Here is a 243,793-nt window from a genome sequence, read left to right as displayed (position 1 = left end):
CTTTGCCTAAACGGGCTTGGAGAAATAAATAAATTTGATATAAAACGGTGCAAACGGCCCCAAACGGTCCCAACGCAAGGCTATTCGTTTCTAACACTAATGCATTGGTATCATATCAATGTATTTTGTGCCGACCACTGATCTAAATATATTAAATATAAAATCTTTGCTTAGCGTATCAATTTCGATAATAGGAAATAAATTAAATAAAAGCCGACTTTCGTTTAATTATTCTTGCAGTTTTTATTGCACTATCAAATATAACTGTTTTTCTGCACTCATATAAAACACCAAATTTTTTTTGAATTTAATAACTAATATGTACTTTAACAGGTAAATATTATTCTTTAAGTACATGAACAACTTTCATAAAAAAAGATTTTTTATCTGGATAGTCTATAATAAGAGTTTGAACTATCTCTTTAAGCACAACATTGAGTTCATTTTGCTTTTGCAACAGTTGTTGAACGGTCATATCAGCACGGGCCATTTTCTGTTGGGACTTGACAAGATTAAGTTTTCGATATATTTTGGCTCTTGTTTGTTTTCTTATAATTTGTTCTAAGTTTGCATGTTTTGCTAAAAGACCTTCATCTATTCTATCCCGAATATTAGAATCATCTTTAAGAATATCATTGAGATCAGATTGAATTCTTCTTAACATATAAATCATGCGCTCAATTTTATTAATATCCTCTGTTAAACGTTTTTCGGACAAAAATGCTATTTCATTTCGAATTATTTTTGCTCTATTATGAACTTCATCCAATCTGACTTGTATTTGAGAAACATTTTTTAATTTTTTTATTTTGGTCTTTACATGTTCTTTTACTGATGCATTAATAAATATTTGTTCGCGATGCATTACGCAATGTTCTAAATCATGAACAAGCTTTTCCTGCGCTTTCTTCAGTTGACTATATCTAATGTTCATTCGATGTATTTCACTTTTCATTAGCCCCATTTCCCCATTTAAAGATCGTTCCGACTTTGTCCATTGGATTGTTTCCTCAAGTAGCTTATATTTAGTTTCCCACGATAAAGCTTTTCTGTGATTTTCAATAACCAAATCTTTGTGTAGCTCAATTTCATGTTGTATTTCTGTAATGCCTCCTTCTAGCTTAAGAATTCCAAATTCAGTGTCCTGAAAAAAGGGTCAATTTAATTATTTTTATTTTTTAGTTCATAATAAATTATGATTTATATATGTAATAAAATTATTTTTTATTTATAAAACAGAAATGTAAAACAATATATGAAATACGCAGAATTATAATAGTACACTATACATATAACAAAATATAACATAACATATTTATGTCGGGTTAAGCAGCCGCCGGAAAGAAGTTTGGCCGGCAATAATTTATTGAGTTCGTGACGTCACTTTCTTTTATACTTATGTTCGCGTCGCACGCACCGTGCATTCGATCGGCCACCTGCATCTGCCGTCATGCACTAGCGTTTGTCTCGCTCTCTCCCGGGCTCTCTCGATCGCTCCGCAGCATCAAGCGTTGAGCCGCGCTCCCGCGTTTGTATTCTAATTTGGTCTTCACCCCCTCGCAGTCACATCTACATATACATACATATATCATTTGTATAAACCCAAAACATTTTAAATAAATTGTATTAATATCTCTAAATTGAACTGTGCTTGTTTTTACTAAATCCAATATTAAGAACGTCGAATATAGCTCCCGAAAACGCTCGGTAACTGAACAACATACATATAACATAGCTTAGGAATTAAACATTTTTTGTACGCATCCGATGAATTATACACCAATCGAAAGGTATTTTTTTAATTAGATAATTTTTGTCAAAACATTTTCCAAAAGTCGTTTGGCTTGGAAGAAATTAGGGTTAAAAAAATATTGAATCACTAAATTAGGGCTGGTGGAGACGTTTTAGTCTCCAGAATATTTTTTATTTTTGTATTCGTAATCTCTATATACGCGATTGGTACCAAAATCGGCCCGATCCAACATTTCTGAAAATACATTTTTTTTAAAGAAAAATAAATATTTTTCAAAATTGTCTCATTTAATCTTATTTAAATTACACGTGGAGACAGCCCTTGAGATGACGCAACTTTTGATATATCGCTTATATCTGGAAAAATTCGTTAACTCAAGATATAGTCCAGATATATATAAGATATATATAGATATATATATATATAACTCAAGATATATTTATATATATAACTCAAGATATATATAAGTGCAGCTACCAATTTTGTGCAGCCACCTGTGAAGCTTGGTGTTACGTACACATACATATGTACATATATAATACTAGCAGTACCCTGCCACGTTTCGCTGTGGCATATTGTTGTTGCACGCATAAAAAATAAGTCAAACAAAAAAGAATAATTTTCAAATTAATTAAATTCTGTAATACTTGTGGGTATACAATATTCTTTGTTTCTCCTCCTTAATCATTCATTATTATTTCTGTATTTTAGTACATAGGTTGCTCTTCACTTAAGCACCTTGTGATACACGACATTTTTTGTTTTATTATCAGGCGCAAAAACAAACAACGCAGATGGTCTTCCGACCCGTGAACATGCCACGTATAATTGACCATGGGAAAAACATGAATGTTCTAGATTTAAACCACAAACTTTAAAGGATTGGCCTTGTGATTTGTTGATTGTCATGGCAAATGCAAGACGTATCGGAAATTGAAGTCTTTTAAATTCAAACGGCATATCGGTTGGGATCATCGGGATCCTCGGAATGAGAACTTCCTCACCTTTGAATTTTCCTATCATTATCGTAGCGTAAATTACATTGTTCATCAATTTACTAACCACCAAACGCGTACCGTTGCACAGTTTTGGTTGGTTTATGTTTCGAAGCATGATTACTACGGAGCCAACCTTTAGGCGTAAATTGTGCGGTGGTAAGCCAGGCACGTCCAAAGAGTTTAAAAATTCAATTGGATAGTTGGTGGCTTCATCTTCATTTGTGACGCAGTCAATAGATTTGAATGAATGCATTGTTCCAATGATCTTATTTTGAATTATGTAGTTCAGGTCATCTACATCTTTATTCTTAGCCGCTAAAATTGCTCGCTCACTCAACCATTCATTATTTTTGTAGTTAGAAATAATATTTGGAAATACATTGTTGATAAGTTCGTCTTTTGATGAGACAAAATTACAGAAATTATTTGGAAATGATATTAAACCGCTCGATTCTATCTACAAAATAAAAACCAGATTCTTTAACTACATTCTATGTAAGTACAAAAATAAATACCTTAAATGTCGGATTAAAACCTCCTTCTTCGATAATGTCTGCCCCAAATGACGTCATTTGGAAACAACTATTGTATTTTCGAGTATTTGCAAGAAAGTGGCGTGATTCTTGTGTTTCGCCGCAAAGCAATGAATACAATGGCTCTTGTGGCGGAGTCAACACTGGCAATTTCACTTTACCATTAACGCAGCATAATCCAGGCGTTTCTCCGGAAAACTTTAATGCACCACAATACTCGCAAACAACGTCCATTTGCCCAATGCAAACGCTAGGATGCAAGCTGTAATCATTGCTGCAATCGTATCGAAACGCAGCTCGATTCAAATCAGCTAAATATCTGCGTCGCAAATTGAAATCTATTTGAGAAGCACGAAGTCGAGCCATACTATTGCGGCGCTGTTCACGTGCAATTTCTCGTTCTTCTTCAGTCCTTTCATATGCAATATTTTGTATTCTTCTTGCATTACGGCTTTGTCGGGAAAGATTCGACCGTCTTGGTCGCGGCATTATTAATTAAACTTCACTTCACTTCAATCCACTTGTTAATTATTTATTTAATAGAAATAGTTTTAATATTGATTTCAGCGCAACACAATCTTTTTGGTTCGTTGTTAAATTTGAGAGCCTGACTATGAATTTGACTTCGTTTGTAACTGACATTTTGACATTTGACATTTTCTTCTTAGCTGTCTGCCTAAATAAAAAAGTATGGGCCAGGGAGGAAAGGGAGGAACGCTGTCGAACGGGACAAAAAGTATCCTATGTCCTTCTCCTGGCTCTAAGCTACCTCCCTACCAATTTTCACTCAAATCTGTTCTTCCGTTCTTGATTTATAAGTTGTGTAACATAAAACACGATGTTCTTTTATATATATAGATGTACATGGATGTGTATATATGATGGTAAATATTTTTTTCGAGCTTGTGCATGTATGTAAATAACCTTGAAATCTATTGGTCGACTATATCCTATAGATGCCATATAACTGATTGATCGAAAATGCCATAATTTGGTGTTTTTAAGTTAGAGGGTTGGGACTTTCCACACATGGTATAATTGGCCAAAATATCTTATGTGCAAAATTTCATAAGGATCGGCCGACTATATCCTATATCTGTCATAGAAAAATCGAAATTGGCATAACTTTGGTATTTTTTAAGTTAAAAAGATAACACTTAGTACTTAGGACTTTCTACGGACTCCGTTTTGGACAATCTTATCCGATCTTTCATAAGGATCGGCCGACTATATCCTATACCTGCCATATAACTGAACGATCGGAAATGGCAGAACCTTGCTATTTTTAAATATTCTTGGGGCTGTTTCCAATATTTTTAATAAAAAATTTATTTGATGGTGAAATTCTCATAAGGGTCGGACAACTATATACGATCCGATATATAAAATAATAATATAAGCTGCTGCTTAACAGCAAGGGTATATCAACTTCGGCTCCGCTCGAAGTTAGTTTTCCTTTCTTGTTTTATTTTTTGATAATTTATTATATAGTGGAACTCTCATAAGGATAGGCCTCTCATCTGTTAATTTGTTAAAACAATTTGGTTTCCCACAACTACGAAACAATTTTGGATTTTAAATACATTCTTGAACAAATTTTTAATTAAAATTTTTAAACTAACCAAATTCCAAAACCTTTGTAAATTAAAAATATGTAGAACTTCAGAACCACTGAAGCTATCGAAATATTCTTTACATCTTTGGAAAGGTTTTTAATTATTCCACTTTCCTTAATGTTAAAATCTATGGAGTAAATAAAAAGAGTTTTGGTGTTTATACTTACATTTAAGGTATTGCTAACTGTGTGAATCGCCTGTCGAAAAGTTACTTTAATATTCTATATATTATTTGTTCTGTTTTAAATCAGTATATTTTGTTATTGAATGTTATTTATAAAATTTTTAAAATTAATTATAATTAAGAGTAATTAATTGTTCTAATAGAAAAACAATCAATTTATATTTTATTACATCTAGGAAATAAATGTGACAATAGGTTATAATTTTTACAGATTACACGAAAAGGATAATGATCCGCAAAATTAGATCTGCAAATTGACCTGGTTGACCTGTTTGGAACAGAAAAAGTATCTATTCCATTAAAAGTTTCGAGTCAACTTGACCGAGAATGATTTTATGAAGGAGCACGACCCCAGCACAAGTATGACGTATCTGCAACGGTGGTAGGTCTTATAACTTTAGCCGACAACGATATGGCGGAAGGCGACCATCTGAGTCCTAGTTTAAATATTTTAAAGCAAATAAAAGAAACTGCTTTTGCACTGATTCAATACTTCTTTGATGAACCATATACTGCGGACTCCAAACGCATGAACAGTATTCTAGGATCGGTCGAACCAAAGAGACATACAACATTTTAGTGGTGAATGGATCATCAAACTCTTTTGACCAGCGCTTGATAAACGCAAGTACTCCTCTGGCTTTATTAAGGGTTACATAAATATGTTCATTAAACGACAGCTTATGGTTAAAAAGAAATCCAATGAATAATCCATTAAGGAAACACGATCTAAAAAGTAATTCCCAAGTGAGTACGAGATGACATGTGGAATGCTACGATTAAACCTCATAACCTTACATTTTAAGCAGTTTAGTGAGAGGAGATTATTAGAGCATCACGAGAAGACTTTATGAAGGTCAAATTGCAAATGTCTATGGAGGAAGTGGTCAGAGAAAGAAAAACAGAGTTTGACATCATCAGCATACATAAGTGTAGTAGCATAGCTTACGACACTAGGTATGTTAAGTCGTTAACAAAGAGGATAAACAGAAGAGGTCCTAAGTAACTGCCTTGCGGAACACCAGATGTAACTTTTATAACATGAGATATGATGTTCTTAAACAAAACCCGCTGCGTACGATTCGATAGATATGAACTCATCCACTGTATGATATTAGGAGGAAAACCCATAAGATAAAGTTTCCGTAGAAGGAGACGATGATTAACAGAATCGAAAGCTTTGCTAAAATCGTTGTAAACTACATCGGTATGCATTTGTTTTAGATAACCTTTGTGGACGATCAAAGTGAATTGTAGCAGATTGGTTGTTGTAGAACGATGCTTGACAAAACCATGCTGGGTGGAGGAAATTATGCTTTTGCAATGATGTTGCAGTTGCGATGTAACCAATTTCTCGAGCAGCTTGGGAATAGCAGAAAGTTTAGCAATACCGCGGTAGCTATCTATAAGTATTTTAGAACCTTTCTTATGAAGTGGAATGGCATGAAAGGTCCAGAGATATATTGAATAGGATGGTAAGAGGGTAGCATAGGATATCGGAGCAGTGCCTGAAAATGCAGCTCGGGACATTATCAGGACCAGCAGAAAATGAGATATACAAGGTTGAAAGAGCATTAGAAACATCAAGATGATTAAATTTAGACATACATTTATATACGGAATTTTATAAGGATATGTAGAATTTAAATCATATGAATCGGACAAATAGAGTGATTGAAAAAATGAAGCAAAGAGATTAGCAATACCTTGTTCTGAAGAATCGGAAATGTTTTTATAAGTTAGGGAAGGAGGAAAAAAACTGGATTTACGTTTCATATTGACAAACGAATAGAAGGAGCTCGGCTCATTTCAGAAGTTTGCCTTACAATTCGCGATGTAACGCTTATAAAGTTGATTATTAAGAAAAATAAACTGGTTGCGAATGTAAAAAAAGTTTGTCTGATGAAACGAAGATCCAGACTTAAGAAACATTTTGTTAAACCAAGGCGGTTGTGGATTAGATCATAAAAAGAATCAATGGCAGCATCAATAGAGTTAAAAGATGAAAGATATTGCGAAGAGCAATGTAATCCGTTTTTCGGAAACATTTAGTACGATTCTGAGCCTTATAGTTAGCATGAATATTAGGGACATCAATTAACACATAAACCAATAGTGTAGGATGGTGTAAGTCCTCAGGAAGCGTTAGTGGTGAAGACCAATTTACAGTCACAGAGAATATCACATTAGAGAAAATAAGGTCTAGAGAACTGCTAAGTGTGTTAAGGATGGGGTTATAAACTATGATTTTACGAAGCAAGCGAAAAAATGTACGGCAAAAAATACGAGAATGAAGATTCACATTATTTTTTACACGGAGTCAGATGATTAATTTTAATAAAAGCCAATAAAAAATGTTACAACAATAATTTAACAATTAACAATTATTTATAAAAAGATTTTATATAACAATTATCACACTCGTATATACAGGCTGGCTTATGACCTGCTAAAATATATTTTATGACGCTTTTTCTTATTAGTTCATAAGGGCATAGCAAGGAAAATCTGGGACATATCCTCATCTGCGACATCTTGATTGGTTACATCTTTGGGTTTTGAGCCGTTTCCAGTTAGGAAAACCCAAAAAAAATTGCGGTAATATGCATTTCCCAAACCGATCCCTTTTTTCCAAACCGCATAATTATGCAATTGAAACTTTATGGTGTACTGGTTCAATGTACCATAGGTATTACATACATATGTACATAAGTATTTTGCATGATTTTTAACTTTTTTTGTTTTAAGTGTTTTCCCAAACTACTGTAACTGTTTCTTTTATGACCTGTGTTTGTACATTTTCTGGATTTCCCCATGACAGGTATATGTTGAAAATTTTCCAAGAAAGACGTGTTAGACTTTTTAAGCAATACTAATTAGATGATGTATTTTTCTTAACATAAACCTTCTTAATATTATACTTTCAATGTTCAAATTGCAAGAACCTACAAATTATTTAAGTTTTTAAGTTTTAAGCGATATACATTGATTTATTTGTACAATTTTTAAGTTTAAAGCTGTTGCCCATTCTGAGCAAAGATTTTTTTGTAAAATTTTTAGGTTTTAAGATGTGGGCCATGCTGAGCATAGATTTTTTTTGTAAAATTTTCAAGTTCTAAGAGATGGGCAATGGTGGGCATGATTTTTTTTGTAAAATTTTCAAGTTCTAAGAGATGGGCAATGGTGGGCATGATTTTTTTTGTAAAATTTTTAAGTTTCAAGGGATGGGCAATGATGGTCATGATTTTTTTTGTAAAATTTTTAAGTTTCAAGGGATGGGCAGTGATGGGCATAGTTTTTTTTGCCAAATTTGTAAGTTTTTAGATGTGGGCCACGATGGGCATAGATTTTTTTGTAAAATTTTTAAGTTTTAAGGGATGGGCAATGAAGGGCATCGTTTTTTTTGTAAAATTTGTAAGTTTTAAGATGTGGGCCATGATGGGCATATAGTTTTTTGCTAATTTTTTAAGTTTTAAGGGATGGGCAATGATGGAAATCAATTTTTTTTTTTTTTTAATTTATATGTTTTAGGCTATGGGCCATGATGGTCATCTTTTGGATTTTTAATTTCTTTATTTTAAAGACTATGAGAGTCAAGTATCTCAAAAAGTAAATGTTATTTTAAAATTTTAAAAGATGGTCATTGTTTATCACACTAATGGAAAACGAATTCAGTAGTTTTTTTTTGAAATTTTTTTTTTACATTGCCAAAAAACGACCAAAACTAAAAACTTAAATATTTTAAAAACTAAAAGTTTTTTCAAAATTCTAAAAGATGACCATTTGTGGTCAATTGCGTTTATTTCGATATTGAAAAAAAAAATTCAAAAAGTCGATTTTGAAATTTTTGAAAAATTTTTAACTATGTTCAATTTTAAATAATTTCAAAAGGGTAGGTAGGTCAGTTGAAAATATTGATGGTCATTGCTTATCACACTATTGACAAACGATTTCAGTAGTTTTTTTGAAATTTTGTTTTACCTGTGAAAAAAATGAGCTAAACTGAACACTTAAGTATTTCAATAACTAAAAGTTTTTTCAAAATTCTAAAAGATGACCATTGGTGGTCATTTTGGTTTATTTCGATTTAAAAAAAAAAAATTCAAAAAGTCAAATGTTAAAATTTTCGAAAATTTTTCGAAAATTTTCATTTTTGAATATTTTGCAAACGGGAGGTGGTCATTTCAAAATATTGATGGTCATTTGTGGTCATTTGATGGGCAATCGATTGCACCCTTTTTTTCCAAAAAATATCATTTTACCCGACCCAACTTCTCGTAGCTGCCTAGGAGACGGTACTTCAGGAACCTGGTGGACAATAGGTGGACCAATTTGGGGAACGGATCCCTTCCACAGGAACAACATTAGGCGATGATGTATTAGGCGTTAAAAATGTATCCAAATGAATCGCATGAGAAGCAGGAGTACCCAATAAATTGACCGCCATCGAGTTGTTGTTCGGAATTTTTCTCCTTGGAGATTCACTTATTCGCTTATTTAAGGATCTACTTTTTTATCTTTCAACTCAAAACATAATGCTGACCTTTTTTATTCCGGGTAATCATAGTGTTTTAGGGTTTTGTAGTGTAGAAAATGTAAAACAGGGAGAATGAATCATCCTTGACCCCATAAAGTATATTTCGGGTCAAGCAGCAGCTATGGCATAGATTAGAACACTAAAATTTAATATGTAAAGTTTGTATTATCTTTATTAATCTTAACGCTATTGTTGGTCGCAAGCCAACTCTTCTCGGCCGCTCGGCTTCAACAGGGTTTATCTTTAGCATTTAGCTAGCCAGCTTTCGCTCAGCTTATGTTCTAAGGAGGGCTCACTCTTGCCCTTTATATCAGTGCACACGCATCATAAATTGTAGCTTTTGTCACACTCCATTCCATATACCCCATAAATAAACAATATTATAACGTTCTAAAAATAATAAATTTCGTGTTATACCGGGTGTTATACCAAATAAATCGTCATTAAAAAATCTCAATGACCAAACAGGATACATATATATTATATATCAGAATCAAAAGTCGAATCGATATAGCCATGTTTTTCTAAGGCATGGCGAAACAATTAATTTCATATTATATGCGTATGGCTGATCTGATATTTTTGTAGGTGATTAAGGAAGGGTTCCCTCATTTTGGACCAAAAAATCTATTTTTTTTTTTTCAAAAAATAAAAGCAACATATGTGTGTAAATGGATTTTTCGATCCGATATTTTTCGAATGGCAACGGCTTGAAGACATCTATCTCACACAGTGCATGCTTTTTTGTACGCCCTTTAGAAACATCATGTATACAAATTATTTATTAATATTTTTTTAACGTTGTTAAAACGGAAAAAAATAAGCAAAATTTGAACTTTTAGTTCCAACGTTCATTATTCAATGAATTTTACATGAATTTTGCTACGAGTCATAGAAAATATCATTATATTAATGGGAAAACAACGATTTTTGATTTCAGTCCACTACAAGAAGCGGCAGAATTTTAGTTAGAACACCATGTTGAAGACACCATGTTGAAGAACACCATGAGTTGAAGAAGATAAAAACGACCAGTTTTTACTATTAGACAATGTTAATTACAGATACCAAGAGTCACAAGTAGGTCACTATCGATCATAAAATTAAAAACGGACTGAAGAGCAGACAAGTGATGCCTGTATGTACACTGTTTGCAAAACAGTGGAATATAAGAACAACAATTGAGCAGACAAAATGATTTTAACGCATAGAAATTCATCATTTCAGACCGATCAACAAATCATTTAACTCTTGCAACTTCATCTAAAGTAAAATTAACAGAGATTAAGACTCATCTTTCTCTTCGCCGAGGTCAGTCGCATTTAAAAAGTTTTGCACCTACTGGACAAACTTCGTAGCTAAAAATAAGGTTTCAGTAGAGACGATGTAACGAACTATTTTTGTTGATCTATGCTCGCAACAATAGCTCACATCTCCCCTGGTAATGGAATTACTCTTCGGTACGTTGCCCCTTTCAAATCCTGAGGATTTATTTTATTCCACTCTTAGGATTCTTAGAATTCTTTAATTGATTTTAAATCTCCACTTAAATCTCATAAAATTCGTATTTTCCGAAATGCTGATTTTATGAATTTGATTGGTGCGATATACTGGCACGTGAAGATGTCAACTAGACTTCTGCATGAATGCATCCAAAACGACAAATGAATCACTTATTTTAAAAGTGGGCAATACTATTTTTTGTGCACAGTATATTTGGGTGTGAGTGAATAGGGTAGTATTGTCTGTTTTGATTGACAGTAGTCTCACTCATTCCATAGTTGTACCACTGTTAATGAGGACAAAAAAATTGGTGTACAGTAGTCAACGCACTGTACAAAGTTTTGGTGTGCAGTTGACTTACTGTACAGTGCATTATGGGAAATTTGGCCGATTTCATGGTATTTAGTCATTTTATCAAAGTTTAAATATTTGGCTTTCAAAGTTTAAATATTTGGCTTTTTTTTATGTAAACATATTAAAAACATATGGCTCCATATGACTCCATATCAAAAATGTTAATTAACAGTGCACTGTTAAGGCTATTCACTGTTAAAGTCAGCTATTTCAGCCAAAAAGCACGTGATTGCAAATTCGCATTATTTGTTGGTAACTTTGAAAGTGTGAAACTCGAAAGTGTAACAAGTTATTAATTAAATTTTTAATGGACACCAATCGCACTGGTCTCAAAGGTAATTCTTTTGCAAAAACATTTAACTTTACTTAGGTTTACAAAAAATATATGTCTGTGTATTGGTGTGCGTCCAAGTGCAAGTTGTAGAGCTATTAATTCTGAATAAGGCGCAATTTGTCTTAATGTGCTCAAATCCGCACAATCTGCGTACTTTCGTTTTTTGGCAGGTAACTTCGAGTTTTTGAACGCACTTCTATGAAGTATGGCGCACGGAGACGGACGATTCCAGACAAAAAGAATTAGTTCTTGACTTTTTGTCGAGAAAATTAAATGAAAATTAAATTTTTTCAGATAGCAATAATCTTTTTAATTGTATTTGTTTCAATAATTTTTCCTCACCTTTTCAACTTTTGTATATGAATTAAACTTTTTTTTCTCGGAAAGGGAGGGCGGAACCACGCCCATTTTTTCAAAAACTATTTCTAATGTATTCCATAACAATAATAAAAAAAACCGTTTAAAAATGTCTTACTTAGTTAAAAAGTTATTAATTAATATTTTGTCAGGGAAGGGGCGGAGCCACGCCCATTTTTCTAAAAACATTCCTATCGGTGTCTATAATAAAAAACCGTTTCGAAAAATCTTACTTAGTTTAAAAGTTATTTATTAATACCATGAAATCGGCCAAATTCCCCATAGTGCAGTGAGTGAAACTTCATGACTGGTATATACACACATATATGTATAGTTCCCATGTGTATGTATGTCCGATTAAAAAATTGATTTGTTTTTTCTTTTTAAATGTATCTAATATATAAATCTCGTGTCACAATGTTTGTCCTTAATGGACTCCTAAACCACTTAACCGATTATAATAAAATTCGCACACCATGTGCAGTTCGATCCAACTTGAGAGATAGGATAGTTTAAATCTCAAATTGTAGTCGCAATTTTAATCAATTCAAATGATTCTATGATTGATGAAATGATTCTATCAGATGGCGTGTCATATGTTACTTAGACTGAAGTGTCAATTAAATTGAAGATAATACACTGAATATGGCATATGACGTCATTTGGGGCAACTAAAATTTCCGATCGTGCATCCGATGGACGTAATTTTGAAACTACATTCAAAATTCAAGGCCAGGTGTACCATATAATCGGTTCACTGATGCCAATGCCTGATAACAATTCGAAATTTCTTCAAATTTATTTTATGGGCGATTGTGAAGAGCGCGTGACGACTCGGTGCCTGCATAATTTTATTGAACAAGCAGAGGAAAGAGAAATTGTGATATTATTGGAAAATTTTTTAAAAGATCGCAATCAACTAATTCAGTTGATCAAAAGAGTTTCGCCACGACTGCGAAATGACAATTTGACGATTTGATATCGTCATAAAAGCCGACAAAGTACCATTAGGTGAACATGCTGGTAGATTCAACGCTCCAACTGTTGATGAGGTTGCTGTTATCATGGTTGGTGATCCAGTTGACAAAAGATCTATAAAAATTACACGGCGAGACAACACTGTCAGTACGATTTCGGATTTACACCGCTCATATGACGCACTACAATATGATATTTTGGCAAGGACAAGATGAATATCACCTTAATATAAAACAGTATGATCCAAATACCGGGCAACTATATGTTGCGTGTTTACGTGTTGGGAAACAGTCGAATCTATTTGTGTTAGGTAAAGACAGGTTAACAAAAAAACATTGTGCACCGAATGGTGTTAAACTTAATGTAATATACTGTATTTGTTATAAATTTAAATGAAAATAATAAATCTGAGATCACCTAATTTTTTTATAAATACCATCTGTGTGAAAAAGCCACAGCAACGCGTGTCCGGGTCAGCTAGTTTATTATAAAACAAAAAAATTAGTAATTATTTATATATAAATTTAAACTATATATAATAATTATTTTATGTTATTAAAGTATCTATATTTAAGTTATTAATATAAAAATGAAGGAAAATTATTTTGTTTACTATGTCTTCAGTGGTTTCAATTTTGACTGTTTTTCGCATTAAATTTTTGGCAACAGCAAATGCTGCGCTGCTCGAGGGAGCTGCTAGTATCTTGCAGCTAATTTCTTGACTGTACGCTTTATTTACATTTTTATATTTTTAAAGTTCATCCTGAATGTATGAGAAAGTGTTGGTGCTATGAATAGGTTCTGAATAATCTGCAAATATGTTATCGATTTCTTGTGCTATTTATATGCTATTTATAAATGTCTATAAAGGGCTATTTATATGAATATTAACCATCATTTCTTCTACGTCTTTAAAAGTTTGTAGCTTTTCTAATTCTGAGAATTTAGTTAATTTATTAGTGGGCGGAAACAAAAACAGGGCAATGTTGTGATATTTTTTTAAATTTTCTATAACTATTGAATCTAAGTACTCTAAAAGCGTTAGATTACATTTTTTAACTATTTCTATATCATTTTCATTTGGTAAGGATATTTTTTTAAAGTTATTTAAATGTGGAACAGTCAAGTGCAATGTTGCATAATTACTACCCTCTAGCTTTTTGGAGCAACATTCAAAAGGTGCTAGCAGGTTGACTATTCCGTTAATATTAATTAAATTTATATCCGTGATTCTTGAAATTTCATTTTTATCAGCCAAAATCTGCGAAATTTCCATCCAATTTAGCTCAACCGACTTTAAGAGGTTAAATATAGTATTCAACGAGTTGGACAGTAGCTTTTAAGGGTGCTTGTTAAGTTCCAGGTTTGTCCAGATTTTTTAAAATACTTAACAAGCTTGCTGCAGCAATTAACCACATCCAGCAATTCTGGTACTTCATTGATTGAAGTACCAGAATTGCTGGACGGTTGATTGCCCTGTTTGGTGACTGTTACAGGGGTTTGAATTATTGGGTCTGGGATCACTTGAAGCGATGCCACAGACGACATTGCTCATTGCTCATTAATCCTGAGATATTCGGAAGCCGAATTTTTCTCAGGTCCGGCCCTTAGGGTGGTCAGAGATATAAGCGGCTGCATAGTTGTCGGCTGAGCAGGCTGAAGATTATTCGCCGCAAGCGCATCACTAAAAGAGGATTTTTTACGCTTTGGAGACTCGTTTAGTAGTTGAAGACTACTAAACTGTGTATCGAGCGCACAGAGTTGGTCATTGATTTTTCGAAAACCACTAATCAACTCCTTGAATCCGCTTTTAGTCTGCCTCATGAACGATCTCATTTCGTCCTGAACAGCACGACAACCGTCACAGCAAAAGTGGAGACCAGACCTAAGCAAGATTGCATTCGAAACTGAGGCCGTGAACCCGGCACACTTAGCGTGTAAAACGTTTTCACAGAGCCAGCAATGGATGGTAGGCTGGGAAGACGAGATTGTCTTATTGCAAGACTTCAATGCACAGACCAATTTAAATTCCATAATTATTAAGATTTTAAACAATTAAGTTATTAAAAATTATTAAAATTTCAATAATTAATTTATTAATAATATTGATAAACCTTGTACCACTGTACCAGGGAAACGAAAGGGGGAGATTAAAGAGAGCAGTTAGTGCGAGTTAGTAAAATGCAAAGAATGGAGATAAGAATCTCTATTGAGCGAGAAATGGGAGCAGTAGAATAGAAGCAACACCGAAAGAGATGAAGAAGAAGAGCAGGGCTATGTTTGGAAGAAAAATTTATAAAATTATTATTTTACCTCCAAATATATCACTGCACCCGCGAAGCGATACGGATCTATGAATTGCAATATTTTAATATTTTTATTTTTTTTAAGTGAATAGAAATAATTACCGATTGTTTATGCAAATCTAATAAGCAAATTTTATGACAACAAAAAAAACACGTCCGTCCGCTTTGAGATAAAGAGAAGAAGTGAGAGAGAAATCATGCAAAGATTGTATATCTAAGCCTCTGGCCCCAGCCCCGAAGCAAAATAACTTTATAGCTAGTGATCTACATGGCCTTCTCTAAAAATGATTATTTCAGGTATATGAAATTAAACATTAAACTACATTCTTACAGTCCAAAATAAATATTCTCCCGCCTAGTTTTTCTGTCTGCGAAAAGATAATGTCAAAAAATTTGACATTGTAATTAGGGACTATGCCATATTGGAGGAAATTCATGATTTTATAGTAACGCACAGTGTTAGATCATCAAGTCTTGACATAAAAGGCGCATTCAACAACATCCTTTCATTATCAATAACTAACGCGCTGACGGGACTAAGAGTATACTAACAATCCGTCCACCTAAGACGGGAGATCCTAGTAAACAAGACTGCCGGAGCGACATTAGGTATTTATTCGTTTGGAGGGGCACTCCGCAAGGTGATCAGTCTTTCCCCTTCGTGGCGGTTTACAAACTACTACGGTTTGTATTGAAATTGTTTCTTACTTTATGCTCTTAAGATTTGCCGCGTCTAGCTCATAGAGTTTATGGGAACGTTCCACCGAACTTATTTATTCAAAGTGATTGCCCGAGTACAAAAATAACACCGATAGCTTTCTTTCCAATTATTCCTTCTTTGTTCTAAGCCTTGGTTGGTTACAAATGTACAGATTATTCCTCCTCTCTTTATCTTAAAGCGGACGGACGTGTTTTTTTTTGTGCGCACTGCGTTTTTATAAAATTTATAATAAGCTTACCATAAAAATTCAGTTTTTATTCATATACACATAAAAAAAAATAAAACAAATTGCAATTTTTAGATCCGTATCTCTTTGCGTGTGCAGTGATATATTTGGAGGTAAAATATTAATTTGATTAATTTTCCTTCCAAACCTATCCCTGCCCTGCTTTTTCATCTCTTGCGGTGTTGCTTCTATACTATAGCTTCTACTCTCGCTCAATAGAGATTCTTATCTCTATTCTTTGCATTTCACTATCTCGCACTAACTGCTCTCTTTAATCTCCCCCTTTCGTTTCCCTGGTACAGTGGTTCAATGTTTCTCAATAATAAAAACAAATAATATTAACAAATAAATTATTTAATTTTTAATAATCTTTAATAATTAATTATGGAATTTTAACTTGTCTGTGCGCTGAAGTCTTGTAATAAGACAATCTCCACTTCCCAGCCTACCATCCACTGCTGGCTTTGTGAATACGTTTTACACGTTTTACAGTTTCGGATTCTATTTCACGAAGGTCTGGTCTCCGCTTTTGCTGTGACGGTTGTCGTTCAGGACGAAATGGGATCGTTCATGAGGCAGACTAAAAGTGGATTCAAAGAGTTGATTAGTGGTTTTCGTAAAATCAATGACCAACTCTGTGCTCTCAATACACAGTTTAGTAGTCTTCAACTACTAAACGAGTCTCCAAAGCGTAAGAAATCCGCTTTTAGTGATGAGCTTGTGGCGACTATCCTTCAGCCTGTTCAGCCGACAACTATGCAGCCGCTTATATCTCTGGCCGCTCCAAGGGCCGGACCTGAGAAAAATTCGGCTTCCGAATATCTCAGAATTAATGAACAATTGTGAAGCATCGCTTCAAGTGACCCAAGACCCAATAATTCAAACCCCCGTAACAGTCACCAAACAGGGTAACCAACCGTCCGGACCCCCGGTACGTACTGATGCCGCAGAATTAGTTACGGCGGCACCAAAACCAAACCCATTTTTAGATGTGATAGAACTCTGCGAAGGAGAAGAGAAGTGTTAATTTCTGTAGACTCCAATTTCGCTTCTGAATAGGTAAAATCACTAGATTTTAGTGACATTGAATTTCTTTGCATTAAAACCACTTTGTCCGATCAATCTTTGTATGTTACCTGTTCTTACATACCACCTTCGTCCGAACCACCAACATACTGGCAACATTTGTCCTTTATTCGTTTGTTTTTCGACCGTCTGTCTGATGGTGACCAGTTGATAGCTCTGGGTGACTTTAATATCCCAGAACTTATGTGGTCAAATGTTGAAAATTCACCTTTCTTAACTCCTTTACAGCTTAACTCCCACCGCTACTTCCCTGCGAGCATGTTCGACATGTCACTCGGGTAAATTAACCACGTTAGAAATTCTTAAGGTCGCCTGTTGGACTTATGTTTCGTTTCTGATCCTGATGGATTTACTCTTTCCAGAACTTTGGCCCTTTCTAACCCTGATGATCCATATCATACCACTCTTCAGGTTTCAATCGAAAACAATTGCTTAATCGACCTTAAGTCTACACTTAAATCTTTAACACAGGATCCGAAGCAGTTTTATAACTTTGTAAACACTAAGCGTAAACATGTTTTTTTTTCCCTACTGTTTACGTTTGAGAACTCTTATGCGAACACTGATCAGGCAACGGCCGATCTCTTTGCACAGTTTTTTCAAACTACCTATTCACCTAGCAGCAGTTCAGTTCAACCTTACACTTATAATATCCAATCAGCCAACCTTATATTTTGCCTATGTTTCGATCAAAGTGATGTGTTATCGGTAGACCTCGAAATTTGCATATTTTTAACGGTTTAAGTTATTTGAATTCTGAAAACACCAAAATTCATTTCAATGAATAGATAGTTACAAAGGATCGGCATATTTTTTTTTTTTGTGCATATTTGCATAAAATGCATATGCAAAAAATATGCAAAATATGCAAAGTATGTGAAAAATATGCAAAATATATGTAATTTGTGTTGCAGTAGAAAATCATAATATATTCTAGGAAGCTACTTGTAAAGCTTTGGCGTTTATCACCACAATTCCATTGCTCTTGACAATGGAAGGCCCCTCGCTTCCAAGGAAGTTATTATTTCGGCAAATCTATTAAAATTCGATTTTATAAATTTAAAATCGAACGTGACCCACATGTTTTATTGCATATATTTAGCATATTTTTAATATGTATTTAAAATTCTAATATTTGAAAAATGTAGTGTCTAAATACAAAATTTGGCATCAAATAAATAAAAAATAAGAAAACATGCTAATTCCGAAGTCTAGTAATCGGATCTTCTTAAGGTCAAGCCCGTGTATTCGCCAGGCCCTGATGAAGTGCCAGGCTGTGTTCGGAAGAACTGTGCCGAGGCTCTGTGCAAACCGCTAGTTAAACTATTTAATCTATCGCTGGAAACTTCGATCTTTCCCCTTATGTGGAAAAAATCTTTCATTATTCCGCTGCATAAAAAAGGAAAAAAATCCGACGGTGCAAATTATAGAGGCATCTGTAAATTGTCAGCAATTCCAAAGCTTTTTGAAAAACTCCAGAATTCGCAACACCTAGTTCAATAATAACTCCGTGCTAGCATGGCTTCATGAAGCGCCGCTCCACCACTACCAACTTATTGGAGCTAATATCTTTCATCACGGATCATGTAACAATGAGGATCGGTGCTTAAAGGCCGTATAGGATACGATGTTCAAGTCCTAGCCGAGGTGTCAAATTTGGGAGGGGTGCCGCACGCAATATAACAAATCTTCCGGCTCTGGCTCGCCAGCTAATGGGGTGGTGTTCTTGCCACGCCTCCCAAGGTGCCTTTTGCTCATTGTCAACAAAAAAAACTGCGTGCATACTGCTACTGCTAATAAAAAATTTGCTTTCGCCCTAAACCGTACATGCCAACTATATCTAATTGTGTGGATAATTGAAAGGAATTGGCTTCTCAAAACAACAAAGACAAATTAGGCATGAGCCTTTCATATTAAAATATAAATACATATAAACGCTCAAACTTGAGTGAAAACTTGCCCACGAACTAGGTCGAGCGACTTGGACTAGGGGATTTAAAATTATTTTTAACTTTCCTTTTTTTTTATTTAAGTTTTAAGTTGGCCATCATATTTAGGAAATATTCCTTGTTCTACTTTATATTTTTTTTGGTCTCATTTACCTTTTTTTTATGACTAAAATGTGTATTATGTAAGAACTTTACATTCACACTCACCCCAAAATTGGTAAATCCATCGTCGAAAGCGCTTTCTCGGACTTGAGGTGGCTGAAATTTTGGACCGTAACACTAATAAAAAAAACAAGGAAAATTCTCTATTATGAAATACACTATGGGGCCATGGAAATTATTTTTTTCTTTTTTTTTTTTCTTTTCAAAGGTTAGGTAAAACCCCACTCCCACTTCGACCCGAGTTTGGCCCATTTTTCTTTTTTTTTTCTTTTATTCCATATGCCTTTCTGAAGGCTCGGAATCGGTTTTAGCCATCCTCAATCACTAAAAATCACGAAAGAGATAACTTGGCAAGAATTCCTAACTGCTGTACTTCCTTACCTCCACGGATTCAACACTGGCTACAAAAACGGTGGGCTTTCCTTTTAGATCTTTTCGCCCCTGGACACAAGCTTCTTGTTCGCCGATCTTTACACTTCACCGCACTTAGGTAAAACAATCCACTCAACTGAATCTGAGGAGGTGCAATGAGGGAATGAACGCCCCGACGCTAAAATTTGGCGCTAAATACTCCATGGCCTTTGCCCGAAGAGACAATTCCCCCAACGGAAAGTTGCCATTTTACCCGGTTGTACTTCTCCTAATCTCTCTATGCCCCTTTCTAGTTTAAAACTTGTCTCCTAGATGGCACACCTTTCCCAACTACCTTTCTTTCTACAGATACAAGCGTTACAAAGCCCCTTCGCCAAGAATCTGGCTTGGGGTTTGATACCCTAAGACAGATTCCACCAACAGCTTGTATCTGCCTTGGCTCATGTGTCTTGCCCTTTCCAATGTCTTGTGAATACCTCCATGAGAAGCAAGAGGCTCGTCATGATTCTTTCTTAGAACCTCGGCAACTAGCTCCTCGGGAACCCAAATTCCAATTGAAAATATCATGCATCTGGTCTCCTGTTGCATGTTCTGTTCTCCGATAAACGAGTCCCTCTACCACTTTCAAATCTGGCAATTGATTCTAATTGGCCTGGATTTTCTCTATAATTTCTAAATACTTGGCCGACTGGAATTCCGGTGCTTGCAGATCTATTAAAAGCTCTCGCCTTTACAGCAGCTAGTTCAGCCTCATTGACCCTAGACAAAGCATCTGGTACAATATTCATTTTCCCACTTTGGTGTTCAATTTTGAACGTGAAACCTTGCAACTTTAAAGCCCATCGGGCTAGGCGCGAGTGAAGATCCGTCTGACTCATGTGCCATTTGAGTGGCCTTCTATATACGGCCGGAAACGCTTGATGCAAATTATGGCCGCGAGACACTCTTGTTCAGTGACCGAATAATTCCTTTGGGCTTTGTTTAATTTTTTTAATACAAAAGCAGTGAGATACTCGTCCCTCTGATCTGTCTTTTGCACCAGCATGCCACCCACTCCAGACTTACTTGCATCGCACTGCACGAAGAAAGGTCTGGTAAAATCCGCGCTACGTAACACTGGGGCGGAGCAAAGCATGTCCTTAAGCAGGAAAAACGCCTTCTCCCCCATTTCGAATTTTTTTCTTGGCTTCAACAAATCTGTAAGTGGAGCCAATACTGATGCGAAGTTGTTAAGGAATTTGCAATTCCACCCCACCATGCCAAGAAAACGCCGAAGAGATCTTAAATATTATTTTCTCTGGATATTCTCCGATATTTTCTCTGGATCAGTTCGTATAATCTCCCACGATATGCCCAAGATATTTTACCATTCTCACGCAGAATTTACTTTTCTCCACGTTTAGTGTGAGTCCAGCTATTTTCATTTTCTGGGCCACCACACTCAGAACCATGTGGGTTTCAAATGTATCTGAGACGACCAAGAGATCGTCTAAATAGACAAAGACTTCGTACCTAAGCTCAGATGGGATAACTTTGTCTATTAACCGAGTCATGGTTTGAGACGTGTTAGTCAAACCGAATGGCATCACCTTGAATTGGTACAACGGCTTTCCCGGAATTGTAAAGGTTGTCTTATCCCGAGATTTTGGGTCCATCGGGATCAGCCAATAGGCATCTTTCAAATCGAGGCTAGAGATATACATTGCCTTTGGAAAATTCCATCGATTTGGGGTAAAGGATAAGCATCCTTTTTGGTAACAGCGTTGACTTTACGACTGTCTAAACACAACCGTACTTTCCCGGGCTTTTTTACTAGGACAACGGGCGAAGACCACGCACTCTGAGACTCCTCAATCACCCCCATTTCCAACATTCGATCGATTTCTTTGTAAAGAAGCTTTTCAACCGCCGGTGACATTGGAAAGTGACGTTGTTTGATTGGCTTAGCATCACCAACATCGATTTCGTGGGAAATAAAAGTTGATTTTCCTAATCCCGACAAGGCAAACGAAGGAAATTTCCCAATTACCTCGCTAAAGCTGCATAGCTGACCCTCCGTCAGATTATGTGAATTTGACGCTATTTCTGATATTTGCATGGAAGATGGCAGCAAACTAAATGCTGTCCAGAACGTAATACTCAAGTACAAATCCTGATTCAGGGATGGTATGATATGGAACTCGAGATTCTTGGTTTCTTCCTTGTACTTTACGGCCGTTTGAAGCTTCCCTACTACACCCGATTTTTGACCATATGCTGTGGTAGCAACTGTTGTTACTCTTTTGAACGGAACTTTACCTCGTAACAGCTGTTCTGCCAATGTCCCACCAATCACATTACTAGCCGCCCCCGTATCTAATAGACCAACCACTACCCTATCTAGGAGCCTGCCTTCGGCATACGGACGATTATCATTGTTTTTGAACCTAATTGTATTTATAGTTTTAACATTTTTCCAATAGGACCTTATTCTTCTAGCATTTCTAGACACCACTTTTTCTTTCTTTTTCGGTTTTAAACCTGCAACTTGTGGAACCACCAGATTTGACCAACATTTTTTGATCGGATCAGATGTAGGTGATCTCGCAGGGTTTTCTAAGGTCTGAACTTGACATACTAGTTCAAGTCCCCGTTTGTCGACTTGTCCTTCAGAACACTTGCCTGCTGTCAACCGCGCTGTCAAGTGTTCGCTTTCCCGTTTTTTAAACAATTCGGACAAGTATGGCGGTAGCTATTTGGGGCGCCACAGCCGAAACAAAACACTTTGCTCTTCATTCGACATTCTTTATGTCGATGGCCTTCTTTGCGGCAGTTCCAGCATAATAGCGCCATTGCACAGACTTCGCCATTCACTTCGCTTTCTGCGAATTCCTCCGCATCCATCATCTCCTCAACCAACTAGGAAACTTGTTTGCGGAACGGTACCACCTTCTGATATCCCTGGGATTCTCGGACGTCTTCTAAGAAACTTTCCCTGCGCCGTAATATTGCCCTTAAATTTTCTACCAACCGGACTGGAATATTCAGAACCTCATGCCTTATCTCTGGCCTTAAATTTCTTTTCAAAATTTCCACCACTTCCATTTCGGCTAGTGGCATGTCCAGGTTGTCCATTAACTCCTCTATTGCATCATAGAACGTATCGAATCCTTCCCTTTCCCGCTGCTTCCTATCTCGAATGGCTTCTCGGATATCTAAGTCTGTCCGCGCCTGTCTGAATTGCCGCCTTAGCGCGGTACAAAGAAAGTCCCATCGCAATTCCTGGGTATTTTTGTGGTACCTTCAGTAGAACTCTCGCTTTTCCTTCAAATAGAAGGCTAGCATTGCTGCTTAGAATTGAAAAATTACCTTCCAGCGTTTGTCTGGTGAGGGCTTCTACTCGGTAAATAAAATTATCGACACTAAGACCTCTTGAGCGGCAGAATTCGAAGCGACAAAATTAAAACACCGTGTGTATGCTTCGGAACTTTATTTGTGACTGAGGAAAAATTGATATACATATTTTCTTATTCTCTATTTCTTAGAGTGGGACAATTATAACTACTCGAAGATCTCTTTCTCCTTCCTATATCTATAAAAGCGTGCATTGTAACATACCAAAGTATACAGGGTACTTTATTTTCTACACCCTTCCTCAATGCAAGCTTGTTTACAAAACTAAATATCAAAACAAATTAAACATATTTGTAAGCTCTTCGTGTTTCGTTTTAGGAAGATTTTTTGTCAAAATATCTGCTATCATTTCGGTTGTACATTTGTATTTTAACAAAACTTGCCCTTTCTTAACAACGTCTCTAACAAAATGATAACGTATATCAATGTGCTTTGTTCTGGAATGATGAACGGGATTCTTAGTTAGCGCCTGCGCACTCAGATTATCCCCATAAACGACGATCGGGGTGTCGTTGTCTCCGCAACCAATTTCCATAATCAGCCTTCGCATGACTATCGCCTCCTTAAATGCCGCCGATAGTGCCATGTACTCCGCCTCGGTACTGCTCAACGCCACACTTCGCTGCTTTTCCGAACGCCAAGAAATCGGACCACCTGCTAACAGGTAGATATAACCAGTATAGGACTTCCTGTCAAGCCTATCACCTGCCCAATCCGCGTCCACGTATCCACAGAACGATTGACCACATTGTCGGTAGTGTAGTTTCTTGTCAATCGTAGATGAGAGATATCTAAAGACGTGCTTTACGCCTGCCATGTGTTCAGCATGCGGGTTTTGATTCCGTTGTGCCAATTTTGACACTGAATGCAATATGTCTGGCCTTGTTGTAAGAGCTAGCCACATAAGCTCTCCTACTACGGACTGATAAGAAGTAGGATCCACCTTTTTGCATTGGGGACTTGTGCAATCTACTTGAAAACCAGGATCCAAAGGTGTCTTCGCCGATTTGCAAAAATCAATCCCATGGGTATGCAATAAGTCCTTGATATATTGCGTGTGCCCTAAAGTAATTGCTCCAAGATCACCGTCCCGTTCGATTTCCATGCCCAGGAAATGGTTAAGTTGACCCTTGTCAACGCACTCGAATGATCGTGAGATGCTGCTCTTGATTTTTAGCAAATCCTCGTGCGATTGGCTGGCTATAAGTATATCGTCAACATATACAAGGATTAATACAAGATTACCTTCTCCACAATGTTTGTACAAACATGGCTCGTTATCACAGGCAACGAATCCCATATTAGTTAAAACGCCATTTAGCTTCTCGTTCCAGGCCCTTCCGGATTGCTTTAAACCATATATTGCTCTTTTCAGAAGCAATACCTTGTCAGGATTTGTTTCATCTGAGTACCCTTCCGGCTGCTTCATGTAGACCGTCTCATTCAGATCACTGTTAAGATACGCGGTGCATACATCCATTTGATGAAGATGTAGCTTGAGCTCAGCCGCCAGTGCTATAATAAAGCGCACACTCTCCAATCGGCATACCGGCGAAAAGGTTTCTAGGTAATTTACGCCAAACTGCTGGGAGCATCCTTTTGCTACCAGTCGAGCCTTGAAACGTTCTATTTGGCCATCTTTATCATGCTTCACGTTGAATACCCACTTGCATCCAATTGCTCGCTGATTTTTGGGTAAATCAGTGATTTCCCAAGTCTGGTTGGCAACTAGAGAATCATGTTCTCTTTCCATGGCTTCACGCCACTCCTTTGCATATTTACTCTTCAGCGCCTCTTTGCAAGTTAATGGAATCGGAACATTTTCCGAAACAAGGGCGCCTAGTATATTGTACTGCTTCTTTGGGCGTCCAGGTTTTCCACTCCGAATGATCTTAGGACGACCGGGGCCCCTGCGTGCCTCCTCCACGACATGCTCACTTTTTTCTTCGGCACTCTCGTACTGATCTGTACTCTCATCGGAGCTGCCGGCGTCGATGGATAAGTCAGAAACGATTTCTGCATCTCCGGGTCCCTGCTGCTGGTGGGCCTCCTCCAGTTCCTCCAGATTGATCGTCACAGCATCACCCTTGGATGCCACGTCATGATGTTCATCAAATAACACATCTCGTTTCTCGACCAATTGCCGAGTTGATGGATCATATAGTCGATAACCTTTTGCTGCCACAGAGTACCCAACCATAATGTACTCTTTGCCTTTAGGTTGAAATTTGCTGCCCTTCCTCGGACCCTTGTCCAGAGCAACTGCAAGAGATCCAAAAACTTTTAGGTGTTGTACATAAGGTCTCTTACCCGTCCACGCTTCCATAGGAGTCATACTCTCTAATGCGCTAGTAGGGGAGCGGTTTCGCAAATAAACCGAAGTGTTGACAGCTTCTGCCCAAAACTGATCTCCCAGTCCCGCCTGGACCAGAAGGCATCTTGACATCTCCACTAGCGTACGATTTGCCCGTTCCGCAACTCCATTTTGCTGGGGAGTATACGCTATTGTTAGCTGTCTGTCGATTCCATGCTGCCTCAGACATTCGTCAAACTGTTTATTGACAAATTCTCCGCCATTATCACTCCGCAGGCATTTAAGTCTTCTTCCTGTCTGTCGCTCCACCAGGTTCTTGAAATCGACGAATTTGGGTAGCACCTCATTCTTCCCACGCAGGAAGTAAACAAAAATCCTTCTGGACTTATCGTCAATGAACGTCAAAAAATACTTGGAACCTCCGAGGGACAATGTTGGGAAAGGTCCACAAACATCTGCATGTACTAGATCTAAAATCTCCTTGGCCCGATTACTTGTTGCTGATGGAAAGGGTTGAACATGGATTTTGCTAACCATACACGTTTTGCAACTAATATTCTCTGGCAACCGAATATTATCTATCCCTCGAACTATCCCTTTGGATACCATCTCTTTCAAGCTAGAGAAATTAATATGTCCATATCTCTTGTGTAGCAAAATCCCATCTACAGCTGACATGGCAAAACATTTGCTGCGACCACCCACAAACAAATACAAGTTGCCAATCTTTTTGGCTTTTACTATGCATTCTCCATCTTGCATCACCTTGGCATTCTCTAAGTCAAAGGTCACCTTGCATCTGTTCTGGACAGCACTGCTCACTGAATAGAAATTTCCGGTCATCTTCGGAACGTAAAGAACATTTTTTAGTGTCAACATGCACTGGCCTGTCTGTATCTTGACGTCACCTATACCTTCTGCTTGAAGGAAACCAGCATTGGCAAGTCCGATCTGTTCAGTGTGTTTCTCAAACTTTGTGAATAGCTCTCTTTCGCAACACATATGGCTTGTTGCGCCACTATCCAAACACCATGTTGAATTGTCAATGTTGTTGACGTCACAGGCGTGCAAAAGGCTGCTTTGGCGATTCGCCACATTTCTTGATGCCATGCGGTGATCTCCCTCACCCTCATTTTGACACTGGGACTTAATGTGTCCTTGTTCACCACACTTGAAACAAACGATATTCTTTCTTTTCTTCTGCCCATAGGTTTTCGTCTGTGAGTTGTGTTTCTGCGTTGCAGCGAATGCCTTAGTGTCAACTCGTTCATCTGCTATTCCTTTTCTTTCGCTCTCCTCCTTTAACTTTATGGTGAGAACTTCGAACGAAGGTAACTTATCTCGTGTCTCCATAGCGACCACGAAATGTTCAAATTGCTCTGGAAGGCTTGATAGCAAAACGATAGTGCGAAGTTCGTCGTTTAGCTCTATTCCAACTCCAGTTAGACCATCCAGAATTTCCACAAATTCACTTATGTAGGTCGTCATACTCTGCCCTTGCTCCATCCGTTTATTAAGCAATTTCTTGTACAACTGTACCTTTCGTAAAGGTCCGCTTGGTTGATGAACCTCCTTCAACTTGGTCCATGCCTCCACAGCCGTCAAGCAATTCTTGATGTAGGTCAATTGAGATGACTTTACACTCAATGTTATTGTTGCCAACGCCTTACTGTCCAAGGCCGCAAACTGTTGTCCTTCTGGAACATTTGTTTCAGTTAGCTCTCCAGACGTAACACTCCACAAACCGGAATGCACCAATACAGATCGCATCTGTATTTTCCATGTGTCATAGTTCGTCTCCTCTAACTTATCAATTTGATAAAGAGCACTCATTGTTCTTAATATCGAGTCACACACCGAATAACTTGAATTCTCCAGTGCCTGGGCCCATAACCTCTTGAGCGGCAGAATTCGAAGCGACAAAATTAAAACACCGTGTGTATGCTTCGGAACTTTATTTGTGACTGAGGAAAAATTGATATACATATTTTCTTATTCTCTATTTCTTAGAGTGGGACAATTATAACTACTCGAAGATCTCTTTCTCCTTCCTATATCTATAAAAACGTGCATTGTAACATACCAAAGTATACAGGGTACTTTATTTTCTACAAGACCTTCCGGATTTCCACTAGAGGGCAATTTCCAACTATTTAAAATATGGCCTACTTTGTCGGGCCTCTGGCTTAGATCTGAGTGATTACTTCTGGGTGTTTCGCGATTGGACCCTATTGGTTCATAAATACAGCGTAGTGGAATTTGGCCTAAGGAATTCCTTCCAAGTGCTACCTCCGGGTTTGAAACTTTTACCGCTGGAAATGATGCCGGAAGATTGGCTTCAATCAACCTAGCCATTCTTTCAGATAATTCTGTCATCAACGCCTATTTAATGCCAAATAAACTAATGATAATACTAATATTAAAAGTAACTTACGAATAAATCTAAAAAGAAGTATAGGTAAAAAAATGAAATGAAAATTGGAGTTTTTAATCTCATATTTTCAAAACGTCATGGCTATCTAAAACTGTTTCTATGTTCAAAACGTATCTATTGCAGGTTTAGCTGGTTTATTAAAGCTCTACAGAAATTTTAGATAGCCTTGACTTTTTGAAAATATGAGATTAAAACCTCTAATAAATTCAATAAAATTATTTCAAGTTGATACATGATATGATCTAAAGATTTCAATAAGAAAATAAAAATCTTCCACAGAAAAATTTTTGGGGAAAAATCATAGAAGACCAAAAATTAATGTAGAAAATCTGAGCTTTCAACTTTGGATGAGTATTCCAAAGATATGGTAACTGCTAGATACCATTTTTTAATTTTAGTTGATACACATACATTTCAAAAATGATATGTACTAAAAACAATGATGGTCATAGCCATTACACGGCCTATATAATTCAATATATGGTAAAATTTGATCGATTTCTTCTATTAGGTGTACCGCGGAAACTGTGGGTGATAGAACCTATATTTGTTCTGGACTTTGGTTCAGGGGGGCTTAAAGGTTATGGAGCAGGTGAAATTATGCGTGGAGATTTTTTGCTGTTGGCCTGTGTAATTGACCCTGAGCATAACTACATCCCTTGAGATAAGACCTGCATGCGAAGGAAGAGAAAAGAAGAATGAAAAAAAATCACGTGAGTGGCGCCAAACACCTGTTGCTTGTGCGCTCACACCAACAACAAATGCTGCTTTCCGACAGCGGTTAGGCAATTGCGATCGATCGCTTTTGCCTTTAATCTAAGCTTCGTACACTGCACTAAAAACGTTGTTTTCCCATTATTTCGTGGTCAGCTAATACTTTATCATGAAAATAATTTCTGCAATTCCAAAGCGAAATCTTTTGTTTTTTTTTTTGAGAAAACTAATGATGCTATTTTTCTATTTTTAATTTGAGTAGTTCATTGCGTTCTAATATCATCCGTGGTCAGCCAATGCGGTTATAAGTAGCCCATAAATGCCTGCAATTCCTATGCTTATGATAACAAAACGTATGGACCTGATGTGGATAGAGGGTATTTTAAAAGGATTTTTCTTTTGTACTCGCTCGAGTTTAGGTCAAACCGTGGCCGGACGACCCTACTTCTCAGTACTTGGTCTCTCCGTCTCCTATGCGGCTGTTCGAATTTTGAACGATGTTGAGCATAGCATGAGCTACAAAACGAGATCAAACTCAGTATGGATCGTGTGACTGCAGTCCTCAATATGGAGTACACCGAGATCACATAGAATCTGTACAAAAAACTTTCTGACTTTCGCTCTTACGGAACCTAATTTGGATGCAAATCTTTACCTCCCCTCTTATCATAGTAGGCTTTTACTAATCAACTTACCATCATTAACAAACCGTAGAACGATGCTGGGTGTCATGTTTCTAAATAATCTTATCTTATGAAAATGTAGACTGCCAGCATTTACTAACATGCTTAAATCTTAACGTTCCTAGTAGAAGGACTAGAAACTTTCGTCCTCTACTCCTTAGCCATTGTAGTTCGACATATGCCCAACACGATCCGTTATGGGTATTATGTTCGGACTACAATAGTCTCTACCAAATCTTGTCACTTCGCTCCACTAACAATCTTAAATCCCTAAAACTAAACGCCTTATCTGTGCAACATTCTTCTTCCTGATATCTTACTCCTACTCTTCTCTTGAACTATCTCGGATCTACTCCGCGATTCGAGTCAGCGTCCCTCGGTCGGTTGGACAGGAGTTGGGCTGTACGTAAGCAGTGGGAACCGCGCGAAAAAATAAAAATAACGGCAGCAAGAACTGCTGACATTTCAATTTAATACAATCGATATAATATTTGAGCTCCGTCCACACTTTCGAATTGTTATTTTATCATTTGTACGTTTTTTATATTTCCATTGATTTACCACCTTATATATCTATGTATTTTTAGCAATATCCATGTATACAATTAGCTAAAAATATTTAACTTTTATATTAATAAAGTCAGTCTCAGACCAACCTATTCTGAATTCATTTATTTCTTACGTCCAATTTGTTCAAGTGCAAGTTGCGACAACAAACCAAAAACGGGTTTATCCCTTTGCTTCCCTTAATCATTACCTCGACATAATCATGCAAGCCCATGATCACCAATCGAACATGAACAGTGGGGAACGCATAGTGAGTCTATCGTTCTACAGTACAGAATTCAGGAAAACTACGGCTAAGAAAGCAATAGGATCTTCACAACAGTGTGACGCTGTCCCTCTAATCGGTAGATAAAGGGCACCTTATAAAAAGGATCGGCTGAATCGAAAATTTAAGGCGTCGTACTTTCAAAACGAAACTATACATTCTCAAAGAGGCTTGGGAAAGGTTCGCTGAAAATAATGAAAAAATTCAAAGATCGGCCAGGACCGAAAGCTACATCAAGTATGCTGGGGCCTCTGGATCTGTTGCGAATAATATGCACCCACTGGAAAGCAACCGTGACAAGCTAATGTAAGGCACGCGTCGGAAGGAAAAGACTCAAGAAAAAAAAGAAAATCAAGCCCAAGGAGACCTAGTGAAATCTTTATAGGCTCAAATTCAAGAAATCCACTGACAGTCTATGAGGAATTTGAGAACTCAATAGTCAAGCAGGCATACCTACAACTGCAAGCAGAGGTGCAGAATGCAGTCAGTAAAGGAAAGGAAAGCTTACTTCGGGCGAAGCCGAAGTTGATATACCCTTGCAGTTTGGTAGCAGCTTATATTATTATATACATATTGGATCATATATAGTTGGCCGATCCTTGTGTGAATATCACCATCGAATCAAGTTTCGAACGGTGTTGGCAAGGGTAGTATAAAAATGTTGGAAACAGCACCAAGCATCTTAAAAAATAGCAAGGTTGTGCCATTTCCGATCGTTCAGTTATATGGCAGCTATAGGATGTAACGAACTGTTTTTGTAACTTTTGCTCGCAACAAATGCCGCGGGTAGCTCACAGAGTTTGGGGGAACGTTCCACCGAATTTATATTCGGTGCTTATATTCGGAATTAATATTCGACGTGATTGCCCGAGCCCAGAAATAACACAGGGTGCTTCATTTAATAAATATTCCCTTTATTGCGTTAAATTTACAAAAGGGTGAATCTAACCGGCTGCTTGGCTCAGCCGACCGACCGCTCGTCCTCCCGTCGATCACCGATCCCCGCTCCGGGTTGGTGCCAATACACACGCCCTCCCAAAGCTTGCGCCCAGCAGGACGTGTGGTCTTGGTGCCTGGCGCCGAAACGGCTCATCGTTTGGACTCACGTGCTACAGCTGCGAGGCCTGTGCTGCCACTAATGTTGTCGTCGCTGCTCTTCTGTTGTCGCTGCTCCCTCGTCGTCGCTGCTCTTCTGTCGTCGCCGCTCTTCTTGCTGCTTCCTTCGCTGATCCTGTCGCTGCTTCTCCTTTGCGGGTGCCGTGGACCTTCGGTATCCTTGGCTCACTGGGAATGCCCTTTCGCCGTGGCCGGCACCTAACCCGTGTTAGCAGACCGATAGGCTCATCTTCCAGGCATATGGCGGGCAGGATGCGCTTCTTGATGCCTGGCGGCCGGATCAGGGCACGAAGGGCCACCTACCCCACAGGACACGCCCCCGGTTGCGTTCGCCACTCGCCTCCAAACACCTGCGTGCCTACGCTCCGCAGGATCTATGGCAGACCAGAGGTTCTGCTTTCCGACAGCGGTTAGGCAATTGCGATCGATCGCTTTTGCCTTTAATCTAAGCTTCGTACACTGCACTAAAAACTTTGTTTTCCCATTATTTCGTGGTCAGCTAATACTTTATCATGAAAATAATTTCTGCAATTCCAAAGCGAAATCTTTTGTTTTTTTTTTTGAGAAAACTAATGATGCTATTTTTCTATTTTTAATTTGAGTAGTTCATTGCGTTCTAATATCATCCGTGGTCAGCCAATGCGGTTATAAGTAGCCCATAAATGCCTGCAATTCCTATGCTTATGGTAACAAAACGAATGGACCTGATGTGGATAGAGGGTATTTTAAAAGGATTTTTCTTTTGTACTTGCTCGAGTTTAGGTCAAACCGTGGCCGGACGACCCTACTTCTCAGTACTTGGTCTCTCCGTCTCCTATGCGGCTGTTCGAATTTCGAACGATGTTGAGAATAGCATGAGCTACAAAACGAGATCAAACTCAGTATGGATCGTGTGACTGCAGTCCTCAATATGGAGTACACCGAGATCACATAGAATCTGTACAAAAAACTTTCTGACTTTCGCTCTTACGGAACCTAATTTGGATGCAAATCTTTACCTCCCCTCTTATCATAGTAGGCTTTTACTAATCAACTTACCATCATTAACAAATCGTAGAACGATGCTGGGTGTCATGTTTCTAAATAATCTTATCTTATGAAAATGTAGACTGCCAGCATTTACTAACATGCTTAAATCTTAACGTTCCTAGTAGAAGGACTAGAAACTTTCGTCCTCTACTCCTCAGCCATTGTAGTTCGATATATGCCCAACACGATCCGTTATGGGTATTATGTTCGGACTACAATAGTCTCTACCAAATCTTGTCACTTCGCTCCACTAACAATCTTAAATCCCTAAAACTAAACGCCTTATCTGTGCAACATTCTTCCTCCTGATATCTTACTCCTACTCTTCTCTTGAACTATCTCGGATCTACTCCGCGATTCGAGTCAGCGTCCCTCGGTCGGTTGGACGGGAGTTGGGCTGTACGTAAGCAGTGGGAACCGCGCGAAAAAATAAAAATCTGTAAAGCAAGAACTGCTGACATTCCAATTTAATACAATCGATATAATATTTGAGCTCCGTCCACACTTTCGAATTGTTATTTTATCATTTGTACGTTTTTTATATTTCCATTGATTTACCACCTTATATATCTATGTATTTTTAGCAATATCCATGTATACAATTAGCTAAAAATATTTAACTTTTATATTAATAAAGTCAGTCTCAGACCAACCTATTCTGAATTCATTTATTTCTTACGTCCAATTTGTTCAAGTGCAAGTTGCGACAACAAACCAAAAACGGGTTTATCCCTTTGCTTCCCTTAATCATTACCTCGACATAATCATGCAAGCCCATGATCACCAATCGAACATGAACAGTGGGGAACGCATAGTGAGTCTATCGTTCTACAGTACAGAATTCAGGAAAACTACGGCTAAGAAAGCAATAGGATCTTCACAACAGTGTGACGCTGTCCCTCTAATCGGTAGATAAAGGGCACCTTATAAAAAGGATCGGCTGAATCGAAAATTTAAGGCGTCGTACTTTCAAAACGAAACTATACATTCTCAAAGAGGCTTGGGAAAGGTTCGCTGAAAATAATGAAAAAATTCAAAGATCGGCCAGGACCGAAAGCTACATCAAGTATGCTGGGGCCTCTGGATCTGTTGCGAATAATATGCACCCACTGGAAAGCAACCGTGACAAGCTAATGTAAGGCACGCGTCGGAAGGAAAAGACTCAAGAAAAAAAAGAAAATCAAGCCCAAGGAGACCTAGTGAAATCTTTATAGGCTCAAATTCAAGAAATCCACTGACAGTCTATGAGGAATTTGAGAACTCAATAGTCAAGCAGGCATACCTACAACTGCAAGCAGAGGTGCAGAATGCAGTCAGTAAAGGAAAGGAAAGCTTACTTCGGGCGAAGCCGAAGTTGATATACCCTTGCAGTTTGGTAGCAGCTTATATTATTATATACATATTGGATCATATATAGTTGGCCGATCCTTGTGTGAATATCACCATCGAATCAAGTTTCGAACGGTGTTGGCAAGGGTAGTATAAAAATGTTGGAAACAGCACCAAGCATCTTAAAAAATAGCAAGGTTGTGCCATTTCCGATCGTTCAGTTATATGGCAGCTATAGGATGTAACGAACTGTTTTTGTAACTTTTGCTCGCAACAAATGCCGCGGGTAGCTCACAGAGTTTGGGGGAACGTTCCACCGAATTTATATTCGGTGCTTATATTCGGAATTAATATTCGACGTGATTGCCCGAGCCCAGAAATAACACAGGGTGCTTCATTTAATAAATATTCCCTTTATTGCGTTAAATTTACAAAAGGGTGAATCTAACCGGCTGCTTGGCTCAGCCGACCGACCGCTCGTCCTCCCGTCGATCACCGATCCCCGCTCCGGGTTGGTGCCAATACACACGCCCTCCCAAAGCTTGCGCCCAGCAGGACGTGTGGTCTTGGTGCCTGGCGCCGAAACGGCTCATCGTTTGGACTCACGTGCTACAGCTGCGAGGCCTGTGCTGCCACTAATGTTGTCGTCGCTGCTCTTCTGTTGTCGCTGCTCCCTCGTCGTCGCTGCTCTTCTGTCGTCGCCGCTCTTCTTGCTGCTTCCTTCGCTGATCCTGTCGCTGCTTCTCCTTTGCGGGTGCCGTGGACCTTCGGTATCCTTGGCTCACTGGGAATGCCCTTTCGCCGTGGCCGGCACCTAACCCGTGTTAGCAGACCGATAGGCTCATCTTCCAGGCATATGGCGGGCAGGATGCGCTTCTTGATGCCTGGCGGCCGGATCAGGGCACGAAGGGCCACCTACCCCACAGGACACGCCCCCGGTTGCGTTCGCCACTCGCCTCCAAACACCTGCGTGCCTACGCTCCGCAGGATCTATGGCAGACCAGAGGTTCTGCTTTCCGACAGCGGTTAGGCAATTGCGATCGATCGCTTTTGCCTTTAATCTAAGCTTCGTACACTGCACTAAAAACTTTGTTTTCCCATTATTTCGTGGTCAGCTAATACTTTATCATGAAAATAATTTCTGCAATTCCAAAGCGAAATCTTTTGTTTTTTTTTTTGAGAAAACTAATGATGCTATTTTTCTATTTTTAATTTGAGTAGTTCATTGCGTTCTAATATCATCCGTGGTCAGCCAATGCGGTTATAAGTAGCCCATAAATGCCTGCAATTCCTATGCTTATGGTAACAAAACGAATGGACCTGATGTGGATAGAGGGTATTTTAAAAGGATTTTTCTTTTGTACTTGCTCGAGTTTAGGTCAAACCGTGGCCGGACGACCCTACTTCTCAGTACTTGGTCTCTCCGTCTCCTATGCGGCTGTTCGAATTTCGAACGATGTTGAGAATAGCATGAGCTACAAAACGAGATCAAACTCAGTATGGATCGTGTGACTGCAGTCCTCAATATGGAGTACACCGAGATCACATAGAATCTGTACAAAAAACTTTCTGACTTTCGCTCTTACGGAACCTAATTTGGATGCAAATCTTTACCTCCCCTCTTATCATAGTAGGCTTTTACTAATCAACTTACCATCATTAACAAATCGTAGAACGATGCTGGGTGTCATGTTTCTAAATAATCTTATCTTATGAAAATGTAGACTGCCAGCATTTACTAACATGCTTAAATCTTAACGTTCCTAGTAGAAGGACTAGAAACTTTCGTCCTCTACTCCTCAGCCATTGTAGTTCGATATATGCCCAACACGATCCGTTATGGGTATTATGTTCGGACTACAATAGTCTCTACCAAATCTTGTCACTTCGCTCCACTAACAATCTTAAATCCCTAAAACTAAACGCCTTATCTGTGCAACATTCTTCCTCCTGATATCTTACTCCTACTCTTCTCTTGAACTATCTCGGATCTACTCCGCGATTCGAGTCAGCGTCCCTCGGTCGGTTGGACGGGAGTTGGGCTGTACGTAAGCAGTGGGAACCGCGCGAAAAAATAAAAATCTGTAAAGCAAGAACTGCTGACATTCCAATTTAATACAATCGATATAATATTTGAGCTCCGTCCACACTTTCGAATTGTTATTTTATCATTTGTACGTTTTTTATATTTCCATTGATTTACCACCTTATATATCTATGTATTTTTAGCAATATCCATGTATACAATTAGCTAAAAATATTTAACTTTTATATTAATAAAGTCAGTCTCAGACCAACCTATTCTGAATTCATTTATTTCTTACGTCCAATTTGTTCAAGTGCAAGTTGCGACAACAAACCAAAAACGGGTTTATCCCTTTGCTTCCCTTAATCATTACCTCGACATAATCATGCAAGCCCATGATCACCAATCGAACATGAACAGTGAGGAACGCATAGTGAGTCTATCGTTCTACAGTACAGAATTCAGGAAAACTACGGCTAAGAAAGCAATAGGATCTTCACAACAGTGTGACGCTGTCCCTCTAATCGGTAGATAAAGGGCACCTTATAAAAAGGATCGGCTGAATCGAAAATTTAAGGCGTCGTACTTTCAAAACGAAACTATACATTCTCAAAGAGGCTTGGGAAAGGTTCGCTGAAAATAATGAAAAAATTCAAAGATCGGCCAGGACCGAAAGCTACATCAAGTATGCTGGGGCCTCTGGATCAGTTGCGAATAATATGCACCCACTGGAAAGCAACCGTGACAAGCTAATGCAAGGCACGCGTCGGAAGGAAGACTCAAGAAAAAAAAGAAAATCAAGCCCAAGGAGACCTAGTGAAATCTTTATAGGCTCAAATTCAAGAAATCCACTGACAGTCTATGAGGAATTTGAGAACTCAATAGTCAAGCAGGCATACCTACAATTGCAAGCAGAGGTGCAGAATGCAGTCAGTAAAGGAAAGGAAAGCTTACTTCGGGCGAAGCCGAAGTTGATATACCCTTGCAGTTTGGTAGCAGCTTATATTATTATATACATATTGGATCATATATAGTTGGCCGATCCTTGTGTGAATATCACCATCGAATCAAGTTTCGAACGGTGTTGGCAAGGGTAGTATAAAAATGTTGGAAACAGCACCAAGCATCTTAAAAAATAGCAAGGTTGTGCCATTTCCGATCGTTCAGTTATATGGCAGCTATAGGATGTAACGAACTGTTTTTGTAACTTTTGCTCGCAACAAATGCCGCGGGTAGCTCACAGAGTTTGGGGGAACGTTCCACCGAATTTATATTCGGTGCTTATATTCGGAATTAATATTCGACGTGATTGCCCGAGCCCAGAAATAACACAGGGTGCTTCATTTAATAAATATTCCCTTTATTGCGTTAAATTTACAAAAGGGTGAATCTAACCGGCTGCTTGGCTCAGCCGACCGACCGCTCGTCCTCCCGTCGATCACCGATCCCCGCTCCGGGTTGGTGCCAATACACACGCCCTCCCAAAGCTTGCGCCCAGCAGGACGTGTGGTCTTGGTGCCTGGCGCCGAAACGGCTCATCGTTTGGACTCACGTGCTACAGCTGCGAGGCCTGTGCTGCCACTAATGTTGTCGTCGCTGCTCTTCTGTTGTCGCTGCTCCCTCGTCGTCGCTGCTCTTCTGTCGTCGCCGCTCTTCTTGCTGCTTCCTTCGCTGATCCTGTCGCTGCTTCTCCTTTGCGGGTGCCGTGGACCTTCGGTATCCTTGGCTCACTGGGAATGCCCTTTCGCCGTGGCCGGCACCTAACCCGTGTTAGCAGACCGATAGGCTCATCTTCCAGGCATATGGCGGGCAGGATGCGCTTCTTGATGCCTGGCGGCCGGATCAGGGCACGAAGGGCCACCTACCCCACAGGACACGCCCCCGGTTGCGTTCGCCACTCGCCTCCAAACACCTGCGTGCCTACGCTCCGCAGGATCTATGGCAGACCAGAGGTTCTGCTTTCCGACAGCGGTTAGGCAATTGCGATCGATCGCTTTTGCCTTTAATCTAAGCTTCGTACACTGCACTAAAAACTTTGTTTTCCCATTATTTCGTGGTCAGCTAATACTTTATCATGAAAATAATTTCTGCAATTCCAAAGCGAAATCTTTTGTTTTTTTTTTTGAGAAAACTAATGATGCTATTTTTCTATTTTTAATTTGAGTAGTTCATTGCGTTCTAATATCATCCGTGGTCAGCCAATGCGGTTATAAGTAGCCCATAAATGCCTGCAATTCCTATGCTTATGGTAACAAAACGAATGGACCTGATGTGGATAGAGGGTATTTTAAAAGGATTTTTCTTTTGTACTTGCTCGAGTTTAGGTCAAACCGTGGCCGGACGACCCTACTTCTCAGTACTTGGTCTCTCCGTCTCCTATGCGGCTGTTCGAATTTCGAACGATGTTGAGAATAGCATGAGCTACAAAACGAGATCAAACTCAGTATGGATCGTGTGACTGCAGTCCTCAATATGGAGTACACCGAGATCACATAGAATCTGTACAAAAAACTTTCTGACTTTCGCTCTTACGGAACCTAATTTGGATGCAAATCTTTACCTCCCCTCTTATCATAGTAGGCTTTTACTAATCAACTTACCATCATTAACAAATCGTAGAACGATGCTGGGTGTCATGTTTCTAAATAATCTTATCTTATGAAAATGTAGACTGCCAGCATTTACTAACATGCTTAAATCTTAACGTTCCTAGTAGAAGGACTAGAAACTTTCGTCCTCTACTCCTCAGCCATTGTAGTTCGATATATGCCCAACACGATCCGTTATGGGTATTATGTTCGGACTACAATAGTCTCTACCAAATCTTGTCACTTCGCTCCACTAACAATCTTAAATCCCTAAAACTAAACGCCTTATCTGTGCAACATTCTTCCTCCTGATATCTTACTCCTACTCTTCTCTTGAACTATCTCGGATCTACTCCGCGATTCGAGTCAGCGTCCCTCGGTCGGTTGGACGGGAGTTGGGCTGTACGTAAGCAGTGGGAACCGCGCGAAAAAATAAAAATCTGTAAAGCAAGAACTGCTGACATTCCAATTTAATACAATCGATATAATATTTGAGCTCCGTCCACACTTTCGAATTGTTATTTTATCATTTGTACGTTTTTTATATTTCCATTGATTTACCACCTTATATATCTATGTATTTTTAGCAATATCCATGTATACAATTAGCTAAAAATATTTAACTTTTATATTAATAAAGTCAGTCTCAGACCAACCTATTCTGAATTCATTTATTTCTTACGTCCAATTTGTTCAAGTGCAAGTTGCGACAACAAACCAAAAACGGGTTTATCCCTTTGCTTCCCTTAATCATTACCTCGACATAATCATGCAAGCCCATGATCACCAATCGAACATGAACAGTGAGGAACGCATAGTGAGTCTATCGTTCTACAGTACAGAATTCAGGAAAACTACGGCTAAGAAAGCAATAGGATCTTCACAACAGTGTGACGCTGTCCCTCTAATCGGTAGATAAAGGGCACCTTATAAAAAGGATCGGCTGAATCGAAAATTTAAGGCGTCGTACTTTCAAAACGAAACTATACATTCTCAAAGAGGCTTGGGAAAGGTTCGCTGAAAATAATGAAAAAATTCAAAGATCGGCCAGGACCGAAAGCTACATCAAGTATGCTGGGGCCTCTGGATCAGTTGCGAATAATATGCACCCACTGGAAAGCAACCGTGACAAGCTAATGCAAGGCACGCGTCGGAAGGAAAAGACTCAAGAAAAAAAAGAAAATCAAGCCCAAGGAGACCTAGTGAAATCTTTATAGGCTCAAATTCAAGAAATCCACTGACAGTCTATGAGGAATTTGAGAACTCAATAGTCAAGCAGGCATACCTACAATTGCAAGCAGAGGTGCAGAATGCAGTCAGTAAAGGAAAGGAAAGCTTACTTCGGGCGAAGCCGAAGTTGATATACCCTTGCAGTTTGGTAGCAGCTTATATTATTATATACATATTGGATCATATATAGTTGGCCGATCCTTGTGTGAATATCACCATCGAATCAAGTTTCAAACGGTGTTGGCATGGGTAGTATAAAAATGTTGGAAACAGCACCAAGCATCTTAAAAAATAGCAAGGTTGTGCCATTTCCGATCGTTCAGTTATATGGCAGCTATAGGATGTAACAAACTGTTTTTGTAACTTTTGCTCGCAACAAATGCCGCGGGTAGCTCACAGAGTTTGGGGGAACGTTCCACCGAATTTATATTCGGTGCTTATATTCGGAATTAATATTCGACGTGATTGCCCGAGCCCAGAAATAACACAGGGTGCTTCATTTAATAAATATTCCCTTTATTGCGTTAAATTTACAAAAGGGTGAATCTAACCGGCTGCTTGGCTCAGCCGACCGACCGCTCGTCCTCCCGTCGATCACCGATCCCCGCTCCGGGTCGGTGCCAATACACGCCCTCCCAAAGCTTGCGCCCAGCAGGACGTGTGGTCTTGGTGCCTGGCGCCGAAACGGCTCATCGTTTGGACTCACGTGCTACAGCTGCGAGGCCTGTGCTGCCACTAATGTTGTCGTCGCTGCTCTTCTGTTGTCGCTGCTCCCTCGTCGTCGCTGCTCTTCTGTCGTCGCCGCTCTTCTTGCTGCTTCCTTCGCTGATCCTGTCGCTGCTTCTCCTTTGCGGGTGCCGTGGACCTTCGGTATCCTTGGCTCACTGGGAATGCTCTTTCGCCGTGGCCGGCACCTAACCCGTGTTAGCAGACCGATAGGGCTCATCTTCCAGGCATATGGCGGGCAGGATGCGCTTCTTGATGCCTGGCGGCCGGATCAGGGCACGAAGGGCCACCTACCCCACAGGACACGCCCCCGGTTGCGTTTGCCACTCGCCTCCAAACACCTGCGTGCCTACGCTCCGCAGGATCTATGGCAGACCAGAGGTTCTGGCATACGCCTGGCCGCTCCGTCGCTATCGTTATGACACCAGGATACCTGTCGTGTCCGGGAATAAACCAAACCTTGGGCTTCAGTTCCACCGCGGATCCTTGATCCTTTTCCCACTTGCTCCTTGATTTCCACTCGTTCGATGATAACTCGTTCTACTCGTTCAGGGTAATCCGAACATAATACCTAGAACGGATCGTGTTGGGCATATGTCGAACTACAATGGCTGAGGAGTAGAGGACGAAAGTTTCTAGTCCTTCTACTAGGAATGTTAAGATTTAAGCATGTTAGTAAATGCTGGCAGTCTACCCAATGAAGTCCCTTAAGAACGAAAGTCAGGACGTTCTTTATACAGATTCTATGTGATCTCCGTATTGAGGACTCCAGACACACGATGCATATTCAAGAATCGGACGGACCAATGATGTATATAACGTTGGTAACGTATGGTTATTAGTCCGCGCCACATCTGGGGTGCCCCAAGGAAGCCATCTTGGACCCATACTTTTTACACTGTTTATTAACGACTTGCCCCTTGCCTTAACTAATTCACTTGTACTTGTGTACGCTGATGACGTTAAGCTATGCCTTCAGTATAAATTCACTAGCGCCCAGTCTAGACTTCAATCCGATTTGGATAAACTTCAAAATTGGTGTTTAGCAAATAACCTAAAGCTTAATGGATCGAAATGTAAACTTATGTGATTTTACCGGAATTTTTACGGGAATAAACCAAACCTTGGGCTTCAGTTCCACCGCGGATCCTTGATCCTTTTCCCACTTGCTCCTTGATTTCCACTCGTTCGATGATAACTCGTTCTACTCGTTCAGGGTAATCCGAACATAATACCTAGAACGGATCGTGTTGGGCATATGTCGAACTACAATGGCTGAGGAGTAGAGGACGAAAGTTTCTAGTCCTTCTACTAGGAATGTTAAGATTTAAGCATGTTAGTAAATGCTGGCAGTCTACCCAATGAAGTCCCTTAAGAACGAAAGTCAGGACGTTCTTTATACAGATTCTATGTGATCTCCGTATTGAGGACTCCAGACACACGATGCATATTCAAGAATCGGACGGACCAATGATGTATATAACGTTGGTAACGTATGGTTATTAGTCCGCGCCACATCTGGGGTGCCCCAAGGAAGCCATCTTGGACCCATACTTTTTACACTGTTTATTAACGACTTGCCCCTTGCCTTAACTAATTCACTTGTACTTGTGTACGCTGATGACGTTAAGCTATGCCTTCAGTATAAATTCACTAGCGCCCAGTCTAGACTTCAATCCGATTTGGATAAACTTCAAAATTGGTGTTTAGCAAATAACCTAAAGCTTAATGGATCGAAATGTAAACTTATGTGATTTTACCGATCTAGTCCTCACCATGCTATGTACTACCTCTATGGGAACGTCTTAGAATGATTTTCTCAGGTTAACGATCTAGGTGTCCTATTAGATTTGAGACTTAAATTTACCGACCATATATCTACCATCGTTAATAAAGCTATGGGTGTGCTTGGTTTTATTAAAAGATGGTCAAAAGAATTTAATGACCCGTACATAACTAAAACGTTATATACATCACTGGTCCGTCCGATTCTTGAGTATGGATCGTGTGTCTGGAGTCCTCAATATGGAGTACACCAAGATCACATTGAATCTGTACAAAAAAACTTCCTTACTTTTGCTCTTAGGGGACTTAATTGGGATGCAAATCTTTACCTCCCCTCTTATCATAGTAGACTTTTACTAATCAACTTACCAACATTAACAAATCGTAGAACGATGCTGGGTGTCATGTTTCTATATAATCTTATTTATGGAAATATAGACAGCCAGTATTTACTAACACGTTTAAACTTTAACATTCCTAGTAGAAGGACCAGAAACTTTAGTCCTCTACTCCTCAGCCATTGTAGTTCGACATATGCCCAACACGATCCGTTCAGGGTATTATGTTCGGACTACAATGGTCTCTACCACATCTTATCACTTTGCTCTACTAACAATCTTAAATCGCTTATATTAACTGCCTTATCTATGCAACACTCTTCCTCGTAATATCTTTCTCCTAATCCTCGCTTATCTATGTCGGATCTATTCCCGCGATTCGAGCCGTACGTTACGCGGCAGCGTCCCTCGGTCGGTTGGACGGGACATAACTAAAACGTTATATACATCTTTGGTCCGTCCGATTCTTGAGTATGGATCGTGTGTCTGGAGTCCTCAATATGGAGTACACCAAGATCACATTGAATCTGTACAAAAAAACTTCCTTACTTTTGCTCTTAGGGGACTTAATTGGGATGCAAATCTTTACCTCCCCTCTTATCATAGTAGACTTTTACTAATCAACTTACCAACATTAACAAATCGTAGAACGATGCTGGGTGTCATGTTTCTATATAATCTTATTTATGGAAATATAGACAGCCAGCATTTACTAACACGTTTAAACTTTAACATTCCTAGTAGAAGGACCAGAAACTTTCGTCCTCTACTCCTCAGCCATTGTAGTTCGACATATGCCCATATGCCCAGTCCGATCCGTTCAGGGTATTATGTTCGGACTACAATGGTCTCTACCACATCTTATCACTTTGCTCTACTAACAATCTTAAATCGCTTATATTAACCGCCTTATCTATGCAACACTCTTCCTCGTAATATCTTTCTCCTAATCCTCGCTTATCTATCTCGGATCTATTCCCGCGATTCGAGCCGTACGTTACGCGGCAGCGTCCCTCGGTCGGTTTGACGGGAGGTGGGCTGTACGTATGCAGTGGGAACCACGCAACAAAAAAAAAAAAAAGAAAAAAGTCAGTGTATATGACGTCAGGGCTTGAACTTAAAAAAAACCGATAACACACCTTTTGGATCGAAAGATGGGCAAAATATAACGTTGGCTGATTGGATATTATAAGTGTAAGGCTGAGCTGAACTGCTGCTAGGTGAATACGTACTTCGAAAAAACTGTGCAAAGAGATCGGCCGTTGCCTGATCAGTGTTCGCATAAGAGTTCTCAAACGTAAACAGTAGGGAAAAAAAACATGTTTACGCTTAGTGTTTACAAAGTTATAAAACTGCTTCGGATCCTGAGTTAAAGATTTAAGTGTAGACTTAAGGTCAATTAAGCAATTGTTTTCGATTGAAACCTGAAGAGTGGTATGGTATGGATCATCAGGGTTAGAAAGGGCCAAAGTTCTGGAAAGAGTAAATCCATCAGGATCAGAAACGAAACATAAGTCCAACAGGCGACCTAAAGAATTTCTAACGTGGTTAATTTACCCGAGTGACATGTCGAACATGCTCGCAGGGAAGTAGCGGTGGGAGTTAAGCTGTAAAGGAGTTAAGAAAGGTGAATTTTCAACATTTGACCACATAAGTTCTGGGATATTAAAGTCACCCAGAGCTATCAACTGGTCACCATCAGACAGACGGTCGAAAAACAAACGAATAAAGGACAAATGTTGCCAGTATGTTGGTGGTTCGGACGAAGGTGGTATGTAAGAACAGGTAACATACAAAGATTGATCGGACAAAGTGGTTTTAATGCAAAGAAATTCAATGTCACTAAAATCTAGTGATTTTACCTATTCAGAAGCGAAATTGGAGTCTACAGAAATTAACACTTCTCTTCTCCTTCGCAGAGTTCTATCACATCTAAAAATGGGTTTGGTTTTGGTGCCGCCGTAACTAATTCTGCGGCATCAGTACGTACCGGGGGTCCGGACGGTTGGTTACCCTGTTTGGTGACTGTTACGGGGGTTTGAATTATTGGGTCTTGGGTCACTTGAAGCGATGCTTCACAATTGTTCATTAATTCTGAGATATTCGGAAGCCGAATTTTTCTCAGGTCCGGCCCTTGGAGCGGCCAGAGATATAAGCGGCTGCATAGTTGTCGGCTGAACAGGCTGAAGGATAGTCGCCACAAGCTCATCACTAAAAGCGGATTTCTTACGCTTTGGAGACTCGTTTAGTAGTTGAAGACTACTAAACTGTGTATTGAGAGCACAGAGTTGGTCATTGATTTTACGAAAACCACTAATCAACTCTTTGAATCCACTTTTAGTCTGCCTCATGAACGATCCCATTTCGTCCTGAACGACAACCGTCACAGCAAAAGCGGAGACCAGACCTTCGTGAAATAGAATCCGAAACTGTAAAACGTGTAAAACGTATTCACAAAGCCAGCAGTGGATGGTAGGCTGGGAAGTGGAGATTGTCTTATTACAAGACTTCAGCGCACAGACAAGTTAAAATTCCATAATTAATTATTAAAGATTATTAAAAATTAAATAATTTATTTGTTAATATTATTTGTTTTTATTATTGAGAAACATTGAACCACTGTACCAGGGAAACGAAAGGGGGAGATTAAAGAGAGCAGTTAGTGCGAGATAGTGAAATGCAAAGAATAGAGATAAGAATCTCTATTGAGCGAGAGTAGAAGCTATAGTATAGAAGCAACACCGCAAGAGATGAAAAAGCAGGGCAGGGATAGGTTTGGAAGGAAAATTAATCAAATTAATATTTTACCTCCAAATATATCACTGCACACGCAAAGAGATACGGATCTAAAAATTGCAATTTGTTTTATTTTTTTTTATGTGTATATGAATAAAAACTGAATTTTTATGGTAAGCTTATTATAAATTTTATAAAAACGCAGTGCGCACAAAAAAAAACACGTCCGTCCGCTTTAAGATAAAGAGAGGAGGAATAATCTGTACATTTGTAACCAACCAAGGCTTAGAACAAAGAAGGAATAATTGGAAAGAAAGCTATCGGTGTTATTTCTGTACTCGGGCAATCACTTTGAATAAATAAGTTCGGTGGAACGTTCCCATAAACTCTATGAGCTAGACGCGGCAAATCTTAAGAGCATAAAGTAAGAAATAATTTCAATACAAACCGTAGTAGTTTGTAAACCGCCACGAAGGGGAAAGACTGATCGAAAAATCAATGACCAACTCTGTGCGCTCGATACACAGTTTAGTAGTCTTCAACTACTAAACGAGTCTCCAAAGCGTAAAAAATCCTCTTTTAGTGATGCGCTTGCGGCGAATAATCTTCAGCCTGCTCAGCCGACAACTATGCAGCCGCTTATATCTCTGGCCACCCCAAGGGCCGGACCTGAGAAAAATTCGGCTTCCGAATATCTCAGGATTAATGAGCAATGAGCAATGTCGTCTGTGGCATCGCTTCAAGTGATCCCAGACCCAATAATTCAAACCCCTGTAACAGTCACCAAACAGGGCAATCAACCGTCCAGCAATTCTGGTACTTCAATCATTGAAGTACCAGAATTGCTGGATGTGGTTAGTCGCTGCAGCAAGCTTGTTAAGTATTTTAAAAAATCTGGACAAAACTGGAACTTAACAAGCACCCTTAAAAGCTACTGTCCAACTCGTTGAATACTATATTTAACCTCTTAAAGTCGGTTGAGCTAAATTGGATGGAAATTTCGCAGATTTTGGCTGATAAAAATAAAATTTCAAGAATCACGGATATAAATTTAATTAATATTAACGGAATAGTCAACCTTCTAGCACCTTTTGAATGTTACTCCAAAAAGCTAGAGGGTAGTAATTATGCAACATTGCACTTGACTGTTCCACATGTAAATAACTTAAAAAAAAATATCCTTACCAAATGAAAATGATATAGAAATAGTTAAAAAATGTAATCTAACGCTTTTAGAGTACTTAGATTCAATAGTTATAGAAAATTTAAAAAAAATATCACAACATTGCCCTGTTTTTGTTTCCGCCCACTAATAAATTAACTAAATTCTCAGAATTAGAAAAGCTACAAACTTTTAAAGACGTAGAAGAAATGATGGTTAATATTCATATAAATAGCCCTTTATAGACATTTATAAATAGCATATAAATAGCACAAGAAATCGATAACATATTTGCAGATTATTCAGAACCTATTCATAGCACCAACACTTTCTCATACATTCAGGATGAACTTTAAAAATATAAAAATGTAAATAAAGCGTACAGTCAAGAAATTAGCTGCAAGATACTAGCAGCTCCCTCGAGCAGCGCAGCATTTGCTGTTGCCAAAAATTTAATTTGCGAAAAACGGTCAAAAATTGAAACCACTGAAGACATAGTAAACAAAATAATTTTCCTTCATTTTTATATTAATAACTTAAATATAGATACTTTAATAACATAAAATAATTATTATATATAGTTTAAATTTATATATAAATAATTACTAATTTTTTTGTTTTATAATAAACTAGCTGACCCGGACACGCGTTGCTGTGGCTTTTTCACACAGATGGTATTTATAAAAAAATTAGGTGATCTCAGATTTATTATTTTCATTTAAATTTATAACAAATACAGTCTATTACATTAAATTTAACACCATTCGGTGAACAATGTTTTTGGTTAACCTGTCTTTACCTAACACAAATAGATTCGACTGTTTCCCAACACGTGAACACGCAACATATAGTTGCCCGGTATTTGGATCATACTGTTTTATATTAAGGTGATATTCATCTTGTCCTTGCCAAAATATCATATTGTAGTGCGTCATATGAGCGGTGTAAATCCGAAATCGTACTGACAGTGTTGTCTCGCCGTGTAATTTTTATAGATCTTTTGTCAACTGGATCACCAACCATGATAACAGCAACCTCATCAACAGTTGGAGCGTTGAATCTACCAGCATGTTCACCTAATGGTACTTTGTCGGCTTTTATGACGATATCAAATCGTCAAATTGTCATTTCGCAGTCGTGGCGAAACTCTTTTGATCAACTGAATTAGTTGATTGCGATCTTTTAAAAAATTTTCCAATAATATCACAATTTCTCTTTCCTCTGCTTGTTCAATAAAATTATGCAGGCACCGAATCGTCACGCGCTCTTCACAATCGCCCATAAAATAATTTTGAAGAAATTTCGAATTGTTATCAGGCATTGGCATCAGTCAACCGATTATATGGTACACCTGGCCTTGAATTTTGAATGTAGTTTCAAAATTACGTCCATCGGATGCACGATCGAAAATTTTAGTTGCCCCAAATGACGTCATTTGGAAGCAAGAATTAAATTTGCGTATCCTACGCAAAAATAATTTGGAATCATCTGAATTGCCAGTAAGAAGGGATAATAAAGGCTCCGGCGGAGCGGGTAGAGGTGACAGCACAACTTTGCCTGATGCGCAGCACATGCCGGCTGCTTCATTCCGAAATTTCAATGCCTGACAATATTGACATACTTTATCCATTCCACCGATAGCTATTTTTGAATGCGTTGAGTAGTTAATATCTGGTGCATATTCAAAGGCAAGCCGAACGAATGATGCACGTGTTAATGAGCGGCTGATCCGTTGCCTTCGTAGATCTAGTACTCGTACTGTATCTATGTTTCGTTCTCGTGCCGCTCTTATTCTCGTAATATTCTGTTGCAGACGTTCGTCACGGTGTTCTTGAGATTCTTGTGCACGACTTTCTGCAGTCCTGATTCTTTGAGCTGCATTCATTGTTTCGATTTGTTGTGGTAATTGCTGAGCTCTTTCAACACGTTTGCGTCGTGAATCTCTGCTGCTCGCGTTGTTGAGGTTCGATTTTTTCGGTGCCATATTCAGTGTCTTATCTTCAATTTAATTGACACTTCAGTCTAAGTAACATATGACACGCCATCTGATAGAATCATTTGGAGTTAACAAATAATTGTGACTGTCAAATAATAACAGACAAATAATTAGCAATTGATTAAAATTGCGACTACAATTTGAGATTTAAACTATCCTATCTCTCAAGTTGGATCGAACTGCACATGGTGTGCGAATTTTATTATAATCGGTTAAGTGGTTTAGGAGTCCATTGAGGACAAACATTGTGACACGAGATTTATATATATTAGATACATTTAAAAAAAAAAAAAAAACAAATTTTTTAATCGGACATACATACACATGGGAACTATACATATATGTATGTGTGTATATACCAGTCATAAAGTTTCACTCACTGCACTATGGGGAATTTGGCCGATTTCATGGTAATAATAAATAACTTTTAAACTAAGTAAGACATTTCGAAACGGTTTTTTATTATAGACACCGATAGGAATGTTTTTAGAAAAATGGGCGTGGCTCCGCCCCTTCCCTGACAAAATATTAATTAATAACTTTTTAACTAAGTAAGACATTTTTAAACGGTTTTTTTATTATTGTTATGGAATACATTAGAAATAGTTTTTGAAAAAATGGGCGTGGTTCGGCCCTCCCTTTCCGAGAAAAAAAAGTTTAATTCTTATACAAAAGTTGAAAAGGTGATAGGAAAAATTATTGAAACAAATACAATTAAAAAGATTATTGCTATCTGAAAAAATTTAATTTTCATTTAATTTGCTCGACAAAAAGTCAAGAACTAATTCTTTTTGTCTGGAATCGTCCGTCTCCGTGCGCCATACTTCATAGAAGTGCGTTCAAAAACTCGAAGTTACCTGCCAAAAAACGAAAGTACGCAGATTGTGCGGATTTGTGCACATTAAGACAAATTGCACCTTATTCAGAATTAATAGCTCTACAACTTGCACTTGGACGCACACCAATACACAGACATATATTTTTTGTAAACCTAAGTAAAGTTAAATGTTTTTGCAAAAGAATTACCTTTGAGAACACTTAGAAAAATCGCTAAAGATTAGTAAAACACAGACAAATCGATATATTAGTACACACAACACATAATACAAACCAGTGCGATTGGTGTCCATTAAAAATTTAATTAATAACTTGCTACACTTTCGAGTTTCACACTTTCAAAGTTACCAACAAATAATGCGAATTTGCAATCACGTGTTTTTTGGCTGAAATAGCTGACTTTAACAGTGAATAGCCTTAACAGTGCAATGTTAATTAACATTTTTGATATGGAGTAATAAGGAGCCATATGTTTTTAATATGTTTACATAAAAAAAAGCCAAATATTTAAACTTTGAAAGCCAAATATTTAAACTTTGATAAAATGACTAAATACCATGAAATCGGCCAAATTTCCCATAATGCACTGTACAGTAAGTCTACTGCACACCAAAACTTTGTACAGTGCGTTGACTACTGTACACCAATTTTTTTGTCCTCATTAACAGTGGTACAACTATGGAATGAGTGAGACTACTGTCAATCAAAACAAACAATACTACCCTATTCACTCACACCCAAATATACTGTGCACAAAAAATGGTATTGTCCACTTTTAAAATAAGTGATTCATTTGTCGTTTTGGATGCATTCATGCAGAAGTCTAGTTGACATCTTCACGTGCCAGTATATCGCACCAATCAAATTCATAAAATCAGCATTTCGGAAAATACGAATTTTATGAGATTTAAGTGGAGATTTAAAATCAATTAAAGAATTCTAAGAATCCTAAGAGTGGAATAAAGTAAATCCTCAGGATTTGAAAGGGGCAACGTACCGAAGAGTAATTTCATTACCAGGGGAGATGTGAGCTATTGTTGCGAGCATAGTTCGTTACATCGTCTCTACTGAAACCTTATTTTTAGCTACGAAGTTTGTCTAGTAGGTGCAAAACTTTTTAAATGCGACTGACCTCGGCGAAGAGAAAGATGAGTCTTAATCTCTGTTAATTGTCTTGGATCCTCAATCGTTGAAAAACCAGCAGGTTCCTGTGGCACCGTCTCCTAGGTCTCTAGGGCTTCCGCTTAGAGCTGTTGCCATGACTTTTTGAAAATATGAGATTAAAAACTCCAATTTAATTGAAGAAAATATTGTTTAACCACCTATAATAAATTCAATAAAATTATTTCGAGTTTTTCTTTAAATCCGAAATTAAAACATGGTATGATCTACTGATTTCAATAAGAAAATAAAAATCTTCCATGGAAAAATGTTTGGGGAAAAATCATGGAAGACCAAAAATTAATGTAGAAAATCTGAGATTTCAACTTTGGATGCGTATTCCAAAGATATGGTAACTGCTAGATACCAATTTTTAATTTTAGTTGGTACACATACATTTCAAAAATGATATGTACTAGAAACAATGATGGTCATCACCATTACACGGCCTACATAATTCAATATATGGTAAAATTTGATCAATTTCTTCTCTTAGGTGTACCGCGGAAACGGTGGGTGATAGAACCTATGTTTGTTCTGGACTTTGGTTCAGGGGAGCCTAAAGGTTATGGAGCAGGTAAAATTATGCGTGGAGGAAAAAAAAAGTTGGAAATTGTCGGCCTGTGTTATAAGTATACTCTTAGTCCCGTCAGCGCGTTAGTTATTGATAATGAAAGGATGATGTTGAATGCTCCTTTTATGTCAAGAGTTGATGATCTAACAATGTGCGTTACTATAAAATCATGAAGTTCCTCCAATATGGCATAGTCCCTATAAATTTACAATAACGACACAAATTAAATTATCTGTTCGCAGACAGAAAAACTAGTCGGGAGAATATTTATTTTATACTCCGATGATGGTTTACGACGATATGGACTGTAAGAATGTAGGAGTTTTAATTTCATATGCCTGAAATAATCATTTTTAGAGAGGGCCATGTAGATTACTATGAAGTAGCTATGAAGTTCTTTTGCTTCGGGGCTAGGGCCAGAGACTTAGATATACAATCTTTGCATGATTTCACAAAGTTTCACAGTTGTTCGTTGTAAGGGTAAAGCTAAACAGGTAATTTTGTTTGTCCGTAGAGCGTTATGCGGCCTCTACGTCGAACTTGAACTCGCGGAAATAACGGTAGGTCCCAGAGTCGAAGCCAAAGAATGTATAAAATCTGACTAATTTACCTGGATTCTGCGAGGGACTACTCGGGTTGACCAGGTGCTAGCTGTGATCAGGCTGGAGTTGATGTGGGGTACTTGAAGTCCTGGGCTGGTTCTCCTCAAGTACAGATAGTATGGTGGTTCGCCTGATTCCTTATCGGCCGGTCCTACTTGTGGCCTGTTTCACGGGAGCAACACTCGAAGTAGGTTGGGTAACGCGGGGTCTAATTGTGGTCCGTTTTACGGGAGCAACACTCGAAGTGGAGTAGATAATGAAGCCTTACTTGTGGTCCGTTTCGAAGTAGGTCGAAGTAGGTTCGATGATGAAAGTTCTACTGGTGGTCCGTTTACACTGGAGTCACGCGAAATAGATAGCTTTTTTAAAGAGTTTGTGAATCGTTTTACACAGGATCACTCGAAGTAGGTTAGTTTTAAGTGCCGTAGTTTAAACACTGAGTAACGAGACGATTCACTTTGATTTCGCAACTATTTTTATTTCAGAAGAACAATTCTTATATAAGATGCCAACTTATACAGTTATCTTGTCGTCAGTTCCTCGGTGGTAAGGCTGCTCCAGATCCGGCCGGTGATGAGGTGGCACCAGTAGGGTGCTTGATGAGTAGTAGCGGTTCGAGTTAGGTAAGAATTGGCGGCCGGGCTGCTGGTCCCAGGTGGCCGCTGATGGTGTGACACCGGTAGGGTGGTTGACGAAGTGTAAAATAAAGTTTATGTCGAGAGGGTGACTGCCCCCCTATACCTCTGGCCTTAAGCTCAGTGGGCGAAGCTAAGTGCTCTTTATTCAAATGATTATAAAACAGAACTGAGGAACTTAGCAGTAGGGTGCTTAGTCGGCAGGCCGACCGCGTGACAGTGGGAAATGCTGACGATCGCAAGATGAGCATAACTCACCATGCTGGGAACCAGTGGGATCCTGGCACGGCCCTCAAAGGTGGGTATGCTGAGTCGGCATCTAGAAAGACTAGGGTGATCCAAGAATCACCCAAGATTTCTACCGACTGTTTGTTACCCCTCAGAAGTGTTAACTACTCCCCTCTTAGGAGTAAGACCGTCCTAGGTCGTCTTAATTGTTTCGGCAACCTGTTGCATTTCCCATGCATCTCGTCTCCTCCTCCACACGAGATGGAGCAGAATGAAAGTGCTGATCAGAAAGCTTACTTCCACGCCGACAGCGATCCAGATGTCCGTTGATCCAGCCGACTTTATTTCGTTTTTGAAGGTTTGGATCGTTTCCAGGTTTTAGCTGTTCATCCTCTGAAGCATTGGCATACTGAGGACATGGTTATGCCCGATAATGTTTAGCAGGGGGGAGGCCGCCACGCCCGCAGTCTTTCTTATGCTTTCGCGCTGGTTCAAGTATTTTGTGCCGTTTATAAAGGCTAGTCACTCGAATGTTATTAGATGCGTGCCATTTGTTTCTATATTGGGGCCGTCATCCGTGCTGACTATTGCCGGACACTCATTGACTATCATTATACCATCGTCTACCAGCGTTATGGGGCTTAGGTGGCTGGCCTGCGTTTCGTAATGCGCCGTGACCCCTGCGTGTAGACCTCGGGCGCAAGTGCCAATGGGTTGCCAATTTGCAAAATGCTCCGTACATCGTCGACACGCAATCAGTGATAGCTAAGACTCCTTGGTTACACTCAGCTACCACGTTGTCCCGTAGTTGGAGAACGGTGTGTTGGTGAGAAACGGGGAAGACGGTAAACTTTTTACATTTAAATTTTATCTTAGGGTTGCAATGAGCACGTGAATAATATTGTCGGACTGAAGGACGTTAATATTAGATGCCGCTATTAGGCTGATAACGGGGACCTCTGTGGGATGATCAACTAAAACGGACTTTAAATCTTCATGGTTAAAAATGGCAGGGTTTATGATATTTGATTTTGCAAGTGTGACCGTGAGCATCAGATTCTGTATCTCTGTAATTAGCATTCTATTTCTGGCCAAAAGAACTTCGTATAAATGGGATGTGTCAACCAGGTTATTCTTTTTTGCCTTAATGATTTCGTTGACAGCATCGGTTAGCTTGTTAATCTGCTTTTGCGTTTCGGTGTTGATAACTACTTGTCTATTGTTTGATTCGATTAACTGGGACTCGGACATTTTTAGCATTTCGAGGTCAGCGGCATCAGGTGTGCCCGCTACCACTTTTATCGCGGTGCCTAAAAAGTCTAGGCTTCTGGCAATGCGGTGGTGTACCTTTAGTAAGGATAATATATTTCTAATATGATCAGTATCAACATCTAATAATTTTCGTATGCGCGATTGTGGGAAAAAAGCGGACAACCTAACTGTTTCGTTTATCATAATCGAAAACTCAGTCAAATTGCTCGAATGCCTAAAGTAACTCCTATGTTCCCACACCAATGCAGTTCCGTCGGTTATGGGGATGTACCGGGCGTGAGTGTAGTTTGTCACTCTAGCGTTAACTACTGCTAATATTGTTAATATGATTCCCGCGATCCTGTAAGAAAATGACGGGTTAAATCTATTGGCTATTTTCTAAGTGTGTGTTTGTGTTGGGTGTGTTAATTGGAAAAAAAGGTTCTTAAGGTTGTCCTTGTGGACTACCCTCCCTCCAATGAGGACCGCTGTCCCCAGGTCCGCTTTTACGCGTTTTTCCGTGTATAACGGAGTTAACTTATTGCCTAGGCTTTTATTGTTCTTTAAGTAGACTCTTTCTCTTACCTCAAATATTCTATTTTGTGCTTTTTCAATATTCATTTATATTGCTTCATTACCTTTTTCGGAAGCAGAGTGGATTACATCAATGGGTTTTTGGTTATATTCAACGGTCGCCCGCATAACTAGCTCCATTGTATCATTAATTTGCTTATCCATTTTGATGCACCTCGCTATTTCTGTAAGGGTGCTGTGGAGGCGTTCGATTTGTCCGTTTGAACTTCTGTGCAGGGGGGCTGAATTTACAACATCTATTCCATACTGATTTTTGAGTAACGATGTGATCGTTTCAGAGCTGAAAGACGCTTCGTTATTACAGTATATTGTCTTTATATTTGGGAACAAGTTTATTAATTGGAGGATAGGGATTTTCACGTCTACTATTGCCCTAGACACTATTGGTTGTACTACCGCAAATTTGGAGAACTTGTCAATGGCCGTTAAAAATAGTTTTTTATGGGTGGAAAAAAATATCAATATGCAGCATTTCGCCGACGTATGACGGAATTGGAGTTACCCCAAGTTCTTGTTTCTTGGGGTGTCTGTCATACTTTGCTGTAGTGCATATTTTGCAATTTGTCACTATTTCAGTAGCCAACTTTGACATTTTTGGAAAATAATAGTCGCGGAGGACTCGTTTGATATTTTCCTGGGCAGCTCTGTGTGCACGATTGTGCTCTGCGGTAATTATTTCGATCTGCTCACTTTTATTAGAAATGTCTGACACAAAGTTCTTGCAGTGCCAAAATTTCGTAGATGGAAAATTTGATACTAATGCATGTTGAATGCTTGCCAATGTTGGCAAGTTACAATGAATAGCGTTGACAACTTTTGGGTTAATGATTGGTCTTAATGTTTCGAAAAGGGTCGATTTTTTCGTGAAATGTATAATATGCCGGCATTTATTTCCGAAAAATATAAAGTATCGCTTTAGGGAATACTTTGCCTCTTCTAGGACTATCTGGTTTCTGAAACAATTTAGAGGTTTTTCCGTTGTTTCTATCGTATAAATGCTAGATTCTTCACTGTGAACTGTTGCACAATCAGATTCGAGCTTTTTGTCATGCAACAGTATTGCCCCGATGCCGTAATCTGACGCATCGGTTGTCAGATCGAACGGTTTCTTAAAACTGGGTATTTGAGGGTGACATCTTCTGATGCCAAAATGTTTCGAAGTCTATCGAACGCGTCTCTTTGCTGATCGTTAAATTTTATGGATATTTTTCTAAACACGTGTTTACTTAAGGAACCGTTTTCTCCCTTAAGGAGGGTGGTTAGTGGCCTGGCTATTGTAGCGAAATCTTTTATAAAACACCTATAAAGCTGGCAAGTCCTAAGAATGATCTTAGTGAGAATAAGCTTGTCGGTTTGGGGAATGGTTTTTTAGTTCAGTTTCCTGAAGTCGATTACCAAACGCTTTTTCATACCACCTGTCTCATCTGACCCTTTTTTATCGACCACCCAAGTTGGATTATTATACGGTGATCTCGTCGGGGTTATAATATTAGACTTCAGTAGGTCTTTTATTTATTTATTAACGAATTCTGCGACACCCGTTGGGTGCGGGTACGCTTTAGAGTACACCGGGTTGTTATCCTCAGTGCGAATAGTAGCCACAACATTTGTGTTGTACGGAAACGTTTGAGTTGCGTCGGAGAAGACTTTAGATCTTTTTTTCATCATTTCGATAAACTCATTTTTTACTGACTCTGGAACGACTATGTCCTTTATGTTGGTAAAGTTTACAATCGTTGCAATCAAGAAACTGCAGGTCCTCAGACACGGAACCATACAAGTTGCTTTAGTTTGAATATTGAGGGTGGCTCCCACTTTCGTTAGCAAGTCGAAGCCTATGATCCCGTCAAATGTTGTTAGGGAATCTAATATGAAAAGTAGGGAAGTTGTTCCCAAGACATTTATTTGGCCTTTTTTTATTTATGCCGTTGGATCCATGAATTGTATTCACGCGAAACGGTGAGGCTCCTTTACGGGCTTTATATAACTTTTCGCTGCCCCTGTATCAATAAGAATTTTTAAAGTTCTCTCAGCCAACTGTCGATTGATGAACGGTAGCCGGGACCGCTCTCTAAAAAATTGAGAAGGTCATGGGAGTCGATCGAGTCGCTGACATCTTCGATTGCGCTCATTGCGGCTACCTCAGCATTCTCATACTCTTGGTCGTTGGCACTAGGGGTCTGCTCGATGTTGTTAAGCCGCTGACGTCTTTGATCAGTTATCCTATTAGAGGAGTTGGGTCTTTTGAATTTTTTGCCTGCATATTTTGAGTATGTGATATATATTGGTTTTGTTTAAAATGTGGCTGTTGCTTGGACTTAGAAGACGATGGGTTCCAGTCCATGGGCTCTGCTGCCTGACGTGGGTTTCCACGGTCGGCCCAGTCCTCTGGTTTACGCCCAGAACCATTTTGTTGGTTTTTATCTGGCTTTTTTTAAATAATGAGGGGTCTTTTCGTTTTCTTGTTTATCAGGAGTGCGGTAGTGAGTCTTACGAAAGTCAGAATTCTGTGTCTTCTGTTCCATTGCCCTAGCATACGTTGCCGCGAACTGGCTTCTTTCGATGCTGGCTTCAGCCTCCCTTGCTAACGCCAATGCCGAAGGAAGGTCTTTTGGCTGTGCCGGGAATACGACTGCTTTCAAGTTTTTTTTAGGCCTGACACATGTAGGGCGTCCGCCCTTACCTCATTGTTGAGCAGTGTGGCTCTTTCAATGTCGTGGGACATGACAATTTTGTTCGTGACGAGGGTTAGCTTACGCTCAACCTCGTCATAGTATTGCATGAGGCTTTGGTCACTTTGGCGAACTGCCTCAAGCTGTTGTCGTAACAGCCTCAACGAAGTTTGGTCTGCGTAGGAGCAGTCTAATCTTGCCAGAATGGCATCGAAATTAAGTACAGTGTTGTGTGTTACCAGCAATGCTCGCGCTGGGCCCCTAATTTTATTCCTGATTATGGTAACGGCTTGATAAAGGGCACAGCTGCCCTGGTAAGGTTTAAAGAGTTCGTATGCGTCCGTGGCGGACTGCCTCCACGCTACGTACTCGTCTTTCTCACCATTAAAATCTGGTACTGACTTAACGCGCATGTTTTGTAACTGCATATTAACGGAACTGATTTGAGCTTAAAATTCAGCTCGGAGCCTAGCTTCCTGTTGCGCTAAGGCGCCCTTCAACTTATGCCTCCTAATTCATACGAGGTACAATACATATAGCCGAATATTCTGTTCGGCTGGCATAAGACTTTAATATATTTTATATTTATTTAATTTATTCAAATATATTTTCACAAAAAAAAAGTAAAAAAAAATTGTATAAGAGCTGCAGGTAACAAATGCAGCTTTATTATTATATATAACAATTATTTTTATACCCTTGCAGAGGGTATTATAATTTTGGTCAAAAGTGTGCAACGCAGTGAAGGAGACATCTCCGACCCTATAAAGTATATATATTCTTGATCAGGATCACCTCCTGAGTCGATATGAGCATGTCCGTCTGTCCGTCTGTCTGTCGGTTTCCACGCAAACTTGTCTCTCAGTTTTGGAGCTATCGAGTTGAAACTTTGCACACATTCTTTTTTTCCTTGCAGGTAGTATATAAGTCGGAACGGCCGGGATCGGTCGACTATATCCTATAGCTGCCATATAACTGATTGATCGGAAATGCCATAACTTTGGTGTTTTTTTAAGTTAGAGGGTTGGGACTTTCCACACATGTTATATTTGACCAAAATATCTCATGTACAAAATTTCATAAGGATCGGCCGACTATATCCTATAGCTGTCATAGAACGATCGGAATTGGCATAACTTTGGTGTTTTTTAAGTTAGAAAGATGGGACTTGGTACAGATTACTCTTTGGGCAAAATAATTCAATATGCCTAATTTCATAAAGATCGGCCGACTATATACGATCCGCTATATATCTAATAATATAAGATGCGTGGCGCCCCCTAGCGGACTGCGACTCAACTGCAAGGCTCCGCCGGAAGTTAGCTTTCCTTTCTTGTTTTTTTTTTATTTATTTATTTTTATTTTTTTATTTTTTTTTTTTTAACGTGTGCAAGTTATATTTATTTTTGCCAATTATAGGGCGCACTTTTATTGTATGCAATTTGATGTATGTTTGTTGAAGCCGTATATTAATTAATCAGCCCACTTACATGTTTTAAAATTTTTTAGGGTCGCTAGTTTTTTTTTTCGTCAGTTCCTCGGTGGTAAGGCTGCTCCAGATCCGGCCGGTGATGAGGTGGCACCAGTAGGGTGCTTGATGAGTAATAGCGGTTCAAATTAGGTAAGAATTGGCGGCCGGGTTGCTGGTCCCAGGTGGCCGCTGATGGTGTGCCACCGGTAGGGTGGTTGACGAAGTGTAAAATAAAGTTTATGTCGAGAGGGTGACTGGCCCCCTATACCCCTGGCCTTAAGCTCAGTGGGCGAAGCTAAGTGCTCTTTATTCAAATGATTATAAAACAGAACTGAGGAACTTAGCAGTAGGGTGCTTAGTCGGCAGGCCGACCGCGTGACAGTGGGAAATGCTGACGATCGCAAGATGAGCATAACTTACCATACCGGGAACCAGTGGGATCCAGGCACGGCCCCCAAAGGCGGGTATGCTGAGTCGGCATCTAGAAAGACTAGGGTAATCCAAGAATCACCCAAGATTTCTACCGACTGTTTCTTACCCCTCAGAAGTGTTAACTTACATAATTAAATGTAAAGAAAGTCAATGTTATGGACATGTTAAAACTAATGTTAATGCCAGGGTCACCCACCTCTGAATCTGCTGACTCAGATTGTTTGTTCATGTATTCTTTGTGCATGCATTTCGGCTTAGCTAGCTGGTTTTTGCTTGCTTCGGTTAGTCGGTCATTGTTCCCGCTGATAATGCTAATTTCTGCTTCTGGCGCCGTCCGCTGTTTCATTTTATGCACCACTCTCAGTATCTCCGTGGATTATGTCGTTGCTCTTCTTTCAGGTTAGTGGTCCTTATTACGGTCATATGAAATGGGCCTGTCATGATCGGGACTCCAGCATATTGGAGTTTATGGGCGAGTATTGTCGCAGCCTCCGGTTACTCAGCTCCAACGTCAACTTCTGGTACTATGGACGCTTTCTCCCTCGCCACGGTACTCCCGCCTCTCTTGGGATGGAGGAACGCGACCTGATTATCGTGCAGTTCCGACCGTTTGGCCGTATTGCCCGACGGCGTCTTAGTCGTCGTTCGGCTTGGGACAGTGACTATAAGCTTTCTACTGATAGTGGTGCTTCCTCGATGGGTACCATTGATGGCGATGCTTCTTAACTTAATAAATCCTTCTATGTATGTGTTTTCTTTCTTGCCTTTTACTGAGAAGTCCCTGGATCGTATAATTCGAATCTCCTGTGATGTCCATCCCTTGTCACCGCGGCTAGGCTGGTTCGTTGTTCGATCATCTGGAATTCTTCTCCTTGAGTTGGTATCGTCCTCTGGTGATGGGTTGCTGGGGTGTTTTTCCTGGCACACCGTTTATACCCTGCCCATGCGGCTATGAAGATCGCAACTCCTAGCATTCGCTTGGCATATTGATCATCGAGTACTCCGAAGAAACCATTCGCGATATTTCCAACGATGTTCAGTGCTCCGCGCTTTTGACGGTGATGATGCATTAACTGATCGGCATCTTGGATTTCCGCCACTTCCTGTTGCAACATGTGGATGATCGTGGGGCAGGCTTCGTATGCTGTTGGGCACTATTTTTTTATAGATCGGATACCCTGTTTGACTTTCACGATCTCTCGTGCCAATTAACTGAGGTCAAAGAATGTGATGAGCGTCCACTCGTCGAATTCAATAGCACCAAAATCTAGTGATTTTACATCTTCAGAAACAAAATTGGAGTCTACAGAAATTAACACTTCTCCTCTCCTTCGCAGAGTTCTATCATCTAAAAATGGTGTACCTACTAGGAAAAACCTGGGAGCTAAGATCTCCGGCTTTAACCAAGTTTCTGTAATTACAATAATGTGAGATGCAAAGAAATAACTATCAGAATACAGTTTGGGAAGTTTACTACGTAACCCTCTAGTGTTCTGATAGGTAAGTGTTAGTGAAGACATTAGTTTTTTGAAACTGAGGAAGATGACGTGGAAGGTTGGTCAGAGGCCGTAACATGTGGGAGTTTTAAACCCACAGGTTTGGTTATTTTTTTTTCACCGTACTTGGTTGATGTTCTTGGACGAAAATGTTCTCTGGTCAAAAGCTGGCGGAACAAATCGTCTTGAACATCTGCAATGGCATACGTATTTTGAAAGATGACGTGTGCCTGGTGTAAGAATATTTGAATTTTGTAATATCCACCACCTTTATGTCGGCCTTTGTTTTGGCTTTGATGTAAGGGAAGATATCAATCTCAGAAGTATCAGGGGCAAGCCGGGAAACAAAAATGTGTTTCGTTGGTGGGATTACCTGCAAGGGTTTTGGTGCCGCCGTAACTAATTCTGCGGCTTCAGTACGTACCGGGGGTCTGGACGGTTGGTTACCCTGTTTGGTGACTGTTACGGGGGTTTGAATTATTGGGTTTGGGGTCACTTGAAGCGAAGCTTCACAATTGCTCATTAATTCTGAGATATTCGGAAGCCGAATTTTTCTCAGGTCCGGCCCTTAGGCTGCATAGTGGTCGGCTGAGCAGGCTGAAGATTATCGCCACAAGCACATCACTAAAAGACGATTTCTTACGCTTTGGAGACTCATTTAATAGTTGAATACTACTAAACTGTGAAACTGTGAGCGCACAGAGTTGGTCATTGATTTTACGAAAACCACTAATCAACTCTTTAAATCCACTTTTAGTCTGCCTCATGAACGATCCCATTACGTCCTGAACGACAACCGTCACAGCAAAAGTGGAGACCAGACCTACGTGAAATAGCATCCGAAACTGAGGCCGTGAACCCGGCACACATATCGTGTAAAACGTATTCACAAAGCCAGCAGTGGATGGTAGGCTGGGAAGAGGAGATTCCCAGAGGAGAGATCAGCGCACAGACAAGTTTAAATTCCATAATTAATTATTAAAGATTATTAAAAATTAAATAATTTTATTGACATTATTTGTTGAAGTGAAACTTCTTATACGACGCCGGAAAATGTTGCGTTAAACGTTTAACGCTCCAGTGGAGGGGGAATAGCGTTCAACGCTTAACGCAACTCGGAAGGAGAAGAGGAAAAGAGAAAGATAGAGTGCGAGAGAGAGAGAGAGTGAATGAGAGTAAGGTATCGCCAGGCGCATGCGCTGCTATGGCGATACACGTAGCGCGTAACAGCTGCCTAGACTAATATTAGTGCCTATGCGTGAGTGCATCAAGCGTCCTATGTGTCGAAAATTCTTTTTCTTATTCTTATCTCGTATTTTGTTATTAAAGTGTTTCCCATAATTAATTCGTGTTCTATATAATATTAACGCACTACTTGTAGTATTAGTACAGTGAATAGTGATTCAAACAAACAATAAAATGAGTGACAGTGAAAATACGCATAACACAGCGGATTCCAGGTTATGTGGTGGTACGTTTCTCTTGAATATTTCAATTGTCCATAACAGATGCACCTTGTGGATCATATCATCTTGAAATTAATATCAATTGGATTGGCAAAAATTTTAATGGTTTGATTTTGAATTGATTTTACAGCGGAAAAAGATGTAAGACATTTCATATCGTATTTTAGTAATCATAATCCAATTGTAAATATTATAGATATGAATCCGTCAGAACCCAGAGATGATCATTGATTTGGACTTTGCTTTATAATAAATTTATAAAATGTGAATTGAAGAAAGTGTTGGTCACTCCACCTTATTTTTATCCTTTCCCTCCCGCTATTTTTCTTTTATACGAAATAATATGCATTTTTTGGAATAACGCTAAGAAGTTTCACTTCTTTCGCGCGTAGGGACTCCACGCACACAATTTTTTTTTATTATTGAGGAACCTTGAACCACTGTACCAGGGAAACGAAAGGGGGAAGTTAAAGAGAACAGTTAGTGCGAGTTAGTGAAATGCAAAGAATAGAGATAAGAATGTCTATTGAGCGAGAATAGAATCAATAGTATAGAAGCAACACCGCTAGAGATGAAGAAGCAGAGCAGGGATATGTTTGGAAGGAAAATTAATCAAATTAATATTTTACCTCCAATATCACTGCACACGCAAAGCGATACGGATCTAAAAATTTTTTTTGTATGTGTATATGAATTAAAACTGAATTTTTATGGTAGGCTTATTATAAATTTTATAAAAACGCAGTGAGCACAAAAAAAAACACGTCCGTCCGCTTTAAGATAAAGAGAGGAGGAATAATCTGTACATTTGTAACCAACCAAGGCTTAGAACAAAGAAAGAATAATTGAAAAGAAAGCTATCGGTGTTATTTCTGTACTCGGGCATTCTCTTTGAATCAATAAGTTCGGTGGAACGTTCCCATAAACTCTATGAGCTAGACGCGGCAAATCTTAAGAGCATAAAGTAAGAAACAATTTCAATACAAACCGTAGTAGTTTGTAAACCGCCACGAAGGGGAAAGCGTTTTAGTTATTGATAATGAAAGAATGTTGCTGAATGCACCTTTTATGTCAAGAGTTGTTGATCTAACAATGTGCGTTACTATAAAATCATGAATTTCCGCCAATATGGCATAGTCATTATAAATTTACAATGAGGACACAAATTGTTTGACATTCTTTGTTCGCAGACAGAAAAACTAGTCGGGAGAATATTTATTTCATACTCCAATAATGATTTACGACGATATGGACAGTAAGAATATAGGAATTTTTATTTTATATACCTGAAATAATCATTTTTAGAGAGAGCCATGTAGATCACTAGCTATGAAGTTCTTTTGCTTCGGGGCTGGGGCCAGAGGCTTAGATATACAATCTTTGCATGATTTCACAAAGTTATCCGCCTCTCGGTCAATGCGGGTCACTACAATTGTTCGTTGTAAGGGTAAAGCTAAACAGGTAATTTTGTTCGTCCGTAGAGCGTTATGCGGCCTCTACGTCGAACTTGAACTCGCGGCAATAACGGTAGGTCCCGGAGTCGTAGTCAAAGAATGTATAAAATCTGACTAATTTACCTGGATTCTGCGAGGGACTACTCGGGTTGACCAGGTGCTAGCTGTGATCAGGCTGGAGTTGATGTGGGGTACTTGAAGTCCTGGGCTGGTTCTCCTCAAGTACAGATGGTATGGTGGTTCGGCTGATTCCTTATCGACCGGTCCTACTTGTGGTCCGTTTCACGGGAGCAACACTCGAAGTAGGTTGGGTAATCGAAGTAGACTGGTATGCCGCGGGTTCTACTTGTGGTCCGATTTACGGGAGCAACACTCGAAGTGGAGTAGATAATGAAGCCTTACTTGTGGTTCGTTTCAAAGTAGGTCGAAGTAGGTTCGATGATGAAAGTTCTACTGGTGGTCCGTTTACACTGGAGCCACGCGAAGTAGATAGCTTTTTTAAAGAGTTCTAACTTGTGAACCGTTTTACACAGGATCACTCGAAGTAGGTTTTAAGTGCCGTAGTTTAAACACTGAGTAACGAGACGATTCACTCTGATTTCGCAACTATATTTGTTTTAGAAGAACAATTCTTATATAAGATTAAACCTAAGGAATGCCAGGGTCACCCACCTCTTAGTCTGCTGACTCAGATTACTTGTTCATGTATTGCTTGTGCATGCATTTCGGCTTACCTAGCTGGTTTTTGCTTGCATCGGTTAGTCGGTCATTGTTCCCGCTGATAATGCTTCTGGTGCCGTCTACTGAGGCGCTATTGAGGTACTCAATAAAAGAGGCCGCTGTTTTATTTTATGCACCACTCTCCGTTGATTATGTCGTTGCTCTTCTTTCGGGTTATTGGTCCTTATTACGGTCATATGAAATGGGCCTGTCATGATCGGGACTCCAGCATATTGGAGTTTATGGACGAGTATTGTCGCAGCCTCCGGTTACTCAGCTCCAACGTCAACTTCTGGTACTATGGAGGCATTCTCCCTCGCCACGGTACTCCCGCCTCTCTTGGGATGGTGGAACGCGACCTGATTATCGTGCAGTTCCGACCGTTTGGCCGTATTGCCCGACGGCGTCTTAGTCGTCGTTCGGCTTGGGACAGTGACGATAAGCTTTCTACTGATAGTGGTGCCTCCTCGATGGGTACAATTGATGGCGATGCTTCTTAACCTAATAAATCCTTCTTATTATCTATGTATGTGTTTTCTTTCTTGCCTTTTACTGAGAAGTCCCTGGATCGTATACTTCGAATCTCCTGTGATGTCCATCCCTTGTCACCGCGGCTAGGCTGGTTCGTTGTTCGATCATCTGGAATTCTTCTCCTTGAGTTGGTATCGTCCTCTGGTGATGGGTTGCTGGGGTGTTTTTCCTGGCACACCATTTGTACCCTGCCCATGCGGCTATGAAGATTATTGATTCGGCCGGCTCATCGGCCGGAGTATTGATGAGCACATTTTCCTGCGTCTGCTTCATCCATGTTTTTTATCCCTGCACCTCTGCATGTAGGCGGTCTAGCTGGTCCAGTGTTGACTCCAATTGCCCTTCTGTAGTCTTTATCTATTCCAGTGACGGCCACTCGTGACGGCCACTCGAGCTCCCTGACATCTTTACAGTTCCTGATGAGTTGAGTTGCGCTCGTCCCAATAATGTAATTATAGGGCTTTGGATCACACAATCTTGCCTGATTATCAGTTTGCCTACGCCTTCGATGATAATTTGATCCTTTTCGGCCGAGCATACCTATGTCATTGTTATTGGCTTCGTGGTCCCAAAGATCCATGCATTCTGTTCTGTCAATTGAACCCAATAACTGATCCCCTTATTTGGCTCTGGTTTACATTCCTTTACCCGATGTCTTGATAGTGCTGCCATTGTACACGGGAGTTGATGGGCGTCCGGGCCAAAGAGCGTCTGCTTAAATTCGCATACCTTATTTTCGTTCGTCCCGCTGATACGCTGCTGAAGGTGTTCTTGACTGATTGTGAAGTGGTGTTTTCGGTGGTCATCTATTGCCAGATATCTTGTTTCCGTCTTGGTTATCCCAGTCCTTCTCTCGTTATTTGTAGAGTTGGCTCCATCCGATATACCGTGAATTCCGTGCCGTGAGATTAAGCCAACGTGGCAGGATAAACATCAGACTTTCATACCGTGAATTCGTCTTCTTCGACCAACGGAATGCTCGTATGAAATATCAACAAATCCTCGATTGTACCCGAGTGGTCGCCAGTCGATGTAAGTCTCGAGCTGTCTCACTGGACTCGACGAATGTGACTTGCTACGACTACCAACTCTGAGACTGCATGAGGAAGATAGGATGTACTGGACTGGATGTATAATTTCCCATCTTGATTCGGGCCAGACTGGCTTCTAACTCCTGCATCTTCTTCTGAGTTTCGATTGTTGACCTTCTCATAATGTTGATAGTGGTATCCAGTATTGACGTTTGGTTCTCCACTATAATATGAGTGATGCCTTCTTGGGCTCTTAGTTTATCAATAAGCTCCTCCATCTGCTTGGCATATTGATCATCGAGTACTCCGAAAAGACCATTCGCAATATTTCCAACGATGTTCAGTGCTCCGCGCTTTTGACGCTGATGATGCATTAACGGATCGGCATCTTGGATTTCCGCCACTTCCTGTTGCAACGTGTGGATGATCGTGGGGCAGGCTTCGTATGCTGTTGGGCACTATTGATTTACAGATCGGATACCCTGTTTGACTTTCTCGATCTCTCGTGCCAATTCACTGAGGTCAAAGAATGTGATGAGCGTCCACTCGTCGGATTTGATTGATATCCGATCGGTGGCCTCTACGATGGTCTCGGTCACGTTGTTGATTGGCGTGATGACAATAAGGTTAACGGCCTTCCTTTCTGGTAGTGGGGAGGTGGGCAGTGACAGTCCGGGTATCACCCAGACAAGTATCATTGTTAGGAAAAGCATTTTTTTTATATTGCCGGGTGTTGTTCGTATTTCTGCAACTCGGATCTCACCGTCCTTTCCCGGATGGACCGCTATGATGCGTCCGACGGGCCAGTTCAACGGAGCGATGTTGTCTTCTTTTATTATGACGAGATCACCAATCTTTACCGTCTTACAACTTCTTGTCCACTTTGACCGATTCTGTAATTCATGCAAGTACTCGGGACTTCAGTGTGTCCAAAATTCTTTTCGTAATTGTTCGAGACGCTTCCACCGAGTGACTAAACCTGTGCGCCGCTTTGATTTGAGAATATCACCTCTATCGGGTGATGCCGTTAGAGGTTCCCCAATCAGGAAATGTCCTGGCGTTAATGCCGTAAGATCCCTTGGGCTGGAAGAGACAGATGTCAATAGGCGAGAATTTAGAATGGCTTCAATATAGATCACTATGGATTCGAGTTCTTCATGAGTTGGTGTGGCGGTATATAGCGTTCGTTTCAATAAATGTTTTGCTGATTTTACTGCGGCTTCCCACAGGCCTCCAAAATGGGGTGCCCGAGGTCGTATAAATTTGAATGCTACGCTCAGATTCGTGCAGGTCTTGTGCATCATCGCTTGTGCCTCCTCGGCGAATATCGCTTCCTTTATTTCTGATAATTCGTTGTAGGCTCCAACAAAATTGGTCGCGTTTTCTCTATAGATTTTCGATGGTAGTCCTCGTCGTCCGCAAAATCTCTTTAATGCTGCCAGGAAGGCTTGGGTAGTCAAATCTGTTACTACCTCAAGGTGTACTGCCTTGGTTGAAAAACAACAAAACACTGCTAGATACACCTTATGTGGTTGTTTTCCTCGGATTTTATAGTGATTCCAAAACGGCCCGCTGTAATCCACTCCGCAATTTTTAAATGGTCTAGTTTGTTGAACTCGATCTGCCGGTAGCGGACTCATTATTTGATTCAACAATTTCGGTCAAACTCGGCAACATCTGATACAACGGCTGTTTTTTGAGCCAGCTCCTTTCCTCTTAATGACCAGAATCGTTGCCTAATGTTGCATAATAATGCCTGTGGTCCGCAATGTGCCAGTTGCTGATGTTTCCATTGAAATAATGGGTGTTTTGTTAATGGGTGTTTTGGAGCTAATAACATTAGATGTGTAGCGTCAAACGATAATGCGGCCTTTTGAAGCCGGACGGCTCTGAAGCCCTTCTCGAATTATTCCGTCCGTGTCTATGAACACCGACAGTTTTCGTCTTCTTGAGATGCAAAATGAATGGTAAAAATTGCTGGGACTGTATTTCCCGCTTTATTATTACTCCTAACGCTTCATTCAATTCTACTGGTGGCAATGGTTCAGTCTCTTTATTCTCTGGCTTGCGGCAATTAAAAATGAATCGCTGCATTCTTCCAATTATCTGCAACATAGTATCGAATGATCCATGGTGGTTGATTTTTTCCATCCATTCTTCTGATTTAATGGCTAGTTTGCAGACCGTATCCTTCTTTCTTTCTTGATCTTCGTTTGAATTGTTTGTTTCTGTTGATTGAAACCTTGGCCAGGACTCGGGATCTTGCACTAGAAATGGTGGTCCGGTGTACCAAAGGTTTGAATCTCTTAATTGTGCTGCCATGCACCCAGACAATCATCTAAGTAACAACCCTGTCCCAGTACAGCAGCACCCTGGGCCAGAAGATCAGGTGCTGTGTCCGCCAAATATTGCAAGCATCGGGGGGCCAGGTATGAAGCTGTTGCTGTGCCATAGGTGACAGTTTCCATAATATAATTTGAAACTTGCAGTCATCTGGGTGTATCATAATCTGTCGGTACATTTTCTCTACGTCTGATGTTAAAACATATTGGTACGATCGGAACAGTAACAGAATGTATAGTAATTCACTGTTGGTCCAATCCGTAAAAGAATATTTAAACTTTTTCCGCTTGTCGTCGTTGCTAATGCGTCAAATACAACCCGAAGTTTGGTGGTACTACTGTCAGGCTTTAGCACACAATGATGTGGAATGACATAATGGTTTGATGTTAATTGTTTGGGTGTTAATCTAGTCATATGCCCTTATTTCTCGTATTAATCCATAAATTGTACATATTGTTTCTGAAGATCAGGATCCCGTTGAAGTCTCTTTTCCAATGCTTAGAAACGCCGATATGGCATTGGAAGGGAATTTCCCAATGTTTGTGGATTTTCCTTAAATGGTAGCCGCACACTTAATCTTGTATCTGCCCCTTATTTTATATTTTCCATGAAATGCTGTTCGCTTAACTTCTCGTCCGTGGTTCTCTTCGAGGGTATCTAACATCCAAAACTGTTCGAGCAGGCTCTCGATTTTTGGTTCTTCGATGGCTGATATGGCACTGCCCATGGGTGGATTGGTTTGTACCATAGAGCTGGTTGTTGCTGGTCCGGATATAATTCATCCTAACGGGGTCCGTTGAAGTAATGGCTGTCCTTGTCCTACGTTTATATGTAGCGGCTCGATGAGTTGTGGGAGATATTCTGCCCCGAGCAGTAAATTGATACCTTGTGGCTGAGTGAAGGTAAGATCTGCCAAACGAAGTTCTGGTCGAATATTTTTCGGGCGCAGAATTCGCTCAGATGGTTGATTCGTCATGACTTCTGGTAGTATAAGCGCCACTACCTGTGTGTTGAAATTAGAGGTTAATGAAAACATATTTAACACTGTTCGGGAGTTCGCTCGTTTTGTGCCTCCTATGCCCTTTATGGTAATGTCGGTTGGTGCTGATTGAACTCCGAGTTTATCTGCCAGTTCCTGAGAAATTAAATTCACTTGTGATCCGGAATAAAATACTGCGCGGCATTTGTGTCGTGCTTCGGTAGGACCTTGGACTTCCACTTGGGGGGTTGCGAGTAATACATATGGTGTTGTAAGTTGGCTGGTTGTGGATGCGCTTGTTCGCGTAGATGTATAATGCAGCATTGTGTGATGATTCCTTTTGCACACATGACATGAGAACCTAGATTTGCATGAGTTGATTGTATGGTATACGTATAAACAGTTTGTGCAAGCGTTCATCCTTGTTATTTTTTGGGTCCTTTCACTTGGAGTCATGTCCAAAAATTTTAGGCAGGTTTGAAGTCGATGATTGCCATGGGTGCATATGCCACATTTTTCAACCGGTGCTTGGGTTGATGAGCGAAAACCATTATTGGCCGTTGTCTTTTGTAGCGTAACTTCGCTGGTTGCTTGCCGCTCTAGGTGGCAAGCATTTTTTTTAATGATTGTCAGCTGGTTGGGTTTGTGATGGCGAGTTCTACACATGATAGGGCATGGGAATCTAATTTCTCTCCAAGAATGTGTATCAGGATTGGATCCCAACCTAATGTTGGTACATTCAAAGCGTGAAGGGCGGTGATTGTTCTAAACACTGCATCATGTGAGCTACGCAGCTGATCTGCTGATCCATTTGTTTTTGGATGTGCAAACAAGGTTGCAAGTATCGATTTGATGAGGATTCTTTCATTCTGATACCGTGGGCCGGAGGCCTCTGGAGCAAATCGGGACCGAGTCTTCTAGGGAAGCTGGAAGAGTTGAGTGAAAGACCCCCCGTGGGTAAGTCTGACATTTGGGGGAACGTTCCACCGAATTTATATTCGGTGTTTGTATTCGGAATTTATATTCGACGGTTGTGCACAAGTGCGCAACCAGAGAGAGTGGACGTGTTTCTGTGCAGCTCCGCCAGCAGCTATGCAAATACAAGAAAACTCAGAGAAAAAGCAAAAGTGGTGTGCTCTAGAAATCGCGAAAAGACGGTTTTGGACACACATAAGTCTCGAGCTTATAGTGCATAATAACTAACACAAAATCAAAATTTATTAAATTAAAAAATTGAAATGCCATCACGACAAATTAAACCAACAGCTTGTGCACATTCACTTAAAGAAATAAGAGCGACCCCCCTGCCTGCAGTACCTAACATAAACAACAACAACATGAACGAAAGTAATCTCTCTGTCCCAGAAACAGAGCGTAGACGATCTTCCAATGCCTATTTCTCATTGCTCTCCCGCTCTCCCAGGCACAAGCAGAGCATTAACCTGGAGTGCGCACTGCTACATCGATTACCACATCGTGTACATCAACCACAACAGCAACATCGGTAGCTGTCTCTCAGCCCCCCCGAGCAACAACCCAAACGGGCATTGACCGATCCAAGTAAAACGAAAGCTCAGTCCCCAGTCGAAAAAAATGCTAACGCTGCAAAAGCAATGAAAGTCAACAATTAAGACGAACCGATTAATTCTCTGTCTGAAAACAGATTTTCTATATAAAGCGAAGACCGTAATAATGAAGAGAATACGGAAGTTCCAAAAGCCAAGCAAAAGCCCCCACCCATTTACATACGTGATCAAAACTGCAGCGATTTGGTAAACTGTCTCGCTAAGCTAATTGGAAATAACAATTTTCATATAATGCCACTGACCAAGGGCAATATACGGGAGACCAAGCTCCAAGTCTACGCGGAGAAAAAATCATCGCTTAGCCACAAAATACCTATACAACAACCAGAAAAAATATAGCACCTACCAATTGAAGAGCAGCAAGGGCCTTCAAGTGGTCATAAAGGGTATTGAATCGTCGGTACCAATAAAAGAAATCATCGAAGCCCTTTAAAGCGCAGGTTGTAAAGTTAAGGGAGCCATTAATATCATCAACAGACAAAAAGTCCCCCAGCCTATGTTGAAAGTTGAGCTGCAACCTGAAACGAAAACAACTCCTAAAAATATGATTCATCCCATATACAAGCTACAGTATCTTCTGCATAGAAGAATCACGGTAGAGGAACCTCATAAGCGCAGCCAACCTCTACAGTGTTCAAACTGCCAAGAATATGGACACTCAAAGTCGTACTGCACCTTGCGTGGAGTCTGTGTGGCTTGTGGCGGCCTCCATAACACTGCCTTCTGTACCATAAATAAAACCGACCATAACTCTAAGAAATGTGGCAACTGCGGTGGAAATACAAAAAAACCCTTACAACAACGTCCGTTTGCCACTCACACTAACCACCAAACCACCACGGCATCTTTGACTACACCTGGAGTTTCTTTCTCTAGCGCTCTACGATGGCCAGGACTATTAAATAGCATAGGTTCAGCACCACTGGAACCTGAAACTGTAGGATATCCACCTCCGCCTACGGGTACTACGAGGGAAAGAGTAGGCCAAGAATCTGCAACCCCCGAAATAAACGATATCGAAGGAATGTTGTCCACACTTATAAGTCTAATGGTCACAATGCAAAATAATATGCAGGAGCTCATGCGAAACCAAAATCGACTAATGGAGCTTTTAGTCAAACAAAAATCCACTTAGATGGCTTATTTGAGAATCTGTCTATGGAATGCTAACGGCATTTCAAAGCGCAAAAATGAACTTAAGACATTTCTTGATGATAATAATATCGATATGGGGGGCCTCGTAGCCTAGCGGTTAGTACGCTAGCTCGCTAAGCATGAGGTTGTGGGTTCAATTCCCACTCATGACAAGTGCATGACCCTACACTTTCGGCTTGTAATATTTAAACTGTGTAATTGTAAGCAATTCACAATGGCCTCTTGCTAGTTCAGCGGTAGCGTATTTGCCTACCAAACAAGAGGTCGTGGGTTCGATCCCGACCCCCGATAAATACAAAAATCGAGGAAATTTAAGCAGACACTTATCTCTTGGAATCCCGTCTCTGACAGAATCATCACCGCCAGATCCCGATGCAACGCCAGGCACATCACCATCGTGCAATGCTATGCCCCAACAGAAGACGCCAGCGATGACATCAAAGACGACTTCTACAACGCACTCATCTCATCTCTCAACAAGGTCATAAGAGGCGACATCAAGATTCTCATGGGTGACTTTAATGCGAAAGTTGGCCCCAACAACACCGGATTGGAATCAATCATGGGCCGGCATGGTATCGGCACGCGAAGTGACAATGGAGACAGGCTGATCGACTTATGCCTGACCTTCCAGTTGGTCATTGGAGGAACAGTATTTCCCCACAGGGAAGTTCATAAATATACATGGACATCTCCAAATGGAATACCCGCAACCAAATCGATCACCTGTGCATAAGTAAGAGATGGAGGCGTTCGCTGAGAGATGTACGCAATAGGAGAGGCGCGTCAATAGTGACCACGAGCTTGTAGTTGGAGAGATCTCAATCAAACTCCAACGAAAGCACACTGCCACCAGGGCCACAAGAAGACCGACCCCCCTGAATATACATCGACTCAGAGATACTACCCTATCCTCCAGAATGGCAACAGCACTACGCGAACAGTTGACACCACAGCGGAACTGCCATTGGGAACAAACTTGCAGACTACTGAGAAGTACCGCAGAGGAGATGCTTGGCACGAGACAACGCAGCTGCTCTGAATGGATCTCGGCGGACACATGGGAACTCATCAGCAGACGGAATAGACTCAAGTCGATAGCGGATCACGACGGCAGAGCCAGAGAAGAACACAGGAAACTCTGCAAATTGGTGAAAAAATCAGCTAGACGCGACAAGAGAGCCGTACTGGACAGCATTGCAGAAAACGCAGAAAGAGCAGCAAATACAAACAACATGCGCTCACTGTACCAGTTGATAAGCAAACTATCTGGAAGCTACCAGAGGCAAACCCAACCCATTCGAGACTCAGACGGTAGGCTCCTAGTAGACGACGATGCTCAACTTGAGAGATGGAGGCAACACTTCATGGAGATCAGCTGTACAGAGCAACCAGGCAACACACAGCCCGACTTCAGAAGTATCGTACCCAGCAGCGTTAGGATACCCCCAACCCCTCCCTCAATCAGAGAAATACGAGATGCAATCAGGAAGTTAAAGAGCAACAAAGCGGCTGGAGAGGACGGCATATCTGCCGAACTCCTCCAGATTGACCCGCAACTAATGGCCGAAACATTGCACCCGCATTTCAAAGATATATGGGAAAGTGAGCGAGTTCCTGACGCTTGGAAGAGAGGAGTAATCGTTAAGCTACCAAAAAAGGGAGACCTCAGTGACTGTAACAACTGGCGAGGGATCACCCTGTTGAACACCAGCTATAAAATATTAGCGACCCTGCTGAACGAACGACTTATGGAGAAACTAGAGCCAACAATTCGAGATAAACAAGGAGGTTTTAGACCACTTAGGAGCTGCGTAGACCAGGCAAACACGCTACGCACAATAACCGAACAAGCCGTGGAATGGCGTTCGCCACTATACCTTCTATTTATCGACTTCCAAAAAGCGTTTGACTCAATAGACAGGGCGGCGATATGGCGTGCACTTGCAAGGAAAGGAGTGCCAATCAACATCGTAAACATAGTAAGAGCTATGTATGATGATGCGGACCTGGCAGTACTGCACAACGGAAAAATCAGTGCACCTTTTCAGACGAACACTGGCGTCAAGCAAGGCTGCCCTCTATCACCCCTACTGTTCAACCTGGTGATTGATGAGATCATGAGAGAAGTAAGCATGCATCGACGCGGGATAACTTGGAGCTTCACACAACACCTTGAAGACCTAGACTACGCCGACGATATATGCCTCCTATCACACAGACTCATCGATATACAAGCCAAGGCGTCCGACCTCGAGAAGAGAGCCAACGCAGTAGGCCTCTCCATCAACGCATCAAAGACCAAGGCGATGCGGTTTAATAACTCCAACCAAGGTAGCATCACCATCAGCGGTAAAACAGTCGATTTCGTCGACCACTTTACCTACCTTGGCACCATAATATCATCCAGTGGTGGAGTGGAAAAAGATGTAGAGAGCAGACTGTGCAAAGCAAGATCTGCATTCGGAAGATTGCACCGCATTTGGAGAAATCAGCAAATAAGTAGAAGAACAAAGCTGCGGATCTTCAATGCGTGTGTAAAATCCATTCTTCTGTACGGAGCTGAGACGTGGCTAACCTCCCAAAGGATGATGACAAAGCTGCAGTCATTCATTAACAAGTGCCTCAGGATCATATGTGGGATATTCTGGCAAAACAGAATTTCCAACAGTGACCTGTGGCGCAACACGGGGGAGGCTCCCATCCATCACCAAATCAAGAAGAAAAAATGGAAATGGATAGGTCACGCACTCAGGAAGAAAACAGCACAGGAAGGCACTGGATTGGAACCCACAGGGAAGCAGAAGAGTGGGCCGCCCCAAGCTTACCTGGCACCGTACTATAATGCAAGAATTATCCCGCAGCAACATCACGTGGGATTACGCTAAGCAAACTGCACCAAACAGAGTCAGGTTCAAAGTCCTTGTAAATGCCCTAAGCTCCCAAGCGGAGTAATAGGAGAAAAAAAAAAAAATAATAATAATATCGATATTATGCTCCTCTCCGAAACTCATCTAACGAACAAAAACAACTTCTATCTGACGGGCTATATATTTCATGCAACAAATCATCCTCATAAAGGCTCATGGAGGAACTGGGATCCTCATAAAGCAGCGCATAAAACACCATTCCCTCCAACGAGTTGCTACAAATTCCTTGCAGTCAACTTCAATACGAATTCAGACCGTGGGAGGTCATCTAAATCTAGCTGCAATATACTGCACACCACGTTTCTGCATATCTGATATGGAGTTTATGCAATTCTTTGATACACTAGTCGATTGCTTTATAGCAGGCGGCGCCTTCAATGCCAAGCACCCTCACTGGGGTTCTCGCCCAACCAACCCAAAGGGTAGACAACTATACAACGCTTAGATGCAGCCAGAAAATAAACTAGGCTTTCTATCACCGGGAAATCCTACATACTGGCCAGCGGAACCACGGAAGAAGCCAGATCAAATTGACTTTGCGATCACTAGAAAAATTCCACGAAGCATCATTCGAGCCGAACCTTTGGATGACCTATCGTCTGACCATTCAGTTGTCCTTCTTCATCTATTTCAACATGCCGAATTACAAAATAATCAAATTTATCTCACATCAAAAAGGACAAACTGGCTTAGGTACAAAAAGTACATAAGCTCTCACATAAACATAAGACCGTCAATTAACTGTAGCAAGGACATTCAAGATGCAGTCAACCACCTGGAAGACATGATGACCTCAGCAGCACAGCTCTCGACTCCTGCGACCACAGAAAAACCTCCATACTCCGCCACAAATTCCTATATAGAAAATGTAGTCCGAGAAAAGCGGCAGCTCCGCCGTGAATGGCAGCCACACAGATCCCCTTATTCAAAGGAAAGGCTAAAAACAGCGACACGAAGGCACACAAAGGTTCTACGGAGCAGATAAGAACTTGCTCAAAAATTATACATAGAACAGCATTCCCCAAAAAGTAACAGGTAAAAGGGTTTCCTCTATGGAAAGTCCATCCTAACTTAAAGCCGCCCATAGAAGCAGATATGCCCCTTCGAAAACCAGATGGATCTTGGGCGCGCAGCGATGAAGCAAGCGTCTTCGCTAGTCACTTTTGTAACGTTTTTACTCCAAATCAAGCAGCCTCTCCTTCCATTCTTCCAGAGCTACCAATTCCAGCTATAGAATTTCGAACAACTGAAATCACTAAGGTCATCAAACAGCACCTCAAGCCAAATAAGTCTCCAGGAGCTCCAGGATTATGGAGCTCCCTGAGTGCGCTATCAATTATATAAAAATTCTATTTAACTTTATTACAAAGCTTGGCCACTTCCCCAAACAATGAAAAAAATCCATTATAATAATGATACCGAAACCAGGGAAAGACAAAGCTTTGGCCTCTTCATATAGACCAATAAGTCTACTTCCATGCTTATCAAAGCTTTTTGAGAAACTTCTACTGCTCCGTATCACGCCTCATATGACTTCGAATAATATAATCCCTGAACATCAATTTGGCTTCCGAGAAAAGCATGGCACCATAGAGCAGGTGAACCGTATCACATCTGAATTTCGAACCGCCTATGAACAACGAGAATACTGTTCTACTATATTTCTGGACATATCCCAGGCATTTGGCCGAGTCTGGCTGCAAGGACTTATGTATAAAATAAAACTATTACTCCCACAAAACTGTCATGAGCTGCTCAAAACATACCTGCTTAATCGAGTGTTCACTGTAAAAAAAAAAAAACTTTACAACAGAAGAGTTCGAAATTAAGACGGGCGTACCCCAAGAAAGCGTCCTCGGCCCCACCTTCTATATATCTTCTATATACAGCAGATATCCCAACAGACCAGCGACTAACTATGTCAACATTTGCCGATGATACAGCCATACTAAAAAGATCTAAATGCCCGCTGGAGGCATCCAGAAGCCTCTCCTCTCACCTTGCACTAATAGAAAAGTGGATGGCGGACTGGCGTATAAAGATAAACGGTGAAAAATCTAAACACATTACCTTTACTCTCAACAGACAAAAGTGCCCCGCTCCAACTCTAAACAATACCATAGTCCCTTCTGTGAATGAGGTCACATATCTCGGAGTCCACCTGGACAGGCGTCTTACATGGGAAAAAACATATTCAAGCGAAACGGGACCAATTAAGACATAAATCCAGAGGACTGCACTGGCTTATCAAACCTCGTTCCCCAGTTCGACTGGAATATAAAGTACTACTCTACAATTCAGTCATAAAGCCTATCTGGAAGTATGGCTCCGAACTTTGGGGCAATGCAAGCAGTAGCAATATAGACGTTATCCAAAGGGCACAGTCTAAAGTGCTCAGAACCATCACAGGAGCTCCATGGTATATTCGCAATGAAGATATCCATAGAGACCTAGATATACCTCTCGTCAAAGTCGAAATTTCTCAACTCCAGGAAAAATAAAAAAGGAAACTCTCCACGCACCAAAATTCTCTAGACAGATCGCTAAACCAAGTTAGTCAACAATCCCGATTAAGAAGAAATGACCTTCCAGCCCGTTGACATCGGAGGCCCCATAGTATAGATGTTTACAAAGATAAACTAATTATGTATTAGATTAAGATTTTTAAAATTGTTGTTAGTCTCTTAATAAGAGAAGATCCAACAAATAAAAGATAAAAGTATGAAAAAAAAAATATATATATATTCGACGTGATTGCCCGAGCCCAGAAATAACACAGGATGCTTCGTTTAATAAATATCCCCTTTATTGCGTTAAATTTACAAATGGGTGAATCTCACCGGCTGCTTGGCTCAGCCGACTGACCGCTCATCCTCCCAAAGCTTGCGCACAGCAGGACGTGTGGTCTTGGTACCTAGCGCCGAAACGGCTCACGGTTCCCTCCGTTTGGACTCACGTGCTCCAGCTGCAAGGCCTGTGCTGCCGCTGTTGTTGTCGTCGCTGCTCTTCTGTCGTCGCTGCTTCCTCGTCGTCGCTGCTCTTCTGACGTCGCTGTTCCCTCGTCGTTGCTGCTGTTCTGACGTCGCTGCTCCCTCGTCGTCGCTGTTTCCCTCATCGTCGCGCTCCTGTTGCTGCTTCCTTCGCTGATCCTGTCGCCGTGGCCGGCACCTAACCCGTGTTAGCAGACCGATAGGCTAAGGGATAGGCGAAGGGCCTACCTACCCCGCAGAACACGCCCCCGGTTGCGTTCGCCACTCGCCTCCAAACACCTGCGTGCATACGCTCCGCAGGATCTATGGCAGACCGTCGACCGATGGCAGATACGCTCCGCAGGATCTATAGGTTCGGCGTCGCGTCTCCTTTTACTCTAGGTGATACGCTGTGCATACGCCCCAGCGCCTGGATCAGTATTCTCTTGGCTCTTCTCTTCTCGGGGTGTCCCTGCGTGGTTTCACTTAAAACCTTGAGTTCCCGAGCTGGCTACTCCTCGCTTTACAGGATCACGGGCAGGAATCGACAAGGCGTACGTCTTAACGGGCAGGAATCGACAAGGCGTACGCCAGGCCGATCCGTCGCTATCGCTATGACACCAGGATATCTGTCGTGTCCGGGAATAACCCAACCCGACTCGTTTTACCCTTGGGCTTCAGTTCCGCCGCGGATCCTTGATCCTTTTCCCACATGTTCCTTGATTTCTACTCCTTGGCTGAGTCGCATACCGCCGCCGGACTTACCCACAGGGTGTCCTTAAGCAGATCACAGATCCTTGCGCACTCGCTTTAAATCCTGCACTTGAGACTGTCGGACTTACCCACGGGGGGTCCTTCAGCCTATACTCCTTATTCCTCCAGGGAAACTTTCCCGCTTGAATTTCAGACTTACCCACGGGGGGTCTTTCACTCAATTCTGCCAGCTTCCCTAGAAGACTCGGTCCTAATTTGCTCCAGGGGCCCTCCTTTTAATAATGCCGTAGGCGCCTGTTAATCCTTGCAAATCTCGCTTCCTGCCGTTAATCCTTCGTTCCGCTGCTCTCGCCGTTAACTTTCTCCAATTCCCGCCACATTTCTATCGGCGGGCTTTCTTTATTTGCACCCCCTGGTTGCCCCGCTTGGGCCTCCGATCCGTATTGCTATTATGCTGGTCATCGGACTAAACACAGCTGCGCAGTCGCGGGCCGCTTCGTTCCCCGCCGTCCCCGCTCTTTCCAATAACACTCGAGCGCAGCCGCGGAGGACCGCCCGGGACCGTTACGTTCCACGGTGATTCCTCTTTCTCCTTATTTCGTGCGCGCCGCCGTGCTGGTTCCTCTGCCCCCGCTGCTGCCCCCGCACACCGGACCATCCGACGCCGCCGTGCTAGCTTGCCTGTTTAAGCCAGGGCGAAGCCGAAATTGATATGCCTTTTCAGTTAAGTAGCAGCTTATATTATTATATATGTATCCGATTGTATATACTTGGCCGATCCTTATGGTTAAATTTGATCAATTTCTTCTCTTAGGTTCAGGGGAGGTTTTGGTTCAGGGGAGCCTAAAAGGTTATGGAGCATGTAAAATTATGCGTGGAGGAAAAACAAAAGTTGGAAATTGTCGGCCTGTGTAATAAGCATCGTTGCAGAGTGCGTAAAGTGCGGGGTGCACTTGGCAGCTTCTACCAAACATGAGTGGTCTAGGCAGGATCAGAACACAGCCGGTAATACACCAACAGAAGAAATGAGGCACATAAGTACTGAAATTTCTGCAGCCGTAAAGGCATTGCAAAACGAGCAACTAACTCAGCTCACGGAGAGAATGGCAAACCTAATACAGACAAATGTTGAAGTGCAAATGAGAAATATAGACCAACAAAGGACAACGTAAATCTTAATAAAAGTAGGAATTCCTCCCTAGAGGAGGTTTTGGGAATGAACATGCCACACGCAGAGCAGTATACGGTTCCACAGAGACCCACTAGCTCCAGATCCCTAAGCTCGGATTTAGCACAAAGACCCGACAAACTGGGACACATTTTATCAAACTGGAAATTAAGGTTTTCGGGATCGAAAGACACTATAGGAGTAGATAATTTTATCAACAGAGTCGTGGCTCTGACACATCAGACATTAGAGGGGAATTTCTCACTTTTATGCGGAAATGCAAATATGCTATTTGAAGTAAAAGTTCTCTGATTTTTTTTGGCGTCATCATAAGACTGTAGCAGTGGTTCGATGGCAGGAGCTTTGTGCAGCCTTAAGAAAGCAATGCCGGGATTCAAGAACAGATTTAGATATCCGTCAAATGATCAGGGACAGAATGCCAAGACACAAGGAATTGTTTGAAAGCTTTTATGACTTCATTTGGAATGCCGGGATTCAAGAACAGATTTAGATATCCGTCAAATGATAAGGGACAGAATGCCAAGACACAAGGAATTGTTTGAAAGCTTTTATGATTTCATTTGGAATGCCGGGATTCAAGAACAGATTTAGATATCCGTCAAATGATCAGGGACAGAATGCCAAGACACAAGGAATTGTTTGAAAGCTTTTATGATTTCATTTGGAAGCTTACTGACCGACTTAGCCAGTCCATATCCGACGAAACACTGGTGGAAATAATACGGCGCAATTTACGTTCAGAAATCCAGCACGAGATTCTGAATTTAAACTTCAAGTCCATGGAGAATTAGAGGAATACCTTTAGAAAAAACGAATTTTTTATAGAAAATGCGTAACACCACGGTTACTAAAAATCTGTCGTTCTTTATGTAGGCTATGACCAATATTTTCTTTTCGTTGTGTGTACATTTGTGTTCTTGTGACTTAATATCAAATGCTCATGACTTAACATTCTCCCGGCCGCTGTACAAGTGTTCAACCGTCGTCCAGCTCTGTAGTAAACTGTCTTGGGATAGGTTACGGAGATGATTTTCTTTCTAGTGCCTTTTGATTTTGGGATCCAAATAGACGGTCTGTGTCGCATGCTCATCAGTATCAGTATGATGACTGAAATGGCCAGTGCTGTGTACGACGTGGTTGTCTGGTGGTCCAGTTGGTACGCTGCATCTTTTCCTTTTATATCGGATAACCGATGTTGTAGAATTATTAATTCAGTGTCTATACTTTGTGATTGGGTGGAGGCCCGTAAGACGGATTCTGATGTTTCTTCTATTCGCCTTGTGGGCTCAAGGATATTTCCGAAATGACTGAACGAAGTTTGTACTTCAGTGGTCATAGTGCCGAACGTAGTCGGACTTATATTGACATTGCGTACTGTGCAACCAGTGGGCAAATGCGGCATACCAGTCGTCTTTATCCTGACCGTTGATGGAACTCCATTGCATACAGCCTGAAGTTTCATTGGGTCCTTGGTTGCGAAGATCCACTGGTTAGATTGGTAAGTTTTTAACCATACCATGCTAGAGTGTACAGGATTGCTGTGACATTCTGTTCCAGTCTTTTTATTAAATAACTGGAACTCGCATCTACTGTCAACATTGTATGCCGTTAAGTGATTGAAACACATATCATATATTGATCAATTTTTATAGTTGTGCATCTTTTGAATTCATCAAATAAATCTGACGACACTATTCCTACGATTCGAGCCGCACGTTACGTGGAAGCGACCCTTGGTCTGTTGGACGGGAGGTGGGCTGTACGTATGTAGTGGGAACCGCGTGAAAAGAACATTTTAAGTACGCTGATAATACACAGTTAATGGAGGGAATTAAAAAATAATTTGGATAACCTTCCGGATCTAAAAATCGTGGAAATCGCCCTTGGTAAATCGACGCACAGAACATTCCAAAGGCAAACTTATAAATGATGCGTACGCAAGGAAATTGTGGACACCGAAGTCTACGATTCAGGAGGTGCTAAAGAAATCGCATGACGATCCATTAGCGTCTCACGGGGGTATTCACAAAACTCTGGAGAGGATTCGGCGCTATTATTTCCGGCCAGGAATGGTGAATGACTTGAAAGACTACATTTTAGCCTGTGAATGTTGTAGAATGACTAAAGCGCCGAATACGGCGTTGAGGACACCTATGGGAAAGGCAGTAGAGACGCAGAGGTTTTTCCAGTGAATTTACATTTATTTCTTAGGCCCTTATCCTAGGTTTCGTAGTGAGAATATATTTTCATTGTGCTTGAACGTAAAAAAACGTACAGCTGACGTTGTTCTCAAGTACTTGGAAGAGGATTTTTTCACACATTTGGTTTCCCGAAGAGCATTGTTTTCGATAACGGGTCGCAGTTTAGATCCAAGAAATGTCAACGAATGCTTAGGAGTCATCGTATTACGCACACTTTAACGGCGGTGCAAGCTCCTCAGGCTAATGCTTCTGAGCGAGTAAATCGCTCTGTGATTTCTGGCATTTGTGCTTATATTCGCAGCGATCAAAAGGACTGGGATGAAAATCTTAGTAAAATCAGCTGTGCGCTGAGGTCAGCAACTCATTCCGGTCTGGTATCCACATCTTACTATATGGATTTTTGGCAGCAGATAATTCAATCTGATGCAACGTACTCCTTATTGAGGAAGTTGGCTATGCTGGAAGACAAAGCAGACACTTTTAGCCGTGAAGACTCTGTAAAGGTAGTCAGAAAGAAAGAAGCTGAAATATTGGGAAAACAGTATGAGAGAAATCAACGACATTACAACCTTAGGGAGTGCGGAGTATCTTATAAGGTTGGACAGGAAGTATATCGTCGGAATTTTAAACAGAACTGTTTTCAGGCAGATTACAATGCTAAGCTAGTTCCCCTATTTGTAAAGGCTAAAGTGCGAAGGAAAATAGGTGGCTCAATCTATAAACTAGAGGATTTGAGTGGAAAGCTTGTCGACCGGTACCATGGGAAAGATATTCATCTGGCTTAGCTAGCTTAGCTTAGTGGGTTGAGAAGTATAATGCACCCCCAAGACTAATTTTGGATTGCTTATGCGGTTTTAAAGCGACTGGCTCTAAAACGATCGTGAAGACGTGAACGGTCCTCAGCCAGAGAAATGGGTAAAGAAATTTATTACCGAGTAAACTCTGCAAAAACTCCCGACGTACCTGGCCCTGGGACCCTCTTATCACTCGGCTGGAGGGTCTTCTTTTCACATCGAGACTCAGACCAGTGAAGTTTAAAGTTTATTTAAGGGGGGGTTAGGGTTTTAAAAATTTTTTTTTTCGAATTTTTTTTTTTATTTTCTTATTAGAGAACCTTTTAAGAATACTGTGTCAAAATTTTAGATGGATAGGTGCATTATTAACAAAGATACAGCGATTTTAGCAACCCCACCTCCGAGCCTAAATAGATGTTTACCAGATCCTCAAAAAAAAAACTTGAAAATGTGTCTTTTTTTGCTCGCTCAGACCCTAACCCCCCCTTAAGGGGGCATGCGCACTTGTAATTTTCAAAAAATCGAATTTTTATTTTGCATTTTCTTAAAGTATATACATTTAGAAATGTGTCCACAAAATTTTGAAATGATCCGGTGAAAATACACTGAGCTACACATCTTGAAAGGGAGGGGCCTCCGGTAAGTGTAATGGTGAGTTGAAACTTTAAACACGTTTTTCTCAAAACTACGTTTTTGAAGTCGGTGACCACTCTTACTCGAAAACTAGTGACCCGATTGTCTTGAAATTTAGCATGCTTTTTTAATACATATTAATATAGTACTTAATCGAAGGATTGATTTTTTTATGCACAACTTTTTTTTTTACAGCTGAAAAACTACCGCTTTTTTTAACGAAAAACGATTGTTCAATTTTGATAGGTCGCCATTTTGTCGAATATTCTTTTTTTTTAATATCCATCGATTAAGTACTAGATAAACTTTTAATAAATGTAAATCCGTTTCATTTTTATACCCTTGCAGAGGGTATTATAATTTTGGTCAAAAGTGTGCAACGCAGTGAAGGAGACATCTCCGACCCCATAAAGTATATATATTCTTGATCAGGATCACCTCCTGAGTCGATATGAGCATGTCCGTCTCTCCGTCTGTCTGTTTCTACGCAAACTAGTCTCTCAGTTTTAGAGCTATTGAGTTAAAACTTTGCACACATCCTTTTTCCTTTGCAGGCAGTATATAAGTCGGAACGGCCGGGATCGGTCGACTATATCCTATAGCTGCCATATAACTGAACGATCGGAAATGGCACAACCTAAACTGCAAGGGTATATCAACTTCGGCTCCGCCCGAAGTTAGCTTTGCTTTCTTGTTTAATTTAAGATCCCTTTTTTAAGCTAGAATGATGTGACTTTGTACGAATTCCATTTTGGGCAATCTTATTTGTTCTGCCAAATTTCAGGATCGGCCGACTATATCCTATAGCGGCCATATGACTGAACGATCGGAAATGGCACAACCTAAACTACAAGGGTATATCAACTTCGGCTCCGCCCGAAGTTAGCTTTGCTTTCTTGTTTAATTTAAGATCCCTTTTAATTTTTTAAGGTAACCCTTTTCATCCTTAATCCCTTTTAAAGGTTTTAAGGTAAGGTAAATTTCCAAGTAGTTTTACTTTGCCAAATGTTTGGATAAAATCCATCTAATGAAACCAATAACTTTCATTTGGTATATTTCATTCAGATTGAACGCACATAGAAAATGTTTAATTCTTCGGCTATAACATATGTTGTATGGTTAGTGCCTCAAGTCGTAAATTCAAAATGAGTCGAAATTTAAACGAAAAAAATAATAGGCATGTATTATAAACTTTTTTTGTATTATAATATTTTTTTTGTTCAAATACATGCCTACTTATATCTTGTCGCTTTAATTTTCGTTGGAAAATTAATTACATTACTCGCCGAGTCGCTGAGTACTGATGGAAACGACCCGCAGCAAAAATAATCTTTCTCTCTTATCTGGCATCTGAAGTTATATTTTCACTTGGTATTTCTCGAATGCGCAGTTAAAAATAAATAACACGGTGCGACAGTGAAAAAAACCCTTGTGAAACGAGATAGTGTAGGTTGTTAATCTGGTCGAAGAGAACTCAAAAATATTTTTTTTATATTTTTGGAACCCTCCAATTTTTTTTTATTTAAAAAAAACCGTTTTTCGGGACTTTTTTGCGCTTAAAAATTCCTGAACGCGTTTTTTTCAACCGATTTCAAAATTTTCGGTGTTTTTCAATAGTTAAATGTTGTAGCTTTTGAAAAAAAAATATATCTTTGATTTTGTTGAACAAAAAGGACAAAATTTTTACACCTGAAACTAAAGTTTTCGACTTTTATTCGTGTTTTTCGGATTTTGATGCGAGTTTTTCGGTAAAACTTACTAAAATTCTGTCATATTTGCCACATATCAATGTTGTCTCATTCATTCTGAATAAAACGAGACAAATTTCATCAAAAAATAATGAAAATTGGTGAAGTTATAACGCTTTTCCCAAAAAAAGTCAATTCAACCTTGCGTGCGCTCCGGAGTACCTGTGTGTATAAGTCAGGAATATGCTCTTCTTCTTATAGTGCTCCCATGGTTTTATTGACTTTTTTTGGGAAAAGCGTTATAACTTCAACAATTTGTATTATTTTTTAATGAAATTTGTCTCGTTCTATTCAGTATTATTGAGACAATATTAATATGTGGCATAAATGACAAACTTTTTGTCAGAAGAAAGCAATATACTCTTATTTTTATGCACATTGTTCCTCCGAAGCGCCCGCTAGGTTGTGTTGACTTTTTTTGGGAAAAGCGTTATAACTTCACCAATTTTCATAATTTTTTGATGAATTTTGTCTCGTTTTATTCTGAATGAATGAGACAACATTGATATGTATCAAAAATGGCCGAATTTTTGTAAGTTGTACCGAAAAACTGGCATCAAAATCCGAAAAACACGAATAAAAGTCGAAAACTTTAGTTTCAGGTGTAAAAATTTTGTCCTTTTTGTTCAACAAAATCGAAGATATATTTTTTTTCAAAAGCTACAACATTTAACTATTGAAAAACACCGAAAATTTTGAAATCGGTTGAAAAAAAACGCGTTCAGGAATTTTTAAGCGCAAAAAAGTCCCGAAAAACGGTTTTTTTTAAATAAAAAAAAATTGGAGGGTTCCAAAAATATAAAAAAAATATTTTTGAGTTCTCTTCGACCAGATTAACAACCTACACTATCTCGTTTCCCCAGTGTATTTCGTTTTTTTTTTTGTCGCACAGTGTAATTCGTATTTTAATAAAAATTTTTATATATTAAATTTAAATTGTAAAATTACCTTAAGTTTCTGGCTAAGTTCAGCCTGTTCGTGTTCAAATTCTGTTTCTTCAAAATCATGGTGAATTCTTTTTTTGTATATTTTTTCGTTTAAAAGCTCTAACTTTGAGGTAAATTTTTGGATGCATAGTTTAAGGTCCTTAGTCTTACTCTCTGATACTTCAAGCTCCTGGTCAATTTTCAGAGATTTTTGTTTAATAATGGATAATTCTGAAAAAAATAAATAACAAGTAAATAAATTTATTTAAGGACGGAAGGAAGAAAAAAAAGGGGCAATGATGGCCATAGATTTTTTTGTTTCAATTTTAAGTTTAAAAGATGGGAAATGATGGGTATAGATTTTTTTGTTAAATTTTATCACTGTGGACGCCAGTCCACAAGGTGACGACGTGCGGGCCTTGGTATGCGCGCGGAGACTCTAAATATAGCCGAAGAATTAAAAATGTTCTTTAGGCATCCGATCTGAATGAAATTTATACCAATCGAAAGGTATTGTCTTAATTAGATCATTTTTGTCCAAACATTTTCCAAAAGTTATTTGGTTTGGGAGAAATTAGGGTGAAAGAAAAAAAATTTTTAATCACAAAATTTGAGCTGGTGGACACACTTTATTCGCATTCTACTCCTAAAGGCGCATTCCTCCTCGCATTGGTTCCTCAACCAATCCGATCCAACATTTCGACCAGAAGTTATTCAAGAAATTCGATTTTTACAGCTCTTTCCAAATGAAGGCAGTTTGTGTAGAAAATAAGGTACCCTGTATATTTTAGTATGTTACAATGCACGCTTTCATAGTTATGGAAGGAGAAAGAGATCTTGGAGTAGTTATAATTGTCTCGCTCTGCGAAATAGAGAATAAGAAAATATGTACATATATAAATTTTTTCCTCAGTCACAAATAAAGTTCCGAAGCATACACACGGTGTTCTAATTTTGTCGCTTCGAATTCTGCCGCTCAAGAGGTTATGGGCCCAAGCACTGGAGAATTCAAGTTATTCGGTGTGTGACTGGATATTAAGAACAATAAGTGATCTTTATCAAATTGATAATTTAGAGAAGACGAACTATGGCACATGGAAAATACAGATGCGATCTGTATTGGTGCATTCCGATATGTGGAGTGTTACGTCTGGAGAGCTAACTGAAACGAATGTTCCAGAAGGACAACAGTTTGCGGCCTTGGACAGTAAGGCGTTAGCAACAATAACATTGAGTGTAAAGTCGTCTCAATTGGCCTACATCAAGAACTGCTTGACGGACCTGTACGAAACAGTTACAGTTTTACAAGAAACTTATTAATAAACGGATGGAGCAAGGGCAGAGTATGACGACCTACATAAGTGATTTTGTGGAAATTCTGGATGGTTTAACTGTAGTTGGAATAGAGCTAAACAACGAACTTCGTACTATCGTTTTCCTATCAAGCCTTCCAGAGCAATTTGAACATTTCGTGGTCGCTATGGAGACAAGAGATAACTTGCCTTTGTTCGAAGTCCTCACCATAAAGTTAAAGGAGGAGAGCGAAAGAAAAGGAATAGCAGATGAACGAGTCGACAGTAAGGCATTCGCTGCAACGCAGAAGCACAACTCACAGACGAAAAACTATGGGCAGAAGAAACGAAAAAATATCGTTTGCTTCAAGTGTGATGAACAAGGGCACATTCAGACCCAGTGTCGAAGTGAGGGTGAGGGAGATCACCGCATCCAAAAATGTGGTGAATCGCCAAAGCAGCCTGCTGCACGCCTGTGACGTCATCAACATTGACAATTCAACATGGTGTTTGGATAGTGGCGCAACAAGCCATATGTGTTGCGCAAGAGAGCTATTCACAAAGTTTGAGAAATACACTGAACAGATCGGACTGGCCAATGCTGGTTTCCTTCAAGCAGAAGGTATAGGTGACGTCAAGATACAGACAGGCCAGTGCATGTTGACAGTACAAAATGTTCTTTACGTTCCGAAAATGACCGGAAATTTCTATTCCGTGAGCAGTGCTGTGCAGAACAGGTGCGAGGTGACCTTTGACTTAGAGAATGCCAAAGTGATGCAAGATGGAGAATGCATAGTGAAAGCCAAAAAGATTGGCAACTTGTACTTGTTTGTGGGTGGTCGCAGTAAATGTTTAGCCATGTTAGCTGTTGATGGGATTTTGCTACACAAGAGATACGGACATATTAATTTCTCTAGATAATATTCGGAGACTCAAATGCCTGCGGAGTGGTAATGGCAGAGAATTTGTCAATAAACAGATTGACGAATGTCTGAGACAGCATGGAATCGACCGACAGCTGACAATAGCGTATACTCTCCAGCAAAATGGAGTTACGGAACGGGCAAATCGTACGCTAGTGGAGATATCAAGATGCCTTGGTCCAGGCGGGACTGGGAGATCAGTTTTGGGTAGAAGCTGTCAACACTTAGAGAGTATGACTCCTATGAAAGCGTGGACGGGTAAGAGACCTTATGTACAACACCTAAAGGTTTTTGGATCTCTTGCAGTTGCTCTGGGCAAGGGTCCGAGGAAGGGCAGCAAATTTCATCCTAAAGGCAAAGAGTACAAAAGGTTATCGACTATATGATCTATCAACTCGACAATTGGCCGACAAACGGGATGTGTTATTTGATGAACATCATGATGTGGCATCCAAGGGTGATGCTGTGACGATAAATCTGGAGGAACTGGAAAAGGCCCGCCAGCAGCAGGGATCCGGAGATATAGAAATCGTTTCTGACTTATCCATCGACGCCGGCAGCTTCGATCTGTGCTTCGAGAGCACAGATCAGTACGAGAGTGCCGAAAGGTGAGCATGTCGTGGAGGAGGCACGCAGGGGCCCCGGTCGTCCTAAGATCATTCGGAGTGAAAAACCTGGACGCCCTAAGAAGCAGTTCAATATTCCAGGCGCCCTTGTTTCGAAAAATGTTCCGATTCCATTACCTTGAAAGGAGGCGCTGGATAGAGAATTTGACTCTCTGGTTGCCAACCAGACGTGGCAAATCACTGATTTACCCAAAAATCAGCGAGCAATTGGATGCATGATGGTGTTCAACGTGAAGCGTGATAATGATGGCCAAATAGAACGTTTCAAGGCTCGATTGGTAGCAAAGGGATGCTCCCAGCAGTTTGGCGTAAATTACCAAGAAACATTTTCGCCGGTATGCCGATTGGAGAGTGAGCGTTTTATTATAGCACTGGCGGCGGAGCTCAAGCTACATCTTCATCAAATGAATGTATGCATCGCGAATCTCAACAGCGATCTGATTGAGATGATCTACATAAAGCAGCCGGAAGGGCACACAGATGAAACAAATCCTGACAAGGTATTGCTTCTGAAAAAAGCAATATATGGCTTGAAGCAATCAGGAAAGGCCTGGAACAAACGTATATCGTATTGGTTAATATGAGATTCGTCGCCTGTGATAACGAGCCTTGTTTGTACAAAAATTGTGAAGAAGGTAATCTTGTCCTAATCCTTGTATATGTTGACGGTATACTTATAGCTTGCCAATCGCACGAGGATTCGCTAAAAATCAAAAGCAGCATCTCACGATCATTCGAGTGCGTTGACAAGGGTCAACTTAACCATTTCCTGGGCATGGAAATCGAACGGGACGGCGATCTTGGAGCAATTACTTTAGGACATAAGCAATATATCAAGGACTTATTGCATACCCATGGGATTGAATTTTGCGAATCGGCGAAGACACCTTTGGATCCTGGTTTTCAAATAGATTGCACAAGTCCACAATGTGGTCACTCGTTCTGTGGATACGTGGACGCGGATTGGGCAGGTGATAGGCTCTACAGGAAGGCCTACGCTGGTTACATCTACCTTTTAGCAGGTGGTCCGATTTCTTGGCGTTCGGAAAAGCAGCGAAGTGTGGCGTTGAGCAATACCGAGGCGGAGTACATGGCACTATCGGCGGCATTCAAGGAGGCGATAGTCATGCGAAGGCTGATTATGAAGATAGGATGCGGAGACAACAACAATCCGATCGTCGTTTATTGGGATAATATGAGTGCGCAGGCGCTCCTGTTCAACATTCCAGAACAAAGCACATTGATATACGTTATCATTTTGTTAGAGAAGTTGTTAAGGAAGGGCAAGTTTTGTTGAAATACAAATGTACAAGTGAAATGATAGCAGATATTTTGACAAAAAATCTTCCCAAAACAAAACACGAAGAGCTTACAAAAATGTTTAATTTGATTTGATATTTATTTTTGTAAACAAGCTTGCATTGAGGAAGGGTGTAGAAAATAAGGTACCCTGTATATTTTAGTATGTTACAATGCACGCTTTCATAGTTAAGGAAGGAGGAAGAGATCTTGGAGTAGTTATAATTGTCTCGCTCTGCGAAATAGAGAATAAGAAAATATGTATATCAATTTTTTCCTCAGTCACAAATAACGTTTCGAAGCACCGTGTGTAGTTCTGATTTATCGCTTCGAATTCTGCCGCTCCAAAGTTTGTCTAGTTGTCTTTTTGCACTATTTTTTTCTTGGCAAGCCTGAACAAAATTAGAAATGTTTGTTACTAACATTTGCACAAAATTTGTTTTATAACTTTTTAAAATACCTTAAGTTTAGGTTAAAACAAGAAAGAAAAGCTTACTTCGGGCGGAGCCGAAGTTGATATACCCTTGCAGTTCAGTCGCAATCCGCTAGGTGGCGTCACGCATCTTATATTATTAGATATATAGCGCATCGTATATAGTCGGCCGATCCTTGTGGAAAGTCCCAACCCTCTAACTTAAAAAACACCAAAGTTATGGCATTTCCGATCAATCAGTTATATGGCAGCTATAGGATATAGTCGACCGCAAAGTTTCAACTCGATAGCTCCAAAACTGAGAGACTAGTTTGCGTAGAAACCGACAGACAGACGGACAGACGGACATGCTCATATCGACTCAGGAGGTAATCCTGATCAAAAATATATATACTTTATAGGGTCGGAGATGTCTCCTTCACTGCGTTGCACACTTTTGACCAAAATTATAATACCCTCTGCAAGGGTATAAAAAAAACTTTGTTAATACAAAAATTCATAACTTTATAATCAAGAAAGATATTAAAAATTGATTTACTTGAAGGAGAAAGAGATCTTGGAGTAGTTATAATTGTCTCGCTCTAAGAAATAAACAATAAGAAAATATGTACATATATCAATTTTTTCCTCAGTCACAAATAAAGTTCCGAAGCATACGGTGTTCTGATTTTGTCACTTCGAATTCTGCCGCTCAAGAGGTTATGGGCCCAAGCACTAGAGAATTTAAGTTATTCGGTGTGTGACTCGATATTAAGAACAATAAGTGATCTTTATCAAATTGATAAGTTAGAGGAGACGAACTATGACACATGGAAAATACAAATGCGATCTGTATTGGTGCATTCCGGTTTGTGGAGTGTTACGTCTGGAGAGCTAACTGAAACGAATGTTCCAGAAGGACAACAGTTTGCGGCCTTGGACAGTAAGGCGTTGGCAACAATAACATTGAGTGTAAAGTCGTCTCAATTGGCCTACATCAAGAACTGCTTGACGGACCTGGTCACAGACGAACAACTATGGGCAGAAGAAACGAAAAAATATTGTTTGCTTCAAATGTGATGAACAAGGGCACATTCAGACCCAGTGTCGAAGTGAGGGTGAGGGAACCGCATCAAAAAATGTGGTGAATCGCCAAAGCAGCCTGCTGCACGCCTGTGACGTCAACAACATTGACAATTCAACATGGTGTTTGGATAGTGGCGCAACAAGCCATATGTGTTGCGCAAGAGAGCTATTCACAAAGTTTGAGAAATACACTGAACAGATCGGACTGGCCAATGCTGGTTTCCTACAAGCAGAAGGTATAGGTGACGTCAAGATACAGACAGGCCAGTGCATGTTGACAGTACAAAATGTTCTTTACGTTCCGAAAATGACCGGAAATTTCTATTCCGTGAGCAGTGCTGTGCAGAACAGGTGCGAGGTGACCTTTGACTTAGAGAATGCCAAAGTGATGCAAGATGGAGAATGCATAGTGAAAGCCAAAAAGATTGGCAACTTGTACTTGTTTGTGGGTGGTCGCAGTAAATGTTTAGCCATGTTAGCTGTTGATGGGATTTTGCTACACAAGAGATACGGACATATTAATTTCTCTAGATAATATTCGGAGACTCAAATGCCTGCGGAGTGGTAATGGCAGAGAATTTGTCAATAAACAGATTGACGAATGTCTGAGACAGCATGGAATCGACCGACAGCTGACAATAGCGTATACTCTCCAGCAAAATGGAGTTACGGAACGGGCAAATCGTACGCTAGTGGAGATATCAAGATGCCTTGGTCCAGGCGGGACTGGGAGATCAGTTTTGGGTAGAAGCTGTCAACACTTAGAGAGTATGACTCCTATGAAAGCGTGGACGGGTAAGAGACCTTATGTACAACACCTAAAGGTTTTTGGATCTCTTGCAGTTGCTCTGGGCAAGGGTCCGAGGAAGGGCAGCAAATTTCATCCTAAAGGCAAAGAGTACAAAAGGTTATCGACTATATGATCTATCAACTCGACAATTGGCCGACAAACGGGATGTGTTATTTGATGAACATCATGATGTGGCATCCAAGGGTGATGCTGTGACGATAAATCTGGAGGAACTGGAAAAGGCCCGCCAGCAGCAGGGATCCGGAGATGTAGAAATCGTTTCTGACTTATCCATCGACGCCGGCAGCTTCGATCTGTGCTTCGAGAGCACAGATCAGTACGAGAGTGCCGAAAGGTGAGCATGTCGTGGAGGAGGCACGCAGGGGCCCCGGTCGTCCTAAGATCATTCGGAGTGAAAAACCTGGACGCCCTAAGAAGCAGTTCAATATTCCAGGCGCCCTTGTTTCGAAAAATGTTCCGATTCCATTACCTTGAAAGGAGGCGCTGGATAGAGAATTTGACTCTCTGGTTGCCAACCAGACGTGGCAAATCACTGATTTACCCAAAAATCAGCGAGCAATTGGATGCATGATGGTGTTCAACGTGAAGCGTGATAATGATGGCCAAATAGAACGTTTCAAGGCTCGATTGGTAGCAAAGGGATGCTCCCAGCAGTTTGGCGTAAATTACCAAGAAACATTTTCGCCGGTATGCCGATTGGAGAGTGAGCGTTTTATTATAGCACTGGCGGCGGAGCTCAAGCTACATCTTCATCAAATGAATGTATGCATCGCGAATCTCAACAGCGATCTGATTGAGATGATCTACATAAAGCAGCCGGAAGGGCACACAGATGAAACAAATCCTGACAAGGTATTGCTTCTGAAAAAAGCAATATATGGCTTGAAGCAATCAGGAAAGGCCTGGAACAAACGTATATCGTATTGGTTAATATGAGATTCGTCGCCTGTGATAACGAGCCTTGTTTGTACAAAAATTGTGGAGAAGGTAATCTTGTCCTAATCCTTGTATATGTTGACGGTATACTTATAGCTTGCCAATCGCACGAGGATTCGCTAAAAATCAAAAGCAGCATCTCACGATCATTCGAGTGCGTTGACAAGGGTCAACTTAACCATTTCCTGGGCATGGAAATCGAACGGGACGGCGATCTTGGAGCAATTACTTTAGGACATAAGCAATATATCAAGGACTTATTGCATACCCATGGGATTGAATTTTGCGAATCGGCGATGACACCTTTGGATCCTGGTTTTCAAATAGATTGCACAAGTCCACAATGTGGTCACTCGTTCTGTGGATACGTGGACGCGGATTGGGCAGGTGATAGGCTCTACAGGAAGGCCTATGCTGGTTACATCTACCTGTTAGCAGGTGGTCCGATTTCTTGGCGTTCGGAAAAGCAGCGAAGTGTGGCGTTGAGCAATACCGAGGCGGAGTACATGGCACTATCGGCGGCATTCAAGGAGGCGATAGTCATGCGAAGGCTGATTATGAAGATAGGATGCGGAGACAACAACAATCCGATCGTCGTTTATGGGGATAATATGAGTGCGCAGGCGCTCCTGTTCAACATTCCAGAACAAAGCACATTGATATACGTTATCATTTTGTTAGAGAAGTTGTTAAGGAAGGGCAAGTTTTGTTGAAATACAAATGTACAAGTGAAATGATAGCAGATATTTTGACAAAAAATCTTCCCAAAACAAAACACGAAGAGCTTACAAAAATGTTTAATTTGATTTGATATTTATTTTTGTAAACAAGCTTGCATTGAGGAAGGGTGTAGAAAATAAGGTACCCTGTATATTTTAGTATGTTACAATGCACGCTTTCATAGTTAAGGAAGGAGGAAGAGATCTTGGAGTAGTTATAATTGTCTCGCTCTGCGAAATAGAGAATAAGAAAATATGTATATCAATTTTTTCCTCAGTCACAAATAAAGTTTCGAAGCACCGTGTGTAGTTCTGATTTTATCGCTTCGAATTCTGCCGCTCCAAAGTTTGTCTAGTTGTCTTTTTGCACTATTTTTTTCTTGGAAAGCCTGAACAAAATTGGAAATGTTTGTTACTAACATTTGCACAAAATTTGTTTTATAACTTTTTAAAATACCTTAAGTTTAGGTTAAAAAATTAAAAAAAACTTTGTTAATACAAAAATTCATAGCTTTATAAATCAAGAATGATATTAAAAATTTATGTACACCATTGAAAAGGTTTTTTAAATATCTATTTCACTTTCTTTAAGACCAAATGTCTTAATAGTAGACAAAAAAAAAAACACTGAAAATACATTTTTTTTTTTAAATAATTATTTTTCAAAATTGGCTTATTTGATCTTATTTATATTATACGGGAAGATAGCCCTTGAGATGACGCAACTTTTGATATATCGCTTATATCTGGCAAAATTCGATAACTCAAGATATAGTCCTATAAGTGCAGCTACCAATTTTGTGCAGCCACCTGTGAAGCTTGGTGTTATATGTATGTACATTGATGTGTATATTTCAAATTTCAATAGGAATAGGAATAGGTGCAAAATTTCATAAGGATCGGCCACTATATCCTATAGCTGTCATATCGGAACGATAGCTGTCATATCATATCGGAACGATCGGAATTGGCATAACTTTGGTAGTTTTTAAGTTTAAAAGATAACACTTAGTACAGTTTGCATTTTGGGCAATCTGATTCGATTTGCAAAATTTTATTAGGATCGGCCGACTATATTCAATAACTTTCATATAACTGAACAATCGGAAATGGCTTAACTTTGTTGTTTTTGAAGCTAGAATGATGGGACTTTCTACGGAATCCGTTTTGGACAATCTAATCCGATCTTTCATAAGGATCGGCCGACTATATCCTATACCTGCCATATAACTGAACGATCGGAAATGGCAGAACCTTGCTGTTGAGCTATCAGCGTTTTGATAGCGACCGAATTAATAAAGACTCCACAACACCAACAAAAAGAGTCCCAACACTTGATATTTTTAAATATGCTTGGGGCTGTTTCCAATATTTTTAATAAAAAATTTATTTGATGGTGAAATTCTCATAAGTGTCGGACAACTATATGCGATCCGATATATAAAATAATAATATAAACTGCTGCTTAACTGCAAGGGTTTATCAACTTCCGCTCCGCTCGAGGTTAGTTTTCCTTTCTTATTTTATTTTTTGATAATTTAGTTTATAGTGATACTCTCATAAGGATCAGCTTCTCATCTGTTTATTTGTTTAAATATTTTGGTTTCCCACAACTTCGAAAAATTTAGGATTTTTAATAGACTTTTGGGAACATTTTTAATAAAAATTTTTAAACTAACCAATTGCATATAAAAAATATTAAGGGTCGGCACGTGCAAGGAAACCAAAAAAATAAAATCAGTCACGTGCCGAATAAGAATTTTTTTTTTTTATATGCAGTTTTGTACGCCTATATAGCATATTTCCTCACGAAAATTGAAATCAGATATTATATTGACCAGCATTGCTTATTACAGTATTCGAAAACTTTACCTGTCCAAAAAATTACCAAAACTAAACCTTAAATATTTCAAAAACTAAAATTTTTTTCAAAATTCTAAATGACCATTGGTGGGCAAACAACTTCATTTCGATATTTAGAAAAAAAATTCAAAAAGTCCATTTTTAAAATTTTCGAAAATTTTTCACAAATTTTCAGTGAATATTTTCCAACCGGGAGGCGGTCATTTCAAAATATTGATGGTCATTTGATGGGCAATCGATTGCACTGATTTTTCCTAAAAATATCATTTAACCCGACCCAACTTTTTGTAGCTGACCTACAGAAAAAAATTGTTTTTGTAATCCATAATTTAAACATAGATTTGAATAAGAAGGAGTCTATTTATCTTCCATAGAAACATTTTTGATGACATAGCACAAAAATAAATATTTAAAATTGTAGATTTCAACTTTAAATTTCGAGCAATTGCACGGTCTGCATAATTCAATAACACTAACACGTTATAGCAACCCTTAATTCTTAATTTTCAAAAAAATGCTGAAGCAGAGTCAGGCTTTTTTCTTCAATGAAAGTTGAAGCAGTGCTGACCTTCAGGGCCGAGACCAGAATGCTTAAGAATTAGTAAGTTCTTGAATGGTAGAAATTCGGTTGGCAACGAAGATTTACCCAACTAATACTAATACCTACTAATGTTGCAGTATAGGAAAGGCGAATCCAAACCCCTTACAGGTGATCCCAAAGCATTTCTCGGCTTGCCCCTGACATTTCTGAGATTGATATATCAGATTCAATAAAAGTCAAGACATAAGCCGTCATAAAGGTGACATGCATTAATAAATTTAAATACACCTAAGCACACGTATTCTTTTAAGATACATGTGTTCGTGCAGACCCATAGGTTCCGTCAGTTTTTGATCAGAGAACAATTTAGTCCAAGAACATCAAGAACATCTGTGTTGGGCTAAGCAGCCACCAGAGAGGCTAATTAGAATATTGATAATTTGTTTATCTGCAGCTGCATTTAATCTTCTCTTTTGTCTCCCAGATTCGCATGCACTTTGTTGTCATTTTGTAGCGCATGCGCTTTTGGGAGCTTTGGAAGAGCTTCTGCGCCAAAGCGGTTCTTCTTCTTGTTGTTTTTTGGGAGTTGTTATTGACGGGCCGCTATTTGTTTTATTGTGCGGAATTAGCTTAATAAATTGAATATAAACTATCGAATCTCGTCTTTAATTCGGTCGGTATCAAAACTCTGATCGCTCAACAATCTGTTTATCGAGATTATTTTATCTCTTCGCGAAAACACACGAAAGGAAAAAAAGGTGGCTGTAGAAAATTAAATTGCAAAAAGAAAACGAACGAAACGAAAATGCGTGCACTCTTCGACGTTATAAATTCGATTATATTCAATCAGCAACAACTTAAGCCTAGCTTATCTAATGCGGCGAAGCGGGGCGAATTTATGGGAGAGCGCAAGTGAGAGTTTCACTTGCGCTCCCGCTCCGCCCTAAACTAACTTATACTAGACTTCATACAATTCCACTTAATTATCTACATCTAATTATACACCGGCCCCGTTGAAGGCCTTCCTTAGGCTTCAACTATTGGCAACCTTGCCAGCTTGTGGACTGCTCTCCGAAATACTGCTCCTCTACTCCTGACGTCGGCGACCCTGACCCTTCCGTCCGCGCCGGCGTGAGTCTCGACGACCCTGGCGGTGATCCACTGCTGGGGCGGCTGGTTGTCCTCGGCGACCAGCACCAGATCGCCCTTCCTGGCGTCCTCCTGCTCCCGCTGCCACTGCGACCGCGCCTGTAGGCCCAAGACGTACTCCCGGGACCAACGCTGCCAAAACATTTGCTTAATTGACGAGACAAGCCGCCATCGCCGCAAGCACGTTAGACCCTGCTGGTCCGGGGTCCGCGGTGCTGGTGGGGCGATGAGCGGCCCGCCTGTCAACAGGTGCCCGGGAGTCAACGCCTCGCCGTCGCTTGGGTCCTGACTGAGGGCGCCCAGGGGCCTCGAGTTCAGGACGGCCTCGACTCCAACTAGGACGGTCTGCAGCTCCTCTGCGGTCAACTTTGCGCTGCCCACCGCTCGTAGGAGTAGGTGCTTTGCAGACTTCACACCTGCCTCCCATAGTCCGCCCATGTGCGGAGCCCGCGGCGGTATGAACGCAAATACGCATCCTTTTTTTTGATGCGTATTGCCGCAGCTCGTCCGCTTCGCTCTCGATTTGGTGCCGCAGTGCCGCGAAGTGGCGACTCGCTCCGACGAAGTTCGTCACGTTGTCGCAGTGCACGGTCTGCGGACATCCTCGGCGCCCAACGAACCTTTGAAAAGCCAATAGAAAGGAATCAGTTGACAGATCGGAAACTACTTCTAAATGTACTGCTTTAGACGAAAAACAAACAAACAGGGCAATGTAGGACTTGTATGGTGGCCTACCACGAATTTTCAAGGTCGTCTCAATAGGGCCACAGAAATCCACGCCACATATGGAAAATGGGCGGAGAGCACGAACTCGATCTAAGGGTAAATCTCCCATGATTTGAGTCATCAGATGAGGCTTGCATTTAAAACAGCGTATGCATGTCCGCACTATCTGACTGCAGACTTCCTGCGCGTTTACTATCCAAACGCGCTGTCGCAAGAGACTCACTAGTGCTCGTGGACCCACATGAAAATTCGACTCGTGCAAGTATCGGACGTAGCTCTGAACAAATTGAGAAAGCTTCGTCAACAATACTGGAAACTTGGTATCGTACGAAATAGGAGCATTAGCTTGTCGCCCCCCGACCCACAACAACGAAAAGGTAAGCCCAGCCTGAGAGGTTTTATGGACAAACGGACTTAGCTTCTGTAGGCTTGGGCTAACAACAAGATTTTTTCTAACATTTTTAATTTCCTCTTGGTCCTCCTGCTCCCGCTGCCAATTCGACCTCACAAGAGTTTCACTTGCGCTCCCGCTCCGCCCTAAACTAACTTATACTAGACTTCATACAATTCCACTTAATTATCTACATCTAATTATACAACATCATTTCCAAATACAAAAAAACGAATTTCTTTTCTAAAACAAACCTATCAAAAACTATATTCTTGGTTTAGGTTATGTCGAATTTCTTCGCATTAAAACCATCATTTCAGTCAATTTTTATACATTACCTTTTTTAATATACCACCTTCGTCCTTGTACCACAGCCTAACGCCAAGCGGCAGCGCCCGTTAAAAAAAAACAAGACAGGAAAGCTAACTCCGAAGTTGATATACCCTTACAGTTAGGTTGTGCCATTTGCGATCATTCAGTAATATGGCGGCTATTGGATATCATATAAAACAAGAAAGGGAAGCTAACTTCGGGCGGAGCCGAAGTTGATATACCCTTGCAGTTGTGCCATTTCTGATCGTTCAGTTATATGGCGGCTATTGGATATAGTTGGCCGATTCCTATGAAATTTGTCAAATAAGATTATTTTGCCCAAAATGGAATCTGTACCAAGTCCCACCTTTCTAATTTAAAAACACCAAAGTTATGGCAATTCCGATCGATCTATGACAGCTATAGGATATAGTCGGCCGATCCTTATGAAATTTTGTAGACAAGATATTTTGGCCAAATATAACATGTGTGGAAAGTCTCAACCCTCCAACTTAAAAAACACCAATGTTATGGCATTTCCGATCAATCAGTTATAGGGCAGCTATAGGATATAGTCCACCGATCCCGGACGTTCCGACTTATATACTGCCTGCAAAGGAAAGAAGGATGTGTGAAAAGCTGAGAGACTAGTTTTCGTAGAAACGGACAGACGGACATGCTCATATCGATTTAGGAGGTGATCCTGATCAAGAATATATACTTTATAGGGTCGGAGATGTCTCCTTCACTGCGTTGCACACTTTTGACCAAAATTATAATACCCTCTGCAAGGGTATAAATATTGAAAACAGCCCCAAGCATCTTTAAAAATAGAAAGGTTGTGATATTTCCGGTCGTTCAGTATGGCAGGTATAGGATATAGTCGGCCGATTCTTATGAAACATAGGATTGGATTGCCCAAAACGGAAACCGTAGATAGTCCCATCATTCTAGCTTCAAAAACAACAAAGTTAAGCCAATTATTCAAATAAAATTTTGCAAATCGGATAAGATTGCCCAAAATGCAATCTGTAGTAAGTTCCATCTTTCTAACTAAAAAAAAATAAATATGCCACAGCATTAATATATATCAGCTATAGGATATAGTCGGCCGATCCTTATGAATTTTGCCCATAAGATGTTTTGACCAAATATAACATGTGTGGAAAGTCCCAACCTTCCAAATTAAATAACACCAATGTTATGGCATTTCCGATGGATCAGTTACATGGCAGCTAAAGGATATAGTCGGCCGATCCTTATTAAAATTTGTCAGATCAGATAATTTTTCGCAAAGTGGGATCCATAGAAAGTCATATCCTTCTAACTTATAAAAAAAAAACAAAGTTATAATATATATATATATATTTATATTATAATATATATTATAATTTATTATTATATTATATATTATAATATATTATATTATATATAATATATATTATAATAAACATGTGCTATATCTAAAATAAATGCGCCAATTGTTGAATGTAACAATTTATTATGGGTGTGCGACATAAAATAATAAATATTATAACAGTATTGGAGGAGTTGGTTTGCCTGGTTTTTTTAGCTTTTAATCCATGATTTGGCCCAAAAACGGTGGTGGCTGTAATTTAAGTAAAGTAGAGTTTTATTTATATGCATTATATGCTGAGTGGGGGCATATGCATATAAAGCTTTCTACTCGTAAAATTGTGCATTTGTAAGTCTTCTCATTAAGACATGAGACACTGAAACACAAAGCAGAATTACATCAACATTTGCCATCAAGCAACGAAGTTCGAGGTTGGCCGAGTGGAGAGCGTCGTGGTTCCCTAACACGGAGGGCCTAGGTTCGAGTCCTAGTTGAGTCAATGCTTATGTTTCACTTTTTAAGCCCTTTTTTATTTGGATTTTATTTTTAAATAAATAAACTAAAAGCTGCTCCATATTTTTTAAGGTATTGACCAAATATATGCAGACTCCAAAAAGCAAAGTTGCCAATCAAATACACACACATGTATAAGTAAATGCTAGCTTCACAGGAGGCTGCACTAAATGGGTAGCTGCACGTACAAGACTATATCTTGAGTTAACGAATTTTGCCAGATATGAGCGATATATCAAAAGTTGCGTCATCTCAAGTCCGTTTTATGTTTATGTTTAAAAGCAAAAACAAAAAACGAAAAAAGCAGGCAAAAAATAAAAAAACCTTTTTAATGACGTAAGTTATGTTTAAATAGCTTCATTGATTATAAAGATTCATTTCGTAATTTAAAACATTTTTCATTGGAATAAACAATTCAAATGAAGAATGCTTTAATGCGAAGCAGAATAAAAAGTCTATACCTCCTCTAAAAATGGTCCGATTTGGATGAAAACTTTTCTAAGGTGGCGCTGCATCAAAATTTTAATTTTTTGGGGCGAAAGGGGCGTGGCTAAATATTGGCACAAACTTCATAGTAGTCTAGAATCATAAAAAAAATGTCTATTCTCCTCTAAATAAAACGAAGTAAGTCCCGTTTAGATAGCTTCATTGGTTAAGAAGATATAAATTTTTTAATTAAACAAAAGTGGGTCATATTTTAGTAACAATATCTCAAATTTTTTACAGGATTGCCAAGATACAAATAGTGCAGAAAAACGAATTTTTTTAATAACTGCTGAACGAAATGTCGGATCGGGACGGTTGAAGTACCAATGAACAAGTCTTTAGGTAGATAAAATCTCTCTATTTGGGAATTGAAATGCCGTTTTTATCGACCTAATTCGATCGATTTTTTCCATTGCTGACCTACGACTTTCTCTCATCAAACTTTCCTTTAACCCCATCGTGATAAAACTTCCACATACCAAAAATTGTTTTCGAATCTTTGTGATCTATTACCGCACTACTAGCAAGTGTTAATATTTTAAATTCATATTATTAACAAATGTAGGCTACTGTAACGAACTGTGTTTGCTAACTTTTGTTCGCAACAAATGCCGCGGCTAGCTCACAGAGTTTGGAGGATCGTTCCACCGAATTTATATATTCGACGTGACGTTCCGAGCCCAGGAATAACACAGGCTAAACCAAATATATCCTCTATATTGTGATAAAGATACAAAAGGATGAATCTCACCGGCTGCTCGGCTCAGCCGATCGACCGCTTGTTCTCCCGTTGTTCCCCGATCACCGTTCCGGGTTGGTGCCAATACACACGCCCTCCCAAAGCTTGCGCCCAGCAGGACGTTTGGTCTTGGTGCTTGGCGCCGAATCGGTTCACGGTTCCCTCCGTTTGGACTCACGTTCTCCAGTTGCGGGGCCTGTGCTGTCGCTGTTTTTTTCGTCGCTGCTCCCCCGTCGTCGCTGCTCTCCTGTCGTTGCCGCTGCTCCTGTCATCGCCGCCGCTCCTGTTGCTGCTCCTGTTGTCGCCGCTGCTTCTGTTGCTCCTTCTGTCGCTAATCCTGTCGCTAAACCTGTCGCTAATCCTGTCGCTGCTTCTCCTTTGCGGGTGCCGTGGACCTTCGGTATCCTTGAATCAATGCCCTTTCGTCATGGCCGGCACCTAATCCATGTTAGCAGAACAAAAGGCTCACCTCCGAGGCATACGCCTGGCAGGATACGCTTCTTGGAGGATCTGGCGTCGCGTCTCCTTTAACTCCAGGTGATACGCTGTGCGTAGGTCCCAGCGCCTGGATCAGGACTCTATTGACTTGACCGGGGTGTCCCTGTTTGGTTTCACAGTTGGGCTTAAGTCCTAGCTAGCTACCCCTCGCTTTACAGGATCACACGTGGTCTTAACGGTCAGGAATCAACAAGGCGTACGCCAGGCGATCGGTCGCTATCGGTATGACACCAGGATACCTGTCTGGGAATATCCCAACCCGACTCGATTTACCCGACTCGATTTAACTCAAGGACTATATCTTGAGTTAACGGATTTTGCCAGATATGAGCGATATATCAAAAGTTGCGTCATCTCAAAAGCTATCTCCACGTGCAATATAAAAAGGATCAATCGAGCAAATTTTGAAAAATAATTTTTTTTCTTTGTTGTTTGATTTAAACCATGTAGTTTATTTTGTTTTGTAATCTTCATTGAGTTTTCTTAGTGTTTTGTTAACTTAGACTTTATTCTTTAAAAGTCAAATCCAGAGTGATTTGATATTCTGTTGCTCGCGGCTGCGCTGCCTACAAAAGCTCGGCAGCGATCAGTCGCGGCAATATTCATATATATATATATTTCTATGCTCGTATATAAGGCTGCTAGCGGCCCGAGCGTAAGGGTGTAAGTATGCATGGCTCATTTGTATGCGTTGTCAACTCATGGGAATTTGCTGACCAATGCACTTCCCAGGAGTGAGGCTTTAAGGCATATGTATATAGCTGGCTATTTGGCCGGGGCATTATGATTATATAACAACACTGTAGCACAATATTGTATTGCTACAGTGGATGCTTCTTATAATGACCCATGCATACTACATCTCCCTCCTTTTTTAAAATAACGTAATAAAATGGAGTTATTTTGAATTAACTTATTATCTATTGATTATATATATTTAGTGTAGAGTTTAAAGATTTTCTTAATGTTTTGATTAAGTTTTAGTAATATATGATTAATTTATATTTTATGATCAAAATCTAGAATTTTAGAAAAATGTAAATAAAAGGAAAAAAAAATATGTTTTAATTTTGTTTGCATTATTGTCATATGTAAAATTTCTCTGAAAAAATAGTTATCTTATTTATTTTGCTTATTATTGTATATTATATATATAATTTTTTTTTTATTTTTTTTATTTTATTTTTTTTGATTGATTGATTGGTGGCCACCATAGAATTATGCATAGAATTTCTTTAATCTATCTTTATGAACTGTTTGATTTTTATTCTTTACGTTTGAGATTGTTATGTTATCTCGTTCTCCTATACTTTCTACCCTATAGGGTCCTGTATACTTAAAGTCTAATTTATGCCCTACTTCGTTTTTTAATAAAACTTTATCTCCTATTTCTAATTTTAAATCATTTGATCTTTTATCATAGGTTTCTTTTTGTTTTTGCTTATTTTGTTCAATCATCATTCTCGCTCTTTTATAGGCGTTTTCGAGTCTGAATTTTGATTCTTTTGCAAAGTTTTCTATGTCATACAGTGGTGTAATGTATTCACTGCTATTGAATTTAATGTTTAAGGTCGGGGATTTACCAAACACTAGTTCATATGGACAGTATCCATGTACAACAGAGGGTGTTGTATTGAAACAATATGTAAAGTATATAAGCCAAACATCCCAGTCTGTTTTATCTGACAAAACGTATGATCTAACGTATTCGTTAAATGTTCTATGGCTTCTTTCTATTGTCCCCAATGTTTGGTGATGATGTGCAGTTGATGTTATATTATTAATTTTGAGATATTTGCATAAATAATTAATAATTGAATTCTTATATTCAGTTCCCATGTCCGTAATGAACGTCTTCATTGGACCGTACTTTAGAATAAAAGATTCGAATATGGCTTTCGCTACTGTTTTTGCACTTTTGTCTTGTATAGGGATTGTAACGAGATATTTTGTCAAATCGCATATTAGAGTGACTGCATATTCGTTACCTTCGTCTGATTTAGGTAATGGACCGATCGTGTCCACTAATACTATATCAAACGCTTTTAATGGGGTTTCTGTTATCGTCAAAGGCGTTTTTGTATGGATTGTGGTTTTTGATTTTTGGCATTTCAGACATTTCTTTACGTGGTTTGCAACGTCACGTGTCATTTTTTTCCAATAGTAATGTCTTTTTACTTTTGCTAGCGTTTTTGTTATGCCTGTGTGTCCGCCTTGTAAAGGATCGTCATGTAATGTAAACAGAATAGCTTCCTTTTCTTTTTCATTTTCTATTATGGTCACCGGCTGGAGTAGCGCTACTCTTAAATTTAATAATATTTCATTGCCCTTTTCTTTAAATTTATCTATTGAAACGAGTTCAAAGATTTTTTCACTCGGTGCCATTTTAAGTTAAGCTATTTTTTCAAGCCTTTGGAAAAATTGATCTAAATCGAATATTCCATTGGTATATAGATCATCAACGTTTATTCTTGCATATATCTGTTTTCCCTTCATGAGAGAGCACTTCGATATTGTTAGATTCAAGGTCACTACTTTTTTAACATCTTCGTTATGAATGACGTCAAATATTTTGGGCTTGGAAGCTGTCGGTTGCTTTTGCAAATCCGAACTAGATGTTGAAACTGCGCAGTTATTTTTCTGTTTACTTTGAGATCTAATAGTGACTTTTAGTATTTGTCTATTCATTTCTTTTAGTTCATCGATGCTTATTCTTGATAAGGCATCTGCCACATAATTGTTTTTTCCCTTAAGGTATACTGCGGTAAATTGATATTCTTCCAAGTCTAACCTCATTCTTGTTAACTTGGAAGTTGGGTTTCTCATTGAAAATAGATATGTTAATGGTTTGTGGTCTTTGTTCTATGGCTTTGTGGTTATAGTGAAATATTTTCCATATATATATGGTCTAAAATAGGTAACTGCCCAATGTATAGCTGCCAATTCCTATTCACAGTTGTGGACTTATTACTTTCGCCTTTTGTAAATGTTCTTGAGGCGTATGCTACCGGAAGGTCTATCCCATCATATGATTTGGTTAGAACTGCACCGCATGCCTGTTTACTAGCATCTGTGGTTATACAAAATTCTTTATTAAAATCTGGGTATTTTAATAGTGTGGGCTGGACTAGTGCGTTTTTAAGGTATTCAAAAGCTTCTTGACACTCAGTAGTCCAGTTGAATTTTATGTTTTTCTTGCACAAATGGGTAAGGTGTCTTGAATAATACGAGAAATTTGGTATGAAACGTCTGTAGTAATTGCAAAAGGCTACGAATCTTCTAGATTCATCTGCATCGGACGGAACGGGATAATTTGTTATTACGTTAAATTATTTTTCATCGGGTAAAATTCCTTTGTTTGTGCATTTGTGTCCCAAAAATGTGACTTCGTGCATAAAGAAAGAGCATTTTTCAGGGTGTAATTTAAGGTTGTGTTTTCTACATAGATTGAATACATTAGTTAGATTTTTTATCATATGATTTTCTGAACAACCTATAACTACTAAGTCGTCCATATAAAGGAAAGCTTGGGAAGGTTCTAATCCTGAAAATGCTAATGTCTGAGCCTGTATCTATTAACAGTGTTAGGGATGTTTTTGTAACGTAATTTTTAATGGTTACATAAATATTGAGGCTGAGGTTTATTTTATACAATTGTAAGTTTTGTGGCTTTTTCTTAAGGGACGTCTTTAGTTTTCCGGCTGGGATTCAATAGTTCGAACTTGGGAATTGGTATTTCCACCAGTGTTATTGTAGCCGTTATTTCCACCACGGTTGTAACCTCTATAATTTCCACGACCTCTATAATTATTGGTGTGGTTATTATAGTTTGGGTTATACCCATTATTTTGGTTATAACCGTTGTTTTGGTGGTAATTATTGTTATAATAGCCTCTACCGTAACCTCTTCCGTGGGAATTTCCTCTGAAGTTATTGTGGTAGGGTTGACCTCTTCGGTTATATAGGATTGTACTTGGATTGCCTGTTATATCGGTACTACATTGTATATACTTAGCGATGGCTTCGTTCATTGTTCTGCTTCTAGTACTGTTTTAAGGCGTCCATGTTCACAATTTTTAGTCATTGTGTTGATTGCCTCTTTTGTGCTGAATTTATCAGCATGTTCGGCAGGCAACCCCTCATCGATATACGATGCTTCAAGAAGCTTTCGCAAGTTTTCGATTTCAGTTGTGAACTTTTCAGCTGTTTTACCTTTTTGAAGAGTTTTTGACATTTTTGCTTTAATGACATCTGATGTTTCTCCGATTATATTGTCTTTGAGTTTTTTAATTATTCCATTTATAGTGGTTTCATTTTGGACTTTATATAGGGTTGATCCTACAATTTTTGATTTGATTACTTCAACCGCTATATGTTCAAATGTGCCTTTTGTTAAATTCACTAAATTCAAGGCTGTGATAAATCTTTGAAGATTTAGTTTTTGGCCATTGAACTCTGGTATGGCATTTGAAATATCTTTTATGTATGCCCGTTGGGCAATTGTTTCGTCTGCCATTATAATTGGTTTTTGGTCTATTATGTTGTTGGAATCTATATCTTCTTCGTCTTGGTCTGATAATTCAGATTGCAAGAGAACTGCGGGTATAGTTAGATTGTTTAGGTCTTTTTCTTCTATTTCTAATCTATCAGAGTCTAAATCTTCCAACTCTACTTGGTCTGTGGTTGGTAGTTCTAATTCGTCCCCAGGTTCTACTGTTGAGGGTGTGTTTAAGATGCTTGGTACTGAAATAGCCAAGTCATATCTTTCTTTTACATTTATTAGGTTAGATCGCAATCTTGTTAGGAACTTTGAAACTTGTGACCATCGATTTTTATCTAATCGATCTCTCTGGTCATATATTAATATCCGCGCTTTATTAAAACGGGCTACTAACAATTCGGTGTATAATTCATTCCATTGCATTTTTGTTAATACGGAGAATTATTTTCTGAATATTACCATAACAAGAGTTTTGCCTAATGTTTCATGTTCTTCCAGTACTGATTTTATTTGGACACCTGGAATGGTGCTTAATACAATCGCTTTTTGTGTTTTTGAGCAATGTATTAATGGTGAATTTTCGAAATTAAATGTTTCAATTAGAAGGTATTCTAATTGATTTATGCTTATTGGAGTCGTTGGGACTATTTGTTGAACATGTTCTTTAAAATAAGCATCCCTTTCGTAAACTTTTCTAATGGCTTCTATGGTGGTCATCTTTATTTAGAAAAAAAAAATTTTCTTTATTATAGTAATGTCGTTACTTTATTGTATATAATTTTTTAAAAAAAATTTTGATCATTAATATTTTTATTTATTTATTTTTTTTTTATTTTCTGTGCTTTGTTTGCTCTCTTTTTTTTTTTTTTTTAGATTTTGTCCAAGTCGTTTGCTTGGCTCATATATTTTTTTTCAAACATTTATTGTGGAGTTTGTATAGTTTATAAAAACAATTGGCGCACATTATGACAACAATTATTAACAGCATAATGTTTACAAATTCCAAATTAATGTTATTTGGCTCAACTTTATTTATTACGTTAGCAGTGGAATCCACTGTCTTAACGTCAACTATAACCATTATTTTTTTTTTTTTAAGATTATAATTATATGTATATCTATCAACTATTTCCTCACTGAATTTACTAATAGAATTACTTTTCATTTATTATTTCTTATATGTTTTTTTTTTTTTTTGTTTTTATTACATTTATTTTACCTATTGTTTTGCATAGCTTTACGGGCTATACTTATAAACGAGCGAAAATGGTTTCGTACGCTTTTACAAAATTTTCTTTTATTATCTTATTTGTATTATATTATATTATTTTTATTACATTTATCCTGCCTATTGTTTCGCATAGCTTTGCGGGCTACACTTCTAATTGGGCGTAAAAGGTTCCGCTCAATTTTACATAAAGTCGTTTATAATTATAATGTAACGCAGTACATTAATAATGCAACGCAGTGCATTAAAAAAAAAATATATCTTTTTTGTTGTGCGCTCCTTGTAGCGCTGTCGGGCCGGTGGTGGCTGCACTGGTTACTCCAGGGGTCTGCGGCTGATGTCCTTTTGGTGTCTATTCCGTTTATGCGGTGTTGGTGCTGATCTTCGCACTGGGCTTCGGGCATGTGAAGTTACATGCCGTAGAGTAGAGTGGTCCGGGACAGTCGGCTGGGCACGTCTTTACCAGCGCCGGTATCTTTTTTGCTGGCGGTGGTTGAAGCTTTGTTATTGGCTTGGTTATATTTTGTATTGTATGTGAGTGTGTTGCAACAATTGGGCGTCTCTCTGCGAGGCTTGTTTTTAAAAAGTCAAGCTCGGCCTGCAACTTTTGTGCAGTAGACCACGCGGGAGGCGGTGTTTTAGAAAACTGTTGAGCTATCAGCGTTTTGATAGCGGCCGAATTAATAGACCAGGTTCAATTTTACAAATCAATTTATTGTGGGTCAATTTAACCCCAAAACAAATTCCGCGGCCGAACCAAAACAATGCCGAATTACAAGTCATAAAAACCTAAGAGCTTGCGCAGAAGCTCAACCAAAGCTCCCCAAAGCGCATACGCTACAAATAACAATAAAGCGCATGCGAAACTGGGAGACAAAAAAGAGACGAAAACATGCTGATAACAACATCTGCAGCTTAGCATGTTATGATTATTTTAAATGCACCTTTTGGTGGCTGCTTGGCCCAACATCCTCCCCCCATTGAAGGGTGGGCCTTCAATAACACTGTTGGAAGGGGCAGCAGTCACATCATTCCAGTGGGTATTCCTTGGGTTGTCTTTCCTAGCATAGAGCGACGACACATCCCGTGATAGTTCAACGCGTCCAGAAATCACCCAGCCAAATCGCGTATTCTGGGCAATGGGAAGCCCGTGACCTAATTGGATTTGACCAGCCGACAATAGGTCAAAGAATAAGCTGGCTCCAATCAACAGGTCCACTCGCTGCGTTTTGTAGAAGTTAGGGTCAGCTAGATCCAAATTGCCAGGAATCTTCCAGCGCGAAGCATCTATGTCCTGGCTAGGTTGATAGTCCGTTATATGTGAAGCTACAACAGCCTCAATTTCCACTGAGTACGTGCTAAGGCGGGACTTCAAGCACACATTAACGGATGCTCCATCCGTATCAAACCCAGCGCCGCCGAAACCGGCCACCGTAGTTGAGCATTTGGAACGGCCAAGCTGAAGTTCATTCGCCAGCCGCGACGAGATGAGGTGCACTTGTGAGCCGGAATCCAATAAAACTCGGCAAGGCAAGAAGGCTCCAGATCGACCACGAACGAGTACATTGGCTGTTGGAAGGAGCACTAGCTCAGCATTGCGATCCTGGTTCATAACAGGGTTGATTGAGCGGGATGGGTGCGCAACAGTAACGGCACCGATGGGACGGGAGACTCGTGTGGGTGAAATCTGCCCGCGAGGGTGCAACAAAATATGATGACGCTGATTGCACGTCGAGCAGCGGGAAGCTGAGCATCCGCGAGCGAGATGACCATCGTCCAGACAAACAAAACAGCGAGCCAGACGCCGCACTTCGTCGTACCGTTCCTCAATTGTCAAAGCACTAAATTTTGAACAAGAAGGAAGCTCGTGCTCCGAAATGCCACACAGGGCGCATAGAGCAGGACGGGCGTTAATAACCATGCACGAAGATCGGTTATTCCAAGATCTACCTCGGCCCACTTGGTTAGCTGGGGGAGACGCCGCCAAAGAAAACTCGACGCATTCAAGAGTCCGGCACCTTTGCTCCAAGAATCGTGCCATGGACTCCCAAGACGGAATGCTGTCGTTGCTTCCGGCGAGAGTGTCTTCCCACTTGGCCTTTGTGGCAGGATCCAACTTCTGCAGGATAATCTGGATAAGCAAGCATCCTTGGATCTCGGCAGCTGATCCGGAACTCAGAAGAGCCCGCATATGCCCATTGAACCGATCCGATAGCTCCCGCAAAGTAGTAACAGATCCTGGCTCGACCACACGAAGCTGCAGGATCTCATTAATGTGAGACTGAAATATTAAACGCCGATTACTATAACGATTGCGCAATAGGTCAAGGGCCACATCGTAGTTCGCGTCATTAATTTCCAGAGCTCTCACTGTATCCAAGGCTGACTCGCGCAGGCATGAAATGAGCCACCGGAGCTTTTCCATTTTCGTTAGGTGAGGATGGCTGTCGATCGTGGTCTTAAAAAGGGCGCAGAAATCCGGCCACTCGGCATAGCCGCCGCTGAATGTTGGCATCGGCAACGGTGGCAAGGAGGGGGCTTGCTTGTATGGCATTGGCGATACACTGGCACCGTCGAGAAGTGTGGAGTGGGCAGCGATTCTAATGGAGCGCTTGGCAACCTCCAACTGAATTTCCACTTCCACATCAGTCGCCAGCTGCGAGAATCTCCAATACAGATCACTCCCGATCTCGCTAAAATTAAGCTCCTCCAACTCTTCTTGAAGCGCGGTGAACCGCTCACGCAAACGCTTCTCCACCGACTCCAGCGCCAAAATGGAAGAATCCTCAGTCCGCGCCGCAGCCTTCACCTTGTGATGCAGCGCCTCCATTTCTTGGCAGGCCACCTCTGCTCTTCTCCGCAGCATCCCTTCCCGGTTTGCGGCAGCAGCTCCAATAATCTCAGCTCCAGACTCCATTCTTCAATTAAAATGCAACTTGTAGCAACAACAACAAGGGCGTTTTCTTGGCACTTTTAATGCTGATAACAATAATAAACCGGGATGAAATCACGTCGGGGTCACCAATGTTGAGCTATCAGCGTTTTGATAGCGGCCGAATTAATAGACCAGGTTCAATTTTACAAATCAATTTATTGTGGGTCAATTTAACCCCAAAACAAATTCCGCGGCCGAACCAAAACAATGCCGAATTACAAGTCATAAAAACCTAAGAGCTTGCGCAGAAGCTCAACCAAAGCTCCCCAAAGCGCATACGCTACAAATAACAATAAAGCGCATGCGAAACTGGGAGACAAAAAAGAGACGAAAACATGCTGATAACAACATCTGCAGCTTAGCATGTTATGATTATTTTAAATGCACCTTTTGGTGGCTGCTTGGCCCAACAAAAACAATAGCCATTTAATGTGTGCTATTCTTTTATTCACCTTATTTTTTACACCTCCGCGTTTTCCCATTATTTGCACACAACTCACTCAGTTATTATTTTATTTAAACCATGTAGTTTATTTTGTTTTGTAATCTTTATTGAGTTTTCTTAGTGTTTTGTTAACTTAGACTTTATTCTTTAAAAGTCAAATCCAGAGTGATTTGATATTCTGTTGCTCGCGGCTGCGCTGCCTACAAAAGCTCGGCAGCGATCAGTCGCGGCTATATTCATATATATATATATTTCTATGCTCGTATATAAGGCTGCTAGCGGCCCGAGCGTAAGGGTGTAAGTATGCATGGCTCATTTGTATGCGTTGTCAACTCATGGGAATTTGCTGACCAATGCACTTCCCAGGAGTGAGGCTTTAAGGCATATGTATATAGCTGGCTATTTGGCCGGGGCATTATGATTATATAACAACACTGTAGCACAATATTGTATTGCTACAGTGGATGCTTCTTATAATGACCCATGCATACTACATCTTAAAAAAAATGTTTATTTGCAATGTTTTTTTTTTTGTGTACTATATAGACGTTTGGATTCAAAGAAAGTGGAATAGATATTTAAAAAACCCTTTCAACGGTGTAAAGCTCTTTTTAATATCTTTCTTAATTATAAAGTTATGAATTTTTTAATTAAAAAGTTTTTTTAATTTTTTGACGTAAGCTTAAGGTATTTCAAAAAGTCATATTTGCTCATATGACAGTAACAAACATTTTCCAATTTTTTTCAGGATTGTTAAGAAAAAAATAGTGCAAACAGACAAACCGACGCAAACTGGCTTCATTTTGAAGAAGAAGAAAAAATCGAATGTTTCGAATAACTTCTGAATGAAGTGTCGGATCGGGTCAATTGAGGTACCAATGCGAATAATAATGCGAATAGAATCTAGAATGCGAATATATCAAAATATTCTATCTGGGGACTAAAATGTGTCCACCAGCCCCACTTTAGTGATTAAAAATTTTTTTACTTTCACCCTAATTTCTCCCAAACCAAATAACTTTTGGAATATGTTTCGACAAAAATTATCTAATTGAAACAATACCTTTCTATTGGTATATAATTCATTTAGATCGGTTGCCTACAGAAAATTTTTCATTCTTTGGCTATATATAGAGTTTCCTCGCGCACGCCAAGGCATGCAGGTCGTCACCTCGTGGACTTCCGTCCACAGTGATAGTCGGCGGATCCTTATGAAATTTCGCAGAACAGATTAGATGGAAGCCAAAATGGAATCTGTAGGAAGTCCCATCATTCTAATTTAAAACAAGAAAGGAAAGCTAACTTCGGGCGGAGCCGAAGTTGATATACCCTTGCAGTTCAGTCGCAGTCCGCTAGGTGGCGCCACGCATCTTATATTATTAGATATATAGCATATCGTATATAGGCGGCCGATCCTTATGAAATTTAGCATATCGAATTATTTTGCCCAAACAGTGATCTGTACCAAGTCACATCATTCTAACTTAAAAAACACCAAAGTTATGCCAATTTCGATCGTTCTATGACAGCTATAGGATATAGTCGGCCGATCCTTATGAAATTTTGTATATAAGATATTTTGGTCAAATACATCTTCATCAGCTACATCTTCATCAAATGAATGTATGCATCGCGAATCTCAACAGCGATCTGATTGAGATGATCTACATAAAGCAGCCGAAAGGGCACACAGATGAAACAAATCCTGACAAGGTATTGCTTCTGAAAAAAGCAATATATGGCTTGAAGCAATCAGGAAAGGCCTGGAACGATCGTATATCGTATTGGTTAATATGAGATTCGTCGCCTGTGATAACGAGCCTTGTTTGTACAAAAATTGTGGAGAAGGTAATCTTGTCCTAATCCTTGTATATGTTGACGATATATTTATAGCTTGCCAATCGCACGAGGATTTGCTAAAAATCAAGAGCAGCATCTCACGATCATTCGAGTGCGTTGACAAGGGTCAACTTAACCATTTCCTGGGCATGGAAATCGAACGGGACGGCGATCTTGGAGCAATTACTTTAGGACATAAGCAATATATCAAGGACTTATTGCATACCCATGGGATTGAATTTTGCGAATCGGCGAAGACACCTTTGGATCCTGGTTTTCAAATAGATTGCACAAGTCCACAATGTGGTCACTCGTTCTGTGGATACGTGGACGCGGATTGGGCAGGTGATAGGCTCTACAGGAAGGCCTACGCTGGTTACATCTACCTTTTAGCAGGTGGTCCGATTTCTTGGCGTTCGGAAAAGCAGCGAAGTGTGGCGTTGAGCAATACCGAGGCGGAGTACATGGCACTATCGGCGGCATTCAAGGAGGCGATAGTCATGCGAAGGCTGATTATGAAGATAGGATGCGGAGACAACAACAATCCGATCGTCGTTTATGGGGATAATATGAGTGCGCAGGCGCTCCTGTTCAACATTCCAGAACAAAGCACATTGATATACGTTATCATTTTGTTAGAGAAGTTGTTAAGGAAGGGCAAGTTTTGTTGAAATACAAATGTACAAGTGAAATGATAGCAGATATTTTGACAAAAAATCTTCCCAAAACAAAACACGAAGAGCTTACAAAAATGTTTAATTTGATTTGATATTTATTTTTGTAAACAAGCTTGCATTGAGGAAGGGTGTAGAAAATAAGGTACCCTGTATATTTTAGTATGTTACAATGCACGCTTTCATAGTTAAGGAAGGAGGAAGAGATCTTGGAGTAGTTATAATTGTCTCGCTCTGCGAAATAGAGAATAAGAAAATATGTATATCAATTTTTTCCTCAGTCACAAATAACGTTTCGAAGCACCGTGTGTAGTTCTGATTTATCGCTTCGAATTCTGCCGCTCCAAAGTTTGTCTAGTTGTCTTTTTGCACTATTTTTTTCTTGGCAAGCCTGAACAAAATTAGAAATGTTTGTTACTAACATTTGCACAAAATTTGTTTTATAACTTTTTAAAATACCTTAAGTTTAGGTTAAAACAAGAAAAAAAAGCTTACTTCGGGCGGAGCCGAAGTTGATATACCCTTGCAGTTCAGTCGCAATCCGCTAGGTGGCGTCACGCATCTTATATTATTAGATATATAGCGCATCGTATATAGTCGGCCGATCCTTGTGGAAAGTCCCAACCCTCTAACTTAAAAAACACCAAAGTTATGGCATTTCCGATCAATCAGTTATATGGCAGCTATAGGATATAGTCGACCGATCCCGGCCGTTCCGACTTATATAGTACCTGCAAAGGAAAGAAGGGTGTGTGCAAAGTTTCAACTCGATAGCTCCAAAACTGAGAGACTAGTTTGCGTAGAAACCGACAGACAGACAGACAGACGGACAGACGGACAGACGGACATGCTCATATCGACTCAGGAGGTGATCCTGATCAAGAATATATATACTTTATAGGGTCGGAGATGTCTCCTTCACTGCGTTGCACACTTTTGACCAAAATTATAATACCCTCTGCAAGGGTATAAAAAAACAAAGTTATGCTAATTCCGATCGACTATAGAATATAGCCGTCCGATCCTTATAAAATTTTGTACATAAGATATTTTGACCAAATATGACAAATATGTGGAAAGTCCCAACTCTCTAACTTAAAAAACACCAAAAGTTGGCATATCCGATTAATCAGTTATATGGCAATTATGTATATAGTCGACCGATCCCGGCCGTTCCGACTACCTGCAAGTAAAAGAAGGATGTGTGCAAAGTTTTAACTCGATACCTTTAAACTGAGAGACTAGTTTGCCAAACAGACAGACAGACGGACATGCTTATATCGACCTAGGAGGTGATCCTGATCAAGAAAATATATACTTTATAGGGTCGGAGTTGTCCCCTTTTCTCCGTTGTATACTTTAATCCAAAATTATAATACCCAATGCAAGTGATAATTTAGATTTAATAGACAGCGCGAGTAAAATTATTCGTTAGCAGTGCGTATTTTTTTTTCTTTTTTCTGCCGCGTAACGTACGGCTCGAATCGCGGGAATAGATCCGAGATAGATAAGCGAGGATTAGGAGAAAGATAATACGAGGAAGAGTGTTGCACAGATAAGGCGGTTAATATAAGCGATTTAAGATTGTTAGTAGAGCAAAGTGACAAGATGTGAAAGAGACCATTGTAGTCCGTACATAATATCGTGAACGGATCGTGTTGGGCATATGTCGAACTACAATGGCTGAGGAGTAGAGGACGAAAGTTTCTGGTCCTTCTACTAGGAATGTTAAAATTTAAGCGTGTTAGTAAATGCTTGCTGTCTATATTTTTGTATAAATAAGATTATATAGAAACATGACACCCAGCATCGTTCTACGATTTGTTAATGATGGTAAGTTGATTTGTAAAAGTCTACTATGATAAGAGGGGAGGTAAAGATTTGCATCCCAATTAAGTCCCCTAAGAGCAAAAGTAAGGAAGTTTTTTTGTACAGATTCAATGTCATCTTGGTGTACTCCATATTGAGGACTCCAGACACACGATCCATACTCAAGAATCGGACGGACCAGTGATCTATATAACGTTTTAGTTATGTACGGGTCATTAAATTCTTTTGACCATCTTTTAATAAAACCAAGCACACCCATAGCTTTATTAACTATGGTAGATACATGGTCGGTAAATTTAAGTTTCAAATCTAATAGGACACCTAGATCGTTAACCTGAGTTAATCGTTCTAAGGCGTTCCCATAGAGAAAGTACATAGCCTGGTGAGGACTAGATCGGTAAAAAGACATAAGTTTACATTTCGATCCATTAAGCTTTAGGTTATTTGCTAAACACCAATTTTGAAGTTTATCCAAATCGGATTGAAGTCTAGACTGGGCGCTAGTGAATTTGCACTGAAGGCATAGCTTAACGTCATCAGCGTACATAAGTACAAGTGAATTAGTTAAGGCAAGGGGCAAGTCGTTAATAAACAGAGTAAAAAGAAGGGGTCCAAGATGGCTTCCTTGGGGCACCCCCAATGTGGCGCGGACTAAACGCGAGGTAACATCTTTAAAGAAAACACGTTGGGTTCTCCATGATAAGTAGCTCGAAATCCACATAAGAAGATCAGTTGGGAATCCCAAAAGACTGAGTTTACTTATAAGATGCGAATGGTTAACAGAGTCAAATGCTTTACTGAAGTCAGTGTATATGACGTCTGTTTCCAAGCCATTTTGGTAGCCATCCGTGATAAAAGATGTTAGCTCCAATAAGTTGGTAGTGGTGGATCGGTGCTTCATGAAGAGTTATTATTGAACTACATAGGTGTTGCAAATGTGGAGAGATAAGTTTTTCAAAAAGCTTTGGAATTGGTGACAATTTAGAGATGCCTCTATAATTAGCAGCGTCGGATTTTTTCCCTTTTTTATGCAGCGGAATAATGAAGGATTCCTTCCACATAAGCGGAAAGATCGAAGTTTCCAGCGATAGATTAAAGAGTTTAACAAGCGGTTTGCACAGTGCCTCGGCGCATTACTTCAGAACACAGCCTGGTACTCCATCAGGGCCTTGCGAAAACACGGGCTTAACCTTAAGAAGATCCGATAACACACCACTTTGATCGAAAGATGGGCGAAATATAAGGTTGGCTGATTGGATATTATAAGTGTAAGGCTGAGCTAAACTGCTGCTAGGTGAATAGGTAGTTTGAAAAAACTGTGCAAAGAGATCGGCCATTGCCTGATCGGTGTTCGCATAAGAGTTCTCAAACGTAAGCAGTGGGGGAAAAGATACATGTTTACGTTTAGTGCTTACAAAGTTATAAAACTGCTTCGGATCCTGAGTAAACTGAATCCCGCAACATTCTGCGTTATGCACGGTGAAATTGGATCAAGCTACTAAGTATCTTGAATAACTAACTGTACAGCCAGATAATCTATGTTTGTTTAAAAGTCTACTCATACTATTCTTTAAATTTATAAGGTGCCTTGTATACCTAGGCGGATTCGTTGAAGCGGACGGATATTTCCACGGCACGCAAGCGTCGAAAAATATGTTCAAATAAAATTTTGTAATGCGATGTTTATATCCTCGCATGCCAGTAAATCAGACCAATCAAATTCCAAAATTAACTTATTTAATTTCATAAAGTCAGCCTTACGAAAGAAACGAACTTTCTGAGATTTAACTGTAGACTTAAGGTCAAAAAAGTAATTTTTTGTTATTTTCGATTGAAACCTCAAGAGTGGGATGATATGGATCCTCAGGGTTAGAAAGGGGCAAAGTTCTGGAAAGAGTAATTCCATCAGGATCAGAAACGAAACATAAGTCCAACAGCCGACCTAAAGAATTTCTAACGTGGTTAATTTGCCCGAGTGACATGTCGAACATGCCCTCAGGGAAGTCATGGTGGGAGTTAAGCTGTAAAGACGGTGAATTATCAACATTTGACTACATAAGTTCTGGAATATCAAAGTCACCCAGAGCTATCAGCTGGTCACCATCAGACAGACGATCAAAAACCAAACGAATAGCGGACAAATGTTGCCAGTATGTTGGCGGTTCGGACGAAGGTGGTATGTACGAACAGGTAACATACAAAGATTGATCGGACAAAGTGATTTTGATGCAAAGAAATTCAATGTAACCAAACTCTTGTGATTTTACCTCTTCAGAAGCGAATTTGGAGTCTACAGAAATTAGCACTCCTCCTCCCCTTTGCAAAGTTCTAACACATCTAAAAGTGGTGTACCTACTAGGAAAAACTTCGGAGCTTAAGATCTCCGGTTTTAACCAAGTTTCTGTAAATACAATAATGTGGGATGCAAAAAAATAACTATCAGAATACAGTTTGGGAAGTTTACTACGTAACCCTCTTGTATTCTGATAGGTAAGTGTTAATGAAGACATTAGTTTGTTGAGACTGAGGAAGATGAGGTGGAAGGTTGATCAGTGGCCTTAACATGTGGGAGTTTTACACCCACAGGTTTGGTTATCTTTTTTTTCACCGTACTTGGCTGATGTTCTTGGACGAAAATGTTCTCTGGCCAAAAGCTGGCGGAACAGATCGTCTTGAACATCTGCAAGAGCACACGTATTTTGAAAGATGACGTGTGCCTGGTGTAAGAATATTTGAATTTTGTAATATCCACCACCTTTATGTCGGCTTTTGCTTTGGCTTTGATGTAAGCCGAGATATCAATCTCCGAAGTATCAGGGGCAAGCCGGGAAACAAAAATGTGTTTCGATGGTGGGATCACCTGCAAGGGTTTTGGTGCCGCCGTAACTAATACTGCGGCATCAGTGCGTACCGGCGGTCCGGACGGTTTATTACCCTGTTTGGTGACTGTTACAGGAGTTTGAATTATTGGGTCTGGGATCACTTGAAGCGATGCCACAGAGGACATATCGGACAATTGCTCATTGATTCCGAGACATTCGGAAGCCGAATTTTTCTCAGGTCTGGCCCTTGGGGTGGCCAGAGATATAAGCGGCTGCATAGTTGTCGGCTGAGCAGGCTGAAGATTATTCGACCCGAGCACATCACTAAAAGCGGATTTCTTACGCTTTGGAGACTCATTTAGTAGTTGAAGACTACTAAACTGTGTATCAAGCGCACAGAGTTGGTCATTGATTTTTCGAAAACCACTAATCAACTCCTTGAAACCGCTTTTAGTCTGCCTCATGAACGACCTCATTTCGTCCTGAACAGCACGACAACCGTCACAGCCAAAGTGGGGACCAGACCTACGCGAGATTGCATCCGAAACTGAGGCCGTGAACCCGGCACACTTGAACCACTGTACCAGGGAAACGAAAGGGGAAGATTAAAGAGTGCAGTTAATGCAAATTAGTAAGATTCAAAGAAATAGAGATAAGAATCTCTATTGAGCGAGAGTAGAAGCAATAGAATAGAAGCAACACCGTAGGAGATGAAGAAACAGAGCAGGGCTATGTTTGGAAAGTAAATTAAACAAATTATTATTTTACCTCCAAATATATCACTGCACACGCGAAGCGATACGGATCTAAGAAATTGCAATTTGTTTTTATATATGTAAAGAAATAAACACCGATTGTTTATAGAAAGCTTATTGAAAATTTTACAAAAACGTAGTGCGCACAAAAAAAACACGTCCGTCCACTTTAAGATAAAGAGAGGAAGGTTGACCTCAGGGAAGTCATGGTGGGAGTTAAGCTGTAAAGACGGTGAATTATCAACATTTGACCACATAAGTTCTGGAATATTAAAGTCACCCAGCGCTATCAGCTGGTCACCATCAGACAGACGATCGAAAACCAAACGAATAGCGGACAAATGTTGCCAGTATGTTGGCGGTTCGGACGAAGGTGGTATGTACGAACAGGTAACATACAAAGATTGATCGGACAAAGTGATTTTGATGCAAAGAAATTCAATGTAACCAAACTCTTGTGATTTTACCTCTTCAGAAGCGAATTTGGAGTCTACAGAAATTAGCACTCCTCCTCCCCTTCGCAAAGTTCTACCACATCTAAAAGTGGTGTACCTACTAGGAAAAACTTCGGAGCTTAAGATCTCCGGCTTTAACCAAGTTTCTGTAAATACAATAATGTGGGGTGTAAAAAAAGAACTATCAGAATACAGTTTGGGAAGTTTACTACATAACCCTATTGTATTCTGATAGGTAAGTGTTAATTTTACTTCTACCTTCTTTTTAGTCCAAGTAAAGCCACAGGCAATAGTTCATAAATTTAATTCACTTCAAATGTTGTACTTCGAATATTTTTTTTTTATCAACTTCAGCAGCTTTATCGAAACAGCAATTTTTCTTGATATTTCTTACTGCCGGTGTGAGTTAGAGATGTATATGGTTAGAGTAGTAGAGATTTTACATCGTATTTTAATATTTCCTTCTTTTTAAAAATCTCGAGCTTCGGTATGGGATTGCTGAATAGTTTTGAGGTTTTTAAAGGGATTGGCTTGTGGAGGGTTTTTGAAATGTCATTTCAGTACAATTATTGACTTAAATATATATAAATGGCTTAACCCCAAAATAACGTGTTAAGAGGTGACCCACCATATCATAATGGTCGCGTTAGCACCATTCAAACGATGGTGGGACCACGATGCGACGTATTGTAAAGGATTTCCCGTAGAAAGATAAGTGAACGATTGTTGAAGATATGCCGACGCGGTTGGGCTACGCCCCAAAAGTAGACGAGATTCTCAAAACCGAGAGGAGTTTTCGCCTTGCAATTTTATTGACCGACAAAGCGCATTTCACCCTGTCTGGCGGCGTCAATAAACAGAACTGCCTTAATCTATGGTACTGAAAATCCTCACGTCATTCATGAGCAACCATTATACGACGAGAGAGTAACTGTTTGGGCGAGTCTCAACCATCATTGGTCCTTACTTCTTCAAAAATTAAGCTTCTTCAAAAGTAAAAACAGCCGACGGCACCCTATCACGGTGGATGCTGAGGAACATTGTGTACTCGTAAATGCATCGAAAGGGTCTGGTTTCAACAGGACGCAGCCCCATTGTAGCGAATGTAGCGAAAAAGGCTGGCCTTTACGACTATCGACTTGCCGCCGCATTCGTCGGATTTGACCCCGCCCCCCCTTTTTGTGGAGTTATCTGAAGAGCAAACTGTATATGAGCACGCCCAAAATTATCACAGAGCTCAAGGAGAGCTGTGGAGGAGGAGGGATTTGTATATAAGATATTTTATATAAGATATTTATATTTTTTAAGATTTTATAGAAGATTTTATATTTTTTATTATATGAGATACATGTGTGCCAACCCTCTGACTTAAGAAACACCAAAGTTATAGCATTTCCGATCAATCAATTATATGGAAGCTATAGGATATAGTCGACCGATCCCTGCCGTTCCGACTTATATACTGCCTGCAAACAAAAGGATGTGTGCAAAGTTTTAACTCAATAGCTTTAAAACTGAGAGACTAGTTTGCGTAGAAACAGACAAACAGACGGACATGCTCATATCGACTCAGGAGATGACCCTAAGAATATATATACTTTAAAGGTTCGGAGATTTCTCCTTCACTGCGTTGCACTCTTTTGACCAAAATTATAATACCCTCTGCAAGGGTATACAAAACTCAGAGCAAAGTGAGGTAGATCATGGTAATAATTTGAATATCACGGGTGCGTGATCATCTTGTTTTATTAAAAAAAAAAGGAAAAAACGATACCACTAATTTAATTTTTCCTGATTTTTTTCACATGCAGATAGGTTGTGCTCTTCTTAAGGAAAACCTAAATGTTATGGAGGAAATGAAATTTTGTGTGGAGTAAAAAAAAGTTGATTTTGTCCTGAGTAATTCGATAAAAAAAAGCAGAAACCTTAAACTTCAAAATCCATTACAAATTGTTCATATTGTTTAACTCTAGCTGCAATGAGATGGATTCGAATTCAGATTTTATTTTTAAAATGTGTGACCAAATGTCAAATACAAATGTGTGTCTATTTTAAGAATGGTACGCTAGAGGAGTTTAAATAGAAGAAGAATTCAAAAAATCCTAAGCGCTCTGGCCGGTATGTCATGATCTATCTCAATGATCTATCTTTCAGGGCTAATACTTTTAGACTTTGGGATCCTGTGTCAGTATTTTCGCGTCCTTATTCCTTATGTACGAAAAGGAAATGAGAATTGGAATACTTTTTAATGTAACTACATGCCAACATGAGATCCCAAAAAAATGTATCGTTTTCGGGAGCTTTATTTAATGTCTAAATCAAATCTAAACTTTAATAAAAAACAAGCCACCACTGTACAGATCCCGGTCAGACGCTTCTCCATGCGCTGCTCGAAGTGACGACGGTGTCTGCAATACTTCTCTTTCTTGCTGAGCCCCTTGTGGAAGGGCTTCTTCTTTGGCTTGGAAACACAACAGCGATGAGACTCTACCGTCTGAGGAGATCTAACTGCTCAGCTGCCATGAGGACCTTATCATTGTCAGGGCCTCCGCCTCCACAAACAATCCAACCGAGCCAAGTTTTTTGGATTGAGGGCAAACCGGGAGACAGGGGAATTTGCCCCACACAAAGCAGCACGTAAAATAATCCAATTGTCAAGTCAACTGGCTGAGGCTGGTGAAAATGAGGATCAGCTAGCTCTACATTGGTGGGAATTTTCCAAGAGCTGACGTCCAATGCAAAATTGGGGTGATGATCAGTGATGTTGGAGGCTTATCGACTTTCGGGCAAATTTAATTCGCATATTCGAGCCCTTGCAAGCATGGGCACAACGAAGCAGATTGCTAGCTGCATCATAATCCAAGTGCTGTTGCAGAAGGTTGATGCTGCCACGCAGTCTAAGTGGAAGGAAATTCCAGCTGACTCGGATTCATTGGATTCCATTCCAACGTGGGAGTCTATCGCCAGTTCCCTTGAGCAGAGATGCCGGAGTTCAGATCGCTCCTGAGTTCTGCAACAATCAGCTCGGACAGCTCCTTGTGTGTTCTCTTGAAATCCGCGACGATGCCTTCCAATTCGCTAAGCCGCACATTTATCATCGCCTCCGGAAATGTCTCCACTGATTTTAAGGAGGACAGCAATCCTTGAAGATCCTCAAAAAGGACAAATGCACTTTGACTTAGGAATACTTTTCCTTCAGGAGAGGCACAATCAAATAACGGATTCATTTTCGCAAAAAAAAATATTTTCCTAATTCGTTTATTGTCAGATCACGACCCACTAAGCAACTTCTATATAACGGAGTAAAATATGTATGAGCGATTGTAGCACTCTGCAAACAGCGTATGCTGCATTTCCTTCCACTTGTACTGCAGATAGCAATCTGCTGCACTTTGGCTCAGGAATACTTTCCTTTCAGGAGAGGCACACTCGAAAAAAGGATTCAATTTCGCAACAAAAAATTTATTTAAATTCGTTTATTTATTGTCAGCATCCTCAGCAGCGCACCCGACACACTCCGATGGCATCTCGGTAGCCATTTCGCTGCCAAAGTCCAAGAGCGGCTTCACATCCACACTGGGTAACATATGACCTATCACACTAGCCACCACTGCAAATCCCGGCAAGACGCTTCTCCATGCGCTGCTCGAAGTGACGACGGTGCCTGTAATATTTCTCATTCTCGCTGAGCACTTGCGGAGGCGCTTTTTCTTTGGCTCGGAAACAAACCTGCGATGAGACTCCACCTTCACCAGCTCTGTCTGAGGCTGGACGAGCAACTCTGACTGTTCAGCTGCCATAATGCTCTTACCATCGGCGGAGGCCGAGTTTTGGGCTGAAAGTCAGTGATGTTGGAGGCTATGATCGCAGTTAATTGCGTCGAGTAGTCAGAACATTGGGATTAAGCTGACTTGCACAGAAAACCCATCTATAGAGAACCCTGCGACTTCTATACCGGATACAGTCACCGGAGACCTTATCTTCCGTAGCTGCAGCTAGTCCACCTGATATGAATTGACTAGATGCACCTGCGAGCCAGAATCGAGCAGTGCTCGGCAGGGCAGTAGGTCTCTGGAGCGGTTCCTAACCAGAATATTGGCAGTGGATAGCTGCACCACTTCACCAAAACGATCCTTAGCGACGAGAGAATTGACGGTGGCGGACGCTTAACGTGAAGCAGCGTCCCTAGATGCGGAAACCTCGGGAGAGGGGTGTTGGTCTTGAGCTTGCGAATTGCCACCAAAATGCAGCAGACTATGATGCCTTTGTACACACGAACGGCAGCTTGACGCATAGCAATGCCGAGATAGGTGCACAGATCCAAGGCACTTACGGCATAAATCCAATCGCCTAAACGGTCCTCAGGCGACAAGCTTAAAAACCATGGGCAGGAGTTTATTATGTAAGAATGGCCATCATACATCATGCATGCGGAAGAGTTTGTAATCAGAAATACAGAGTTATCTGGATAAAGGGACCTACCGCAAAGTTTGGTGCATGTGATGTCGTCGGCAAATCCATGCTCTCCAAAAGCACCGGCATCTCTGCTCAAGGAAACTGTCAATGGACTCCCACGTTGGAATGGAATCCAAAGAATTCGAGTCAGCTTGCATTTCCTTCCAATTAGACTGCGTGGCATCATTAACTTTCTGCAACAATACTTGGATTATGATGCAGCTGGCAATCTGCTTCGTTGTGCCCGGGCTTGCCAGGGCTCGCATATGCGAATTAAATTTGTCCGAAAGCTCGCGAAGCCTTGTGGCCGATGCGGATTCTACGGTCCTCAGATGCATTATCTCATTAACATGAGCTTGAAAAATAAGCCTGCGATTACTTAACCTTTTGTTTAGCAGCTCCAATACGACGTCAAAATTTTTGTCCGTGAGCTCCAACGATTGAACAGTCTCCAAGGCAGACTCACGAAGGCAGGACCGCAACCGCGCAGATCACTCCTGATTTCTGCAACATCCAGCTCGGTCAGCTTCTTGTGTGTGCTCTTAAAATCCGCGACGATGCCTTCTAATTCGCTAAGCCGCACATTTATCATCGCCTCCGGAAATGTCTTCACTGCTTTCAAGAAGAACAGCAATCCTTGAAGGTCCTCAATAAGTGCAGCTGCTTACTTTGGCCCAGGAATACTTTCTTCCAGAAAAGCACACTCGAAAAACGGATTCATTTTCGCAACAATAATTTTATTTTAGTTCGTTTATTTATTGTAAGCTCACGATCTACTGTGCATCTTTTATATAACGGGGTAATATATATATGTGTGATTTTAGCGTATGTATGTATGATGTTAATATTTCGCGCACAAATCACAATTCACAAATAAATTAATCACAAATCAAAAATCGAGTAATGTTTTTTAATGTTTCAATATGTTTTTTGTTTATGTTTATATATTTAAAGCCTCGCAGCTCCAATTTTTGTTTTTTTTTTTTTTTTTTTTAATTAAACTTTGCTTTTATTTATTGGATCTTCTCTTAATTTTGAGACTAACAATAAGTTTTCAAATCTTAACATTAACATTTAACTAACAGTAGACTAAGACTGCATTCTGGTTGCGCGTTCCTCAAGACGGTCGCTGGGTGGGTAGGTCATTGCGACGAAGTCGTGATTGGTTGCTCAACCTTGTTAGACCTCTCGCCAGGTGGTTAGGGTGCGACAATAGCTTGCTAAAGTACTTTTCCTTCTGTTCTGCGATCACATCTTTGACTGGAAGAATGTTTACGTCGCGATGTATGTTTTCGTTGCGAACGTACCACGGTACCCCGGTGATTGTTCTCAAGATCTTCGACTGAGCTCGCTGGACTATGTCAATATTGCTATTGCTGGCATTCCCCCATAACTGGGAGCCGTACATCCATATAGGTTTAAGTACCGAGTTATACAGCAGGACTTTATATTCAAGGCAAAGGGGAGACCGAGCGTTGATAAGCCAATGAAGGCTGCTGGCTTTAAGCTTTAGGTGGGTTCTTTTAGCTTCTATGTGCCGACGCCATGTGAGTCTTCTATCGAGATGTACTCCTAGATATGTTACCTCGTTTGCTTGCGGGAGTAGGGTGTTGTTTAGCGTAAGGGGCGGGCAGTTTTGCCTATTCAAGGTGAACGTAACGTGCTTGCATTTTTGTTCGTTTACTTTAATTCGCCAGTCTGATAGCCATTTTTCAACATCCACCAGATGAAGAGCTAGCTGCGCAGTTGCTTGCATCGGGCATTTTGAGCGGCTAAGAATAGCTGTATCATCAGCAAACGTAGATGTTGTTAGTCGTGTGCTTGTCGGGATGTCTGCTGTGTAGAGAACATATAATGTTGGTCCGAGTACACTTCCTTGAGGAACTCCGGCTCCAACAGTGAATTCGTCAGATATATCTGTGTTGCACCTCACAGCAAATTTTCTGTCGTAAAGGTAAGACTCTAAAAGCTTGTGGGTATTACAAGGGAGCATTGTCTTGATCTTGTACATTAGACCTTCTAGCCAGACTCTATCAAATGCTTGAGAGACATCTAGAAATATTGCGGTACAGTACTCGCGTTTTTCGAATGCATTCCGAATTTCTGCTGTTATCCGGTTGACCTGCTCAATTGTTCCGTGCTTTTCACGAAACCCAAACTGATGTGACGGGATTCCTTCCTGGATCCTTAGGTATGTGTTTATTCGAGTCAGAATGCATTTCTCAAAGAGTTTAGATAAGCATGAAAGTAGGCTTATAGGTCTATACGACGTGGGAATTGTGTGGTCTTTTCCCGGCTTTGCTATCATTATTATAATTGACTTTTTCCATCTCGCTGGAAAGTGGCCAAGTTTTGCGATGGCATTGAAGAGCTGGGTGATAGTGCAGACGGCGCAATATGGAAGCTCAATGATAATTTTGGGAGTTATGAGGTCGCAGCCTGGTGATTTGTTCGGATTTAGTTGGTTTTTGATGATATTAGCGATTTCGTTTGGGCGAAACTCGATTGGTTCATGTTGAAGCTGAGGCTCATATGGTAAAGTCGGCAAAGTAAAGGCACTAGTGGCCGGATTTGGTTGGAAGATATTTTTAAGGTGATTGGCAAACGTGCTGGCTCTGTCTGCATCGCTGCGCGCCCAGCCGCCTGTGGGATTTCTAATAGGCATCACGGTTTCTTTCGGTGAGCTTAGAGTTGGGTGAGCTCTCCATAGTGAGTGTTTTGTACTAGAAGTTGACAATTGCTCTATATAGCGGCGGTGGACATAATCTTCTTCTTGCTGTAGGGCTTTAGTAAGTTGACGTGAGGCATGTCTAAAGCTTTGCTTAGCAGATGGCGATCTGTGGAGTTGCCACTCGCGACGTAAACGCCTCTTTTCGAGGACGAGCTGTTCGATTTGTAGATTTGTCTTTTTATTGCTTTCTGTATTTATGGTTTGCGATGTCGAGGCTCGAGCTGCAGAGACGAGTACAGACTCAAGTGAATTAACAAAGCTGTCTACGTTGGCTTCATCGTGGAGATGAGGACTTAGCTCAATGTGTGAGCTGATATATTTTCTGTACTTAACCCAATTGGTTTTCTGTGAGGTCAATTTTAATGGTTGTTCCAATGTTCCTGGATGTCGCAGTAGAATAAACAGGACAGGCGAGTGATCAGATGAGAGATCCGATAGGCAATTGGCGCTTATCAGATTTTTAGGGATGTTTTTGGTAATCGCAAAGTCTATTAAATCTGGTAGTTTCCTTGGGTCTGCCGGCCAGTATGTTGGTGTGCCAGAAGAAACATAGTCGAGCTTGTTCTTGGCTTTGATAATTGCATTATAGAGCTGCTTCCCTTTTGGAGTCACGAGACGGGATTCCCAGTGTGTGTGCTTGGCATTGTAGTCTCCTGCTGCTATGAAGTGGTCTTCAAGTGTGTTGAAAAACTGCATAAACTCATCTTCAGCTATATTGAAGCGAGGGGGGCAGTATACGGTGGCTAGTGTAAGTTGGTTGCCAGTATTTAGTTGTATATTTATAGATGTGGCCTGTAGGTAGTTTTTAGCAAATTTGTTTTGATAATGGTGCTTTATGCGGCTTCTGATTAGAATTCCAGTCCCACCATGTGCTTTACCATCTGGATGATTTGTTCCGTAAAATGAATATCCTCGTAGTTGAAAATTGTATTTGTTTGTAAGGTGTGTTTCCGAAAGCAGCATTACATCGATGTGATTGTCGAGTAGGAATTGAGCTAACTCAAGTTTATGTTGCGAAACGCCGTTAGCGTTCCACGTAGATATCCGTAGGAAAGCCATTATTTGGATCGTTGTGAAACCAGCATTTGAATCAATAGATTTTGGTTTCGCATTAAATCTTGCATAGTTGTGCGCATAAACGACATAAATTCCGTCAGGCTTTGTTGTAGGCTGCATATCATAGCTTCAAAGTTGCTTTTTGGCTGCTCTGTTGGTTGATGTTGCTGAGCCGTGTTCGGTTCTTGATATTCTGATTGCAGAAATGAGCTTCTTGAGGCAGGTGTCGCCAGTCCTGATTTTAAGGCGCTTGCGTATGTCAAATTTTTGTCAGAGTTAATGGGTCCTAGTGAGGATCTGGCTGCAGTCGAGAAGAAGACTTCAGGGTTTGATCTGGACGCCGTGAACTGTCCATTTTGGGTGCGGGCAGCTATTCCTTTCTGGTGGATGCGACTTTTCAGCTCCTTATAGACTGGGCATCCTCTATAATTAGCAGTGTGGTTGCCACCGCAGTTGCCGCACTTTTTCGAGTTGCTGTCATCTTTGCTCGCTGGGCAGTGTGCGGAGTCATGAAGCTCTCCGCAAATTACACACACCGGGCGCAATTTACAGTATGACCTTGTATGGCCATATTCCTGGCAGTTCGCACATTGTACCGGGCCATTGCGTTTGTGCGGTTCCTCAACTGTAATTCTGCGGTGCAGCAGGTACTGAAGATTGTATATTGGGTGCACTTCGTATTTCTTCAGGAGCTTGGTTTCTGGTTCGAGCTCAACCTTAAAGAATGGCTGCGGCTTTCTATCCCTGTTAGGATATTAAAGACTGTCTTGGCGCTAAAACCCTTCTCCTGTAGCGCCTTTTTTATCTCTGCAGGCGTTACTTCGGGCTCTATGCCCTTAAGTACGACTTGCAGGCCCTTGCTGCTTTTTAGCTGATATGTGTAAAAGTTCTTTTTATTCTCGGTAAGATATTTTGATAATACTCTGTAGTTATCTTAAGACTTCATTTGAACTTTTGTTTCTTGAATGTTGCCCTTTACAAGGGGTATTATGTGGAAGTTATCCTTACCAATAAGCTCAATAATTTTGTTGACAAGAACATTGGAATTTTTTTCGCGTATATAGATAGGCGGAGGTTTTGGTTTCCTTTTCTCAACTTCAGTGGATTCGCCCGCCTCAACCTCATCGGCGTCTGCCAAGATTTTAAATCGGTTTGAGTTAATGGGCGTTTCTTTTGCTGCTAGGCTAGCATTGCCACGGGTTATTTTGCATTTGGAATTGAGGGGGCTCAGTTTCCTTTTGATTTGGATGTAGCGATCCATGCCAGTCTGCACAGCCGGCTTAATGTAGTCATTGTTTTTGTTTTGTTTTTCGGGCAGCGCGGACGTATTACTATTTGCGCTGCTATCTGATAACGTCGTTAAACGCGCTGTCGATACAGTTGCGGTTGTTGTTGTTGTTACTGTTGACGTTGTCAAAGAAATTGAGGTGCTAGTTACTGCACTCTTTGGCTGCAGAGACATCGATGGTATCGAGGGAGAGCAGGAACGCGCTCTCTCGCTCTCTACGTTTAAGAATTCGGTCAAGTTGGGGGTAATTGACCGCGCTGGATCGGAGCTTGCATGGTTTTCGGTTGCTTTAAAAGAGAAGTACGCGTTGTTTCTTTGTACTGAGAGCCGTCTCTCCTCTTGCTCACGTTGACGTTGTGTGCGAACGTCGTCTAAGCTCATTGCAGTCGAGGTTGATTTAGTTTGAGTTTTGAGAGTTGTGTTTTATATTAATTAATTAATTAATTAATCAATATAAAAATTAGCGATTTCATCGCAAAAAGCGTCTTTTCGCGTTATTGTAGATTTCTTAGACCAGTCACTGCACTTTTATGATTTTATTGAATATTTTTTCCCGGAGCACAATAAAAAACACGTCTGCATGCGACGACAGTCGGCCGATCGATCCAATTTTTAAATGGAAAATAATTCAAAAAATTATTATCCTAAATTATTGTCCTAATAACAATCACGACGGGGTCACCAATTTTCAGTTACCGAGCGTTTTCGGAAGCTTTATTTAATGTTCCAAATCTAGGCTTTGATAAACAACAAGCACTGTTCGATTTCCATATATGAATACAATTTACTTCGCTGCCAGAGTCCAAAAGCGGCTTCACATCAACACTGGGTAATATATGACCTATCACACTAGCCACCACTGTGCAGATTCCGGTCAGACGCTTCTCTGACCGGAAAAGACAAGAAGCTTTATTAGATGCGGTCCAGAGGTCCGCCAGAAAATAACTTATTAAATAGTTTCTAAGGCTAATTTTCCATTCGTCACCGATATTTTACTTTGATTGTTATGCTATTAATAGTTTTTAATAGAAGCCGAATAAATAGACGCGTTTCATATCAGATTTTCAATATTTTTATTTTGGGTTAAATTTAACCCCAATCTATGCTGCTCCAATAAATTCTAAATTACAACAAAAAACGAAAATCAAGAGCTTGCGCAAAAGCTCTACCAAAGCTCCCCAAAGCGCATACGCTACAAATAACAATAGAGAGAAGAATACGTGCTGATAACAACAGCAGCAGCTAAGCATATAATTTTTTTGGTGACTGCTTGGCCCAACATCCTCCCCCCATTGAAGGGTGGGCCTTCAATAACAATGTTGGAAGGGGCAGCAATCACATTATGCAGTGGTTATTCCGTGGGTTGTCCTCCCTAGCACAGGGCGCCGACACATCCCGTTATAGTTCACCGTGTCCAGAAAACACCCAGCCAAATCGAGTGTTCTGAACAATGGGGAGACCGTGACCTAACTGGATTTAACCAGCCGACAACAGGTCAAAGAATAAGCTAGCTCCAATCAGCAGGTCCACTCACTGAGTTTTGTGGAAGTTGGGGTCAGCTAGATCCATATTACCAGGAATCTTCAAGCCCGAAGCATCTATGTCATAGCTAGGTTGATAGTCCGTAATATGTGAAGCTACAACAGCCTCAATTTCAACTGAATACGTGCTAAGGCGGGACATCTCGCACACATTAACAGATACTCCATCCGTTTCGAACCCAGCGCCGCCGAAATCAGCCACCGTTGTAAAGCATTTGGAGCGGCAAAGCTGCAGTTCACTCGACAGCCGCGACGAGATGAGGTGCACTTGTGAACCGGAATCCAATAAAACTCGGCAAGGCAGGAAGGCTCCAGAACGACCACGAACGAGTAAATTGGCTGTTGGCAAGAGCACTAGCTCAGCATTGCGATATTGGGTCACAACAGTGTTAATTGAGCGGGATGGGTTCGCAACAGCAACTGCACCGATGGGATGTCAAACTCGTACAGGTGAAACCTGCCCGCGAGGGTGCAACAGAATATAATAACGGTGATTGCACGTCGAGCAGCGGGAAGCTGAGTATCCGCGAGCGAGATGGCCATCCGCTAGACAAACAAAACAGCAAGTCAGACGCCGCACTTCGTCGTACCGTTCCTCAATTGGCAAAGCACTGAACTTTGGACAAGAAGGAAGCTCGTGCGATGAAACACATCACAGGGCGCATAGAGCAGGACCTGCGTTAATAACCATGCACGAAGATCGGTTATTGGACGATCTACCTCGGCAGTGAATACGCCGCCAAAGAAAAGTCAACGCTTTCGAGAGTCCGGCACCTTTTCTCTAAGAATCGTACCATGGACTCCCAAGATGGAAGGCAGTCGTTGTTTCCGGCGAGAGACTTCCCACTTGGCCTTTGCGGCAGGATCCAACGTCTGCAGGATAATCTGGATAAGCAAGCATATTTGGATCTCGGCAGCTAATCCGGAACTCATGAGAGCCCGCATATGCCCATTGAACCGATCCGGTATGTCCCGCAAAGTAGCAACCGACCCTGGCTCGACCACACGAAGCTGCAGGATCTCATTAATGTGAGACTGAAATATTAAACGCCGATTACTAAAACGATTTTGCTATAGGTCAAGGGCCACATCGTAGTTCGCGTCAGTAATTTCCAGAGCTCTCACCGTATCCAAGGCTGACTCCCGCAGCCATGAAATGAGCCAAGGGAGCTTTTTCATTTTCGTTAGGTGAGGATGGCTGTCAATCGCGGTCTTAAAAAGGGCACAGAAATCCGGCCACTCGGCACCGTCGAGAAGTGTGGAGTGGGCAGCGATTTTGATGGAGCGCTTGACAACCTCTCCAATACAGATCACTCCCGATCTCGCTAAAATTAAGCTGCTCCAACTCTTCTTGAAGCGTGTTGAACCGCTTACGCATACGCTTCTCCACTGACTCCACCGCCATAATGGTGCAATCGAATAAATAGACGCGGTTGCAGCCGAATAAATAGACGCTTTTCAAATCAGATTTTCCATATTTTTATTTGGGTTCAATTTAACCCTAATCTATGCTGCTCCAATCAATTCCAAATCACAACAAAAAACGCAAACCAAGAGCTTGCGCAGAAGCTCTACCAAAGCTCCCCAAAGCGTATACGCTACAAATGACAATAAAGCGCTAGCGAAACTGGGAGACAAAACAAAGAAGAAGACATGCTGATAACAACAGCTGCAGCTAAGCAGCTGCATCTTTTTAGTGGCTGCTTGGCCCAACATTGATAACAGTTTTTTTTTATTTGATATAGTTTGTTTTTTATTGTATTTGATTGATGATACTATAACTATTAATAAATATAGCCCTCAACTGCTTAACAGTCTGTAAAGACACTAGCAGTGTCGGGTAAAGCAGTTAAATTTGGTTGCTGCACATATCGGAGTAATCCACTCAGTCAAGATATAAGCGATACATCACAAGTTGTGTAATCTCAACGGCCATCGCCAAAAATTAAAGTTATTCTAACCGCTGGAGTCAATCAAAAAAAATTAATTTAAGAAAAAATTTTATTATGAGGAGATAAAAGGTCGCCAAAGTAGGAGGCAGGGACGGGCAAAGCCAGAAAAGAAGAAGTTAAAGGTGGGAAGGAGAAACACCGTGGATCGCAACTGTCAAAAAAGAAGCGTGGCCGTGCTTAGAAAGTGCGGAAAAGGTCCTTCTCGAGGGAGCGGAAGAAAGTAAAAACGCCGTGGGACGTGGAGGACCTTGGGGGGTAGCGCGGCACGGCGAGCGACTGTGGGGGAGAACAAAATGAAAATGGCTAAAAAAGGGTCAATCCCTGGAAGGTTTCCGGTACCCCGCATAGCAACCCACAAAGGATCGAGGAGGACCTTGGGGGGTAGGAAAGGGAACCCGTCAGCGGGAGCGTGGCGCTATGCCAGAAATTAGGATTAACGGCGGAAAAAAAATCAATGAGGGTTAACGGGCGCCCCTGGCGCCATATAAGGAGCACCACTGGAGCGACCCGGGACAAGACTTTTGGGGAAGCTGTTAGAGTCAAGTGTGAGGATATAAAAAGTGTGCCAAGTGTGATGATATAAAAAAGTGCGAGAGAATCCGTAATCCGTGGCGCAACTGAACCCCAAGGTAAATGAGTCGAGTTGGGCCATTACTCAAACACAGCAGGTGGGCTAGTCTCAAAGCATAAAAGGCTGTCCTTATCGTTTCCTAACCAGAACGGTGTCGCAGAAACGGAGAAGCCGCAGTAGCAGATCCATCTGCCAGTAGCAGACAGGAACGACAACAAGAGCAGAGGAAGAGCCATGCAGACCCGCAGCCCGACCACGTGAATCCGAACAGAGGGAGCCATTAGCCAAACCGGGTGCCAGACACCAAGACCGCATATCCTGCCGGGTGTATGTATGGGAGGTGTGTCTATTGCCGATCAACTCCGAACGGCGACTGGTGAACGACGGGAGGCCAAGCATTGACGGCGGAGCCGAGCGGAAAAAGCCGGAGGAGCAGGCTTCGGTCAGATCAATAAATGAGATCTGTTCAATTTGTAAAACAAAAATGCCTTTGATTAAAAAAGTCATTAGCGAAAATAAGAAGGCTATTTGTGTTATTTCTGGCCTCAGGCAATCGCGAATCAATAAATTCGGTGGAACGTTCCCGTTGCGAAAATAGTATAAACGGTTCTTTATAATTTAACTAGAGGATTAGTGAATCTGGCTTTGCAAGATCATGTCGGAGTCACCAAAATGTTAATCTGTAATGTTTAATTTAAGCAAAGGGTACATTTATTTGCTGCGGGCTAGTAGCTGGAAGCGCTCCGACTCGGTACCGAGAGTGGTCGAAGAAACTGAACCCATTTTTGATGGATTGAGGGAAGTGTTGTGCCCTTAATCTACCGATTAGAGGGACAGTGTCACACTGTTGTGAAAATCCCATTGCATTTTTAGCAGGAGTCTTCCTGAATTTTGTATTGCGGACCATAGGCACACTATTCGTTCCTTGCAGGATCACGTCAGGGTCTCTAAAATGTTAATCTATAATGATTAACGGAAGCAAAGGATACATAAACCGATTGCTGGTTTGTTGTCAGAATAGGTTTTTCTGAGACTGACTTTATTAATATATAAATTCAATATTTTTCGCTTAATGTATACATGAATATTGCTTAGGTGGTAAATCAATGAAAATATAGCAAATCGTAAAAATGATAAAATAACAATTCAAAAGTGTGGATGGTGTTTCGTTTAGTTAGTTATGTTATTCATGGAAATCGAATTTTACATGTCTTCCCAAAGGCAGTTTGTCTCTCTGTTTGAAATATTGGATTTTTAGCATTTCGGACATTTAAATTCACTACTCCTAATTCTCTTGAATACGAGTCGATTGGTGACTGGGATCAAACATTGGGATTCCCATCAGAACTTATACAAGAAATATATTTGGTCAAAAATTTGCAATTCAGGGAAAAGCCCTATGATAAATATATATTTTATCAAGATCATCCTCTAAATCAATAAAAGCATGTCCGTCTATCCATCTGTCTGACTGTGCGAAATAGTCTCGAAGTTTTAAAGCTATCGAATTCAAATTTTCCACGCATCTTTCTTTTTTTGCACGCATTTTATTATTATTTGCACGAAGCTAATTGATTCCAAGGGTATATCAATTTCGGCTCCACCTGAAGTTAGCTTTCCTTTTATGTTCAAATGAAAAAGTTGTCTTGTTAAACCATATGATTATTTGTTTAAGCTATTTGGTTTCCCGAAACAACGAAAAAAAGTAAAATTTTTTGCATATTTGGCTTTTCATACTTAACATTTCTTCGAAAGGTTTTTAATTATTCCGCTATCTTTAATGTCAAAATTAAGAAAAAAACATATCGGGACACCACGATCCAGTGAGAAGACTCCTATTCCAGGCTCGCTGGGGCGTATACACAGCAATCACCTGGTGCGAAGGCGGCGGGACGCCTAATCTCTGGCCCGTCACATTCAGGTTTGATTCAGGTGTGAGGCAGCTAGTGGTAAACGCAGCCGTGTTGAAATTAGACATTTCTAAACAAGTGCATTCAAGAGAAGAAACGAAATTGTCTCTAAGAGACGAAAGAATAGAACCATTGATCACGTTTTGAAACCTAACTTAAAATAATATAATAAAGACACACTTGAAATTCAATAGTTTAATGCGTAACCTATTTTTTTTTAAATTTCGTCGATTAAGTAGTTATATATTGTGCTATGTTAAAAAATATTTTTGTTACCTACGTTTTCGAGTTACTTGGATTTCATTTAGTTGGTCATTCCTTTTTTGAGACAAATTCACGAAATGGTTCTGCAACATAATCCAAAATTGCTGATGCTCTCGAATTTGTAACTCTCCTGTGTGGATGGATTTTTCAATTTGCTTTATCTAGAAAAAATTTGTTTTAAAACAATTTTTTAATTCATGCCAAAAATTTACCTTTATTTCAGTCGGACTCCCGGAAGCATCACCAAAAATTTTTTGCATTATGTCTATTTTGTTGCTAATTTTTTCGAATAATTTCATTTTTACTTCAATTTGTGAATGCATTTTTTTCAAATCATTTTCTAGTGTAGATGATTTGTTTTCAGCATTATTTAAATTAGTTTTTATATAACTATTATAAGATTTTGAATTAAAAACGGAACTCCGAAGCTTTTCAACTTCGAGCATTGATGATGCCAATTGGTTTTGTACTTTTGACAACGATAAGTCTACGTTTCGTCGACGTTCTTGTGACTTGTTTAATAATTTTAAACGATAGGCAGTAGCCTTATCTGTTATAAGATGATCTTCAGCCATTTTTAATATGGATTCTTCAGTTTTAAATTTTCTTTGCTGGCATTTATCTAAAGAGAAGTCAATCTTTCGAATTTCTGAAATTAAATGGTTACCCTCCCTCATTGCTTCTTGAAGATCAGATTCAGTGTTGCTTAAAAAAACAGGTAGTTCATCAAGTTTTCCTTGCAGTCTAAGAAGCGTTTCATTTTCTTCTTGGCCTTAAAATAGAGATAGTTAATTTTGGGTTTAAAATTTTAAATAAATGATTTTAATTTTCATGATAAGTTTATTTTTATGTTTCATATTTATGTTTAAAAAAATTATTGTTACATACAGCGTACAAGAAAGAATTTCCGGAAACATGATTTTGTTAATTTTGGCCAGATTTTTGTAATACATCTCCAAGCCTAAAAAGTACACAAGCAGTTACGTACATGCATAGTACAAGTCAATAAACATTAATCATGACCTTCTGACTTTTTGTTTATGGCCTGTCTGTTATTATTCATTGCAGTCGAAGAATATAAAAGCTACTTAAAAAAATGAAAAAACAAGAAAGGAAAGCTAACTTTGGGCCGAATATACCCTTGAAGTTGGGCAATAGCTTATATTATTATATATAAATCGGTTCGTAGTATACAGAATTTCACCATCAAATAAATTTTTTAATAAAAATGCTTAAAACAAACTCAATCATCTTTAAAAATATTGAGGTAGTACCATTTCCGATCGTTCAGTTATATGGATAGGATAGGATATATAGGTCAACCGATTTTTTGCACAAGTCGGAACGGCCGGAATTGATCGACTATATCCTATAGTTGCAATATAACAACCTAATCCGATCTGCCAAATTTAATACGATTAATTAGGTAATTAATTTAATAAGATTAAGGATCAGTGGAATGCAGCTTGTTCAAGCATTACAAAAGCACAGCGTCTGCGGAATTGATCATGTTCATTATGTCATGCTTGCTTTCGTTGTTATTGAAGTGCACGAACTCGTTGCAGTCTAAGCCTATCTACTTCATAGTCACTCACTGAAGAACGCAATTCTGACACAGCAATACGACTATTTTCTTTCTCCGGTGATAATGCGGTTAAAAAATATCAAATTAATTATTAAAATAATCAAAGTGAAAAATTTCTCGCTTATTTTCAGTAGAGTAAGAAATTTTGACAGTAAAGCAGTGATGATGGTGAAATATTCAGATGGATCGCCAACTATATAAGATCCGACACATACATAATAAAATAAACTGCTACCTAACTGCAAGGGTATATCAACTTCGGCTCCGCCTGAAGTTAGCTTTTCTTTCTTGTTTTTTTTTGCCTTTATTTGTATAATTCGGATTAAGGCTAAAAATTGCGCATCTGTCTCCCAGAAACGCTGGCAGTGGAGCTGCCTTGTTCGTGTAGACGTTTAAGTATGTACAGTTGTGATCAATTGTACAGTTTACATTTTATTTATGTTTTAATAAATTCAATTATAATATAAAAAACATCTTGACGAGGTAAAGTACCGGTGACGAACCTGCCTGTGAAACCCAAAATATCTGATATCAATTTTAGTGACGAAAATATGCTATATACGTAGTACGTACGAATTATGTAGGCCGTGTAATGGCGATGACCATCATTATTTAGCACATATCATTTTTGAAATGTATGTGTACCAACTAAAATTAAAAACTGTATCTAGCAGTTACCATATCTTTGGAATACTCATCCAAAGTCGAAATCTCAGATTTTCTACATTAATTTTTGGTCTTCTATGATTTTTCCCCAAACCATCACCATTACACGGCCTACGTAATTCAATATATGGTAAAATTTGATGAACTTCTTCTCTTAGGTGTACCGCGGAAACTGTGGTTGATAGAACCTATGTTTGTTTTGGACTTTGGTTCAGAGGAGCTTAAATGTTATGGAGCAGGTGAAATTATTCGTGGAGGAAAAAAAAAGTTGTAAATTGTCGGCCTGTGTAATAGACATATATCTATATCTAAGACATATTATTTGGTTGTCAAATATTATGGTTGCGTTCAGAAACTTAATTTGTTTAAAAACTTAAGATTTATCACACTAAACCCGCATCCGTTCTTTGTATCAATTTGATATAATAAACAAACGTTCAAATAAATAAACAAAATTGTTTTTTTTTTAATTTTACTCAAATTTAACTTTTTTTTTTTAATCTGTATCAAATTGATACATAGCTATGTATAGGATCTATGCATAGGAGCTATTATGTTACAGAATTTAAGGGACGGATGCTGGTTCAAAAACGTGTCAAACAAGTTTATTGAAAATAAGTTCTAAAAGGTATCCCAATAAGAGTTACAGTGTTATTTTTTTAATGAAACGACCAAAACGGTTAGATACAATCGAAGTTTGTATTGAAATGTAAAGTAGAGACATGGAAATTATCCTTTTCTCGAAATTGTCAATCACTTTTCTGCACATTGGCCGTCTTTTACGTTTTAAAGTTTCTAGTCCTTCTACTAGGAAAGTTAAAATTTGCATCCCAATTAAGTCCCCTAAGCGCAAAAGTAAGGAAGTTTTTTTGCACAGATTCAATGTGATCTTGGTGTACTCCATATTGAGGAGTACAGACACACGATCCATACTCAAGAATCGGACGGACCAGTGATGTATATAACGTTTTGGTTATGTACGGGTCATTAAAATCTTTTGACCATCTTTTAATAAAACCAAGCACACCCATTGCTTTATTAACTATGGTAGATACATGGTCGGTAAATTTAAGTTTCAAATCTAATAGGACACCTAGAACGTTAAACTGAGTTAATCGTTCTAAGGCGTTCCCATAGAGAAAGTACATAGCCTGGTGAGGACTAGATCGGTAAACAGACATAAGTTTACATTTCGATCCATTAAGCTTTAGGTTATTTGCTAAACACCAATTTTGAAGTTTATCCAAATCGGATTGAAATCTAGACTGGGCGCTAGTGAATTTATACTGAAGGCATAGCTTAACGTCATCAGCGTACATAAGTACAAGTGAATTAGTTAAGGCAAGGGGCAAGTCGTTAATAAACAGAGTAAAAAGAAGGGGTCCAAGATGGCTTCCTTGGGGCACCCCCAATGTGGCGCGGACTAAACGCGAGGTAACATCTTTAAAGAAAACACGTTGGGTTCCCCATGATAAGTAGCTCGAAATCCACATAAGAAGATCAGTTGGGAATCCCAAAAGACTGATAGTCTTTTAGACTGAAGAACCGATGACACACCACTTTGATCGAAAGATGGACATAATATAAGGTTGGCTGATTAAATATTATAATTTTAAAGCTGAGCTGAACTGCTGCTAGGTGAATACATTGTTTGAAAAAACTGTGCAAAGAGATCGGCCATTGCATGCTCAGTGTTCGCATACGAGTTCTCAAACCTAAGTAGAGGAAGAAAAGATACGTTAATTTTTAACATTTGACAAATGTTGCCAGTATGTTGGCGGTTCGGACGAAGGTGGTATGTAAGAACAGGTAACATACAAAGATTGATCGGACAAAGTGATTTTGATGCAAAGAAATTCAATGTAACCAAACTCTTGTGATTTTACCTCTTCAGAAGCGAATTTGGAGTCTACAGAAATTAGCACTCCTCCTCCCCTTTGCAAAGTTCTAACACATCTAAAAGTGGTGTACCTACTAGGAAAAACTTCGGAGCTTAAGATCTCCGGTTTTAACCAAGTTTCTGTAAATACAATAATGTGGGATGCAAAAAAATAACTATCAGAATACAGTTTGGGAAGTTTACTACGTAACCCTCTTGTATTCTGATAGGTAAGTGTTAATGAAGACATTAGTTTGTTGAGACTGAGGAAGATGAGGTGGAAGGTTGGTCAGGGGCCGTAACATGTGGGAGTTTTACACTCACAGTTTTGGTAATTTTTTTCTTTACCATACTTGGCTGATGTTCTTGGACGAAAATGTTCTCTGGCCAAAAGCTAGCGGAACAAATCGTCTTGAACATCTGCAAGGACATACGTATTTTGAAACATGACGTGTGCCTGGTGAATGAATATTTACATTTTGTAATATCCACCACCTTTATGTCGACTTTTGTTTTGGCTTTGATGTAAGCCGAGATATCAATCTCCGAAGTATCAGGGGCAAGCCGCGAAAAAAAATCCAGATGGTTGATTACCCTGTTTGGTGACTGTTAAGGGGGTTTGAATTATTGGGTCTGGGATCACTTGAAGCGATTGCTCATTTATTCTGAGATATTCGGAAGCCGAATTTTTCGCGGGTACGACCCATGGATTGGCCTGAGATATAAGCAGCTGCATAATTGTCGGCTGAGTAGGCTGAAGAACATTCGCCACAAGCATCATTAAAAGAGGATCTTACGCTTTGGAGACTCATTTAGTAGTTGAAGACTTCTAAACTGTGTATCGAGCGCACAGAGTTGGTCATTGATTTTACGAAAACCGCTAATCAACTCCTTGAATCCATGTTTAGTCTGCCTCGTGAACGATTTCATTTCGTCCTAAACAGCAAGACAACCGTCACAGCAAAAGTGGAGACCAGACCTACGTGAAATAGCATCCGAAACTTCACAGAGCCAGCAGTGGATGGTAGGCTGGGAAGAGGAGATTGTCTTACAAGACTTCAGCGCACAGGCAAGTTTAAATTCCACAATTATTCAAAAATTAAAAAATTATTTTATTAATATTATTGGTTTTTTTTTATTGAGGAACCTTGAACCACTTTACCAGGGAAACGAATAGGGGAGATTAAAGAAAGCGATTAGTGTGAGTTAGTAATATGTAAAGAATATGTACTAGGAATCTCTATTGAACGAGAATAGAATCAATAGTATAGAAGCAACACCGCTAGAGATGAAGAAGCAGAGCAGGGATATGTTTGGAAGGAAAATGAATTAAATTAATATTTTACCTCCAATATCACTGCACACGCATCCGTATCGCTGGATCTAAAAATTTTGTTTGTATGTGTATATGAATAAAAACTGAATTTTTATGGTAGGCTTATTATAAATTTTATAAAAACGCAATGAGCACAAAAAAAACACGTCCGTCCGCTTTAAGATAAAGAGAGGAGGAATAATCTGTACATTTGTAACCAACCAAGGCTTAGAACAAAGAAAGAATAATTGAAAAGAAAGCAATCGGTATTATTTCTGTACGCGGGCAATCACTTTGAATCAATAAGTTCGGTGGAACGTTCCCATAAACTCTATGAGCCAGACGCGGCAAATCTTAAGAGCATAAAGTAAGAAACAATTTCAATACAAACCGTAGTAGTTTGTAAACCGCCACGAAGGGGAAAGACTAATCACCTTGCGGAGTGCCCCTCCAGACAAATAAATGCCTAATGTCGCTCCGGCAGTCTTGTTTACTAGGATCTCCCGTCTTAAGTGGACGGATTGTTAGTATACTCCTAGTCCCGTCAGCGTTTTAGTTATTGATAATGAAAGAATGTTGCTGAATGCGCCTTTTATGTCAAGAGTTGTTGATCTAACAATGTGCATTACTATAAAATCATGAATTTCCGCCAATATGGCATAGTCATTATAAATTTACAATGAGGACACAAATTGTTTGACATTCTTTGTTCGCAGACAGAAAAACTAGTCGGGAGAATATTTTTTTCATACTCCAATGATGATTTACGACGATATGGACAGTAAGAATGTAGGAATTTTAATTTTATATACCTGAAATAATCATTTTTAGAGAGAGCCATGTAGATCACTAGCTATGAAGTTCTTTTGCTTCGGGGCTGGGGCCAGAGGCTTAGATATACAATCTTTGCATGATTTCACAAAGTTATCCGCCTCTCGGTCAATGCGGGTCACTACAATTGTTCGTTGTAAGGGTAAAGCTAAACAGGTAATTTTGTTCGTCCGTAGAGCGTTATGCGGCCACTACGTCGAACTTGAACTCGCGGCAATAACGGTAGGTCCCGGAGTCGTAGTCAAAGAATGTATAAAATCTGACTAATTTACCTGGATTCTGCGAGGGACTACTCGGGTTGACCAGGTGCTTGCTGTGATCAGGCTGGAGTTGATGTGGGGTACTTGAAGTCCTGGGCTGGTTCTCCTCAAGTACAGATGGTATGGTGGTTCGGCTGATTCCTTATCGACCGGTCCTACTTGTGGTCCGTTTCACGGGAGCAACACTCGAAGTAGGTTGGGTAATCGAAGTAGACTGGTATGCCGCGGGTTCTACTTGTGGTCCGATTTACGGGAGCAACACTCGAAGTGGAGTAGATAATGAAGCCTTACTTGTGGTTCGTTTCAAAGTAGGTCGAAGTAGGTTCGATGATGAAAGTTCTACTGGTGGTCCGTTTACACTGGAGCCACGCGAAGTAGATAGCTTTTTTAAAGAGTTCTAATTTGTGAACCGTTTTACACAGGATCACTCGAAGTAGGTTTTAAGTGCCGTAGTTTAAACACTGAGTAACGAGACGATTCACTCTGATTTCGCAACTATCTTTGTTTTATAAGAACAATTCTTATATAAGATTAAACCTAAGGAATGCCAGGGTTACCCACCTCTTAGTCTGCTGACTCAGATTACTTGTTCATGTATTGCTTGTGCATGCATTTCGGCTTACCTAGCTGGTTTTTGCTTGCTTCGGTTAGTCGGTCATTGTTCCCGCTGATAATGCTTCTGGTGCCGTCTACTGAGGCGCTATTGAGGTACTCAATAAAAGAGGCCGCTGTTTTATTTTATGCACCACTCTCCGTTGATTATGTCGTTGCTCTTCTTTCGGGTTATTGGTCCTTATTACGGTCATATGAAATGGGCCTGTCATGATCGGGACTCCAGCATATTGGAGTTTATGGACGAGTATTGTCGCAGCCTCCGGTTACTCAGCTCCAACATCAACTTCTGGTACTTTGGACGCATTCTCCCTCGCCACGGTACTCCCGCCTCTCTTGGGATGGTGGAACGCGACCTGATTATCGTGCAGTTCCGACCATTTGGCCGTATTGCCCGACGGCGTCTTAGTCGTCGTTCGGCTTGGGACAGTGACGATAAGCTTTCTACTGATAGTGGTGCCTCCTCGATGGGTACCATTGATGGCGATGCTTCTTAACCTAATAAATCCTTTTTATTATCTATGTATGTGTTTTCTTTCTTGCCTTTTACTGAGAAGTCCCTGGATTGTATACTTCGAATCTCCTGTGATGTCCATCAATTGTCACCGCGGCTAGGCTGGTTCGTTGTTCGATCGTCCTCTGATGATGGGTTGCTGGGGTGTTTTTCCTGGCACACCATTTGTACCCTGCCCATGCGGCTATGAAGATTATTGATTCGGCCGGCTCATCGGCCGGAGTATTGATGAGCACATTTTCCTGCGTCTGCTTCATCCATGTTTTTTATCCCTGCACCTCTGCATGTAGGCGGTCTAGCTGGTCCAGTGTTGACTCCAATTTCCCTTCTGTAGTCTTTATCTATTCCAGTGACGGCCACTCGTGAACGTAGCTCCCTGACATCTTTACAGTTCCTGATGAGTTGAGTTGCGCTCGTCCCAATAATGTAATTATAGGGCTTTGGATCACACAATCTTGCCTGATTATCAGTTTGCCTACGCCTTCGATGATAATTTGATCCTTTTCGGCCGAGCATACCTATGTCATTGTTATTGGCTTCGTGGTCCCAAAGATCCATGCATTCTGTTCTGTCAATTGAACCCAATAACTGATCCCCTTATTTGGCTCTGGTTTACATTCCTTTACCCGATGTCTTGATAGTGCTGCCATTGTACACGGGAGTTGATGGGCGTCCGGGCCAAAGAGCGTCTGCTTAAATTCGCATACCTTATTTTCGAGCGTCCCGCTGATACGCTGCTGAAGGTGTTCTTGACTGATTGTGAAGTGGTGTTTTCGGTGGTCATCTATTGCCAGATATCTTGTTTCCGTCTTGGTTATCACTAGGCCTTCTCTCGTTATTTGTAGAGTTGGCTCCATCCGATATACCGTGAATTCCGTGCCGTGAGATTAAGCCAACGTGGCAGGATAAACATATCAGACTTTCATACCGTGAATTCGTCTTCTTCGACCAACGGAATGCTCGTATGAAATATCAACAAATCCTCGATTGTACCCGAGTGGTCGCCAGTCGATGTAAGTCTCGAGCTGTCTCACTGGACTCGACGAATGTGACTTGCTACGACTACCAACTCTGAGACTGCATGAGGAAGATTGGATGTACTGGACTGGATGTATAATTTCCCATCTTGATTCGGGCCAGACTGGCTACTAACTCCTGCATCTTCTTCTGAGTTTCGATTGTTGACCTTCTCATAATGTTGATAGTGGTATCCAGGATTGACGTTTGGTTCTCCACTATTACATAAGTGATGCCTTCTTGGGCTCTTAGTTTATCAATAAGCTCCTCCATCTGCTTGGCATATTGATCATCGAGTACTCCGAAAAGACCATTCGCAATATTTCCAACGATGTTCAGTGCTCCGCGCTTTTGACGCTGATAATGCATTAACTGATCGGCATCTTGGATTTCCGCCACTTCCTGTTGCAACGTGTTGATGATCGTGGGGCAGCACAAAAAAAACACGTCCGTCCGCTTTAAGATAAAGAGAGGAGGAATAATCTGTACATTTGTAACCAACCAAGGCTTAGAACAAAGAAAGAATAATTGAAAAGAAAGCTATCGGTATTATTTCTGTACGCGGGCAATCACTTTGAATCAATAAGTTCGGTGGAACGTTCCCATAAACTCTATGAGCCAGACGCGGCAAATCTTAAGAGCATAAAGTAAGAAACAATTTCAATACAAACGGTAGTAGTTTGTAAACCGCCACGAAGGGGAAAGACTAATCACCTTGCGGAGTGCCCCTCCAGACAAATAAATGCCTAATGTCGCTCCGGCAGTCTTGTTTACTAGGATCTCCCGTCTTAAGTGGACGGATTGTTAGTATACTCCTAGTCCCGTCAGCGTTTTAGTTATTGATAATGAAAGAATGTTGCTGAATGCGCCTTTTATGTCAAGAGTTGTTGATCTAACAATGTGCGTTACTATAAAATCATGAATTTCCGCCAATATGGCATAGTCATTATAAATTTACAATGAGGACACAAATTGTTTGACATTCTTTGTTCGCAGACAGAAAAACTAGTCGGGAGAATATTTATTTCATACTCCAATGATGATTTACGACGATATGGACAGTAAGAATGTAGGAATTTTAATTTTATATACCTGAAATAATCATTTTTAGAGAGAGCCATGTAGATCACTAGCTATGAAGTTCTTTTGCTTCGGGGCTGGGGCCAGAGGCTTAGATATACAATCTTTGCATGATTTCACAAAGTTATCCGCCTCTCGGTCAATGCGGGTCACTACAATTGTTCGTTGTAAGGGTAAAGCTAAACAGGTAATTTTGTTCGTCCGTAGAGCGTTATGCGGCCACTACGTCGAACTTGAACTCGCGGCAATAACGGTAGGTCCCGGAGTCGTAGTCAAAGAATGTATAAAATCTGACTAATTTACCTGGATTCTGCGAGGGACTACTCGGGTTGACCAGGTGCTTGCTGTGATCAGGCTGGAGTTGATGTGGGGTACTTGAAGTCCTGGGCTGGTTCTCCTCAAGTACAGATGGTATGGTGGTTCGGCTGATTCCTTATCGACCGGTCCTACTTGTGGTCCGTTTCACGGGAGCAACACTCGAAGTAGGTTGGGTAATCGAAGTAGACTGGTATGCCGCGGGTTCTACTTGTGGTCCGATTTACGGGAGCAACACTCGAAGTGGAGTAGATAATGAAGCCTTACTTGTGGTTCGTTTCAAAGTAGGTCGAAGTAGGTTCGATGATGAAAGTTATACTGGTGGTCAGTTTACACTGGAGCCACGCGAAGTAGATAGCTTTTTTAAAGAGTTCTAATTTGTGAACCGTTTTACACAGGATCACTCGAAGTAGGTTTTAAGTGCCGTAGTTTAAACACTGAGTAACGAGACGATTCACTCTGATTTCGCAACTATCTTTGTTTTATAAGAACAATTCTTATATAAGATTAAACCTAAGGAATGCCAGGGTCACCCACCTCTTAGTCTGCTGACTCAGATTACTTGTTCATGTATTGCTTGTGCATGCATTTCGGCTTACCTAGCTGGTTTTTGCTTGCTTCGGTTAGTCGGTCATTGTTCCCGCTGATAATGCTTCTGGTGCCGTCTACTGAGGCGCTATTGAGGTACTCAATAAAAGAGGCCGCTGTTTTATTTTATGCACCACTCTCCGTTGATTATGTCGTTGCTCTTCTTTCGGGTTATTGGTCCTTATTACGGTCATATGAAATGGGCCTGTCATGATCGGGACTCCAGCATATTGGAGTTTATGGACGAGTATTGTCGCAGCCTCCGGTTACTCAGCTCCAACATCAACTTCTGGTACTTTGGACGCATTCTCCCTCGCCACGGTACTCCCGCCTCTCTTGGGATGGTGGAACGCGACCTGATTATCGTGCAGTTCCGACCATTTGGCCGTATTGCCCGACGGCGTCTTAGTCGTCGTTCGGCTTGGGACAGTGACGATAAGCTTTCTACTGATAGTGGTGCCTCCTCGATGGGTACCATTGATGGCGATGCTTCTTAACCTAATAAATCCTTTTTATTATCTATGTATGTGTTTTCTTTCTTGCCTTTTACTGAGAAGTCCCTGGATTGTATACTTCGAATCTCCTGTGATGTCCATCAATTGTCACCGCGGCTAGGCTGGTTCGTTGTTCGATCGTCCTCTGATGATGGGTTGCTGGGGTGTTTTTCCTGGCACACCATTTGTACCCCGCCCATGCGGCTATGAAGATTATTGATTCGGCCGGCTCATCGGCCGGAGTATTGATGAGCACATTTTCCTGCGTCTGCTTCATCCATGTCTTTTATCCCTGCACCTCTGCATGTAGGCGGTCTAGCTGGTCCAGTGTTGACTCCAATTTCCCTTCTGTAGTCTTTATCTATTCCAGTGACGGCCACTCGTGAACGTAGCTCCCTGACATCTTTACAGTTCCTGATGAGTTGAGTTGCGCTCGTCCCAATAATGTAATTATAGGGCTTTGGATCACACAATCTTGCCTGATTATCAGTTTGCCTACGCCTTCGATGATAATTTGATCCTTTTCGGCCGAGCATACCTATGTCATTGTTATTGGCTTCGTGGTCCCAAAGATCCATGCATTCTGTTCTGTCAATTGAACCCAATAACTGATCCCCTTATTTGGCTCTGGTTTACATTCCTTTACCCGATGTCTTGATAGTGCTGCCATTGTACACGGGAGTTGATGGGCGTCCAGGCCAAAGAGCGTCTGCTTCAATTCGCATACCTTATTTTCGATCGTCCCGCTGATACGCTGCTGAAGGTGTTCTTGACTGATTGTGAAGTGGTGTTTTCGGTGGTCATCTATTACCAGATATCTTGTTTCCGTCTTGGTTATCACTAGGCCTTCTCTCGTTATTTGTAGAGTTGGCTCCATCCGATATACCGTGAATTCCGTGCCGTGAGATTAAGCCAACGTGGCAGGATAAACATATCAGACTTTCATACCGTGAATTCGTCTTCTTCGACCAACGGAATGCTCGTATGAAATATCAACAAATCCTCGATTGTACCCGAGTGGTCGCCAGTCGATGTAAGTCTCGAGCTGTCTCACTGGACTCGACGAATGTGACTTGCTACGACTACCAACTCTGAGACTGCATGAGGAAGATTGGATGTACTGGACTGGATGTATAATTTCCCATCTTGATTCGGGCCAGACTGGCTACTAACTCCTGCATCTTCTTCTGAGTTTCGATTGTTGACCTTCTCATAATGTTGATAGTGGTATCCAGGATTGACGTTTGGTTCTCCACTATTATATAAGTGATGCCTTCTTGGGCTTTTAGTTTATCAATAAGCTCCTTTATCTGCTTGGCATATTTATCATCGAGTACTCCGAAAAGACCATTCGCAATATTTCCAACGATGTTCAGTGCTCCGCGCTTTTGACGCTGATAATGCATTAACTGATCGGCATCTTGGATTTCCGCCACTTCCTGTTGCAACGTGTGGATGATCGTGGGGTAGGCTTCGTATGCTGTTGGGCACTATTGATTTACAGATCGGATACCCTGTTTGACTTTCTCGATCTCTCGTGCCAATTCACTGAGGTCAAAGAATGTGATGAGCGTCCACTCGTCGGATTTGATTGATATCCGATCGGTGGCCTCTACGATGGTCTCGGTCACGTTGTTGATTGGCGTGATGACAATAAGGTTAACGGCCTTCCTTTCTGGTAGTGGGGAGGTGGGCAGTGACAGTCCGGGTATCACCCAGACAAGTATCATTGTTAGGAAAAACATTTTTTTTATATTGCCGGATGTTGTTCATATTTCTGCAACGCGGATCTCACCGTCCTTTCCCGGATGGACTGCTATCAAACTGCCAGTTCAACGGAGCGATGTTGTCTTCTTTTATTATGACGAGATCACCAATCTTTACCGTCTTACAACTTCTTGACCACTTTGACTGATTCTGTAATTCATGCAAGAACTCGTGACTCCAGTGTGTCCAAAATTCTTTTCGTAATTGTTCGAGACGCTTCCACCGAGTGACTAAACCTGTGCGCCGCTTTGATTTGAGAATATCGGGTGATGCCGTTAGAGGTGCCCCAATCAGAATATGTCCTGGCGTTAATGCCGTAAGATCCCTTGGGCTAGAAGAGACAGATGCCAATAGGCGAGAATTTAGAATGGCTTCAATATCAACATGAGTTGGTGTGGCGGTATATAGCGTTCGTTTCAGTAAATGTTTTGCTGATTTTACAGGCCTCCAAAATGGGGTGCCCGAGGTCGTATAAATTTGAATGCTACGCTCAGATTCGTGCAGGTCTTGTGCATCATCGCTTGTGCCTCCTCGGCGAATATTGCTTCCTTTATTTCTGATAATTCGTTGTAGGCTCCAACAAAATTGGTCGCGTTTTCTCTATAGATTTTCGATGGTAGTCCTCGTCGTCCGCAAAATCTCTTTAATGCTGCCAGGAAGGCTTGGGTAGTCAAATCTGTTACTACCTCAAGGTGTACTGCCTTGGTTGAAAAACAACAAAACACTGCTAGATACACCTTATGTGGTTGTTTTCCTCGGATTTTATAGTGATTCCAAAACGGCCTGCTGTAATCCACTCCGCAATTTTTAAATCGTCTATGTTGTTGAACTCGATCTGCCGGTAGTAGACTTATTATTTGATTCAACAATTTCGGTCGAACTCGGCAACATCCGATACAACGGCTGTTTTTTGAGCCAGCTCCTTTCCTCTTAATAACCAGAATCGTTGCCTAATGTTGCATAATAATGCCTGTGGTCCGCAATGTGCCAGTTGCTGATGTTTCCATTGAAATAAGAGTACTGTTAATGGGTGCTTTGGAGCTAATAACATTAGATGTGTAGCGTCAAACGATAATGCGGCGTTTTGAAGCCGGACGGCTCTGAAGCCCTTCTCGAATTATTCCGTCCGTGTCTATGAACACCGACAGTTTTCGTCTTCTTGAGATGCAAAATGAATGGTAAAAATTGGTGGGACTGTATTTCCCGCTTTATTATTACTCCTAACGCTTCATTCAATTCTACTGGTGGCAATGGTTCAGTCTCTTTATTCTCTGGCTTGCGGCAATTAAAAATGAATCGCTGCATTCTTCCAATTATCTGCAACATAGTATCGAATAATCCATGGTGGTTGATTTTTTCCATCCATTCTTCTGATTTAATGGCTAGTTTGCAGACCGTATCCTTCTTTCTTTCTTGATCTTCGTTTGAATTGTTTGTTTCTGTTGATTGGAACCTTGGCCAGGACTCGGGATCTTGCACTAGAAATGGTGGTCCGGTGTACCAAAGGTTTGAATCTCTTAATTGTGCTGCCATGCACCCAGACAATCATCTACGTAACAACCCTGCCCCAGTACAGCAGCACCCTGGGCCAGAAGATCAGCATCCGAAACTGAGGCCGTGAACCCGGCACTTTCACAGAGCCAGCAGTGGATGGTAGGCTGGGAAGAGGAGATTGTCTTACAAGACTTCAGCGCACAGGCAAGTTTAAATTCCACAATTATTCAAAAATTAAAAAATTATTTTATTAATATTATTGGTTTTTTTTTATTGAGGAACCTTGAACCACTGTATCAGGGAAACGAATAGGGGAGATTAAAGAAAGTGAGTGAGTTAGTAATATGTAAAGAATAGGGATAGGAATCTCTATTGAGCGAGAATAGAATCAATAGTATAGAAGCAACACCGCTAGAGATGAAGATGCAGGGCAGGGCTATGTTTGGAAGGAAATTAATCAAATTAAATACAAATAAGCACCGAATGTTAGCTAATATGAGATTCTATAAAATGTAGTGCGCAAAAAAACAAACACGACCCTTATAAAAAGGAAATAACAACAAAAAAGTCCACTACGAGACTAACCACCACAAACAACTAACTACAAAGAGGAACCCCAAAACTGGTCCAATATTAAACAAATTTTAATATTATATTTTCAATATTATTAAAATACCACTGGTGGTATGGTAAGATAACTGCGTTGGTTGTAATTTTATGAGTAGAATGTAATGTTTTTGCTACCCCAAAACTGGTCCAATATTAAACAAATTTTAATATTATATTTTCAATATTATTAAAATACCACTGGTGGTATGGTAAGATAACTGCGTTGGTTGTAATTTTATGAGTAGAATGTAATGTTACGGGCCCTGTGAATTTAAAAATTTTCGGCAGTGCACTCGACTTACGGTTCGACTCGACCGAGGAAAAACTCGAAATAATTTTATTGAATTTAATATAGGTGGTTCAACAATATTTTCTTCAATTAAATTGGAGTTTTTAATCTCATATTTTCAAAAAATATGAGATTAAAATGGATATCTACAACTTCTGTAAAGCTTTACTAAACAAGCTGAACCTGCAATAGATACGTTTTGAATATAGAAACAGTTTTAGATAGCCATGACTTTTTGAAAATATGAGATTAAAAACTCCAAATTTAATTTAAGAAAATATTGTTGAACCACCTATATTAAATTCAATAAAATTATTTCGAGTTTTTCCTTAAATCCAAAATGAAAACATGGTATGATCTACTGATTTCAATAAGAAAATAAAAATCTTCCATAGAAAAATGTTTGGGGAAAAATCATAGAAGACCAAAACTTAACGTAGAGAATCTGAGATTTCAACTTTGGATGAGTATTCCAAAGATATGGTAACTGCTAGATACCATTTTTTAATTTTAGTTGGTACACATACATTTCAAAAATGATATGTACTGGAAACAATGATGGTCATAGCCATTACACGGCCTACATAATTCAATATATGGTAAAATTTGATCAATTTCTTCTCTTAGGTGTACCGCGGAAACGGTGGGTGATAGAACCTATGTTTGTTCTGGACTTTGGTTCAGGGGAGCCTAAAGATTATGGAGCAGGTAAAATTATGCGTGGAGGAAAAAAAAAGTTGAAATTGTCGGCCTGTGTTATTTTCGTTTTTTTTTTAAATTAATAAATTATTTTTTATTATATAAAAATAAAAAACTTATATATTCCTCGTATTTCTTTAAAATAATTTATAATGAAAGTAATATTTAATTATTTAATTTAATATAATGGAGAGTAATAAACCCAAACATAATTCCACGACCCTTCATGATTTAAAAAGAAGATTAAATGTTAAAGTAAAAATCATTCGCTGGTTAGAGGAACGTTTAGAAGCTGGATCACTTCCGCTAGAAAAGACCGAGCTAGATTGCAGGCTTCAGGTTTTAGATGAGTTGCAAGACCAGTTCGAGCAGTTAGGCGAAATGGATGAATTTGGAGCCGAGTTGGAAGAATTGGAAATAACAACCAATGCAAGGATTGTGTCCTTATTTAATGCCTTAAATTCAGCTGAAGACTCCCGCCCAGCTACTGCAATTTCTGCAGCCCCAACTCGAGCTCAACTTCCCCGTTTGGCATTACCAAATTCAGTGGAAATTATTTGGAGTACAAAGCTATCGCTAGTCTAAAATGAGTCTATGATAACGAATGTCAAATCTTCACACCGAAAATATCACACCGTAGCGAAGTGCAAATAGACTAGATGTCAAATCTGTGCAAGATCGCGAAAATAACTAAGTGACTAATAAAGTGACTGAAAATAACTTAGCGTTACCACTACCAACAGAAAATCCTCCTCCACCGTTAACGAATGATGGCCCTTCTACTTCACATGCTTTGCATGCGTCGGCTCTAGAAAGGGGTTTGTTAGCGATGTCGATCGTAAGCGTTCGATCAAAAAATGGCGAGCACATATTGGCCTGAGATTTAATACCCCACCAGTGTGTCTTACGGCCTCAAAGTAAAACTACCAAACTACAAGTCGTTTTTGATGCGTTTTGTAAGACATCCACACAGAAATGTTTGAATGATTTGTTGATGGTGGGTCCAACTCTTCTTCGGTTTCGGCTAAACAAATTCGCTCTGATAGCCGACATAAAAAAGATGTATCAGATAGGCGATACCAGTTGATAGTGTGGAGAAAAGCAGTAGCGTAGATAGGGGGGGGGATCAGGGGGATCAATCCCCCCCTTGGGTCTGAGAATTATAAGATGTTATAATCTCAAAATTGAAAAAGAAACACATTTTTACGCGATGACTGTGCAGTACAACATTATTATTATTATTATCGCAGATTGAGGATTATTATCGCAGTGTAAAATAAAACTTACAAAAAAACAGGATATTATTATATTATGCTTTGTGAAATACTCATTCTCAGGACTTAGTGCTAGCTCCTGGAGCTTGGCATCATTTTTTTTAAACTGGGTCCATGAGTGAGTGAGCTGTCTGAGTTTCTCTGCGAAGTATCCTCCCTTGAGTTTACGCTCTGCAGAGTCCTTAGTGAAGTTTCTTATTAGCCTTTGGATGGCTATGTTGCTTTCAATTTGCTCATCAATGAGCATTTGGATTACGGGGTCTGATTCTGATCCCATTGTTGCGATTTTTTTTCGTTGAGTTAAATTGCGTTGAGGTTTGTGTTAAAGTTGTGATCCTAAAGGATCATGTCGGGGTCACCAAATGTTCGTCCGTAGAGCGTTATGCGGCAACTACGTCAAACTTGAACTCACGGGAGTAACGGTAGGTCCCGGAGTCGTAGTCAAAGACCGTAAATAGTCTTGACTAAATTTACCTGGATTCTGCAAGGGACTGTTCGGGTTGGCCAGGCGCTTGCGATGATCAGGCTGGAGTTGATGTGCTTGAAGTCCTGGGGTGGTTTTCCTCAAGTACCGGTGGTATGGTGGTTCGGCTGATTCCTTATCGGCCGGTCCTACTGGCGGTCCGTTTCACGGGAGCAACACTCGAAGTAGGTTAGATAGCGCGGGGTCTGCTGGTGGTCCCTTTCACGGGAGCAACACTCGAGCTAGACTGGTATGCCGCGGGGTTTCCTCGTGGTCCGTTTCACGGGAGCAACACTTGGAGTAGTTAGGTAACGCGGGGTCTACTGGCGGTCCGTTTCATATCCCCCCCCATATCAAAAAGCTATCTACGCCACTGGAGAAAAGAACCATTTGAATCCTTGAAATTGTGCAAGCTCAACACCGTTACATATGACACTGCACAAACCCTCGGTATAAAGAGGTTGAGTGAAAAATACATTCCCTCGAGCTGCTAAAGTTATTAAATCTGACTTTTACGTCGACGTCACATTAACGGGTGCTGATTGCGTGGAGGAGCTAAAGAAAATTATGTCTGATGTAACTCAGGTTCTTGAAAACGCTGGGTTTGAATTGAGTAAGTGGTTCGAACTCGCCTAAAGTTACTGCATCCGAGATCACCGTTAAGCCAAAGGGGCAAAGGTCAAAGGGCGACTAAGCGGAACATTCTTTCGGTGACATTAAAGCTATTCGACCCCTTGGCTTATTAATCCTTATTAAAGCCCAATCCTTATTAAAAGAAAATACCTGTTGCAGGAACTTTGGCTTAATACTTTGGCTTTGGCTAGATTGGGATGAGTCGATTCCACTGAATTTAGAATAAGCGTGGAACAACAACAATTCAGCTTGCCTTGTCACAGTTAGAATATCTCAATACCGAGATTTGTGATGAGTGAGCCGATGTCACCAATTCAAATTCATGCCTTTTCTGACGAATCTATGTAAGATGGGAGATGCGGCGAGAGCGAGTATGAAGTGCGAATCGGAGTCAGCAGTGAAGAGTTGGAACCAGCAGTCGGAGTGAGTTGTCAGAAGTAAGAAGGGGAAGTCGGTGATCAGCAGCCAGGGGTGCACGCCCACAGTCGTCCAGCCACAGTCGTCCAGTCGCAGTCGTCCAGCCGCAGTCGTCCAGCCGCAGTCGTCCAGTCGCAGTCGTACTATGCTATAGTCTATTATTCTATTCTATTATTCTATATTCTAATAAATGGCAATTTGCCTTATATTTGGGGGCTCAACCAAAAACAACGAAAAAAAAAGAGTGCATAAGTAAATTTGGTGCCTGAGTAATTCTTGCATATGAACGAAAAAAAAACAGGAACCGATGACGAAGAAAAAACGACAGTGAGAAGAGGAAAGGCAAAATTACTGCAAGCAGCCGCAAAAGAAAAAGCAGACACACAAAAAGAAAAGAAGCCAAACGTAAAGCCGTTGTGCAAGCGAGAGAATTATACTCGCTGCGATCACGCATGATAATGTGAGAGACAAAAGAATCTGAAAAAGTTGCAAAAGCGATGGAAAAAAAAGTTGAAAGAAAAGAGAACACGGGTGTTCAAGGTGATATGAATTTAGTTACACAAAATAATGAAATGCTCCAGCAGTTAGTACAGTTGTTAACTTTAAAAATTCGGGCAGACGAAGTTGAAAAAGATGAGGGAAAGCTGATTGTGGAAAACTTCGCAAAAATTATACCCGAATTCGACGGTAGTAATATGCAAGTGAAGGCGTGGTTTCAAAACTTTGAGTTGAATTCCGACGCATATGGGCTCAGTGAAAAACAAAAATATGTGCAAGCTCGTGCCAAGATGACCCATACAGCCGCACTATTTTTGGAGTCGGCAATTGTGTATGAATACGATACATTGCGGGAAGTGTTGATTGATGAATTTGCTAGAATAAAAGTAGGCAGCGCCGAAATAAACAAGCAATTGATGGAGCGTGTGAAGCTCAAAAAAGAAAGTTTTCATGAGTACCTTCTGCAAATGAAACGCATTGCTGCGCGTGGAGTCATAGACACAGAATCAGTAATAAAATATGTGGTAGATGGTCTGAATCTCAAAAGTGACTTCAAATTTACGCTTTACGGCTGTTCATCATTTAAAGAACTGAGAGAAAAGTACGAAGTGTATGAAAGTAATCAAACCTATGAGAAAGAGGAGAAACGACAAATTCAGCCGAATAGAAGTAAATACGTCGCACAGGCAAATTCTGGGAAAAAGCAGCATTTTTTTAATTGTGGTGCCCAAGATCACATTCGAAAAGACTGCAAAAGTGAGGTTAAGTGTTTTCGCTGCAACGAAAGCGGACACATGGCGAAAAACTGTGGTACAGCACTAAATATAAAAATGGCCTATGAGGAACGTCGACTTAAAAAGTTGTACATCGGTGACATCTGGGTGGAAGCTCTTGTGGATACTGGAGCTGACGTCTCAATCATTAAAGAAGCCGTGGTCAAGAAAATGAGTGGTGTTAGTCTGCAGCAGAGTGTCTCTACCCTACGAGGTTTTAGAAATGGCGTGACGCGCCCGCTTGGTCGCCCGCTTCAATGCAGAGGCCAAAATCGACGAAATGAAGCTTACACACAGGTTCCTGGTCGTGCCGGAAAATGCCATGGTCTGTGATGCCTTACTAGGATACGACTTTGTGGCAAAGTTTCGAGTAAAGATGACAGCAGCCGGCTTCGAGTTTTCACCCCCTGCTGGGGAGGAAACTGTGGAATCGAATCAGCTCGAATCATCGAATCAGTATTCTAAATGTTATTGAGACCAACACTGATATAGAAACTCCTCCGCAGTTTAAAGAAGCAGTTGAAACCATGGTTAGCGAGTTCAACATGATGGAAAAAACAGCCGAATGCCCGATCGAGCTCAAGATCGTGCCGGATAATAACATTGTGCCTTTTCGGCAGTTTTATCGCTGCCAACGAGGCACAAGCGGTAAAACTTTAAGTCAAGGAGTGGCTTGATACAGGCATAATTCGGCAGTCAACGTCTAATTTTGCCAGCCGCATAGTGGTTGTCAAAAAGAAGGATGGAAGCAACCGCATTTGTGTCGACTACCGGCAGCTCAACAAAATGGTACTTAAAGATTGCTTCCCGGTATCTGTTATTGACAGAGGGCCAAGTTCTTCACAGTCATGGATTTGGAAAACGGGTTTTTCCATGTGCCGGTCGAAGAAAATAGCAGAAAGTACACCGCTTTCATTACAAAGGAGGGCCTTTTTGAATTCAACAAAGCAACATTTGGGTTTCGCAATTCTCCAGCGGTTTTTATTCGTTTTGTCAACCATGTGTTCCAAAAGCTAATGAACGATGATGTTTTGGATCTGTATATGGATGATATAATCATACATGCAGTAACAGCGGACGAATGTCTGAGGAAAATAAAGAGCGTGTTCAAGAAGTCAGCAGAGTATGGCCTAAAGATAAAATGGAAGAAGTGTCATTTTCTCCAGACAAACATCCATTTTCTAGACCATGTAATTGAAGAAGGCAAAATCAAGCCGGGACAGAAAAAACAAAAGCAGTCGAAAAATTTCCAGTGCCGCAGAATATTAAAGCTCTGCAGTCTTTTCTGGGTCTCACTGTGTTTTTTCGCAAGTTCATTCGAGGATATTCTCAGATCGCAAAGCCGCTGACAAACCTTTTGCGCAAAAATGAGTTGTTCCGAATGGAGTATGCCTAGTTAAAATCGCTGAAAGAATTAAAGGATGCACTTATCTCGAAGCCTGTTCTAAGAATTTATAATAGAGATGCCAGAACAGAGCTCCACACAGATGCCTCGAAGGATGGGTTTGGTGCCACATTGCTGCAGTGGTACGACGAGCAGTTGTATCCAGTCTGCTACTGGAGTAAGAAAACTACACCGGCCGAATCGAGAAAGCACAGTTATATACTGGAGGCAAAAGCAGTGTATTTGGCTTTTAAAAAGTTTCGCCAATACCTACTTGGCATTTCATTCAAACTGATTATCGACTGTGCCGCGTTCAAGCAAACCCTTAAGAAGCGGGATGTTCCGCGTGACGTGGCAGAATGGGTTGTATACATGGAGCAGTTTGACTTCGAAGTGAAACATAGGCCTGGCACCCGATTTAAGCACGTTGATTGTTTAAGCCGCTACCCACATCAGATAATGATGGTCTCTGCAGAAGTTTCTCCCAGACTGCAAAAAGCGCAGCACGATGATGCCATGATCAAAGCGATTTTAGAAATTTTATCCAGCCGACCTTATGAAAATTTCAAAATCAAAGGAGACCTGTTGTACAGATCAGTCGAAGGCACTGATGTGCTTGTAGTCCCAAAGATTATGGAAAAGGAAGTCATCACAGAAGCACACAAAGTTGGCCATTTTGGTACTCAGAAAACAATGCATTCTATCCAACAAAACTATTGGATTCCACATTTGGAAGGAAAGGTGGCTATGGTCATCAATAACTGTATCAAATGCATCATCTACAACAAAAAATTGGGCAAGAAAGAGGGATTCCTTCACAGTATCGACAAAGGAGTAGAACCGTTACACACCGTACACGTAGAACACTTGGGGATAATGGATGCCACAGCCAAGCAATATAAACACATATTTGCGATTGTGGATGGCTTCGCAAAGTTTGTCTGGCTGTATCCAACTAAAACCACCAGCAGTGAAGATGTTTTGCAAAAGCTGAACAACTGGTCAGATGTTTTCGGTAATCCTAGCTGAATCATCAGTGATCGTGGATCGGCATTTACGTCAGCTGCTTTTGAGGCGTACGTTAAGGAAAACGGGATCGAGCATGTATGGAGCACCACTGGAGTCCCAAGAGGAATCGGTCAAGTCGAACGCGTGAATCGTTCCATTTTGGCCATAATCTCAAAGCTGTCAGCGGATAAGCCCGACAAGTGGTTTCAGTTTGTGCCAAAGGTACAGCGAGTCATCAATGGCACAATACACAAGTCTACGAAGCGCTCGCCCTTCGAGCTTATGTTTGGCATTAAGATGAGGAATGATGCTAATGGTAATATTCTGCAAATGCTAGAGGAGGAGATGTACAACAGTTTCGACGAAGAGAGACAGAAAACCAGGCAAGAAGCTAAGGTGGAATTTCAGCAGGCACAAGAGGACTATAAAAAAGCGTTTGATAGAAAAAGAAAGAACAATTATGGCTACAAGATGGGTGATCTAGTTGCTATTCGCCGTACGATGGCCGAATGTAAGATGGGAGATGCGGCGAGAGCGAGTATGAAGTGCGAATCGGGGTCAGCAGTGAAGAGTTGGAACCAGCAGTCGCAGTGAGTTGTCAGAAGTAAGAAGGGAAGTCGGTGATCAGCAGCTAGGGGTGCACGCCCACAGTCGTCCAGCCACAGTCGTCCAGCCGCAGACGTCCAGCCGCAGTCGTCCAGTCGCAGTCGTACTATGCTATAGTCTATTATTCTATTATTCTATATTCCAATAAATGGCAATTTGCCTTATTTGCCTCGTTGCAAATCTGCACAAGGTGTTAAAGTCTCGTTGTTGACTGCAAAGTACAAAGTAGCGCCGCTCAATACAAAGACGCTCCCCCGTCTTGAGTTATGTGCCGCTCACCTTCTCGCAGACCTCTGCCGTAAAATCAAGCCTCTTATAGTATCGATCGAATGAAGTATATATTGGTAAGATTCAGAAGTTTTTCTTCATTGGATTCGTTCCCATCCATCGTAGTTGTCAACTAAAAATAGAGTTGCTGAGATTCAACAGTGGTCAGAGGATAGCACGTGGCGGCATGTACCAACTAAACAGAACCCGGCAGATATCGTTTCAAGAGGTGGAGACATAAAGGAGTTTTTAACGGTGCCGGAAGATAAGTGGCCAACGAGTCCCCGGTTTGATCCGTCACCAAAGCTTTTGCAGATGGAAGCAAAAAAGAATGCGGACGAAATAACCGCAATGGTCTCCACCTCATATTTATTGGAAGTGATAGAGAGATTTTCCTCTCACTTAAAACAGCTTCGAGTGTTCGTTTACATGTTCCGCTTTATAAAGAAGTGTAAAAAATTAGTAGTTCCTTTTGAAAGTGTACCTTCACCTGTCGAATATCAAGAATCTTTTATTAACATTTTCCAGATAGTTCAAGGGCACGAGTATCAAGAGGGAATAAAAACATTCGAAAAAACTTGACTGTTTTTTATTTATTGAACGTAACAATTAACTGTAGTTAAGAGTTAGGCAAATAATTCTAATAGAGATAATTCTAGGGATCTAGAATTACAGTACAGTAATCACTGTAATCACCCCGCAGAGTAATCCGGCAGGCAATAAAACAAAAATTAACCGCATCCAGAAGATAGATGAAGAACCAGGCAGATCCAGTAGTAACAGATTTGCCCTACTGGCGGAGGTTGACGAAAACCAGCCAGCGCAAAACACCGCAAAAAACTCAACTCCCTCGAATCTATATCGGGGAGAAAAGCTCGAGTGCCCTGGTCAACCGAATTGCGGCGTTGATTGGGAACGGTGACACCTTTCATGTTGTCCCGCTTATCAAAGGGAACATCCATGAAACAAAGGTGCAAACCAATACTGAAGAGCACTTCCGAATCGTGTTCAAATATCTGGACAATGCTCGGAAAAACTATTACACGTACTAGCTGAAAAGAAGCAAAGCTTACAAGTGGTAGTAAAAGAAATCAAATCCGATGTTACTGCCACGAAAATAAAATCCGCCTTAAAGAAAAGGGCTTCGCCAAGAATCTGTTTTATTTATTTATTTTTATTAAATTTAACAATAAACTGTTATTTATAAAATTTTTAAAATAAATTATAATTAAGAGTTAGGCTAAATTATTCTAATAGAAAACCATCAATTTACATTTTATTACATCCAGGGTTAATTCAGGGGAAAATAAATGTGACAGTAGGTTATAATTTTTAAAGATAACGCGAAAAGGATCATGATCCGCAAAATTAGATCTGTCAATTGGTTACAAAGGGTCGGAAGGACCTGGTTGACCTGTTTGGAACAGAAAAAAGTATCTTTTGCAGTAAATTTCGAGTCAACTTGACCGAGAATGATTTTATGAAGGAGTATGGCCCCAGCACACGTAGGACGTACCCGCAATGGTGGCAGGTCTAATAACTTTAGCCGACAAGGAAGAAGACCATTTGAGTCCCAGTTTAAATATTTTAAGGAAAATAAAAGAAACTGCTTTTGCACTGATTCAATACTTTTTTGATGAACCATATACTACGGACTCCAAACGCATGAGCAGTATTCCAGGATCGGTCGAACCAAAGAGACATACAACATTTTAGTGGTGAATGGATCATCAAACTCTTTTGACCAACGCTTGATAAAAGCAAGTACTCCTCTGGCTTTAGTAACTGTTACAGAAATATGTTCATTAAACGACAGCTTGTGATCGAAAACAACTCCAAGATCATTCATTAAGAAAACACGATCTAAAAAGTAATTCCCAAGTGAGTACGAGATGACATGAGGCATGCTGCGATTAAACGTCATATTATTGCACTTTGAGCAGTTTAGTGAGAGGAGATTATTAGAGCACCACAAGAATACTTCAACAAGGTCAAAATCATAGATATATATGAAGGAAGTGGTCAGAGAAAGAAAAACAGAACTTCACATCATCATCATACATAAGTGTAGTAGCATAGCTCACGACACTAAGTAGATAAGTCGTTAACAAAGAGGATAAACAGAAGAGGTCCTAAGTGACTGCCTTGCGAAACACCAGATGTAACTTTTATAACATGAGATGTGATGTTCTTAAACAAAACCCACTGCGTACGATTCGACAGATATGAAGTCATCCACTGTATGATATTAGGAGGAAAACCCATAAGATAAAGTTTCCGGAGAAGGAGACAACGATTAACAGAATCGAAAGCTTTGCTAAAATCGGCGTAAACTACATCGGTTTGCATTCGTTTTAGATAACCCTTGTGGACGATCGAAGTGAATTCTAGCAGATTGGTTGTTGTAAAACGATGCTTCTCAAAAACATACTGGGTGGAGGAAATTATGCTTTTGCAATGATATTGCAGTTGCGATGTAACCAGTTTCTTCAACAGCTTGAGAATCGCAGATAGTTTAGCAATTCCGCGGTATTTTTCTATAAGTATTTTAGAACCTTTCTTATGAAGTGGAATAATAAAAGATTCATTCCATCTCTTGGGAAGGCACGAAAGGTCCCAAGATAAATTGAATAGAGTAGTATGTGGGTAGCATAGGATATTGGAGCAGTGCCTGAGAATACAACTCGAGACATTATCAGGACCAGCAAAAAATGAGATATCCAAGGTTGAAAGTGCATTAGAAACATCGAGATAATTAAGTTTAGACCAGAAAATATTGGTTATATTTGGAATTTTATAAAGGTATGTAGAATTTAAATCATATGAATCGGACGAATAGGTTGATTGAAAAAATGAAGCAAAGAGATTAGCAATACCTTGTTCTGAAGAATCAGAAATGTTTTTATAAGTGAGGGAAGGAGGAAAAATACTGGTTTTACGTTTCATATTAACAAACGAATAGAAGGAGCTCGGATCATTTCGGAAGCTTGCCTTAGAATTTCCGATGTAACGCTTATAAAGTTGATTATTAAGAATAATAAACTGGTTGTAAACTGGTAAAGAAAGTTTGTCTGATGAAACCAAGATCCAGACTTAGGAAAAATTTTGTAAGCTATAGATTTCCTGTTCTTAAGACGAGAAAGGTATTTATTAAACCAAGGCGGTTTTGTTGATGAAGACGATGAAACTACAGGAACAAATTTGTCCAACGCATTGTGGATTACATTGTGGATTCAGTCCAAGTCTACAGAAGTTAAATCCATTTTTCCATGAAGCTTTTCAGCCTGGGCTTACCTTTTCATTGTTGCGGGTCGGGAGGAAACTAGCTAATGCGTATTGTTGACGAAGCGCTCTCAATTTGTTCAGAGCTATGTCCGATAGTTAAACGAGTCGAATTTTCATATGTGTCCACAAGCACTGGTGAGTCTCTTGCAACAGCGTGTTTGGATAGTAAACGCGCAGGAAGTCTTCAGCCAGATAGTACGGTCATGCATACGCTGTTTTAAATGCAAGCCTCATCTGATGACTCAAATCATAGGAGATTTACCCTTAGATCGAATCCGTGCTCTCCGCCCATTCTCCGTATGTGGCGTAGATTTCTGTGGCCCTATTAAGACGACATAGAAAATTCGTGGTAGGCCACCCTACAAGTCGTACATTGCCCTTTTTGTTTGTTTTGCGTCCAAGTAAGTCCATTTTATTGGCATTTCAAAGGTTCGTTGAGTGCCGAGGATGTCTGCGGCAGCAAATCGAGGACGAACTGCGACGAATTTGGTATTTGCGTTCATAACGCAAAATCTTGTCAAATCTGCAAAGAACCTACTCTTACGAGCGGTGGGAAGGGCGAGGCTGACCGCAGAGGAATGTTTTGGCAGCGATCCCGGGAGGAGCCTGCAGGTGCGGTCAAAGTGGAATCGGGAGCAGGAGGACATTAGGAAGGGCGATCTGCTCCTGGTCGCAGAGGATCACCAGCCGCTCCAAAACTACAAAATACAAAACTCACAATACCTACATATATAGGATCTGTTTGAGCTATCGACCCAAACTCAACTCTTTTCAAAAAGCGTCATTGTGGCAAACGAACCAATTTATGGATAAATCTGCAATATCCTTTATTGAGCCTAACCTCGGAACTTGGCCTGACCTTAACAATTAGAGGGTTGGGACTTTCCACGGATTTTATTTTTAGCCATCATATCTTAACTACAAAATTTCTTAAAGATCGGGCGACTATTCTTATAGCTGGCATATACTACTATAAAAATTTCCAAATGTAGCTAATTTCAATATATATAAATTATCTAAATCTATACAAATGTTATATATTTGTGCAAGTATATTACTAATTTAATATACACTATTTATGTTTATTAATTTAATAAATAAGTTATTAATAAGAAAATTCCATCATGATGGTTTTGTATGAAACAGCTCCAGCATTCCTTAACTCATTTTGAGCAAATACCCAATTAATTTGCAGTATACATAGGTTTCGTAGTTGCAATATTATTGATTGGACTAAGATTATTTTTATTTAAGTCCTCTTTAAGTTGATCAGTAATCCTGGATCTCATCTGCGTATTCTTTCTACATCACTGTGGACGGAAGTCCACGAGGTGACGACCTGCATGCCTTGGCGTGCGAGAGGAAACTCTATATATAGCCGAAGAATTAAAACTTTTCTGTAGGCAACCGATCTAAATGAATTATATACCAATCGAAAGGTATTGTTTCAATTAGATAATTTTTGTCGAAAAATATTCCAAAAGTTATTTGGTTTGGAAAAAATTAGGGTGAAAGTAAAAAAATTTTTAATCACTAAAGTGGGGCTGGTCGACACATCGTAGTCTCCAGATAGAATATTTTTATATATTCGCATTCTAGAGCTAAATACGCGTCGATTGGTACCTCGACCCGATCCGACATTTCATTCAGAAGTTATTCAGCAGTAAGTATAAAATGAAGCCAGTGTGTCTGTTTGTCTGTATTTTTTTCTTGGCAATCCTGAAAAAAATTGGAGATTTTTGTTATTGTCATATGAGCAATTATTGTTCTACAACTTTTTGAAAAAGCTGTAAAAATCGAATTTCTTGAATAACTTCTGAAAGAAATGTCGGACGGGTCGGTTGAGGTACCAAAGAAAAACAAGAAAGGAAAGCTAACTTCGGGCGAAGCCGAAGTTGATATACCCTTGCAGTTGTGCCATTTCCGATCGTTCAGTTATATGGCGGCTATTGGATACAGTTGGCCAATCCCTATGAAATTTTGCCAATAAGATTATTTTGCCCAAACTGGAATCTGTACCAAGTCCCATCTTTCTAACTTAAACAACACCACAGTTATGCCAATTGCGATCGTTCTATGACAGCTATAGGATATAGTGGGCCCATCCTTATGAAATTTTGTACATAAGATATTTTGGTCAAATATAACATGTGTTAAACCGACAGACAGACGGGATAATTTTTTTTAATACCCTCTGGAAATTATAATACCCTCTGCAAGGATATAAAAAATTATCCCTTGCAGACGGTATTTTAATTCTGGTCAAAAGTGTGCAACGCAGTGAAGGAGACATCTCCGACCCTATAAAGTATATATACTCTTGATCAGGATCACCTCCTGAGTCGATATAAGCATGTCCGTCTGTCCGTTTCTACGAAAACTAGTCTCTCAGTTTTAAAGCTATCGAGTTGAAACTTTGCACACATCCTTCTTTCCTTTGCAGGCAGTATATAAGTCGGAACGGCCGGGATCGGTCGACTATATCCTATAGCTGCCATATAACTGATTGATCGGAAATGCCTTTGGTGTTTTTTAAGTTAGAGGTTTGGGACTTTCCACACATGTTATATTTATTTTATGTACAAAATATCTTATGTACAAAATTTCATAAGGATCGGCCGACTATATCCTATAGCTGTCATAGAACGATCGAAATTGGCATAACTTTGGTGTTTTTTAAGTTAGAAAGATGGGATTTGGTACAGATTTTATTTTTGGAAAAACAATCTGATTTGTCGAATTTACATAAGGATCGGCCGACTATATCCTATAGCTGCCATACTAACTAACTTATATGATCTGCCGGCCGTCAGCCAACGGGTACTACAGGGGGAGAAACGCATGATTTCATGTGCAGTAACTGTGTACACCGCTGGTAGTGCGACTATACTCTCCACGTGAGGGCGGCTGATAACAGGTCCCGGTAAGGTCATGTCTCTGCCGAGAACGCTGGCGAATTGTAGTCGGGCGGGGAGAAGTACACTCCCTTCCTCAAATCACCCCAATCCAAGGTGGAACAGCATATGCCGAGGGATACATGTCCGGAGGTTGCACGGACGTTAATATGCAGACTCTGGGGGACCGGCCGACCCCTCAGATTCAATCAGGTTTATCATGATAAGCGGGCTATGTCATAATGGACGAACCCCTTCCCGCCTACTCGTGGGTCCAAATATGAATTCAAGCAACAAAACAAACAAAAATAGTGGAGAACGGAACTCCCCAAGAAAGTCCAAAAATGGGATCATGGATCCGTCAATCTCCAAGGCAGACAGAGGCCAAAGAAACGCTGGGATGGCGAAGCTCCACACTGAGGGACAACGTCCAGAGGCGAGCTGCGCCGGTGTAGGGGGGGATGCCAAGGCACCAACCCCCAAAACGGGGCCCACTATGGGACCACCGAACGGTGTGGGGAGCAAGATCCCAGGGTCGAGCTCCTCTCGCACTGGCGGTATCCCTTAGGAAGGCGCCGGTCCGGCGACTGCTGGCCCCTTGCAGCGGAAGGGCTCCTATAAGGATAGGAGGAGAATCCAACCCCGACCAGGCTGAGATAATAAAGTGGGCGAGGGAAATCCTGCCTGACTTTCAGCCAGCAAAAGCGGGAGTGAGACTGGATCCGAAGAAGCCGACAGAAGTAGGCGACTCTGCCAAGGATAGCCCACAAAGTGCGAAGAGGCAGAGGTCGACGGACGGTGGAGCGCCCCTAGCGAAGAAAAAAAAGGTGCAGACGCAACAGAGCAACAGATCCTTCGCAGAGATTACTAACTGTAGGACCATCATTGGGGTCGTTGACAACGGCTCCAAAGATGGCCTGATCCCCAAGGAGCTTTGGCGGAGGGTGGTGAACGAGCTGCATGGGCGCTTCATGGAGGAGATGCTCAAGAGCGGAGGACCTCCACCGGACTGTGAAGACGCAGGGTGGTACCAAGGTAGCATCCAGGTGATAGCGTGCCAAGATGCGAGGTCTGTAAGCCTCTACAAGCGCATGATTGCGTCGCTTGGAGAGGTCTACCCAGGAGCCAGACTGGAGGCGGTGGACTGGGACAAGATCCCCAGCAAACCGAGGGCCCGCGTATGGCTGACAGAGAAGCCGGCGGACACTGCTACCATACTGGCCATGCTCAAGATGTGCAATCCCACACTCCCTACGGCGGACTGGAGAGTCGCCAAGGTGGAGGATGCAGTGGGACTAAGAAGGCAGGTTGTCCTAACTCTAAATGAGGAGACTGCTAGGATCCTGGAGGGTTTTGGTAGCCGTATTAAGTACGGGTTCGAGCACGTAGCAGTGAGGATCTACAAGTCGGATGCGAAGAATAAGCCAGGAGGCATCGACTTGGAGATAGACGCACGAGAGCTAGACTTGGGGGAACCGACCGAAGAGGTCCGCCCAGAAGGAATGTCAGATGTAGAGGAGGACATTCTGGAAGGGTACACCTCAGAGGAGAGTGACTTGGCAAGGGCTCTTGGGGGCGTCGGCATGGAGGAGGACTCACTGCTAGGCTCCGGCACCGAGGCTGAGGTTACTGTTGTGGAAAATCTAAAGGATGTCTCTGACATTCCTGCAGCTAAAACTCCATCACAGTAAGGTGGCATCCGATGCCCTCCTGCTCCATCTCGCAGAGAGTGGAGCTGACGTGGCCCTCATCCAAGAACCCTGGATCCATGGAGACAGGATTCTCGGTTTGGGGGCGTCGGATTCCAGGCTGTACACAGCCGATGTAACAGGTAAAAAGCGAGCATCCATACTCGCAAAAAAGAGCCCTAACATTTTCTTGCTATCAAATTTCAGCAATGAAGATCATGTAGCCGCATCGATAGAAGGCCCAGGCGGCCATCTAAGAATATGCTCGGCGTATATGGGTCATGACCATATAGGACCTCCACCGCACTTGCTACTCTCGTTGTGGAAGACAACGAGAGGAAGAAAATCGACCTACTAATAGGATGCGATGCCAACGCTCATCACAGTCAGTGGGGAAGCACTGACACAAATGAGAGGGGTGAGTCAATCTTCGATTTTATCCTTTATTGAGGTAGCCGTAAATTTCCGCAAGCAGTTCAAAACCCTAAGAAGGCAAACTGGGTGCTCTATAAAAAGATACTGGATAGATCCCTAGGTGAACCACCTTCAAAGACTATCGAGACTTACGAGGGGCTCAACGCCATGGTAGATAAGCTAAGTGCGACGAGCGCATAAGCATACCACAGGGCCTGCCCCAAAAAAAGATTAGGTAGCAGCAGATCGAAGAAGCCTCCATGGTGGACCTCGTCGCTAGCCCCCTTCAAGAAAAATGCACGTAGGGCCTTTAACCACGTGCACCGTACCAACACAGACGGGGCGTGGGAGGCCTATAAAGCTGAACTCAGGCGGTAAAAGAATTGCGAAAGGCAAAGAGGCCTGGGCCAATTTCTGCACCAATATCCAGGAGACATAAGAGGCCGCCTAAGAAAGATTCTCTCTACTACAGCCCCCATCGTAGGTAATATTAAGAACACGGATGGGCGGTGGACAACCTCAAGACAGGAGTCCCTGGAGATCCTTGTCAACGCACACTTCCCGGATTGCTCATCGAAAGAAACAACCCAGGTGATGCGAAGCCAGGGAAATCAGGGCTTACTCAACTACCTACTTAGTGACAGAAATCTTAAATGGGCAATAGATAGTTTTAAACCCTTCAAATCTCCTGGCCCAGGCGGTATTATACCGGCTCAGTTATCCAGGGCCGGTATTAACCTAAGGAAAAGGATCAAGAAAATCTTCAGTACAGTCTTCACTACTGGTATGGTACCAAAGGCGTGGCTGTGCACGAAGGTATTCATACCCAAGGCGGGCAACCCATCCTACTGCACCCCTTAGGACTTCAGACCTATAAGTCTTTCATCCTTCCTCCTTAAGACTATGGAAAGACTCTTAAGTCTCCATCTCCAAATACACATTAACCCCAAGCATGCTTACAAAAGGGGCCGATCAACAGAAACAGCCTTGCACGAAATCACTATGATCGCCGAGCGAGCGATTAACTTTAAGGAATACGCACTTGTTGCTTTTCTGGACATAGAAAGGGCCTTCAACAACATCTTTCTGTGCTCAATAATTGATGCACTGACGGGACTTGGAATAGACGACCGATCAGTTCACCTAATACGGCAGATCCTGTTCAACAAGAGTGTCGAGGCTATTCTTGGAGGTTCGACTATTCGAAGATACGTCAAGAGGGGCACCCCGCAAGGAGGTGTACTCTCACCACTACTCTGGAACGTGGCGGTTAACAGCATACTGCGATCCTTAGAGGGTGGCGGCTGTAAGATTATTGCGTACGCGGACGATGTTGCTATTGCCTTCGTAGGGAAATTCCCACAAATTTATGCGACCTAATGACAGGGAAGCTCGAGGGAAGCAAAGGAACGGGCTGGGAGTCAATCCGTCCAAGACAGAGCTCGTGCTGTTTACCAGGAAGTAAAAAATACCAAATCTAAGGCTTCCGAAGCTCCTAGGGGAAACACTAGTTCTTAGTGGTAGTGCGAAGTGCCTAGGCATCACATTAGACAGGAAACTGGACTGGAAGCTGAACACCGCAGATAGGACTAAGAAAGCGGCAATAGCACTCTATACCTGCCGCAAGGCGGTAGGCCTGAAATGGGGAATGTCCCCCAAGATAGTCTGATGGTTATACACAGCGATCATCAGACCAATCTTATTCTATGGAGTTGTGGTCTGGTGGCCTACCCTGGACAACTCCTTATGCAGGAGGTTCAGGAAGACGCAGCGCATGGCGGAAGTCTGTATATTAGGCAGTCTACGCACTACGTCTAGCGATGCCCTAGATCTCATCCTTGACTTACTACCGGTAGAACTGATGGGGGAAAGATAGCCACTCTGGCGGCAATAAGACTGCGAGAGGCGAATCTATGGAGCAAGAATAGTTTTGGTCATACCAGACTGGACCTGCATCATTTCATGCCAGAAGGGGGTACGGATTACTGCGTGCCCGTCGACCAACCCACCACTAATTACAAAATCAACATCCCCTCGAGGGAGGAATGGAATGTCCGGACATCGGGACCGGAGGGCTCCATTCATATCTACACAGATGGATCAAAACTCAACGGCGAGGTGGGAGGCGGTTACTTTTGTGAGCATTTGAGCCTAAAGGAGTCCTTCAAACTCCCTGACCACTGCAGTGTTTTCCAGGCTGAAGTAGTAGCTATTAGGGAAGCACTGGAATCCCCAGCACTAAGGGGCCATTGGGGTACAATATGCATCTTCTCAGATAGTCAGGCAGCGCTCAAGGCCCTTGACGGATTCTCGTTCAACTCCAGTACAGTCAATGATTGTCGCAGATCTCTCAACGAGATGGCTGAACAGCATGACGTCTACCTCAAGTGACTTCCCAGTCACAGGGATCACGAGGGAAACTGCGCCGCAGATGAACTAGCTAGGGCAGGGACTACCAACCCTCTCCTACCGGAGAAAGAACTTGTAGGCATTCCCTTGGCTACTTGAAGGCTAAAGTGCAGGGAGTTTTTTGACCTGGCAGAAAATAGGAAATGGAGTAATCTCCAGACCTGTAAAGCCTCACGTCTGATCTGGCCGACACGCTCTCAGAAAAGATCAGCGAGACTTATTGCTCTCACCAGACCAGACTGTAGCCTAGCGATTCGGAAAATAACTGGGCACTGGCTGATAGGTGAACACGCAGCCAGGCTTGCAGTCCCCCACAATGAATTTTGCAGGAGCTGCAGGGACACAACACAAAACAAAGAGCAATAGCGGCCTTAACCTAACCTAACCTATATGATCTGCCAAATTTCATAAGGATCGGCCGTCTATATCCTATAGCTGTCATATAACTGATTGATCGGAAATACTATAATAATATAAGATGCGTGGCGCCACCTAGCGGACTGCGACTCAACTGCGAGGGTATATAAACTTCGGCTCCCCCGAAGTTAGCTTTCCTTTCTTGTTTGATCATATTAATATTGCACGTGAAGATAGCTCTTGAGATGACGCAACTTTTGATATATCGCTTATATCTGGCAAAATTCGTTAACTCAAGATATAGTCCTGTAAGTGCAGCTACTAATTTTGTCCAGCCTCCTGTGAAGCTTTCATTTACTTATACCTGTGTGTGTATTTGATTGCCAACTTTGCTTTTTGGAGTCTGTATATATTTGGTCAATACCCTTAAAAATATGGAGTATATCTTTTCAGATTGTAGTTTATTTATTTAAAAACAAAATCAAAATAAAAAAGGTCTTAAAAAGTAAAATGATACATTGGCTAAACTAGGACTAGAACTCAGGCCCTCCCGTGTTAGAAACCACAACGCTCTCCCCTCGGCTAATCTCGAATATATATATATTATATATCGCACACCCAAAATAAATTGTTACATTCAACAATTGGAAAAACGTAATTTCCAGTTTCTTTTAATTTTTTATCTTTGCGCATTTATTTTAGATATAATACATGTTTATTTTATGATTGATCGGATATGCCATAACTTTGTTTTTTTTTTATAAGTTAGAAGGATGGGACTTAGTACAGATTGCATTTTGAGCAATCTTATCCGATTTGCAAAATTTTATTAGGATAATTGGCTTAACTTTGTTGTTTTTGAAGCTAGAATGATGGGACTATCTACGGTTTCATGTAACTTAACGATCGGAAATGGCACAAACTTTCTATTTTTAAAGATGCTTGTGGCTGTTTCCAATATTTTTATTAGAAATTTTGTTGATGGTGAAATTCTCATAAGGATCGGACAACTATATATCCGATATATATAATAATAATATAAGCTTCTGCTTAACTGCAAGGGTATATCCACTTCGGCTCCGCTTGAATTTAGCTTTCCTTTCTTGTTTTTTTTTTTATAATTTATTATATAGTGGAACTCTCATAAGGATAGGCCTCTCATCTGTTAATTTGTTAAAATAATTTGGTTTCCCACAACTACGAAACAATTTTGGATTTTAAATACATTTTGGGGCAAATTTTTAATTAAAATTTTTAAACTAACCAAATTTCAAAACCTTTGTAAATTAAAAATACGTATAACTTCAGAGCCACTGAAGCTATCGAAAAATTCTTTACGTCTTTGGAAAGGTTTTTAATTATTCCACCTTCTTGAAAATCTACAATTAAATAAATCCTTACAATTAAAGTATTGGTAACTGTGTCAATCGCCTGTCCAGAGCTTACTTCCATATATATATTATATATATTATGCGTTCTATTTAAAAGAATTGAAGATCAATGTATACAAAAAATCAACTGATATCATATAAAAAAACCTCTTGACGAGGTACCGGTGACGAACCTGCATGCGACACCCAAAATATCTGATATCAGTTTTAGTGACGAAAATATGCCATATAGGTGTACAAAATTGCATATAAAAAATATTCTTGTTCTGCACGTGCAAGAAAAACAAAAAAAAAATCAATCACGTTCCGAACAAGAATATTTTTTATATGCAATTTTGTACACCTATATAGCATATTTTCGTCACTAAAACTGATATCAGATATTTTGGGTGTCGCATGAAGGTTCGTCACCGGTACTTTACCTCGTCAAGAGGTTTTTTTATATGATTTTTTTTTATAAAATATCTTTGGGATGTCTTCGAAGACACATTTAATCTTCTCTGTCTGTCTCCCAGTTTCGCTTGCACTTTGTTGTCATTTGTAGCGCATGCGCTTTTGGGAGCTTTGAAAGAGCTTCTGCACTAAAGCTCTTGTTCTAACTTGCATATTTTGGAGTTATTATTGACGGGCCGCTAATTTGTTATATTGCGCAGAATTAACCCTCAATAAATCATAAACCTGAATTTGACATTGTTTTTATTCGGCCGCTATAAAAAAGCTGGTAGCACTAAACTACGAGCGCGCTCGTAATTCTTGGTTTTCGTTTTTCAAGAATTTACTGGATGGAATCTGGATGTAAAACTATTGGATCTGCTTCCGCAAGCCGGGAAAGGAAGCTGCGGAGATGAGTAGAGGTGGCCTGCCAGGAGATGGAGGCGCTGCATCATAAGGTGAAGGCTGCAGCGCGGAATGAGGATTGCACCATTATGGCGCTGGAGTCAGCGGAGAAGCGTTTGCGTGAGCAGTTAACCAAGCTTCAAGAAGAGTTGTATGAGCTTAATTTCCGCGAAATCGGGTTCTCGCAGCTGGCGACAGATGTGCAGGTGAACATTCAGGTGGAGGTTGCCAAGCGCTCCATGAGAATCGCTGCCCACTCCACACATCTCGGCAGTGCCGGTGTCTCACCCATGCCATACAAGCCAGCCCCCTCCTTGCCACCGTTGCCGATGCCAACATTCAGCGGCGGCTTTGCCGATTGGCCGAATTTCTGCGCCCTTTTTAAGACCACGATTGAACGAAAATAGAAAAGCCCCGGTGGCTCATTTCATGCCTGAGGGAGTCAGCCTTGGAGATGGTGAGAGCTCTGGAAATTAATGACGCGAACTACGATGTGGCCGCGTAACGTACGGCTCGAATCGCGGGAATAGATCCGAGATAGATAAGAGAGGATTAGGAGAAAGATATCACGAGGAAGAGTGTTGCACAGATAAGGCGGTTAATATAAGCGATTTAAGATTGTTAGTAGAACAAAGTGACAAGATGTGGTAGAGACCATCGTGTTGGGCATATGTCGAACTACAATGGCTGAGGAGTAGAGGACGAAAGTTTCTAGTCCTTCTACTAGGAACGTTAAAATTTAAGCGTGTTAGTAAATGCTGGCTGTCTTATATAGAAACATGACACAAAGCATCGTTCTACGGTTTGTTAATGATGGTAAGTTTATTAGTAAAACTCTACTACGATAAGAGGGGAGGTAAAGATTTGCATCCCAATTAAGTCCCCTAAGAGCAAAAGTAAGGAAGTTTTTTTGTACAGATTCAATGTGATCTTGGTGTACTCCATATTGAGGACTCCAGACACACAATCCAAACTCAAGAATCGGACGGACCAGTGATGTATATACCGTTTTAGTTTTGTACGAGTCATTAAATTCTTTTGACCATCATTTAATAAAACCAAGCACACCCATATCTTTATTAAGCATGGTAAATATATGTTCGGTAAATTTAAGATTCAAATCTAATACGACACCCAGATCGTTAACCTTAGTTAATCGTTCTAAGGCGTTCCCATAGAGCAAGTACAAGTGAACAGTGTAAAAAGTTGGGGTCCAAGATGGCTTCCTTGGGCACCCCAGATGATTTAAAGAAAACACGTTGGGTTCTCCCTGATAAGTAGCTCGAAATCCAGATAAGAAGATTAGTTGGGAATCCCAACAAGACTGAGTTTACTTATAAGAAGCGAATAGTTAACAGAGTCAAATGCTTTACTGAAGTCAGTGTATATGACGTTTGTTTGTAAGCCATTTTGGAAGCCATCCGTGATAAAAGATGTTAGCTCCAATAAGTTGGTAGTGGTGGTAGTGGTTTTGTAATGCGATGTTTATATCCTCGCATGCCAGTAAATCAGACCAATCATAAAATAAAGGCGGATTTCTTACGCTTTGGAAACTCATTTAGTAGTTGAAGACTACTAAACTGTGTATCGAGAGCACAGAGTTGGTCATTGATTTTACGAAAACCACTAATCAACTCCTTAAAACCGCTTTTAGTCTGCCTCATGAACGATCTCATTTCGTCCTGAACAGCACCACAACCGTCACAGCAAAAGTGGAGACCAGACCTACGTGAGATTGCATCCGAAACCGAGGATGTGAACCCGGCACACTTAGCGTGTAAAACGTTTTCACAGAGCCAGCAATGGATGGTAGGCTGAGAAGACGAGATTATTACAAGACTTCAATGCACAGACCAATTTAAATTCCATAATTATTTAAAATTTAAATAATTAGTTTATTAAAAATTATTAAAAACTAAATAATTAATTTATTAAAAATAATTAAAAATTAAATAATTAATTTATTAAAAATTATTAAAAAAAATTAATAATTAATTTATTAATATTATTTGATTTTATTATTAGGGACTTTGAACCACTGTACCAGGGAAACGAAAGGGGAAGATTAAAGAGAGCAGTTAGTGCAAATTAGTAAGATTCAAAGAAATAGAGATAAGAATCTCTATTGAGCGAGAGTAGAAGCAATAGAATAGAAGCAACACCGAAGGAGATGAAGAAACAGAGCAGGGCTATGTTTGGAAAGTAAATTAAACAAATTATTATTTTACCTCCAAATATATCACTGCACACGCGATACGGATCTAAGAAATTGCAATTTGTTTTTATATATGTAAAGAAATAAACACCGATTGTTTATAGAAAGCTTATTGAAAATTTTACAAAAACGTAGTGCGCACAAAAAAAACACATCCGTCCGCTTTAAGATAAAGAGAGGAAGGTTGACCTCAGGGAAGTTAAGGGAAGAGTTAAGCTGTAAAGACGGTGAACTATCAACATTTGACCACATAAGTTCTGGAATATTAAAGTCACCCAGAGCTATCAGCTGGTCACCATCAGACAAACGATCGAAAACCAAACGAATAGCGGACAAATGTTTCCAGTATGTTGGCGGTTCGGACGAAGGTGGTATGTACGAACAGGTAACATACAAAGATTGATCGGACAAAGTGATTTTGATGCAAAGAAATTCAATGTCATCAAACTCTTGTGATTTTACCTCTTCAGAAGCGAATTTGGAGTCTACAGAAATTAGCACTCCTCCTCCCCTTCGCAAAGTTCTATCACATCTAAAAGTGGTGTACCTACTAGGAAAAACTTCGGAGCTTAAGATCTCCGGCTTTAACCAAGTTTCTGTAAATACAATAATGTGGGATGCAAAAAAATAACTATCAGAATACAGTTTGGGAAGTTTACTACGTAACCCTCTTGTATTCTGATAGGTAAGTGTGAATGAAGACATTAGTTTTTTGAGATTGAGGAAAATGAGGTGGAAGGTTGATCAGTGGCCTTAACATGTGGGAGTTTTACACCTAAAACTAAAAAACTTTGGGGGTCCATCCTAAAGTTTATTAGTCGATCCTCTGCCATTTTTCGATTTTTTCCTCCCGAATCCTCCGCTGTTTTCGTGTTTTCCGCCGTTAAATGTGTTCATCCGTTGCTCCTGTGATCTTGCGATGGGATTTCTCCTGGTGGCTTCCCTATTATTGGCGTCCCTTTCCCGTTCTACCTCTCTGTCTTCCGGGTTCCTTCGTCGTTGTCGGTGCTCCTTTCTCTCCTGTTCCCTTGAATGTTCCTCTGAATCCTGCCGATGATCAGCGCGCGCTGCGGCATTCCGAATTCGTTCAGAAATTCTGTACTCCGGATCGGTCCTCCGAGCAGCATCCAGAATCCGTTCGGAAATTCGGTACTCCGGATCGGTCCTCCGAGTGGCATGATCAGCAGTATTTTCCACCTGCTCTCGTCGGCGCTCCTTGGCGGGTCCTCTCGGCGGATCGCGCGTGCCTCCATCGCGATTCCTTTCTGGGACATGGTAGTCAAGATTCTGTCGCCGATCAGCATGTGCTTCAGCATCCCGAATTCGCTCTAGGAAGCGGTATTGGGAGTACTGCCGACGATGAGAATGGGCTTCTGCTTCCCGAATCCGCTCACGGTTACGGATCCTTTCGCTTCGTCTCATATGGGCACGCGCTATGGTAGGGCACAGGACCTGCATTCCTCCCGATATTCTGGGTTATTGGTGCGAACATTGGCGATGCGCTGAGAATTCCGCTCCTTTATTTGAAAATATTAAGTAAAGCAGATTGTCGCCGTTGCTTTTGTGATAAATGTGACACACGCGGCATATTTTCTACCTAGAGGTAGTTGAAAAATTTAAACATACGGAAAATTATGGAAATTAATTATTATAGAAACGTAAATAATATGGAAATAAGAAATTTTAAGCTAAAAGTTAATGAGTTATCAGGAAAATACTTCCCAAACTTTTTTCTAAATATATTTTGAAAAGCTATTTTTAAAACACACTATTTCCTTTTTGGAATTTTCACAGGTATAAAAATACTTTTTCCACACTTATTTTTTCACTTGTAAAAAAATACTTCTTCACACTTTTCACACACGCATTGTTAAAAAATACTTCGCACTATCTGGCAGAGTACGCATCACTCGATACATTTTTGTCATTGACTAATCTGCGGATTATTGCGCGCGGTTCGCACTGCATACGTATAGCCCACCTCCCGTCCAACCGACCGAGGGACGCTGACGCGTAACGTACGGCTCGAATCACGGGAATAGATCCGAGATAGTTTAAGCGAAGAGTAGGAAAAAGATATCACGAGGAAGAGTGTTGCGCAGATAAAGCTGTTAATAAAAGCGACTTAAGATATTTAGTGGAGCAAAGTGACAAGATGTAGTAGAGACCATTGTAGTCCGAACATATAGATATATGGTCGTTAAATTTAAGTCTCAAATCTAATAGGACACCTAGTTCGTTAACCTGAGTTATAGTTCTAGACTGGGCGCTAGTGAATTTATACTGAAGGCATAGCTTAACGCCATCTGCGTTCATAAAAACAAGTGAATTATTTAAGGCAAGGGGCAAGTCATTAATAAACAGTCTAAAAAGTAGGGGCCAAAGTTTTGTTCTCCCAGATAAGTAGCTCGAAATCCAGATAAGAAGATCAGTTGGGAATCCCAAAAGACTGAGTTTACTTATAAGAAGCGAATGGTTAACAGAGTCAAAGCTATCTTGAAGCTATATTTCCTTATGCTCCGCAATAACGTCTCCTACTGGTGGAACATTTAGGTTTCTTTATTTCTAATATAGCACCATAGCCCTGGTGATTGTTTTCAGTATTTTTGACCGTCTGCCAAATTTGGATACCATAGGACCAATATGAAGACAATTAGCTTTTAGTTTTAGCTATGGTGGTACCTAATGCTTAGATCAATAACCCAGCTCTATCAGACGGCGCCTACATGTACCATACCCGGGCCCGAAATCAGAAGCAACCCCAAGCAATTTGAGTCAGCATAATCAGAGGTAGTAGGCCTTACGTTGACCTTACTTTGATCATCCATCTAACTATAGTTTAGCCACAATATATGTATATATTTATATATACAATATATGTATATATTTATATGTATATATTCTTATAAAAGATACGGTTTTTCCAAAATAAAAACAGTTGCGACAACAAGGTTAATCTTCTGGTTACTCAATATCATCTTGGGATACTTATGCCAAAACCTCCTCAGAGTGTTGCTCCGGTCTGAGGGACCGCCAGCAAGATCTAATATACCTATATTATTTCTATACCTAATACCCTCAATGTGCTGCACCCGTTAGACGGACCGTTTATTTTAGTGAGTCTTTTCATGGGCTTTACTCTGACTCAGAGACCTACCGTACTTCCACGAGATAAAGTTCGATGATAGTGCACGCAGAAAGCTCTATAGATGACGTTTTCTTTGCATGGATATGTCGCCGACATAGTCATTCTATCTAAATGTAGTCCCAAGTACGTTTCTTCGCTTGCTTGACAATTCTGATTGTTTTGCGGTAAACGTGACGTGTTTGCATTTCCGTTCGTTTACTTTTATTCACCCATCGGATAGCCATTTATCTTTTGCTTCTGTGGGAAATCTGGAGCAACTGAGTATAGCTGTGTCATAGTACACAGTATTGAAGCTCGATAATCATTTGGTCGTGATCTTCAACATTTTAGCACTTGTGGGAGGATAGTTGTGGCGCCTTTGACCATTTTTGTGCTAATGGCGACCTATATCGTTGCTTTTTTAGGACGAGTTGTACCATTTGAATGTTGGTCCGTTTCGTATATAAGGTCAATGGGTGATTAAGGGGGCATGCGCAGTTGGAGCGCCAAAAGATATACATTTTTCCCGAATATTTTTCTCGTAAACTATTGAGTTTTTTTGAAATATCGCTTTAATATGTGAAAGTACATCATTTTAACTTAAATTAAATGTTAACTTAAAAAAATGTAGAAAATATTGAGCAGTTTCAAAGTTATGCCCCGTCGATGTGAGGTCCGTCTGAAAGACACGGGTCGCGGTGACCAAGACTGTGGAAATCTGGATTGTCGGAAATCAAAAAATGAAACGGATTTACATTTATTGAAAGTTTATCTAGTACTTAATCGATGGATATTAAAAAAAAATATTCGACAAAACGGCGACCTATCAAATTTGAACAATCGTTTTTCGTTAAAAAAAAAAGCGGTAGTTTTTCAGCTGTAAAAAAAAAGTTTTGCATAAAAAAATCAATCCTTCGATTAAGTACTAGATTATTATATATTAAAAAAGCATGCTAAATTTCAAGACAATCAAGTCACTAGTTTTCGAGTAAGAGTGGTCACCGACTTCAAAAACGTAGTTTTGAGAAAAACGTGTTTAAATTTTCAACTCCCTATTACATAAACCGGACGCCCCTTCCTTTAAACATGTGTATCTCAGTGAATTTTCACCGGATAATTTCAAAATTTTGTGCACATTTACATTTCTAAATATAAGCACTTTAAGAAAATGCAAAAAAAAAATTCGATGTTTTGAAATTACTATGAAATGACTATAGAACTATAGACATGACAGATTGTAAGTAAATTAGTGTTATTTAACAATTGTGTAGCTAAAATTTAGACGGTGACTAGGATTTCATTTAGCTTACTATAAATAAAGACAGGGTGTTATCTATGTTTTTTATATATATTAAATTTTTCTAAAATTTAATTTTGCCAGACGTGCCATTCAGATAGTTGCTGCAACAGGGTTAAATATTCTTTCTTTCATCTGGACCAGATACATTACTGTAGAAAGACGACGCGTTGCCAGCATCGTTTGATGTTGAGTTTTGTCAGGTGTGGCTCGCTGAAACTGGAAGGAAATCCCTTCGTGCAGAAAATGTCCAGGAGTCAGGACATCCTGATCAGCAGGCTTCTCATATAGAGATATTTTTTTGTCTTCACAGTAGCTTCCTACAAGCCACCATATAAGTGACAACGGGGAGGAATGAAATTCCAGTTAATGTACCCTGAAAGGCAAAAATATAGGGTCCGGTCGCTTGTTATTGTCGCTTTAATTCTTCACTTCCGCGAGCCAATCGAACTCGTTTGTCTAGATAGCAAGTTCATTTTCTTCCGACATATGCAGGCCCAAAATATTGTATAATGCTTCTTGGGCTGATATTTCTGTGGCGTTAATAAACTTGTTCCCTATGTGCTGCAATTTCCTCTTAATATATATATTCCCATTATATATTATTATTTCTGCATGGATTCACGGAGCAACTGCGATACGCCTCTGTTGGATTTGTTTATGTAGTTAATGATATAACTACAATAGGCGTAGGCATCTAGGATTAATTTAATATAGCTCTGTGTAAGCCTAGAATATATTTATTATAAGCATTGAGCAGTCGGTCAGAAAATTGTCTGCGAACAAAAAATTATGACTTTTTCACTCTAGTACGTAAGGCTAATTTGTAGGCTTCAAAAATAGTTTCAAGGTTAGACAGAAAATATTAAACATTATTAAATAATGCTGCGTCTTCATTTGGAATGGTTCTTAAAGTTTCCTTAATTTTTTTTTACAAAGTTTTATGTTCTTCAACATTTACTTCGTTTCTTTATATCGGATGCAAATCAAGCGTTTCGGACATTGGAGGGTATGGCATATTAAATCGGCAAAACTCCTGTCCGCGTAACTCTTAGGCAACATGAACTGTGCTTGTGACGTTGATACTGAATTACTTCTAGTAGTTCAGGATCGTCCCCATTTCCTCGGTATTTTCGGCGCCGTCGAGCTTAGGACCACCAGCAAGCCAGTACATGCCATGAAAATGAGGAGATCCTCTGGGAAAAATGGGAGATTGAATTCCCCAAATATATTGGTACCTGTATATACCTATAATCGAAGTATCGAGAGCACGTGACTGTATCATATCGGATTAACGGAGCCTTTTCGGAGCTGGAAAGAGCTACCGCTTCTTCCTCGATTATAACCCTATTATCCAATAGAAGAAAGAGGATAACTAAAAGTTTATTCCTCTTAGTTTCAGCAGCGGAAAGTGTAATAAAAAACGTTGGCAGCCCGAATTGTCGAATCAAGTCTATCACTTTCTGATAAGAGGAGCCCCTTGTAATAATTGTGTTACTCCAATGAGTTCCGTTTAAAAACCTTTTTTTATTTCATACACTTCTCTTACAAGAAAGATACATGACAATCTTAAATCTATTTAAAACTACTTAAAACGGACTGACCCTTTCTTAAGTGCTTCAAGTGCACCACATAAATATTTGTTTAGACCGCAGGAGATCGTTTTCAAACCATGCTTTTATGGTTGTTAATCCATGTTAATCACTTATACCCATCGGTCCGATCTCTTGACATTCTATGTTTGAACACTTTCTTTTTCTCTGCCTCCCAATGAGCTGGTGCAAACCGCCTTTAAGGACGGTAAGTGGTAGCCATCATCATATTTCACAAGTCTATGTACAAAGGACTCATCTCGCAGATTACCAGCGATAGCTGCTCCAAATTTTTTGCGTAGAACAATGGAAATTGAATTTTGTATACGCTGCATTTCGTAAAATTTATACCTATACAAATTATATGTTTTAATTCCCGATTTAAAATAAAAAAATAAAAATTAGAATTTTTATTTTTTATAAGTTTTATTATTAAATTCAAGAATGAGTTATAAAGATATCCTATTGGATTGATCGTTGATTATAAACTGATTTTACAAATTCAATTTTCTTATAACTATAGCTTTTATCGGTGACAGCGACGCTGGCAGCATAGATGGACTTTGGTTGAATAGTTTTGATTGGTCAGAGTTTTATGCTGACATGTATGTTCCCAGGATGGGCACTTGTTTATGAATTTGGAGCAAAAGGGGTTTGATGTTTACGTCTACTGTCGTCGATAAAGGCGTGTGAATGGTTTATGTCTATGTTTATGTCTGGATGCCAATGATAATGCTATGGGAAAGGGTTTGTGTCTAGCCTATTTGAATTATTCCCACAGTAGGCTCTGGAATGTTGTTTATATACGATTTGATAGGTATGGCAGAGTATACTGGTTTTATGGGGGATTCGTTATCTAGGGTATTTGCAGATACATTAAGTGTATCTGTGGATACACTACTCGCCCCTCCTTTAGAAATTTCAACATCCTTGTTGAATTCGACAACAATTTCCATGTGGTTGGCTAAACGCTTATAAGTGAATATTACATAAATTGTTATGCTTACAACTATAAGTATTAGGCTTATAAATACAATCCATTTGTAGACAATATCTTGTTTTTGTTGATTGATTAATGATTCTTTAAGTTTTAAAATTGGTTGACAATACTTGACAATATTATTTTATATTCATTTATATTCTTTGAAGTAGTGAATTTGATATTTCTTATTTCAAGTGTACATTGGCTTAATTGTATAATATTATTTCCTTCAATTGTTTTATTAAATAATTCACAATTTTGGTTAATTTGCGTTTTACTTAAATTATATGTTATTATAATATTTGGTTCAATGTATTTTATAAATTATTTTTCTGAAATAAAAGTGTGTTGACAAATTGCTAATTGATTTGTAAGGATCTTTGAAATACATTGGTCAGTTACTAAATATTTTTGATCCATTACATCCACTAAAGGATTTGCAGAATTTTCCAAATAATAAACACTTTTATTATTATTCATAAAATATTCAAATTTATCATTTATGTCAATTTGGCGGCCTAAATTATCTGGATATTTAATTATTCTGTATTTTTGAGTTTCATTAAAAGATGTTGGTATATGGGCCAAAATAAAAGTATTTTTGGTTTGACTGTATATCCAAGCTGAAGTCTTTATTGATAATAATTTTTCTTCATTAATGTCATCTAACTCTTCATGTTTTAATATTTTAGGATTAAATATTCCAATTCTTGTTAACTGAATCCCCATTTGTAAATCTTCAATGTATTCTAGAAAAATGTGTAAAGAATATCTAAAAAGGTGCAAGGCCTCATTTTCCTCTTCTTCCCGTATTAATTTATTTATGTCTTCTGTATGTTTATTTATTATACCAATGATTTCATTAAATTCTGAATTTTCTATCATATTTTCTTTTATATTATTTAATTTTATTTCTAACTCTTTTTTATCTTCTTCTGTTAGTGTACCAAACAAATATTTGTGAGCTGATCCTACAATATTTACTAGTCCCCGTTTTTGTCTATTTGATGGGATAATCCCCTTTATTTCATGTTTTAATTGTTTAAGTGCTAAAGCTATATCTGGAATTGTTTTATATAAATTTTCATATTTTATAAATTCTTGGTATGTATTTAATATTTTTGTTTGATTTATTTCTATCATGTGGTGTTCGTAATTAAGAGGTATTTTTATAGTTCCTGTATTCAATAGTAAATAGCCATTTTTTGAAGTAATTGGGACAATACTAATTTGTTGAGCCGTTATTAATGGTAACGTTGTCCATGGTACTATTATTATCACTTTCAATATCAGAGTCAGAATTTTCAACATTTCTGGAATAACGAGAAAAATTGCGTTTTTTAAGTTTTTTAAATTTACTTTTGTTTTTTATTACTTTGTGACCCCTATTTATTTCCTGCCAGTGTTTTTCATCTTTTTGTAAAATTTTTCCTGTTTTCTTAAATGGATTAACAAGTTTCGGCTTACGTTTCATATCTTTTTCAACTTTTGCATAATTTAAATCTACCTCATACTCTTCCCGTTTTTCATTAATTTTATCAATTTTTGATTCTTTTATTATACCCTTGCAGAGGGTATTATAATTTTGGTCAAAAGTGTGCAACGCAGTGAAGGAGACATCTCCGACCCTATAAAGTATATATATTCTTGATCAGGATCACCTCCTGAGTCGATATGAGCATGTCCGTCTGTCCGTCTGTCCGTCTGTCCGTCTGTCCGTTTCTACGCAAACTAGTCTCTCAGTTTTAAAGCTATCGAGTTGAAACTTTGCACACACCCTTCTTTCCTTTGCAGGCAGTATATAAGTCGGAACGGCCGGGATCGGTCGACTATATCCTATAGCTGCCATATAACTGATTGATCGGAAATGCCATAACTTTGGTGTTTTTTAAGTTAGAGGGTTGGGACTTTCCACACATGTTATATTTGACCAAAAAATCTTGTGTGCAAAATTTCATAAGGATCGGCCGACTATATCCTATAGCTGTCATAGAACGATCGAAATTGGCATAACTTTGATGTTTTTTAAGTTAGAAAGATGGGATTTGGTACAGATTACTCTTTTGGCAAAATAAATCGATATGCCAAATTTCATAAGGATCGGCCAACTATATACGATCCGCTACATATCTAATAATATAAGATGCGTGGCGCCACCTAGCGGACTGCGCCTGAACTGCAAGGGTATATAAACTTCGGCTCCGCTCGAAGTTAGCTTTCCTTTCTTGTTTTTTGGAAATTTTTATTAGGTTTCATACCGAAAATAAATATTTCAGCAGGGGTTCTACCTGTAGTGTCATGTGTTATTTCATGATTATAAACATATGTAGCTTTTTCGATATTCATGAGCTTGTCTTCCGCATCATTAAGTGTATTTATGATTCGTAATTTTTCATTAATTGTTTTGTGAACTCTTTCTATATCAGCTATACCATTCTTGCTGCTAGTAATTTCGATCTCAATATTTTCTTTTTCTAACCAATTTTGTAATGATTTGCATACTAATCCGGGATCTTGATCCATTTTTATTATTTTTGGTTTACCTAACATATTAAATATTTTAAGTAATGCTTTTTTACTTTCGATCCAATCTGTGGTATGAGTTTCTATAATTGAAACAAATTTTGAATAGATATCAATACAAGTTAAAAATTTTCTTTGATCAATAAAATAATAGTCCATTACATATTTTTCACGGATATTTTTACTTTCAGGGGTTTTTTCATATGTTAATGCTACTTTTCTATGTTCTGCCTTGCATAAATTACAAATATCGCATTTATTAATTATATTTTGGATTAATTTTTGTGCATCTGGAAAATAGTATTTAGCTTTAAAATCTTCATATGTTTTTTTAATACCTTGATGAATAGTTTTCTCATGAATATTAATTACTTTCTCGTGAAAATCTGCGTAGGTAGATATATTAGGAAGTATTACTGATGTTTTCATTAATTTTGTTCCCAAATTTGGTTTAATTAATTCCATGAAAGCCCTTTGAAATATTGCGAAATCTTCGTCATTATTTATGTACATTACAAAATTGTGTCCACATACAAATTTAAGAATAATATCTTTTGCTGTACGTTCCGTCATGTTACTATATTTTATTGTATTAATTGTTTTATTAAAATACCGGACTAATTCATTACTATCTTCATTTCCCTTTTCAAATATTAATTGGTGAATGAAAACATTAATTGGACGCTCTGTAATCTGAATACAATTGCCATTATCTTCTTGGGCGCTATGTATAGTAGCTCCTGTGCTTTGTAAATCATCTTCGTTTTGAAATGTTTCTTCTAGTTGTTCATTATTTGATTCTTTTTTAGGTAGCCTAGATAAGGCGTCTGCTACATAATTTTCCTTTCCTTTAATGTAATTCATACCACAATCATATTGACTAAGATATATTTTCCATTTTTGCAATTTCATATTAGGTTCTTTAATATTGTGTAACCAAACTAGTGGTTTATGATCGGATGTAATTTTAAATTTTCTTCCAAATAGATAGGGTCGGAAGTTCTTAGTTGCCCAGACTACGGCTAATAACTCTTTTTCGATAGTTGAATAATTTATTTCATGATCATTTAATGTTCTACTTGCATAGCAAACTGGTCTACCTTCTTGAGCTAGGACAGCTCCTAAAGCATAATTACTAGCATCAGCAGTTAATTCAAATGTTTTTTCAAAATCTGGATATCTAAGGATTGGATCATTTGTAATTAGTGTTTTTAATTTTTCAAATGCTTCAACGTAATTATTATCTTTGACATTTATTTTTGAACCCTTCTTAAGGCACTGGGTCATTGGTTTAGCAATTTTTGCAAATTCTCTAACAAACTTTCGGTAAAATCCACAAAGACCAATAAATGATTTAATTTGTTTAGGAGTACTTGGAATTTTAAAATCGTGAATAGCTTGAATTTTATTTGGGTTTGTTTTAATTCCTTCAGTAGTAATTATATGGCCTAAAAATTCTGTTTCTCTTTTCATGAATTTGCATTTATCTAATTGAAGTTTAAGATTGGATTTTCTTAATCGGACGAAGACTTTTTGAAGGGACTGAATATGTTCTTGTAAGGAGGTCGAAAATATAATAATATCATCTAAATATACTAGGCAATGAGTTCCTATTATATCGTGAAGAATATTATTCATACATCGCTGGAATGTAGCAGGAGCATTTTTTAGACCGAAAGGCATTCTAGTATATTCATAGTGTCCTTTCTTGGTGGAAAAGGCTGTTTTTTGAATTGATCTTGGGTCCATTTCAATTTGATGGAATCCCTTTGCCAGATCTAACGTTGTAAAATATTGACATTTTCCTAACTTATCTAGTATTTCATCCATATTGGGAATGGGGAATTTATCGTCAATAGTTATCTCGTTAAGTCCTCTGTAATCAATAGCCATACGAAATTTTGGAATGCCCGATGCATCCATTTTCTTGGGTACTATTACTATAGGACTACAATAAGAAGATTTAGATTTGCGGACAATACCTTGTTTAATCATATCTGCTATTTGGTTTTCTACTTCATTGTCATAAATATAGGGATAAGTATATGGTCTTCTATAAATGGGATCTTCATGTTTAGTTTTTATTTTATGTTTGATTTCATTTGTGAAGGTCAAATTGTCACCCTCATGATACTGAATATCAAAGAATTTGGACATTAGAGAATGTAGTGCCGATTTTTCCTCACTGTTGAGATGATCATCTCGAATATAACTAGTTTTTAATTCTGTTTCCAATGCGTAAATGTGTTCTTCATCCTCTAACATGTTTGTATAATTTTTGTTATGTTCCTTTATTATATTGATCATTGGAAATTCGTAATTATTTAGTTTAACAGTATTCTTTCCAAAATCTATTTGGGCTGATGTAAGGTTTAAAATATTACGTCCTAAAAGAAAATTGTAATGATTGGAAAATTCTTTGACAAAAAATTTTTGTTTTGATTTAAATAATTTTGGAATTATAAATTCAATGGATTTATTCAAAGTGACTGAATTTCCTACTGTTTGAACTTTTATATTATTCTCTTTAATTGGATATTTTAAAAAATTTTCATTTATTAAACTTATACTGGAACCTGTGTCAATAAGGCAAATGCATGGTCTATTATCAATTTTTATTTTTATTGCTGTTGTGTTTCTTCCGAGGCTTGTGTCTGAAAATTTTCAACTATTGCCATTGGTTCTGGTCTATTCTGTTGGTCTGATTGTTTTTGAGGAACATTAACAGACCGATTATAATTTGGAGAGTTTTGACCTGAAGGATTTTGAGAGTATCTATAATTATTATTATAGTTTGAATTAAAATTTCTATTTGAATCAAAAGTATTTTGTCTTTGTTGATAATTATATGTCCCACGATTATTATAATTTTGACTCCTATTGTTTCCTACATTCTGATTGAAATTTTGGTTTCTGTCCCTTTGATTATTATTAGAATTATTAGTATTAGATGTATTAGATGTGGAGACCATTGGTATATTATATCGATTTTCAACACTTCGGGAAAAATTATATATATCATCATCATCATAAAGACCTACAGCTTGAGCAGCTTGTTTTAATTTAGTTGGAGTTGATATATCGTATTTGCATATAGATATGTACACTCGTAATGGTAATTTTTCACGAATTACTTCTGCTATATGATCACCTAATATTCTTGAAAATATAACAGTGTTTGCTGCATTATTATCCAGACTTAACTTATTACAAATTTTACTTGTCTGTTTGTCTAAATCATCAATAAACTTACGTAAACTATTCTGATATTTAATTTTATGTAAATCCATGATCATGAGATGTGGGGGTTTTGATGAGTTGAATTCACTGATGAGTAAGGTTCTTAATTCATTCCAGTCCTGGGTTGAATTCCTAAGAAGAATTGTTCGTGCAGGTCCAACGATGAGGTTTAGGATAGCTCCTTGAATGATTTCATTCTGAGTAGACGATGTTGTTTTGTATTGGGTAATCAAGTTATCAACACTTTTTATAAATAGTGCTAAATACATTGTATCACCATCAAATTTGTCAATTTGTTTTAGTTGCATGAAGAAATGATTCATATTGCTGTCAGACAGGATGTGCCTTGCTGCAGCTGATGTGGATGCTTGGTTCAGATTGCATTTTAAAGTTTTTTTATTTAATTTGGTATATATATGTTTTTTATTTTTTAAATTGTCTTGATTATGTTAATAATTTTATTTTATTTGTTTATTTCAAATAGACATTAGAAATCCTCATTCGTGATTTGACTAATGCTGAGTTCCCTGGTATTAAAATTTTTTTTGTAATGTTTATTGCACTTCACACTAGAAATCCTCATTCGTGATTTCACTAATGTTTAGAAATGTTTATAGATTCGTTTTGCGGATACAATAAATTCGCGATGTATTTAGTTCGATACTTAAAACACGCGAGGATAATTGTATCCTACCGACTGCGCCAATTATATGTTTTAATTCCCGATTTAAAATAAAAAAATAAAAATTAGGATTTTTATTTTTTATAAGTTTTATTATTAAATTCAAGAATGAGTTATAAAGATATCCTATTGGATTGATCGTTGATTATAAACTGATTTTACAAATTCAATTTTCTTATAACTATAGCTTTTATCGGTGACAGCGACGCTGGCAGCATAGATGGACTTTGGTTGAATAGTTTTGATTGGTCAGAGTTTTATGCTGACATGTAGGTTCCCAGGATGGGCACTTGTTTATGAATTTGGAGCAAAAGGGGTTTGATGTTTACGTCTACTGTCGTCGATAAAGGCGTGTGAATGGTTTATGTCTATGTTTATGTCTGGATGCCAATGATAATGCTATGGGAAAGGGTTTGTGTCTAGCCTATTTGAATTATTCCCACAGTAGGCTCTGGAATGTTGTTTATATACGATTTGATAGGTATGGCAGAGTATACTGGTTTTATGGGGGATTCGTTATCTAGGGTATTTGCAGATACATTAAGTGTATCTGTGGATACACTACTTACATACATATATTAAACTTTAAAAACCACAGCGCAAGGACGGTCATAAAAACGGATTTGGGATCTGGCTTTTTTTCACATAGTTTGTATATCCTTTAAATATTTCTCCGCAAAAAATAGTTGGAAATGAAAGTTCCTCTGCATCTTCGTCAAGCGTTAAGCTTGTTGGGCGGCGGCCTTCTCCCGGTGCCAATGCAATGCGTCAAATCGCAGTATCATTATTTTCCAATAATGTTTCATTGCCTCCGGGATTTAAATTTTCTTCGAGCTCTACAGAATTTTGGGATAGGTGCTACTGCTGAAGAAGTTGCTCTACCGCTTCACGATCGGATTCATATACTCATCACCCCGACATTGAGTACCTCTGCTGACTCAATGAGCTAAACTGAACACTTAAATATTTCAAAAACTAAACGTTTTTTCAAAATTCTAAAAGATGACCATTGGTGGTCTGGTTTATTTCGATTTAAAAAAAAATTTCAAAAACTCAAATTTTAAAATTTTTGAAAATTTTTCGAAAATTTTTATTTTTGAATATTTTTCAAACGGAAGGTGGTCATTTCAAAATATTGATGGTCATTTGAAGGGCAATCGATTGCACCCTTTTTTTCCAAAAAATATCATTTCACCCGACCCAACTTCTCGTAGCTAAGTTAGGTGCATAGGTTGTAAAGTTACGCGTTTTTTAAGTTTAAGAGTCATTTTAATTTTTCAAGCAATCCTTAAATAATTAAAAAGAATTTTATAAGAAACGTTGCTTGCATATTAGTAGTGTTTAAAAAAATTGTAATAAAAAACAAGAAAGGAAAGCTAACTTCGGGCGGAGCCGAAGTTGATATACCCTTGCAGTTAAGGTTGTACTGATCGTTCTGATCGTTCAGATATATGGTGACTATAGGATATAGTCGGCCGATCCTTATGAGATTAGATTGTCCAAATAGAATCCTCTACCTTAAACCTCTAACTTAAAAAAACATCAAAGTTATGGAATTTCCGATCAATCAGTTATATCGCAGTTATAGGATATAGTCGACCGATCCCGGCCATTCCGCCTTATATACTGCCTCCACGCAAAAGAAGGATGCGTGCAAAGTTTAAACTCGATAGCTCTAAAACTTAGAGACTAGTTTGCGTAGAAACAGACAGACAGACAGATCAAGAATATCCTGATCAAGAATATATATACTTTATAGGGTCGGAGATGTCTCCTTCACTGCGTTGCACACTTTTGACCAAAATTATAATACCCTCTGCAAGGGTATAATAGGGCAACGGGACTTTTTTTAAAGAAAATGTTAAAAAAGGATTCTTTAAAAATCGTTTGAATCAGAATCAGAATATTATGTGTTACCAATTTCGCTTCTAAAATTGATGATAAAAAGCTGTCGACTAATTTCAAATAAAAAAAAGAAAGGAAAGGGGAGGCCGCCTTGTTTGTGCTTTCATCTCGGTATTGATTGATGTCTGACACAGATCTAACAGCAGTGTGTGCCGTAATTTAGGCCTCCTTTGTACTGTTCTCGTCTATATCCGCTCGGATCTGAGTGGATCTGCTTTAAATACGAGATTCGGAGAAATAAGTCTACGTGCACCGTAATGAAGTCTATTTTTAGCGACCTGGCATTTCGACTTGTTTTCGCTCAGCGGCCATCTTGATGACGTTGCTGACGGACTGACAGACCGACTGACTAACTGACTGGCTGGCTGGCGGAGAGCGACCCCCAAAACGCATTTAGATAATTGTCTCAGCAGAGAGAAACAACACCATGTACGATGACGACTGATGAAATATACAAAGACCACGGCCCCTCCTGCCACCCGCCCGCCACTCAGGGTGTATATGTGTTAATGGGTCTCTGACCTGATTTAATAATAATAAATAAACGGGCGTGCATGTGTGCGGGGTCTAGAGAACTTGCGGCTGGTGACTGGTGGGAGGGGGCAAATACGAGCTCAATGGGACTATGAGTAATATTAGCATTCCAAGTGACAGTTTTAAGATAGTTACAGCATTCGAAAATACTCATGCATTGGGGCTTTTTGAAACAAAAGCTATTGAAAATAAGTATTACACTATGTACTGAAATCATTTGTTGTCTGACTAGCCATATATTACTGAACTGCTCCTACAACATTGAAACGCACTGTATAATAAAGCCGAAAAATAATAAAGCGAAAATTATCTCGACCGTGTGTTTATTGTTATTTATCGGTGTGAGTGCTTTTTGCGTCTGGACGTGGAGCAGTGTGTGTGACCTTGAAATGGGTTACTCTTTGTTGTTGGCACATTTTTGGAAATTATCGCGCGTGTTTGTATACTCGCTTTTTATATGTATGTACATGTGTGTTGGATGTTTGTGTGTACGTGTGGACATCTCTCTCCGAATTCGCGTGAAACGAAAGTCACTCGTCGTTTTCATTTTGATCGGTGACAAAATGCTACCAGCTAAAACGATATATGTATATAATGTACATACATAGATACATACCAATATGTATGCATGGGAATGTGTGCAAAAACAATAAAATAAGATACAATTTGAGAAGGAGAAAATGAAATGTGCTCGGTAATTACACAGGCCGACAATTTCCAACTTTTTTTTTCCTCCACGCATAATTTTACCTGCTCCATAATCTTTAGGCTCCCCTGAACCAAAGTCCAGAACAAACATAGGTTCTATGTTTGTCTGGTTCTACAACTGTTTCTATATTCAAAACGTATCTATTGCAGGTTCAGCTTGTTTAGTAAAGCTTTACAGAAGTTGTAGATAGCCATGACTTTTTGAAAATATGAGATTAAAAACTCCAATTGAATTGAAGAAAATATTGTTGAACCACCTATATTAAATTCAATAAAATTATTTCGAGTTTTTCCTTAAATCCAAAATTAAAACATGGTATGATCTACTGATTTCAATAAGAAAATAAAAATCTTCCATAGAAAAATGTTTGTGGAAAAATCATAGAAGACCAAAACTTAACGTAGAAAATCTGAGATTTCAACTTTGGATGAGTATTCCAAAGATATGGTAACTGCTAGATACCATTTTTTAATTTTAGTTGGTACACATACATTTCAAAAATGAAATGTACTGGAAACAATGATGGTCGTAGCCATTTCACGGCCTACATAATTCAATATATGGTAAAATTTGATCAATTTCTTCTCTTAGGTGTACCGCGGAAACGGTGGGTGATAGAACCTATGTTTGTTCTGGACTTTGGTTCAGGGGAGCCTAAAGGTTATGGAGCAGGTAAAATTATGCGTGGAGATTTTTTGCTGTTGGCCTGTGTTATCAGAGCCGATGCCATGAAATTAATTATCTTTTTAAAGAGATGTACGATAAACTGTCGCGCCTCGCCAAAAGCCAAAGTTCGCTGAATTAATTCAAGGCCAGCCGCGATATGCGAAAAAGTGCAAACAGCAGTCTGCCCGCCAACAACAAAAGTCCCAGCCCCAGCCCCAGCCCGAGCCCCAGCAGCGGCAATAGCAGTGAGTGTTCCATGTGCACACATGCTATATTTATACCCTTGCAGAGGGTATTATAATTTTGGTCAAAAGTGTGCAACGCAGTGAAGGAGACATCTCCGACCCTATAAAGTATATATATTCTTGATCAGGATCACCTCCTGAGTCGATATGAGCATGTCCGTCTGTCCGTCTGTCCGTCTGTCCGTCTGTCTGTCTGTCTGTCTGTCGGTTTCTACGCAAACTAGTCTCTCAGTTTTGGAGCCATCGAGTTGAAACTTTGCACACATCCTTTTTTTCCTTGCAGGTAGTATATAAGTCGGAACGGCCGGGATCGGTCGACTATATCCTATAGCTGCCATATAACTGATTGATCGGAAATGCCATAACTTTGGTGTTTTTTAAGTTAGAGGGTTGGGACTTTTCACACATGTTATATTTGACCAAAATATCTTATGTACAAAATTTCATAAGGATCAGCCGACTATATCCTATAGCTGTCATAGAACGATCGGAATTGGCATAACTTTGGTGTTTTTTAAGTTAGAAAGATGGGACTTGGTACAGATTACTTTTTGGGCAAAATAATTCGATATGCCAAATTTCATAAGGATCGGCCGACTACATACGATCCCCTATATATCTAAAAATATAAGATACGTGGCGCCACCTAGCGGACTGCGACTGAACTGCAAGGGTATATCAACTTCGGCTCCGCCCGAAGTTAGCTTTCCTTTCTTGTTTTATACTCATACGCGTACAAACCACCATTCCATCACAAATGTATCAGAGGAGCCAGACGCGAGAATCGCGATTTGCCTGCCAATAGCATCTCTTTTGGGTAAAGATTGGAATTGGATTACAAGCCGACGATAAGGAGCTTTAGCAAAATAGTCCTCCGAAGTCTTCCGCTTATGTTAGCATTAGAAACTATACTACTCCCAGTTCCAAACTATTTATGGAAAAGGTCATGGTCGCATCTTCTGCAGTTGGCACCCTTCTCTATTTACCTATTTGTTTGTTTATTTTATAAACAAATGATAACACTTTGAATCTCGGTACAGCACGAATCTCACGTTTAGGGGGCATTCTAAATGGGTGGGAATTATGAATTTTATTCCAGGACGCAAATGCAACAATTTCAGTGTTTGATAGGATGTTCTAGTTCCATTCTAAAGTTTCTTTCAGTGGGTGTTAGTGCCCGTCAGGATAACCACATCTTTGATTACCTTCTCAGCACTTCCTAGAGGGCTTAGTCTCAAATCTATGGGTCACAATCTGTTCCAATCAATGGATATTGATCACAAAGACTATATCATCTTATGGTTATTTAAAAGCATGATATAAGCATGACTCAGATCTTGAAAATGATGCTGACAAATGATAGTTTAGCAATAGTTACAATTTTAAAGATTGAAGATCCCCTCCCCTTTAATGCAGTGCCTAAAACCAGCCTTAAACTAATATTCCCTACTTATTCACCGGGACTTTTACCTCCATTTTCGAATGAAACATGATAAACTTCGTTATGATTTCGGCTCGTCATTATCGTACCGAAAAATTTCACATGAATTTCAAGGACAAACCTAATTCGCAAATGCAGAGCCACATGCGAGTGTGTGAGTTTGAAGGGAGTATCCATGTGGTTGTGTGCCAGGAGAATTTGTCAAGCGGAGCCGAAGTTGAAACACCCTTCCAGAATTTTCTATAAAGTATATTCGCTTACAATATATAGTAAATTTGTCATATCATCACCTATTTAAAAAAAAAACATATTCGGACCATTCAGTTAAGCACACCTAGAATAGGGACTAACGATCATAAAATTCAAATGGATTTTATTTTGGCAGTGCACTGCATATTCGACACTTCTCGAAAAATTGAATCGCGATCATCAAATCGAAACAATAAACCAAACAATATCAAATAAAATTAATAACTTTATTAATTACATTAATAAACATTTGCCACGATGCTGCCGAAACATAAAGCGATTCAGACAAAAACACGATTCAGACAAAAAATTCAAATTATTCTGTTTTGAAACTTTTACTATATATAGGATCAATTACTTTTGGTACCCCATGTCGCCAACAGTACAAAAAAATTGTAGTACATGGATACATCATCATTGGAAAATCAATTGTTCCTGTTGGCTCCTTAGCAGAAAGTGCATCAAAAGCAAGACACAAACTTTAGCCGGATTGACAATATGTCAGATGTCTTTCACAGAGCTATGGATTCGTCTGAACCTTTACAGTCTAGTTCTTGTTTCACAAAAACCAACAGGATACCTCTGCCAGCAACGGTTGTCGATCTTTTGGATTCGCCAATCACATCCCCAGGTGTTGGAAACAAAGACGGAAGTACATCCCAAAACTCGTGCGCAGAAGACACAGATGAAGAAAATGGCAACGATGATGTAAGTGACACTTTTGAAATCGAATTAGAGGAAGAGGTACCAGACTCAAGGAAAAGAGTAGTTACAATTTTTAAGTTATTAAAAAAATGTAATCCAATTTTTTTCAGTGTTCGTAAAATGTAACAATGGATTCTAAATACGTAACAGATTTAAATTTTATTTTTCTATAATGTAATACCAAATGTGATTCAAATTATAATTTGTAATAATTTCTTGAATAAAAGTGCATTTTTAACCAGTGTGCAGTACGCAAATTAAAAAAAAATAAAAACCAAAATTTAGTTTTAGTTCAAATAATACAACAAAAATTTCTTATAGTCAGTATCTTATAAAGTAGATTTTTGCACCAAAAACGGGATTTTTTTTGCCACAGTGCAGTGGTGGGAAAACTCTCATTTTCCATAACTCGCGAGTATAGGGCCAGAAATTTTTCTGCAGCGTTGTCGGCACACATAACGTGAGAGATCATTTGGCCTCTATTGAGATCCCAAGCTTAAGTACCAAATGCTGTGTTTTCGCTACTTAAGCACACATTTAAATGTTTACATGTGTGCATTTTGCCCACCACTGGTTTACAGCTTAAAATTTTGGATATAGGGGTTTGTTGAGCTATCAGCGTTTTGATAGCAGCCGAATTAAATATACAAGGTTCAATTTCTATTTGCAATATGTATTATGAGTATTATCCAAAAACAAATGCCGCGGCCGATCTAAAACAATGAATAACAAGAATAACAAGTGCATAAAATTAGTAATAATTAGTAATTTGATGCTGGCACAAGTCCCAACAGGGTTTTATTTGGGATTTCTCCCAAATTGGATGAAAGAGAAATAAATTCCACAACAAATATCATAGTAACATAAAACCGTAACCGTAAAATAAAACGGCACTTTGGAACTTATAATAAGGTAATAGCTTATTTTTTTTGATATAGTCTGAAGTCGAGTCTGAAAAAAAAGATCCTAAAAATGTTGACTATGACAATATTTATAACCCCAAAATTGCACAACAGGTAGAGCAGGTAGAAATAGAAACATGGCTTTTATTGCCTTTTTAAAAACCCGGAAGGGTTGAGGTACAATGTTTTACTATTTTGGATATTATCTAGCTAAATCAATGAAAAAATGTATCGAGTGAGATAGCAGCGAGAAGAATTTTTTAACAGTGCGTGTTCGAGCATTAAACACGATAATTACAATAAGGGAATAATGTGTTTTAAAAAAATATTTGGAAAAAAGATTTGGTATGTATTTTCCTAATATTTCCTAATATTATAAATTTTCCGTTTTAATAAATTTCCACTAGCACTATTGTAACGCTATCAGCTTTTTGATAGCGGCCGAATTAAAAAAATCCAATATCGATTTTAATATTTATTATGAGTCAACTTAACCCCAAAACAAACGCAGCGGCCGGTCCAATCAATGCCAAATATACAAGTGCATAACTAACTAGAAGCTCTACCAAAGCTCCCAAATTGCATGCGCTACAAAGAACAACAAAGCGCATGCGAATAGAATCTGCCCAAAGTTTCAACTCGATAGCTTTAAAACTGAGACGACAGACTGTCAGACGGACATGGTTATATCGACGCAGGAGGTGATCCCAATCAAGAATATATATACTTTATAGGGTCGGAGATGTCTCCTTCACTGCGTTGAATTGTTCAGTTACATGGTAATTTTGTAGATAAGATATTTTGGTCAAATAGAAAATGTGTGCAACCACCAAATCAATTTTCTAATATAAATTCTAATAAATTTTCTAATATAATATAAAAGCAAACCCCAAGCATCTTAAAAAATTTTATGGTTGTGCCATTTCCGAGCGTTCAGTTACATGGCAGTTATAAGGTATAGTCGGCCGATCTTTATGAAATTTGGCAGATCGGATCCCTAAAAAATCCCATCATTCTAGCTTGAAAAACCAGTTATGCCAATTGCGATCGTTCAGTTATATGATAGCTATAAGGTACAATCGGCTGATTCTTATGAAATTTCAAATCGGATAACTTTGCTCAAAATGGAATCTGTACCAAGTACCATCTTTCTAACTTAAAAAATAGTTATGGCCTTTTCAATCAATCAGTTATATGACAGCTATAGGATATAGTCGTTCCGACTTATAACTGCCTGCAAGCAAAAGGAAACGGGTTCAAAATTAATAGCTTTAAAAATGGGAGACTAGTTTGCGTAGAAACCGACAGACAGAGGGAAATGGGGAGGGGATTATATCGACTCAGGAGGTGATCCTAGGGTCGGAGATGTCTCCTTCACTGCGTTGCACACCTTTGGCCAAAATTATAATACCCTCTGCAAAGGCATAAAAATCGAACGCACAACGCCATTTTTTATTTCTTGGATATGTAGTAGCCACCTCGCGCAGAGGAAGAGGAAATTACTAAGTGAAAGCAAATGTGTTGTTGGCCTGTGAAATTAATGGTTGTACTTACAGTCACGGCGCAAAGAGTTGGTATCGTCGGCTAAGCGTTGTTTGAAGGAGTCCAATTTTTTATTTAATTCCATTTCCTTTCCAATTTGTTTCTTTATAGCTTCAATACCAGTTACTTTTAGCTTTATTGACTCTCTGTACTTTCTGATGATTAAACAAATTTTGAATAAACACTTGAAAACAAAATTAATTCGCAATTTCTAACCTTATAGTATCTTTTACTTGAAATAATATTTTGTCCCTTAGTTGAATTGCTATAATAACCTCACTCCATGCTTTTGTAAGGCGCTTATGTTCATTTTGCAATACTTCTAGATCTGTATTGGCATCTGCTATGCTCATATTTAGAATATTAACAACTTCTTTCATATGAATTTCTTCATCGAAAATTGACTGCAGTTATCCGCAGTAGCACTCCGCGCAGACTGCAGTATATCCGATTTTCTTTTTTCTTGAGATAACTGATTTTGCAGCTGTGAATCTCTGCTTACAATACGTTTCGCATTTTTAACTTCATCTTCGACATCAAAAGCCAATTTTTTTATATTACTACCCAAACTTTGTAAATGTTCAAGTTCTGCCATTCGTTCTTGGTACATAGTCTTAAAGCATTTAGCTAGCTTTATTTTTTCGTCGTATTCTTTTTTTAGCGTAGTTACAATTGATTCTTCAACTTGGCGATTCTGAATATGTTTCTCAATAACTGCAGATATATCCTTAATTTGTTCTTCTTGAAATCCCATTTTTTGTTGCATATCATATAACGCCAACCCCTGCTCTTCTCGCCGTTGTTCTTTCAGTTTAACTTGATATTTTATTTCTGCGATTTCGTTTTCCAATTCATATTTTGTTCGTAAAAGATGCTCCTTAAAAAACTGTTGAAATTTGCGCAATAGTGGATGATTAGGTGGAAGAAGTGCCAATTGCTCCGGTTCAAGAGCTGATCCAGCGTCTGCATCCGAAATATGTGCAAAATCACATGAGTCCATATCGTCAGAATCCGACATTTTATTGAGGCTTATATTATGTACGATGCTGCCGAAACATAAAGCGATTCAGACAAAAACACGATTTAGACAAAAAATTCAAATTATTCTGTTTTGAAACTTTTACTATATATAGGATCAATTACTTTTGGTACCCCATGTCGCCAACAGTACAAAAAATTTTAGTACATGGATACATCATCATTGGAAAATCAATTGTTCCTGTTGGCTCCTTAGCAGAAAGTGAATCAAAAGCAAGACACAAACTTTTTAAGGCTGACCGAAAAAATCATGCCAGAAAATTTAGCCGGATTGACAATATGTCAGATGTCTTTCACAGAGCTATGGATTCGTCTGATCCTTTACAGTCTAGTTCTTGTTTCACAAAAACCAACAGGATACCTCTGCCAGCAGCGGTTGTCGATCTTTTGGATTCGCCAATCATATCCCCAGGTGTTGGCCACAAAGACGGAGGTACATCCCAAAACTCGTGCGCAGAAGACACAGATGAAGAAAATGGCAACGATGATGTAAGTGACACTTTTGAAATCGAATTAGAGGAAGAGGTACCAGATTCAAGGAAAAGAGTAAGTTACAATTTATAAGTTATTAAAAAAATGTAATCCAATTTTTTTTCAGTGTTCGTAAAATGTAACAATGGATTCTAAATACGCAACAGATTTAAATGTTATTTTTCTATAATGTAATACCAAATGTGATTCAAATTATAATTTGTAATAATTTCTTGAATAAAAGTGCATTTTTAACCACTGTGCGGTACGCAAATTAAAAAAAAAATTGTGTGCGTGGAGTCCCTACGCGCGAAAGAAGTGAAACTTCTTAGCGATATTCCAAAAAATGCATATTATTTCGTATAAAAGAAAAATAGCGGGAGGGAAAGGATAAAAATAAGGTGGAGTGACCAACACTTTCTTCAATTCACATTTTATAAATTTATTATAAAGCAAAGTCCAAGTTCTGCTTTCTTTCGTGCTCGGTATTCACGATAATATTGTGCTCTGTTCCCTTCCCTTTAAAACACCGGCTGCACTGTCTTTTTCCGCTGTAAAATCAATTCAAAATCAAACCATTAAAATTTTTGCCAATCCAATTGATATTAATTTCAAGATGATATGATCCACAAGGTGCATCTGTTATGGACAATTGAAATATTCAAGAGAAACGTACCACCACATAACCTGGAATCCGCTGTGTTATGCGTATTTTCACTGTCACTCATTTTATTGTTTGTTTGAATCACTATTCACTGTACTAATACTACAAGTAGTGCGTTAATATTATATAGAACACGAATTAATTATGGGAAACACTTTAATAACAAAATACGAGATAAGAATAAGAAAAAGAATTTTCGACACATAGGACGCTTGATGCACTCACGCATAGGCACTAATATTAGTCTAGGCAGCTGTTACGCGCTACGTGTATCGCCATAGCAGCGCATGCGCCTGGCGATACCTTACTCTCATTCACTCTCTCTCTCTCTCTCGCACTCTATCTTTCTCTTTTCCTCTTCTCCTTCCGAGTTGCGTTAAGCGTTCAACGCTATTCCCCCTCCACTGGAGCGTTAAACGTTTAACGCAAAATTTTCCGGCGTCGTATAAGAAGTTTCACTTCAAAAATAAAAACCAAAATTTAGTTTTAGTTCAAATAATACAACAAAAATTTCTTATAGTCAGTATCTTATAAAGTAGAGTTTATGCACCAAAGACGGGATTTTTTTTGCCACAGTGCAGTGGTGGGAAAACTCTCATTTTCCATAACTCGCGAGTATAGGGCCAGAAATTTTTCTGCAGCGTTGTCGGCACACATAACGTGAGAGATCATTGGGCTCTATTGAGATCCCAAGCTTAAGTACCAAATGCTGTGTTTTTCGCTACTTAAGCACACATTTAAATGTTTACATATGTGCATTTTGCCCACCACTGGTTTACAGCTTAAAATTTTGGATATAGGGGTTTGTTGAGCTATCAGCGTTTTGATAGCAGCCGAATTAAATATACAAGGTTCAATTTCTATTTGCAATATGTATTATGAGTATTAACCCAAAACAAATGCCGCGGCCGATCTAAAACAATGAATAACAAGAATAACAAGTGCATAAAATTAGTAATAATTAGTAATTTGATGCTGGCACAAGTCCCAACAGGGTTTTATTTGGGATTTCTCCCAAATTGGGTGAAAGAGACATAAATTCCACAACAAATATCATAGTAACATAAAACCGTAACCGTAAAATAAAACGGCACTTTGGAACTTATAATAAGGTAATAGCTTATTTTTTTTTATTCGAATCTGAAAAAAAAGAGTCTAAAAATGTTGACTATGACAATATTTATAACCCCAAAATTGCACAACAGGTATACCAGGTAGAAATAGAAACATGGCTTTTATTGCTTTTTTAAAAACCTGGAAGGGTTGAGGTGCAATGTTTTATTATTTTGGATATTACCTAGCTAAATCAATGAAAAAATGTATCGAGTGAAATAGCAGCGAGAAGAATTTTTTAACAGTGCGTGTTCGAGCATTGAACACGATAATTGCAATAAGGAAATAATGTGTTTTAAAAAAATATTTGGAAAAAGATTTGGTATGTATTTTCCTAATATTTCATAATAAATTTTCCGTTTTAATAAATTAAATGACAATATTTATAACCCCAAAATTGCACAACAGGTAGAGCAGGTGGAAATAGAACATGGCTTTTATTGCCTTTTTAAAAACCCGGAAGGGTTGAGGTACAATGTTTTATTATTTTGGATATTACCTAGCTAAATCAATGAAAAAATGTATCGAGTTTGGAAAAAAGATTTGGTATGTATTTTCCTAATATTTCCTAATATTATAAATTTTCCGTTTTAATAAATTTCCACTAGCACTATTGTAACGCTATCAGCTTTTTGATAGCGGCCGAATTAAAAAAATCCAATTTCGATTTTAATATTTATTATGAGTCAACTTAACCCCAAAACAAACGCAGCGGCCGGTCCAATCAATGCCAAATATACAAGTGCATAACTAACTAGAAGCTCTACCAAAGCTCCCAAATTGCATGCGCTACAAAGAACAACAAAGCGCATGCGAATAGAATCTGCCCAAAGTTTCAACTCGATAGCTTTAAAACTGAGATATAACTGAGGTTATATCGACGCAGGAGGTGATCCCAATCAAGAATATATATACTTTATAGGGTCGGAGATGTCTCCTTCACTGCGTTGAATTGTTCAGTTACATGGTAATTTTGTAGATAAGATATTTTGGTCAAATAGAAAATGTGTGCAACCACCAAATCAATTTTCTAATATAAATTCTAATAAATTTTCTAATATAATATAAAAGAAAACCCCAAGCATCTTAAAAAATTTTAAGGTTGTGCCATTTCCGAGCGTTCAGTTACATGGCAGTTATCACTGTGGACGGAAGTCCACGAGGTAACGACCTGCATGCCTAGGCGTGCGCGAGGAAACTCTATATATAGCCGAAGAATTAAAAATTTTCTCTAGGCAACCGATCTAAATGAATGATATACCAATCGAAAGGTATTATTTCAATTAGATGATTTTTGTCGAAACATATTCCAAAAGTTATTTGATTTGGGAGAAATTAGGGTGAAAGTAAAAAAAATTTTTATCACTAAAGTGGGGCTGGTGGACACATTTTAGTCCCCAGATAAAATATTTTTATATATTCGCATTCTAGAGCTAAATACGCGTCGATTGGTACCTCAATCGGCCCGATCCGACATTTCATTCAGAAGATATTCGAAAAATTCGATTTTTTCTTCTTCTTCAAAATGAAGCCAGTTGTCGGTTTGTCGGTTTGTCTGTTTGCACTATTTTTATCTTAAAAATCCTGAAAAAAATTTGAAAATGTTTGTTACTATCATATGAGCAACTATTGTTCTACAACTTTTTGAAATACCTTAAGCTTACGTCAAAAAATTAAAAAAACTTTGTTAATGAAAAAATTCATAACTTTATAATTAAGAAAGATATTAAAAAGAGCTTTACACCGTTGAAATGGTTTTTTAAATATCAATTTCACGTTATTTGAGATCAAACGTCTATATAGTACACAAAAAAAAATACACTGAAAATAAACTTTTTTTTTAAGAAAAACAATTATTTTTCAAAATTTGGTCGACTGATCCTTTTTATATTGCACGTGGAGATAGCTTTTGAGATGACGCAACTTTTGATATATCGCTCATATCTGGCAAAATCCGTTAACTCAAGATATAGTCCTGTAAGTGCAGCTACCCATTTTGTACAGCCTCCTGTGAAGCTTGCATTTACTTATACATGTGTATTTGTATTTGTTTGCAACTTTGCTTTTTGGAGTCTGCATATATTTGGTCAATACCCTACAAAATATGGAGTATATCTTTTCAGATTTTAGTTTATTTAAAAATAAAATCCAAATAAAAAAGGGCTTAAAAAGTAAAACGTAAACATTGATTCAACTTGGTCTCGAACCCAGGACCTCCGTGTTAGGAACCACGACGCTCTCCACTCGGCTAACCTCGAACTTTGTTGCTTGATGGCAACTTTTGTTGTAATTCTGCTTTGTGTTTCAGTGTCTCATGTCTTAATGAGAAGACTCAGAAGATTGGTACTTCAACCGACCCGGTCCGACATTTCTTTCAGAAGTTATTCAAGAAATTCGATTTTAACAGTTTTTTCAAAATGAAGCCAGTGTGTCTGTTTGTCTGTATTTTTTTCTTGGCAATCCTGAATAAAATTGGAGATTTTTGTTATTGTCATATGAGCAATTATTGTTCTACAGCTTATTGAAAAAGCTGTAAAAATCTAATTTCTTGAATAACTTCTAAAAGAATTGTCGAACGGGTCGGTTGAGGTACCAATCTTGAGGTCCCAAAGAAAAACAAGAAAGGAAAGCTAACTTCGGGCGAAGCCGAAGTTGATATACCCTTGCAGTTGTGCCATTTCCGATCGTTCAGTTATATGGCGGCTATTAGATATAGTTGGCCGATCCCTATGAAATTTGGCCAATAAGATTATTTTGCCCAAAATGGAATCTGTACCAAGTCCCATCTTTCTAACTTAAAAAACACCAAAGTTATGCCAATTCTGATCGTTCTATGACAGCTATTGGATATAGTCGGCCCATCCTTATGAAATTTTGTACATAAAATATTTTCAAATATTTCAAAAATAAAATCCAAATAAAAAAGGGCTTAAAAACTAAAACATAAACTTTGACTCAACTAGGATTAGAACTCAGGCCCTCCCGTGTTAGAAACCACAACGCTCTTGAAAATTTGCTTGATGGCAAATTTTGATGTAATTCTGCTTTATGTTTCAGTGTCTCATGTCTTAATGAGAAGAATGCAAAATTTTATTAGTAGAACGCTTTATATGCATATGCCCCCACTGAGCATATAATGCATATAAATAAATGCAGCCACCACCGTTTTGGGCCAAATCATGGATTAAAAGCTAAAAAAAACCAGGCAAACCAACTCCGCCAATACTTTTCTAATATTTATTATTTTATATCGCACACCCAAAATAAATTGTTACATTCAACAATTGGTTTAACTAGAAAAACTGGAAAAACGAAATTTCCAGTTTTTTTTAATTTTTTATCTTTGCGCATTTATTTTAGATATAATACATGTTTATTATATGATTGATCGGATATGCCATAACTTTGTTTTCTTTTATAAGTTAGAAGGATGGGACTTACTACAGATTGCATTTTGGGAAATCTTATCCTATTTGCAAAATTTTATTAGGATAATGGGCTTAACTTTGTTGTTTTTGAAGCTAGAATGATGGGACTATCTATGGTTTCCGTTTTGGGCAATCTAATCCTATGTTTCATAAGAATCGGCCAACTATATCCTATACTTGCCATATAATTGAACGATCGGAAATGGCACAACCTTTCTATTTTTAAAGATGCTTGGGGTTGTTTCCAATATTTTTATTAGAAATTTTGTTGATGGTGAAATTCTCATAAGGATCGGACAACTATATAGGATCCGATATATATAATCATATAAAAAAACCTCTTGACGAGGTAAAGTACCGGTGACGAACCTGCATGCAAAACCCAAAATATCTGATATCAATTTTAGTGACGAAAATATGCTATATAGGTGTACAAAATTGCATATAAAAAATATTCTTGTTCGGCACGTGACTGATTTTTTTTGTTTTTCTTGCACGTGCCGAACAAGAATATTTTTTATATGCAATTTTGTACACCTATATAGCATATTTTCGTCACTAAAATTGATATCAGATATTTTGGGTTTTGCATGCAGGTTCGTCACCGGTACTTTACCTCGTCAAGAGGTTTTTTTATATGATATCAGTTGTTTTTTTTATATATTGATCTTCAATTATTTAAAATAGAACGCATAGCATATAGAATATATATACATATATGGAAGTAACCTTTGGACAGGCGATTTACACAGATAGCAATACTTTAATTGTAAGGATAAACATCAAAACACTTTTTTTTTAACTCTATAGATTTTGACATTCAAGAAGGTGGAATAATTAAAAACCTTTCCAAAGACGTACAGAATTTTTCAATAGCTTCAGTGGCTCTGAAGTTATACGTATTTTTAATTTACAAAGGTTTTGGAATTTGGTTAGTTTAAAAATTTTAATTAAAAATTTGCCCAAAAATGTATTTAAAATCCAAAATTGTTTCGTTGTTGTGGGAAACCAAATTATTTTAACAAATTAACAGATTAGAGGCATATCCTTATGAGAGTTCCACTATATAATAAATTATAAAAAAACAAGAAAGGAAAGCTAACTTCGGGCGGAGCCGAAGTTGATATACCCTTGCAGTTCAGTCGCAGTCCGCTAGGTGGCGCCACGCATCTTATATTATTAGATATATAGCGGATCGTATATAGTCGGCCGATCCTTATGAAATTTGGCATATCGTATTATTTTGCCCAAAAAGTAATCTGTACCAAATCCCATCTTTCTAACTTAAAAAACACCAAAGTTATGCCAATTCCGCTCGTTCTATGACAGCTATAGGATATAGTCGGCCGATCCTTATGAAATTTTGTACATAAGATATTTTGGTCAAACATGTGTGGAAAGTCCCAACCCTCTAACTTAAAAAACACCAAAGTTATGGCATTTCCGATCAATCAGTTATATGGCAGCTAAAGGATATAGTCGACCGATCCCGGCCGTTCCGACTTATATACCTGCAAGGAAAAAAAGGATGTGTCCAAAGTTTCAACTCGATAGCTCCAAAACTGAGAGACTAGTTTGCGTAGAAACCGACAGACAGACAGACAGACGGACAGACGGACATGCTCATATCGACTCAGGAGGTGATCCTGATCAAGAATATATATACTTTATAGGGTCGGAGATGTCTCCTTCACTGCGTTGCACACTTTTGACCAAAATTATAATACCCTCTGCAAGGGTATACAAAACAAGAAAGGAAAGCTAACTTCAAGCGGAGCCGAAGTTGATATACCCTTGCAGTTAAGCAGAAGCTTATGTTATTATTATATATATCGGATCCTATATAGTTGTCCGATCCTTATGAGAATTTCACCATCAACAAAATTTCTAATAAAAATATTGGAAACAACCCCAAGCATCTTTAAAAATAGAAAGGTTGTGCCATTTCCGATCGTTCAATTATATGGCAAGTATAGGATATAGTTGGCCGATTCTTATGAAACATAGGATTAGATTGCCCAAAACGGAAACCATAGATAGTCCCATCATTCTAGCTTCAAAAACAACAAAGTTAAGCCCATTATCCTAATAAAATTTTGCAAATCGGATAAGATTTCCCAAAATGCAATCTGTAGTAAGTCCCATCCTTCTAACTTATAAAAGAAAACAAAGTTATGGCATATCCGATCAATCATATAATAAACATGTATTATATCTAAAATAAATGCGCAAAGATAAAAAATTAAAAAAAACTGGAAATTTCGTTTTTCCAGTTTTTCTAGTTAAACCAATTGTTGAATGTAACAATTTATTTTGGGTGTGCGATATAAAATAATAAATATTAGAAAAGTATTGGCGGAGTTGGTTTGCCTGGTTTTTTTTAGCTTTTAATCCATGATTTGGCCCAAAACGGTGGTGGCTGCATTTATTTATATGCATTATATGCTCAGTGGGGGCATATGCATATAAAGCGTTCTACTAATAAAATTTTGCATTCTTCTCATTAAGACATGAGACACTGAAACATAAAGCAGAATTACATCAAAATTTGCCATCAAGCAAATTTTCAAGAGCGTTGTGGTTTCTAACACGGGAGGGCCTGAGTTCTAATCCTAGTTGAGTCAAAGTTTATGTTTTAGTTTTTAAGCCCTTTTTTATTTGGATTTTATTTTTGAAATATTTGAAAATATTTTATGTACAAAATTTCATAAGGATGGGCCGACTATATCCAATAGCTGTCATAGAACGATCAGAATTGGCATAACTTTGGTGTTTTTTAAGTTAGAAAGATGGGACTTGGTACAGATTCCATTTTGGGCAAAATAATCTTATTGGCCAAATTTCATAGGGATCGGCCAACTATATCTAATAGCCGCCATATAACTGAACGATCGGAAATGGCACAACTGCAAGGGTATATCAACTTCGGCTTCGCCCGAAGTTAGCTTTCCTTTCTTGTTTTTCTTTGGGACCTCAAGATTGGTACCTCAACCGACCCGTTCGACAATTCTTTTAGAAGTTATTCAAGAAATTAGATTTTTACAGCTTTTTCAATAAGCTGTAGAACAATAATTGCTCATATGACAATAACAAAAATCTCCAATTTTATTCAGGATTGCCAAGAAAAAAATACAGACAAACAGACACACTGGCTTCATTTTGAAAAAACTGTTAAAATCGAATTTCTTGAATAACTTCTGAAAGAAATGTCGGACCGGGTCGGTTGAAGTACCAATCTTCTGAGTCTTCTCATTAAGACATGAGACACTGAAACACAAAGCAGAATTACAACAAAAGTTGCCATCAAGCAACAAAGTTCGAGGTTAGCCGAGTGGAGAGCGTCGTGGTTCCTAACACGGAGGTCCTGGGTTCGAGACCAAGTTGAATCAATGTTTACGTTTTACTTTTTAAGCCCTTTTTTATTTGGATTTTATTTTTAAATAAACTAAAATCTGAAAAGATATACTCCATATTTTGTAGGGTATTGACCAAATATATGCAGACTCCAAAAAGCAAAGTTGCAAACAAATACAAATACACATGTATAAGTAAATGCAAGCTTCACAGGAGGCTGTACAAAATGGGTAGCTGCACTTACAGGACTATATCTTGAGTTAACGGATTTTGCCAGATATGAGCGATATATCAAAAGTTGCGTCATCTCAAAAGCTATCTCCACGTGCAATATAAAAAGGATCAGTCGACCAAATTTTGAAAAATAATTTTTTTTCTTAAAAAAAAAGTTTATTTTCAGTGTATTTTTTTTTGTGTACTATATAGACGTTTGGTCTCAAAGAACGTGAAATTGATATTTAAAAAACCATTTCAACGGTGTAAAGCTCTTTTTAATATCTTTCTTAATTATAAAGTTATGAATTTTTTCATTAACAAAGTTTTTTTAATTTTTTGACGTAAGCTTAAGGTATTTCAAAAAGTTGTAGAACAATAGTTGCTCATATGATAGTAACAAACATTTTCAAATTTTTTTCAGGATTTTTAAGATAAAAATAGTGCAAACAGACAAACCGACAAACCGACAACTGGCTTCATTTTGAAGAAGAAGAAAAAATCGAATTTTTCGAATATCTTCTGAATGAAATGTCGGATCGGGCCGATTGAGGTACCAATCGACGCGTATTTAGCTCTAGAATGCGAATATATAAAAATATTTTATCTGGGGACTAAAATGTGTCCACCAGCCCCACTTTAGTGATAAAAAATTTTTTTACTTTCACCCTAATTTCTCCCAAATCAAATAACTTTTGGAATATGTTTCGACAAAAATTATCTAATTGAAACAATACCTTTCGATTGGTATATCATTCATTTAGATCGGTTGCCTAGAGAAAATTTTTAATTCTTCGGCTATAAATAGAGTTTCCTCGCGCACGCCTAGGCATGCAGGTCGTCACCTCGTGGACTTCCGTCCACAGTGATAATAACATAAGCTTCTGCTTAACTGCAAGGGTATATCAACTTCGGCTCCGCTTGAAGTTAGCTTTCCTTTCTTGTTTTTTATACCCTTGCAGAGGGTATTATAATTTTGGTCAAAAGTGTGCAACGCAGTGAAGGAGACATCTCCGACCCTATAAAGTATATATATTCTTGATCAGGATCACCTCCTGAGTCGATATGAGCATGTCCGTCTGTCCGTCTGTCTGTCTGTCTGTCGGTTTCTACGCAAACTAGTCTCTCAGTTTTGGAGCTATCGAGTTGAAACTTTGGACACATCCTTTTTTTCCTTGCAGGTATATAAGTCGGAACGGCCGGGATCGGTCGACTATATCCTTTAGCTGCCATATAACTGATTTTAAGTTAGAGGTTTTTAAGTTAGAGGGTTGGGACTTTCCACACATGTTTGACCAAAATATCTTATGTACAAAATTTCATAAGGATCGGCCGACTATATCCTATAGCTGTCATAGAACGAGCGGAATTGGCATAACTTTGGTGTTTTTTAAGTTAGAAAGATGGAACAAGATATAAAAAATATTCTTGTTCGGCACGTGCAAGAAAAACAAAAAAAATCAGTCACGTGCCGAACAAGAATATTTTTTATATGCAATTTTGTACACCTATATAGCATATTTTCGTCACTAAAATTGATATCAGATATTTTGGGTTTTGCATGCAGGTTCGTCACCGGTACTTTACCTCGTCAAGAGGTTTTTTTATATGATAAGGTATAGTCGGCCGATCTTTATGAAATTTGGCAGATCGGATCCCTAAAAAATCCCATCATTCTAGCTTGAAAAACCAGTTATGCCAATTGCGATCGTTCAGTTATATGATAGCTATAAGGTACAATCGGCTGATTCTTATGAAATTTCAAATCGGATAACTTTGCTCAAAATGGAATCTGTACCAAGTACCATCTTTCTAACTTAAAAAATAGTTATGGCCTTTTCAATCAATCAGTTATATGACAGCTATAGGATATAGTCGTTCCGACTTATAACTGCCTGCAAGCAAAAGGAAACGGGTTCAAAATTAATAGCTTTAAAACTGGGAGACTAGTTTGCGTAGAAACCGACAGACAGAGGGAAATGCTTACATCGACTCAGGAGGTGATCCTAGGGTCGGAGATGTCTCCTTCACTGCCTCTACACCCTCTGCAAAGGCATAAAAATCGAACGCACAACGCCATTTTTTATTTCTTGGATATGTAGTAGCCACCTCGCGCAGAGGAAGAGGAAATTACTAAGTGAAAGCAAATGTGTTGTTGGCCTGTGAAATTAATGGTTGTACTTACAGTCACGGCGCAAAGAGTTGGTATCGTCGGCTAAGCGTTGTTTGAAGGAGTCCAATTTTTTATTTAATTCCATTTCCTTTCCAATTTGTTTCTTTATAGCTTCAATACCAGTTACTTTTAGCTTTATTGACTCTCTGTACTTTCTGATGATTAAACAAATTTTGAATAAACACTTGAAAACAAAATTAATTCGCAATTTCTAACCTTATAGTATCTTTTACTTGAAATAATATTTTGTCCCTTAGTTGAATTGCTATAATAACCTCACTCCATGCTTGTGTAAGGCGCTTATGTTCATTTTGCAATACTTCTAGATCTGTATTGGCATCTGCTATGCTCATATTTAGAATATTAACAACTTCTTTCATATGAATTTCTTCATCGAAAATTGACTGCAGTTCAGCTTCTCTTTTTTTAACTTCCATATCCAAACGGTAAAAGAGTATATCCGATTTTCTTTTTTCTTGAGATAACTGGTTTTGCAGCTGCGAATCTCTGCTTACAATACGTTTCGCATTTTTAACTTCATCTTCGACATCAAAAGCCCATTTTTTTATATTACTACCCAAACTTTGTAAATGTTCAAGTTCTGCCATTCGTTCTTGGTACATAGTCTTAAAGCATTTAGCTAGCTTTATTTTTTCGTCGTATTCTTTTTTTAGCGTAGTTACAATTGATTCTTCAACTTGGCGATTCTGAATATGTTTCTCAATAACTGCAGATATATCCTTAATTTGTTCTTCTTGAAATCCCATTTTTTGTTGCATATCATATAACGCCAACCCCTGCTCTTCTCGCCGTTGTTCTTTCAGTTTAACTTGATATTTTATTTCTGCGATTTCGTTTTCCAATTCATATTTTGTTCGTAAAAGATGCTCCTTTAAAGACTGTTGAAATTTGCGCAATAGTGGATGATTGGGTGGAAGAAGTGCCAATTGCTCCGGTTCAGGAGCTGTTCCAGCGTCTGCATCCGAAATATGTGCAAAATCACATGAGTCCATATCGTCAGAATCCGACATTTTATTGAGGCTTATATTATGTACTTTAAATTGAAACTATGCAGAATGATTAATTTTCATGAATATTTTTCAAATGCCAGATATGTTTTATAATAATAATAACTACAATTGGTTGCTACGCGACACAACAAAAGCCATAAACTTTTCCCTAGCAAGTGTGTCTATAACAAAATTAACTAATATGTGTGTTTTATTGTCAACTTTAAAAATACAATTTTATAAATAACTTCTATTATTAATTTTTTGATACAAATTTAGAATTAAAACGTATGCAGTGGCAACCGCGACAATTAAATTTTATTATAAAAAATTAAAAATAAGTCTCATTATAAAGTCTTAAAAAAAAATTGTAGCTCCAGCTCAAAACACTTTCTTTTCAAAGTTTTAATGCCAAACATTTCAATGCCTAATTTATAACTAAAAAAAAAATGGAGTTGAAAGTAAAATCGGACCATTGCAATGCATTGTTGAAGTAGTTATAGTCCTTTCAGTCCTTTCATTCTGATAAACCCTACTGGTTTATTTGAGTTGTTTATTTCAAAACATACAAAAGTATGCAACACATTTTTTTGAGTTATATAATTAGAAAGTTTAATTAAAGTTTGGGTGGAAATAATGCGGGTATCATATAGTCGGAAAACTAAACTGTAGCCATAATTTCCTGTTTTATTTCAATTTTTAAAATTGTAAGTATTACGGTCTCTAATATAAAAATGGGGGGAGTGGGGGAAAATCAAAAATAATACGGTGAACAGTATCTGATTTTTTTGGGCGGACTCTTGAGTGATCACTTTTCATTCCCAATACTCGAAGAAGGATATAAAGATATATTTAATACGTTGAGGGACTATAACTCATCTTCATGAATCAAAACGTTCATTCAAAACGTTACCATTTATTTTTTCGTTTTAAAAAATAGCACGAAAAATAGTATTTTCGTTGCAAAAAAAAAATACAACATATGTTGTATGGTTAGTGATTATACCCGGTACTCATCGTTTCCACCAAAACTTTATAAAATCTTTCAGAGTACAGATTCAAAATTTCCACATACAAAAAATTTGTTGTTGCGCAGGTCAAATTTGTTTCAAATTCACGGTATTGTTACATAAATGTATTTAACAGATAGAAGGAATCATCTCCGACCTCATAAAGTATATTCTTGATCAGCATCAACAGTAGTGTTGATACAGCCACGTACATCTGTCCGTATGTCCAGATCACTGAGATTAGCGCCAGTTCAAAAAAGAATTTTGAAAACGTTTTGATGCCAAACTATTTCGGCTAAACTAAGGATCCAAACTATTTTGGCTAAACTAAGGATCGGCTGACTATATTGGTATTGGTGTCATATAACTGAATCATCGGAAATTGGCATAACTTTGTTGTTTTTTAAGCTAGAATAATGGGACGCTTTATACGGATTAAGCTCTCTACGGATTCCATTTGTGACATAATAATCCGATCGGCCAAATTTCATAAGGATTAGCCGGCTTTATCTTATAAATCTATATTTAACTCTATATTGGTATTTTTAAAGAAAAAGATAAAAGATTGTTTTTTTTATCAAATATTTTCATTAATATGACAATGGCTCTAGATATGTGGTTCTATTTATATATAATGTAAAAGCAAAGTTTATGCATGTGTAAAATCTCTTTGAATAACTCTTTGAAATACTCTAGAGGACTGTTTAACTTTTTAATCTGGTTCCCTACTGACTTCTTTAAGTGGCTTGATCCCAATCACCCAAACGGCTGGTTAATGGTCATAAAGAACCATCCCAAATACTAAGCAATACAAGCATTCTTATAAAGTATCAAAGGAACAAATTTGCATTAAAAATATAAAATTTCGAAGAAATTATTACATTTTTCGACGTGATTATCAATTAATAAGTCATTATTTGAAATTGAATTGTAAACGTCACAATTATCGGTTATATTTGAATATTTTATATAAATATATTCAGACTTTCAGACTTCCTCGCTTTATCTTAAAGCGTGTTTTTTTTTGCGCACTTCGTAAGCTTAGCTTAAACATTCGGTGTTTATTCCTATACACACTTTTAAAAACAAAATTTTTCATTTATTAGATCCGAATCGCTTTGCGTGTGCAGTGATAAATTTGGAGGTAAAATAATAATTTGATTAATTTTCCTTCCAAACATAGCCCCGCTCTGCTTCTTTATCTTTTACGGTGTTGCTTCTATTCTCGCTCAATAGAGATTCTTATCTCTATTCTTTGCATTTTACTAACTCACACTAAACGCTCTCTTCAATCTCCACTTTTCGTTTCCCAGGTGCAGTGGTCCAAGGTTCCTCAACAACAAAAACAAATAATAACAAATTTTTAATAAATTAATTATTTAATTTTTAATAATTATGGAATTTAAACTTGTCTGTGTGCTGAAGTCTTGTAATAAGACAATCTCCTCTTCCCAGCCTACCATCCACTGCTGGCTTTGTAAAAACGTTTTACACTCTAAGTGTGCTGTTCACGGCCTCAGTTTTGGTTGCTATTTCACGTAGGTCTGGTCTCCACTTTTCCGGTGACGATGGTCGTGCTGTTCAATACGAAATGGGATCGTTCATGAGACTGACTAAAAGTGGATTCAAGGAGTTGATTAGCAGTTTTCGTAAAATCTATGAGCCAACTCTGTGCGCTCGATACACATTTTAGTAGTCTTCAACTATTAAATGCGTCTCCAAAGCGTAAGAAATCCTCTTTTAGTGATATGCTTGTGGCGATAACCTTCAGCCTGCTCAGCCGACAACTATGCAGCCGCTTATATCTCTGGCCACCCCAAGGCCCGGACTTGAGAAAATTCGGCTTCCGAATATTTCAGAATTAATGAGCAATTGTCCGATATTTTCTTTGTGGCATCGCTTCAAGTGATCCCAGACCCAATATTTCAAACCCCCGTAACAGTCACCAAACACAATAATCAACCGTTAGGACCGCCGGTACAAACTGATGCCGCAGTATTAGTTACGGCGGCACCAAAACTCTTGCAGATGATCCCACCATGGAAACACATTTTTGTTTCCCGGCTTGCCCCTTACACTTCTGAGATTGATATCTCGGCTTACATTAAAGCCAAAACAAAGGCCGACATAAAGGTGGTGGACATTACAAAATTTTATTATTCATACACCAGGCACACGTCATCTTTCAAAATACGTGTGCCGTTGCAGACGTTCAAGACGATTTGTTCCGCCAGCTTTTGGCCAGAGAACTTTTTCATCCAAGAACATCAGCCAAGTACGGTGAAGAAAAAAATAACCAAACATGTGGGTGTAAAACTCCCACATGTTACGGCCACTGACCAACCTTCCACCTCATCTTCCTCAGTTTCAAAAAACTAATGTCTTCACTAACTCTTACCTATCAGAATATTAGAGGGTTACGTAGTAAACTTTCCAAACTGTATTCTGATAGTTCTTTCTTTGCATCTCACATTATTGTATTTACAGAAACTTGGTTAAAGCCGGGGATCTTAAGCTCCTAAGTTTTTCCTAGTAGGTACACCACTTTTAGATGTGATAGAACTCTGCGAAGGGGAGGTGGAGTGTTAATTTCTGTAGACTCCAAATTCGCTGATGAGGTAAAATCCCAAGAGTTTGGTGACATTGAATTTTTTTGCATTAAAATCACTTTTTCCGGTCCATCTTTGTATGTTACCTGTTCTTACATACAACCTTTATTATTGCGCGCGGTTTCCACTGCATACGTACAGCCCACCTCCCGTCCAACCGACCGAGGGACGCTGCCGCGTGACGTACGGCTCGAATCGCGGGAATAGATCCGAGATAGTTAAGCGAAAAGAAGGAGAAAGATATCACGAGGAAGATTGTTGCACAGATAAGGCGGTTAATATAAGCGATTTAAGATTGTTAGTAGAGCAAGGGGACAAGATGTGGTAGAGACCATTGTAGACCGAACATAATACCCTGAACGGATCGTGTTGGGCATATGTCGAACTACAATGGCTGAGGAGTAGAGGACGAAAGTTTCTAGTCCTTCTACTAGGAAAGTTAAAATTTGCATCCCTATTAAGTCCCCTAAGCGCAAAAGTAAGGAAGTTTTTTTGTACAGATTCAATGTGATCTTGGTGTACTCCATATTGAGGACTCCAGACACAGGATCCATACTCAAGAATCGGACGGACCAGTGATGTATATAACGTTTTAGTTATGTACGGGTCATTAAATTCTTTTGACCATCTTTTAATAAAACCAAGCACACCCATAGCTTTATTAACTATGGTAGATACATGGTCGGTAAATTTAACTTTCAAATCTAATAGGACACCTAGATCGTTAACCTGAGTTAATCGTTCTAAGGCGTTCCCATAGAGAAAGTACATAGCCTGGTGAGGACTAGATCGGTAAAAAGACATAAGTTTACATTTCGATCCATTAAGCTTTAGGTTATTTGCTAAACACCTTCGTCCGAACCGCCAACATACTGGCAACATTTGTCCGCTATTCATGTGGTTTTTGATCTTCTGTCTGATGGTGACCAGCAGATAGCTCTAGGTGACTTTAACATCCCGGATCAAGTTGTCAAATGTTGAAAATTCACCGTCTTTAAAGCTTAACTCCCACCACGACTTCCCTGAGGTCATGTTCGACACGTCACTCGGAAGAATTAACAACGTTAGAAATTCTTTAGGTCGGCTGTTGGACTTATGTTTCGTTTCTGATCCTGATGGAATTACTCTTTCCAGAACTTTGCCCCTGTCTAACCCTGAAGATCCATATCATCCCTTGAGGTTTTAATCGAAAACAATTGCTTAATTGACCTTAAGTCTACACTTAACTCTTATAAAGTTTTTTTCTTCCGTAAGGCTGACTTTATGAAATTAAATAAGTTAATTTCGGAATTTGATTGGTCTGATTTACTGGCATGCGGGGATTTAAACATCGCTACAAAAATTGTATTACACTTTAAACATATTTTATACGCTTGCGTGCCGTGGAAATATCCGTTCGCTTCAACAAATCCGCCTTGGTATACAAGGCACTTTATAAATTTAACATAGATTATCTGGCTGAACTGTTAGTTATTCAAGATACTTAGTAGCTCGGTTCAATTTCACCGTGCATAACGCATAATGTTATAGGAGCTAGTAGTAAACTTCCCAAACTGTATTCTGATAGTTCTTTCTTTGCATCTCACATTATTGTATTTACAGAAACTTGGTTAAAGCCGGGGATCTTAAGCTCCTAAGTTTTTCCTAGTAGGTACACCACTTTTAGATGTGATAGAACTCTGCGAAGGGGAGGTGGAGTGTTAATTTCTGTAGACTCCAAATTCGCTGATGAGGTAAAATCCCAAGAGTTTGGTGACATTGAATTTTTTTGCATTAAAATCACTTTTTCCGGTCCATCTTTGTATGTTACCTGTTCTTACATACAACCTTTATTATTGCGCGCGGTTCCCACTGCATACGTACAGCCCACCTCCCGTCCAACCGACCGAGGGACGCTGCCGCGTGACGTACGGCTCGAATCGCGGGAATAGATCCGAGATAGTTAAGCGAAAAGAAGGAGAAAGATATCACGAGGAAGATTGTTGCACAGATAAGGCGGTTAATATAAGCGATTTAAGATTGTTAGTAGAGCAAGGGGACAAGATGTGGTAGAGACCATTGTAGTCCGAACATAATACCCTGAACGGATCGTGTTGGGCATATGTCGAACTACAATGGCTGAGGAGTAGAGGACGAAAGTTTCTAGTCTTTCTACTAGGAAAGTTAAAATTTGCATCCCAATTAAGTCCCCTAAGCGCAAAAGTAAGGAAGTTTTTTTGTACAGATTCAATGTGATCTTGGTGTACTCCATATTGAGGACTCCAGACACAGGATCCATACTCAAGAATCGGACGGACCAGTGATGTATATAACGTTTTAGTTATGTACGGGTCATTAAATTCTTTTGACCATCTTTTAATAAAACCAAGCACACCCATAGCTTTATTAACTATGGTAGATACATGGTCGGTAAATTTAACTTTCAAATCTAATAGGACACCTAGATCGTTAACCTGAGTTAATCGTTCTAAGGCGTTCCCATAGAGAAAGTACATAGCCTGGTGAGGACTAGATCGGTAAAAAGACATAAGTTTACATTTCGATCCATTAAGCTTTAGGTTATTTGCTAAACACCTTCGTCCGAACCGCCAACATACTGGCAACATTTGTCCGCTATTCGTGTGGTTTTTGATCTTCTGTCTGATGGTGACCAGCAGATAGCTCTAGGTGACTTTAACATCCCGGATCAAGTTGTCAAATGTTGAAAATTCACCGTCCTTAAAGCTTAACTCCCACCACGACTTCCCTGAGGTCATGTTCGACACGTCACTCGGAAGAATTAACAACGTTAGAAATTCTTTAGGTCGGCTGTTGGACTTATGTTTCGTTTCTGATCCTGATGGAATTACTCTTTCCAGAACTTTGCCCCTGTCTAACCCTGAAGATCCATATCATCCCTTGAGGTTTTAATCGAAAACAATTGCTTAATTGACATTAAGTCTACACTTAAATCTTATAAAGTTTTTTTCTTCCGTAAGGCTGACTTTATGAAATTAAATAAGTTAATCTCGGAATTTGATTGGTCTGATTTACTGGCATGCGGGGATTTAAACATCGCTACAAAAATTGTATTACACTTTAAACATATTTTATACGCTTGCGTGCCGTGGAAATATCCGTTCGCTTCAACAAATCCGCCTTGGTATACAAGGCACTTTATAAATTTAAAGAATAGTATGAGTAGACTTTTAAACAAATATAGATTATCGGGCTGTACAGTTAGTTTTTCAAGATACTTAGTAGCTCGGTTCAATTTCACCGTGCATAACGCAGAATGTTATAGGAGCTATATTCGCCGCTACCGTTTTCAGTTTACTCAGGATACGAATCAGTTTTATAACTTTGTGAACACTAAGCGTAAACATGTATCTTTTTTCCCACTGCTTACGTTTGAGAACTCTTATGCGAACACTGATCAGGCAATGGCCGATCTCTTTGCACAGTTTTTATAAACAACTTATTCACCTAGCAGCAGTTCAGCTCAGGCTTAGGTTAGGTTAGGTTAGGTAAGGGCGGTGATGCTTGGGGGACACAGAAGACCTCCCCCTTCCACCTGAGCCGCTAGGGCTCCTTGTTATACCGCTAGGACAAGGGATTCACCGAAATTGTGTACAGTAATTGCCCTAATCGCTAGGCTGCAGTCTGGTCTGCTAAGAGCAATAAGTCTCGCCGATCTTTTCTGAGAGCGTGTCGGCCAGATCAGACGTGAGGCTTTACAGGTCCATTTCCTTTTGGCTGCTGGGGATTCCAGTGCTTCCCTAATAGCTACTACTTCAGCCTGGAAAACACTGCAGTGGTCAGGGAGTCTGAAGGACTCCTTTAGGCTCAAATGCTCACAAAAGTAACCGCCTCCCACCTCGCCGTTGAGTTTTGATCCATCTGTGTAGATATGAATGGAGCCCTCCGGTCCCGATGTCCGGACATTCCTTTCCTCCCTCGAAGAGATGATGATTTTGTAATTAGTGGTGGTCGACGGGCACGCAGTAATCCGTACCCCCTTCTGGCATGAAATGATGCAGGTCCAGTCTGGTATGACCAAAACTATTCTTGCTCCATAGATTCGCCTCTCGCAGTCTTATTTCCGCCAGAGTGGCTATCTTTCCCCCATCAGTTCTACCGGTAGTAAGTCAAGGATGAGATCGAGGGCATCGCTAGGCGTAGTGCGTAGTCTGCCTAATATACAGACTTCCGCCATGCGTTGCGTCTTTCTGAACCTATCCCTGCATAAGGAGTTGTCCAGGGTAGGCCACCAGACCACAACTCCATAGAATAAGATTGGTCTGATGATCGCTGTGTATAACCATCAGACTATCTTGGGGGACATTCCCCATTTCAGGCCTACCGCCTTGCGGCAGGTATAGAGTGCTATTGCCGCTTTCTTAGTCCTATCTGCGGTGTTCAGCTTCCAGTCCAGTTTCCTGTCTAATGTGATGCCTAGGCACTTCGCACTACCACTAAGAACTAGTGTTTCCCCTAGGAGCTTCGGAAGCCTTAGATTTGGTATTTTTTACTTCCTGGTAAACACCACGAGCTCTGTCTTGGACGGATTGACTCCCAGCCCGTTCCTTTGCTTCCCTCGAGCTTCCCTGTCATTAGGTCGCATAAATTTGTGCGAATTTCCCTACGAAGGCAATAGCAACATCGTCCGCGTACGCAATGATCTTACAGCCGCCACCCTCCAAGGATCGCAGTATGCTGTTAACCGCCACGTTCCAGAGTAGTGGTAAGAGTACACCTCCTTGCGGGGTGCCCCTCCTGACGTATCTTCGAATAGTCGAACCTCCAAGAATAGCCTCGACACTCTTGTTGAACAGGATCTGCCGTATTAGGTGAACTGATCGGTCGTCTATTCCAAGTCCCGTCAGTGCATCAATTATTGAGCACAGCAAGATGTTGTTGAAGGCCCTTTCTATGTCCAGAAAAGCAACAAGTGCGTATTCCTTAAAGTTAATCGCTCGCTCGGCGATCATAGTGATTTCGTGCAAGGCTGTTTCTATTGATCGGCCCCTTTTGTAAGCATGCTTGGGGTTAATGTGTAGTTGGAGATGGAGACTTAAGAGTCTTTCCATAGTCTTAAGGAGGAAGGATGAAAGACTTATAGGTCTGAAGTCCTTAGGGGTGCAGTGGGATGGTTTGCCCGCCTTGGGTATGAATACCGTGCACAGTCACGCCTTTGGTACCATACCAGTAGTGAAGACTGTACTGAAGATTTTCTTGATCCATTTCCTTAGGTTAATACCGACCCTGGATAACTGAGCCGGTATAATACCGCCTGGGCCAGGAGATTTGAAGGGTTTAAAACTATCTATAGCCCATTTAAGATTTCTGTCACTAAGTAGGTAGTTGAGTGAGCCCTGATGGCCCTGGCTACGCATCACCTGGGTTGTTCCTTCCGATGAGCAACCCGGGAAGTGTGCGTTGATAAGGGTATTCAGGGATTCTAGGGGGGCTAGCGACGAGGTCTACCATGGAGGTTCTTCGATCTGCTGCTACCTAATCTTTTCGAGGGGCGTTGAGCCCCTCGTAAGTCTCGATAATCTCTGAAGGTGGTTCACCTAAGGATCTATCTAGAATTTTTTTTTTTGTAGAGCTCCCAGCTTGCCTTCCTAGGATTTCGAACTGCTTGCTTGGTGAAGTTTTCAAAATTTACGGCTATCTCAGCCTGAAAAGGAGTGTTTGTCTAGGATTCTCCAGCTGGTGATTGCATCAGCCAGGGAGTGCGAGAATAATGTAATGTCAAGAACCTCTCTCCTGTTCTTGACGACGAAGGTGGGTTCTAAACCTCTGTTACCCACTAGAAGCTTAGAGCTGAGGATAAAATCGAAGATTGACTCACCCCTCTCATTTGTGTCAGTGCTTCCCCAATGACTGTGATGAGCGTTGGTATCGCATCCTATTAGTAGGTCGATTTTCTTCCTCTCGGTGTCTTCCACAAGGAGAGTAGCAAGTGCGGTGGAGGTCCTATATGGTCATGACCCATATACGCCGAGCATATTCTTAGATGGCCGCCTGGGCCTTCTATCGATGCGGCTACATGATCTTCATTGCTGAAATTTGATAGCAAGAAAATGTTAGGGCTCTTTTTTGCGATTATGCATGCTCGCTTTTTACCTGTTACATCGGCTGTGCACAGCCTGAAATCCGACGCCCCCAAACCGAGAATCCTGTCTCCATGGATCCAGGGTTCTTGGATGATTGCCACGTCAGCTCCAATCTCTGCGAGATGGAGCAGGAGGGCGGCGGATTCCTCCTTACTGTGATGGAGATTTATCTGCAGGAATGTCAGGGACATCCTTTAGATTCTCCACCACAGTAACCTCAGCCTCGGTGTCGGAGCCTAGCAGTGACTCCTCCTCCATACCGACGCCTCCAAGAGCCCTTGCCAAGTCACTCTCCTCTGAGGTGTACCCTTCCAGAATGTCCTCCTCCACATCTGACATTCCTTCTGGGTGGACCTTTTCGGTCGGTTCTTCCAAGTCCTCGGCAAAGGATCTGTTGCTCTGCTGCGTCTGCACCTTTTTCTTCTTCGCTAGGGGCGCTCCACCGTCAGTCGACCTCTGCCTCTTCGCACTTTGTGCGCTATCTTTGGCAGATTCGCCTACTCCTGTCGTCTTCTTAGGATCCTATCTCACTCCCGCTTTTGCTGGCTGAAAGTCAGGCAGGATTTCCCTCGCCCACTTAATAATCTCAGCCTGATCGGGGTTGGATTCCGCCGATGGATCCGCCCTCATCAGAATGAAGGCCGCTCTCCTCCTATCCTTATAGGAGCCCTTCCGCTGCAAGGGGCCAGCAGTCGCCTTCCTAAGGGATACCGCCAGTGCGTGAGGAGCTCGACCCTGGGATCTTGCCCCCCACACCTTTCGGTGGTCCCATAGTGGGCCCCGTTTTGGGGGTTGGTGCCTTGGCATCCCCCCTACACCGGCGCAGCTCGCCTCTGGACGTTGTCCCTCAGTGGGGAGCTTCGCCATCCCAGCGTTTCTTTGGCCTCTGTCTGCCTTGGAGATTGACGGATCGATGATCCCATTTTTGGACTTTCTTGGGGAGTTCCGTTCTCCACTATTTTTGTTTGTTTTGTTGCTTGAATTCATATTTGGACCCACGGGTAGGCGGGAAGGGGTTCGTCCATTATGACATAGCCCGCTTATCATGATAAGCCTGATTGAAACTGAGGGGTCGGCCGGTCCCCCAGAGTCTGCATATTAACGTCCGTGCACCCCCCGGTCATGCATCCCTCGGTATACCTTGGATTGGGGTGATTTTAGAAAGGGAGTGTTTTTCTCCCCGCCCGACTACGATTCGCCAGAGTCCTCGGCAGAGACATGACCTTACCGGGACCTGTTACCAGCCGCCCTCACGTGGAGAGTGTAGTCGCACTACCAGCGGTGTACACAGATACGGCACATGAACTCATGCGTTTCTCCCCCTGTAGTACCCGTTGGCTGACGGCCAGAGCTCACCTTATAATATCCAATTAGCCAACCTTATATTTTGCCCATCATTCGATCAAAGTGGTGTGTTATCGGTTCTTCTTAAGGTCAAGCCCGTGTATTCGCCAGGCCCTGATGGAGTACCAGACCGTGTTCTGAAGTACTGCGCCGAAGCAAACAGGTTTAAGCATGTGCAAACCGATCCTGAAACTCTTAAATCTATCGCTGGAAACATCGATCTTTTCCCTTATGTGGAAGGAATCTTTCATTATTCCGCTGCAAAAAAAAGGAAAAAATCCGACGCTGCATTTAAAGAGGCATCTCTATCAATTCCAAAGCTTTGTGAAAAACTTATCTCTCCACATTTGCAACACCTATATAGTACAATAATAACTTCATGCCAGCATGGCACCACTACCAACTTACTGGAGCTAACATCTACGGAATCGCTTACAAACAGATGTCATTTACACTGACTAAAAAATTTTAATCATGTGGGTGAAATCTCCAACATTCGTAAGATACAAATGATATTTGTATCCAGCCTGTTGTCTCCTTCGCCTTGTTGCGCGCCCTCGTAACCATTCTCCTTGGGCATCCCATCTAGTACTAGGCGTTTTTTCTGTTTGGTCAGTGCGCATACAGGACTCTTGGTCCTTTCTTGGCCTTGCTTCTTGCTCCCTTTTGGAGATGCCTTTTACCGGGTGATGTCTCCTCCCTACATCCTTCAGGATTGGAGGTGACTTCAATTCCCTGAATTCTTTTGTGTACTGGCCCTTACACTCTGTGCTCTTAAGTTGTGAGTTGAAAAACTTGGGCTTGTGGCTCAGGGTCCGTCTGTTTTTTCTGCCTTGATATCAGGAGCTGATTCCGGTCGCACTGCACCCATCACAATCTATCCAAGCGCGGTATTTTTTAGTAGTGGCTGTCCTTCTCCCAAATATGCCTGTTGTGGCCTCATAAGCTGGGAGTTGATTTCGGCGCCCAACAACAGGTCAATATTCTGGGGCTGCGTAAATTCCGGATCGGCTAAGCGCAACTGAGGTGAGATATTTCAAGGCGCTTGAATAGGGTGGGATGGTTAATTGGGCATTATTTCCGGTAGTACAACGATGTTGATTTGATTTTCGAAATCAGTGGTTAATGGTGATAGGGACACCACAGCTCTTTTTCGTGAACTTTTAGTTGTTCCTCCCAGTGCAGCGATGTTCTTATTGTAGTCCAAGTGTGTCAGCCATCCTTCTGGTAATTATGTTAATCTGTGATCCAGAATCTAGGAGTGTGCGGCATTGCTAAAGGGGTTCGGCTGGTCCATGTATTGTCACTTGGGCGGTTGGTAATAAAACGGTGGGCTTATCTGTAAGCAGGGCTGTGGCTGAACGCACCACTCGTGATGAACTGGATCAAAGTGGAGCGGTCGACGTATTTTTCTACACTGTTACATGACTGGTTGCTTGACGCTTAAGGTTTTCTAACATCTCCTTCAGAGATTGTCGATTGGTTGGATCGGTGATGGCTAGTTCTAGAGATGACAGCGTGTGTGGATCCAATCTTTCCTCAATGATGTGTATCAAGATTGGCTCCCAATTGTCTGTTGACCCTTTGAGTGCGTTGAGAGTGGCGACCGTATGCAACACGGTATCTTGTAAGCTGTGCAGCTGGACCGCTAGCGCTCAGTATTCACTAGCGCCCAGTCTAGACTTAAATCCGATTTTGATATATTTCAAAATTGGTGTTTAGCAAATAACCTAAAGCTTAATGGATCGAAATGTAAACTCATGTCATTTTATCGATCTAGTCCTGACCAGGCTATGTACTTCCTCTATGGGAACGCTTTAGAACGATTAACTCAGGTTAACGATCTGGGTGTAAGAGGGAATGCGCAGTTGGAGCGCAAAAAACTAGACATTTTTCCCGAATTTTTTTCTCGTAAACTTTTGCATTTTTTTGAAATATCGCTTTAATATGTGAAAGTACATCATTTCTGGATCGTCGGAAGTAGAAATCTGGATCGTCGGAAATCAAAAAATGAAACGGATTTACATTTATTGAAAGTTTATCTAGTACTTAATCGATGTATATTAAAAAAAAAGAATATTCGACAAAATGGCGACCTATCAAAATTGAACAATCGTTTTTCGTTAAAAAAAAGCGGTAGTTTTTCAGTTGTAAAAAAAAAAGTTTTGCATAAAAAAATCAATCCTTCGATTAAGTACTAGATTATTATGTATTAAAAAAGCATGCTTAATTTCAAGACAATCAAGTCACTAGTTTTCGAGTAAGAGTGGTCACCGACTTCAAAAACGTTGTTTTGAGAAAAACGTGTTTAAAGTTTCAACTCACTATTACATAAACCGGACGCCCCTACCTTTAAACATGTGTATCTCAATGAATTTTTACCGGATCATTTCAAAATGTTGTGAATACATTTCTAAATATATACACTTTAAGAAAATGCAAAAAAAAAATTCGATTTTTTGAAAGTTACAAGTGCGCATGCCCCCTTCAATTTACCGACCATATATCTACCATGGTTAATAAAGCTATGGATGTGCTTGGTTTTATTATAAGATGGTCAAAAGAATTTAATGGCCCGTACATAACTAAAATGTTATATACAATGCTATACACATATTTTTTTATTATTTTTTTTTTTTTTATACTTTTATCTTTTATTTGTTGGATCTTCTCTTATTAAGAGACTAACAACAATTTTAAAATCTTTATCTAATACATAATTAGTTTATCTTTGTGAACATCTATACTATGGGGCCTCCGATGTCAACGGGCTGGAAGGTCATTTCTTCTTAATCGGGATTGTTGACTAACTTGGTTTAGCGATCTGTCTAGAGAATTTTGGTGCGTGGAGAGTTTCCTTTTTTATTTTTCCTGGAGTTGAGAAATTTCGACTTTGACGAGAGGTATATCTAGGTCTCTATGGATATCTTCATTGCGAATATACCATGGAGCTCCTGTGATGGTTCTGAGCACTTTAGACTGTGCCCTTTGGATAACGTCTATATTGCTACTGCTTGCATTGCCCCAAAGTTCGGAGCCATACTTCCAGATAGGCTTTATGACTGAATTGTAGAGTAGTACTTTATATTCCAGTCGAAGTGGGGAACGAGGATTGATAAGCCTGTGCAGTCCTCTGGATTTATGTCTTAATTGGTCCCGTTTCGCTTCAATATGTTCTTTCCACGTAAGACGCCTGTCCAGGTGGACTCCGAGATATGTGACCTCATTCACAGAGGGGACTATGGTATTGTTTAGAGTTGGAGCGGGGCAGTTTTGTCTGTTGAGAGTAAAAGTAATGTGTTTAGATTTTTCACCGCCAGTCCGCCATCCACTTCTCTATTAGTGTAAGGTGAGAGGAGAGGCTTCTGGATGCCTCCAGCGGGCATTTAAATCTTTTTAGTATGGCTGTATCATCGGCAAATGTTGACATAGTTAGACGCTGGTCTGTTGGGATATCTGCTGTATATAGAAGATATATAGAAGGTGGGGCCGAGGACGCTTTCTTGGGGTACGCCCGCCTTAATTTCGAACTCTTCTGTTGTAAAGTTTTTTTGTTTTACAGTGAACACTCGATTAAGCAGGTATGTTTTGAGCAGCTTATGACAGTTTTGTGGGTGTAATAGTTTTATTTTATACATAAGTCCTTGCAGCCAGACTCGGTCAAATGCCTGGGATATGTCCAGAAATATAGCAGAACAGTATTCTCGCTGTTCATAGGCGGTTCGAATTTCAGATGTGATACGGTTCACCTGCTCTATGGTGCCATGCTTTTCTCGGAAGCCAAATTGATGTTCAGGGATTATATTATTCGAAGTCATATGAGGCGTGATACGGAGCAGTAGAAGAAAGCTTTGTCTTTCCCTGGTTTCGGTATCATTATTATAATGGTTTTTTCCATTGTTGGGGGAAGTGGCCAAGCTTTGTAATAGAGTTGAATAGAATTTTTATATAATTGATAGCGCACGCAGGGAGCTCCATAATCATTTTCGGCTTAATGAGGTCATACCCTGGAGACTTATTTGGCTTGAGGTGCTCTTTGATGACCTTAGTGATTTCTGTAGTTTGAAATTCTATAGCTGGAATTGGATCTGGAATTGGTAGCTCTGGAAGAATGAAAGGATGAATGAGTGAGAGGCTGCTTGATTTGGAGTAAAAACTTTACAAAGGTGACTAGCGAAGACGCTTGCTTTTTCTTCATCGCTGCGCGCCCAAGATTCATCTGGTTTTCGAAGGGGCATATCTGCTTCTATGGGCGGCTTTAAGTTAGGATGGGCTTTCCATAGAGGACACCTGGTACTTTTTGGGGAAAGCTGTTCTATGTATGATTTTTGAGCATGTTCTTCTCTGCTCCGTAGGATCTTTGTGAGCCTTCGTGTCGATTTTTTTAGCCTTTCCTTTGAAGAAGGGGATCTGTGTGCCTGCCATTCACGGCGGAGCTGCCGCTTTTCCCGGACTAGATTTTCTGTATGGGAATTTGTGGCGGAGTATGGAGGTTTTTGTGTGGTCGCAGGAGTCGAGAGCTTTGCTGCTGAAGTCATCATGTCTTCCAGGTGGTTGACTGCATCTTGAATGTCCCTGCTACAGTTAATTGACGGTCTTATGTTTATGTGAGAGCTTATGTTCTTTTTGTACCTAAGCCAGTTTGTCCTTTTTGATGTGAGATAAATTTGATTATTTTGTAATTCGGCATGTTGAAATAGATGAAGAAGGACAACTGAATGGTCAGACGATAGGTCATCCAAAGGTTCGGCTCGAATGACGCTTCGTGGAATTTTTCTAGTGATCGCAAAGTCAATTAGGTCTGGCTTCTTCCGTGGGTCCGCTGGCCAGTATGTAGGCTTTCCCGGTGATAGAAAGTCTAGTTTATTTTCTGGCTGTATCAAAGCGTTGTATAGATGTCTACCCTTTGGGTTGGTTAGGCGAAAACCCCAGTGAGGGTGCTTGGCATTGTAGTCGCCGTCTGCTATAAAGCAATAAAGCAAGTGTATCAAAGAATTGCATAAACTCCATATCAGATATGCAGAAACGTGGTGGGCACCTAGTGCCAAGACCTACTATCCTATATGCACACTTAGTAATTTGATCCAATCAATATGCATCAGCATGTCGCAATATACAAACCCACTAACCGATTTTCTCACCTATAAATAATTAGTAATAAGCATAAAACTATATCCAACCTATTAACCCAGCACTAGTAGACGGCGCCAGAAGCTGAATCAGCATATCAGCGGGAAGAATGACCGACTGACCGATGCAAGCAAAAACCAGCCAGCTAAGCCGAAATGCGTGTGCAAGCAGTACATGAACAAACAATCTGAGTCAGCAGACTCAGAGGTGGGTGACCCTAGCATTAACATTAGTTTTAGCACGTCCATAACTTTGACCGTTTAATTTAGCATCTTATATAAGAGTTGTTCTTCTGAAATAAAGATAGTTCCGAAATCAGAGTCAATCGTCTCGTTACTCAGTGTCTGAACCACGGCACTTAAAATCAACCTACTTCGAATGATCCTGTGTAAAACGGTTCACAAGTAGAATCCGCGGCATACCAGTCTACTTCTAGTGTTGCTCCCGTGAAACGGACCACAAGTAGACCCCGCGTCAACTTATTACTTCACGTGTTGATTCCGTGAAACGGACCACGAGTTGATCCCGCGGCATACCAGTCTACTTCGAGTGTTGCTCCCGTGAAACGGACCGTCAGTAGACCCCGCGTTACCTAACTACTAAAAGTGTTGCTCCCGTGAAACGGACCTCGAGGAAACCCCGCGGCATACCAGTCTAGCTCGAGTGTTGCTCCCGTGAAACGGACCACCAGCAGACCCTGCGCTATCTTACCTACTTCGAGTGTTGCTCCCGTGAAAAGGACCGCCACTAAGGAATCAGCCGAACCACCCCAGGACTTAAAGCACATCAACTCCAGCCTGATCACCGCAAGCGTCTGGCTAACCCGAGCAGTCCCTTGCAGAATCCAGTTAAATTTAGTCAAGACTATTTACGGTCTTTGACTACGACTCCGGGACCTACCGTTACTCCCGTGAGTTCAAGTTTGAAGTAGTTGCCGCATAACGCTCTACGGACGAACAATTGCAGCTAGGTTTAGATGACCTCCCACGGTCTGAATTCGTATTGAAGTTGACTGCAAGGAATTTGTAGCAACTCGTTGGAGGGAATGGTGTTTTATGCGCTGCTTTATGAGGATCCCAGTTCCTCCATGAGCCTTCCCATCTGGATGATTTGTTGCATGAAATATACATCCCGTCAGATAGAAGTTGTTTTTGTTCGTTAGATGAGTTTCGGAGAGGAGCATAATATCGATATTATTATCATCAAGAAATGTCTTAAGTTCATTTCTGCGCTTTGAAATGCCGTTAGCATTCCATAGACAGATTCTCAAATAAGCCATCTAATTGGATTTTTGTTTGACTAAGAGCTCCATTAGTCGATTTTGGTTTCGCATGAGCTCCTGCATATTATTTGGCATTGTGACCATTAGACTTATAAGTGTGGACAACATTCCTTCGATACCCTTTATTTCGGGGGTTGCAGATTCTTGGCCTACTCTTTCCCTCGTAGTACCCGTAGGCGGAGGTAGGATATCCACCTCGTTTCAGGTTCCAATGGTGCTGAACCTACGCTATTTAATAGTCCTGGCCATCGTAGAGCGCTAGAGAAAGAAACTCCAGGTGTAGTCAAAGATGCCGTGGTGGTTAGTGTGAGTGGCAAACAGACGTTGTTGTAATGGTTTTTTTGTATTCATACGATTTTTTAGCTCTTTATAAACTGGGTATCCCCTGTAATTGGCAGTATGATCACACAGACTGCACGCAAGGTGCAGTACGACTTTGAGTGTCTATATTCTTAGCAGTTTGAACACTGTAGAGGTTGGTTGCGCTTATGAGGTTCCTCTACCGTGATTCTTCTATGCAGAAGATACTGTAGTTTGCATATGGGATGAATCATATTTTTAGGAGTTGTTTTCGTTTCAGGTTGCAGCTCAACTTTGAACATAGGCTGGGGGACTTTTTGTCTGTTAATGATATTAATGGCTCCCTTAACTTTAAAACCTGCGCTTGAAACGGTCGATGATTTCTTTTATTGGTTCGATGATTTCTTTTATTGGTACCGACGATTCAATACCCTTTATGACCACTTGAAGGCTCTTGCTGCTTTTCAATTGGTAGGTGTAATATTTTTTCTGGTTGTTGTATAGGTATTTCGTGGCTAGGCGATGATTTTCCTCCGTGTAGACTTGGAGCTTGGTCTCCCGTATATTGCCCTGGGTCAGTGGCATTATATGAAAATTGTTATTTCCAATTAGCTTAGCGAGACAGTTTACCATATCGCTGCAGTTTTTATCACGTATGTAAATGGGTGGGGGCTTTTGCTTGGCTTTGGTAAGTCCCGTATTCTTCGCTTATTATAGAAAATATGTTTTCAGACAGAGAATTAATCGGTTCGTCTTGATTGTTGACTTTCATTGCTTTTGCAGCGTTAGCATTTTTTTTTCGGCTGAGGACTGAGCTTTCGTTTTACTTTGATATATCGGTCAATGCCCGTTTGGATTGTTGCTCGGGGGGGCTGAGAGACAGCTACCGATGTTGCTGTTGTGGTTGATGTACACGATGTGGTAATCGATGTAGTAGTGCTCGTTGTAGGCAAATATAACGGAGTTGATAGACCAGAGGGTGATAGTGCTAGGGAGGTGCACTGCGCCCTCCTGCTTGTGCCTGGGAGAGCGGGAGAGCATGATCTTGCACGCTCTTCGTTTGCGACGAATGAGAAATAGGCATTGGAAGATCGTCTACGCTCTGTTTCTGGGACAGAGAGCTTTCTTTCGTTCATGTTGTTGTTGCTTATGTTAGGTACTGCAGGTAGGGGGCCGCTCTTATTTCTTTAAATGAATGTGCACAAGCTGTTGGTTTAGTTTGTCGTGATGGCATTTCAATTTTTTAATTTAATAAATTTTGATTTTGTGTTAGTTATTAGACACTATAAGCCGAGACTTATGTGTGTCCAAAAGCGTCCTTTCGCAATTTCTAGAGCACACCACTTCTTTTGCTTTTTCACTGAGTTTCCTTGTATTTGCATAGCTGCTGGCGGACAAACATCTGTGTCTTAACCCTCTAACTTAAAAAAACACTAACGTTATGGCATTTGCGATCAATCAATTATATGGCTGCTATAGGATATGGTTGACCGATCCCGTTCGGCTTATCCGACTTATATACTGCCACCAAACGAAAAAAGGACGTGTGTAAAGTTTCAAATCGATAGCTTTAAAGGCTTTTTAACTGACTTGCACACTTGACTAAAATTATAATACCATCGGCAAGGGTAAAAAACAAGTAGTTAAGGAAAATGTTCCTAACAAAGTTATTATCAATAACAGAAACCGTACAATTCATAAAGACAATATTAAATAATTGACGTCAAATTATTTAATATTATTGCTGGTAGCCACAACCAAATCAGAAATTATGGATTGTACAAACCATGATTTTTTTCTATGCAAGGATACCTAAGATGTTCTTTTGTATGTACCATACGCAGATTCATTTCATTTTACTAATATAAACCTTTGTAGAGATAACTAATCTAGTGCATATTCAGTTACCGAGCGTTTTCGGGAGCTTTAATTAATGTTCCAAATCCAGGCATTAATAAAAAAAAGCTCTGTTAGATTTATATAAGTAAGAGACGCGGCTTAACGCTTAATGGTGCGGAGCGACCGAGAGATACCGCGACGGGCGACGCGAAAAGGGACATAAAAATAAAAGAAAGTGACGTCACGAGTTCAATAAATTATTGCCGGCCAAACTTTCCGGCGGCTGCTTGACCCGACATGCTCACTCCATTCATATCGTTTCTGCAATTGGGTTAAATACTCTTCCTTCCATCTGGACCAGAAACACTGCGTTTCCAGGCATCTATCCAGTTCATGTTGAGTTTTGTGAGGTCTAGCTAACTAAAACTAAAAGGAAGCCCTCCGTGCAGAAAATGATTAGAGAAATGATCTCAGAGAGAGGGACTAACGGCCTGGAATTAATCACTGCAGCAATATTGTACACCAGGGTCTGCTACTCGTCGGCCTTTAGTACAGCCGAGCCCACTCATGGAAGGCCACCAAGCCAATCCTAACGTTTTCGTAAAGTTGCTGCCGTCATCAAAGTTAAATAAGACTGCCGATTATCTTTAGGCACGCCGGCCAACAAGCTAAGGATATTGGAGCACCACTTCCGCAGCTGAAATTCGCACTTGGATAAAAGCGCTGAAATCTGCCCTGAAATGCCAACAACCTCTCCTTGGTGGTGCCACTAGAAATAAGATCATCGACGTAAAAATCTCAAAGCAAGATTTCGGATCCCCCTGGAAAGTCTTCAACCTCGTCCTTAGCAAATTGGTGCATCGCTCGCACAGATATATAGGACGCCGGCTTTGTTCCAAACAAAACAGTGTCCAATTTATATGTTTGCAGCTTCTCCAGAGAGGAATCAGCGCTACCGGATGCGCACGAAACCTCAGCAGGTTGTGAAAAAGCTTAGGTTGGATGACCAGCCCAGCCATTAAGAATAACCTGAGGTAAGAATAACCGTCTTCAAAGAATAACCTGAGGTGGTAACAGCGGAACCGTCAAACACCACCCTAAGTTCAACGTGGTGCTGTCTTTCTTTAGGAGACAGTATTGGGGCAGAAAATATTTGCAATCTCAATGAACCTCCGGCGGAACCAGGGACATATGACGTAGGTTAAGATACTCCTTTATTAAGGTCGAATACTGAGCGCGCAATTCTGAGCGCTAATAAGACAGTTTCCTCTCTAACAACTGGAAACGACATAGAGCCTGTGAGTACGATCATCCAATAAACCGGAGTTATGTTTAATTGGCAACCTGACCGTATAGGCACCACCTTATAACCGCACGAAGTTCTTAACAAAGACTATCGCAATCCAGTTCTTCCTTTGACGCCTTCACAGGCGGATCGGTGCAGGTTACCACTTCCCAGATCTGTCGAAGAGGTTGATCGAGGCGCTTATCTCGAGCCTTTTGGGCAGATCAGTCCCGACCGCTCAGCTGAAGACCTTACCATTGTCAGGGTCTACGCCTCCCAACCGAGCCGAGTTTTTTGGATTGAGGACACCCCAGGAGACAGATGAATTTGCCCCACACAAAGCAGCTAGTAAAATAATCCAGCCGCACATTTTTCATCGCCTCCGGAAATGTCTCCACGGCTTTCAAGGAGGACAGCAATCCATGAAGATCCTCAAAAAGGGCAACTGCACTTTGACTCAAAAATACTTTCCTTCTAGGAAAGGCACACTCGAAAAACGGATTATTTTCGCAATAAAACATTTATTTTAGTTCGTTAATTTAATGTCAGCTCACGACCCACTGTGCAATTGCTTTATAACGGGGTAATATATGTATGAGCGATTGTAGCACTCTACAAACAGCGAATATGCGTAGGTAATAGATGGTGTTATTGCTCGCAAAAATCACAAAACCGAATAATGTTTTTAAGGTTTTAATTTATTTTATATTTCAAGCCGCGCAGCTCAAAATCAAAATATGAGCGTTGTGCGGCCACTACGTCGAATTTGAACTCGCGGGCATAACGACGTATATAAGTTCTGACTAAATGTACCTCGATTCTTGAAGGGACTGATCGGGTTGACCAGGCGTTTGCTGAGATCAGGCTAGAGTTGATGTGAGATACCTAAAGTCCTGGTTTGGTTCTTCTTATGAAAGTTCTACTTATTATCCGTTTACACTGGAGCCACGCGAAGTAGATAGCTTTAAGAGAGTCCTACTTGTGGTCCGTTTTACACAGGATCACTCGAAGTAGGTTTGTTTTAAGTGCCTTACCTTGACACTGAGTAACGAACCGATCCACTCTGTATTCGCAACTATCTTTATTTCAGAAGGACAATTCTTATATAATATCCAAAATTATACATCATTAAATGTAAGGAAGGTCTATGTTATGGACGTGCTAAAACCAATGGTAACGCCAGTGTCACCCAACCCTGAGTCTGCTGACTCAGATTCCTTGTTCATGCATTGCTTGTCCATGCATTTTGGCTTAGGTAGCTGGTTTTTGCTTGCTTCGGTCAGTCGGTCATTCTTTCCGCTGATAATGCTGATTTCTGCTTCTGGCGCCGTCTACTAGTGCTGGGTTATTAGGTTGGATATTGTTTTATGCTTATTGCTAATTATTACTAGGTATGCCAATAGGTTAGTGGCTCTGATCATTGCTTATTGCGACATGCTGATGAATATTGATTAGATCAGATTACTAAGTGTGAATTTAGGTTAATAGGTCTTGGCACTAGATGCCAACATTCTCCCCCCATCGAGGGACTCAATCCAATGCGGCTGTGCATTGTTGTTGGCCCGTCTCAGTTGACCGTTGTGTACCCTTGCACTAGAAAATATTGTGGATCTTAAACTTATTACTAAAAATCTAATGTTAATACCAAAAAAAATTTTATTCATGTGGGTGAGATCTTCAACATTCCTAAGATACCAATGATATTTGTATCCAGCCTGTTGTCTCCTTCGCCTTGTTGTGCGCCCTCGTAACCATTCTCCTTGGTCATCCCATCTAGTACTAGTACTAGTGCGGCATTGCTAAAGGGGTTCGGCTGGCCCATGTATTGTCACTTGGGCGGTTGGTAATAGAACGGTGGGCTTATCTGTAAGCAGGGCTGTGGCTGAACGCACCACTCGTGATGAACTGGATCAAAGTGGAGCGGTCGACGTATTTTTCTACATTGTTACTTGACTGGTTGCTTGACGCTTAAGGTTTTCTGACATCTCCTTCAGAGATTGTCGATTGGTTGGATCGGTGATGGCTAGTTCTAGAGATGACAGCGTGTGTGGATCCAATCTTTCCTCAATGATGTGTATCAAGATTGGCTCCCAATTGTCTGTTGACCCTTTGAGTGCGTTGAGAGTGGCGACCGTATGCAACACGGTATCTTGTAAGCTGTGCAGCTGGACCGCTAGCGCTCAGTATTCACTAGCGCCCAGTCTAGACTTAAATCCAATTTTGATATATTTCAAAATTTTCAAAATTGGTGTTTAGCAAATAACCTAAAGCTTAATGGATCGAAATGTAAACTCATGTCATTTTATCGAACTAGTCCTGACCAGCCTATGTACTTCCTCTATGGGACCGCTTTAGAACGATTAACTCACGTTAACGATCTGGGTGTCCTATTAGATTTAAAACTTAAGAGGGCATGCGCAGTTAGAGCGCCAAAAACTAGACATTTTTCCCGAATTTTTTTCTCGAAAACTATTGCATTTTTGTGAACCATCGCTTTAATATGTGAAAGTACATCATTTACAAAAAAAAAAGTAGAAAATATTGAACAGTTTCAAAGATATGCCCCATTGAAGTGAGGTCCGTCTGAAAAACACGGGTCGCGGTGACCAAGACTGTGGAAATCTGGATCGTCGGAAACAAAAAATGAAACGGATTTACATTTAATGAAAGTTTATCTAGTACTTAATCGATGGATATTAAAAAAAAAGAATATTCGACAAAATGGCGACCTATCAAAATTGAACAATCGTTTTTCGTTAAAAAAAGCGGTAGGTTTTCAGCTGTAAAAAAAAAAGTTTTGCATATAAAAATCAATCCTTCGATTAAGTACTAGATTATTATGTATTAAAAAAGCATACCAAATTTCAAGACAATCGGGTCACTAGTTTTCGAGTAAGAGTGGTCACCGACTTCAAAAACGTTGTTTTGAGAAAAACGTGTTTAAAGTTTCAACTCACTATTACATAAACCGGACGCCCCTACCTTTAAACATGTAGGTAGGTATCTCAATGAATTTTCACCGGATCATTTCAAAATTTTGTGAACACATTTCTAAATATATATACTTTAAGAAAATGAAAAAAAAAATTCGATTTTTCGAAAGTTACAAGTGCGCATGCCCCCTTAAATTTACCGACCATATATCTACCATGGTTAATAAAGCTATGGATGTGCTTGGTTTTATTAAAAGATGGTCAAAAGAATTTAATGGCCCGTACATAACTAAAATGTTATATACAATGCTATACAAATAATTTTTTATTATTTTTTTTTTATACTTTTATCTTTTATTTGTTGGATCTTCTCTTATTAAGAGACTAACAACAATTTTAAAATCTTTATCTAATACATAATTAGTTTATCTTTGTGAACATCTATACTATGGGGCCTCCGATGTCAACGGGCTGGAAGGTCATTTCTTCTTAATCGGGATTGTTGACTAACTTGGTTTAGCGATCTGTCTAGAGAATTTTGGTGCGTGGAGAGTTTCCTTTTTTATTTTTCCTGGAGTTGAGAAATTTCGACTTTGACGAGAGGTATATCTAGGTCTCTATGGATATCTTCATTGCGAATATACGATGGAGCTCCTGTGATGGTTCTGAGCACTTTAGACTGTGCCCTTTGGATAACGTCTATATTGCTACTGCTTGCATTGCCCCAAAGTTCGGAGCCATACTTCCAGATAGGCTTTATGACTGAATTGTAGAGTAGTACTTTATATTCCAGTCGAAGTGGGGAACGAGGATTGATAAGCCTGTGCAGTCCTCTGGATTTATGTCTTAATTGGTCCCGTTTCGCTTCAATATGTTCTTTCCACGTAAGACGCCTGTCCAGGTGAACTCCGAGATATGTGACCTCATTCACAGAGGGGACTATGGTATTGTTTAGAGTTGGAGCGGGGCAGTTTTGTCTGTTGAGAGTAAAAGTAATGTGTTTAGATTTTTCACCGCCAGTCCGCCATCCACTTCTCTATTAGTGTAAGGTGAGAGGAGAGGCTTCTGGATGCCTCCAGCGGGCATTTAGATCTTTTTAGTATGGCTGTATCATCGGAAAATGTTGACATAGTTAGACGCTGGTCTGTTGGGATATCTGCTGTATATAGAAGATATATAGAAGGTGGGGCCGAGGACGCTTTCTTGGGGTACGCCCGCCTTAATTTCGAACTCTTCTGTTGTATAGTTTTTTTGTTTTACAGTGAACACTCGATTAAGCAGGTATGTTATGAGCAGCTCATGACAGTTTTGTGGGAGTAATAGTTTTATTTTATACATAAGTCCTTGCAGCCAGACTCGGTCAAATGCCTGGGATATGTCCAGAAATATAGCAGAACAGTATTCTCGCTGTTCATAGGCGGTTCGAATTTCAGATGTGATACGGTTCACCTGCTCTATGGTGCCATGCTTTTCTCGGATGCCAAATTGATGTTCAGGGATTATATTATTCGAAGTCATATGAGGCGTGATACGGAGCAGTAGAAGAAAGCTTTGTCTTTCCCTGGTTTCGGTATCATTATTATAATGGATTTTTTCCATTGTTGGGGGAAGTGGCCAAGCTTTGTAATAGAGTTATATAGAATTTTTATATAATTGATAGCGCACGCAGGGAGCTCCATAATCATTTTCGGCTTAATGAGGTCATACCCTGGAGACTTATTTGGCTTGAGGTGCTCTTTTATGACCTTAGTGATTTCAGTTGTTTGAAATTCTATAGCTGGAATTGGATCTGGAATTGGTAGCTCTGGAAGAATGAAAGGAGAGGCTGCTTGATTTGGAGTAAAAACTTTACAAAGGTGACTAGCGAAGACGCTTGCTTTTTCTTCACCGCTGCGCGCCCAAGATTCATCTGGTTTTCGAAGGGGCATATCTGCTTCTATGGGCGGCTTTAAGTTAGGATGGGCTTTCCATAGAGGACACCTGGTACTTTTTGGGGAAAGCTGTTCTATGTATGATTTTTGAGCATGTTCTTCTCTGCTCCGTAGGATCTTTGTGAGCCTCCGTAGGATCTTTGTGAGAAGGGGATCTGTGTGCCTGCCATTCACGGCGGAGCTGCCGCTTTTCCCGGACTAGATTTTCTGTATGGGAATTTGTGGCGGAGTATGGAGGTTTTTGTGTGGTCGCAGGAGTCGAGAGCTTTGCTGCTGAGGTCATCATGTCTTCCAGGTGGTTGACTGCATCTTGAATGTCCTTGCTACAGTTAATTGACGGTCTTATGTTTATGTGAGAGCTTATGTACTTTTTGTACCTAAGCCAGTTTGTCCTTTTTGATGTGAGATAAATTTGATTATTTTGTAATTCGGCATGTTGAAATAGATGAAGAAGGACAACTGAATGGTCAGACGATAGGTCATCCAAAGGTTCGGCTCGAATGACGCTTCGTGGAATTTTTCTAGTGATCGCAAAGTCAATTAGGTCTGGCTTCTTCCGTGGGTCCGCTGGCCAGTATGTAGGCTTTGCCGGTGATAGAAAGTCTAGTTTATTTTCTGGCTGTATCAAAGCGTTGTATAGTTGTCTACCCTTTGGGTTGGTTAGGCGAAAACACCAGTGAGGGTGCTTGGCATTGTAGGCGCCGTCTGCTATAAAGCAATAAAGCAAGTGTATCAAAGAATTGCATAAACTACATATCAGATATGCAGAAACGTGGTGGGCAGTATATTGCTGTTGGCACCTAGTGCCAAGACCTACTACCCTATATGCACACTTAGTAATTTGATCCAATCAATATGCATCAGCATGTCGCAATATACAAACCCACTAACCGATTTTCTCACCTATAAATAATTAGTAATAAGCATAAAACTATATCCAACCTATTAACCCAGCACTAGTAGACGGCGCCAGAAGCAGAATCAGCATATCAGCGGGAAGAATGACCGACTGACCGATGCAAGCAAAAACCAGCCAGCTAAGCCGAAATGCGTGTGCAAGCAGTACATGAACAAACAATCTGAGTCAGCAGACTCAGAGGTGGGTGACCTTAGCATTAACATTAGTTTTAGCACGTCCATAACTTTGACCGTTTAATTTAGCATCTTATATAAGAGTTGTTCTTCTAAAATAAAGATAGTTCCGAAATCAGAGTCAATCGTCTCGTTACTCAGTGTCTGAACCACGGCACTTAAAATCAACCTACTTCGAGTGATCCTGTGTAAAACGGTTCACAAGTAGAATCCGCGGCATACCAGTCTACTTCTAGTGTTGCTCCCGTGAAACGGACCACAAGTAGACCCCACGTCACCTTATTACTTCGCGTGTTGATTCCGTGAAACGGACCACGAGTTGATCCCGCGGCATTCCAGTCTACTTCGAGTGTTGCTCCAGTGAAACGGACCGCCAGTAGACCCCGCGTTACCTAACTACTCCAAGTGTTGCTCCCGTGAAACGGACCTCGAAGAAACCCCGCGGCATACCAGTCTAGCTCGAGTGCTGCTCCCGTGAAACGGACCACCAGCAGACCCTGCGCTATCTTACCTACTTCGAGTGTTGCTCCCGTGAAAAGGACCGCCACTAAGGAATCAGCCGAACCACCATACCACCGGTACTTGAGGAGAACCACCCCAGGACTTAAAGCACATCAACTCCAGCCTGATCACCGCAAGCGTCTGGCTAACCCGAGCAGTCCCTTGCAGAATCCAGTTAAATTTAGTCAAGACTATTTACGGTCTTTGACTACGACTCCGGGACCTACCGTTACTCCCGTGAGTTCAAGTTTGAAGTAGTTGCCGCATAACGCTCTACGGACGAACAATTGCAGCTAGGTTTAGATGACCTCCCACGGTCTGAATTCGTATTGAAGTTGACTGCAAGGAATTTGTAGCAACTCGTTGGAGGGAATAGTGTTTTATGCGCTGCTTTATGAGGATCCCAGTTCCTCCATGAGCCTTCCCATCTGGATGATTTGTTGCATGAAATATACATCCCGTCAGATAGAAGTTGTTTTTGTTCGTTAGATGAGTTTCGGAGAGGAGCATAATATCGATATTATTATCATCAAGAAATGTCTTAAGTTCATTTCTGCGCTTTGAAATGCCGTTAGCATTCCATAGACAGATTCTCAAATAAGCCATCTAATTGGATTTTTGTTTGACTAAAAGCTCCATTAGTCGATTTTGGTTTCGCATGAGCTCCTGCATATTATTTGGCATTGTGACCATTAGACTTATAAGTGTGGACAACATTCCTTCGATACCCTTTATTTCGGGGGTTGCAGATTCTTGGCCTACTCTTTCCCTCGTAGTACCCGTAGGCGGAGGTAGGATATCCACCTCGTTTCAGGTTCCAATGGTGCTGAACCTACGCTATTTAATAGTCCTGGCCATCGTAGAGCGCTAGAGAAAGAAACTCCAGGTGTAGTCAAAGATGCCGTGGTGGTTAGTGTGAGTGGCAAACAGACGTTGTTGTAATGGTTTTTTTGTATTCATACGATTTTTTAGCTCTTTATAAACTGGGTATCCCCTGTAATTGGCAGTATGATCACACAGACTGCACGCAAGGTGCAGTACGACTTTGAGTGTCCATATTCTTAGCAGTTTGAACGCTGTAGAGGTTGGTTGCGCTTATGAGGTTCCTCTACCGTGATTCTTCTATGCAGAAGATACTGTAGTTTTCATATGGGATGAATCATATTTTTAGGAGTTGTTTTCGTTTCAGGTTGCAGCTCAACTTTGAACATAGGCTGGGGGACTTTTTGTCTGTTGATGATATTAATGGCTCCCTTAACTTTAAAACCTGCGCTTGAAACGGTCGATGATTTCTTTTATTGGTTCGATGATTTCTTTTATTGGTACCGACGATTCAATACCCTTTATGACCACTTGAAGGCTCTTGCTGCTCTTCAATTGGTAGGTGTAATATTTTTTCTGGTTGTTGTATAGGTATTTCGTGGCTAGGCGATGATTTTCCTCCGTGTAGACTTGGAGCTTGGTCTCCCGTATATTGCCCTGGGTCAGTGGCATTATATGAAAATTGTTATTTCCAATTAGCTTAGCGAGACAGTTTACCATATCGCTGCAGTTTTTATCACGTATGTAAATGGGTGGGGGCTTTTGCTTGGCTTTGGTAAGTCCCGTATTCTTCACTTATTATAGAAAATATGTTTTCAGACAGAGAATTAATCGGTTCGTCTTGATTGTTGACTTTCATTGCTTTTGCAGCGTTAGCATTTTTTTTCGGCTGAGGACTGAGCTTTCGTTTTACTTGGATATATCGGTCAATGCCCGTTTCGATTGTTGCTCGGGGGGCTGAGAGACAGCTACCGATGTTGCTGTTGTGGTTGATGTAAACGATGTGGTAATCGATGTACTCGTGCTCGTTGTAGGCAAATATAACGGAGTTGATAGACCAGAGGGTGATAGTGCTAGGGAGGTGCACTGCGCCCTCCAGGTTACTGCACTGCTTGTGCCTGGGAGAGCGGGAGAGCATGATCTTGCACGCTCTTCGTTTGCGACGAATGAGAAATAGGCATTGGAAGATCGTCTACGCTCTGTTTCTGGGACAGAGAGCTTACTTTCGTTCATGTTGTTGTTGCTTATGTTAGGTACTGCAGGTAGGGGGCCGCTCTTATTTCTTTAAATGAATGTGCACAAGCTGTTGGTTTAGTTTGTCGTGATGGCATTTCAATTTTTTAATTTAATAAATTTTGATTTTGTGTTAGTTATTAGACACTATAAGCCGAGACTTATGTGTGTCCAAAAGCGTCCTTTCGCAATTTCTAGAGCACACCACTTCTTTTGCTTTTTCACTGAGTTTCCTTGTATTTGCATAGCTGCTGGCGGACAAATATCTGTGTCTTAACCCTCTAACTTAAAAAAACACTAACGTTATGGCATTTGCGATCAATCAATTATATGGCTGCTATAGGATATGGTTGACCGATCCCGTTCGGCTTATCCGACTTATATACTGCCACCAAACGAAAAAAGGACGTGTGTAAAGTTTCAAATCGATAGCTTTAAAGGCTTTTTAACTGACTTGCACACTTGACTAAAATTATAATACCATCGGCAAGGGTAAAAAACAAGTAGTTAAGGAAAATGTTCCTAACAAAGTTATTATCAATAACAGAAACCGTACAATTCATAAAGACAATATTAAATAATTGACGTCAAATTATTTAATATTATTGCTGGTAGCCACAACCAAATCAGAAATTATGGATTGTACAAACCATGATTTTTTTCTATGCAAGGATACCTAAGATGTTCTTTTGTATGTACCATACGCAGATTCATTTCATTTTACTAATATAAACCTTTGTAGAGATAAATAATCTAGTGCATATTCAGTTACCGAGCGTTTTCGGGAGCTTTAATTAATGTTCCAAATCCAGGCTTTAATAAAAAAAAGCTCTGTTAGATTTATATAAGTAAGAGACGCGGCTTAACGCTTAATGGTGCGGAGCGACCGAGAGATACCGCGACGGGCGACGCGAAAAGGGACATAAAAATAAAAGAAAGTGACGTCACGAGTTCAATAAATTATTGCCGGCCAAACTTTCCGGCGGCTGCTTGACCCGACATGCTCACTCCATTCATATCGTTTCTGCAATTGGGTTAAATACTCTTCCTTCCATCTGGACCAGAAACACTGCGTTTCCAGGCATCTATCCAGTTCATGTTGAGTTTTGTGAGGTCTAGCTAACTAAAACTAAAAGGAAGCCCTCCGTGCAGAAAATGATTAGAGAAATGATCTCAGAGAGAGGGACTAACGGCCTGGAATTAATCACTGCAGCAATATTGTACACCAGGGTCTGCTACTCGTCGGCCTTTAGTACAGCCGAGCCCACTCATGGAAGGCCACCAAGCCAATCCTAACGTTTTCGTAAAGTTGCTGCCGTCATCAAAGTTAAATAAGACTGCCGATTATCTTTAGGCACGCCGGCCAACAAGCTAAGGATATTGGAGCACCACTTCCGCAGCTGAAATTCGCACTTGGACAAAAGCGCTGAAATCTGCCCTGAAATGCCAACAACCTCTCCTTGGTGGTGCCACTAGAAATAAGATCATCGACGTAAAAATCTCAAAGCAAGATTTCGGATCCCCCTGGAAAGTCTTCAACCTCGTCCTTAGCAAATTGGTGCATCGCTCGCACAGATATATAGGACGCCGGCTTTGTTCCAAACAAAACAGTGTCCAATTTATATGTTTGCAGCTTCTCCAGAGAGGAATCAGCGCTACCGGATGCGCACGAAACCTCAGCAGGTTGTAAAAAAGCTTAGGTTGGATGACCAGCCCAGCCATTAAGAATAACCTGAGGTAAGAATAACCGTCTTCAAAGAATAACCTGAGGTGGTAACAGCGGAACCGTCAAACACCACCCTAAGTTCAACGTGGTGCAGTCTTTCTTTAGGAGACAGTATTGGGGCAGAAAATATTTGCAATCTCAATGAACCTCCGGCGGAACCAGGGACATATGACGTAGGTTAAGATACTCCTTTATAAAGGTCGAATACTGAGCGCGCAATTCTGAGCGCTAATAAGACAGTTTCCTCTCTAACAACTGGAAACGACATAGAGCCTGTGAGTACGATCATCCAATAAACCGGAGTTATGTTTAATTGGCAACCTGACCGTATAGGCACCACCTTATAACCGCACGAAGTTCTTAACAAAGACTATCGCAATCCAGTTCTTCCTTTGACGCCTTCACAGGCGGATCGGTGCAGGTTACCACTTCCCAGATCTGTCGAAGAGGTTGATCGAGGCGCTTATCTCGAGCCTTTTGGGCAGATCAGTCCCGCCCGCTCAGCTGAAGACCTTACCATTGTCAGGGTCTACGCCTCCCAACCGAGCCGAGTTTTTTGGATTGAGGACACCCCAGGAGACAGATGAATTTGCCCCACACAAAGCAGCTAGTAAAATAATCCAGCCGCACATTTTTCATCGCCTCCGGAAATGTCTCCACGGCTTTCAAGGAGGACAGCAATCCATGAAGATCCTCAAAAAGGGCAACTGCACTTTGACTCAAAAATCCTTTCCTTCTAGGAAAGGCACACTCGAAAAACGGATTATTTTCGCAATAAAACATTTATTTTAGTTCGTTAATTTAATGTCAGCTCACGACCCACTGTGCAATTGCTTTATAACGGGGTAATATATGTATGAGCGATTGTAGCACTCTACAAACAGCGAATATGCGTAGGTAATAGATGGTGTTATTGCTCGCAAAAATCACAAAACCGAATAATGTTTTTAAGGTTTTAATTTATTTTATATTTCAAGCCGCGCAGCTCAAAATCAAAATATGAGCGTTGTGCGGCCACTACGTCGAATTTGAACTCGCGGGCATAACGACGTATATAAGTTCTGACTAAATGTACCTCGATTCTTGAAGGGACTGATCGGGTTGACCAGGCGTTTGCTGAGATCAGGCTAGAGTTGATGTGAGATACCTAAAGTCCTGGTTTGGTTCTTCTTATGAAAGTTCTACTTATTATCCGTTTACACTGGAGCCACGCGAAGTAGATAGCTTTAAGAGAGTCCTACTTGTGGTCCGTTTTACACAGGATCACTCGAAGTAGGTTTGTTTTAAGTGCCTTACCTTGACACTGAGTAACGAACCGATCCACTCTGTATTCGCAACTATCTTTATTTCAGAAGGACAATTCTTATATAATATCCAAAATTATACATCATTAAATGTAAGGAAGGTCTATGTTATGGACGTGCTAAAACCAATGGTAACGCCAGTGTCACCCAACCCTGAGTCTGCTGACTCAGATTCCTTGTTCATGCATTGCTTGTCCATGCATTTTGGCTTAGGTAGCTGGTTTTTGCTTGCTTCGGTCAGTCGGTCATTCTTTCCGCTGATAATGCTGATTTCTGCTTCTGGCGCCGTCTACTAGTGCTGGGTTATTAGGTTGGATATTGTTTTATGCTTATTGCTAATTATTACTAGGTATGCCAATAGGTTAGTGGCTCTGATCATTGCTTATTGCGACATGCTGATGAATATTGATTAGATCAGATTACTAAGTGTGAATTTGGGTTAATAGGTCTTGGCACTAGATGCCAACATTCTCCCCCCATCGAGGGACTCAATCCAATGCGGCTGTGCATTGTTGTTGGCCCGTCTCAGTTGACCGTTGTGTACCCTTGCACTAGAAAATATTGTGGATCTTAAACTTATTACTAAAAATCTAATGTTAATACCAAAAAAAATTTTATTCATGTGGGTGAGATCTTCAACATTCCTAAGATACCAATGATATTTGTATCCAGCCTGTTGTCTCCTTCGCCTTGTTGTGCGCCCTCGTAACCATTCTCCTTGGTCATCCCATCTAGTACTAGTACTAGTGCGGCATTGCTAAAGGGGTTCGGTTGGCCCATGTATTGTCACTTGGGCGGTTGGTAATAGAACGGTGGGCTTAGACATTTTTCCCGAATTTTTTTCTCGAAAACTATTGCATTTTTGTGAACCATCGCTTTAATATGTGAAAGTACATCATTTAAAAAAAAAAAGTAGAAAATATTGAACAGTTTCAAAGATATGCCCCATTGAAGTTGAAGTATGCCCCATGCAAAACCAAGTTTTGCATATAAAAATCAATCCTTCGATTAAGTACTAGATTATTATGTATTAAAAAAGCATACTAAATTTCAAGACAATCGGGTC

General features: G+C 39.9%; 3 protein-coding genes across 5 annotated transcripts; all 3 read right to left on the bottom strand.

Annotated features, from left to right (window-relative positions):
* Positions 1-223: 223 nt before the first annotated feature.
* LOC26513851 (coiled-coil domain-containing protein 40) lies at positions 224-197,174 on the bottom strand. 3 transcript variants are annotated; one of them, XM_044715377.1, is made up of 6 exons: positions 197,038-197,174; positions 196,834-196,976; positions 135,866-136,425; positions 135,670-135,814; positions 85,745-85,953; positions 224-1,144 (listed from the first exon to the last, which is right to left on the bottom strand). In XM_044715377.1, exons 1-6 carry the CDS (start codon positions 197,172-197,174, stop codon positions 341-343), a joined length of 1,998 nt encoding a protein of 665 aa, XP_044571312.1. In that variant the 3' UTR covers positions 224-340. The 3 variants fall into 3 exon arrangements, with proteins under 3 accessions (XP_044571312.1, XP_014760196.2, XP_044571313.1); XM_014904710.3 differs by lacking the exon at positions 85,745-85,953 and having other exon boundaries at positions 1,023-1,144; XM_044715378.1 differs by lacking the exons at positions 224-1,144; positions 85,745-85,953 and adding an exon at positions 135,382-135,422.
* Positions 197,175-197,187: 13 nt separating this feature from the next.
* LOC26515555 (coiled-coil domain-containing protein 40) lies at positions 197,188-210,430 on the bottom strand. Its single transcript, XM_014904736.3, has 2 exons — positions 210,327-210,430; positions 197,188-197,859 (listed from the first exon to the last, which is right to left on the bottom strand). Exon 2 carries the CDS (start codon positions 197,837-197,839, stop codon positions 197,198-197,200), a length of 642 nt encoding a protein of 213 aa, XP_014760222.2. The 5' UTR covers positions 197,840-197,859; positions 210,327-210,430; the 3' UTR covers positions 197,188-197,197.
* Positions 209,256-210,333, bottom strand: LOC26515443 (coiled-coil domain-containing protein 40). Its single transcript, XM_032455588.1, has 2 exons — positions 209,492-210,333; positions 209,256-209,430 (listed from the first exon to the last, which is right to left on the bottom strand). Exons 1-2 carry the CDS (start codon positions 210,304-210,306, stop codon positions 209,271-209,273), a joined length of 975 nt encoding a protein of 324 aa, XP_032311479.1. The 5' UTR covers positions 210,307-210,333; the 3' UTR covers positions 209,256-209,270.
* Positions 210,431-243,793: the final 33,363 nt, after the last annotated feature.

This window comes from Drosophila ananassae, chromosome 3L (genome assembly GCF_017639315.1).
Source record: "Drosophila ananassae strain 14024-0371.13 chromosome 3L, ASM1763931v2, whole genome shotgun sequence".
Taxonomy (NCBI): domain Eukaryota; kingdom Metazoa; phylum Arthropoda; class Insecta; order Diptera; family Drosophilidae; genus Drosophila; species Drosophila ananassae.
This window is presented reverse-complemented; position numbering and strand designations above follow the sequence as displayed.

Excerpts from the sequence above, each read along its gene's own strand:
- LOC26513851 (XM_044715377.1), bottom strand. The coding sequence starts at position 197,174 with ATGAGCATAGCAGATGCCAATACAGATCTAGAAGTATTGCAAAATGAA. Across the intron at positions 136,426-196,833 it reads CAACTCTTTGCGCCGTGACT|GCCAAGAAGAAAATGAAACG; the intron begins GTAAGTACAACC and ends CTCTATTTTAAG. Across the intron at positions 1,145-85,744 it reads AACTTAGCCAGAAACTTAAG|GACACTGAATTTGGAATTCT; the intron begins GTAATTTTACAA and ends CCCTTTTTTCAG.
- LOC26515555 (XM_014904736.3), bottom strand. The coding sequence starts at position 197,839 with ATGTCGGATTCTGACGATATGGACTCATGTGATTTTGCACATATTTCG.
- LOC26515443 (XM_032455588.1), bottom strand. The coding sequence starts at position 210,306 with ATGTCGGATTCTGACGATATGGACTCATGTGATTTTGCACATATTTCG. Across the intron at positions 209,431-209,491 it reads CAAGTAAAAGATACTATAAG|AAAGTACAGAGAGTCAATAA; the intron begins GTTAGAAATTGC and ends TTTAATCATCAG.